Below are 243,793 nucleotides of genomic sequence, written 5' to 3'. Positions count from 1 at the left end.
GTCTGCCAAGCACTAGGAACCCGAGCAAGAGCTCATCATGCCAGTCAAACCTGTTGGGTGGATATGTGGGCAGGTGTTGAAGAACTTTTCTGGCAGAAGTATACACAAGCTTGTTGTAAAGGGGATATGGGTGTGGGGAACTGGGAATAAAGTCCCCTAGGGTTTGCTTGCTTTTCTAGCCACCTAAGCAGTGGACCCAGTGTTCCATGTTCTTTTGAATTACAGGTAGGGGATGTTTTTAAAGTTTTTTTTCTTTAACTTCTTTTTGTCTTAGTTGAGGGGATCCAGAAAACAATCATGGACCTTGTAGATGAGTTTAAAGATGATGTCCCTACCTTCCTAAGATTATCACAGTCTAATCAGGTAATGTGATCTCATAACTGAAAAGAATTATAAAAAGTATATTGTATTTTTAGTATCATACCAATTATTTAATGCTTAATTTTCAGATCAGTGTTTGAAGATTAGGAAAACATTAATTTCACGTAAAAAAACAAAACAAAAAACAACAAATTTCAACTCTTACTCATTGGGAGAGATTGGGGACAAAGAAGTGAGGTAGACAGATGTTTAAAGACAGTCACCAATTGTTAGATTGGAAATCTAGAACTCTCTAAGCCACAATTGCAATGTAGTTTACTTAGATTTGTTTAATATAAAATCAGAAAAATACCTAAATATACTTTCATTAAAATCTCTGGCACTTAACTCAGTGAAAAAACATAGCTGACGTACATTATAACAATGGAAAGATAAATATTGTTTGGGTGTGTGTTTTATGTGGAAAGAAAAGTGATATAAATTTAACAAAGTATGTATGTATATGTTCTAAACATCTGTTCCAAAAGGGATTTGAGACATAAAATATTGGGATTGCAAGAGGGGTTAGAGAGAGAACTTTGAAGATACAGAGGGTCAGGAAAAAGTAACATCATGGTTAGGGGTCAAGTGTAACCTACTTAACTCAAAAGTACACAGCTCTTAATGGACAAGTGTTGTTTCAGTCATTTTGACCACAGTTGGAATGGAATACGTTGTAAAGTTACATGGTACAATAACAATCTACTTATCCAGAAATCACACTTTTGGCAATGTCACACATGAGGAACCTGGAAGTAAACACAAAAAGCACTCTGAGTAACATACTGATCACAAAGTCTAAATATTTCATTCCAGAGGAAAGGTACTAGAGCTACCTTTAACCATTCATCCAGATACCCAGGCATCAGACGTTATTTGCTCTTTGAAAATAAATTATCCAGAAAAACAATGTTAATACTCCATTGTTAACTAGATTATTTTTAAAAGGTGAGATTGTGTATGCTGCAAGTTTTATTATTTCCATGAGGCTCCATGGTTCCCAAACATATTGAATGGAATGGTTTTAAGAATACTTAGAGGGCTTTATTAATTGGATTGTATTTTAAATCTCTAAATTTTGTGATTAGTATTTAAATATGTTTTAAAATTATTTTTTAAGCATTTATTTACTTAGGAAAAGGCCTGGAGCAAGGGAAAAAAAGATTTGATGGGAATGGTGGTGAAATCTTTATAGAGGAATCAACCCAGCTAATGGTTATTACATTGTTCTTCATGGCTAAAGATTTTGAAGGAAATTTTTTTTTTTCTGGGACTGGAGAAAGTTAATTTTAGAATCTTGGCTTGAGGCTGTGGGTTCTGAGGTCCTATACTCTCAATTCCCTCCCAACCAGCCCAGACTCCAATACCCTCAACATCTACTTCCTTTAGTAAAAAGTAAGTTCTTAAGATTTACACTTGCAAATTGCAGATGATTTCCATATGAAGATATAAGGACTTAAAATAATAAACCTTTACATTTGAACACATGAAAAATGCATACTACAATTGGAGAATTAAATTTTTTTTTAATTTAGATGATCTTGAACGAGAGAAATATTTTGTGGTAAATAGGGTCCATTTTTGTGGGTTATGATTATGAAAGATGATTATGTGTTTTATTCTGTAATTACCTTGCACTTAACTGTTGTACTAAAAAATTGGGAATTATAGACAGAACACACTAGAATTCATGACTTTTCTGAATTCTCTATGCTTTAAAAAATGGACAAAAACTACTGGGTATGCAACAGTAATGTCTGGAAATTACTTATATTGGCATTACGGTTTCTAAATATAATGACAGTAGAACTGTAACTAGAATGTTCTATAATTCAATTATATTTTTGTTTCTGGTGGCTTGTTTCTTGTGGGGCATTATCATTATTGTGAAAGTTACAAAGTACATTATGAACTTAAAACTTTCTGGGTGATTTCTAATTTAATATTTGGTATATTTCTATGATATTTCTCAATATTAACTTGTGATATTGTTTCTGACACTCTTATTCATTCATTTTAACTTGCATTTATAGAGCACCTACTGTGTGCCAGAGAGTGTCCTAGGCACTGAGGAAAGATGAGTAAGCTAAGTGGATATAGAACACTGCCATAGAACTTAAATCCTAGTCAAGCAAAAAAACAGTAAACAAGGAAAAAACATATTATGTTAATGGTAGATCTTAAGGAGAAGAAAAAATACAGCAGAGAAGGGATATGAAGTAGAGGTGGAAAGAGCAACTGATGGTTAAAACCCCAGAGGGTCTTAGTGAGAAAGTGATTCTTGAATAAGACTTGAAGCGAGTGAGGAAGACAATGTCGGTGTCTTTGACGGATCAAACAGCACAGCTCGTGCAAAGTCCCTGGGGTGGGAGTATACCTGACAAGTTCAACCACTAATGAGAAAGGAAAGGGAAAGAAAAGGATCAAGTGGCCTGAGAGGTAAAGAAGAGACAACCTTGGTAGGCCTTGTAGACCATTGTACGTACTTCGGCCTTAACACTGAGTACACCAGGAAGCCACTGAAGCAGCTGAGCAGAAAGCAAGATAGGATCTGACATAAGTTTTAATTGTAGCTCTCTGGCTGGTGTGTGGAGGAAAAGAATGAAAACAGGCGTGGGCTGAAGCAGGCAGAGTGCTGAGGAGGCTCATTACAAGCCTGGAGAGGTGAAGGCAGTGTAGGGGTATAATGGACCGGGTGTTGGTGCCGGGACAGTGAGAGGTGGCCCAGTTCTGGGGCTGTTCAGAGAAAGAATGGAATAAGGTTTGCTGACAGGCTGGCTTTAGAGATGTAGGGTAGCAAAAAGCTGACGTAACACAAACTGGAGTTCAGCGTTAAAACTGCTGATGATAGAGAAATGGGCCTGGCTCTAGAGAACATAAAATAAAAAGGGAAAGCAGGATAGAAATTGAAAGGATGGAACTCAAATGGAGAAGCCTGGAGCAGGATTCTTGAACCAATCTGAGGAACTGCTGCTAACTTTATTTTGGGAACTGGTCCTCAAGAACCTTTGTGTGTCTCTGAGGGGATGGTGGTGGCTGGGTGTTGGAATTTCTTTTCTGACGTTTGGTGATATGCTCAGATGAAGATAATGATGACAAAAAGAATCATCTAAACTTTTGTACTTTGCAACCAATTCAAGAATGCTTTCTTATGCCAATAGTTTAAAAAAAAAAAACAGAGGAAAAAGAAATGAGGATGTCTTAATTTGGAGTCAACATTTAAATTTACACTCTCGGTTTAGTAACAAAATATATAACATAGAAAATAGGCAAAAAGAAAAGCTAGTAGCTCAAAAAAAGGGGGGGAAATGTTTTATTTAAAATTTTTTCTATTAGAACTAATTTTAAAAGTAGCTAGTTTGGCTCATCAACTTAAACTGGTGACTGTTTTGTTTGTTTTTTTAAAAAAGAAGAATGTCTCATTCTGTATCTAAAAGAATGTAAGTAGCCTATCTTCTGCTGTCACTTTCCTATTCCCAGAGCCCTGAGGAACCACCAAACATGCACCCAGTGCCCAGATTCAGTTTCTAATACTGTTCTTCTTAAAAGCAGTAACCATCTTCTTGGGAACAAGTTGATTCCATGTTTTGTGTCAGAGAAAGTGAAAGTAGTCAGAAATATTTGTTGTCAGAAGTAATTCTTTCAGAGATATCTAAGAAAGTATCAAAAACAGGTTAAGTCTATTGGAAAAAGCTCTGAATTCACGATGAGACTAAAATGAGAAAGATACTAGAAAGTGCACTAAAGCATTATTGTAATACACACTTGAATTTTTTTTAAATATTGTGTATAACAAATGCTATATTTTGCTCAACACGTATTATGTGAACCCTACAGGAGAGTTTTGATTAACAGATTATCAATTACAAATAAGCTTATTTTTCCACAGAGATAAAAATTTAGAAAGACAATTTGGAAAAGAGGGGAAAGTTGAATGGATCAATTTAGTATAGTGTTTGGGGGAATTAATCAAGATTGGTTAATAGAAATGCTCTTTATAAAGTCAGTGAATCTGAGCCAACATACACAGATCACCAAAATTTTGTAAAGACACATAAAATAAGGAGAGGAAAACTGCAGAACATTAACGTTTTGCAACTGCAAAAATGAAGTGTTCCTAAAACGCTGTGTGACCATATAGAGGAGGTGTTAGTAAAGGTGGAACTGCACATATCCCATTCCTATTTGCCCTGGCAGTATGGCCTTCACTTTAATTATAAATTGTAATGAGAGAAAACACAGTAAATTGTAATGAGAAGCAAAACCAAACTTATTCTAGCTGCTCCTCCTTAAGGAGTTGAGAGGAAGAATCAGCACAGTGTGGGGGAGGGGAAATTCCTTCCTCTACCCTCTTGGGTTCTTATGGCTGAACTAATAATAAAATTGGCACAAGACCAGATAACAGGAGAAAAACCAATTTAATGTGTGCATACAGATCATAAATGATACTCAGAGAAATGATCGATGCATGTGTTTTCTACACCTTTTAGACAAATTTGTGAAGAATTATCAGGACGAAGAAACTTAGATTTGGGTGCTCATTAGTGAGAAATCTAAGCAAAGTTTGGGCTTGGATAGTAAATTAGTAAAAAAAATGACAAGGTTTTTAATACACATTTCTCAGCTCTGAATTCCCTAACTCTGGTGACAAGGGTGTCTCTCGTTAGACTCCAGGTGCAGGGATAGAACCTTTCACACAGGAGATTTATCTCCAGCTTTCAGGGAGAAAGATTGAGAGACAGAGATAGAGACAGAGAGAGAGACAGATTGAGAGAGAGAGAGAGAAATATCAGAGTTCTTGCTCTAGCAGTTTCTTAAGTAACTTTAATTCAAAATAATCAATATGCCATTGTGGGATATTTGGCGATGGCCTGCCCTGTGCCCTGACATCTGCAAAGCATAAGGTCACAAGAGGAAGTGAATCTGTATGTGCAGGAGCTTTGGATACTGCAAACAATGTGGTTTCCCACCCTAGTATGGGTGTGCTCAAAACCGGAGTAGATAATAATATCAAGTGATGTACCTCGTGTTATTTTGCTTGCTCTACCTATCATATAACTGCTTATAAGGACTGCTCTGTTCTAAAATGGCTGGCAATTGTAGCAGTCCATAATTTAGATTGCATTCTCTGCTCTTTTATTCACCACAGGTGAGCTAATGGGACTTTTTCAGTGAAGTTAACAGATTAAACCACACACTAGGCCTGGCAGGTGTGGCTCAGCAGTTGAACATCAACCTAGGATCCAGAAGATCGCATATTCGATTCCTGGTCAGGGCACATGCCCGGGTTGCGGGCTCGATCCCCAGTCAGGGGTGTGTGGGAGGCAGCGGATCAATGACTCTCTCATCATTGATGTTTCTCTCTCTCTCCCTTCCTCTCCCTTCCTCTCTGAGATCAGTGGAGATATGTTAAAGAAACACACACACTAGGACACAAGATGCTGCAGAAATACATCCTCATTGACAGGCTAGAACAGCTTTTGTTTATCTCCCATGCAAATGCTGACCAGCAAGAGAAGACTGAACTCTGAGGACCAAAGCAACAATAATAAAATTATTAATTCAGGAAAAAAGTTGAGACGTTTCAAATATACAGCATATTAGCTCTTCGACAAACATAATGTTCACTGTAGACCAAAATACCCATTTAAAAGATATTTTATACTTATATATTTTGACTCAGGAAATACTCAATTATACTAAAAAGCCAGAAAAGCCCGTAGCATTATCACATGAGTAATGGCAACTCTATTTGCCTATTGCCTGGAATGCAGTCTGACCACGTTGTAAGTAATTTCCCTGTGGTTCATTTTCTGGGAAAGCAGAAAGAACTGCATTTTATGTGTTTGGTAATGCCACACATTTTTTCTATCAGAACTCTCATGGAAGCTTTTAGAAGTAAAAGTTTCCTAAGCTTGTTGATTAGTATATAGGGTATTTGTTTTATGCATTATGTATGTATGCTATATATTATTATTTAAAAATTGTAAAGTAAACTGGGAAAATATTAAGTTTTGAATGAGAATTATTGGTTGAATAAGTCAAACATTGAATAATATTTGAGTAAGAATTGTTTATTTTTGAAAGAGCTCTTAAAAATCAATGCAAAAAATAAACCAAGAAAGAAAAATGAAAAATGCACCTCTTTCCACTAGTAACTGAAATTATGGATAATTATCCTAAGGAACAATTCATATATTCATATAGAGATTTAAGTACATGGTGGGGGTCGATGAACTATGGAGGGTGGGATGTAATTATTAAACACCGAGTGTATGCATGGAACCATGCACAATATACAGATTATGTGGTATTCGGTCGGTCCCTGCCTAAAGTAGATTTTAATAATTCTCTGGAGAATCACACATCAGTCACTTTTCAAAGGCTTATTTTTCAGAAAAGAGAAACGATGCAAAAAACATCTAAAGTCAAAATGGCTATCGCTTTAGCCAAGATCAACCGAGGAACATTAATTCAAGGATTAAACAGCATATCCAGATCTTCCAAGTCAGTGGCCAAACTCCTGCAGCCTCGGCTTGTTTGTAGACTTTTAGAGTTAAGGGACATATCTCATCGCCTGCTGAGGGAAGTTAATGCACCAAAGCAGCCCCTGTATAACATGCAGGTAAGTGAATGTTGCATTTGCACAAGATATGGACCCTTTTTATAGAAACTTTTGAAATGGCAAGATATGGAAAATGTAGCACATTTGGTTGTCCTACATGTAAAACAAGAATAGCTGGATAAGAGAAATGAATACTTGGGCTTTTTTTCAAGATAGTATATTCCCTGGTTTAAATAAATCTGAAAGAGGAAGTAATGTGGCCTTTTTTCTACCTTGTTATTTAATTGAACTATATAAAACTGCCCATTTCAAATGGTTCATCCTAAATATAAGCATACAAATTACTACTTATGTCAAACCTAAAATCCTACAACAAACCTTAAAAATGATTGTATTTTGTTCAGATTTCCCCAAAACCTATGTTTGCAACTTAATCTTTGATTGACATAATGTATTGAGTATATTTAACTATAAAGTCATTTTGATAGACCTATTGACATTCAAGTATATTTCAAATTATAGGTTCTACATTGTTACCTTGAGGCTCTGTTAAAAGATAACAGTTCTTAAAACTTCTTTGGGACCAATTTTCCCCCTAAACTTTAAGTCACAGAACTCTGGGTTTTTCAATCAGGACATTATTCAAAGCATTCTAAATGTTTGTTACAAAATATTTGGAATCTTGCAAGTCTGGCATCTAATCCCCAGCCAGAGTGAATCAATTTTAACTCTTTAGTTGAAGGGAGAAAGAACCTGGCTCAAACTGAGTTAAGCCAAAAAGGGGATGTATGAGTTCATGTAGCTGAACAATACAGAGTTGATAAGGTTTCAGGCATAGCTGGATACAGGTACTCAAATGATGCCTTTAGGATCCTGTTTCTCTCTTTCTCTCCATCTCCTGGCTGTGCTTCCCCTGTGTTGACTCCATTCTTAGACTGACATTTCTCTCATGGTCACATGATGATTTGCAGCTGTTACAGGGCTTCATCCTTCCAGGATGAGTTACAGCCTAAAAGAACGAGAGTCCTTGACCCAGCATTCCTGGCCACAAGCCCTGAGGGTCACTCTTAGAGGATGGCTTAGGTCTAGACCAGGGAAATGGGAATGACTGATTGGCCTAGGGCTCAGTTCCCTGCTGCATTCCCAGAGCGGGGGTTGGAACTCTATCTAGACCACGTAACCTGAGCAAGGGGAAAGGATGAGTCCCTGAACAAAAATCTGGGTGGTTTTGGGATGAGAAAATGGATGATGGATGGGATGGCTCAAATGAACAAAGCATTCATTATACAGGAATCTCTCTAATCAAAGATTTTGACATTTCCAGAAATCATCAGATATTTCAACTATGAACTGCCTGAGGCAGCATTTATAAAAGACTCTCTTATTATATCTGATGTTTGAGAAAGTAAAAAATGATTTGTGTTCATTAATCACTGGATTCTCTAAGCACTAATAAACCTTATTCCTACATCGTTAGGTCATCAAAAAGGAAACATAGCTGAACCATGTTATTTTAAATTCCCACTGAAATACCCACCTGAGTCTAATGTTTTGCCTGGACACTTCTTTCCTTGCATTGCTAGATCCGTAGGTTTTAGAGAGAATTGATGTAAGAAGTGTCCTTTGAGGACTATTTCTGTATTTATGATGAAATCATGTTTAAAGACCCTATTATATTATTCAGTCTTTCTTTTTGCCCCTCTTTGCTGTGAAGGATCTAAGATTTTTACATTATTTACAAGCTAACAAGTTAGCCTGCCACTGTTATGCAAACACACACACACACACACACACACACACACACACACACATGACCCTTGTGGCAGAGACACAGATTGTTTATTATTCACAGCAAAAGTAGCAACCAGAGCAGTATCTTGTGTCAGTCTTCTGCACCGCAGTTCCCACAGGGCAATGTGATGAGAGCCAGATGTTACCTCTGCCTGCGAGTAGTTAAGTTATACCACAGGAGAGGAACCCTAAAATTAGAAAATTCAGCTTTTTATAGGGTCACTGGTGAGTCTTCCCAGGTTGGCAGGGGGACTGAGAGAGAAAGAGAGAGAAGTATCTCTGGAGGGGAAGGAGGAGAGGGCTTTATTTTTAGTGCCCTGCGACATGTCTTGGGAGGTACATCACTAGATCTCTCCAAAGGAATATATTTTCTTCCAAAACTGTTTGCTGTTCAGCCATGTCCTTTGCTCAGAAGATTCGATCTGTACAGGAATGAGAGACATCCATGGAGAACTGTCTTCCAATACTCATGAAAATTCAGTGGCAGAAAAATAATCTCTATTTTCAGTTGAATTTGAGTTTCATTTTATCCAATAATGAGAACAAAAAACACAGTATGTTTGCCTTTTTGCCTTGACTGGCTGAGTTTCACAGGTAAATTTACAGCTTAGCTGTGATAACTTTCTCCAGGAACCTGAGATCAGAGAAGCAGGTTGAAGGATTAAATGACTTGTCTGAGGTCCATGTGCTGACTATGACTCTCTTTTGACATCCATTCAAGATCAACACCTATGCCATCTCTTCTCCTTTTCTCTTGTTCTAATTGTCTTAGGACAGAGCTTTAATTTTTAAAATCCTTATCAATAAAATATTTCAAAATATGTAGAAGGTAGTTTATCAGAAGTTCCACCAAAATTTACCTGGTAGTAATATTCTGCCATACTGCCTTCAGAAACCTCCTTTATAAAAAGAAATATAATTAACCAGGCCCCAATCCTGTCCTCATTTTTTCTCCACCAAAGTTAACCATTATTCTGAATTGATGTGAACATTTCCCTGCATATGTTTATATTGTCACTTCATTTGTATACATGTTTTACTATGTATATTTAAAATTTATATAAAAGGTATACTGTACTTATCCTTTTGAAACTTTCCTTTTTACTCAACAGTTTTATATACGTAGCTATGCTTTATTATTTTAACTACTTTGTGGCATTCTATTATAAGAAAAAATAATCCACACTTTATCTATTACCAGGCAGATAGACAATTTAGTTTTCAATTTTTTGTATTACAAACAGTGCTTCAGTGAACACTCCTGTCAATGACTCCTTATCTGTATGTAAGAGACGTTCTCTGGGTGTGTATCTAGAAGAGGGATTGCTGGGCCCTGAGGGATGCACATCATCAATTTTATTACCTGTTGTCAGATGCTTTCAGAATGGGTGCACCTGGGGATCATTGGGATTCTGTGTGTGTGTGTGTGTGTGTGTGTGTGTGTGTGTGTGTGTGTGTGTGAGAGAGAGAGAGAGAGAGAGAGAGAGAGAGAGAGAGAGAGAGAGAGAGAGAGAGAGAGAGAGATATTCTGGAATCTGAGGATAATTTCTTTAATTCTGGAAAATTCTTAGCCATTATTTCTTCAAATATTACCTCTTATTTTCTCTAACCTCTTCTTCTAAAATGCCTGTTAAACATATACTTAGGACCTTTTCATTTTATTCTTTGTCTCTTTAACTTCCTCATATTTTCCATTTCATATTTTTTTGATACATTTTGAATAATTTCCTCTGAGCTATCTTCCAGTTAACCAGTTCTTTCCAGCTGTATCTAATAAGCTATTTCACTAATTCAATGTGTTTTAAATTTCAAACATTACTATTTCTAGAAGTTCTATTTGGTGTTTTCCCCCAATTTCTAATTTTTTTCTTTTCAAAGTGTCTTTTATGAGTTTATTTTTAAAATATCTTTATTTTAAACACACTTATTTATGATCTTCTAAAATATTTTTCTTTGAGATATTTGGGGGATGCAAATCTTTCTATTATGATCTATATTGTGTCTCACTCATAGTAGATCATTTCTTTTGGTGTTTGTTTAACTGAAAATTTTTCTTCAACAGGAATTTTAAAAAATAGAAACCCCTTCTCTCCTAGGACCGTCCCTAGAGGATTTGGCTAGTGTTCCAGGGTATTGGCCCCTGGTGGAGACCAGCTTCCTTACCTTCTTCCTGGACTGGTGGGTGCAGTTGTCCTAGTCCAATTTCACTGAGACTACTCAAAGGCCTGCTCCTCACTTCATGTGCATCCAAGTCTCATCTTCAGTCTATCAAAACTCAAGCCCCCAGCCATTACTTCAGGGTCCAATAGCAGCCCCAGAGTTTCATAAATTTAGACACTTACTGTTCCTGTTTTTAGTTTCCTCTTTGTTCCTGGAATGGGAATTTCCCTCCTCCCTCCCGCCCTCCCTCCCTCCCTCCCTCCCTCCCTCCTTTCCTTCCTTCCTTCAACTCGGTTTTATATTAAATTTTTGGTGTATGAATTTATATAGAATTTGTAGGTTTTCCTGTGTGTTGGGTTCCCCATTAGCTTTGCCATGTTGCTGGAGCCAGATATCCTTCATCTTTACTATTTAAAATTTTTTTATTGATTTTAGAGATAGAGGGGAAGAGAGAGAGATTGATTACTTTGTTGTTCCACTTATTTATGCCTTCAGTGGTTGATTCTTGTATATGCCCTGACCGGGGATCGGACCTGCAACCTTGGCATATGGGGATGACACTCTAACCAAATGAGTTACCCAGCCAGAGCCCAGCTTTATGTCTTAATATATTTTACAAATTCCATATAAGATGGTTGAATTTGGTTTTGGAAGTTATAAAGTATAATTCTACTTTTTCATTCATTTAAATATTCATTGAAAACCCAACATGCAAAATCATTAGTTTAGGTATTAGGGATTCATAGATGTCTTGCCATTGGCCTAGGAACTGTGGGGATGATAGGTAGGTGAGCAATGCTAGTAGAGTGGGGCAAATGCATCATCAAAGTGTGCAAAGCGCACTATGGAAGCATTAACGAGGGGCATATGATTCCAAAGAGTAGTCAGTGTAGGCTTTCCAGAAGATGATACTCAACCTGAGACTTGAAATAGGAGAAATTAGCCTTGTAAAGAAGTAGGAGGATCATTCCAGGAAGAAAACCATGTTTATTAAGATGCTGAAGCAAGAGTGAGCATGACTTACTTAGGAAATGTAAGTTTTAAATGGCTGGAGTGAGACAAGTGGGAACAGTCCCAGGTCAGAGGTTCCAGGGTCCTTGAGGGTAGGGTTCCAGGGCATTAGCTAGGGTGGAGAATCAGAATTGCCACCGAGAGGAAACTAAGTTGTATCAAGGAAGAAAACATCACTACTGTATCTCAAGTCTGAAAGTCTCAGAGATGACTAAAACAGAAGTATGAACAGTGAAGACAATGGCCTGGAGAGTCAAAGGAACAACAGACTAATGTAGGAGGTGTGGAGGTCAATGGGTTGGTCTGTGAATGGAGCATATCATGGTACAAGAGTGTGCCAGGAGGTAAGCGGCATACCACGGAGGAGCTATACCAGCTCTGGTACACCGCTTGGCTGCCTCCCCAAAGTGACAGTGTTCAGCTTACCCAGAGTGAAATCCAACATGAATTCCTTCAAGAATTGTCAGGCTGCCTGTGTCAGGGTGGAACTCTGTGCAGAAGTAAAAGGAGTGAAATCTGGAATCACTTTGCAAGGAGATATGCTTTGTGGATGCATGGAGGACATTGCTTTATGTGGGGAAGTAAGCGGCCTCATTAACCTACCTGTAGGTATGTTCAAAGATCCTCCTCATGTGCTCAGTCTCATCACTGATAAGAGGATGATGTACCTAGAGCACCTTAAATGGTTCTACCAAAACTGTTGGATATTATGTAGCTGGGAACACCAGTCAGGCAGATTGCCTCCCTCAAGAACATGGAATAAAGGAGTATTTTCATTAGGACACTGGCTATAACTACGATAGTGTTTCAGTGCTTTGATGTGGTCTGAGATGAAATAATGGTCTGATATAGTAATGGTCTCCTCAAGACAGAGAATGGACATTATCACAGGACCTCCCTCGACAACCTACCTACGCCTTTCTGGTTAATTATATTTAGCTCTAGAGCATGTCCTATATATCTTCAAAGATATATTCAAAGATATTGTGCCAAATATGAGTTACCCAAAGATCCAGCTGATACAGGTGACCTGAAGAGATTCTGGTGGCTTGTGACATGAGCACAGAGAGATGGGGTTAGGAGGTTCCAGTTAAGCATCTTGTTAAAAGAGACTTCCTTTGCACCTGGCACTATGAGTGCTGAGTCGGGTTGTTCCTCAAACCCCTCCAGGTTCTGCAGGGATGAGATTGTGGTGATATACCTTCTAGTTCAATAAGGAGAATCAGGAATAGAAAACTGAATAGAGAATATCCTGATGGTTTTCAGCATCCCCAGCACTAGTGCTTACAGAATGGTGCATCTGCTTAGCCTTGTAAGCTGCCTGGCTCAGTGAAGCTTGCAGCTGCTCTAAGCTGCAGTGACCTAGATAATCAGCTTGAATGCTCACTTGGGCCAAGATACGTCAGCTCCCAGACATCGCTGTTGACTTTGGCAGGCCAAGCGGGGCCACAGGACCAGGAGCACTTCCTGTGATAGACTCTTCCTTATAGTGGCATTAGAGAGAACTTTCTACTTTGTGCAGGCAAAGTGAAGAAAACAGCCTCTAAAATGTCTGTGCCACAGGTCCACCCCAGTGACTTGTGGTCCCCTTTTCAGGATAAAGGTCAGAGGCTTTTCTAAGTAAATTTTACTTCTTACCCCTAACCCTTCAGGGTAGACTCCAGTTTGGGGTTTAAACTGTAAATCTCACAAATATGGGACACTTCTGTAGGTCCTTGGAGGAGCCTTCCATGAGGTTCTCTCGGGTGGTGTAATTCAAGACCTGGGAACAAAGGACAATTCCTGGAAAGCATAACTACCTGAATCTTGAAGATATAATTCTCCAGTTTGGCCAGGAGGTTGGGACATTTGAGCTTTTACAGGACCCCCCAACTAAGAGCTTATTCAAGACCACAGGACATTAATACTGGGATAAACAAAGTCAAATAATTTTCTTTACTGTGTGTGGACTGCTAGGAGTCTTTCCTGTGATCATGAGTATTACAGGTTGCTAAGCAAAGACATGATCATGTAGCTTTCGCAGACTTAAAGGAAATGCTTTTCTCTGGGACCTATTAACAATAGTACTTCTTGCGACACTTACTCGTGAATCACTGAGTTTCCCCTATTGCTCCCTGCTGTTCCTCACAAAGGTGGTTTTGGGCAGCATAAACTAAGTGGGCAGCCTGGTAATTCTCTAACCTTCAGGTCACCTATAAGTGGATCTTTATTTTCTAAACTGCTTATAGTTTGCTTTTCTGTGATTTATCCTATTCTTAGTGAAAATAAGACGAACACAGTTCTTTTATGAGATGAGGCAGTCAAAATTATGTGGATGAAATTTAAAGATTGAGATGTTTTTACTCTTGAAATATCCATATATCTTATGCATTATCACCAAATTAAAAGAAATATATGGGCATAATATTGATATGAAATACTTTTAATTTAAATATGCAAAAAACAAAATTAATATAACAATAAGATTAAGATAAAATTTTTGAAATAAGCCAAGACAATCTAAATAAAGCCTTCCATCTACCAAATTTCTCCCAGTTATCTCAGTTTTACCATACATTGTTCCTGCTCATAGCATGACAAAGATGAAACAGGGTAGCTTTTAATATGAAAAACATGTATTACAAATGAGTCAGAAAATTGAAAAATGGCCACTTGCCAGTAGCCACATGAATTTTGGAGGAAATGTATTTTTTACAGGATGATCTGTCACAGGAATAGCAAGTATTTATTAAAAGCATTAAAATGGTGAAAAAGTGACCCTTAGGCAATATACAGATTCATCATTCAGAAGCATAATATATATCAAATACATAACTTATTCTGAAACAAATCAGTCTTAATTCCTTTTAGGTGAAGGACAAAAATCTGAAAAGGGAAGATGCAGTGAAACAGAAACAGAGTAGCAACTTACGCACACAGACACCACTTTCATTTTTATCGCACATGGCCTTCCAAGTATTCAATATGGACCTCCCACTTACATTTATATATTCACAAGCTCATAATCTTTCACTGTGCTGGGAGGCATTTTGCTGGAGTGTATCTGTTTTCCTTCCTAATGTCTGCATCTGCTCTCTGCTAGTATGATGTCTCCTAGCCTCATAGTGGGATTCAAAGGCATGCCATCATTTTGATTCTTCTACAAGAGGGACACAGCAACAGCTGCTTTGTTTCCTGGAAGCTCTTTGCAGAGCCAGGAACACTGGGAAATTTTCCAGAGTACTTATGGAAAGAGGGGGCTAACACTGCCCCAACCTATCCCTATATCTAGGAGTTGGAATGGCCTGAAAGGTAGGAAATGAGAAGGGCCCCTTGCCCCCAGCCGTCTCTTAGCTACGAGGCTAGGCAGTGCTCTTGCTTCAGCACTCCATACATCTCTTAAAAGAGAAGGGAACCGTGACGGGCAATTTTGTTTGCCATTCAGTGGCGGCAGCAGTAAGCAAAAACAGAGTTTACTCCAGTAACAAGTACTTAGAACAGGACCTGGTCCACAGTGCCATCAAAATGTTATCACATGTTCTTTGGAAGCACATTTTAAAAGGCTGCAATATACCATTGAGTAGATATAGTGTAATTTACCTAATCATTTTATCATTGTTTCAGTTTTTCTCGTGTCATGAATAACTTAATGAACATGTGCATATTGTTCTTTCAAGTTCATGTGCATTTTGCTGTGCAATTACATGATTTTATCCGCTACAGCCTGTACCTTTGGGGAGTTATTGAAGCCACCTAGTGGCATGGCTCTTATTTCAGAGGAGCATGGCTAACCTGCCACGACACTGCTGACTGGGAAAGGAATGGTTTTCCTACTGTCCTCATTTTATATCTTGCTCAAGGCAATAGAGGTAGGCTACGAAAGTATAGTTCCCTTAAGCCGAATATGTTATACTATTATGTTCTAGGCAGGGACACCTTCTATTACCAGAAGCTAGAAACATCTGAGAGACAAATTCATTATTGGTGTAAACCTCTAGGTTTCAAAACAGCATGCTGGATATGAGCACAGAGCATTTCCTGAAGCTTGATCAGGATTAATGCTGGCCTTCAGCACTCTCATGATTAACATTTCCAAGCAGGTTATTAGTCTCCAGGAAATGCTCAGAATTTTGATTACTGTTTGCTTAATTGAAGAAGTGAATAATTTAGTAAAGGATGATTACATGAATTTGAACAGACTTTTTTCCTAACATGCACAGCAGCACCCCCTAGTGAGCACTTGATAAATGTAAAAAAGTTAAGGTGGTTTTTTTAAATAGATCTTAGAGAGTGAGGAAAAGAGAGAAACATCTATCTGTTGTCCCTGGTCTGCACCACTATTGGGAATCAAATCCACAACCTAGGTATGTACCCTAACTAGGAATCAAACCCTCAACCTTCTGGTGCACAGGACGACACTCCAACTAACTGAACCACACCAGCTAGGGCAAGGTTTTTAAAATCAATGTGTCATAGGTTTTGATGAGCGAAAGAGGGTATCCTTTTATAAAAGAAAAATTAATATATTTTTAGACTGTGAAAAAACCCCAGATAGATCTAAAGTGGATGACTTTCTCTAGAAAGAAATATTTAAATTCTTCTTTTTCAGTAACATTGTAAAAGTTAACATTGTAACATTGAAAACTTCTGTTTTAATAAAACTGTCATCTGTTTTTGCAGGTCAGAAAGGCTTCTTTGTTTGAGATCATTTCCTTTCCAGCAAAGACTGCTTTAACCAGCATAATGTATGCTTCATATGCAGCACTAGTTTATTTGGTAAGTTAAGAAAAATTATTAGAATATAGAAATAATTATACTTGTTTTATGTAATCTTAAAGGTATACTGTTTACATTCTATTCATAAACCAAGGTTACACAAAATAATTTTACATTAAAAGTTTACTTCAATCCACTAAAAACTAATTTGCTTAAATAACTTAAATTATTTTATTTTTATAAAGTTTATTACTACTTGGTCAAAATATTGTGGTTTTGCTTTCATGTAGCTATAGCTGTTTTGTTTCATCCACTGTGCCATGGTTGGCTAAAATTAATTATTCCATCATTTAAATCTGTTATTTGGGGGGGGGATTACTGTATTTTGAACTATGAGTGCTGTAAACTAAAAGTATATTTTGAATTACAAGTGCTATAATTCAAAAGTGTTCATTGAAAACCATGACAAAAATATAAAAGATTTTATAAATTATAAGGGATTATTTCTTTTAATCTACTGCCATTTATATCTACCTTTAAATTTTTAGAAAAGTATAATATACAAAGAGAAAAGTACACAGTTTGATGAATTACCACGAAATCTATTAACCTATGTACCACACAGGTCAAGAAACAAACATTACTATCATTCTAAAAGTGTCTTTCTTGTCCCCCTTATAATCACTAACCTTTTCTATAAAGGCAACAACTATTTGACTTCTAATATTATAGTTTTGTTTGAATGTATATAAATGAAATATCATATACTATATATTCTTTTGTATTTGCCCTTTTTTGCTCAATACTATCATTGTGAGATTCATTTATTTGATGCCTGTGGCAGTAGTTTGCCAATTTTCATTGCTGTATAGTATTCCATTGATTGACTATATCACTATCCATTTTACTGTTGAACATTTAGGTTATTTACAGTTCTGACCATTGTGAAGGAGGTACTATGAATATTGTTGTACATATGTTTTGGTGAAATTGCTGGACCATAGAATATGCACATGTTCATTTCTAGTAGATGTTGCCAAACAGGTTTTCAAAATGGTTTTAACGATTCATTCCAGGAAGGATAGGTAGAGGCAAAAAACAGAGTCTTCATTTTTATATAGGAGGAAAAACTTTTCCAAAAATCTTCCTGACCTCCTGCGCAGCAGACGTATTTTGTTTATTTGGCCAGAACAGGGTCACCTGGCCACACACTAACTGGAGGGAGGTTAAGGAAAGCATCTGATGTTTACCCAATCTATAGTATAGGGAGGCAGGCAAGAAAGGGGGAGGTCAGGAGGAAATCGAAGCTTTTCAAGCAGAGGCCCTCAGTCCTTTCTCTGATACTCCCTGAAAACCTTCCAAGTGTTCATAGCCAATTATCACTGGTAAAAGAAGTTAGTCCAAATCTCCTCATAGTTCATGAATTTTATTATTCTTACTGTTTGCCTTAGATACTTGGCACCATCATCATCATTAGTAAACTTATAGAATAAGTTTAACAGATACAATTCTTAATGATTCTGTTTTTGAAATTATTTTTCTATGTTTTGACACTTTCTGAAAGTACTAAATGACATTTTTTGACAGAAAGCGGATCACATATTTGTTTAGAAATCATTGATCTACTAGTTTACTAAATTTTTACCAAAATGGTTGTGCCCTTCCAGTTGTACAAACAGGTAAAAGCAAAGTCCAGGGGGTAAAAAAGCAAAAACAAAAAATCTACTGTGAGGTATTAACATGGTAGGAACAAATTTCATCTCTCAAAAAAAAAAAAAATCACTTAATTAAATCAGGAGAATAAAGGAAATGTTTCATTTAATTAAATCAGAATAAATATATAAAACATGTAATGAATTAAGAAAAAAGATGTAAAGTGTGTCTTTATTGAGTCACACTAGGTTTTCATTTTCCATCTAGATTATGGTGTAATATATTCAGAACAAGGAGTCAGTCTCTTGATGTTTATCATGTGCCAGGGGTTCCTGAAAGGAAGTGTTTCTTTATTAGAGTATGTGGATTAATGACTTTAAACATTTTATTGGGCTTTTTGTCTGCAAGTTTAGTAGCTTAAAAAGAAACTTTACTTTTCAAATTTTTCATTATTAGACAGTCTGTGTTAATGCTGTTCTGGAGAAGGTAAAGAAAATTTTCCAAGAAGAAGAATCCATAAGGCAAAACAGAGGGGAGAGCGAAAATCTTAGGAAAGCCTTTTCTGAGCCTGTGCTTTCTGGGCCTATGTTTCCTGATGCTGAAATCAAAGCAAAAGCTTATAGGTCATTACCGGAGAAGCCAGACAATACTTCAGCTCTTCCTGCTAATAAGCTGAGTAATAAGATCCAGGTTTTACATTCTGTGTTTGACCAATCAACTGAAATAAATGAATGAGCAAATATGAACATAAATATCACTGAAAAGCTTAAGAGTTATCCATCTAATAATATTTCATCTGACAAAACTAGGAAACTAGTTTTAATATACTGACTGCTCTGCTTTTAAAAAAGGTAGGGAGGAACTAATAAAATGTCACTCAAGTATTCATATGGTAGAGAAAACAAAATTAATTTTGATGTAGAATATATGTATGACTAATATTTTTTAATGAACAAGAAAATGTACCCTTTGGTGGGTTAGTTAGACTTTATGCTGTGGATTATAATATAGGAGTATGTATAATACATTTATGTTTTTATTAAAGACTTGTTTTGAGTATCTTTCTAATTATTTTCCTGGGAGAAAAAAACAACCTTCCCTATCAAAATGCTACATATATTTTTAAGAGATATTTTTCAAAGGATATTTGTTTTCTATCTACAGACTGCATAGTTTGGGTCTGCCTATTATCACTTCTTTTATAACTCATTGGTAAAGTATGAATGTCTTCTAATTCATAGATGTCAGAAGTTTATAAAACAGATTTGTATTATTTACAAATCTGGTGAGAAGATGTCTGTATATGAGGACAGGACTTGACATTTTTTTATTTCCAGATTTAGAGTAAGAAATCTAACACCAGAAATGAAGTCCATGTTACTTATTGTTGCCCCTGGATCCTGAGAGAAAATGCTTCTGTAATTGACCCTGCAAACTAGAGCCACGTTTTTTGTCTGCAGGAGGTATTTTGGTTTCTTCCATGCATTTAAAATTCTGGCCACATTTTAACACCTGACTGGTGATTGGAGGACTAGCACCTAATATAACAGGCTGGGATGTGTCCATCCTGGAGACTGTACATTTCCTATACCTGGTGAGTAGCTGCTGCCATAAACAGTATTTATACAAAGCCCAAGCCTAGCTCTTTAGCAGTAGCCTGAGAAATGAGTAGCAAGTGTTGTATTACCTATGGTACCTATTCCAATAGAAAAGGAAATGTAATAATATATAGCAAAGCACCCTGTAAGCAGAGCCTTAATGATACTTTATTCACTTATTATTTTTACAATAACAGAGGGAAGGAGTCCAGGTGGGTCCCTTAGAATGCTAAGTATAAGGTTTGGAGTCTTAATTTTGATCCTATGTCACTAAGGCGATTAGTATGCTTTGAGACTAGTTTCCAAAGTTTCTCATTCTGGATTTATATTCTGCTCATCCTAGCTAGGTCTTTCTGGTTTCACTTATTCTTATATTCTATGTGCTGCCAAGTTTTAGATGACCAGCACTCAGGGTGTTATAGTATAGTGTGGGCACCAGGCAACCTGAACAGCACTGGCCCAAAATAACTGGCATGGTAAAAGCAGGCTAAACCACTTAACATCAGTTCAGCAGAAAGGACTCTGAGGAACAGCCCCTATATCTCTTCTCTTTATAACATTTACATGAAACAGTTGTACATACATGCACAAAGTTCTCTAAAAATAAAGAAAAAACCTTTATTTGAAAATTTCATATAGGCATTCAAAATACTTTTGCCCACTGAATAGCAGACTTCATTATTTCTCATGGCTGGGCAGCAGCTGTGTGGGTCCTCCTGCTTTGAGACTACTTGTCTTGATCAGGGAGAAACTGTGCCAAGGTTTATTTGGTTTTGATGTCCAGCACATTGATAAGCTTCTTATTTTTAAATTCAGCATGTAACTTACCCCATTTCTGGAGGCAATTTTTAAGTGTAAAAAATCTGCTATATACATATTTGGAAAGACTGAAGTTAAGATTTAAGCATTTCAATATATTTAAATTTTACCTTAAAAGGTAGTAATGACAATCCAATAGGAGAGGTGGGAATGCATGGAGGTATCAATGGAAGAATGCTGAAATGGCTGAAATTGGGTGACGGGAGTTTATTATACAATTCTGTTTACTTTGTATATTTTCAACTTTTCCATGATAAAATCTGCTACATCAAATAAGGATTCCCGCCCCCCCCCCCAAAGTTTTTCTTAGTAGATCTTATTTTATACCTCTTCCTCATTTTAGTTACATCAAATTACTTTTCTCCTTCTGAAAATACATATACCAGGCCTGTAACCTTCCAGTCCCAATCATCCGGAGGATTGGATGAAATGTGTTCTATAGATCCTGACAATAATCCTTACATTATACTCAGTACATGTGCTTTTGAACCTTTCCAATTTACGTGATTTGTAAAGATACGTAATATGCCTATGTTGGAAAACATTAATCATCTTTGGTATTGAAGCAAGGTTATTTTCAAAACATACCCATTTTTCATTGTCATGTGATTTTATCAGAAAGAACTCTTAATTACTTTGAAATTTCCTGTGGCATAAAAATCGGAATCATACTTAACAGGATCATTAGAAAGAGTCACGTAAATATTCCCGTTGTCCACTGTCACTCTATGAATCCTTTGCTTCATTCCTTTGGAACGCCACTTGGGTTTTGCTGATGGATCTCTAGGGTTTATAGACTGATACAGTCCTTCTCCTGTGGCCAAAGTAATTTTGAATTTATGCCAGGGGCAAACTATACATGGTCGTCCATCAAAATCCTGGGGAAGGAAATAAATGATTTAATAGTCTGACATTTCCAATGTTTACAATAAACCTCAGACTCAGAACAGAATCTACTGCAGAACCAGGTTAAAGAACAAGCCAGCTTTTCTTTTTTCCTCCCATTTAGAAATAATTCAGCATGAGGCAGAACCTAATCTTAGCTGTCATCAGGTCCCTTTTGCTGTTGAGAAGCCCAGTGTGTTAGAGTTCTGTCAGAAGACTACCAGCTCAGCAACTGTACCATGTTACTGCAGCTGTGCTGTTACCTATTAGATGTCAATGCTACTTCCTTGATGGAAATGAGGCAATGGCTTCAGATGCTTCTTAAGGAGTTCTAATTGCTGGAAGAATGGTAAGCTTCAGATATAAATCAAGAGAGGTTACTAAAGGCATGAGTGCATATATTAATTGAAGAGCGATTTTGATCCAAAGTAGCCAATTCTCAACTTTTTAATGGTATTAAAGCAGTGCTTCTCAATTTTTAAAGAGCACAGGAATCACCAACATCTTGTTTAAATGCAGATCTTGTTTAAATTCAGTAGGCCTAGAATGGGTGCAAGATTCTGCAGTTCCAAGAAGCTCCCAGGTGACACCAATATTTCTGGTCTATGGACCATAGTTTGAGAGCAAGGTTCTTACAGCTCTCATGGTCTGAAAGTGAAAGAAATTCTTCCACATTTATCATCACCAGGTGCTTACATTTGTTTTGTTTTTTATACCAGAAGTGCTGTAATACTGATATTGTATCTCCAGAGAACTGTTAGCAAACATTCACTTTTTCATAATTTATAAAAATTCATAATTTAAATACACATGTCCTTTTAACTTGAGGGCAGGAGGGGAACTAGAGATATGAAGTGTAGAGAGAGTGGAACACCAAGTTTAAGATTGTACTTTGTACCAGTCAGAGAGAGAGCCAGAGAGAGAGAGTGTGAGAGAGAGAGAGAGGCTCATGAAAGAGAGAGGAATGAGAGAAAGAGATATATCAGTTTTATGAAGTAGAAAAACATAGTATTCCATAGCATGGCTATTCATAATTTATTTAAACTGTTTTCCATTGTTAACACATTTAGGTTGCTGCCAATTTTTATTACAATAAATAACACCCTCTCCTATATATATTTAAACATTTGTGCAATTATATCTGTAGGGAAGATATCTCAAAATATAATTGCTAGGTCAGAAGACATGCATGGTTCTCTCATTTATTTGTGAAATGGTTTTCTTTACATTGTAGGGATGCAAATTCCTAGAATATTAGCAATTATACTTGAAGCATAAAAATATAATCCAAAGCCAAATGTAAATTATTTTTTAATACAGAATGAAATAATAATATAAACAAAAAACACCCAAGTTTTTTGAGAATAGATTTAATTTTACATACCTCTATGTCTCCCAAGTGTAAAGGTCCTCCTGAGTCTGAAAAGGAATTGAATATTAAATCTCATCACTAAAAAAACTGAAATTTTGATAGTTTTGTGGTTAGTAAACAAATTCAAGATTTACAAATGAAAAATAAAATCTTACGGTAACAGCGAATATCCATAGCATGATATTCTCCTTTGTGATAGAAAATTACCACTTCTCTATCATGAACAACAGCTGTCATTCTTTCAGATTTCTTAAGGTCATCTTCTCTGCCAACATAGACAGAAGAATATTCCTCCTTCATTTCAGGATCTTGTTCAGAGCCACCAAGATCCATGCTAGTTCAATCAAAAAAAGAAAAAAAAAGAAAGAAAATTGCAAGTGTTCTTCACTAGTTCGGCTATAACTGAACTCAGAGATAATTGTAAGAGAAATCTGATTTCTCTGAGACTGATAGAAGCATTCTTTTGAAGCTATATAAAACAAAACATTTCTAAATACTGGATTATAGTTAGTCATGATTTTGAGTTAGAGACTCTTAAAGCTTGCCAAAATTAGGGACTTGTATTAGATTCGTTTTGATGTGTACAGCTCAGCAGTTAGATGATCATAATTTACAGTGTTTTCCTTGATATTTCCAGCACCCCAACTCACACCATACATAGTTATTACAATATTATTGACTATATTCTCTTTGTTGTACTTTACACCCCCATGACTATTTTGTACCTACCAATTGTAGTTCTTAATCCCTTCAGTTTTTCACCCAGCCCCCTAACTCCCCCTACCATTTGGCAATCATCAGTCTGTTCTCTATATCTGTAAGTCTGTTTCTTTTGTTGTTGTTGTTCATTTATACTCCTTACATTTCCCACATAAGTGAAATCATATGGCATATGTCTTTCTCTAACTGACGTTTCACTTAGCATAACACCCTCTAGGTTCACCCATGCTGTCTCAAATGGTAATATTGCATTCTTTTTTATGGCTGAATAACACTCCATTGTATATATGAACCACAGCTTTTTAAATCCACTCATCTATTGATGGGCACTTGGGATGCTTCCATAGCTTGGCTGTTGTAAATAACGCTGCAGTAAACATAGAGGTGCATTCTTTTGAATTAGTGTTTTGGGTTTCTTTGTATAGATCTCCAGAAGTGAAATCAACTGCATCGGCTTACTTGGTTTTGCTTGGTATCGACAGCCAGCTCTTACGAATCAGCCAGATGACTATTCTACCAGAAGGGGATAGGTGTGAATTGACACTTTTCACTTTCTTAAATCAGAAAGTGTAATTACTTTCTTCTGCCTCACTTGGGCATTCAAAGAGATGACTTCCTTTCAGTTAATTTATAGCAGTATACAAACTCATATTTCTAAACAAAGATTTAGTAGAGAATTTGTAGGTATTCTAAATATATTTTTTCTCAGCACAGATATTCAGCCTATTTCTTTGAAAGCAACCCTTTCAAAGAGACCTTCCGTATACTTTAAGAAAACAGTCTTCAGGCCTTTTGGTGGTTTCTCTAAATATTTATTTAATTCTTATGGCTGACTAGAAGTTTGAAAATGTTATTAGGAATAGAGCATTGGCTCATTTAGTTATTTTTAAAAATTGAGGTATAATGGACATACAACATGTTAGTTTAAGGTGTACAACATAATGATTTGATATTTGTATATATTGTGAAATGATCACCACAATAAGTCTAGTTAACATCCATTGGTGTACGTAGTTACAGGTTTTTTTTTCTTGTGATGAGAACCTTTAGGATTTATTCTGTTAGCAACTTTCAAATGAGAGGATGGCTCATTAAAAAAAAAGTTCAGCCCTGGCTGGATGGCTCACTTGGTTGGAGCGTCATCCCGTATACCAAAAGGTTGCTGGTTCGATTCCTGATCTGGGAGCTAACAGGAGGCAACCAATAAATGTTTCTCACATCCCTCTCTCTCTCTCTCTCTCTCTCTTTCTCTCTCTCTCTCCCCCTCCCTCCCTGCCTCCCTCCCTTCACCCCCCCACATATATATCCTCCTTAAAAAAAAATCAATAAAAACATGTCCTTGGGTGAGGATTAAAAAAATTTTTTCAGGTTCATAAAACAAATTACTAAGAAGTAAAATCTCTATGTGAATGTGTAGAAATGAGTTTTAGAAAGAAGAAATTTATAGACCACTATTTTGAGGTTAGTTCTGAGCCATAAGGAAGATAGATAATATAGTGTGAGCTCCAAAACTGAAGTATAGGATGAGGTGTGTGTTTGTGTGTGTGACAGAAAGAAGCAGGAGCTTTGAATTCAAAGTATAAAGGAAAGCATTACACAAATCAAATTTAGGAAATTACAGAGATGTCAAATTTGTACTCTGAAGTTAGCATTGTTAAACTTTGTCTAATTAACCTAGTTATTTTTTAAAGGATGGGGAAAACACATATGCTATTTTAAAAAAATTATTTCATAATAACAAAAGCAAAAATATAGTGTTTTTTAATAAAAAGCATGATTTTCTGGATTAGCTATGGCTGGCAAGAGGCTGGATACTACATCTCTAAACAGTTTGGAAGCTACACAAATTGTTCATGTGGTAGTAATTACCTCCACAGCATCGGGTGTGCAGCCCTTTATCACATTTTATGACAGAACACACAGAAGGGCAATGATGATAAGAAAAATGGGAACAGAAAGGTGAACTGAAAGGGGGAAACAGGCTGAAGAAAAAAAGAAATATGGAATTTGGAACACATTTAACCAACAAAGGATTAAGATTCAGAATATATGAAGTCCTAGAAAGAAAATGCCAAATAGTCATAGAAAAATGTGCAAAAGACATAAACATTTCACAGGTGAAGAAATCTCAATGGTCACTAATCACATGTAAAGATGCTCCACCTCATTAGTAGGAAAATGTAAAAGAAATGCAAAGCAAAGTCACATATGGGACACTATTTTCTATCCAACAGACTGGCAGAAAATTATATCAAGTATCGGCGAGGATATGGAACAACTGATAGTGATGACATCAATTAGTGCTACCCACCGTTTGGCATTACCTAGTAAAGTTGAACATATTCATGACTCAATAATCCCACTTTCTATATATTACAGAGAAACATTCACAGGTACACCAGGAGACATGCACATGTGCAAGAAAGGTTATAATAGCAAATTAGACAGGAAACAACTCTAAATCAATCAACAGTGAAATGGATAATATATGTATTCTGTTCATTGAATGTAGCAGTAGTATGGCTATATCAAGTTGCATTAATTTCAAAAATGTAACTTTAAATGAAAATATTTTAAAATATTTTAGAATATGCTTTCATTTTTATCAAGCGGAAAACCAAGCAGTAGCAAAAAATATATTATTCATGGATACATGTATATACAGTAAATTTATAAAGTAAAGGAAGGGGATAGTAAACACAAAATTTCTTAAACGTCTCAAAGTATTACATTTAGTCTTATATTTAACATTATTCTTTTTCAATATTTAAGTTGTATCCTACCTTATAATTATGATCCAAATGATCCAAAATCCAAGGGGGATAAAATGATACTTTCTATCCTCAGAGGATGTGCCTGTGCACAGATCATAAATGGACTATTTGAGAATTTGTACAGCTTATTTCAAAACTTGGCATTAGAGAAGAAAATGAATGAATAGTTCTCTTGCTTTTCCTATTCCAGGCAAAAACTAGAAAAGAAATATTAGTATCAAGGGAGTAACAAAATATATGAGGTGTAAAGTAGGATCAAAAGTTAAGTTCTCTTTGACTCCCAAATAAATGAGAACCAGTGAGAACCAAATACAACCCTCCCTCAGGTTTCAGTCTCTTAGAACATGCAGTCTTTACAGGGTTTTGCCCTCAATCAAAAAAAAAAAAAGGAAACCAAACTGTAGTGAACTTTGCAGGGGTTGATAAATGTGCAGAGAAAGGTGGAGCTAATGATAAAGGTTTCAGAGAACTATGATTATAGTCTTTCATTTTGCTTAGAAAAGTATTATCTCATCCTTTCTATAATTGTTCTCTCTATGCATCATAAATGCTTCTGTTTAGTTATGATATCTGGTGACTATTTATAATTAACGCCCATATTATGCTTAATTAAATATTGTGAATATCATGGTCAGCCCATTCAGAGAACAGTAAGAGTCAATGTGTTCACCTTAATTACTGTTACTTTGGTGCACTATCCAAATGCTCCCACATATTTCCTCTATTTTGAATTAACTTTAAGATAGTAGAATCTTAATAAAAAAGAAAGTGAAAAATTACACAATTTACCTAGTTTGTGGGCTAGATGAAGAAAACTTCCTTCTGAAAAATTTAGCCATTTTGTTCCACAGTTCACTCTTCAAAAAATATTTTTTTGACTTGTGCCTAAAATTAGGTTTCTAAAGGTGTTGACACCACATAAAATTACAAATTAGCTAAATGGATCCCCAGTCTCTATTAGACACCTTTCTAGCATAGGGAATCCGTTCAGGTTGAATTAAAAAAAAAAAAAAATGCAGTAATTCAGTTTCCATAAGACACTGGAGACAAAAGATATATGAAATTAAAGAAACTTACGACTTCTCTTGAGCACTGACCAAGGTGCATTTACTGAGTCCGGTTAATTGGCCAACACAAGGCTCCGGGGTGTCACCCTCGCTTTTGGGTTCAGAGAGGAGATGCCTTTGGTAGTAGTTTCCTACCACCTCTTTGGTGGCCGAATAACAGGGAAACGAGCCTGTGCTCCTGCCCTTTGCACACAGTTCGTTAATCCTCACAAGGCCCCCGGGGGTATTTTATCTATTTTCCAGATGAGGAAACAAAGGGTAAAGGGCTCCTTTTAACAGAAGCTTACCCAAACTCACAAAGTACCAGTCAAGATTCAAACCCAGATCTTACGAGTCTAAATTTGTGAACACTGAAATAGAAATCTTAACATTTCACTTAAGTAATACCCAGACTTATAAAAACACGTGGCGTGCAAGTAAACTATCTTAAAGGCACCAAACCTTTTAGCAAAGTAAAGATCTCTGTCTCTCTCTCTCTCTCACCATATGTACATCACCAAAGATAACGGTCCTGAATTTTTCTAAATTGAGGAACGCTACTGTGTAAGACTTGTGTCAACAAATGTTTAAAACGGGATACTTCCCCCAATTTAATAAAGTTTCGTAGCCGTTCTGGAATTGGCCACCGTGGTCTGGGACATTAGAGATGAGCGCGCCAGGTGACCTCGCCTGGGTTCGAGAGCTGCCTCCGCGTGACCCCGGGAGGTGGCTGTCGCGGTGCCTCAGCGGGAGGCCGGCCGCAGCCGGCTCCGGGGGGAGCTCACGCTTCACCACAGCGGCGATCGGGGCCGCGGGGCCGCGGGGAACGCGCCGTCACGTGAGCTGTCATCGCCGAGGTCCTTCCGGCTCTGCCCGTTTACGGCCACAGGACCTCAAGCTGTTAACGTTTCAGTCAGGACGGTCTGCAGTTGTCGGAGCGGGGCTGTGCAGATGCAGCCCGTTCCGCCTGCACGCTCGGGGGCGAGTTCACCCTGCGGCCGGGACGGAGACGGGCTGCAGCAGTCGCCATGCCTTAGAGCGCCCGGAGGCTGGGAAGCTTGTCGAAAACGCCCCGCCTGCCCCACTGAGGCGGCAGGTCCGGGTGCGGCACGGACTCCAAGGCGAACGGAGTCCGTGAGCCTCGCCGTGACTGGGCGGACGCCTGGCCCGGGGGTTAATGGTTAACCAAGGCGGGGCCGAGGCCCGGGAGGACCGCCGCGCTCGGAAAGGCGGGGGGCAAAAGCCACAAGACAGCCGCCCACGCGAGCGCTAGGTAGCCGGAGCCCAGGCCGCCGCTGCCGGAAGTCCGAGCCCAAGCCCGCCTCCCGGCCGGAAGCAGCGGCCCTCGCGAGCCCCGCCCCGCGCCCCGCCGCTCAGCCCCGCGGCTGGAACGGAACATACCTGCCAGTCTCTCGCTGCACCTCGGCGAGAGCCGCCCGCCGGGACCCCGCGAGAAGCTACTGCGTGAGCCCGCGCGGGACCGCGGTGCTGAGCCTCGGAGGGGCGGGGCAGGCCGCCCACGTGACGCCAGAGCGCGCGTCCCTGGGGACCCGCTCGACAGCGCCCGGGGTCTAACCGCGCTCTGCCCGGACCTTCGAACCAGCAGTCTTATTAATCTTGTATTTGACAAACGTAGGTGGCGTCCATTTACTTTGAAATGTTTGTTGACTTCACCACATTTATCCAGATTTTAAATGCACCCAGCGATCTCACTTCTAGGAGTTTACCTTACAAAAATATTTGGAAACGTTGGTCACAGTGCCTGTAATCCATGTATAAAGATGTACTGCAAGGAAGAATGAGAATAGCTGGAGAGATCAACAGGGATGGTTACATGAAATACAGTTAGACGTGTGAATTACTTAGAGCTATATAGTGTTCTATATAGTATTCTATAGCTAGAAGTAATTCACACGTCTAACTGTATTTCATGTAACCATTCGTGTTAGTGTGTAGTGTGTCCTCTTTAGAGTAAAAAGTTGTTTCTTGAGATACAAATATGTAGGTATGTAGTTAAGCCTTTTTTTTCTTTTCTTTTTTTAAACACAAAACGTAGTGGTTGCTTGGGGGAGTGATGAAAGATTTTCACCCTCATATTTTGACCTTTGCAGCTTTGTTTTTTCTCTGAGTTAAAAAAACACACCACACACCTCATACCTGAGTTCAGTATTGGAAGCTAGGTGGTCTGAGAGTTGTTGTTGTTTCCTTGACTGTCTTCTAATGCAGGGGTTCTTCCCAATGGCCATGCCTTAGCGTCACCTGGGGGTATTAAAAAGTCCTGATGCCCAGACCAATGAAGTAAAAATCTTGAGTGGGAAGAGAGAGAAATATATTTTTTCTAACTTCCCAAGTGATTCCAGTGTGACCTCAAGGTTGAAAACCACAATCTATATTTAATATCCTGACATACTGATCTCAGATCCTTGAGTTGCCCATTGGGCCTGGGGCTGCTGAAACCCAGGAGCCTTGTCCATTTACCCCAATATGTCATGTAAATGACCTTTTTTCCCCCTATGAGTCGGATCAACTGAAAGATTGAGCAGCCCAGAATAATGGATTTGCCTGCAATGCCACTTTCTTCTGATTTCTAGTTTGTTTAGTATAGTTTTAGTGTGATAGTCATATTTTATAAGATAATTTCCCTTTTGACCATTTGTTTCATTGATCCAAGCACAAATTAACCATCTAGTTTTGAAGAATCACTTTCCCAAAGTGATAATAAATATATTTGGTTTTATTATAATTTACATTATCTGTTATTAATCCCAAATTATTTTATTGGCACATGGAGTATGTAAGCAGTCCTCAGTTGGCGTCACTGAGGGACTAAATAAGGTTTGCTACTTATAATGAAAAGTTCTTTTTTCCTTTGGTATAAACTGGGCCAAATTAGCATAAGACACATCTTAGATCCGCTGATCTTAAATCTGGTTTTGAATAAACTGAAGACCTCAGTAGATATGCATGAATATATACATACACAAGAATGAGACAGAAATGGAAACTTTTTTTAAATCTCCACCTAAAGTATTAATATGGTTAGTCATGTAAAAGTATAAAATCCTTGGAAGACTGTAGTGGCAGGCTGAATAAACTACCTTCCTCCACTTCTGAGACACAGGTATACAAAGGTACGCGTGCACCCACACAGCACAGGCATGCACATGAGTTAAAAGCAGGAACCCAGAAAGTCCATTTGAAAGTCATTACAGTTCAGAATAAAATTCATGATTCCTACTGTCATTTTACTTTTCTCCTCCCATTCCCCCCTCCCCCCCCCCCTTTTTTCATTAGAACATTTCCAGCCAGTGTAGGCCCAGCTCCCACAAAGTTGTACCTGAGGCCATTCCAAGGCACTTTCTTCTGCCTTTCATCCTTTCCTTTCCTACTAGTGACACCTAGTGGTAGCCCTGGCATGAGTTTTGTTACCTACCACTGAAAACTCCGACTTTTCTTCTGTGATCTTGTCCCTCAGTATCTTGCTCTGTAGTTTCACATGTACCCTCTCACCTGTGTGAGCCCCATGCCTCTGCTCTGAGCATCAGGCTGTTTCTAGGCAGGCTTTTCTCTGACCAAGTCCTTCCCTTCAGAGAGATTCAAAAACTGCCTTCAATCCTAAACCAAAGTCTGTCTTCTGAGCTAGTGAAAACATCTGTGTGTTGCTAGTTTCACTACACGGAGATTTGAAGAGCATACACCAATCTGGATTTCCTATTCTTTCAAACCAAAAAGAGTGATAACATTGCCCTTATTAGGCCATTGGGATTCAGATAATGAGAAAGTGAGGGTGGCTTTAAATATCACCTATCTACTTATGACTTGTAAATGGAAGTCTGCGCAATATTCATACCTGCCTGATATTTCCAACTTGATATTGTAGCAGAGACAGTGGTGCTCACCAAACATCCCATCTACTACCCCACATTTCCCAACCCCACTTACAGTAGGTTGAGACCTGGTGACTAGTTTTGGCCAATGGACTGTGAGTGAAAAATGCAGTCTGTCACTCCTAGACTAAAGCATAGCAGAACTGATATGATATCTCTAGTCATCTCTTTTTCTGTTACAACAATTTACATTCTACAAGATGGTAGAGCCTCTACCATCCTGGGTCCCTGAGTGACTATGTGGAAAAGGGACTAACTTCCTCCCCCCCTCAACTCGCCAACTTCCATCAAGCTACAAAAGATATGTAACTTAAGTGAAAAATAAACTTTTCTTGTGTTAGGCCACTGAAATTTTAAAGTTGTTTATGATTGCAACATAGTATATTTAATGTTATCTAATACATAGCTGTCTCCAATTTTGTGTGTTCAGAATTGAAGTAATTTTCTCCCATAAACCTAAACTTTCTTTGTCCCTGTCATATCCATAAGTGACAACCACTGTCCATCTACATGCTTAAGGTAGAAACCTGGATGTCGTACTTACATTTCCCTTTTCCTCACTCCTCCTGTGCAGAAAAGAGTTAACATAGCTGACCTGAGACTGTTATCTTAAGAGGCTCTGCTTGCAAGGTTGGCTCCTTAGCTAATGTCTGGGAACTTGGTGGGTAAACAGTTCCCTACACTGATATAAGACTTTCTGTAAATAATAAAGGTGACTAAACTGTTTGTACAAACAATATGATTTTATAGTGACCACAACCTGCTTTCCTTTGGTACATACTGGGCAGAGGTGCCTATGTAACCAGCCCTCAATAAAAACCTTGGGTGCTGAGTCTCTAATGGGCTTCCTTGGGTGGAACCATTGCAGACATGTTTCTGTAGTTTCATAGTTGGAGGAAGAGCGAGCTCTGTGTGATCCCCCTCCCCAAGAGCAAAAGAGGGTAAGGAAGGCTCCACATGGATTCTTCCATACTCCACTGTGCCCTTTTTCCTTATGACTCTGCAGTGTACCGTTACAACATCTCTGTAATAATCTTAGCACAAGAAGACTATATGAATATCATGAGTCCTTCTAGTAAATCCCCAGACATGATGTGGTCTCAGGGACCCCCATGATTTTCCCCCATCTCTAATCTAGCACTAAGTCCTGTGTATTCTACTTTCTAAAATGTATTTCAAGTTACTCTGCTTCTTTCCTAAATCTGTTGTCACCACTCTGGAAGGTGCCATCATCTTTTATTTGTGTTGGATTTTTGAGAGGGCCCAATAAATAACACCTTTCTTTCCTGCCCGAGTTTAGAACCAAACATGAAGAGACCCAAGTATAAGCTTTATTTAATAATAAAAATCTGGATTGGGTGACTTAAATGTGCAGCTGAATTGACTTGCTAACAGCACCCCAAATTAATTTTTTGTGCCTTAACTGCTACCTTTAGAGCTGTTCTCTTGAGATGATGGACCAGATTTTACCCTCTCTGCAGGCACACAGATCTATAGAGGGGAGGAGGAAGGGGCTGAACTAAGCATACCTAAAAAAAAGGGTGGGGGGAGTGAAGGTTGGAGATTTTAAGATTTCTTTCTCACTCCTGATTTTTATTTTCCAGGTGGAACTCCAAGACCTGGGCATTAAGCAAATGATACACAAGCCACCCATAAATGGGGGTAGAGAGGGAAGTGTGGTCAGTAAACACCAGGTAGAATGCAATGAGCCCTAAGCAAAACACTGGTATTAATATCAAGCCAGGCTTAGCAAATATGCACAGTGCTTTGTGGGCCCAGCAAAGGCATAGCCTAAAGGGCCTTGGGTGATGTAGTCCTCAGGGGCACGCTGCTGCTTCTGACCTTGACCAATATTCAGAACATATTCATTCTACCATGTTGGGTCTCAGCAGAGGTAGGGAGGCCAGAAAGACACTGGGAAGCAGGCATAGCTAAAGCAAGGACTAAATTATAGGATAATGTTTTTTGGTACATTGGCCTTTCATACAGTACTGGGTAGAGTAATATTTGCTGAAACTAGAGGTTGTGAAGTTAAATAAACTTAAGCTTCAGGTCCCCTCACATGCTTGGACCCTTTTCAAGGCCTTGAAGGACCCTAGTAATGTGTTTACATGGTTATCCTTTATATACATTTAATGTAACTTGAAAATACAGAAAATTACAAAAAGTAGTACAGGGAACACTATTCCCCAACCATCTGAGAGTATGTTGTCAATCCAATGTCCTGTCACTCCCTAATGCTTTAGTGTATATTTCCTGCAAACAAGGACATTCTCTACATAACTGCTATATAACCACCAAAATCAAGAAGTTAGCACTGACATGTTTCTACCATATAATCTTCAAGTTCAATTCACAGTCAAGTTGTATTTAGTTTTCATGTTTCTTTGGTTTCCTTGTCTGGGTCAGTTTCCCAGTCTTTCCTTAACATTCATGACATTGATATTTTTTTAAAGGTCATTTATTTTGTCACAGGTCCCCCAATTGAGATTTGTCTGACATTTCCTCATGATTACTTTCAGGTCATGCATCTTGGCAGGAAAATCAGAGATTGGACTCTGAGCCCCTGTAGGGCTGCCCCTCTTTTTCCTTCTCACTTATCCCCAGCTAGTCTCACAGAGCTGCCATCACCCCCTCTGGGTCTGTCATCCCACTCTGAGCCATTTTGTGTTTCTCCCAGCCAGCATGGGCATCTACCCGGCTCTGTCCCCCCTACTGGCTTCAGGACAGAATTGTTCAGGAAGGAAAGAGAAGAGGTACATGAATAATGGTCATATGTTTTTATAAAATGTGCAAAAGTAAGATGATATAATTTCAATGGATTAAGGCCATTGTCCCTTTTTCTTCCATCACACAGGCACTTTGGGAATTTGGCTAAGGGGCAGGTGAGTTGGAAATACACTTAGTTTAGGTTTAGTGGGATATATTTATATGGTTTGTCACTAATTCTATGTATGGTTATGTTGTTCCTGGCTGTCCCAGTGTAGAAATGGCTTCCCAGAATACTCCCAGTGCCGCCTCTGCAGGTGAGGACCAGGGCTCCATCACTATATGAGCATGTGCTGTGGTGTCTGACACAGGAAGTATGGGAATCCTGGAAGAGAAACAAGATTTGAATGGGTGGAGCCAAAAACTAGTTTGTGGGAAATTCTATCATCAGACTTTGGCAAAATTGTAAGCACAGGATTCTCTTCTCATTGACACTTAGTACACATGAGATATGCTCAACAATATAGCTTGTGAACTATAAATCCACCCTATGTCTTTCTTGATGGGAATCATATGAAAGAGAATTTATCAAAATACATGTGTCTATAAGCATGCAAACCTATAGGAAGCATAAACAAAACCTAGGACTAGTTTTTGTTTATGCTTCCTGTCAATTAAAAATGATTATGTTATAGGAAAGATTGAATTATGTTTCTGTTCTCTTTAAATAAAATATTGTCATAAAATTGTTATCACGTGAAGGGATGACTAAAGAGTAGGTAGGTGAAAACTGTAGGTAAAAAGTATTGTAAATGTGTGTCTGGAAATTAATGAATGTTTGCTATTATGTCCATTTTTAATATATTTTTGTGATTATTTGCCTACTCTAAATAAATATTTGCTTTCATACTTAATTTTTTATTATTTTATATTACTTTTTTAAAGGACATTCTACCCCTCACCCCCCCACACACACACATTGTGACTTGGATATACCTTCACCTGCATTTAAACTGCAAGGTAGCTGAGCTCTGTGTGTGCTATGAGTATTAACTGGAAATTGTCCGTGACAGGTCTGGGTACTGCCTGGGCTGCTCCAAACTCCATTTTTCATTCCAGTTCAGAAAGAGAAGTATTGAAGTACTATCCTTGGATTTGTGTAGTATGTCACATGCTCAGAGTCACTCCACACCATCCTGTGGACTCAAAATGGTGCTGGAGAAAATGTACCTAGATAGTTTTCCCAAGTTCACTGAAAACAGCTGGGCTCTCATTTCTGTTCCATTGGCCTATATCTCTGTTTTTTTACAATACCATGCTGTTTTTATTATCGTCACTTTTTAGTATAATTTAAAGTCAGAGAGTGTGATACCTCTGCCTTCATTCTTTTTTTCTTAAGATTGTTTTGGCTATTCAGAGTCTTTTGTGGTTCTATACAAAGTTGATGATTTTTTCTATTTCTTTAAAAAATGTCATTCAGGTTTTTATGGGGATTGCATTAAATCTGTATATTGCTTTGGGTAATATGGATATTTTAACTATGTTGATTCTTCTAATCCATGAACATGGAATATCTTTCCATTTCATTGTGTCTTTTTCAATCACTTTTAATAATGCTTAGAGAAGATTTTATGAATTTGACCCCAAGGGCTAGGGAAGTAAAGGCAAAAATAAATGAATGGGACTGTATCAAACTAACAAGCTTTTGCACAGCAAAAGAAACAGCCAACAAAACAAAAAGGCAACCAGCTGAATGGGAGAAGATATTTGCAAACAACAGCTCTGACAAGGGGTAAATATCCAAAATATATAAAGAACTCATACAACTCACCACCAAACAATCCAATTTAAAAATGCGCATGATGGGCAACAGTGGGGTGAAAGCCAAGGGAGGGGTAGGTGAGGGTAGATGGAGGTGGGCAAAGGGGAGGGGGAAAGGGGGACACCTGCAATAATGTCGACATTAAAAGTTTTTCAATAATAAAATGGATGGGCAGAGGACCTGAACAGGCACTTCTCCCAAGAAGACATACAAATGGCCAACAGATAGATGAGAAGATGCTCAACTTCACTAGCTATTAGGGAAATGAAAATCAAAACTACAATGAGATACCACCTCACACCTGTTAGAATGGCTTTTATCAACAAGACAAGTGCTGGAGAGGTTGTGGAGAAAAAGGAACCCTCATTCACTGCTGGCGGGAATGTAAACCGGGATAGCCTCTGTGGAAAACAGTATGAAGTTCAAGCCTGACGAAGATATCTTTTTGTAAATCTTATATCCGTTTTGTCTATGCCTGATTTATATGATGAATTATTCAATAAATATGTGTTAAGTTCCTACTCTGTGTTATATATTGTTTAAAAGTTTGGAATATAGAGAGTGGGTTAAAAGTAGGTTTACAGTTGTGAGTACGTAAAACAGAGTTTCTTGTATTATTAATTATTGTATTCTTTTCCACAGGAACAACCTACTTTTGCTCCACCCTGTAGCAGTGAATAAAACAAAGAAAGTCCCTAGAGAGCATTGACTTTGCAAGTGAGTTTTACCAACCTTGCCCCTTTCTGCATCTTAGCTTTGCATTTGTTCAGGAACAGGAAACACTATAATGGAAACCTTGCAGATTCTCAGCTGAAAGACACTGGAAAACAAAAGGGTATATTGTTCTTAAGTGCTGCAGAACCAAGGACGGACAGTTCAAGAGGAGGCTACCAATGAAATCTCCTCCTTGTCCTTGTGCTCAGCAATGTACAATAGACACTGCTTTCATTTTTAAAAAGGGAGTTTTATATGTGCAGGCAGCATTCTGAGGCTGCAGCTTTCTTCCGAGCTGCAAATTTCCTTGAGGCTCCCAGACCTGGGCCGGTGAGTCCCGCACATATCCACCGCCGTGGTGCTTTTCTCTAGTTTGCCGGGGGCTTGTACTGAGAGGTTCCATCTGTGGACGGTATCTCTGCTATAGAGGGTGGTCTGGGCACGGGGATGAAGGGAAACTTTTATGTCTCCCTTGTACAAGCTCAGCTTCTACTAGGCTGGAAATAAAGGCCACACTGATTTTCTTATGAGAAAACACATCACCATGTAAACAAAACAAAACAGTACTAATTGTGCTGTGGGAATTTTTTATTTTACAAATACTCTGTGGCTCTGAAGTAACGCACAATTACATTTCTCACAGTATCACTGGTACAATTCCCGGACTCCCCAGGGAGAGTGATGTGAGGATTTTCCTCCTGGAAAGGCAAATTGGTCCCGGAGGTACACTTGAATTAAACACAATTCCAAACAAGTAAAAAGAGATGACAGCCCAGCAAATAAAAGTTTGGCAATTAAGCTAAAACAGACGATGTTATCCAGAAAACTATGGGAACTGTAATTGGCACTGCTTTTACAAATTCCCAATGGCTCGCTCTCTCGTTTCCAAGTGGGAAATGTGAACAGGAACTTGAAGAAATTCGAAGAACGTAGGAAAATGTAAACATTACAAAGAAATATAACAGCAGAGTGGAGAAAGTGGACAGCTTGTGTCACTCTCTCGGGGACCCTCCGGTCCGTTGTGGTCTCGATTGACCCCGGACGGTCTCGTGTTCCCGGGACACTGTCGCGGCGAGAGAGGACCTGCGGCCGTGGACCACCTAGAATGCGCTTTCGCAGGAGCAGGGCCGCGGCCAGGGGCGCGGCGGCGGCGGGCGCGAGCAGCCCTTCTCCGGCCGCGCCCGCCGAGCGTGGTGATAGTGGGGGTGGGGCCAGCGGTGGCGGTGCAGCGCTCGGTGGCCTTGGGCCCCATCCTCGCCCTCCGAGGCTCCCTCCCGCGCGCAGCAGAGCGCGCCCAGGCGCTTCTGCAGCCGCCTCCGGAGTTGGCAGTCGCCCGCCTGGAAGAAGAGGTAGACGAAAGGATTGAGGGCGCTGCTAGCCACCCCCACGAGGCGCAGAGCCACCGCCAGGTCCTCAGCTTCCCATTCTCCCACGGGTCCGGACGACCACGCGGCTGCCAGCCGGGCAGCGAAGTAGGGCAGCTCGAAGCCCACGAACAGCAGCGCTAGGACCAGGCTCATCTTCAGGCTCTGAACTTTGGCGCGCGGTAGCGCGTTGTGGGCGGGGGCTCGGCCAGGACTTGCCGACACCGGCTCCGCAGCAGATGGCACCGGGGGCGGGCGCTGCCACCAGGCGCAGATCAGGCGGCTGCAAGCGACGCCCAGGACCGCGACTGGCGCCGCAAATCCCGCGGCGGCCTCGTAGAGCGCGTAGACCTGCAGGTGCCAGCGCGGCAGGGACGCGAAGATGCCGCGACAGCGATGCTCTCCGGGCCAGGTGCGGGCGGCTGGGGGCGCGGCGGGGGGCGCGGCGGGGGCTGCGCCGCGCACCACGAAGACCGAGGGGAGCGCCAGCAGCAGCGCCAGCAGCCAGCCCAGGGCGGCGAGGGCGCGCGCGGGCAGCGGCGGGCCCTGCGGACGGCGCACGGCGCGCTGGCGCTGGAGCGCAATGAGCGCCACCAGGTGGGCCGAGGCCCCGCGGCCGGACACCTGCAGCAGCTGCGCGAAGCGGCACTCCTGGTCGCCCGCGGCCCCGCGCGGCTCGCCCAGCAGCTCCCGGGCCAGCTGCGGCAGCGCGGCGCCCCCGCACGCGTACAGGTCGGCCAGGGCCAGCTGCACCAGCAGGAAGTCCATCTTCCGGCGCTTGGGACCGGCCCAGGGCCCGCCGCTGCCGCACAGGCGGCACAGGACCTTGGCGTTGCCGGCCACGGCCACCACCAGGACGACTGCCAGGTAGACCAGGCGGCTGGGCGGCGCGGGCGGCGGCGGCCCGGGGGTTGGGGCGTCCAGTCCCCAAGTCAGGTTGAGACCCCAGCCCACCGAGGAGGGTACGGAGTGGTTGGGGGCCGGCGCCCGAGTTGAGAGGCTGGAGGGGCGATACTCCATTCCTACCCTGGAGGAAGAGGAGGCGCCGAAGACCGGGGGCCGGTGGAGGCGAGGCCGCGCGGGGCGCGATGCCGGATCCGTCGGTTCCCAAAGTTAGTTGAAAACCCACATGCCCAGAGAGGGGCTGCTGGATTCCCGTGTATTTGCGCTCCGTTGTTTTTTATAGGTTGTCTTCGTCACTTGTCACTCGAATGTGGGCTGTACACTCGAGGAACACACATGATTCCCATTCTCCGCCTTCTCCGTGTCTCCCCTCCCAACCTCTGCCAAGACCCCCAAGCCCCGCGCGCAGGAGCCGCCCGGCTCCTCGCTCACCCGCGCAGCCCGTCCCGGCAGGAGGGCCTTCTGCGGGCCGTTGGAAAGGCTCAGGTTAACCCAGGACCCACACACAAAAGATGAAGCTCCTGACTGAGACTGGACCCCTCAAAATGGTTTCATGATTGCAAGTAAGAAAAAATAAAAAAGAAACTAGTTTTGATTTTAAAATAAGGTTTGAGATGCCATGGATCTGTATGTGCTAGCAGGAGAAAAACAGAAGCACAAAGAAAACATAACAGCGTTTTGAGCAAAGAGGAACCTAATAGATGAATCTTCTATAAAAATATGTCTTTCTCTGGCCAACAGACAGGATTCAGACTAAAGTCGGTGATGTTATGTGGCCATTAGGAGTTGCAGCGGTTTGGGGATAGTTTCAAGTACTCATTACTAGAAGCAGAGATCACAGCTGCTCTCTTGGTGATGTAAAATTCATTTCATTAGCCTGAAGAGGGCGGTAATAGGTTTTATGCAAATGGTAGTACATTTGTTACTTCCCCCCTAATATTTTCATCCAGAGATGGATGGTGTGTCATCACGGCTTCTCCCTCTCTTGATTCTGTCTTCCAGCAGATGGGAGGCAGCGAGGAGGGACTACGCCTCCAGTAAGCCTAGAGAAAAGGTGACTAAGAAAACAATAAGGCAGCCAATTTTTAAAGGAGAAATCCAAGTTTCGGGAAATTGTTTAGATTAAATGCTGCCTCTTTTATTTTAGCCCTCCATCCTCACAAATTTTAGTTCTCCTGTTGGAAGCATCAGTATGTCTTTTGTGCACCCTCCCTATTAGTCACCCTAAAGTAGAATTCCTGCTCTTCTGACCTGGGTCTGTTGGGGTTTACATTCCCAAGCTGGGAAAACATTTGGCACTTCAAGATGCATGGGGTGGGAGGGCGTGGTGGGTGCAGATGACAGTCCTGCCAGTTGCTGTGGTAATCCCACTTCCTGAACTACTGTCCATTGACCAGAGACTTTTATCATTTGAATCATCATATCACTAGTGCCTAGCACTGGGCCTGACACGTGGTAGTATTAGTAAATATGTTTTGAGCTGGTGACTTAATGGATATGTGATGCATTTCAGAGAACTCTGAGCAAACGTTCCTGCCTGACTATAACTCCATCACTTAAGGAAAAGTGCTTTTCATAGCTATACCAGTATCATCCAGAGGAGCCCAAGGGAGCTCTGGGAAGATGTTGGAATAGCCATTCTCGGTGGACATTTTAGAAATAGGTAGAATGATAGCCTTGGGAAATCAAAACTCCTGGTTTAATTTTCACATTTCCCCCTCAGAAGGTTTTGCCAGAGCCAGTATCTGTGTAACATACATCATCCCAGCATATGATCTCCTTCTTCCAGGCAGCTCTCTCGGAGCAATACCCATAATTCAAAGGTTTGCCTAGCCAATACCAATTTAATGTTTTTCAAGATAATTCTATAATTTGTTTCAAATTTATCGAAATGCTCTCATATAATAAGATTCTACTAGTGAAATTTCGTAAGACCTCATAAAACATTAATTTAAAAAATTCTTATCAAAATAATATATGCACATTATTTTGAAAGTCAGATGGAACTGGAGGGCTCACAAAATAAAGGGTTCCCTGTCCACACATCCTCACTCCTTCCCCTCTTCTAGAGGCAACCAGTTTAGATTCTATGTACTGATTCTTCTGGCATGTACTTCATTCCATAATTCTAAATAATAAGTGTCATGCTTTTTATTGATTCAATGATTTTTGATATTTTTTAATACCTTCTTATTAGATAAGGTTAAAGATTTAGCTCTCACACCTCTGTCCCTACTGTTTCTCTCTTCACATACTATTATTACAGTGATATTGCAATTTCGGGTTAAATCTATATTCAGTGTTTACATTATTATGAAATGAAAATATTATCAGCTGAAAGTTGTAGTATATTATAGCATTTCCTTTTACCTTTTGTTGAAGTTAGTAATTGCTTTTCTAAATTTTCAGTTACCACAGCTAATTCTTTCTCCACCTTTAAATAGTCCCTCAGTACAATTTCCACAAGGTGAGTTTCATAACATAATATAGCAATTCCAATTTTTTCTTGGAAACCTTATCAGAAACTTCCATTTTCCTCCTGGTTGCTTTCTTTCCATTTCCCTCCTGTTTGGGCTGCTGCATAAATATTGTTCCAGGACATCCATTTGTTGTCATTGAAACTCTCTGCCTTTCTCTTGGGTTGCAGTTCCTGTTTCTTGAATCTCTTGTCTTTTTTTCTTGTTTTTTTCTCTTTTGGTAGTACACATTATCTAATATATTATAAGGTTAAAAAGATTGTACAAAGGCTGAGGGCATAGCAGTGAGAGCCCTTATTGTGCCTATAACTTGAGCCATATTAGATTGAATCTGGACAGATTGCCCTCTAGGCTAGCTGTGCCATCCAGCTGTGCCATCCAGGCATCTTCCTTCACCATCATCCTAGAGATCCCTTTCATTTATCTCATGTTGGTTTTCCTATTTTATGGGTTTTTGTCTTTCTTTCATGATTTATTTCCTTGCTTGTGTAGAAAGCATCCGTCAGTGATGCTTCTTAAGAAGGGGTAAATTTTGGGACCTTGCATATCTGAAATTTTATTTTACCTTCATGTTTAACTGATGACTTGGCCAGGTTTAGAATTCTATCCTGGAAACATCTTCCTTGTGAATCTTGATGGCATTGCTCCATTGCTTTCTGGCTTCTAAGTGTTTGTGTTGAGAAGCCTAAAGCCGTTCTGATTCCTGATTTATTTGGATGTAATCATCATTTTTCTGCTCTAGAAACTTAATGATTCTTCTTATCTCTGACAAATTTCACAAAGATGTGGTTTGCTATGCATTTATTTTCATCCATTGTGCTGGACACAATCAAGGATCATGAGTTGTATTTCACTGTAGTATTTCTCTTCTGGCCTTTAATCTGGAACCGTTTTTTAGCCGTTTTCCTTTCATGACACGATGGGTCTGAAGGGTCCAAGGCACATGTTTTGTAGACTGTCTCTGAAGTTGTATTTGTTTTCACATAATTAAACTTGGATTAGACATTTTGAGCAGAAATACTGCATAGGTGATACTTTGTGCTCAGTGTAATCATTTCAGGGCACACAATGCACATTTGTCTCAATATTGGTGATATGTTAAGTGTTACATATGTGTTTTAAAAATGAAACATTTTATTATAAATATTAACTGCAGAAAAATTAGACAATAGAGATTAGCAACAAAAAAAGTAACACACCACCCAGAGATAACCGTTGCTAATACTCAAGTTATATATCCTTTAGATCATAATGACTAGATATATATATTTACAAAGATAGATCATACTATATACAGTATTTTGTATCCTGCTTTTCCCCCCCCACTTAAGATTATATTTGGACAGCTTTCCATGTCAATCGGTAAAAAATGTGATATAATTTTGTTTAATGTGAAATGAATTACGATTTAAATAACCCATTTTTGGCAAAGATTTTCCAGTTTTCACTTTATAAATAATTCTGTGAAGAACATTTCTTCACATACATTCTTCCATATACATTCAATTATTCCCTTAAGATAAAATCCTAGAATTGGAATTGCTAGGGCACAGCACATGCATTTTTAAAGCATTTTAATACATGGTACACAAGCAATGTATGTGTGTTTTCCCCTATGATCCCATCAATAATGAACCTCATCATTGTTAATTTTTAATTTTTGTCATTACCTTATATGAAAAAATAGTGTTTGTTATTTCTTCATTTTTAAATTGAGCAGCTTTAAAAATTCTCCATGCTTGGAGGTGAGAGCCAGGCATTGATAGTTTTTAAACATACTCAGGCGATTCCAATTTGCAGCAAAGTTGCAAACCATTGTTGTAGACTGGCAGTTAGCAAATTATGGCCCACAGGTCGAATCCTGTGTTTTTGTAGACAAAGTTTCCTGGTACACAGCCAAGCTCATTTGTTTACTATTGTCTGTTGCTGCTTTCATGCTACTAGGGCAGCGCTGCGTAGTAGTCAGAGAGACCATATGGCTCACAAAGCTTAAAACAGTGTCTGGCCTTTTTCATAGAAAAAGATAAAGCAAAGAGGGCTAGGGTCCCTTTGTCAACTCTTCTATTCAGTTTTTTGCTAAAATTTGCTGTTTCTAAAAGGTTCTGCTTTATTGAAAAGGCTGCTCCCTTTCACCCCCTGCCCTGTCATGACCTAATGTGTTAGTTTTCTCCTCCAGTGTGATATCTGAAAAACTCTAATTCTAACTCAAATTAGTTCAACAAGTACTAAGCTTCTACCATGTGTCAGGCACTCGGTATACTTTAGGAAACAGAAAGGACACAAGGCCATTCCCGTATGGAGCTTCCACCCTAGTGGGGTAGGAGGTATGGGAGACACTATAAACAAATTAACTGTGTAAAACATACACTAAATTGGGTGGTAATGTTTTCTATGGAGAAAAATAAAGCAGGGAAGCCCTTGTGAGAAGGTAGTTTGAGCAATGACCTGAAGGAGGTAACAAAGTGAGCCACGTGGAAATTTGGGGGTAAACTGCGTTCCAGGCAGAAAGCACTGACAAGCACAAGGGTCTTGAGGTGCTGCACCCCTGGAGTGCCGGGAACCTACAGGGAGGGCAGAGTGGCTGGAGCTGAGTGAACAAAGCTGCAGTGCGGCAGGGGATGCAGTTATAGTGCAGGCCATTGCAATGGCTTTGGCTTTTACAGAGGAAGGTGGGAAACCAGTGGAGGGTTTTGAGTATCCAGTGATGTGATTGTATATATTTTAACAGATTCAGCCATGGGCAGACTCAGGGAGACCTCTTAGGAGGCTACTGAAAAATTCTAAACAACAGATTATGGTAGATTGTAACAGAAGAGGTAATAAAAAATGAAGCCCAAATATTGTCCTCAATCCAGTTTATAGTTTGTGTTGGTTTCTCTCAGATTCTAGCATTAGATAATTTGTCTTGGTTTTGCAAGGTTTAATGTTTTTGTGGTGGTTAAATGCCATTTTGAATTAGATATTGTCCTTAAAAGTCAACTGTACCTAATTATAATTATGATCCTATACCTAACATACTTAAAATGTTACGGATACCTGGTAACTTCTAACAATGGACGCGTATTAAAGGGTTTGGGTAGAACAAGGTGGGGTGTATTTCACATGCCTGTGTTTTCAGAGCCACATTTCTATGATTATTGTCTTATATTTCCTTAAAATTAGCACATATGCCCACACATTAGCTGTTTTATGTTCGTTAGTTTTAATTAGGAGATGGAAGGTAGATTTGCATATTTTACTTTTAACCTTAATAATCTAAGATTGAGATATTTTTCTTTAGGGTTATTTTTGCTTCAGAATATACCTGAAGTGAAATTTATTTCTCAGAAACTCATATATAACTACAAAGCTCATACAAATTCACTGAAGAATGACAAAATAATGGAGATGAACTGGCTCATAAAGAAAACTTCAAGGACAGTTTGAAAAAGGAAATTAGGTAAAATTATTATTTGCAGATTAGCTTTTGTACCTGGAAGATATAAGACACCAACTGAAAAACTATTACAAACAATAGGATGGTTTGATACAAAATACACATATAGAAATAGAGTTTGCATATATAAACAGTTAGAAGATATAATGTAAGAAAAATCCACTTAAAAATAGCACCACCAACAACAAATGATAAAACTAGGAATAAGCTCATCTCTGGTTAAGCTGGAGAGCTTAATAAACAAAACGCAATAATAAAACAGTGCCCAGGGACCATCCCTAGAATTCTAATTCAATTGTTGATGTGGGGGGAGGGGGGGAGCGCTAGACAGTATTTTTTTTTAAATGTCCCTACTTTCCAAATATCTCTATGAAGAAACATCTATTTGAGGGAAACTTAGAATTCTACTGAATGTTATAATAGAAGACTTGAAGAAAGGGAAAAGCATAACTGAATATCATAAAGAATTCAATTCTCCCTAAACTTGGCTATAATTTTTAAATATGATTTCATAAAAAGACTAACAAGATTTTTCATTTTTCAAACTAGACAAACTTATTCTAAATATGTATGGAAGAAGTAAGTTAGCAAGAGTATCCAGGACAATTCTGAAAAAGAAAACTTGCAAAGTTTTTGCAAGATTTTGACTACCATGCCAATAAACAAATTAGAATGGTCCACTGCATAATAAAAAATGTTTTGAAAGGACTCAAATGTAAATGAGATGTTGGTATATGATAAAATGGCACTTTAGATCAGTAGAGGAAAAGATAATTTATTCAATAAAAGATGTTACATAATGAAGTGGCATTTCCTAACCAATGGGAAGAATGTTAGTTTACTCTATGAAAGGTCAATTGGGTAGCCATCTTATAAAACAGTTAAAGTTAGGTCTTTAATTGGTAACCATTCCAGATGGGTCAAGGATATTAAGATGAAAAATGAAACTCTAAAAGAAGATAAGTGGGGGAGACCATTCTAAATATATGTGACACAAAATCCCAAAGCTACAAAAGCAAATACTCATAAATTTGATTGCATGAAAATACCAATTTCTGCATGTCAAAAACACCACAACAAAGTCAAAAGACAAATTATAAAAAGGAAAAAAAATTCAGGTTTTCTTTCAAAGAGCTAATATCTAAAGCATGCCTATAATAATAATAATAATTAAAAAACAAACCAGAAAAAGAAAAATGGGCAAAGAATAGAAAAATAGGAAAGGTCACAGTGAAGGAAATTCCAGTGGCTATTAAATATATAAAAATAAAATATTACTCATAAAAATAAAATATTTTTAATATATTGCTGAGTGAGAGTTTAAGTTGGTATAATTTCTTTAGGGGTAATTTGGTAGTATTTAGCATAATTTTGCTAGACATAGGTCTTGCCCCTGCAATTTCACTTCTAGGTATCTATTGTTAAATGGGGAAAGAAGAGAGCAAGATGCAGAACATTTTGTATAGTATGCTACCATTTGTGTGTTGGGGGTAGTGGTAAAGAATGTAGTTTGCAGATTCATGGTCTGTCTCTAAAGGGACACACAGGAAGGTGGTTACAGTAGTGGCCTCCAGAAAGGGGAACTGGGTCGCTGGGGGATTGGGAAAGGAGGGAGACTTCATGCTCATGGTTAACTCCTTTGTATCTTTCAAAGCTTGTACCTTGTACATATATTTCCTACTTTAAAAAGCAGTAATAAAGTCAGCCACATCCAGGGTCTATCTATGTCCCACCAATTATTCCAAATACTCCCATCAAATAAACAAATAGTCCATGTCCCATCAGATACAAATAATTCATCAGACACCATCAAATACTTAGAAATTACTATTTTATGGTTCATAAGTAATAATTAATAGTTAAATGGTTATTCTACATTCCACATTATCCAGAGGAATATAACTTTATATTCTGTTTGCTTCTATTCTTTTAATATTTCCATTAAGTTGTTAAGTTGCTAAGAATGAGATATTAATGGTAATCATTCTTGAAAATATATAATTCTATAATGATTATTTTTTAATTTTAAAATAGTGTACATTCTTTAAAAGTAAAAAATCAGTAATTATTAAAAATAACATTTAAAACATATAATTAATCGTGATCTTTTGACATATTTCTATGTAGATCCAGAACATTATTTTCTTATTTTTGTTCAGATATTTTTTTGATTAGTATGGGTTTTAAGCCACTGGTCAATTGCGTTTTCATACTTCCTCGGTTCTTTCAGCCAGTCTTGATGCCACCTAAGATTCGCTATAACATTTGAGTAGTTTTGCCCTAGACTTTGTTTCCACCTGATAAACTGCTCTTTATTGTATTGGTGGACAGAAGCAGAAACTTTAGGGTAGTTTATAATGGAACGAAGCTTCTGATCCAAAGAATAAGTAATTTCTGGAAATTTTGTAGCAATATTTGTTAGTTCATCTGGATCTGAAGAAATGTCTGAAAGAAAAAAAAATTAAATACCCGTCAAAATAATTACCTGCTACAATAACATTTTTTAGAATGTCATTACTCTGCAATAGACTATGTGTTAGAATTTATTTTTATTTTTAGTTCCTCTTAGTAAGATGGAGGACAGTATAAATGGTAAAACAATATACCAAAAGTGAAACACCTCTCTAAATGTATGTTCAAATTATCTTCTTTCTTACCATCATCCTGCTATCCCATTTTTTTCTTATCAATCCTTAGATGGCAGAGATAGTGAAACCCTTATCACTAGGAAGCTGGCTTGGCCTAATTCTTCCTGATTTTGATGACTTGCTTACTTTGACATGCAGAGAAAAAAAATAGTGTGCTTTTATTGTCCCATATCAATAACCCCAAAGTAGAGAATTATTTTGAGTTAATAATTTTGACATTTGTAACCGGGAAGGAAATATAGGGAGAAATGAATATTAATAATGAAATTAGCACATATTTTATGTGCAAAAAGAGGGCAAGGGATAAATAAAACCTTAATTCTAATAATGCTGCTTTAAAATTAATTCACAGAATAGTGAAGCTAGGAGGCATTATTGTAGGTGAAAGGAGTATGGGTTTTGGAATCAGACCAGGGTTGAAATCCCAGTTCTGCCACTTCTTAGGTGTGAGACCTTGCACAGGTATCTGAATCCCTTTGACCCCTGGTCATCTCTATAAAATGATGCTGATATCATCTTTTAGGGTTGGGGGGAATATTAAATAATATATGTAAAATGTCAGGCTTCATAAGATAGAGGTGTTAATCATCCAGAACAGCTGAAATCAAGGTACAATGAGAGACTGTTGACTACTGATTGGGAAAGATAACCATGAGTACTGGAAGATGCCTAGATCAGAGAAAAACAGTGGTTTCAACGCTGAGTTCCAGATCAGAAGCTTTCGGGCACTTGCTCTGAAATTCAGATGGTGATTTGCAAAGGAGCTGCTCCTCAGGCAACCTTTTGTACACTGTCACAGCATGAAAAGCAGCAGATATTTTTGTAACAATGATTACTGGATCTCTTAGGCAACACTATGTAGGTCAGCTCGTTACACATCCTACTACACTTAAGAAATAAATCAACAAATTTACCAAAGAGCTGAGGTGGTACTGAAGCACCGTCAGAGTAGGCTATATACTTCCACTGGTTAGTTCGAAGCATGTAAGTGGAAGCATTCACATTGCATCCATGGAATTCACTCAGAACCCAGGGCGGATGTAGGTGTTTGGATTTATGTTCATTCTCGAACATTTCTGATGACAATGGCAACAAAGAATATCCACTCAGGTTCTGAGGCAGAGGAATTCCAGCAATATCTATAACACAAGTAATACAATCTTTTAAAATAACTCATTTTTTCATTAGTTGAACATTCATAAATGATGTCATTAAAGGTCACAGAGACTAAAGACTACATATGGTGTCAGGTGGGTACTAGACTTATTGGGTGATCACTTTGGAAGTTACATAAATGTCTAATCACTGTGTTGTACACCTGGAACTAATATAATGATGGATGTCAACTGTAATTGGAAAATAGAAATATTAAAAAAAAAAATACAAAATGGTCTATGTACAATGCCCCTCCCAAACCTCCACTAAGATCCTGTAACAATGAGGGTTTTGCAATTTAAATCACTAGCAATTAAGCATTATTTTAAACATAATTGTATTTTTATGTAATTACATTTTCACAGTTCACAATTCAAAAAAATCTGGTTTATTTTTATTTTCAGTTGTAACTGTTGATAGTACCCTTTTACTATCAAAATTGTGCTGACTTGGACAATATGTTAGACATCCCATCTCAATAAATAAACAAACAAAACAAAACAAAAAATCCCTGTTTATATAGTTTTAAAGCCTACATTTTCTTTTCTACATGGGGGCTGTTTCACATAGTTCACCATTTAAAATAAAGTTGACTATTTTTTACCCAATTTATAATTACTAGATAGTCATAATCTTTCTCATTTTTAAATATAATACTATAATAAATATCTATGGAGATAAGTCTTTCTGTATATCTATAGATTATTTTCTAATATTGGAATTTTAGAATGGGATATGTGTATATTTTGAAAAACAGAGTGCATACTGTTTTATCTCAAGATTGTACACTAGAAAATTTGCATCATGGGTAAATATAAATGATATTTAAAGAAAAGTTATTTAAACAATGCATAATAATCAACTAATCAATAAGGTGGTAGGATGACTAGGAATAGACTATGATATACTGTAGACAGCTCCCTAAACATACTGGATTATTTAGCTGCTAGAGTCAAAAAGATAAACAAAATGCCAGATATTACCATGAAGTATTTTGAGGGAAATGTGAGAAATAATCACCCCAACCTTAATCATTGTACTTCAAGAAAAACAGAACAAGGCTAAAAAGAAAATGATAATCTGGAGAAGGCTTTTCGTTGGAAATGGGGTGGGGAGAGTCCTAGAGGAGGACAACTAGGGGAGGAAGCTGAAAGAAATGCCAATATAAACACATGTTCTTAAATTATAAAGATGATAATAAGAGAGATACTTACAAATATACATCGTTGTATGTACATTCCTTATGAAAACAGAAATGAGGAAAATTAATGGGAATTGGCTAAAAATTGATGGAGCCAGAAAGTGGCAGAGATCCGGCTAAGTGTTAAAATTGCCCCGGAATAAAAGAGAACCAGCAAATGGTGGCTAAGAAACTGAGATTAGAAATATACATCAGGCAAAAGAACAACAAAGAAGTGAGTTCATATCTAAAAGAAGTTATGTGAAATAAAAGACAAAAGGAAAGGACACTGATATAAATTAACTGTAAAGAAATTTAAGGCCCTGGAATAGTCTTTAGGTAAATGCTTACATTTTAGAGGCGGAAGATGAAATGATATACAAATCATAGCTATGAAGTTATGAACCTGAATATCTTACGTGGTTTACTGTATGGTCATATCCTGATTGTGAATCTTTTGAAGGAAAAATGACTACAGCGAGTGAAGGCCAAAGGAACCTGAGGAATATTATAGTCGTATTTCAGATATGGATTGACTCACAGTTAAAGGAGCTGCTCAGGGTTATAAACAAGTCAGCAAGGCCTCTGCCTACCTTGCTTATTCATTCTCCAGCATTATTACAAATAAGGACTTACAGACTTACATTACTTACCAAGCACCGTAGGGTAAATATCCACAAGGGAAACCACATTTGATACTTGTAGGTTGGCCTTAATGCCCGGTCCCATTATCAAGAGTGGAACATGGGCACTAGCTTCATACATGCTCATTTTATAAAACTGACGGTGTTCCATGGCCAGCTCTCCGTGGTCTGAAGTGTAGATGACCACAGTTTTCTCAAGAAGACCTAACTGGCGAAGAGCCAAAATGATTTCACCTGCAATATAATCATGACAAATCTCAATTAGCTTTTGGTTAATGTTTTATTCTATCATAGTAACCTCATCACAACTCTATCCTATGAGTTTGTAGGGATGTTTCTTAACTTCCGAATATTATCTACTGCTCTTGCATAAGTAATACGGCTTCATGGGCCTGTTCCTCAGTTGATGGACAGGAGAGAGAAAGGAGAAAATATAAAACCTACAGGATAATTTCTTTATTTGAAGATCATGCTGGTGAAAACATTAACCTACAGGATAATTCTGTTTCTATTGGTGAACAGGGGGGAGATTTTCCCTTTAGTGATTCGAATGAAAAAAGAAAGACAAGTCTGGACATCGGACTGTGCATGTCTCAGATAATGAAAGGATTGGTATCACACTGACCCACAATTTCTGCCCAGTGGAAGGTGGTAAGAGGGGTCAGAACTCCTCTTCCCTGTGACCCTTTGCCCAAATCCCCAATCACCAGATCATGCCCATGAAGGTGGCAGAGGGCTATGGAAATCCTATCTTCGAAGAAGGGCTGGAAGCAGTTCAGTCTATGAGTGTGATGTAGCATATTCTTAGGGAATACCTGGACAGTGAAGTTCCTCTGCCCACTCCCTGTTTCTTAGTGTCCTGAAACTTCCTCCTCATTGTAATTAAGAGAATCACAGTAAGGCATAGTCCAGAGAGAGGGGTCATCCCTAGTTTGGCAGTTCCTCAATCTGGGATACAGGGCTCTCTGAATTACTTAAAAAAACAAAACCAAAAACAACAGGTTATTCAGCGGTCCAGTCAGAACAGAGACCCAGTGCTCTGTGGAATTACGGAGTTCAGACCATCAGGATCTTTCAACTGGACAACTGAAATTGCTTCCTAATTGGTCTTCTTGCCTGCACTCTTTCCCGTCCACAATATTCCTGTACCACTCTGGCGGATAGCTTTCTGACATTTCTGACCATGTGACATCCAGTTTAAACCTTTTTCACAGCTTCCTATCATTTTATTCTTTAGTATGACACACAAAGCCCCTGTCCACTCTCTAAGCTCATCACCCTCAGCCTCCCTGAACACCTTAACTTTCACAAGCCTACCAACTTAGAATTCCCTGAACTAATAATAGTTTAGACTTTCTTGCCTCTGTACATATTCTGCCTTCTTTGTCGAATGCCTTTTCTCCCCGTCTACTTGGCAAATTGCCATTCTTCCTTTGTGACCCAGATCAAGCATTTCCTCCTCGTGAAGCATTCCCCACTACTCCAGGTAGAGTGAATCACACTGTCCTCCAGGACCCTACGACTTGCATATTACTCTAGTTACAATTGCTGGTAAATGTTTACTGGGTTCTCACTATGTGGTAGGCACTATGGATGTAAAACAAGGCACCTAAAATGCAGTGGTGATTAAGACTGAATGTCTCTGCCTTCATGAAGCTCATGTTCTCAAGGGAAATGGGCAGTAAACAAGTAAAAAGATAAAATAATGAAAGATTATGGCTAAGCAAAGTATAGAGTAAGTAGGATGATGGGGCTGGTATATTAACTTAGAGTGGTTGGGAAGATATTCCTGAGGAGGTGATATTGGAGCTGACAGCTAAAGACTGACAGTAGCCAGGTGTGTAAAAAGTAAAGGGAAGGGCATCCCAGGCAGAGGGAACAGTGAATATAAGGCCCTCAGGTGGAGTACGCGCCTAGAGGGTTTTTAATGAATACATGATTTCTTTATAATACTCAGTACTGCCAGTGCCCAACATAGTGCCTAATTGCTAGGAGGCACTAAATGTTTGTTGAACAAGCACTGTAAAGAGTAATAAATACTATCTGGTAACTAAAACAGTGTTTCATAACCTTTGTAATTTGAAGTGAGCTCTGCATTTTTTTTTCCTGAAGAGACTTGAAGAGTAGTATCCCACACTCTCTGCAGCAACATTATATACTGTTTCACTTTAGTAGACATGGAAGAATGGATAGCTGCGAACCTTCAAGAGGTATTTGCAGGGTGCAAATGGGTGAACATCAGTAACATCAGAAAATATAGAAATACAATTCAACATTTGCATGGATCTAAGGATCATAGAAACTTACTTAAAATCTTACTTGCATTTTAGAGTAAGTAGCTGGAAAGTCCTGAAGACTCTTTTAATACATATTATACTTGCTATATTATAAATAATTTATCCATATGGCTGTTTTGCTTTCTGTTTTATACTTTTCTATTTTTGCCTAATGAATGCTTTTTAAGAAATAGCCATTCACTTGGTCACTCCTGAGGTTTACTTTGTACGGAAAAGGTGTTACCCATACTTCACTAATTCAATTATGCTCTACTCCAAGGTGCAGCAAAATAAGTGATATGGCTTGGGAAAAGAACCTGTTATAAAAATGTGTATTTTTTTAAACCAGAGTTTCTCCACCTGAAGTGGAAACTGCCATCACTCTACAAGTGAGTGGGTAAAACACTTTCTTGACAGTCATCTTACAGAGATAGGTTTGTTTCTGAACTGAATTAGAAAAGGAAATTCAATATGATGCTGGACCAGAATATACATGGGGAAACCGACTTCGCCTTTAGTTAAGCCTTGCTCTGAAGGGCTGGGGAGAATGGGTTTGTTTTGCAGTTATTACAAGTCTGGGACAAGTCATAAGACTCTACCACTAAACTGTCTCATCTCCTGGAACCTAACCTGTCCCACATGTATCTGTGTGTGTCTGAATACTGGCACACTTCAGAGATGTTTCAGGTTCAGTTCCAGACGACCGCAATCAAGCGAGTATCACAATAAAGTAAGTTGCAATCTTTTTGCTGGTGGAGGGTCTTCCCTTTAATTTGTAAAAAACACACCTGTGAAGCATGTTAAAAAGAGGTATGCCTGAACTGATGACTGATTAAAGCTGGCAAAATGTTTTGTTTCAAGCAGATGATATAGCGTTCTGTGACCTTTTCTTTGTGTATGAACAAATCTAAGCATTTATTAATTTATGAATAATTAAAATGGAAAAGGCTTTTATTTACTATTAATAATGCAGATTATCCAATTTTTATGTGTCAAGAGCCTTAAAATCCTAAATCTGAAGTATCTAAGCAACTGATATAAGAAATCATCTCAGAACGTTCATTCAAGTCATCAACTAGCATAATCATGGTTTGATGGCAAATTATTATACTTTTTCTTCATGTAATTGCTAATTAATATACCACCTACCAAGCATGGCATCTGTCTCAGCACACATAGCATAATAAAATGCTCTAATATTCTTAATTTCTTTTTCTGTAAACTTCCCAGTGCAGTTTTTTGTATAAGAAGAGTAATAATCTATAGGGTGCATTTCTGACAGAGGCGACCACTTTGGGATTTTGATGGCATCATAAGACACCTAAAAAGGGAGAAAAACAAAGCAGTAATGTTCCTGTGATCCAACAAGTATGTATGGTGAACTAGACATACATACTTTAATTATTTAGGATAGTAGAAAAGAATGGTTACAAATTATGCACCAAAATAGTAATCAAATACATAAATTATGAACAAATTGTTAATATTCCCAGTAATAACAAAAGGCATATATTAATATCTGTACATACAGTGAGATAGTTTCAGCTTCCATGGTTATTTTTACAATCCTGAACTGTGCACGGTGAACACTGCCTGCACTCCTTAAAAAATGCCTTTCGGTTTCTCTTTTAATAGACACATTATATGCAAAGGTATTCAATTCAGAAGCCGGTTTCTAAGTTTTAACACTTACTTTATTTCTGTAAAATTGCCCCTTTAGTTTTTGTCAACCAGTTATTGGTCTTGATTTAATGAGAATATACAATATTCAAATTTTTCTTAAGAAGTGATGATAAAATACAGTAAGTGAATACCAGTAACATACAGGTATAATGTTAACTTCTGGTTTTGAGCACACATAGTGTACTTACTTTTTTAAGCCAATAAAGAGATGTGTGAAATGTTGAAGATCCAAAATTTTCTCCTGAAGATGGTGAAGGATAAGGGTGTGGTAAATTTAATCCCAAATACAGAACAAATGGTTGAGTGAAATTAATTGCTTCTGTTCTTAACCAGTTTACTGCTGTATCTGTATTCTTCCAGTCCTCTTCCATTACTCTTACTTTATTCTTGCTGGGGATAAGATTAACCATAGGTCTGCCTTCTTGTCTGAGTAAAAAAGCAACATCTCTTGTCCATGCTTCCACACGATTGCTGGGAAGGCAAAAAGACAGGTATACTCTAAGGAATTTAAACGTTTTAAAAACGAATCATAAACATAAGAAAGCAATATGGAAAATGATTTTTATTTTTTTAAACTTGACAAAGGGTTTATTCTAGAACGGAAAATTTTGTTTAACATTTAAAATTGAATCAACAAATCTCTCCTTATTAACAAAATAAAGGAGCTACAATACCTATTTACCTGGGGGCTTGTTACAAATGCAGTCTCAGGGTCATTCCAGACCCACTGAATCAGAAAGGGTATTTAACAAGATGCCCAGGTGATTCTCATGCATATTAAAGTTTAGATGCACTGCTCTACATAACAGTGCAAGAATTCTTTTATGGAAAAAACCCTCAATTTTTAGACAGAATAACCCATAAGTAGGAGAATTATTCTGTCTTGGTTTGATGCCAGAAAACAAGGTGATGGCTAAACTCACTATCCAATAGTTAGCAGTTTGATTAGTTTCCTTTTAACACCAAGATCTCCTCTTAATAAAAATAGAAATTACAACTACCTAATACATTATCAACTAATTATTGCATAAATTTGCCTATGTGCCACTGCCGTGTGGATTTTCTGTGCCAATGTGCCCAAGTCTGCTGTTGTAGCATTGGATACCGTCAGTCCACAGGTGTCACAGGGTTAATTTATGCAATAACAATCTCATCTGAAAAAACATCACACATTTCACACATTCAGATTGGTAAGAACATAAATTTTCTTTCAAACTGAATTAGGAGCCTAGACTTAAACCTTCAGCTTCCTAATATAATTAACTATCTCAGACTGGGGAGATCCATATCTATTTCTCTCTCTGTCTCTCTTGCCCAAGTGAACACACACACAATCATCACTGATGGGACTGTAACCGGTAACTTGTCTCAGATAATTCTCTTGCATGAAAAATTACAATTCTGAATAATGCCCTTGCAAGTAATATTAGCCTAACAAATTCTGTAAGAGAAAAAGGAATCCATACCCTTCCCCATGATATACTCTTCTCTCAAAGTTGTGAGAAACACTTAAAGGCTGTCATCCATCTTCCTTATGTGATTATACACAAAAACAGACACTTAACCAGTTGGGTAGCACTGTCCTTTGCTTCCTTACATAGTATTATTTTAAATGTTTTTCTTGGTTAAATCTTGTATTAAATAACTAAGGGTGGTCAATATGAAAATAATCTATTATTCTGGGTTATAATATTATTTGCCCTCATACTAAATTAGATCTCCACTTTTTTTAATTTTTCTGCTTGCTATTAATGACCTTTGTTCTTCCTTTGCTGACAGACATCAATTTTTAATTACCTCATCTGGTTGAAAAAATTTTTTTTCACTTTAACAATGTTCTTTTTTAAAAATACATTCTGGTTTTGCTTTAGTCAAACCTGGCATATGCTAGATATTATTGTGGTTGTTAATTTATTTTTAATATCCAGAACGCTAATTTACTTATGTACTTTTAGACATTTTAACATTCTTTAGACATTGTAGAAAAAGTCTAAAAATTCTTATATATTCCTTATACAGTAAGTGCCCTGCTTTGGCAATTTTGTATTCTAGCCTCAGACGAGAAAAAGAGGTGCTGACAGCCAGACTCTTTACGCGAACTGCAGTATAATGTAGTCCATAAGGGAGACCACTGGAACGATGGAAACACTGCGTAAAGGGAAACAGGGACACTTTTAAGGGATGACAAAGTAGAGCAATCAAGAAATTACATGAGCTCCAAAAAATTCATCTCAAACAGTTGGGCAAAAACTATGTTCAAGGAAGAAAGGAATAGGACAGAACTATTCCAAGGTAATTCTTTTCCTTAGAGAACAAAGACTTTATGGAGGTTATAGAATTCAGCGTATCTGATGAAGCAGCAGGTTATTTCCTGCCAGCTGCCTTAGTCTGTTATTTCAGTCCTCACATCATCTTCAAGCCTTACCTTTCACTGCTTCCTTATAGAATTCTTGATCCAATGTCCCCCAAAAGGTTTGTACTTTCCTACGTGGATGCCTTTGGTTTCTCCTTCCTGTCCCCCATTTGAGCCTAGTGATGTTCTACTTTTGAGAGTCATTAAATCTAAAATACTATTAATGTAAAATGTACTTTAAAAATGTATACTGTTAAGAAAAAACATTGCCAATACATAAGGGAATTTTCATCAATTGTAAGATGCATTGCAGTTTCAGAGATGTTGAACTGTGAAAAACTGTGCACCTCAGAATAGGCTAAATATAGTACTTCCAGCCTTTTCTCTCGCCCCTTAAAAAACCACCTGTACGTGATGGCTTCCTCCTTTAAATAGAACTCGCCACATTTTGCCCTTCAATGTGGTTACCTAGACTTTTTTTAACCACCTCTTTTAAACCGTAAGTCCCTTCAATTAGGTCATATCTGACTAATGCTAAAACTAATTAAATTGAAAAAGTCAAGTCTCCACATTATTGGATAGTTTTAGGATCTTCTCAAGCAGACTGAAATAAACTTCCAAGTCCTCAAATGGCTAACACTGGCAAAAGTAGGAGATCAACTCCATGATGGGCAGCTAAACATCATAATTAAACTTCGGTAATTAAATGTAAAAAAAATCCAGGAATTGGAATGAAGTTGTAGGCTCAGAGCTCTCAGTCATGTTACAGGAAACTGAGTAGGAGTTTGGTAGACAGCGAGCTGAAGATAGCCCCCGAAGCTGCTTCTGCCAAGAATTTGCTAGTCATCAGAAGTGAGAGTTCTGGGGTAATAAAACAAAAGCAAACCAACAGCAGGCTCTTCCACTATCACAAAATATCATGCTGAGAATGCGCCCAGAATTATGCAAGCTGCTCTAGACACTGAATATCAATAAAGATGATAACGTGTGTGTGTTTGGGGAGGGGATCGAAAAAAGCGTCTAAAATGATCAGAGGAATGGATGACTTTCTCCGTTATAAGGAAAAGAATAAGATAAAATCATCCTCAGTACAGAGAAAACTGACCTGAAAGTATAGATGATGCTAGATTATAAAATGATAATGGCCATGGTTAGGTACACACAGACTTATTCATTGGGCTGCGGAGTTCGGGGGCTGAGAGAGGCTCCCTGCTGCCCTCCTTCAGTTTTCTCGGCCTCCCTCGGTCTCCCTGGCTCTGCTGAGAAAGCCTGTGATGTGTGGTCTGTGGCCTGACAGGGAAGGGAAGAGCGGTGCTAGCAGCCTAGGATTGGCTTCCCTTCGCTGTTTGCCGAGAGGCTCTAGCTTGAGAATTTTTCCATAGAAATTCTCTCACTTTGGAAGTAGGTCTTTTATTTTTTCATCTGTTTGAGAGTATTGAAAATTGCCTATTGTGAATTGGCTTCAGAAAAACATAAGCTGTATGAATTGAGAACATATATAATTACAGTGGTGGTGAGATGAAATAACAAAGAACTGGATTGTAGGTTTTAAGCTTTTAGCTAGGAAAGACAAAACAGTAGCTTGTTTACGTTCTCTTCTGATGCCACAAGAATCTAAGCTCCATGAGGTTAGAGATTTTTGCATTTTGATCACTACTGTATTCCCATAATTTAAAAATAATGTCTGGTATGTAGTAGGTGGTTCAATAAATATTTACTGAATGGGTACTACATACATCTGATTTTACTTTTGCAACTTACTTAAATAAAGATCATCTTCGAATATTAGTACTTTAAGGATTATTACTTAACATTCCAAGTCTTTATTAAATTGTACTGATCTTAGAAATCTAGTTTTTAAAATGTCTATATGAAATGAATTACCTTACAATTCTATACACTTCCAAATTAACATTTTCTTTGGTTTTGCTAATTCTAAAAAAACTTGACAAATTAGTGTCAATGGATCTGAGCCCTTAGGATATGGAAGAATAAATTTAAGATTAAAAAAGTAGATGTGATATTCGTAAGGCCACGCTGATGAGTATAAAATACTTAATTTTAGATCACGTTTCTCAACCTCTGCACTACTGACATTCTGGGTTTGATCATTCTTTGTTGAGGGGTGGGGCTGTCCTGCGCAGCACAGTTTAGCAGCAACCCTGGCCTCTATGCTCTAGATGCCAGCAGCGTTCTCCCAGTGATGTCAACCCCAAATGTCTTCTGGGGCGAAAATTGCCCTTGGTTGAGAACCACTGTTTTTTTGTTGTTGTTTTTATTGTTTGTTTGTTTGTTTATAATATTACAGATGTCCCTTTTTCTCCCCAATGACTCATTCTCCCGTCCCATCCCCCTCCCGATGTTGTTTTTTTTAAGATTTTATTGATTTTTAGAGAGAGAAGAAGAAAGAGGAAGAGAGAGAAACATTGATGTGAGAGCAAAACATCAATTGGCTGCCTCCTGCACAACCTCCACAGGGGATGGAGCCCGCAACCCGGTCATGTGCCCTGACTGGGAATTGAACAGACAACCTTTTGATGCACCGGACAAGGCCCAACCAACTGAGCCACACTGGTCAGGGTGAGAACCACTCTTTTAAATAAATATTGGGAATACATTGGCAAAACAGTTTTACCTGATAGTATAAAATGATCAAAGTACCTAATGAATTAAATACAAATGATTCCCCTCAATTGCTAACAAGATATAGTAAGTATGGACCTAATCAGAAACACTTTAAGCACAATACATATAATATGAGGGGGGCAGATGAATATCAGGACTTTATAAACCACTTACCTGTACTCCATCAAAATCACAGAATTTTAGAAAGAAAAATCCTTTAAGGTAATCTAGTGTAAGCTCATTTGATGAAACTGAGATTCTAAGTAGATAAGCAACTTGCTCAAGGTCTTCTAGTCAGTAAGCGGCATCTCAGTGAGTAGTGTCACCAATACTTGAATAACAATGGTCTGGAAGAAACAGTGTGTAGCCCTTAGAGCTCCCAGTGTGGTGCAATGTACTATACACAGTAAGGGACACGTAGCTGGACTAGCGTTCCTACACTGGTACAAGAAGAAAGCATCACTTGATGCCTAAGAGACAGGTGGGGCATTGTAGTAATGAACTAAGAAACTTGTACTTCTGGCTGAAAATAGAAGCAGGATCAAAATAGCCTATTTCAGTGGTAAATGTAGCACACAAAGTTATAAAAACTTGAATTTTGACTTTGAGAGTCAGTCTATCAAAAACACTGAATGCCCCTATTTATGAAGTTTGATATTAAGGAGAACTTTTTTCCTGAGATCTATTTTTAAACTTGCACAGAATATCTAAAAGAGAACGTGCTATAATTCATATAACCTTTGCAAACATGCTATTAAAAGAAACCTTGTCCTATTTGTCAGCCATATGACTGTGTGGGCACATATAGTCCCCATACAAATAGTCCTGATCGTTTATTTCAATTTCCTAAGCTCCGGTGGGAGGGTGAGTAAACGAAAATATGCTGCAAGTAATTATTATTCTGAAAAGCATCTTTGACTTCTGACACAGCAACATTTAAGAGGCTCTTTTGCTTTTACTAATTTTAGAATTCCACACAAGAAATAACTTAGGAAAATTAAGGACATTTAATATATTAAAAAACCGAAAAACCAGATATACTCTATTAGTTGAGGATATATACAAAATACTAATAATGAACAGATGCTATGACCTGGGATAAACAGAACATAAATGTTTATCAAATAATAAGCTATAGATAGAGCAATATAACTTTTTATTCATTCATTTGTTCAACAAACCTTTAACTGTGTCCTATAATGCACTAGCACTACTGGCAGTGGGAATAAAGCATTGAAAAAGACAGGATCCTTGCCCTCCAAGAATTACTATCACACCGAAGAATAAAATTCAGGCCATGTTTTAACCATTTCACACATAGAATGATGATTACAGGAAATACTAGGGGTTCAACTTAAGCTTCTTTTTATTTTTGGATTAATTGAGGAAAAATATAGGAAGAATTTCAAAAAGGATAATATGAAGAGTTGTATTTCACTCTGGATTAGCCTTACTTTACAAAAAGGAGGATTTTAAAGAGAAATTTGTGAAACTCCATGAAATAACAGCAATGCAATGAGCTTTAGAAAAAGAAAAAGTTATGTAAGTATCAAACTGCAATTCTGGTTAAGCCATTTTTATAACAACAATATTTTACCTTGATTAAATGCTTACTTTGTGCCAGGGACTGTTAAATACTTTGTATTATTTCATTCAATTCTTTTATTAACTCATTTAAAAATGACAGTTGTCCTCCAATGAGGTGAGTATTATTAGGTCCAGTTACAGATAAGAACACTGACACTTAGAGATGTCAGGTAACTTGTTCAGGGTCACAAGGATGGTAGGCAAGGCAGCTAGTTTCAAAGCCTAGACTGCTCCCACCCCACTGACCTCCCCTCCCACCCCTTCTTTCTGCTGTGTTAGCCAGGCAGAGTAGGGAAAGAGCATTTTGCACAGAAGGACTAGCGTGTCAATGGTCCAGAGGTAGTAAAAAGCATCTTAAAGGAATTAAAGAAAGACCAAGTGCATACTGAGGGAGAAGGAGAGTGGTACTAAGTGAGACTAAAGGTAGGCAGGGGCTAGACTATGTAGGGTCTTAGAAACAATATTGTGAATTTGGGATTTTAGCCTTCCTGCCCAGATTAAAATCACCAAAAGATTTTAAGCAGGTAAAAAGATCACTCTGGCTACCTACAGAAAATAAGTTGGAAGAAAAGAAGTTAGGAGGCCATTTCAATTGTTTAGGCAAAACATGATAGTACTTGGTGGAGATGATAAGAAGTGAATAAATTGGAGAAATATTTTAGAAGTAGAGCTGACAATATTTGGTGATGGATTAGAACACAGGGGTGGGGAAGAGAAATCAGGATTACTTCTGAGTTTCCAGTCTTTATATCTTTTAGATTTTAAAATACAGAAAAGGAAAGAAATTTAACATTAACCAGAAGAGCAAGATTAATACAGTAAGTCCTCACTTAACATTGTCAGTCATTTCTGTGACTTTAGTGAAATGACATATAACAAAATCAGTTTTACCATTGGCCAATGGATACTAAAAAGCATTATGTTCCTAGGGCATCTCATGAAGATTATAATGAAATGAGTCGTTGAACAAAAGGACATCAATGGAAGACCTGCTCTACTCAGATTCTTCTAGATTATTTTATTATCTGTTTACCCAAAGCTCATTGTATTAGTTTCCCTAGGCTGCTATAACAGATTACTACAAACTGGGTGGATTAAAACAACAGAAATTTATTTCCTCACAGTTCTGGAGGCTAGAAATCTGAAATCAAGGTGTTGGCAGAGCCATGCTTCCTCTATAGCAGCAATTTTCAACCTTATTCATCTCATGGCACATATAAGCTAATTACTAAAATTCTGCAGCCCACCAGAAATATGTTTTTTGTTGATCTGATTAAAAAAATAGGTACAATTTTGATTCATTCACACTGGGTGGCTATTGTTGTTTGGGCTGATGTCATTTTCTTTTATTTGACAATCTAAAGGAAAAGAGGCCAGTGACCCTAACTAGTCAGGTACCACATGTTTTAAAAATTCTTGTGGCACACAAGGTTGAAAATTGCAGCCTAAAAGGCCTCAGAGAAGAACTTTTCCTTGCTTCTTCCGAGCCTCTGGTAACTCCTGGGACTCTTTAGCATTCTTTGGCTTATAGCTGTGATCACTTCCATCTATGTCTCTGTCTCTACACTGCCTTCTCTGCGTGTCTGTGTCCTTTCCTCTTCTAATAAGGACTAGTCACTGGATTTAGGATTTACTCTAAATCCAGGATGATTTCACCTTCAACTAAATAGGCAATAGGATCTATTTCCAAATAAGGTCACATTCTGAAATTCCAGGTGGACATGAACTTTTGGGGAACACTATTCCTCTCACTACACTCACCATTATTATTATTGAATTTATCTCTCTCGTTCTTACTTATTATAATCATTAGCATCATCCTCATCACTACTATATTTACCACAGCCCTCAATTAACACCTGTTAGGGAAGAGGTACTGCTCTAAGGTCTTAATACATATTTGTGCCAGGAGTCACAAGTGTTGGGAGACCCCAAGATCACACCTAAATTCCCTAGGAGGAGTCATGGGACTTAGCAAATAGTTTAACTCATGGCTATGGTTTACTACAGTGAAAGGACATAAAGCAAAATCAGTAAAGGGAAAATATGCTTAGGGTAATTCCAAAGGAAACCAGGCATGAGTTGCCAAGTGGAGTCACAAAGGACACACTTAATTCATCTAGCACCTAACTGTGACAATATATGTGAAGTGTTGTCTAGTGGAAAGCTCATTAGAGACTCAATACCTAAGTTGTTATTGGGGTTGATTATGTAGACACCTTCTGCCTAGAACATACCAAAACTCCAGATTCCCACTGTGAAATCAGGTGCTCAGCATAACCATATTGTATAAACACTCTAGGTACACACACAGTAAGTCATTTTATCAGTTAGGGAATATAGGGAACACTCCTGAGATTCAGGGTCCCAGATGTCAGCCAAGGGCCAACTTTGAAAGCAGGGCTTGCTAAGGATAGAAGTCTCAGACCTACTGTGTTAGCTCTTTTCTCCACATATTTCATTAAAGAAATTAAAGTTCCTTAGCTTAGATAATGTTCCCAAGGTTATACTATTACAGGTTAGTAGTAAATAGAGAAACTAGGAGTCAAAATTAGGTAATCTGATTCTAGATCTCTACTATTACCCACTATGCTGGGCTGCCTGATTTTTGAAGACTTAGTAAAATGAAAAAAAAAAAAGAAGTTACAATAGACTCACATTAGAATGAACTAGTAAAATGAAGAAGAAAAAAGAAGTTAAAATAGACTCACATTAGAATGAACTGAACTGACAAAGCCAAGTAGCAAGAAGACTATAATCTTTAAAACAGATTGTAAATAACATAGTAGCCATTATATAACAAAAACTCCATAAAAATCAATCATGGGCTAAACAATTTTATAGACATTCTTATAGACCTTTAATGTTTAAGAAAAATAAAATTACCAGCATATTAACAAATTTAATATTTTAAGAAGATTAAGGAAAGCTAAAGTTTTAGCCAAATTAACACAATTGAGGGATTAACAGATTTAACTTTACCTTGTAGAGAAATAAAAAGTCAAAAGTTAAGACATTTATGTGACATAGCAGAGAGAAGCCTATTAGGACTATTTTTTGTTTTATTTTTTACCTAATGGAATGATGTCCTGAAGTATAGTCCAATTTTCCAAATTTTTGTGTTTGGTAGCCATTCTTTCCCATGATATCCATCCATGTTGTATAATTTGGATCTAGGCCTTTAAAGTTATTCCAAGATTCTGTTAAGTGAGTGAAGAGGCCACTCCACATTGCTGGGAGAAAAGAAGAAATCGGGATTAGTGTAAAGTTTAACAATTTGTTTTAACTATTAAGACAATTACTCCAAGAGAAAATAGTCTACTTGTTTAGAGCTCATGTTCTGGAATAAAACATACCTGCATTGAGTGCTTTACCTAACATTTCTAATTATCTCCTTTTATCAAGGGGAAAACTCTGCAAGGAGTTACTATTTCCATTTTACAGGCGAGTCTCTAAGGCTTATAGGTTACATTGTTTAAGGTAAATACAGCTGGAATTAAATATAAAGCCCGTCAGACTCTAGTCTTCTTTTAATCACAAAAATAATCACTAAGTAGCTAGTGGTTAATTTTCTCATTTTCTACAACTATTTATTCAATAAACCCTATCACAATTTTTAAAGAAAAAAATTTTAACCATGTAAGGTGTGATGGATGTTAACTAAACATTGTGATAATCATTTCACAATACATACATGTATCAAATAATTATGTTATACACCTTAAACTAATACAATGTTATATGTCAATTATATCTCAATAAAACTGGAAAAAATCATTTTTCCCTTTTACCATTTCTGTGCACACACATAGTAAAGGTGAATAAGCTTGCTAAGAAAACGATCTCTTTTTTTGAATGGGATGGGAGGTTACCTGGGTTTGAATCCCAATAACACCAGTTAGTGAGTGGCTTTTGTTAAGTTACTTAACCTGTCAGTACTTTAGTTTTATCTGCAAAACGGGGATAATAATAATATCTACTTTATGGAAACGTGAGGATTATGTAAATTAAGACATGTAAGGCACTTAGAATGAAATAAATGTTAATTATTATTATTCCTTTTCTTTGCTCCAACTCTTCAAAATATACTACTTCCAGGAAAAGCATCACCTAACACTCTTGAAATCTTAAGAGTTGATAGCTTTTTTATTCATTATTTCATTTGATGCTGGGGACAACCCTATGAGGTACATAACGTATACAGCATTTTATAGATAAGGAAACTGAGTGGCTTGTTTGACCTGGCCCACTGAGGATTCAAATCCAGGTCATCACCTCACCTAGTCTACTGCTCATTCCATTTACTCAATTAAGAATAAAAATTGCCCAGCTGATGGGGCTCAGTGGTTGAGCACTGACCCATGAACTAAGGGGTCACGGTTCGATTACCGGTCAGGGCACATGCCCAGGTTTCGGGCTCCATCCCCAGTCGGGAGCATGCAGGCAGCAGTCAATGGATGACTCTCCCATCATTGATGTTTTTCTCTCTCTCTCTCCCTCTCTTTTCCTCTCTCTGAAATCAATAAACACATATTTTAAAAAATTAACAAAATGCTTTTTTAATATACCTGGTCCTTCATCATTGAAATATAACTTATAATATAGTTCAGGTTTCTTTTAACCATTGGTGGTTATATAGTCGATAGGATTGAAAATGTAGGTGAAGAAACTTGTGACTCAAATCACAGAGAATATCATGCTGGGAACTTACAGACAAAAGCAAACTGTTGAGTGCTGTTTATGGGCTCCAAAGCAACCAATCATATATTAAGTGGGGAAAACAACTCTGTCAGAGAAGACACACAATTTATAAGAATGGCAGTTTTCCCGTTTCTCAGTTATTCATGGCTTAATGTCACTGACATTTTGCCATTAAAACTATGCCTATATCTAGTAATTGTTAAATTACTATAATAAAAGTAATTAAGTTTGGGATAGAAGCAAATTGAGCCTGAACAGAGATAAAGTATGTAATCTGAAATAACATGGAAAACTTCAGATAAACATGATGTATGAAAAGTTCTAACTGCTTTGTGGTATACTCAGAAGTCCCCTCCCAACTCCCTGTACTCTTACTGAAAAATTTCCTTGGAAAGAGAACTCTTCTAAGAAATATGAATATTTCCTCATTTGCTTGAGTGGTCAAAAGATTCTTAGTCACCAATCATAAGGAAATGAAACAGTAACACATGAACTAAAACCATTTTAAAAAGTTCCTATTCTGGAAAAAATAAATTAGAAAATCTAATAACCCCAGTACCCAGTACATACCTTAAGACACATATGACTTAAATTTTTTTTATTAGATGCCAAATATGATTTACTATACTACTTTTCGGAATAATCTTTTAAATTGTAAAAGCATTTTCAGTGTGTGGCCACTTTCTTCTATTAATATTAAGCATGTTCATACCTGCACGTGATGGGCAACAGATTGGAGAGTTTGTGTAGGCATTCAGAAAGGAAGTGCCGTGGGCTTTCATGAAGTTGATAAAAGGAAGTTTTACTACCTGACTTCCTGGATAAAATGTTAGCCTTCCATCCTGGAATAAAGAAATTTAATTAACACTGATTGCATCACAAAAAAGAAAATTATTTCTTTTAATTTTAACCATAAAATTTATAAGCATAAGAAGACTTCAATAATGCCCAGCTGGGCGTGGCTCAGCGGTTGAGCATCGACCTAGGGTCCAGGAGATCTCGATTCAATTCCTGGTCAGGGCACATGCCCAGGTTGCGATCCCCAGTTGGGCGCATGCAGGATGCAGTTGATCATTGAGGACTCTCTCATCACTGATATTTCAACTCTCTCTCTCCCTCTCCCTTCTGCTCTCTGAAATCAATAAAGATATATTAAAAAAAGACTTCAATATGACCCTAAAATCCTCAAAAGATAAAAACAAATATAGTGTTATCAGTAATCTGGCTCATAATATTGAGAATTCAATGCAGTGTTACACTTAGATTCATTCGATTATAGTAAATAAATTAAAGGACTTTCTGGAAAGTTCGTTCAGGGGATGAGAAGGACCCAGCCATTCAAATAATTTAAGGGGCATGTAAAGTTAGAGACACCTGCAAGACATAAGTGGAGGTATCAATTAGGCGGCTAGATAGATGAGCCTGAAAGTTAAAAGAGATGTTTGGGTTGGAGATACGCATTTTGGAATAGAATTGGGAATTGACAAAGACAGAAAAAAGTATATTCTAGTCCTGGAGTTTATCTAGTATATGTTTTCAATATAATTATAAATAAATTACAGTTTAAAATGAGATAATCCAAAATATGGGATATATATAAACCCTTGAGATGCATATTTCCAAATGGATATATAAAGCAGGATGTTGGGTACAGGCAGAAATCTGGGGCGCAGAGAAGTCTACCCAGGTGAAATGACCTTGGCGGTCTTTAGCATATTCACAGCACTTGAAATGGTGAGACTGAATGAAACCTTTTAAGGAGAGAGTGAAAAGAGGAAAAAAAAGAAACCCAGTAAGAGCCCTGAGGAGTTCCAAGTAAAAGGAGAAGGCAGCACAGGAAACAGAAAGACAGGGCAGGGAGGAAGGTATCAGGAGACTGGGTCCCCTGGAAGCTGAGAGGAGACAGTGCCATACCGAGAAAAAGGTAATGTCAGCTGTGTTGAGAGGGGACCTAAAATAAGGCCAGAAAATGCACAGTGGAATTGGCAGTGTGGCGACAGCTGGTGATCTTGACAAGAGCACTTTCCACGGAGTGGTAGGGGTGGACAGCTAAACTGGAAAGGGAAAAAGAGGGTGGGGGTGAGAAAGTGAGGCGGCTCTTCTTCTAAGAAGTTATTTTACAAAGGGAAACAAGAATGGGACGGCTGTGAGAGAGCAGAAACGTGGGAGAGCGTTAGCTGGAGGAGAATGTAGAATCTAGATGGGGTTCTTTTTAAGATGGGAAGAATTGGGGCTTGTTTTTATGTGGAAATAACCACTTCTAGCAGGAGTAATCGCTGAATGCCAAGCAAGCAACCACTGATTTCCTGAACGATAAGCTAGGAAGCCCACGACAAAAGTACATCTCTTCTCAAGACTTTCTTCAAATTCACAAATTCAAACTCACAGAAACTTATCCTCACAAATCCCACGTGCCTGCGTGTCTTATTCTTACAATCTTTTGGTAATAACCATTTCTTCCCTTCTCACCCAAACACAAAGTCCTGCAAACTTGTGGTGAACTGGGAAATGACCGTTAGAAAACTAACAAGCTTTTATGGAGAATGTTATTTCCCTTCACTATTAAATCAAACGGGGCTATGGACTGATCGTTCATTAACAGTGGAAAAATAGTTTAGTGAGTCGAGGCTAGCAATAAAATAAAGATAAAAAGATTTGCAAAGATGCTATCAGAGAGCATTTTATTTGCTAAAGTGTTGCTTTATATGTATTATATGCCCATCTATGTTGTGTACGTGTGTATATGGGGCTTCAAGATACAATGCACTTTTTGCTTTGCATCGGAGTGAAACAAGTTTGCAAGTGTCAGACTGTGCTCCCCAAAGCCGGGGCACGGGAAAGGCTGTGCGCGGGTAGCGGATCCGGACCGGCGCGCCCGCCCCGCCCCGCTCTCGGTACTTACGAAAGAGTCGCTCACAACTAGCACCACGTTAGGCGCATCGGGCCAAGCCCGGGCTATTCCCCGCCTCTGCCCACTAGCGCCGGGAGCTGGTGCTGCCAGCGCCGAGGCTACGACCGCCGACACGCACAGCAGCAGCATCGCGGGCAGCAGTCGGAGCCCGGCCTCTGCGCGCAGGGCTCGCCGCCTCCCCCAGGGAAAGGTGGGTGGGGATCGCAGAGAGCGCAGCTGGGTTCCTCTGAGCGCTTCAGCAGAACTACAACTCCCATCAGGCCCCAGGGAGCACATGCGCAAAGGCGGGCTCCCCCGCCCAGACTCGCGTGAAGACTTTTCGACCAAACGCGGAGCGAGCGGAGAGCTGGTCACTTCCAGTCACGTGAGCCGTGCCCGGGACGCGCGCATGCGCCCCGACTCCAGCCTGGTTTGGAGGAGGAGCGTCTGTCCCAGGTGGGCTCGGGTTCGCTGCGGCTTTTGCAGAAGTTAGGGTTGGTGGGCGGTTGAAATGGTTGAAATGAAAACCTAGAGGGAGAAAGGGTCAGGGGCTAGGGGTGCTCGTTTTGTGCCGCGCAGGCGCGGCTGATTAGTTAGTAGGCGGGACGGTGACCTGGTCGGTGATGAGGTGGCGGCGCGTCTGTCACTTAAGTTGGGTCTGTGATTCCTCGTGAGGCCTCCGGCTGGACCGGCCGAGGCGCGATACAGGAACCGCGGGGCCCCTCGGGCACATTTCCCCAGGGCTGCCGCATCTTATGCCCGCCTGTGCCGGGGCAGTTAGAATTTGTCGTGCTCGCGTGGGGCGAGGAGCGGGGCCTGGTAAGTGAAGTTTCAGATTCTAGGCAGGAAAAAGCTAAGGTGCACCTCAGACCAGCCTCTGGGGGGAAGCGGTGTTGCGCCGTGTGACGTGTGCGCTTAATTGACGTGGGTTCAGAACCCATTGTTTTGCTGCAGAAGAATCACTGGTCCTTCTTGACTGTTGAACTCCTTCCAGTAAATCTTGAAGAAGCAGATTTCTGTGCCTCAGAGCCAAATTCCTGATTCCATTATCACAGTTTCAGGTTATTTAATTTGTACGTCGTATTAATCGTTTTAATATTTTGACAGGAAAAGGACTTGCAGTACTTATTTAACATAAAATCAAGTCTTAATACTAATATCTGACAGTGTTTTTTGCATAAAATAATTGTAATAAGGGGCAGAACTTTTTTAATACTCAACACTTACTATGTGCTGAGGATTATAGGGAACATTTATTGAGCACTTACTGTGTGACATGTACTTTACATGGATTATTTTCCATAATTCTTACTTTCACCATTTTGCAGGTGGGAAAACTGAGGCTTGGAGAGGTTAAATGACTTGCCCAAGGTTACACAGGGATCCGATCTGAGTAGGACTTGAATTTGAGTAATTTGTGCCCTAACACACTGCTATACTCTGTCTCTAGTTAATTACAAATTTCATGACATTCTACTGAGCTTACACGTTGTTAGTGAAGCAGAATTATTAACCAAGCACTATGCTAAAGATCTGTGATCTGTGGTGAATACAAATATATACACAATAGCCTCTGTCCACAAGGAACTTACACTTTAGGGAAACAAAAGTGAAATAATAGTACAGCATGGACGGTAATACAGATAGGCTCTTCTGTGAACAGGATATTTTTAAAAATTTTGTTCTGAGTTAATTTGGAATGTAGAACACATTTAACCATAGAAACAATGTTGACTGACATTTAGATTACTCAAAAATGTATTTAACTTTATATGTGGCACAGTACTGATTCTGTGAGCTGTATTTACTCTCTATGGCCTTGTTTTTATAGGACATTTATCCTGAATTCCTGGTCAGGATGACAGGAATTCACGTTTTCTTCCTCTCTTTCCCCTCGACAGTGTCAATGGGAGCAGAAGCTACATTGGATTGAAGCAAGATAAATATTTTAGGTCCCCAGACACATAGCTCTGGAAGAGTCTAAGAGGCTTCTAGTCCAACTTCTCATCTGATGTTCAATTAGTTCTATAATGTTACTGCCATTGGGTTGTCCAGTGTGTGGTTTTTCATCTCCAGTGATGGGGAACATGCTTCCTGTGAGCAGCCAATCCACATTTGTACACACACACCTGTAAATTTAATAACAGTGTAAAATGTATCAAGAAGTACAGTTACTTAGCAGGCTGACAGCTCTGGGGGTGGGGGTATAGGTAGGAGGCATGGAGGGATTGAGCAACAAAGGGGGGGCGGGAGAAGAGGAAAAAAAATACAGCTAATTGCCAAACAAACAAAAACCAAAACCAGAATATCCCAATTGTACTTTGGAGAATGCTAGGTTGCTTCAGAATGTTAATTGTTGTTCACTGAAATGTTTCATAGTAACATAAGTTACAGAGTCACTGGGTTAAACTATCTCTGGGTCTTTACTATAGAAATTCTCAGAGCCTTTTAAACGCTAAAATACATTGTGGCTTTCAAAGACTGACATATATAATGTACAGTATTCACTATATTACTAGGCCATATATTAACACCTTTAAGTCTGTTAATATTTCTTGGAATACATTTTTAGAAATGTTGGTATAGATGATAAGTGTTTTAAAGTTCGGACTAGTGTGAGATTCGTCTGAGAAGGTCTTAGTTTGACACTTGAATGTGTCCTTGAATTACATGTAGCCCTTGAGTAGACAGAAGCGATAGTGGACAGGCTGAATGGGAGAAGTAAAGATGTAGAGGTGGAAAACTCTGGGGTTTGTGAAGAAAGCTCTGGAGGTGGTGAAAGACGTAATCTAAGCTAATGGAGAAGTACTGCTTTTTGGAGAGGGTGACTAAAAACTAAGTGTTTTTGAGTAGGCTTTGGAAGCTGGAAGATCGTAGTACTCAATTGGTGTTAGATATGTAAGGAACTCTTTACATCATTGTAATTAACATTACATCAAGATATATTACCTTTATTTAGGGACTTTTTTGACCTGGGAGACAGGGCACGGCTATACAGAACAATAAAAAGTATCTGTTAAGTGTCACTGTTCAGCTCAACCAATAAATGCTTCAGTGGTTCAAAAGAGGGAATGGTGTCTGTTGCAGGTTTAGTCTAGTATTTGTGTACTGACCGATCTGAAGAGGATACTTGCGTTTAATGATAGCCTCTTTTGAGGAGCATAGGCAAGAGGGTTGCTTCTTGAGAGATCAAGGAAGGAGGGGCTTGGGGATCTTATATATATAGAGGAAGTATATAATAACCACTGTGGGTTAGGAATGGAAAAAAGCAGTGAAGTCGGGTGACATAGATAAGGAGAACAGATGTTACATATATTGGGTTCAAGCACTCCATCTTGAACCCAATATATATACATATCGGGTAAGTGATGTAATCCTTACTTTACCAATGAGGAAATAGGCTTGGAATTGTGAAGTAAGGTACCCAGGGTCTGATGGCTCTTGAACCCAGATCCATCTGATTCCTGAGCCCCTTCTCAACCAGGTTAAGTCTTGCTTTGGTTGGTGGTTACCACAGAATGAAGGGGCTGATAAAATCTAGGGTGTTTTGTATGAATGGAGTTGAAGTGACTGAGTAATAAAATAGGTTGGATGGGAAGACTCAAGTGTAGCTGGAAGGGGCCTTAAAGAAGTTGGTGATGTGAAGAGTGAGGTTTTAACATTTGGTTAACCTCCCCACCCCGTATTTTAATGTTTACTTTCCTAAAAATCGTTTGGGTCACAGATCTTTGTTTTCTTTACAGTCATTCTCTGTGGAACTAACCATTCTGTTTAAGTATATTGATAGCTTGTTTTAGTCCAGTAAACTTACTGTTTCTTGTTCATCCCCACCTGCTTCATCTAAATTTTGTTCATTTTCTAGTTCTCAAGTAGCATGTGTTGTTGTTTTTAAACTGTATTCAGTTTTTCAAAATCACTCGATTCTCTCCATGAAGCATTCTAGATTAATTTTGTTTGACAAAATTTATTCCAGGGATGCCATCAAAAGATACTTAGAATTTGTAGTCATGTAGAATTTGTGTCAATATTTTAGAGGGCTATTTAAATGGATTTTTAACCTTAAAGTTTTCTCTATTTTTATTAAGTTACAAACTAATTTAGTTGCATGATGTGGGCACCATTTAAAAAAATTTATAATTTTCTGGCTTAGAACAAGGTTCACTTTAGTGTAGTTAGGCAGGCTGCTGAAAATTGGATATAAATAAGTGCCCTTAGTTGTCCTAGATTCAAGACAAAGTAGCGTAGAAATAGGCAATATTCTCTTTCAGCTCAGTTTTTTATATTGGAGGTAGTGTATTTTGTGTTTGTGGAATATTTTTTTCAGAGCCCGATTGTCTATACAAGTTCCTTTTATCTCCCTCCTGAGGATGGTTAAACTAATTCTGAAATTTGGAGATTAAGATTAGTGTTTCTTTGGGAAAGAAAAAGAATGAAAAGTTGTACATAATTATTTCTAATGTTTTAAGTTATCTATGAAAATTGAGTTTGAATCTGATGTGTTAAAAAGTATAGTAGGTTTTGAATTATGCATGTCATCCTTTTAATGTGCCTGTCTCATATTTTACTAATTTAGATGGATGACGGTTAAGGACCAGTCTGAAATTCAGTGCAAAAAGAAGACAGTGCTAGTGACGATAGGTGCAAGGTAAGCAAGTGTCTAGAATGCTCAATAATAGGTGATTAGAGTCTGCTTTTACTTAATGATTGTTTTCACCAGTTCCTTTCAGAAGAACGGTCATCACAAAATACTTTTAGACTTTTATTAGATTTAAGGGTTTCATTTTTTGCTTTTCTGTAATTAACTTTCATTATTGTTACTATTATTTATTGCTTTGTTACTATTTTTTTTGCTTTGTGGAATCTTTGTATTTGCACAACTGAATATAGCTTAAGGTTCCATAGCTTTAGGCGGGGCATATGGGATATATTATTCCATCTACCTATATTTATTAGTTTTGAGGTATATTGTTGTCTATTTGGCATGGTTGTCACTTTCTGACTTTTTTAAAGTACAATTGTAACTACTTTTTATGCTTGATATATTGAGTTAAAATCTTTTAGGTTGGTAGTAGAAAACTTTTATTGAGTGAAAATATGCAAAATGGATGCTCTTATTTAAAAAAAGTCAGTTGAGATTGAGGAGAAAAAAGGAGGAGGAGAGGTATAAGAGGAAGTGCAGGGCTGAGGAAGAAGATTATATACTTGTAAGAGAGCTAGGTTTTTCCTTTAAGTGTTGGAAATGCTCGTAATGGAGGGAATTATCCCAAATAGAGGAGTATAGGGGTTACCTGGAATCATTTTGGCTAGTAGGTTTTTACTCTGTGAAAGGAAATGAGTTTGATGGTGCCTAGTAGATGGTTAGTGCTCAGTAAAGCTTTGTTTGGAAAATGAGTGAGTGAGCCTCTCCCTTCTCCACCCCAGCTCCCAAAAAGAAGATGTTTTCAGGGCTAGAAAATGGCATATTTTTTTGTCTTGTAAAAAATTATTTAAACCCCTAAAACATGTATGTATGTGTATATATATGCATATGTGTATGTGTGTATATATACATATACATATACATATATATATATATAATATATTTATTTATTGTAGGTGAAGAGAGGGCCTCAGTGCTAGTGTATTATGCTAAATGCCAAATCAATGAAGGACTAGCAAGTGAAGCATGGAGAATTCCACCGAGGCACGAGCAATCGTAATTGCATGAGTAATTGGGACTACATATGGAGACACATAGGGCTATGGAAGGGTATTGAACATTACTATTGGTTACCAAGAGAAGAATGGAGTTTGTCTCTAGGGGCTTTGAAAGATAGCCTACTTAGAAGCATGTAACAGCTGTTTGCTGCTGTATTAAGTGTAAGCTTGTCTGCCTGACTGAAGATCTCCTGTGATGTGGTGCTTCACCTACCCAGCTTCGTTTTCTTCTGTTCTTCACTTCCCTCTGTTCCATTCAGCCTGGCCTTGCTGCTGTTTCCTGTCCATGTCACATTCATCTCTATCTCTCTGCCCTTGCTAATGCAGTTACCTCTGGCTGGGCTAATTTTCCTTCTTGTCTCCATTCTTAAATCCCACCTTCTCCATTTGGTGGCTGGTAATTACTTCACACCACACTTTTCTCCTCCGAATTCCTATTGCACTTGCCCTCATTATCCCTAGTTTAGCATTTGAGTCACTGACGACACATACGCTTTAGGCCTTTCTCTTGACTTAGTTTATATTATTAGGAACAGAGGCTTTCTTTGCTATTTCTTTTATGTCATCTGCTGTGTTTAGCTTGGGAGTGTTGGTGCTGGTTGGTTCTTGATTGTTCGCTGTCGAGTGATAGAAAAGATGGTGCTTTGTCCTGGAAAAGTTGCATTCTCCTGTTTGTTTTTGCTTGGCCTTGTCTTGAAACTGTTTTTGTTCTTTTTTAACTTGGACTCTTGATTTTCCCCTTTGTATGCCTTTCTATCCCTTTCTGTTGGTCTAGATTAGCTGTTATCATCATTGATGTTCTCTTCTTAAGTCTGCAGGTTTACCCACCAAGGATAACTTTGACATGAAAAAACTTAATCAGCATTGAAATTTGTTGCCTGCTCCAATCAAGATTTGTAAACTACAGGAAAAATCCCTCTGTAGTTTGCAGCTATAAATTTATACCAAGATAATTTCAGGTGAGAGGGCAGTTTCTAAAATAACATGAAATATGTTGCTTTACTTATATAATTATTGTAACTAGGTAAAAAGTTATTTTTATGCCAATTAAGGGAATCTGATTTTGGGTGCAGATAAATTGATTTAAGATATCTTAAACTTTATATTATTTTTAATCTAACATTTTTTAAGCCAAAAGGATTTTTAAAAATTCGGTAACTTCTTTGATCTTGTACTTCTACCTCAGCCTCATTTGGATATAAGGGACTGTTGGTGTAGCTTGTCAGCGAGCCATTTTCTTAGTTCACTTGCTGCCTTGAATATCTGCAGTCTATAATGACTTAATATTTATGCAGCTCTGTTTTACATTCCTGATGATATTAGAGTTCAATGGAGTTGACAGAAAATGCAAATGTTTCTTTTTTTCAATACCAAGTTGTGATTGAATTTGACAACTTGTTTACTGGTAAATGTGAATAAGTTGTGAAATCTTAAGATATGTTAGTTCACTTAAAATTAAATATTATATCTTAATATTAAGTGAAGAAATACTTTGTCTGCCAATTGATATACTTTTCATGGCTGAAGTTCATATACAGTCCTCTTGCATATTCATCACCTTCATTTAAGTGTAAACAGCACATTTATTTTTTTTCAAAGATTAATATATTACAAAGAGTACTAAATTACTATAATCCTACAGTAACCCTTACTGTGAAGAAAGTTAATATCTTGATTTATATATTAAAAAAACTAGCTTAAAAATAGAATGCTGTCTTAAACTCTTACATCATAGTTACTGAAATTTATTTGTATTAATGTTCAGAGTCTGTGACTTGGGCTTATTCTACCAAATTTTACTTAGTGTAGAATTGGATTAAAATTGGGGTGTTTTAGGTCATGGCCCATAGGATCATCTGTGTTGTGGCCTACTATAAGAAGAGTGAGTATAATTCTAATGCAACTCAGGTGCAGCAGGTATTTATTAATATATACAAGTTGTCAGATACTAGGTGTTGACTATGCAGCAGCAGGAAAAAAAAAGCAAGAGCAACAACAGGCAAAAATCCCTGCCTACATAGAAGTTACGTTCTGCTGGGATTGGGATTTATTTTATTAAATAAGATAAATAAGTAAAATATATAGTGTATGAAATATAAGTGTGTAAGATGGTGATAAAGAAAAATAAGTGCAGTGTCAGAGAGGGGACTAAGGGAATATTGGGTAAGGCAGTGTTGACATTTTAAAATAGGGTGGCCAGTGAAGGTTCCACTGAGGAAGTGACATTTGAGTAAAAATCTGAAGAGGTGAGGGAATAAGCTATGTGTATATTAAGGGGGGAAAGAGTATTCCAGGTAGAAGGAATCACATGTACCTTTTTCAGATGGTTAAGTTTGCTGGCACTGTTACAATTATGTAGGTTATTATTGTACATTCAATCAGGCTTTTTATTTTGTCAGAATGTCCAGCAAGGAAGTGAAGACTGCTCTAAAAAGTGCTAGAGATGCCATCAGAAACAAAGAATACAAAGAAGCTTTGAAACATTGTAAGGTAACTGATATTTTGTTCTTCCACAATAACAGTATGTTACCTCTTTAGCATAATTACAGGAATTGAGGTGTACAGGAAGGATACAAAATTTTCACTGAAGAAAGGGCAGTTCCTTAAAAGTCTGTTGCAAATTTTGAAAGCCTGGTCATTAGGCACGTAGCAGGTACTTACTGATTGCTGGTTGACTGTGGCATTTACCATTTGTTCAGCAGTTACATGCCAGTCATTTTTCTTAGTGTTGGGGACACAAGCATTAATAAGGCCCCAGTGTTCAGAGCTTAACTTTGGTAGTTACCTCATTCTTGTTTTTGTCGGGGAGGCAACATTCTTGGATAGAATGGAATTTGCGTGTACATTGGTGACAGATTGCTGGAAGTGGTATGTGGATACACATAACCTAACTTGTTCAAGTCATGAGAATGTTCTTATTTTCTCTACAATACGTAAACACTTTAAGCACTGATTTCATTTTAGCTACTAGTTTTGTTTTGTTTTGTTTTTTTGTGGATTTTTTTCCGGTTTTATTTATCTTTATTATTGAAAGTATTACAGATGTCCCCTCCCCCCCCATTGATCCCCTCCATCCCACATCTGCCCCACCCCCAGGCCTTCCCCATACTATTGTCTGTGGCCATGGGTTATGCATGTAAGTTCTTGTTTTATTTTCTTTTACTAGAACATCTTTGCTTTCTGTTTCACACTATTTTACCCTAGCAAGTAGCTGTTATTTCTGAAAGTAATAGCTCTACATACAGTTTTTTGTTAGTTGACAGGTATTGTTTAAACATTCATCACCACTATTTACTGGAACATACTTTGTACAGTCACATTGGGGTCAGTCTAGTTTCCTAGCCTATAATTTCAGTGAAAATATCTATCACTCTAATATGGGAAAATGTTATAGTGAATGAAAATATTGGAGTTAGATAAAGTGAAATGATATGGAAAACAGTTTTGTGGGTTAACTACTAGCACTATGGAGTGGAAAAAGACAGGATGGTTGGGTGGTAAGAACAATCTTATTGTTCTTTTTATACACGGTACTCTGAAAAGACAAAGGGGTGAATTCGTTGGAGGCATCGGTATTACTTGGGCAGCTTTTAAAAAGTATACCTCATATTTAGACCCCTTAAAATTACTGATCCAGTCTCTGTCTCTTACTGAAGAAACTGAATACCAGAGGTTGTGGCATTTTTTTAAGACTGTCCAGTTAGTGGTAGACCCAGATTTTCTGACCTTCAGGTAGGCTTTTTGTTGTTTGTCCATTACTTCTGAAATTTAATGACCTGCTCTTTTATTTATTTTTTAATCAGACAGTGTTAAAACAAGAGAAAAATAACTATAATGCCTGGGTTTTTATTGGTGTTGCTGCAGCTGAGCTAGAACAACCTGATCAGGCCCAGGGTGCCTATAAGAAAGCGGCTGAACTAGAGCCAGATCAATTACTAGCTTGGCAGGTATGTAAAAATTATTTTCCCTATAAGAAAGAGTTATTTTTCCATTTAAAAAATTACAGGTAGCAGCTTTATTTTTATTTTTTTAAATTTAAACTTCTACTTACCCCACATGAGAAAAACATTTAAATTTATTGGTCTTCTAAACCTGAAAGTTACTTTTAAAACAAGTGGTGCCAACGATGCTATTTTACTACTATTTAACAATCCAGTGAATTATTTCCAAATGTGAGGAATGGAATTGAAACGTTATGTAAATCTTCAACTTAATTATATGTGCGTATGAAAGACTTGTCAAAACGATTCCTTATGTTTACCTGAGAGAAAAGGAATGTATAGTAATATGTTTTCTAAAAATAATGTAGAAAATTTGCAATTCCCTATTTTTGAGTATAAGTTAAATTATTTTTTCTTATTTAATGGTGTCCAGCTTTTTCATATTTAATAACTTTGTTTCATATCTTAATCACATCTTAGAAACTGTGATTAAAAGGAAGAAGTAGGCTCTGGAGAACATGAACCTGTTTGTCTCAGGTTTACATAAATAAGAACATGAATGAGGGTATCTGGTGACACGCTTAGAGATGCTTGCTTTTGTTATGTACTGATTGGTTTTGGGTGTCTGACCTTTATTGAAGCAAAAATGACAATTTCCATAGACTACTTGGATTATTTTTTTTGTTTGTTTCACCATATAAAGGTAGTGTTATATGGTAATGTCTTAGGGATTAAGATTGTATAACCGTTAAAAAATATTTTTTGTTGTGAAACACTCCAAATAAATTTTCAAAAGAAAAGACAGTGGTGTGAGTCCTTCTATATCTGTCCAGCTCCAATAAAAGTCCTCTTACATTCAATTTTTTTCATCTAAACTTTCACCTACTCCCTCTCACCCCAAATTATTTGGAGGCAAATCCCAGACATATTTCATTTATTAATTATAATTATCTTTATCATGAATAATCTATATATCTTGTCACTTTAGCAAAATAAATATAAGAACGTTAGATATTTTTGGAAGAGTAATCTCTACTATGTACTTCCTCTTTTAGGGATTAGCAAGCCTGTATGAGAAATGTAATCAGATAAATGCTAAGGATGACTTACCTGGTGTTTACCAAAAGCTCCTGGATCTTTATGAAAGGTAATCAATATGTGGGGAAAGGCCAGTTTCTTTAAAAGCATAAATCAGAAAAACTGATTAAAAATTATATAGAAGTACTCCCAACATTTACTGGGAATCGGGAAACGATTTTCTTTCAGACTATTGTAACAGAATCTCTTGATTGTAATCAGAACAGAATAAAATACTGTTAGTAAGAAGATTGACTAATTTGGGAACTTTGGTATTACTTTCGGTCAGTGTAATGGAAGATAATGTTTCTTAAACCTTTTCTTTTTATGAGAATCTCATTTTATAAAATTTTACTATAATATGAAACCTGTAGTATGTTCTGATTAAAAATAGTACCTGACAATATTATTGAGCTATTTTAATTCTGGTGTTCTAAGCCTTTGATTGTTTTTATTACTCAGATTCAAAATTCTTTTTTTTTATTCTAAGTGTTGACAAACAGAAGTGGTGCGATGTCTGTAAGAAACTGGTGGATCTGTATTACCAAGAAAAGAAACATGTAGAGGTTGGTTAATGATTTTCTGGGGTAGTATACTTTTTTTAATAAGATCATTATTAGAAGAAGCTTTCATTTAGCTTTAGGGAAAATTTTAAAAATAGTTATGTAGTATGGTCTTAAAGGAATTTAGAGGAATAGTACAAATTACAGTGACTTGAAAACTAAATTAGAATTCAAAATTCAGGTATTATAACTTTCAAACCTTTCTGAAATTGCAGGGATAAATAAAATAAGTAAAAGCATTGTTTGCAGAATATAGTGGCCTATTTGTGGCATCTCCAGAGCTGATGCTGTAGGTTATGAGGATTGGGATATGTTGTCATTATCCCTGTATCTACTCTGGTAGCTCAGTCATATTTCTCATATAAGGACTATGTAGATTTACCCAATCAACTTATTCTTTTATTTTATATTTTAAAATATATCTTTATTGATTTCTGAGAGAGGAAGGGAGAGAGAGAGACAGAAACATCAATGATGAGAGAGTCATTGATCGGCTGCCTCCTGCACGACCCCCACTGGGGATCGAGCCCACAACCCAGGCATGTGCCCTGACCGGGAATCGAACCGAGATCTCCCGGATTCTAGGTCGATGCTCAACCTCTGAGCCATGCCTGGCCTGGCTCAACTTCTTCTTTATGGAGTTCATGATAGGTGGAGTTCTGTGCTTTTCCTGTTTTTATGTATTAGCAGATAAAAATATTTTTATTTGCAGATTTGATTTCTTTATTGGCATGTTTAGTATTTAAGATAAAATAACCATTTTAAATTTCCTCGATAGGTGGCCCGAACATGGCACAGATTGATAAAGACACGGCAAGAAGCAGGTGCAGACAACCAGGAGCTTTATCAGCTGTGGAGGAAATTGACTCAGTGGCTGGCTGAGAGTACTGAGGGGGAGAATAACGAGACCCAGCAACTGGTATTCCCCTGTTTGTTCCCGAATTTAGAAAGTGCAAGTGTAATGATGTATTTAGAATATGGAGAGTACCTTGGGTCAGACTAGACGGTATAACATGTTCGGTTTTAAATGCAGAAATATCTCCATTATTCTATTTTTTATATTTGTAAGTTTAAAAATAACCTTAGTTTCTTATTATAGTATGTAGCCATTCAATGTACACTTTTAAAATTGAATGGAAATCTTAACTGAAAGCAATAATAGGCTCTATATAGGATGGAAAGCTCTTTCTCTGTATATTGTTCATTTGTTCGCTCATTAGTTTGTTCATTTATTTAGAAAATGTTTATCAGGAGCCTACTCCATGTCAGGCAGAAGCCTCAGAGCTGGGGTTGTGAATGTGAGAACAAGATTGGCATTTGTCCGTGTGTTGGTTTATCTGTGTATAAATTCAGCTCTGGAAAAATTTAGCAGTGACAGAATTAGGTGATTTCTAACTTCTCTTATATTATGTCTTCATATTATGGCATCATTATTTTCCTTGAAAATTAAACACATACCAAATTAAGTAAAATATTTTTGTGGATTGTCTATACTATACCTCCTTATGAAAGAGAACGAATTATACTTTTCATCTTAAGAACTGGCTTCTAACTCTTAAAAATACGATGAAAGGGTTCTTGAGGATGATTATTTTCGCCTTGAATGCTAATCATAAGTGCTTTATTTAAGTGTGTTCAGAAACCAGTGTATCCCCTATTTTCCATGTGGATTATTTTCATTACCTTTTTTTTAAAAAAAACCTTGTGCTTGACTAAGTTAGGCTTTTTTTTTTTTTTTGGCAACATCATTAGCTTTATCAGAACTGTAAAATTTTACTTATTTATATGAACTTTATACATACTGCATAAAGAAAATTTGAGGTAGTGAACTGTATTATGAGTTTTCATTGTAGAGTCATGAGAAATCTTTTTAAAAATGTAGAGCTTATATAACCAAATGAATGCCATCCTTTAAAGTGCTTGCTTTGGATTCTAATATTGTTTTTCTGGCTCAAAACATATTTAGAAGTTCTCTTTTGGAATTTTCTTCAAAGTCAATGATACTGTATAAGAGAAATTATTTTATTATAGTTTAGTCATATTTTTGGTTTTATTTTACCAAAAGCATAGCAACTTCATAAAAAATATTTTTAAGATTGAAAATTTGCTACCATTAAAGATGTTCCAAAGAACATGCTGATGATTTCAGAAGTATAGTATTACAATTAGCATGTAAGACTATACTTTTAGTATGTAAGACTATACTTCTCTGGTTGGCTATTTTGTAAGCATCAGCAAACTTATAAGAATGTTTTATTAAATCAGTGTTGCCAATTTATAGTTATTTCTTGTTAGTTCTGTGCAGTCTGCTGGCAGTGGAGTTAGAATGTATTCCAAACTTATAAATACATGTTTTTCCTCATTGAAATTATCAGGGCCAGACTCTAAAATGCATTTGCAGCTAGTTGAGTGTGTAGTTTGTGTGAGTCTTATATGTGCAGCTGTTTTACAATTGTCATTTAAATATGCTACCGATGATAGCTTTTTTGTTTATTTGTTTCAGCTTTTAACTGCTTTCGAGAATGCATTGGATTTATCAGATAAGATTCCCAGTGAAGATCATCAAGTACTTTATAGACATTTCATTCAGTGTTTATCCAAAGTAAGCTGATTTTTAAAATCTCTAATCGTGAGTTTTTTTTATTCTAAATAGGAAAGTGCCCAGAAGTATATTTTACTGCTACTTAGTTTATTTTCCTTTTATATTTTCAAGTTTCCTCATGAGACTGCTAGGTTGAAGAAGGCCTGTGAAGGAATGATAAAAATCTATCCCACTGTGCAATATCCATTAGAAGTACTTTGTTTGCATTTAATTGAATCAGGTAATTTCTTCTTTATTATATTGTGCATCCTAGAAGTGTGTGAATGTGTGGGAGTGATGTTACCATGGATAAAATTTGTTTTAGTCCCTACCATGTGTAAAGTATTGCTTCAGTATTTCTGGACATCAAAAGAAGTACAGTGTAGTCTTTGTGCACATGAAAAGGCTGATAAATATAGGAAAGTATAGTGATGCAGAGGAATTATGAGTTGTTGATCAGTGAAGTACCTTTGAAAATGGGGATTGAAGAAGGTCTTGAATTTTCCATAGAAATTAGATAAACAGGAGGAGTTAAAATGTACTCCAGATGACAGCTTAAAGGGAAAGGGAGGGAGAAGGGGGAGAGGGAAATAGAGGGCAGAAAAGACGAGAGGTCCAGGAGGAAGGTTGTGGACTTGCAAAACAACACAGAAGGCAACCAGGGAGCGTTTCAGAAAGGAGATTTGCAACTGACTTGATGATTAGGAGGCCTTTATGAGCACTATCTCTTTAAATCAGAGTTGTTGAGTTGGAATTTGGATTACAATGATGGAATAAGAGTAGGAAGAAGTGGTTAGCAGGTATAGAAAGAAGCAATCCTGGGACTTGACTGACTGCTTTTAAGGGAGGGGAAGAGGAAGCATGTGAAGGGAAAGTAAGCTTTTAGAGGAGGAGGGGAATTGCATAGTTCCAAAATCACCCAGTTTCTTCAGATTTTAACAGGAGTCTCAAGGTGTTCCCAGTGTAAGTAGACAGATTTTCTGTATTGTGTTGCCTCTGGTACCCACCCTCCACCTCTTTTTCTACTGTTAAAATTGCTACTAAGAAATTAATGGCTGATGTTCACTCTTTTCTGTCTCTGCCTATTCAGCTATTCGTGGTTTGTACCTTGTCCCATTCTTGACCTGTTCCTGTGCCAAATGGTACAAGAGGATACTTTGAAATTTCTTCCTGAGAACTGATTGAATGCTTTCTCAATAAGCATATCTATGCCTGTAATGTGGATTTGTCAATTAAACATAGTCCTTATATTCCAAACACCTACAAAATACAGAGAAGAAATGGGATCAACAAATAGTCTGCAGAGTTTTGCCACTAAATTCAGTATTTGACCAAGTTCTCTAATAAAGAGATATAAAATAAATTATGCTGACTGACTAGAGAGTGTTGATTTATGTGAAAAAAAATTTCTTGAAGAGGGTTTGGGGTTGGTATTTTGCAGAACTGAGAGAGTGTCCTATATCCTGGCAAAGAGGAAGTGGGCTGGTGGATATTTACACACATGGTACAGCAAGGAAAAGTGTTTTCTCTGCTCAATTTTTGGTTGTAGGAATTTGGAATGTAGCAGTTTAGGCTTAAGCTCATTCTAATGTAAATTAGTATTCTGGAGTGGAAGTTTAATAGTTAATGCAGGACAGTAGGAAGCTGCTTCATGATTCCCTTTTTCTTTTTATTACGCCTCTTAACCAAACTTTTTGTGCACTAAGAACTTCTGGCCTCCTTTCTCCCCCAGAGTACTTTAGTATCTGTGGGATTTGCTGCTTGGCAGCAGTTAATCACTGGATTCTCTCCCACTGGGGACACATACGTGTCATTCTTCTTTGTGCTCCTTTGCATGTGGGGACTTGAAGATTGACTTTCAGAATGATTCAGTTAATAAAGCTTCACATAACAAACAGTGACTAACTTTCACAGTTGTCATCTGATGAATGTTACTTCATGCTAAATGGCCTTTTTCATTTGTTTTATTTTGCTTTATTGCTGAAATGGGGGAGGAAAAGAAAGCTTAGTTCTTCAATCCAAAAAGAAAAGAGCTTGAGATTTTGTGTTCTAGAAATACTAGAAAATCCAGGTGAAAATAAAGAAATGAGTACATGCTGTTTTTCCCCCCCTGAATTTTATTTAGAAGAAAAATTCCATAGTAGTGATCAGTTTCTTTGGGATGTGAGAAATGAGTTATTTTTATTTTTTATTTTATTTTATTAATTTTATTTTTAAATATATCTTTATTGATTTCAGAGAAAGGAAAGGAGAGGGAGAGAGAGATAGAAACATCAATGATGAGAGAGTCATTGATCGAGCCCACAACCCGGGCATGTGCCCTGACCGGGAATCGAACCCTGATCGCCTGGATCCCCGGTTGATGCTCAACCGTAGAGCCACGCCCGGCTGGGCTGAATTAGTTATTTTTAAAAACTCACTTTTTTTTGTAGTAAACTTTAGGAAGCAGAATTTTCATAGGTATTACTTAGCATCTACCCTGAACCTCTTCAGAATACCTTTATCCTTGGAGATTCAGTATTCATCAGCCCTAAGTGTGGCTTGCCTAATCGAGAAATAAAAGTTATATTGTCAAACTGTTTTAAAAGCATTAAATCTGGAATCTTGGCATCTTTTAAATGTTAAAAAGAGCAGATAAGTTAAATGATTTTCTATTCAAAAACAATGAAGTCGATTTTCTGTTGTCATTTTCGACGTTTATTTAGCTAGTATTTTCAACAGGAATTAATATGAGGAGAGAAGAATTGAGGGTTGAACCCAGGATATTCCTTGACTCTTTACACAGGATCAGTTGGGTTATTATTGCTGATGGTTTTCGGGAATACTAAGTGCCATCTGGTCATATGTAAAGAGTATGCTACATAGGGCTAAACACGAATGGAATCCTCCCAAGTCTCTTTTTGTTCTTATAATTGTGCTCCCAGATGTTAGCAAAGGGGACTATGTTAGAAAAGTTTACCTTGTTTTAAGTTTTTTGTGTTCATCCTAGGCTTTTGGAAACTATTTTCAAGTACCTATCTATACTTTGCTTACCTGTGTGTAGTTTTTAGGTGCCCTAATTATGGATGATCATGGAAAGATGCATGATGGGCTCCTCTTCTTTTTATCCTAGTTTTCTCTGATAAGAACAGTTTATGTAGCCAAGGTAGTCTGTCATGAGTTATGCTTCTGTGGAGTAAGAGTTTTGACTCAGATGGGTAGAAATTGAAGGTGAAGTTTTAATAGCCATTTCATTTTCTTTTTTAAGACAGCTTTTGGGATTTAAGTTATATAGGTTTTGGTGCTTAGAAATTTGGTATATGTGTTCTAATAACTTTTTCTTTTAATTCCAGGAAACCTTACTGATGAGGGACAGCAGTACTGTTGTAGATTACTGGAAATGGATCCAAAAAGTGGTCCAGGCCTCATTGGTTTAGGCATTAAAGCATTACAAGACAAAAAATATGAGGATGCTGTTAGGAACTTCACAGAAGGTAAGTGTACAGTGGATAGCATGTAACATGAGGTGTAGTTGTTATTTAGTCCTAGGTATTTATCTTTGGGCCTTTCTTTAAGGAATGTATATTTCAGATAGGGGTGACAAAAATGAACTTACATACTGCAGAGTATGCTTAAGTTTGAATTCCAACTCTGCCACTTACTAATTTCAAGACCTTGGGGAACTTAAACTCTGTGTCTCAGAGTCTTCATTTATAAAATAGAGAGATAATAATATCTCCATCCTTGTATTCAAATTGAGACCTGAATGACAAACAAGCCTGGCGTTGGGGGGAGCATTTCAGGCCAAGAAATGAAATAGCCTGAGGTTAGAGGAAAGTTGGTATTCAGGGACCTGCTTGTAGTTTGGCCAGATTTACGAATGAAGTGTGGGAGCATGAAGGGGCAAGAACTGAGCCTGAAGAGGGGCCTTGCAAACCTTGTTAAGCATTCTAAGGACACTAAGGACAGCAGGGAACCAGTGGAAGGTTTGAAGCAGGGGAATTTTATAATGACATCTGTAGTTTTAGAAGTATTCTCACCACAGTGTAGAGAATGAGTTAGAGTCGATGGCGAGCATTTGCGGTGATCTGGGATAAAGAGGATGGAGGTCTGAACTTAAGTCCTGGTGGTAAAGAAGTGGATTGGCGCCTGGAATCAGTGTGGCTTTGTGACTGGTTACATGTGAGAGATGAGGAAGAGGGAAGGAATCTGATTTGGAGACTACATGGTGGTGCCATTCATCTCAGTAGTCATGGAAACCTTGGATTTTGTGCTTGCTTTTATCCTTTTAGGGTTAAAAGAAAGCCCTCTTTGCACAACTGGATGGTATCATCTGGCAGAAGCCCAAGTCAAAATGCATAGACCTAAGGAAGCTCTTCTTTCATGCAATCAAGGTATTCTTGACATGTTTAAGTGCAGTCAACCCTGTTTCTTTTCATCTTAAAGGAGAAAGATAGTGGTTTAAGAAAACAGATACATCCTGGTGTGTCCTAGGACCTTCACTAGTTCTTGATTCCTCTGATGTAGATAAGGAAAGGCCTCTTGGAGCCTATTGGAATGGCATGGGATAGAAAATCACAAGAAGTGATTCACTGTGCTGATATAGCTGGTGGCCCAGCCTCTATAGTTGAGAAACAATTCACCCTGGGCCATTCTAATTCAGTTTCTTTTCCTTCCATTATCCTGAATTTGCTGTGTTTGTTACAGACGCATTCGCTAAGGGCTGACCTTTGTCATGTAGCAGATAGGGAAAGCCATTGTTGTGTTTTAGGGTGTTCTGTTTTATGCTATGTGAAGATAAAGGTTTTAAATTGACTGTGTCCTGTTTTAAATTCAAATATTTCCATAAAGAGTTCAGAGAAGAATTTGTCTTAATTTTCAGTTATTCTTCATGTATATTGTTTTGACAATTTATTTATTTATTTTTAATCCTCACCTGAGGATAGTTTTTCCATTGCTTTGCAGAGAGAGTGGAAGGGAGAGAGAGAAATAAAGAGAGAAACATCAGTGTGAGAGAGACACATTGATTGGTTGCCTCCCTCGTGCGCCCTGACCGGGACCAGGGATTGAGCCTACAACCAAGGTACAAGCCCTTGGCTGGAATCAAACTCATTCCATAGTCGGACCGACGCTCTAACCACTTGGCAAGCTGGCCAGGGCTAGTAGTTTATTCTTAATGTAGCTAATTTATTTTATGTCTCTCTTAAAAAGAAATAAAAAAGCAAAGTGGTATGGTTGTCTTCATTCAGATGTCCTTCATTTTGTCAGCTCTGAAGAACATAGATAATCTTGGAGTGTCTGGTGGCAATCATCATCAGAAGAATCTTTGTCTTCGTTTGAAAGCAGAGGCTTTGATTAAACTTCCAGATAATGAATCTTCAGAGGAAGCAATTTGTACTCTTGACCAGGTAGTCTTATCATCGAATTTTCCCCTTCGACTTACTTCGTTTCCAGTCAACCAGGCAGCAGCCACTTTTCCTTACCACAGATATTTACTTACATGAATTTTTTGTTAGCGGTATGAATTCCCCACATCTGTACTTCTATAAATCATTCACGCGATTGGAAACTCCTAGTGTTTTATGTTTGCTCCTTGGTTAAGCACTTACCCTGCTCTTCATGTGATACAATTTCTTTCTTTAGCACTTGCTCTTATTCTGTTCTCGTTTTGTTCTCTTAGGTTACTACTTGATTATTACTAATTTGGGATGCTAAATGATTTCTTACAGGAAATATTTTATCGGTTATTGACGAAGATAATTAAGGACACTAGTTGCTTCATGGTAGAGAATGTTATTTATTTGTTTATTCAGTAAAACACTCAGAGGAAGATGAATATTTAAGAATGAAACTGATTTCTTAATGTTTTTGGTTTAAGCAATTTTAAATTACCTAGCAAAAAACTTAGCTAGTAAATTATGAATTATAACAACATAGTACCTTTAAAGATTTTGTCAGATAAAAGCATTTTTCATCTAAAATTAAAATTATATCACTCAGTATATTGCAAGGCTTTAACTTTTAAGGTTGTTTTTGTATATTTCAAAGGGCTTAGCATTTCATATTATTTCTTTAAAATTAGAACAGTTGTCAGCATCCTTCAAGAACTAATAGCTTACTTTCTTGTTTTCTACTAGCCTTCCAACCAACATTGTGTTTTGTGTGAGTGCTCTGTAGAAGTCTTTCCAGTATTTTTTTATTACAAGAGAACAAAAATTTCTTTGGAGAACCGGTAGAGTCCAGGTCTGAGACAGAAAATGTACAAGATGAGCCCAAAACATCCTATAATGCTAGAAAGCATTGTGTCAAAAGGGCTCAGGAACTAGCATGATTGATTCTCAATGGCTGCAGAGTGAACAGTTTGAATACCAGTAACTGCATGGATTGAAAGACATCAAATATGTTTAAATCCATGTGTTCATGATGATATAAAAAAAGGGTCAACAAAACATCTTCAATAAAATATATCTTTGGAAGATGCTAAGGAACCAGTTGAAAATAATTAAGGCATTTATCTTGCTTTTCGTATGTGAATTGTTCCTAAGAATAATCAAATAGATAATGAGAGGAGGGGAAATTTCTCTTTGTTGCAGTATTCCACAAATGAATGATAGAATGAGAAAAGTCATCACCTTTTTTGCCGTCTGTTATGAATAGACCTAGGCATCGAGTATCACTGGCTGCTAGCATCACAAAGAGAAAGACCACTAGACATAACCAAGTGCAAGTCCACGTGATGTATTCTTGACAGAACATCAAACTTGAGTCAGATCAAGTTTCTAGACCTAATTTACAGAAGATACGGGGACCAAGGAACATGTCAATACCATGACAATACCTTCCGCAAAAGCCAGATTATGAGAAGCTGACAAATGGCCCATAGTTTTCAGCAGTTTAATGGAGGAAAAAAATAGATGGAAGGGAACCCTAGAGATTAAGAGACTTAAGAGACCTTTTAGCAACTTGAAATGTATGTACCTTCCTTAGATTTTGATTAAAATAAATAAATTATTCAAATATGAGACAAGTGAGAACTCCAAACACTAATTATTTGATGATACTAATAATGTATTGGTTTTAAGTGTTTTTAATGGTAGTATGATTGTGTTATTTAAAAAAAGTTAATTTTTAGATATAGATGCTGAAGTATCAGATAAAAAGTTATAATATGTGGGGTAATCTAAGCAGAAGTGTGATGAAATGGGTAGAGGTATAGAGAAGAAAAGATTGGCTTTGAGTTAATAATTTTGAGCTGGATGATGAGTACATGTGGTTTTATTATACTCTTCTCATTTTTTTTTATGTGTTTGAAATTTTTCCCAATAAAAAGATTACAGAGAATGAAAGTGTTAATAACTATCAAAATGAGGACCTCTGTGTCTTTATTCTGTGTTCTTCTATGGTAATTCTTTAATTAAAGCAAATATTGCTGCATTGTGTTGAAGGAGATTTATAGCACTTTTTTGCAATTACTTTTTAGGTTTCTGATGCAAATAATATCCCAGGACTTTTGGTTCTCAAAAGCTTGGCCTATCTGAACAAAGGCTCATTAGATGAAGCTTCAAAGGTTGGTTTTTTCATTCAAAGTGAGATTATTTTAAAAAGTTATTTTTGTTTGGATATGGAATTGACAGATACCTACTTTATAGATTATGGAAGACGTTCTCTCTTCTTACCCTGACCTAGCCGAAGCTCATGCCTTGGAGGCTTTTATTCATTTTACCAAAAAGGACTATCTACAAGCAGAAAAATGGTAAGTATATATAGATTGCTCATAGATCTAGTCATATCTTAGTTTATTACATTTTTCAGAAATTCAAAATAAATGGGCTTGATAAAGATCCAGTTTTGTATAAATTTGATCTTTGTAAGCTTTATTAATATTTTTAAGAATTGTATTTAGCATGTAACACATTAACTATAAAAAAATTCCATGATGAGTTTGAAGTGTGATTAGCTGATTATAATATTCAGTAAGCAAACATGTTTGGTGTGAACACTTAGCATATTGGTAGTGCTAAAGGCCATTGTGCTTTTTAAAGCTCCTATTATTAAAAAACAAATCGTGGTGTTGTTTTCTCATAATCTGAATCCTGAAGTAGTGACTTGTTTCAAATTCAGCATCCTTTAATCACTCAGACTTTGATTGTTTCAACTAGGAGCCTTCTGTATCATATATATTTTAATGTTTCTTTTTACTTCCCCTTGGTGACTTAGTTTTCAGAGAGCTCTTGAGAAAGATCCTGAAGTTGCTGAATATCATTACCAACTGGGATTAACATATTGGTTCATGGGCGAAGAAACAAGAAAAGATAAAACAAAGGCTCTTACCCACTTCTTAAAGGTATAATAAGTGCTACTATTCAATTTAGTTGAAATGGGCTCATTATAAAATCATAAATAATAATTATATGTTAGGTACTTAAAATTACTACTGAACTGTTTGTTTATCTCACACCTAAGGTTTTGTGAGAATGTTATATGGGTTTTAAAGGAGAAAATTAAATCATAAAATTATAAAAGTTCCTTAAGAATCATGTGTTAGAGAAAATGAGACATGATTATCTCTGAAAAACAATATTGTTTTTAGGTGATTTCCATTGTAGTTTTATGGTCATATAAGCCTTATGTAATTCCAGATGCTTAACTTTTGTTGTTTAGATGTTTAACATCTAGAAGTCTTACTTTCTTATTTTGGCTAATAAAAGCAGATTAATATAATAATTCAGATTTCACATTTCTTTCAACAGAGATAACATTTTACACTTATAAGCAGTGATGACCAGCTTTTATTTCTCTTTTAAGTCTTACATTGAAGGATGTTTTAGCATATTTTTATTAATTTAATAAAACTGTTCTTTTTCTTTAATCTGTGTATTTATCTTTTGTGTTTTTAAAGAGATCCATCCAAATAAACTTTAATATATTATCAATTTTTATTTGAAAGGCTGCCAGACTGGATACATATATGGGCAAAGTTTTCTGCTATTTAGGTCATTATTACAGAGATGTAGCAGGAGATAAAAACAGAGCCCGTGGATGTTACAGGAAAGCTTTTGAATTGGATGACACTGATACCGAATCTGGAGCTGCAGCTGTTGATTTAAGCGTGGAGCTTGAAGAGATGGTATGTCTAATAACCTAAACACTTTTGTCTTTTGTTTTTATGTAAGAGTAGAAATAGAAACTTTTATATATGTATACTTGCAAGTTATTATATTTTTTGGAGATGCAATAGAAATATTTTTGTCACTGTTTGTAAATTTTCTTTTCTTTGGCAGACATTAAAATCCTTATCATTTATTGTTGAAACTAGTTCATTATATACCAGTGTAAGTTTAAAAAATCAGAAGTGGTATATGAAAATATATTTGAGTACTTTAGATTGGTGTTTTGTATTTTTATGATATTTGATATCTCTAGCCCTTTCTCCTTATTAGGAAACTGCCTTAGCTATCCTAACAACAGTAACTCAAAAGGCAAGTGCTGGAACAGCCAAATGGGCCTGGCTAAGGCGAGGACTGTATTACTTGAAAGCTGGTCAACATTCTCAAGCAGTGGCTGAGTAAGGCACCTCTTTATATTTAAACTCTGATAGATGGCCTAGTGGTTTCTTTAGCTCCATTTGTACCCCAAATGAATTTTACAGGTTGCCTCAAACCAGGTTGTGTTTTGAGGGAAGAAATAGCAAAATTTACTTAAGGCTGATTGGTTCTTATCTGCAAGGCACTGGAATTGCAAAAGTGGAGTAAATGATGTCCTGTAGTTAAGGAGATAGCTAATCTAGTGAAGTCTTAATAGCATCATACATATAGTAGGTTCTTGATAGAAACTCAAGGAATGGTAAAAGCTGAGGTTAATATCTTTGTTCTTCCAATGACATACATTGTTTTGAGGCAGGGGAGACATTTGGCAGCTTGAAGGGCATTTGGAGCAGCTCATTTTTAGTCATTTGGTTTGGGCTACACTTACAGGTATATAAAATATATATATTTGATTCAAGATGAAGTTGTTTTTGATTTATGTTAATATCTAAAATACAGGCATTTAAAATTTTTCCTGGACATAGAATTTAATCAGAAATTTAGAGCATGCCTATTATTCTCGTTTTCTAACTATGATTATTTCTGTTTTGGTAGGATTGGTGTGGGTTTATAGATGAGGCATACTGAGATATACAGCTGTTCTGGTAGGATAGGAGAGTGAAGTTTTCCCAGACAATCAGGCAAAGAGATTCTGATCAGCACTTCTTTAAAAAAGTTATTTTGTTCTTATTCATTCCAAATTTGTAATAAAATTTCTTAGTATTAAGAATATTCAAGTTATAAAAGGAACAGATATACCTGCTTTAAATAGCACTTTTATAAATAGAAGGAAGCATGGATATGTGTGATTCAGTTGAATTATTTATATTTTCCTTTCAGATGTGGAAGTTCTATTACTTTTAGTTCTCTTATTGTTTCTTATTGTTTCTTGAAATTTTAGTTTACAGGCAGCATTAAGGGCAGACCCGAAGGACTTCAATTGTTGGGAATCATTAGGAGAGGCATACTTAAGCAGAGGTGGCTACACAACAGCCTTGAAATCCTTCACAAAAGCCAGTGAGCTGAACCCAGAATCCACATACAGTGTGTTTAAGGTGGCAGCAATACAGCAAATCCTAGGCAAATATAAGGAGGCAGTAGCTCAATACCAGCTGATCATTAAAAAGAAAGAAGATTATGTGCCTGCTTTGAAAGGTAATTTTTTTAATAGCTCCTTTGACGTTTGTGATACTAAAGTACAAAATCCTTGAGTGAATTTCCTAACGGTATTGAGTAATTTGAAAACAGGATAATTTAGTCAACAGTAAGCATCCACTATGAGCATCTTACAGTATAGCTTGTTATATAGATTTGACGTGTTTCACAACAGTCAGTGAATAGTAATGTAATAGAGATTTAGCTTTTAGACAAATATGATAGATATTGGATCTAAAATGGATTTCTAAAACAAGAGTTTTTCTATTATATTTTGGTAATTCACTATATCCTCAGAATAGGTTAATAGCTTTTCATTACTTTGTAAATTATAGAAGCTCTTTTTCCCCCCCAATATTTTAATGTTAAAGGCAACTTGCATTATTTTATAAGTATCTAAATTAATTTCAGTTCCTCCATAGGTTATTTTAAAAATACCATCATTCATATCTAATCAATTTTTTATTATGATATCTAACCAAAACCATTATATATGATTTTTTCTGTTTCCTTTTCCTATTTAAAAAAACAATTGAAGTTTAAGTCAGAAACAGTGTATGTTTTAAGTGACATGTAATTTAAGCATTGAAAACTTTTTTCTTAATATTATAAAACTCAAGGAGAACTGACATTTGTTAAATGTTACTAGGCACTTGAGGAAATTGCTCTTTCATTTGGTAATTTGCTCTTTCATTTCAAACTATGGTATAGTTTGTTATATAATTTTGACCATTAAAAAAATAAGATTTTGTTGCATAATGGTTAATAAGTAATAATACGATAGAGAGTAGTGTTTAGATAACGTTCCCATTTTCAAAGCTGAGGTTTTAAGAGGTAACTTCCCCAAAGTCAAGGAAATTCTTAGGTTCCATATGTAGTTTTTATTTCTTTTAGTACATGTTTACTCCAGTAGAGCCCTGTCGTTTGAATTCCTCTAAATGAATGCAAGACCATGCTTAAAAATAATTTTTATAAAATACTATTAAGTTTTGTTTTCTGGAAGGTGGCTTTAATATAAATTTATTTTAAGTGTTTCTTTTACATGCTTTAACAACTAAAAACTCACCTGATTTTAGGTTTGGGTGAATGCCATCTCATGATGGCAAAAGCAGCTCTGGTCGATTATCTTGATGGGAAAGCTGTTGACTACATAGAAAAAGCACTGGAATATTTTACTTGGTTAGTATTATTCTTATTAGCCATTGCGCTTATTTTCTTAGTATTATAATAAAACCAAACTTAGAAGAAATCCTGGTTAGAATAAAGAAACATTCCATGTTCATTTTGTTAGGTACAGCGTTCATTATTCAGAACATCAGGCCTAAAGAATAGCAGACAAATCAGTTAATTATGGAACTTACTCTCATATACATTGTGTTAATTGTGCACTGGGGAACAGGTTCAGTTTCTTGCTCTCAAGTAGATGACATACTGCATGCATAGGGATGAGTGGGAAGGAAGAAGCTGTCTGCTAGTGGAGCAGCAACTCTGACAACCATGGGTTAGTGTTCTTTCAGGAGGCCTAGAGATGTATCTAGAATTGGAATGATCAGAAAATAGGGCTTCAGGTGCACAATATGCTTTACCTCAGGGGTAGGGGCTTATTTTAGGCTTACCGATAGGGCCAGAGGTAAAGGGAAATGAATAATCTGATTGCTCAGTGTAGGAAAAGAGTGATGACTAATAATAAGACAGGAATCAGAAAAATTGAATAAATCTGGTGTTTTATTGAACTGGAAATTCATTAGCTAGGTAGAAGTGTTATTTATGGTAGATGGCTTTAAAAAGTCTACAAGTTAGACATACATTTGAAGGTTTTTGCTCTTAAACTTCTTTTTGTGCATCCCTTCCTTTCTTTTCTTACTTGCCTTCTCCTCTGCTCCCTCTTGATTTGGTTGCTCCAGAACTGCTTTGTTTCAGATATGAACCAAATATGAAATGGAAACCTTAGCCTTTTTTCTCCCGTTGATTTTTATTGCTACTTTTCCAGTCTCACATAACAAAGCTCTTTCCAAAGAGAGAAGGTATTGTGAAGAAGCATTCTTTGTTGAAACTGTACTTAAGAGTGAGTGTGAACTTTGAGTGGTGATTCTGGAGCTAAAAGTACTGCCTTTCTTAGCTTGGGAAATTTTGTTCTGGGAAGCATGGAGCACTCACAGCCAATTATAAGGAGGTATATAAAACTTTTAAAGTGATAATTCCAAAATTATATTTACTTCTATGCTAAAAGTTCACATTCTCATGATTCTCATGTAAGGGTGATAGAAGTTATTTCACTTCACAGATATTTTATTTTTTTATTGAACATAAAAGGAGATATGTGTATAGACTGTTAAAATTGCTTGTTTCTCTTCTATGTCTGTTTTCTTTTTCCATGTTGTCAATTCTAGAAATTATGCTAAGATATTTAGGCAAAGGAACTAGAAATAGTGTTGTCCTTCTTCCTGGTCCTCACAAGGGGCTTCCAGTGATAACTGCAATAATTAATCTTACTTCCCTGGAAGAATCTGGAAAATGATTTTTTGGCTGGACTTCATGAGTAGAAAAGGCTATGAAAATGTTCCATCTGCTTGTCCATCTGCCAGTAACATAGCTATTTGTGATAGTTGATTATCAAGATTTGGCTTAAATGAAATTGCTTTGTTTTATTTATAAGATCTCAAGAAGAAAAAAATGAAGAGAAATGTGTAGCTGACATTTTTCTCATTCTGAAAAGAAGTTCCCTTTATCATCATAATTAATATTGCTGTTTACTTTTTGAACTTGTCCATTCACTCTGACTTGCTTCAATAAATACAGGTTTTCACATTTTTATCTTTAGATTTTTGGAATTGGTCTCAGAGAGTAAAAAATCTTTGTACCACCAAATATATTTGGTATGTTGTACATTTACTTGTGTGTTTTTTTAATTTGTGGAAGATCTGAAAGCAAAAACTTGAGTTTACAATAATCAACTCTTAAGATTTATCAGCTTTACTGCTTGGTTATTGTTCAAACAAACAAACACAAAGAGCATAAAATATAAAGAGTTTTAAAATAGTCAATATTAAAGGTAAATTGGTTCTGAAAAACTTAATGATTTATTTATGTGATTTCTGTTACTTCTAACAAAAATAATGAAGAGTACCAAAGAAATGTTTGTCAAATTTCTGGCAGTTAAAACAATCAGTTCCTTCTCTTTCTCTCCCCTTCTTTCTTCTTCATATTAGGGAGGTGATAAAATGTAATTCAGTTAGAAGGAATTTAGTAAATCATTCACTGCACTTAATTAAGGAAGTAGGTTTTAATCAGGATTGTATGTATAAATTTTCTGTTTTAATTATAATTAATAATGAGGGAGATAAAGACTACTTTTTAGAAATAATTTAAAAGAATCACATTTCTTTTTTTTCAGTGCTCTGCAGCATCAAGCTGATGTGTCTTGCCTTTGGAAGCTAGTTGGTGATGCTTGTACCAGTCTGTATGCTGTCTCACCATCTAAAGTGAATGTTAATATTTTAGGAATCCTTCTAGGTCAGAAAGAAGGAAAGCAAGTATTAAAGAAAAATGAGCTCCTCCGTCTTGGAGGAAGGTAATTTACAAAGATTGCCAGATAATGACATTCAAATTGAATTAGGACATTATAACAAAACATAACATTCACTTTTATGTTTCCATAGGTGTTACGGGCATGCATTAAAACTGATGTCTACATCTAATACATGGTGTGATCTTGGAATTAATTATTATCGCCAAGTACAACATCTAGCAGAAACAGGCAGCAACATGAATGATCTTAAGGAGTTGTTGGAGAAATCATTACATGTATGATTTTGAGAAATTTTTCATAAACTTAAAACACGCCTAAGTATTTTCCGAAAGATGTTTTTGATAAAGTAAATACTATAGTGTTTTCACAGAAACTACATTTATCTTGATATAAATGCTGACATTCAAAGAAATAAAAATTCATCTAATTTTACTTTTTAGTGTCTGAAAAAGGCAGTGAGACTCAACAGTAGTAATCATTTATACTGGAATGCTCTTGGCGTGGTTTCATGTTACAGTGGTAAGAATTGAGTAACACTTCAGTAATTTTAGAAGATTGCTCATTTCAGGTAATAAAGTTCAGTTTCATCAAGTTCTGTATTTTTCAGGTATTGGAAATTATGCCCTTGCTCAGCATTGTTTCATCAAATCAATCCAGTCGGAGCAAATAGTGAGTGTTCTGTGTGTCTGTCAATGAAAAAGAACTTCAAAATTTAGGGTTAATAATTTTCTGAGACTTTCATATAGACAAGGGACCTAATTTTTATACATATATATGCTTTTAGAATCCTGTTGCATGGACCAACTTGGGAGTGTTGTACCTAGCAAATGAAAACATTGAGGTAAATGTGTTGTCTATTTTGTCATATTAAAAGTAAAGAACATTTTCTCTACATGATCTCTTCATAATAGCTTAACTTCTTGTGGAGAAATACTTTGTACATTGCTGTCTATCCAGTGTGCTCTCTAATATGCTAGATAATTAATCACATTCAGTTTATGTTATTTGAATAATGAATGTATAAGATTTATTTTCCTTTCCATACCACTCAATAAATTTATGGTTTTATAATTATGTTGTTTTTTCATTTAAAGATTAAAACAATTCTACTATAAATCACTTGAGTGTTTTTATTTTTATCTGTGCACATATAAAAGGAGTCCCATGTAGGTGGTGTTGGGGGTAGAGTGGTGAAATAAGGGAGATGATTAGTACTTTCTAGCAGCTTAAATTTAACATATTCTTCCAAGTGATTTAGATTTGGCATTAGCTAATATTAATCCCTTTATAAACCACAATGTAATTTGTCATACTCAAACAGTTATACATCAGAAAATTGGACATGTGTTTATAGAACATATTTAGAAGTTTCTACAGATCTATAGATACTATCTGTACTGTTTTGTTTTTCAGCCAGTATGTCGAATACCATCCTTTTAAAATAGTGTTAGTAATAGTCTTAGCAATACATTAAGTCACAGCAGAGACTACTTTAGAAGATTGTAAATAGAATGAAGGGAAATATTAATGTGGATCTTAAAATATGTGAAAATATTTTTTAAAAAACTTAAAGCAAGGTCTTAGTTAATAAGCCATGAATGTGGTTTTATGACAGCATGGCACAGTTGCCCATTAGCTTACTTTTTTAGAGGAAAAATAAGACTCTTTTCTGCCACATTTAGATGATTAAGAAAGTGATATAAAGCAGCATAAAATGTTATATTTTGTAGCAGAAAAAAACAGTCATGCAACTTAATGTGTCCAAATGAGTATCCTTAAAGTTCCTGACTGCTTAACACAGATTATGCTGACCAGTCTCTTTGTCTAGTAGCATGTGCGTATCTCAGACCTTTTCAGTTGTTAGTTCTTACCCTCCCAGTTAAGCTCAAAGAGAGGGGAAGGGATACAGCCTTACTTAGTCACTTCCCTCAAGCCTGTGGCTAGCAAATGTATGGGTAATTTGTTAAAAGTTCTACCAGCTGTGAGGTAGAATCTATATTGCCCTGTCTCTGGGACCAGAATCCCTAAGCCTGTTGAGAAATCTGTTGTGCACAGGAGTGTTCTGGTGGAACAGTGTTTTAAGCTTTGCTAGTTGTGCTTAAGCAGTTTTGGGTTCATATGTGTTTATGTTGATAAGTCTGACTTTTCTTATTCTCTTATTTTATGCTTTTTAAACATAAATAATTTACTATTAAATTTATAAAATGACTTGATGTATTATCTTTTGTTTTTTGTTTCCCTAGCAAGCTCATGAAGCTTTCAAAATGGCTCAGTCCCTTGATCCATCTTACTTAATGTGCTGGATTGGACAAGTAAGATATATAACATTTAGTTATTAATAATCTAATAATCTGTTGATATAAATAACCTATTAATATAAAGTGGAATATAAATACCCTATAAAAGTTTGGTGAAGGCCTGGGGAGGGGGGGGAGCAGGGTGCATGGGGGTAAATGGGGGATTAAAAAGGGGACACCTGTAATAATTTCAACAATAAAGATAAATTTAAAAAAAAAATACCCTATTGCCTGGCCAGCGTGGCTCAGCAGTTGAGCATTGACCTAGGATCCAGGAGATCTCAGTTCGATTCCTGTCAGGGCACATGCCTGGGTTGCGATCTGCAGTCAGGGCCGTGCAGGAGGCAGCCGATCAATGACTCTCTCATTATTGATGTTTCTATCTCTCTCTCCCTCTCCCTTCCTCTCTCTGAAAGCAGTAAAGATATATTTAAAAAAAAAAAAAAAAAAAAAGACTCCTGTTCCAGACAAATCCCAGTATGAATAAATCAAGGGTGAGAGGGGAGGGAGAAGGTTGCAGATGGAATTCTGAAAGCACTTGTCTGCCTAAGGGCCAGTTTAGTAAGTCATTCTTGTCTCCTGTGCCATGGGAATATGGTAGCCAAGACTAAAGTAGAAATTGGCTTTTCAGCACAGCTTTTAAACCTTTGTTTTTTCCAGTTTCATTCATCATCATGATGATGGTGATGATGGTGATGACTCTTTTTAAACACACTAAGAACCTCTCTTTTTCTTTATAGGCTCTTATTGCAGAGACCGTTGGAAGTTACGACACCATGGATCTTTTCAGGCACACTACAGAACTCAGTATGCACGTAAGAATCTGAGCATTCTTCCTGAGGATTCACTGATGAGCAAAGTATTATTCTTGTTGAGAAAAATGGATGCTTAGTGGTCTCAGATATTAATGACAGCACTTGTCTCTACTCTTTATTCTTCCATAAAAGCAGATAAGCTGTCTTTAATTAAAGAACTCGCTTTCATCTTGCTGTCATCTTTCAAGATCTGATGAAGAAATGACATTGGGGTTTAGCAGATGCAGTAGTAGTCATGTAGAGTAGAAACCAAGACTCTAGAAAAAATAAACACAAGATAAGGACTAGGCTTGGTTGACATTTCTAGATTATTTATAAGTGTGTTAGAATTCTTTTAATTGGTATTTATTACTTTGACCTATGGGTATGGTGCTGAGAAGAAGCACACTAACCCATCAGGAGGCGCTCTGTTTTCTGTGCTTAATTTATCCCGTTTGGTTCTTCTACTTAGGGTTGAAGCAAGTGATTTAAGCATGTTCGTAGCTGTGTTTTATCATAGGACCCTGTAAAGGCACTTAGCAGTTGACTTAAAGAAGACTAAGATGTGGTATTTACCATGTTGAAGTGCACTGTTTCATTTCTTAATTTGGATTGGCATCTTTATTACGCTATGTCCACTTGTTAACTTTGCCTTTTTTAAAGACTGAAGGGGCAATCGGTTATGCATACTGGGTCTGTACTACATTGCAAGATAAAAGCAACAGAGGAACAGAGCTGTACCGGTACAACATCCTCCAGATGAATGCTATCCCAGCAGCACAAGTTGTTTTGAGTAAATACATAGGTAAGGTGTCATAGCAAGGTATTTTAATAACTGTTAAAATAATTTAATGAATTTTAAAAATTAGTTAATTCCAAATTAAATATTAATGTTTTTTAAGACTTGAATTTGCCTTTTCTCCTCCCAGTGGCCAGTCTACTTTTTAAACTTTAGTAAGGACTTTTGAAGAGGGATGAAATGATGATAAAGATAATTTAAGATAAAGATGATTTCTGTGTTGTAGTGGAAACATTTTAGAGCCTAAAAGGCCTGAGTTGCTGCTATTCTAGCTCTGCCACTTACTTTTACTACAGTCTTAGGCCAAGTATTTTACTTCCCTTAACTTCTTTTAACCTTGGAAAGTAGAGATGATAATACCTAGGTTGTAGAGATGTGAGAGTTAAATGAGATAATGTGCTTTAATTCCAAACCCAGTGCCTTTAACCTCCCACTTTAACACCTGGTTTTTCTTTAAGATACTGGAAGACTATGTTTAGGCTTAGGAAAAGACTGAATGGTGAAGTTTTATTAACCATCTATTATAATAATTTCCTTTCCTTAATAAAATTACTATTGAATTTTAATCACTGCTCCATCATTTAGAAGCCATGATAAAACCCTGGGCATATTACCAAATTGAATTTTAGTTTTCCCACCTATAATACAATAATGAAAATATTGATTGCTGAGGGTTTAAATAAGATGATTTATACATAATGTGCAGAGTACCTGGTGTACCTTACATGCTCAAGAAATGTTAGTCTTACTAGCATATTTTTTTAAATCTTTTGACAGAATTCTAATAAAGAAACAAGGCATTTAAGCAGTAATATCAGCAGTTGAATAATATAAAGAATCAGATAAATTGTGAAAATCTGAAGGGAAATGCCTCATCATAAATATTGAAAGGATTGTAATACTCTTCCTGCATTAAGCCTGGGGCATTTGAGAACACAGCTAGTTTAAAATCAGCGCTTTGGTCCATCAACATGTTATCAGTATGCCAGAATGAATGACTCTAATGAATACCTAGAGCCCCCGAGAAAGCAGATGATCAGAAATTTTCTTGAGAGGTTTGTTTACAAAATGGGTAACGTTTATAAAGGATTTACATAAAGAGGTAAATCTTGAGTTTTCTGCAAAATTCAGATACCTAGAACAACGAACAAATTATTTTCTGACAGTTTTACATAGCTACATTTATGCTCGTTTAACAAATTCAACTACATGTGCTTAGCCAAAAATAAATAAATTAGAAGAGGAAAGAGAAGGAATACAGAGAGAGCCCAGTCTCTTCATCTGTCCTGCTAAGAAGTGCCTCAGGACGAGTGTGGATGGAAGGCACGGATCTCCTTTTACTCAGTTTGACTCAGTTTTGGTGCCCCTCTCCTTGTGTGATAACTTGAGAATTGTTCAAGAATAACTCTGACTGTGTGATTTTCATCTTACATTTTGATGTGAGAATCTAACCATTACATAGATTGCACTGTATTTTGTTAAACAATTTAAGGGATTTGAAGTCTTGTTCCTAATACAACTTTTAACTAGATCAGATGTGTTTTTTTATACATCATTACTTGCTTGATGTTTTTTGACATTAAAATTTCAAAATACTGTATTGAATACCAAAGTCACCCTCTGTTTCTAGTGTACAATACTGAGTTAATTTTTTTAAAAAGCCATAGAAATTGGATCATAACCTCCAAGAAAAATTGTTGTTAAAATTAATCACAGAAAGGTTTAAGTGATTCGCCAAAGAACTGAATTTTCCTTAAATCAAATGAATAGTTTTAACATGAGGTACATTTTTAAGTTATTATACCATTAAAGATAAAAATGTTTAAACTTTAAAACAACACAAGTATATAATAACTATAAATGTTACTCAATAATTTAGAAGAATTGTAAAATGATTACTGGTATTTTATAGTAAAGATAATCAGACTGCTATTCTTAATGATGCCAAAGATTTCAAGAGATAATCTGATATTTAAAATATTAAAAAATTGGAAATAAAACTAATATTTTACAAACACAATCATTATGTGCATGTAAAGAATATTTATTTTTTGATTTCCAGAAAGAATTCCTAACTATGCTCCAGCTTTCACAATGTTGGGTTATTTGAATGAACATCTACAACTGAAGAAGGAGGCAGCAGATGCATTCCATAGGTAAATGAAATGCCACCCTTATCTGTCAGTTGGCCTTTTTTTATTTATTCCCATTCTCACGGAAAAGGTACTAAATGTTTAGAATTTTTTCCTAATCTTTTATTATCTATTATTATTACATCTTATCTATTATTATTACATCTTTTTATTATTAAATCTCAAATTTTCAGCTATATTTTGGTTTCTGTTGCTTAACCCGAGAGAGAGGAGAGAGAGAGAAAAGGAAAAACAAAAACCAAACGAAAATACCCTCAGATTTTATTTTAGAAAAATTCATCCCTTTAGACTTTGTCTAGCTTTATTAAATACATGTATTTATTCAGAGGAGAAATCAGAACATTATATATTTGTTTGAATCACTTTAATCTACTACATGTTTATCTATCAATAAGTATTTGTTGAACTGCTGTGTATCAAGCGGTGTCCTGGCACTGGAGGCTTAGCAGTGAGTGAAAACAGTCTCGGGCCCCTTTCTCATGGACCTTGTGTTCTGGTGGGAGGAGACACGGGGTAAGCTAATAGACAGCTGTGATGATAATAATTGCTAAGAAAGAAAATCCAAGTAAAGGACCAGAAACTACAGAGGCAGACAATGAATTTGAGACAGTTTTTAAGAGGTGTAGGATTACTAAGGAGGCAGATGAGGCCTGGCATGAATGAAGTGAAGCCACAAGCCATTTGGTTGTCAGGACAAGAGCATTCCTGGCAGAAGGAACAGAAGAGCAAGTGCTCTGAATCAGGAGTGCACTTAGCATGTCGAAGAAACGAGGACCATGTGCTCAAGTGTGCTCAAGTACCAGAGTCAGTAAATCAGTAGGAAAGGAAATCAACTTGAAGGTTTATTCTCTGCAGATTAATTGATCTGTGAATAAGAAAATAATTGTTCATCCTGCGAGGACCGGATGAAAAGTTAAAAGACCGTATTACCTAACCTCTGAGATACATCCTTCTAGATTTTTAGAAGAGGCCTTGTTAGATGGAAAAATAATTGAGGTGTCCTAAATACTTTGCCATTTTTTTATGGGTTTCTCTGTAGTTCAAAGGAGTAATCACTAGGTGGTACTGGAGGCTGTATCATGAAGTTATTTTTCCAGGTGTATGTGGAGAGAGGTTTATGAAAAATCACAATTATATTTCTTTCACTGTCACAGTAAATTTACCAGTAAACAAACTATAAGTATGATAGACTACAACAGTGAGCAGGATTTTTAAACAGAAAACTAGACAGCTTTAGGCTACTCACTACTTTTTGGGTACGTATTATAATCGCACATATCGTGAATCTGACCCTTGTTATACCTTCAGCCTAAAATGGCAGCTCCATGGTCACTTGGATATGTACCACTCTTTCTTAACTCGTCACTGCTGTGGTTTATTGTGTTGTGTTTTTTTTTTGTTTTTTTTTATGCCTTAAACAAGTATTTGAGGCTCGAAACTACAAATTAGGTATAAGTGTAACCAGAGGTGTAGTTTTTAATATAATACTGTCTCTATAATACTGTCTTTTAGACTTCTCTGGCAAATTTTGCTTTTCATGTAACATCAGGGGGAGCAAAAGCTTTTCTTAGCTATTTCTTCCTGGCTAATCCTCTTTAAATAGAAAATAAAATATTACTAAGTATTTCACTCCTTTTAGTTGTTAAGACATTTCCCTGCTTGCCCAAAGGGGACTGAGCATGAGAAGGTAAAATCTGGGCTATCAGCATGTTGGTGAATTAATTCTAAGCCTCTGGGGATTGCTGATGACTCCGTTCTCTGAACTCAGTGTTGCTCAAATATCTTTCTGTGTGTAACAGGTAAAGGCACATGAAAGCACTCAATTTCCTGACTTCCTAACTCAAACTACTAGTATATAAATATTTTAAAGAGTGTTTTCTATGTAGTTCAAATATGTCAAAGCTTAAAACAACACAGTTGTTTTTCCATGCTTAGATTAAAATTTTTGGAATGTTCAAAACTCACGTATAATAAATGATTTCACTTTCAAGGTTCACTTTGTTAAAGTAATTTTCCTGACAAACTAAAATCTAAGTATCATTTTGTGGTGCCAATTTAATAAAATATGAATAGGTGTTACAACTAGCATTAAAGAATTAGTAGAATTAAATGAAAACAAAAATCTGTAGATTCCATTAATGAAGAAGGGTAAAAGAATGCTATTGCATATAGATAACTTACAATACATTTTTTTTTTTTTTAAGGGCAATTTTGCTGTTACAGAACACAGAAGACCAAGTTACTTATAATGATGCAATTAGAAATTATGGCAGATTGTTATGGTAAGCATGTTTTTTCCCATTAATTCCATGACTCTACTAGATATTTCTGGTGAAAGCTGTGGGACTAGTGAGGTGGTGACCTGTTTCTAGAGCAGTGGGCTGGTGACATTTCCCCAGGATACATGATTCCCACAGTAGCAGGCTGTGTTAGCAGTTTCCTGGACCTATAACAATACCTAAGTCCACTGTGCTTTATAAGGAGCAGGTTTAGAACTGATCTTTGGGGACTATATAAGAGAATGTTTGGAAGAGAGGCAGTTGCTGTCTCTCTAGTAGTAGAAGCCTAGTTAATTGGAAGAATTGGATTTTTTCTGATTTCCTGTATATTTTTAAACTGGGGATGGACATTAGGAATTCAGAAGCATTCTGAATTCTTTTGAAATAGTACATAAACATTTCTGAGTGTGTGCATTTTGTGAGTGGAGAGGGGGCCACATAGATTCCTTCAGATTCTCAAAGACTTCTTACTTCAAAAAAGATTTTTAAAAAAGATTAAAAATTAATCCAGTTATTTTAGAGAATAGAAGTAGGACCAGAGAATAGGTGTTATGGGAGGAAGGTTTTTGCCTCAAGCTAAGGAAGCATTCCTCAAGTTGAGAGCTGCCTCCAAATTGAATATATTTATTCGTAAACAATCTAAGGTAGCCCTCTTCCCTTCATAGTTTCTCTTCATTTTTTAATAAGCAAACAAGTTATTTTTCCATTATTTAAAGGGATTATATTTAGTGTCATATTACAGTTTTTACTTTTATACCTATTAACTCCAGAAAAGTTAATGTATAGTTTTGTCTGTGGAATTTTAGTGTGTCTATGTGCCCTCCAAAAAAACCAAAATGGATGTGCAGATAAACTGTACACGAAAGCTAGGTTTGATGATGACTAGGTATTTTATGCTTGTTAAGCTCGTCAAAGATGCTAGAACCATACCAATGGGAATAATATTTAACTAATGTAATATACTTAAAAATTTAGAGTTCTGTATAAAAGTTAACTTGAAATTATTTTTATAATTTGGAATTTTAGTTCAAGTTTGTTTTAAAAAACACTTTGCAATCTAGCTAAACTGATTATTTTCACGTTATTTAGAAGGAGCAAAGTCTGAGGTTTAATCCCCCAGTACATTCTATGAGAAATAAGTGATATGCCCTCTATTTTAAGTCCTTTCTACATCTTTAACTCTGACAGATGAAGTAAAGTTATTAAATGAATTGCGGTGTAATAATTTCTGTATTTTGATGATATAAGCCAAAATTATTTTTGATATTAGAAGTAAACTTTATTTTGCTTCTTAGTTCCATTGGTGAATATGATAAAGCTATCCAGGCCTTTAAGTCAACAACCCTTGAAGAGTTAGAAGACATCATTGGTTTTGCACTGGCTTTATTTATGAAGGGTCTGTATAAAGAGAGCAGCAAAGGTGAGTGTGTTGCTTGAAACTGAAGGACACATCTTACTTTTCCAGGGCTAAGAGGAATTTGTAATAATGAGATGGGGGTACGGTTGCAGTGTTTATTAAACTACTAAGAACTTTTTATCTGTTTTGTCATTTAGTAGGTTTTTATGATGAATAGTCCTTATACCTGTATTATGAGCTGAGTTTTATTTTCATTATTTAGAGGAGGAAACACCCAAGATCACTTATGGTTGACATACGAGTTAGCATTTGAAAGCAGGTCTTTACTACTTCAAGAGTGCTTAAATGTAAATTTCTTATAAGTGAAGACCTCTACCATTGTAGTAATAGTATATTTTGGTTTCTACCAAAGTGCTAATTGTGTGCACCTTCATATGTATGACCTCAGCCTTTGTGTGTGCAGCTCATTGTAAGGATCTATTTGATGGAGTTGCTTGTCTGCACATGGAATTTTCATGCTGTCTCGGTGGCTCCTGGCCTCCAGTTGTTTTGAAGATAGTGACTAAGACCTCTCTCAAGATTCTGAAGATAGAAATCAGGGAATATCACATAATAATACTAATGATATCCCCAGAATTACCTTGGCACAGCTAAACCAATTAGATATTATAAATTTTTATTCCATCTGCTTGAAAACAAGAGAACAGTAAGATACCGTTTTAGTTACCTTTATGAAAAATAGAATTAGGAAAGGAAAAACCCTATAGTTTGTCAATCAGGAATGCTTTTATATTGTTTTCCTTTTGTTTCCACATCTGTATAATAGCCTATGAGAGAGCCTTGTCTGTTGTTGAATCAGAGCAAGACAAAGCGCATATCCTGACAGCTCTGGCAATAACGGAGTATAAGCAAGGAAAAATGGATGTAGCCAAGACATTGCTGTTTAAATGGTATGTATAGTTGATATTAACACAGTGTGACCAAATACTTAAATAATGGGTTCAAATTTGGAGCTGTGTAAAATGAAGTTTACAGTGCTTAGTGAACAAAAGTGATTGGACCCACCTGGTTTTGAACTAACAGTCACAGGTGGAACTAGAGAGCGTGGCTTAATTCTTAGTCCTGGATCCATCCAGTCCTTCAAAATCATCCTATACACTGTGTGTTTTATTTATTTTTAAAAAGAGTAATTGATCACCTCATCTAGTAGGATCTTAAAATTTTAATGAAGGCAGTCATAACTAGCTTGTTTTTTGGCCTTTTGTATCCCCAAAGAGATTTTCCCTTTCCTTTTAAAGTTAATACGATGAATTTAATTCAAAGTTGAGTCTTAAAAAAAAATGCTACCAACATCACATATCTATTTCTATATTTTTGGCATAAGTTAAAAATAATTGCCTATGATATATGTGATTATTCTTATATGGTATTTTTGGACTTCTGGAATTTTTATTTTTTTAGAAAGTTAATCTTAATTTCTTTAAAAGCTATAGATGATTAAGATATGCTATTTGCCAGTGGTTATCAATGAGTGCTTTATTGGCATTTCAGTGGTACAAATCCTCACAGTACAGAATTGTCTCCCCATTGCAGGAAGATTACATCTCTGTTGCCCACTCATTAAATGCTAATAACAGTGCTCAATCATTGTGAAAACCAAAAATTACCTCTATGCATCTCCAAATTACACCCCCAACCCCCAACCCCCCTGTAAAGGTAGGAGGTGGAAGCTGATTAGCTGTTACTAGTTGAAAACCACTTCTGTAGAGTAAGCTTTATAGTTGTTTATTCATGGTGATGCTTCTGACTCATCCTGACTTAAGTCATTTTCTTATGTAATAAATAAACAATTCTTTCTCTTCCTCTTTGCTATTTTGAGAAAACCAGTTGGAATAAAAAATTAATCTTGTCACTTTACTTGGATATATCCGTGTAATGTGTACGTATGGCTCTATATAACACGTTCAGGGAACCCAAATTGCAAATGGCTTAGGGACAGGAATCATAGGTGCTAATGTACTACTGCACTTTTCAAGGTGAAAGTAACCCCAAATTAGATGCAGTTAGATTAGTTTGGGGTTACTATTTAAACAGTAACCCAAACCATTTTGATATTGGTGAAAGTGGGAAAAAATTATAGAATATAATCTTACCCTTTTCCTCTTCTCAGCAGGAAAACCTTTACCTTCTTGTTTTATGTTGTTGGGTCCAGGGCTAGGTATTCACCTGATTTATAATTGTTTTTGATTCTCTGCATGTCACTTTCAAACTTATCACTACCAACTGTTCCCTTCCTGCCCCTTGGCATTCTTTTCTTTGACTTCCTTTCTATGGAAAATTCAGTTATCAATTCTTTATTGGTCTTGTTTGGCATTCATATGTTGTGAACTAAGCAGTGTCCTGGGTGCTTATTTGAGGAGAATGAAAGTAAGTTCAATATATGAGGGGCAATTTGTTCTTATAGTTGTTACCTACTTCATAGAATTTGTTATGTTAAATAACTGCATATAAAATCACTAGAACATGGTACAAGACAAGATTCAGTTACTGGGTGTTCAGCACATATAGCTTAATGGGATCTAGTTATTTCAGTAATAATTTAGATTTTGTATATTAGTAAGTACTAGAGTAGATAGGTTTGTTTTTCTTTTGAACCAAGGTACACACTGGAATTTCTTCTTTTGCTGTCAGTATTGGAATTTATATTTTACTTTTTTCAGTTGTACCAACATACAGTGCAGTTATTTGTATCGTTAGAAACGACTGACTAATTGACAGTCTTCCATATTTTGACTTTTACATCTTATCCCTTATTGTAAAAAGAGTTATGATGCTCTAATTGAGCTCTTAACTCTAGTGCTACCCATGAAACTGCATGATTTTATACCTGTTTGTCAAAAGTAAATTCTAAACACTTTATTTCCCCCTTTCAAAAAATAGTAGAAAGACATAGTGGTATAGGTATGTGATATTTTGTAATGTTTTAAATATTTGTATTATGTTTTAATCTGTTTAGAAAGTGTTTGGAAGTTTCTCTTTATGGTACAACATTCATAATTATTATTAGAAATATTACATTTGTTTCTAAAACTTAGATATAATGACCAGAAAAGAAATTTGGGTATTGCTGCTCTCTGAACACCTTTTAAATGCTTCAGATAGTCGGGGAAATTGCTGTCCCAAGAATGCAAGCAGTTTGTTTTCATAGTTATCTCAAAACTGAGTTTAGTTTGGTGAATCTTTAAGTAAATTGCTTTTTCTCCTAAGTGTTAAATATGTTGTAATAGTTACAGACTACTGTATTCATGACTAATCAGCAATTAAAAAATATATTTACAGCTCTATCTTAAAGGAGCCAACCACAGAGAGCCTTCAGGCCCTGTGTGCTCTAGGATTGGCAATGCAGGATGCTACACTGTCAAAAGCAGCACTTAACGAATTACTGAAGCATATCAAACAGAAAGACAATGATTATCAGAGGTGCCTTCTTACTTCAGCAATTTATGCACTGCAGGGCCGCAGTGTGGCAGTGCAGAGACAAGCATCTAAAGCTGTTCACAGGTAAATTCTGTGCTTGGGAACTTGGGGTCTAATTATACTTGGTGAGGTAGTCTTTGACATTTGGACCTTATTAAGAATATATAAAATGAAGTGGTAAGCATACACATTTGGAAACCAAAATGTGGTCTTATGAAATTGTCCATAGAATCAGGTAACTGACTGTACATATTATTTCACCTATGAAGATTTTTTTAAAAATTCAGTTAATAAAGAGATAGAGAACAGAAAATTTGCCCTTCCAGACTTTTAGTATGAAAGCCCTTACTAATTCTCAAGTTTGTCATGTTGTCAGGTTGTTATCTGGCACTGTCCATTTTGATGGTTTTAGGAATATATTGATCACATAAGCATTCAAAATGTATTCAATGTTTAGAAATTAGAAAACTGTTATACTGGCAGCTGTGGTATTTATTTTCAGCAGTAAAGTGTTATATCAGGAGTTTGTTTTCCTTCCATAGATCTCATCTCTTTGTGTTTTCTTTGAACACAACAGATTACATTTCCTTAACCTTTCTTAGTTAGATCTCATGGCTTTGTAATCATTGCATTGCCGATTTTTTTTTTCTTATTTTTCTACGGACTGTTGGTGTATTAAAGAGATATAAAATATGTTTTCTAAAAATTAAGACACTTTCAACCATACATGAACAGTCATATGAACTTGTTTTAGATGTCTAAAGGATTTTAAATTTAAGTACTAAATAAAATGGTGGTGGTTAAAGTAATTTCCATCTTTAAGCCCTCTGCTTTTGGTGATCTCTGTAGTAACCCAGCTGATCCTGCTCTTTGGTCTCTGTTGTCCCGAGTGGTTGCTCAGTATGCGCAACAAAACGCAAAGGTGAGTAATGTCCTAAATTCTGGCAAAAAGATTAAATAACTTGTGATGTGGTAAATAATATAGTTTTAAAGTATAAGCATTATCATTCTGAAAAAAAATTAATACAGTGAGGGAATTTTCTGTTATTTAATCAAATTTTCCATTAGTTATTCAATAAGTAGTACATTGAGTTTCTTCCATGTTCTCTTGCACTGCTTTGGGCATTATGGATGATATAGAGAATTAGGCAGACTCTCTTGAACACATACACATTATGTTAATGGTATGTGATAAGGTTATGCTTGTAATGGTGCCATTTAATAAGCATTAGCTATTGTGGTTTTCAACCCCAAAAGATAATTTTATTTAAAAGCTCCTTAAAGATGAGAAAATAAGAGCTAGAACACTGCTAATGTTTAAAAATGTAAATCTGAATATGAAATCATTAATGTTCTAGATAGAGAAATACATACTGTGTTTTAATTCATAAAAGCCAGGTATTTGCAAGCGTTTATAAATATCTTGTTAACTTCTATGGTTAATATGAGCTTTCATTGTTAACTAGTTGGTAAACATAATGATAGTTAGCTATATGATTTGAATACTTACTACATCTAAAAATTCCAATATCTGAAGTCTGCTTGGGCCTGTTTTCCTTTGTTATTCCTACTGGCTTTCACACACAGTGGCTTTGTTTCTTTGTTTAGTTAATTGCGTATACTTGAAAATTATTTGTGGAAATAATTTGCAGCCTAGAATTAAGGTACTTTTCTATAGACAGAAATTGTGTTTATTTCTGTCAGGTGTTTGGGAGCTCCACCAATCTAGAACCACCTTAGACAAGGTTCAGAGCTTAAGGTTTCTGGACCAAACAGGCTACTATGTGTCTGGGTTTCCAGGTCACTTCAAACCTGGTTTACTACTGATTCACCTTTAACCTAAGGGGATAGCCCCTTGGGGTCTCAACTTATTTTGATATAGGTTCCTCCTTTATTCATTTTACTAGGGATTACAGAAGTTTTTAAATAATATATTTTTGTGGAGAAACCATTTTAGTTTATCTTATAATAGGTTTTGTGGCCTCTTACCTTCGTTCTCTCTTTTAGTCTTTCTTCCCTTCAAAATCTTTTATATTGTCAAAAAGTGTGTACATTTGTTTGGTACCATGTAAAATCATGTCTCTTTTAGACCATTAATGAGCAGAGTTGAAATGATTATAGTAAAAAAAGATTTTTAAAATAAAAATATTAGACTGTTCTTTTAAAGCAATAATAATAAGTTGATACTTAAAGAGTTTAGAAGTCATGAATGTGATAAAACCGAACCTTTCAAATGATTTAATGGAGATTTTATCAGTTTTAATTTTTATTATTTTGTGAAAGTTTATGCATTTATTTTAAAAGTTAATTCTTTTTTATTATAGGGAGGTGCTATAGCAGGAAATGTGGCTCATATTCTGGACTCAAATCATGGGAAGGTTAGTTTGTCTCAGTAAAGGAAATGTTCTACTTGTTAAATAATATTATTGATGAAAGAATAATTCTTCCTAGGCATAAGGGTCATATTATAACCAATAAAGTCATGCTTTCAGTCACTTTAAAAGTCGGGGTGCTGTAAAGAGATTTGGTTAACACCGTTCTTTTCTCTTATGTAGAAGGCATTACTATACACTGCAGTAAATCAGTTGGCTATGGGAAGCAGTTCAGCAGAAGATGAAAAAAATATTGCACTAAAGACCATTCAGAAGGCAGCTCTCCTTTCTCCAGGTGAATATAATATAACCCACTTCGTTCATTAGGATACTGTTCATCTTTCATTTGTGAATTATAGGAGCTAAATTTCTATTTTTATGAAATAAGACAAGGAAATTTTAAGAAAATATTTGAAGATTTTGCATATAAATATTTGATTGTCTACATTTGGCTAGTAATAAATAAGAGGTAATCAATTATTGAAGCAGGCTCAAAGGGCTATCTGCTTAAAGGTAGTTTATTACCTGTTGTAGAAAATCTGAATAATATATTTTCAAGAAGTAGTTTTATTTTTATTTTTCATCAGGCTTTAATAAGGTTTACCTGAAGCTACTAAATTATTTAATAAACATATTTAGTTATTTTTATGTTTAGTTAGCTCCTTGAATATTGGAAATATATCTTCTGTGGTTTGAAATGCCAAAGTGCTGGCCTCACCTGAGCTAGCTCTTAGTGCTTACCAGCTGTGCCATATATATGCCATTTATCACAAAAGGTACTGAGGAACTAACTGTGTATGGACTGCATCAGCATCCTTCCACTGCCACTAGAGGGCCAGAATATCTGCAGTGTAGGGTTATGAGATATATTTTTATGTAGTATTATTTTTAATATGGAATACAGCATTAAACAATTTATTTCCACAGAGCAGTTCAGACAACTGTTAGATGAGAATGCTATTGCTTTTTGCCAGGGGCTGTTGGGAAACAAATTATACAGAGAACAGGTTCACTGTTATTTTCACAATAAATTGTAAAGATCCCAACTAAACTGCAAAATATCTAATATTTCAGAGAATTTTTATAAAGCAAGTAATCTGACCAATATCTTATTCTTTATTTCATTTTCGAAATAATCAGAACAAAAAGAGACCCTAAACATCTGAGTTTATTTACATTACACATTGGATACATTTCTTATTTTTGGAGGTGTTCTCAAGCAAGTGTTAGATATAATTACTCTCAAGAATTCTTACTGTGGATCCACAGTTAACAAAAGATCTGTTAACCTTTGATTGTGTTAAGTGGCATGAACTTTAGAAAGCTAAAATTGCCCAAATAAGGCCCTCTCTAATGATGTTTTCTGATTTTCCTATATTATCTGGAGAAATACATACTCAAGGCGGCAGAGTAATCATATAAGATGCTTAAAACAGGGACTGAGTGATGAGGATGAGTACCTGTTTGAGACTTGTCATTAGAGTCCAATGGAAGTGAATATAGTTGTAGTTGTATATAGTAGCTATACACCCCCTTGTAGATCTTTAGGTGAACCGAGTGCAGTTTTGACAGATGATACTCCAAGAGATCTTTTCAGAAATTTAAATATAACCCCAAGAATTTAGAATTAAATGGAAGGAAGTCCAATTTCTACTAGATTACTGCTTCTGTGATAATAAGAGGTAGTTTTAGCAAATTATATTTAAAAATTTTTAGGTTCATAGTTTATTTTTTCATAAATATAATATTTATATTATTACTTTGTTTCCTAGGGAATTTGAGTTGCTGATTATCCATGAAAGAATTAATGAAAAGAGCAATTCTTTTGAATTATGACAGAAGTAATACCTGGCAACTAATGTCCATTCCCCCTACCAAAATCTAAACACTAGAATACCCTAAGATTCCTAAAGAAGTTGTTTAGTGTCTTAGGAGTAAATCAATATTCAGAAACAGTCCGCTTCAGTTGGAATGATCGTACTTTAGATCTAAAAGTGTGTGAGTCATCATCTAGTTTAGTTGCCTTGTTTTATAGACAAATGTGTCCCAAAGGAAAAGCTGCCACATAGTTAATTAGCATCATTGTTAGACCTAAAACCCAGAGCCACTACTCAGCCACATGTCTGTTATTATACAGTAGGTCAGATCTCATCATAAATTGTAGGGAATGGTCCCATTTCCTCATTCTGGAATTTGAATATGTCTTACGCTATTTAAAATAAGATAGTTATTATCTGGGACAGAAATTATTTTATAATACGGAGATAAGTAATTTGTTTGGTATAAGTTTTTGATCTGTATAAGATTTCTAATGATTCATGTACTAATAGCAGTAATACTGACCATCTATAAATGAAATAGGTATAGATTTCAGACATTTGATAGGAGACATGCTGGATGGAGCAGTTAGATAAGAAAAATTTAAAACTAAAGCTAAAAATGTATGTGTGACTGTTTAGTTAACTGGCACCCTCTTGTGGAATTTTAAAATTGTTTATTTATTTTTCAAGGGTAGCAGGACTAAAGTATTAACCATTGAAGTGAACTGCAAAATATTCTTTATAAAATAAAAGGCCAAACAAATTTTAAAAGTCTAAGTTCCAAGCTTTCTTCCAGCTTCTTTTTCCCCAATGACCTTTCTTAAAAAAAGGAGTCTCTACTTATAACTCATTCTATTATACTCAACCCACTTCTGTCAGTCTTTCCCTCATTTCCCTGAAGCTTCTATCAAGGTGTGAAGGAAGGAAAGATAAAATGAATGAAAAGATATATAATAATATAATTGCTTCACTTGGATAAAGTGACTTTCATGCTTGGCTGTTAGGACATAGGTAAAATGTAGTTTCTTGAGCTTTTCCTTTGGCTCAAACTTTTCTTAAGAACTGAGAAATTGTTATCTTGCTTTTTCTATGCCTGAGCCTTTAAAATAGGAACTGATTGATGAACACAAATGCCTATTTGAGACTTGTCCTTGGTGTCCAATGAAAGTGAATATAATTGACCTTTCCACAGTAGCATAGCAGTGTAGGCAACTGAACTAACTAGCTATGAAAGAAAAGCTTAATAGGATATTTCTTATCCGCTGACATGTTTGATAAAAATAGCAAATCTTGAAGGATGAATATAGTAATGTGTCTTCTGAAAACAAGTATTTAGTTTTCTTTTAAGAAAATAGAATTTTTCTAGGTACAATAATTTTGTGTGTTTGTAAACTCTTCATTTTTGGTAGTTTTTCAGCAATGTTAGTATTAACAGGCTTTCTAACTCTATTTCCTATGTTTAGGTGATCCTGCTGTCTGGGCTGGACTAATGGCAGCTTGTTATGCTGATGATAAACTGGCTCTGGTGAACAACACTCAGCCAAAAAGGATGGATTTATACTTGGCACTGTTATCTGCTGTTTCTGCTTCAAGTAAGTTTTAAAAATCATTTTATAATGATAAATTCAGGGTAAAGTACTCAGAAGAATATTGCTAAAAGGTAGTGGGAACAATTAGTTCTACAATAAAGGCACTCATCTAACAAACCTTAAAAACAAGCCTTGAAAGTATCAAATCATTTTTAAGAAGCAGAACTGCTTACAGGACAAAACTCAAGAACATTAAAGGAATACAGAAATATCTAGCATTCAGCAAGGTAAAATTCACAATGTCTGGTATCCAGTTAAAAGTTAATAGGTATGCAAAGCAGCAGAAAAATACCATCCATAATGAGGAGAAAAATCCATCAGTAGAAACAAGTTCACAAATGACACGATATAAATCTCTTTAGAATGTAATGGACTATTTAAAGCATGTATGACAACAGTAGCACAAAGGCCAGGAGGGGAAATGGAAGTATTTTGTTGTAAAATTTTTGTACTCTAAGTGAAGTAGTGTAATATTACTTAAAGGTAGATTGTGACAGGTTAAAGATGAATACTCTAAGTCTTAAAATAGACACTAAAAAGATAGAGCTATAACTAATAAGCCACCAAAGGAGATAAACTAAAATCATAAAAAATCATCCAAAAGAAGAGGAGAAGGGAACAAAGAATAGATATGGTAAATATAAAACAATGATAATACATTAGAGTTAAACCCAGCCATATTAATAATCAAATTAATATAAATCGTCTAAATAGTCCAGTTAAAAGGCAGAGATTGTCAGACTGTGTAAAAAAGCAAAAGTCAACTACTGCCAAAAGAAACATAGACCAAATATAAATATGTATTAAAATATAAAGATAAAAAAGACCTAAAAAGTAAAAGGATGGAAAAGATACATACACCTTGCCAACACCAATCAAAAGAAAACTGGAGTGGCCATGTTAATTTTGGACAAATTAGAATTCAGAGCAAAGAATATTGTAGTGATAAGGAGGGTCATTTTACAGTGGAATCAGTTCATTAAGAGGAACATAACAATGTGGATCTACCTCATTTTGTGCTTTGCTTTACAGCACTTTGCAGATATTGCTTTCTTTACAAATTGAAGGTTCGAGGCAACCCTGTATTGAGCAAGTCTGTCTGCACCATTTTCCAACAGCACTTGCTCACTTCATGTCTCTGTCACATTTTGGTATTTCTCACAATATTTCAAACTTTTTCATTATAACTGTATGTGGTGATCTATGATATTACTACTGTAATTGTTTTGGGGCACCACCTTCACACCCATATAAAATGGCAAACTTCATCAATACATGTTGTATGTGTTCTGACTACTCCACCCACCCTCCATTTTCCCATCTCTCTCCCTCTCCTTGGGCCTTCCTATTTCCTAAAATACAACAATATTGAAATTAGGCTATTAATAACCATACAATGTTCTCTAAGTGTTAAGTGAAAGAAAAGTCAATTGATGTAACAAACTATTGTCTTATTTTAAGAAATTGCCAAAGCCACTCTAACCTTTAGCAAAACCATCCTGATCAGTTAGTAGTCAATATCGAGGCAAGACCCTCCACCAGCAAAAAGATTACAACTCACTGAAGGCTGAGAATCTGATTAGCAGTTTTAGCAATAAAGTATTTTTAAATTAATGTATATGCATTGTTTTTTTAGATATAATGCTATTGCACACTACGGTATAGTATGAACATAATTTTTATATTCACTGGGAAACCAGAAAATTCATGTGACTCACTTTATTGCAATGGTTTATAACTGAACCCACAATATTTCTGTGGATGCTTGTAATACATATTTAGGCACTGATTAACAGACAGAAAGTGTGCATTGTATTTCACAGTAAAACAGTAGAAAAAATGAAAAATTTTGGAAAAAATGCATGGAGCTGAAACTTAAAGATAAAACTGAAAGGAGAAATAGGCAAATCCACAGTTATAGTTAGAAGTTTCAACACTCTTGATAATTGATAGAACAATTGAACAGAAAAATCAGTAAAGACATAATAAGGATTTGGACAACACTGTCAACTAATTTTACCTAACATTTGTAGAACACTTTTAACCACAGTAGAATGCATATTGTTGTCAAGTGCACACAGAACATTTACCCAAATATATCATTTTATGGGTCATTAAACAGATCTAAATAAGTTAAAAATTATTCAAGTCATACAATGTATGTTATTTTAATACATTGGAATTAAATCGGACATCAGTAACAGGAAAATATCTGGAAAATTCCCAAATATTTGGAAACTAAATTCTAAGTATTCTAGGTCAGAGAATAAATCAGAAGGGAAATTAGAAAATATTTTTAATTGAATGAAAATAAAAAAACAACGTATCAGAATTCTCCAGTGCTACTAAAGTGTAGGAAGACTTATAGCATTAAATGACTACGTTGTAAAATAAGAAAGGCCTCTAATCAATGACCTCACATTTACCTTAAGGAACTAGAAAAAGGAAGAGGAAATTAAACCCAAAGTAAGCAGACAGAAAGAAATAGTGAAGAGTAGAAATCCATGAAATAGAAAACAAAATAAATAGAAGCCAAAATTAGGTCTTTGAGAAGATTGATATAATTGATAAACTAGCCAGACATCAGGGGAGGGTAATGTACATTTCATTCCTGGCAATGTACCAGTGTCAGGAATGAAAGAGGGTACATTATTATAGCCATTAAAAGGCTTATGAACAACATTATGGCATTAAATTTGGCAACTAAGATGAAACAGACAAATTTCTTAAAAGACGCAAAGCTTACTTAAGAGAGAAACGGAATAGCTTTTTATCTGTTAAAGACACTGAATTTATAGTTAAAAATCTTCTCACAAAGAAAACTCCAGGACCAGATGGCCTTATTGGAGTTTGGAATTCTACCAAACATTTAAGGAAGAAATAATACCAGTTCTATACAAACTCTTCCAGAAAATTGAAGAAGTGGTAACACTTCCTACTTCTTCTGAGGCCAGAATTACATACCAGACAAAGACATTATAAGAAAACTGCAGCAGAATATCACTCCTGAACATAGATGCAAAAATTTATTAAAAGAACTTTAGTGATTCTAAAATTTCTTATAACAAAATGCAAAATGATCTATTTTGATTGAAAATGATTAGTGGTTGCTTGGGGACATAGGGTTAGGGGAGGGGATGTGGGTTGGGAACAAAAGTGATTGCAGAGGGGCATGAGGAGACTGTAGCTGATGATGAATATGTTCTTTGTTTTGATTGTGGTGATGGTTCACAGATGTTTACCTATGTCAAAACTCATCAAATTGTACAGTTTGAATATTGCATATGTGCATCTTATTTGTCAATTATATTGCAATAAGTCTTTAATTTTCTGAATAAATTATTTTTACTTTTACTACAGATACAGTGATTTTTAATATGTCACAAATATATAAGGTCTTAAGTTTTTTAATCACAAATATTCCTACCATGAAACTTTTCAGAAACCTGTCTCATGATAGGATAGTCCATGGTATTCCAGTGGTGCATGTAAGTTTTAAAAATTGTTGGGCACACAGAGCAATATGCAGATCTTGTAACATAGAAACCCATACCTGATACCTGTATGTTCATATTTACCATTGTCACCCCAATAAATTTAATAAAGTGTAAAAAAAAGTGTATACACATAGATCTTATTGTGATACTTATTAGCAACTATTTACTTCTCTGAGAAAACATTATAAATTGCAGAAAAAAATGACATTGACATTTTTTGTTTGTAGTTAAAGACAAAGACTTCCTTGGAAATTACAATGAATCTCTTGAAAAGTGGTCTCTCTCCCAAGCTGTCACTGGTCTAGTAGACACAGGAAGAATATCTGAAGCTGAAGCCCTTTGCACAAAGGTATTGTTACGGAATTGATCATTGAGATTTGTGAATTCTTATCCTATTTGGAAAATAACTTCAGAGATAGAATGCATGCTATTTAAAGAGCACATGGTGGTGGTGGTGGTGGTGATAGTAATGATGATGATAACACCCAAAATTTATTGAGTATTAACCACAAGCCATCACTACATTTAGCAGTTTGTTTGAACTTCACAACAATCCTATGGCAAAGGTATTTATAATTATCCCCGTTTTTACAAATGGGAAAACTAGGACTTAAGGAGGGTAATTTGCATAGGAGCTCACAGCTATAATTGATAGATTTACTGTTTGAATTCACATTTGCTTGACTCTAGGATCCAAGCTCATAATAGACGCCCCCCCCTTTGGTACCATTAGGGAGGCAGTATTTTTCTTTGATTTCTGCTTTCTCTTTTCGAGTGTAATTTTTACATACCTGAATTATGGGATCTCTGAGTAAATTTTTAGCACCTTAGCTAGAACATGGTAAGGGCGCAATAAATATTTATTGAATGAATAAATCAATTTCATAAACCTACTCAAAAATAATTTAATGGGTTAGGAGAGTTCTAAGCATCACTTTTCCTGAAAACATTGTGTTTCATGAATGTTTACTAGGAAGATTGTGCTGTCTTCCTAGAAATTTTTTTGAAAGAGCAATATAAATTTTTCAGAGAGAGAAGAATGGGTCTTTGAAGATCCCTTTGGCCCTTGAATTCAGCAGAGTAATAAATATTCTCTTTTATTTAAGAAATTCCAGCCCGGCTGGGCATGGCTCAGCGGTTGAGCATCGACCTAGGATCCAGGCGATCAGGGTTCGATTCCCGGTCAGGGCACATGCCCAGGTTGCGGGCTCGATCAGTGACTCTCTCATCATTGATGTTTCTATCTCTCTCTGTCCCTCTCCTTTCCTCTCTCTGAAATCAATAAAGATATAAGAAAAAAAAAAAAGAAATTCCATCTAAGTTAATGACAGGTTAGTATTTTATAGTGAGAGTTTAGTAGTCATAAAGTGACAGTTGGCTGTGCTCTGACCGAATAAAAGATACTTTTATGAACTTTTCCTGTCATTTTATTGTTTCAATCTCTTACCTAGAATAATAGAAGAAAAGCAATCAAGTACATTTTAGAAATACATTTACGACCATGACCTAATTAGTAAAAAATAGAAACATGTTATTAAAGGACAATCAATAAAGGAAGAAATATTTAAAACAATAGTGGAAGTACGTGAGTGGGGAACTTTAACTTCTTCTGTATGTATATATGGAGGGAGATACATACACATATATACAATACATTTATATATATATGTATATGTTTTAGGGTATAAATAGCTTGGGTAGGTGAGTCCTTTCTCTTACTCCTAATGTGTATGAAGTCTGTGCCTGGAGGAAGGACATGCAATGAATACCTTCATTAAGAGGTTCAGGAAGGAAAAAAATTATAGCTCTTTCTTTTTTACATAGTATTGTTTCTTCTAATAAGGTATAGTGTTAGCCTCCATTGTTAATTTCATATTTTCTTAGTTCTACTCTTTATGTTCAGAACCTAGAGTTCTTAGGATATCACCTGAGAATAAACCAAGTGAAAGGGACATACTAAATCTAAAATAAATGACTTGTAAACTACAATAATAATAGCATTATCAATTTTAAGAATTATTTATTTGTAGAGTTTGATATTCCCGAATGTTTTATTTATTTTACATTTGCAGTTTATCTTTTTAATATGAAAAGGAAAGGTCAAATTTAGATTCCCCCCCCCCAAAAATGGAGAATAACTTAATTGCCTGTTACATTTAACATTTAACAACCTATTTTATGTACTTCTATTTGGGTTTTACATTTTAGAATTTAAAGAGTAACCCTGATCAGCCAACTGTTATCTTACTTTTGAGACAAGTTCAATGTAAACCACTCCTGGAATCACAAAAGCCTCTCCCAGATGCTGTACTTGAAGAGCTGCAAAAAACAGTCATGTCCAACTCAACTTCTGTTCCAGCTTGGCAGGTAAATCCTCTCCTTTCTTACATGAGCCCTGAATTAAAATACTCTGATATTAGCTGAGGTCAGGGGTATACTTCATTTTTATTTGCTTTGCCTTTGAACTCATCATAAATCTCTCATTTTCAAGATTGAAAGGGTGTTGTACTTAGAGCAACTAAAAAAGTTGAATACTAATTTAGGATCTGCTGCTATAATATTTCAAAGCTTTCTTAATGTTGATTTTAAGTTTTCTCATTTTAAAACAATACTGAAAATACTATCTTTTACCTGGGGTTGATGTAAGAGAGCTAAAGAAGTATTACAAACATTTTATAATAAGGTTACTATAATGATGTTTAACTCTGCCTCTAGAGGGGATATGTAATTTTTTCTTAGCTACTTTATAGGTCACCCATATCCAAGATTTCAGTGGTAACTTAGTGCTTTTAGAAATAGTTATTTTCAGGATTGGTGCCTGGATCAACAGATTGTCTGCCCTTTTAGCTGGCTCTGGTTATCCACAATTACAAATACACAATGATGAATATATGCTTTATTCTTACTGATTTTAAAATACAAAAAGCACATAATTACTTTATTCAATTGATTATATTTCCCTCTGTATCCTAGAGAAAGTTTCAAAGGGGCTTTTTGATATAGATTTTATAGAAGTTTTTTTTTTACTACAGTTGTTCTTTACTATGCTCTTTTGTTATATGAACTTTTCATGTCCCTGCTTAAACGGATTGTCTAATGGTACAAAATAGTTGGATTTCGCTAGCTAAGACTCCTCTTTAATCCTTGAAGAAAGATGGTGCTTTTCTCCCTCTCTTAGAGTAAGTTTGCCAGATGAGAGTTAAGATACTTTAATTTTAAGGTCAACTAGATCTTGATGATCTCATTCATCTTCTTTATCAAAGGTAAAAATACCTTGAAAGTGGTGGGAGTTTTTTCTGTATATTAGCTCCAAACATTTAGAAATGCATTTGATTTTTGTACTGACCCTCCAGCAACCTTGTTAAATTCACTTATTCTTTTGAAATAGTTTTGGGTTTTCTACATACACAATTATGTCATTAGTGAGTAATAAAGTTTCACTTTTTTATTCTAACTTTTTTTTCTTTCCATATTGCACTGTTTAGAACCTTGAATACAATGTTAAATAGAAGTCGTGATAAGTGAGCATTCTTGTCTTATTCTCTACCTTAGTAAGAAAACATTTGATAATTCATAATTAAGTATATTTGCTATAGGTTTTGTACTTACATTTATCAGGTTAAGGTAGTTCTCTCCAATTCTGAATTTTTCAAGAGAGATTTGTTTTGTATCATAAATAGGTGTTAAGTGTTATCAAAAATAATTTTGCTCTCTATTGGGATGGTTTTTTTTCTTTATTCTGTTAACATGGTGGATTGCATTGATTTTCAAATGTTTAAAACCTTGCATTAGAAGAAACCCTGCTTGGTCATGATGTATTATTCCTTTTACATATTGCTGGGGTCAGTTTGTTAATATATTTGTTTAGAATGAGAGTTTGGCCTATAATTTTTCATTTTCATAAGGTCCTTGTTAGGTTTTGGTATCTGTGTTGTTATTCCCCTTTTCTTTGTTTTCTGAGAGAGTTTGTGTAAGAGTGACATTTATTTAATGTTTGGAAGAATTCACCATTGAAGTCTACTAAACTAAAATCTTTTGGGTGCTTCTTTTTTTTTCTGTTTCTCAGTGGTTGGCATACATATATCAGTCTCAAGGAATGATGGGTGCTGCAGAGATGTGTTATCGAAAGAGTCTACAAGTTGCATCCCAACAGGGCAAGTGGAGTGGGAAGCTGTCAAGTCTGTTGAGGCTAGCACTGCTCGCATTAGAAGTCTGTGTGGTGAGACCATGTTATAATTATGATCATGAAAAATTGATTCTTTTGTTTTTCTTTAAGATGAAAGCTTTTTGTATAGTGATATCCTATTGAATTCTTGTTTCATTGCCTTCTAGTGTGGTCTCCTGATAAACTTTATATTTTGGGTTCTTGGTGGGCATAAGACTAACATAATCCCATAGACTCCAACCAAACATTCTCATTGTTTGGAGGAAGAAAATAGAGATTCCAATTTTAAGTTGGATTATGGCAGAATATACATTTTTGTGTCTAGGTGATTTAAGTTAGAATTAACCCAGCTACTTATATGTGACAAAGATGCCAATAATTAACATTTTCACTCATTTCTCAGTTCAATTTGACATTCTGTAAGAGGCCTATCTGGTAGTTTTTGGCTTGACATTCTGTTTTCTGATACTAACTTAGGCTTATTAATCTAGACGCCTTATATGCTAGTATGGAAAACTCTTCAAGATAAATGTCTAAGTGAATGTGTGGGGAGGCAAACTGCAAAACAGTGTATATGATATCTTATTTGGGTATGGTATATATTTTTAAGAGTATGTATCTCTAAATACATTGTGTGTGTATGTGTGTGTGTGCTTTTAGGCTCATAGTAAGATAGAAAAAGATATAAAAGAAACTTAATGATCGTTACTTTGGATAATATAGCATTGGAATCTTTAAGGGATGGCAGAGGAGAATTTTTAGTTTATTTCCTTTGATGGTGTTTGAATTTTTTATCATATGAATGTTATTTCTATAATTTAAAGATAAACTGTCATTTTTTTGTTTTAAAAGATTAGAGGAAATTGTCCTAGACAGGCCGAATTCACTCATACTTTTGCCATAGTAATCCATTGTCAATCTTGTTTACTTGTTTTAACTAGACAATTCGACAAAGAAATATAAGAATTAGGACACTTTTCAGCTTTGGTGCTGTTACCATAGAGCACATTTAAGAGTTCCTTTGGTCAAGAGCCATGTTTTGATCAGCTTTGCGTCCTTGCTTTATGACTGTGCCTTGTACCTAAAAATGCCTCAATAAATGCTTTTTGAATAAATGGACAAATAATGGTAGTCAAATTTTAGGTGATTCGAGTGGAAAGAAATCATGGTTAAAGGTAATTGTATAACACCAAACATTTTGTTTGTTTCATATTTATATTTAACAAAGGCTTTGTGACGTCGGTAGCTGGTGAGCTCTGGAAGCCATACAGAGTACCTGTAAATGCTCTTGAATATGTGAACTGGAGAAGTATATACTGTACTCTTTTAGCCTATCTTATTATTTGTTAGTTAATAAATATTATTTAGTGGTGTGCTTGTTTTCTTTATTATTAATGCTGGGAAATTAAATCTGACCTGGAATAGTAGCAAACATATAGCACTTAGCTTGTGCTAGGCACTGTGGTAGTGCTTCACATATATTAACTAATTTAATATGCACAATAACCCTATTTTACAAATGAGGAAATTAGCTTGCAGTTTAGTAATAACCATATATACCTGCCGCGCCCCCCCCCCCCCCCAACTACCACCATAAATGTGTTTTCTCCAAGAACCTTGGTTCTGGTTCTACTGTTTACTACCTGTGAAAACTTCAGCCACTTGAACTGTTTAGAACACCTCCCCCTTCCCTTTTTTTGTAATAGTGGAGGTAGTACCTGCTTTGCCTTCTTATAGAGTTATTATAAACACCAAATAAAACAACATTTACAAATGTATTTGAGGACCTTAAAGCACTATCTAAAACAAGCACACCACTAAATATTTATTAACTAACAAATAAGTGAGACTAAAAGAGAATAAGTTATAAGATTTGACACATGACAATTATTAATAAGAAGATGCCATATTTTTATGGCGAATAGATACAAAGTGCAGAGGAGGGGTGTATTAAAATTAGACAGTTTTATGAGAGGCTACTGTATGTGTGATAACACATTAATAGGATATTAAACTGAAAGTTTCAACTAAGATTTTAAGTATCAGATTCCAAAGTAAGATATCAGATTGAGATACAGATTTCTGAAGACGGTAGAAGACTAACCGATGAAGAAGCTCTAAAGGGGTTAAGAGGATTGCAGTTGGAGAAGGATCGTGAAGAAATTTCTTCAGAGAGTGCTGTTGCCTTCACCATCATCTCTCGGGCACATTTCCACACAGAGATGCCCCCCACCAACACAAGGAAGGAAGGGCTGCCAGAGTGGTGGAAGCCTTGAAGTTGACCTCCAAGGTCCTGGAGGCACATGTCTAGAAGCATATGGAGAGGCATCTGACCAGTTCCTCAGAAGCTGTGGTTCTCCACCTGCTGTGGGAGAACAGAGGAATAGGAATTGCTAGTGTTTTGGAAAGCGATTACCTGCTTCTGGGAGAGAGTGGTCAGTAGGGGGTGACCACTCCTTGAGGTGTGCAGGAGTATACACTTGGGTACAGGATCGAGGTAATGAAGGAACTTTGCTGCAGCATGGGGCCAGCAGCACTCCTAGAGTTTCTTAGAGCCAGGAATGAGTGATGCCAAGTGTGAGAGAGGATTGGAATTCTCTTCTGTCCTGGCCAATAGTTACATTAATATGGGTTTTGCCTTATTTTTTTTTCTCCAGATGTACCCAAGGTCCTGTTTCTCCTATCATTATAGAAGATGCCTCACAACCTCTGTTCTCTACTTTCAAATTCATTATCTGTATAGCTTTCTCTTTCTTGATTACACAAACTACTGCCTGTAGTATCCTCAAAGTTTATTGCTCTTTTTCTTTTATCATTTGGTTTTTTAAATGGAATATGTATTGACTCATTATTTTAACTTTATTAAAATGTATATTCTAGCTACGTATTAATTACGAAATCTTGGTTACAATTTAAGTTTTTTAATGAAAGATTTTAAGTGCAGTTTTCTTCCTACATAATTTAGTAGGGTATTCATTTTATTTTCGGTTATTGTTTCTTAGAAAATATCTATGTTATTCCTGAGTCAGTACACATTACAAGAAACAAAAGTTTGCAATCTAAGTAATGTATATATCTCTTAACATTTTCTCCAGAAAAGAATATTAAAAAATGTTTTCATATTGATGACTTTGATTTAATTTCTTTATCTCTGATCTGCTTTGCACCTTTTTCCTATATTGGCATTTTATTAAAATATGTCAGCTTTTTCACTCTTCTTAATTTTTGAAAGGCGGAACTTTATATTTATCACTGTGTTAAATTGAGTTTTGCAAATTGATAGGTTTTATTCACCTATATAATAGAATCATGCATTTTCCTTTTAAGAAATATTGTAGTATTTTTAAGTGATATCTCCTCTTTGAACCTTTCCTTTATCCCAGTCTACTCTGTTACGTAGTTCCTTAAGGGCAGGAATCAGATCTTAATCATTTTGTAGAATTATGCTTCCGTAGCATTTACATAGCAACTTGGTCAAGTAGGCATTCAGTAAATGAGAGTTGAATTGCATTCTTTTAAGGTAAATATGTCAAAAACTTTGATATTTGTCTTATATTTTTACAGGCCAACATTTCCAATGATCACTGGCCATCCTTGGTTCAGGAAGCTACTACTGAGGCCTTGAAGCTTTGCTTTTGTCCACTAGCTGTCCTTTTACAAGCTTTGTTACAGTTCAACCGCAAAATGGGAGCAAGGTGTGAAGAATTTTTGTTCTTTTTTTTTTTTTGAAAGTGTTTCTTTACTTCTAATCCTTCTAGGAAGCAAAGAAAGATTTAGAATTAGTTTAACAAGTTTGTCATTACTCATATATCTATCTACTTTAGAAAGTCTGGTTCTAGTAACCTAATAAGGAATAAAATAAAGTCTTACATCTGTTTTTTAAAAATAACTTGGTATACAGATATAGAATATGAGATGTGGCATGACAGTATTTCAAGTGAAGGAGGCCTTGAAGCTTCTGCTCTTTAGTCTCAGGATGAGCCATTAGTGTAATGTGGATGCTAGAGTCAAACAAAACCAAAAAGACCCAAGTTCAAGTCTAGATTGACATAGTTCTTGCAAGGTAATAAGCTATGAAAAAAATAATAAATATTGAAAAGGCAGAGACATAAGTAAGGTAGGTTTTATATCTAGAAAAGCTTCTCAGATTAAAATATAAAAATTATAGCAATCTTTTTATTGGAGGGTGGGAATGGTGGGGCCAGAAATAAATTTAAAGAAAGTTACTTAAAGGTCACCTGGATGAGAAAACAGGCAAGAATATTTAAAAGACTAAGAACAGTATCCAGCTCCAGTGGATATCACACATAACACAAAGCAGCCGTAAGTAAAACTGCTTTAGAAGCATACATTACTTAACAGAATAGGGCGTATAGACACAAAACTTAGTATACATAAACATGTGGCAGAGATCACATCAACATCATAGAAGAGGAGTGAAGGGAGAGTTAAGACATATGGCTAATCAGCAATTTCAGCACACTTTGTTAATATTTTTTTATGTCCACTTTTTATATGACTGATTTTACCAAAAAATGTTTTAGGCTATAATTTAAATTTTCTAATGAACTTCTTTTGCTTATGCTCAGTGTGGGTTACTTAGAGGGCCTTAACGCCCTTTCCCCTGTAATCTCTGTTAACACTTCTCATAATTTTATCACCACCAAAATCAGCCCAAATAAGCATACTGTCTGAGAAAACAGTGTGCTCACTGTGTTGTTTCTATGTAAAAGCATCCTCAAGACAAGTTCTTTAGCTCCTGCTGCAAACCAGTGCTACTTGTAAGTTCAGCAGTTCTGATTTACCACTATTCACGTTGCTTCTACCAGCACAGAAGTCTTTGAAGTCATAGATGTTAGTAAATTAGGAAAGCAAAATTTACAACATAGCTGTAAATCAGTCTGTTATTATGTGGGTTCCCACATTGTGCACATCCTTGAAAACATATACTGAAAGCCTGGTACTATGCATTTAGGCTCTAGTGTGGATGTTGAGTATTTCTTCTTCCACTCTACACTGTGTATGTATAATTTATTGATTTATTTATTTTCTGCCTATTTTCAAAAAAGATTAGAAGTAGAGCTCTCAGAAGTGCTCATAAAATAGGGGCCTTTTCCTTACTCTATTTGGAATGAGCCTTAATGGGAATAGTAGCAGCAGTTTGCCTTGCAAGGCTGTGAATGTTAAATGTGACCACTAGACATACATGGCACATAATAAACACTTCAGAAATGTTAACAATCATTAACTTTATTTTTATAAGAGTAAAAATATTCATAATTAGCACCACATCTACAAAAGAATAAGATAATGTGTGTTAGAGACTAGTATATGAACTATTTTACATTAATTTATATGCTTTGCACTAAATGTGAATCTTTTTTCCAGAGAGACACGACGACTTTTGGAGCGACTAGTGTATCAGCCTGGCTATCCCAAATCTGTTGTGTCGACGGCACGTTGGTACCTGCTGAGGCACTTACATGCCAAAAATGATGGCGAGCTCATTGATGTAAGGCATCGATTTTATTCAGAATACTTCATTTTGGACCTTTGTTGGAAGAGGGGTGAGGGTTGCTGTTCTATGCATTGTAGGATTTTAGTAGCATGCCTAACCACTCTAACCACTGCATCCTGGTAGCACTGTCCTCCTCCCTCCACCCAACTTGTGACAACCAAGTTTGTCTTCTAGACATTGCCAAGTGATACCTGAGGTGAAATTGGCCATGGCTGAGAACTACTGATTTAACCTGTAGGAAACACATCCTCCTAATGTGCTATGTACAGAAGAGGAGATAGACAAAGGTGCTCGGTGCTGGTTGTGTGTGTCTTATGATCATTACTGTGGAGGCAAATAGGTAGACAGGATACATTTAGAAGTAGCAGAATTTAACAGGATCTTCATATTATCCTTAGAAAAGTTATTTTACTACATCTTGTTTTACCTATAAAATGCATATGACAATTTCAATTTCTACTCTACTTCTTATGGGATGGCTGTGGTATCTAAATATATAAATGTATATGCATATATCTGAAATTCTTTTTTAAAATGTAGACTATATAATACATACATGTCTTGGTTTAAGATTCTCTTAACATCAGCCAGCAATTTTTAAAACACAGTAAAAATTAATGAACCTTTTTTAGAATACCTGCAGCATTTGAAATACTGTTTGCCTTTTAGTGAAACATACAATATTAAAGAAATATTAATGAGAACAATGTTTGGAGAAAAGCATTATAATCAACATATTGCAAACCAACAAGGAAGAATTTGTATGAACCTTGGGAGACAGTTTACCATGGGTCTGTTGCATTTCTAAACATCCTGTGAGCAGAGGGCCTGACCGCCCTTTGTTCCAGACTATCTTTTCGAGTATGCGTGTGTAGTGACAGCCTTGGAAGACAGAGCAAGGGGTAGGCCTGTTTACTGCCCATTATAAAAGACTCAAGTCTCCTGGACTTAGAGTTCCCTTCTTGTAGTGTACCCCAGTATGTGTGTGGGAACCTGTGTGTGTCCATCCATGTCACCCTTCAGAGATCTGGAAGGCAAGGGGAACAGGGGAAATCTGTCGATGCTCGTGCTGTTTGCTGGACCATGAGTAATACCACGGCAGGCTCACTTGTTATCTTGCAAGTAGAGCAAAATCTCAGTCCTTTCACAGTGTTTGAAAATGAACAACCAAAAACTGTTTTAGGAGTTGAATGATCAACTGAAATTAAGTCTTCTAGTTTGTGGAATTGGTGCAAATCATAGAAAGTTTCTCAATAGAGCCTAGAACCTAGAGCCTTGATCCTAAGCTGTGGTTTTAACGGAGAACAATGTCATTTGGGCAGTTCTATGCATAAAATGGTCTTCAGGGGTTAAGAGTTTAGAGGTGACATTATTGTAAATAAAGCTGCCAAACATAACCTTTAATTTTATACAGTGCTGACAGTGGTAACAATCAAAATGTTGGCATCTATACGAATTGAGTATTTGAATAAATTGTGCTATCTCTGATGCTAGCTCTGGCTGAACAATTTGTTTCAGCAAAACTGACTGAAAGATTGCACATAGCCATGTTTTTTGTGTAGTTTGATATTCTCTGCTGCTCTTAGGCATATTTGGCTTCTATGAATCTAAATATAGATATTGTTAATGAACAAAATACTAATGTTCCGTTATGTGATTTCTCACAGGTGCTGGTAAACAATGCCAGAACTCATGGAGATACAAGAGCATTGGAACTGAATCAAAAATTGTCCTCACAATAACAATGCATTTTTTATATAAAGCAAGCAAAGAAAAAGCTGTTAAAAAGAGGGAAACAATGAATCAATACTTTTCCCTAAAGCAACATTTTTTTTAAACTATGTATTATTTATTGTTCTTTTAAATCTAAAAATGTTTAAGTTCTTAAACTAGGGCTGTAATTTTCCATGAACTCTGATGTAACTTTAATCTGAAAATAGCTTTGATTTTGAGAAGTCCGTTATGAGAAGAAAAACCATGATTTCCTTAGTTATTCAACAGTTATTGGTAAACTATTATTTTCTCCATTTTTGCATGGTGCACAACAGAAATATTTTGTGTGATCCCTTACAATAAAGCCTTAATAGTTGTTTTCTAAATAATATGCAAAAGCAAGTTAGCACAATGCAGAATTCCTTTTATGAATTTTTAGAGTTCAGCAGACCAGCTTACTAGAAAATCCAAACAACCTTATGACCTGTTTTACTAGTGGCTCATCTCAGATTCTTTTGAAAAAATGTTATAAGTGTTGGTGAGTCTTAGATTGCTAATGGATATGTTTATATAATTCAAGACACTCAGGTGTATGACTGCATTTTAAAAAATGAATGGAAAATTTTGGAATGTAATGCTGACAATATTGATCATGTAATTCCTTCAATTATGATGAAAATACTTGAATTTTCTGAAATAAAAAATAGTGTCTTATTTTCTTTATAGTATCAATATCAGATATAATTTTTAAATTTCAAATTTTAAAACTTGAGAGCACACTTACTTATTTTATTTCAGCTTTTCAAAAAGCCATTTATATATTTGAAGAAACTGTATGTCACTTACTTTGGATTAGTGTTTTAAAAAATGTTTTTAGACATTTACATATTTATTGTACAAAATTGTGTGGTTGTATTTTATGTATGTAGTTTTTCCAAGCCAGCAGCTTTACAATGTTACTTTGTGAGATAATATAGATGGATAATATCCTGTAATTAAATTTTGCTTCAGAGGTTAGTCTGTTGAACTACCTATAATTTGATGAATTCCTAACTTTGGCTGAGTATTTCATCATTCAGACTTGTGCAGTCAGAATATTTAAGGATGGGGCCTAGGTCTCTGCATTATAAGGTCATGCCTAAGAGATTCTTATTTTCATTCAAGTTTGTGTATCACTAGATTAATCCAATAGTGAATCTCCCCTTTATTTCTTCCTTTAACAAGATCAAGCAACTTGCCATTCTCTCCCCATTTCTCTCTTATCCTCACATGTGTGAAACCGACTCAGTGCTTTCAACAGCTGGCCCGTAGACGTAGCCAGAGTTGGGCTGCAAGACCGCCAGTGCAGCCCCAGGCCAGTGCCCCCTGCCCCCTCAGCAAAGCAGTCAGCCTCCACCTCCAGAGTGGGCTGTTCCTGTCTGCCTACGTGCTTAGGATTCACTTCTAGGTCTCCATCTGCTTTCTGGGACGTCACTTCACAAGGTCACTTTTACCAACCATGTGGACATGGTTAGCCTTAGCTCCAGCCTAAACTCAAAGAGTAACCTTTTACCTCTGTTTCCTAGTTCTGGCCTCCAGGGGCCTCAGACCCAGGCTTTCTAGAAGGCAAGTAGAAAAAACCTTAGCAGTCCTATCTCAGGTAATTCTTTTTGTATTGATGTACACACATCCTCTTCTTGTTTGCTGCCCTCTTTTCAAATTGCTGTCCAGTTACTATGAGCATTAAATCACTCCTGACTGTATAATTTTTGTAGCTCTTACTTCATGCTAGACCTATGCTAAGTGTTTTGAACATTGTCATTTAATGCTAGTTAGCAAAGGAGAGTGGTGCTAACCAGTTTGCATAAAGCAAAGGAAATTCCCAGTGAATCAGGGTTATTAGATTCTAGGAACTTCAAAAGCAGTTGAAATTTCCCTTCAGAGTTTATACAGAAACTTAATTAGAGAAATTACATTAAATGTTATTTCCTGAAGTACCAATATTTAGCATTTATATTATTTCATTATTTTTGTTAGTTTTTCTTTGAGAATTGTAGTTCTTTTCCTGCTCATATTTATCTACTATTTGGCTGTTATTGATTAATTTGATGTTTATAGACTAGCTTGACATCTGATAATCATTTTCTGTGGTAGAAACACAGTTCAGGTTCTGAGTAAACTTTTGGAACACAGTCTGTTTGGGATCACTTTTCTTGAAGTGTCTCTTGCATTAATTTCTGGTTAGGATAAAATATGCTAAGTGAAGTAAGTCAGAAAAAGCTAAGAACCATATGATTTCCCTCATGTGGGATATAAAACTGAAACTTGTGGACACAAACAGCAGTATGGTAGTTGCCAGAGGGAAGGGGGTGGGGGTAAAGGGGGTCTTAATATATGGCAACGGGAGAAGATATGATTTTGGGTGGTGGGCATACACAGCAATATACAGGTCTTTTAACATAGAAACCCACACCTGAAACCTATATGGTCATATTAACCACTGTCACCCCAATAAATTTAATAAAGTATTAATCTCTAAATATTTCCAATTAAAAAAAATACAACCTTAGTTTAAAATGCTGTATTATTTCACTTTATAAAATGAATTGACAAACTTCGTTTAACTTGGTAGTCTACATAGAATAGCATTGCACAGAAATACTCAGGTTACTGTACATTAAGGGAATTAAAAGATGTACATTAAGGTATTAAAACAGTATGAAACATTAATTAGGAAAGCATTTACTTATAAATAATATATGGATATGAAATGATACATTATTTGGTTGTTCCATGGAAAGTTTGATGTCTGCTTTGGGGAATTTTATAGACACAAAAAAGGAAGCATCATTTATGTATCAGTCTGTGGCTTGCAGATCCATTTCAGTTTTTGCACATTAAAAAACATAGAAACTTTGTTTTGGCAGAGTAGACCCTTGTCTCTACGGGTCTTCCTTTCTCACACTTTAGTGGCTAATGCATAGAAAACGTCTCAGGCTCCCATGCTGCTTGGAGGTATAATAGCTGTTCACTATACACTGACCTTCACCTTGAAGGAGAGGTTTTTTTTGTTTATTTGTTTCTTACTTTAGAAAGATACAGTTGTGTGTATCAGATACAAGTACAATAATCTGTATTTTTAAAGACTTTTACAGATAAAGTAAAAATAATTTTTTTCTTATTTAGAATATATGCTACATTTTTGGTTTAGAAAATATAGTCACTTGCTCTATTGCCCTTAGAGACCACTCAGTTTCTAGCTGTCCCTGTGTCCCTATGCTATGTATTAATGGTGTTTTCCTTTCTTTGGCTGATAAGGAACATTTTGAGTAGCAGTATTTTATGTCTTTTAAAATTTTTTTTATTATTTATTTTTTAAATATATCTTTATTGATTTCAGAGAGAGGAAGGGAGAGGGAGAGAGAGAAACATCAGTGATGAGAGAGAGTCATTGATGAGCTGCCTCCTGCATGTCCCCTGCTGGGGATCGAGCTTTCAATCCAGGCATGTGCCCTGACCGGCAATCGAACTGAGATCTCCTGAATCATAGGTCAATGCTCAACCGCTGAGCCATGCCAGCCAGGCTTCTTTTTTTTTTTTTTAATGTTTTTATTGATTTCAGAGAGAGGAAGGGAGGAGAGAGAAACATTGCTGACTGAAAGAGTCATTGATTGGCTGCCTCCTGCATGCCCCCTACTGGGGACTGAGCCTGAAACCTGGGCATGCGCCCTGACCGGGCATCCAACCATGACCTCCTGGTTCATGGGTTGGTGCTCAACCACTGAGCCACACCGACCAGGCTTGAGTAGCAGTATTTTAAATTCTAAGGTACCTAAACAAATAGCCTATGCAACTAAATTTTTTTTATAAATGCTAAATTATTTTTAGACCACAAAATATTTTGAAGAAACTTAAGAATAATAAGCTGTTATGAAACATTTGATACTTGTTTTCTTATATTTTTAACTTAGAATTGAAAATACCTATTTGTTTTAGTGAAGGGAAATGATACCAGAAAAGGAATAATTAAAATTGGTGTATCCATTGGCAAAGGGATTGGATTCCATGTTATATCACTGGACTGTTGAAATAATTTGCTTGTTGATCTCTCCTCAGTTTGAATCAGTACAAAAGTTCCTTTGGGCTTTATGCTTCACCACATACTTTCCCTGTATATAATAACTATTATTAAACATGTTAAATTATATTAATTTTTCTGGACAGAAGATGGGTGATGAAAAAGAATGCTTATTTTGATATTTCTGCTTGTGGTAGGCAGAATAGTGGCCCCCAAAGTGTCCATGCCCTAATCCCATAACTTGTAAATACAAGCAAAAGGGGCTGTGTAGATGTGATTGAGGGTAGGGACCTTGAAAGGGGGAGAGTATCCTGAATTATCCTGGTAGATCCAATTTAATCACAATAGTCCTTAAAAGTGGAGAGAGAAGTGACAATTGAAGGTCAGAGAGATTCTATGTTGCTGGCTTTGAAGATGTAAGGGCAGCCTCTAACAACTAGAAAAGAGAGGAAACTTTCTCCTGTGGAGTTCCCAGAAAGGGATGCAGCCCTGCTGACACCTTGGTGACAGCCTGGTGAGACCCATGTAGCACTTCTGTAAGATAATACTTTTATGTTGTTTTTAAGCCACTAAGTTTGTGGTAATTTTGGCAGCCCTAGAAAATTAGTGCATAGCTCATTCCTTTGAATTTGAATTTCACCAGATCGCTGAAATTGGGAATCATCATTTAAACTGTTGCCAAAAAGGGGGTCATCAAATAAAGAGGGAGAGTTATTAAAATGGTTACTGTGAAAATATGTCAAAAGTAGTTGACTAAGAATATGTGGCTGGTTGTTTCTGTAACAGCCTCTGAACTATACTCAGTCAACATGCTACTTACAGCTCAGTATCACCAATACAGTTGATTAAGTATATCATTCTAATTCTTTTTAAAAGAAACTGCATTAAATTAAAACCTAAGTGGTATGTTTCAAATTTTCAATATTGAATGAGTATGTGACTGAGTCTTATCTCTTGGCCGTTGGTTTTAATGTGAATTTGTAAAGTGAAGTCCTTGAGTTAGAATTCTAACAGCTGTATTCTATTGTTCTAAGGTCACCAAAGTTTTCTAAGTCCTGAGTGAGCTGAATGAAGAAAATACTGCAATAAACTGCTTGGTGCAGAACCTATGAAGCAGCAACTCTGGTTTTCATTGAACAGGAGGCCCCCCTGTGCTTACAGACTTCCTTAGGGTAGGTCCTTTTCCAGTGAGACTTCTACTGTAGAAAGAATCAGTCCAGGAATGAAGACCCTGAGAAGGAAAGTAGACCTGCACTCATAGTATTTTAATGGGAGCCAGCATCTGTAAATGTCTGAATGTAGTTAATGTACCTGCTACATGTCAGATAGGTTATACTTCATTCAGAAAGATCACCCACAGAAAATAAAACATGCCCATTGATTATTTGACTCCCAGATGGTTTAAATAACTTGTTTCTAAGAACCCTGTGTTTTTAATGCCAGTTCCTCTCTGATCAAACAAAATATGGTCAGTGCTTAATCTCTATGGAGAAAAAAATCGACATAGTTTAGTATTAGGCAATCAGAAGTTTTCTTTGGAAAGCTAGTATAAACTGGTTTAAAAGCTCTCAATTGTTCTGATCAATTTAATAGATTAAAAAAAGGAAAACAGTGTAGAAATAGTCTGTATATAAAGACTGTTTGCTGGCTTCAGAAGTTTGGAAATTAGCCAAAAAAGAAGTCTCTCTGGGCACAGGAAAAAAGCCAGATGGAGCAGAAGGCTCTTCATGTGGAAAAAAGGAGATTAGAGAGAAAACACACAGCTGAGAAGGCGAATTCATATTGTCATAAAGAGCTTTAATAAGGTGGAAATAAATACATTTCTGACTTGCCTGAAGCTAGCACTATAGTGCCTCAAACAAGTACTATGTGTATGCTTGGAAGACTTTCTGTCTAAGGATGAGGCTTAGGATAAAGCATTTACTGATTAACCCACTAAACCCACATGTAATAGGTGAATACTTGTGAACACTGGTAAATATGCAGGCAACAGTTTTGATCACGTCAGGTAGGTTCTAAGAAAACTCAGGTAAGATGTAGGATCACAGAGCCTCTTGGTACAGTGCCGCTGGCTTCAGCAGAGGAGTCCTTTGTGCTTATGAGGTAGTAACCATTACCCACCAGTTTCCTGGTGCCACTATCCGAATTCTAGGAAGAGCCTTAGGAGGAAGGGAATCTCCTCCAAAGGACTAACTTTGCAAATTTATTTTTCCCCTCAGTTTTATTTGCAAATTTTAACCTATGAAACGATAAGGAATGCTCCACCTTTGTTAGATGTTGAGCTTGATAGAAGCTGAGGCCCGCAGTGAACTAATTGTTTTAATAAGTCCTTGATAACATCACAAGTGCTAGCCCTTGGTTTTCTCTCTGGCTTTTCTAACCCTCTTGCCATCAACTTTCTTTTGGCCCTCCCGTATCTTAGCTACCTAGCACTCTTTTGGTTTTGAAAGACCTTGCCCTCAGTTACTAACTAATCCCTGCCAAGGTATTCTCATAAAAGCTCATGGGTGTGTGTTTGAGGATTTGATGTTGGTGTTGTGAATACTTAAAAGCCTTTAAGTGCTAGGTGATGGAATTAGGCATAAAGACAGATCCTTGGTATAGGAGTTGTTTTGGGTTGCGGGGTCGGTTTATACAGCGCTGTTCACATGCCTCCATGCAGGCACCTCCCCCTTGAAGTCCGCCCCTGAATGTTTCCCTTATGAATGGAGTGCATTACTTCCAGAGAGGCATCTGGTAGTTGGATACTAATGGCTTTTACCTGGCAGTGATAGCTACTGGGGGTTTGCTTTGATGGCCAGGGTTCATGGAGGAAATGTGCTTCACGGGCACAGGCTTCAGCACCTTGCCCACCTCCAGTCAATGTCCATAATGTTGCATCAGCTGTTAGCCTCCCTCCTCAGAGACAATAGAAAGAAGTGCTTTCAAAGTAGAGGACTGTTTCCTCATTATAATTTTGTTCCAGGGGAAATCTATATTTTGCACTTCTTTCTGCTTTGCACCATTGCCAGAATTTTTGCAAGCCACGCTATTCTCATATATAGTAAAAGGACCTTTTTGAACTCTATTTTTAGACACTGATCTTAATCAGAGTTGAACAAAGAGTACCATGGAAGTTGTCTTTCCCATAAAACTCAAAAGCTTTATTATTATTAATCAGTAATATTTTTCAAATGCAGTAGCTACTATGTATCAGACACTTTATTAGATGCTGTGCATGTATTAGAGAAACAATATAGCAGAATGTTTAAGAGCAGTTCTCTGGATTGATAAATTCAAATCCTGGCTCCATATCCTATTAGCAAAATGAAACCTTATATAATTACCTAGTCTCTCTTTGCCTCACTAATAAACACTGAAGTATTAAATGAATTTATCCAGTCCTTAGAGAAGTTTCTGATACCTGTTAATAGCTCAATAAATGTTCTAATTCTTCCAATAATGTACAAAGTAGGTATTTTTGTCCCCCATTTTTTTAAATCCTTACCTGGGGATATGTTTTTTTATTGATTTTAGAGAGAGGGTGAAGGAGCGAGAGAGAGAGAGAGAGAGAGAGAGAGAGAGAGAGAGAGACATCAATGTGAGAGAGAAACATTGATTGGTCGCCTCCCATACGCACCCTGACCTGGGATAGAGCCCGAAACCTAGATCTGTGCCCTGACCGGGATTTGAACCTACAACCTTTTGGTGTACAGGATGATGCTCCAGCCAACTGAGCCCCCTGGCTAGGGCACTCCTTATTTTATGATGAGGAAACTAAGACTCTGAAGTTAAAGAATGTATCAAAGTCACAGACAGTGACTGGGTGGCACTGGTTTTAAACTCGTCTTTCGTACCTCAAGACCCCTCAAGACTTCTCAGCCCAGAGGCTTAGATTATTTTTCTGTTTTCTCACTCTGTTTATTGGGACTCTAAAAGAGGGCCTGGTTTGTGACATACTGCTGAGCACATCATTTTATACTCACATTTATCATGTAAACATCTTCTGAAAACGAAGGAGCAGAACTCTGCCAAGGATCGGGGTTATGGAAATTTAGTCCGTGGAGATAGGGAATTTCATGATTGTGATTTAAGGGAAAGATCTGAAATAACAGACTTTTACCACAAATGTGTGTGACTCCAATCTCCTGGGGAGGGAAATGCCAAGCTGGGTGGAGGCCAAAACAGCCTAATATTTGTCCTGGCTGCGGTCCAGCCTCTCCCCGGGAGGGCTTCTTTCCCCCTGCGGCCCAGGAGGAGAGGGAGCACACTTGTTTTAGGGCTCGGAAGGCACTCAGGAAGGTATTCACAGCCGCTGCCCGCCGAGGTGTGTGGTCCACCCAACTTTTCGAGTTTACAGTCAGAGTGGACAGGTGGTAGGTGTTAAAGCATTACCAGTAGAGCTCCAAGGTGATTGTTGGCATCGTCAGGTAGAGACTCCCGTGGAAGCCCGCGACCCTCAAACAGTGATGCTCCCTCTCTTACTTTACTGCTGCCGGCACATCCCACCTCGGGACTTTGAGGTTCCTCTTTGGCCTGTACCTTCAGCGTTTAGTATCCTTGGAGTTCTTTCTGAGTCTGTTTCTCACCGAAGTCTTCGTGTCCCCCTTCCTCCGCCCAACCCCAGACAACCCTTTCACGTCCGTAATTCAACAACCAGTTCTATGCTAAATCCTCAGTTCAGATCTCTCTCTCAGTCTCCAGGTCTTGCTCTCACTCACCACTGGACATCTCCACTTAGACATCCCACGGACACTTCAACATCAGTTAGTTTAAAACTGAGCGCTCTCTCTTCCTCCAGCACCATCTCCCTCCCTTCCCACCCGGATTTGCTTCCCCCAGAGTCTGTAATCTATTCTTCACATCACCAGAGGGGTCTCTCTAAAGTGCCAATCTGATGTCATTCTATTTAAAATCCTAAAGTCTAGGCTGGGCCTGAAGATAAAGCCCAAGTTCTTCAACATGAGTTATAAGGCCTGTTGTGATAGACACCCCACTTCCCCTAACTTCTGCAGCCTTCTCACTGTTTACCTCCCGCATTCTTCCCCCCTCACCTTCACCACACACACTTTATGTTCTGACACTTATTCCTGGCACATGTTCCGTTTTCTTGGTCTCCAGGCCTTTGCTCAGGCTGCTCCTTGTGAGCCCCCACATCCACCTACGTAGCCCCTCTCCCTTGGCTAATGTCTACGTATACTTAGAGGTTTCAATTTAGACACCCTTTCTTCTGGAAGACCCCTCTACCTGATTCCCAATGTTTATGCTAAATGCCGCTCCCAGGTGTTCCCATTTCACCCTTTACTTGCCCATGTATTTGCAAGTTTAATTGTTGGTCTTTTCCATTAGACTGACAATAATAAGTTCTCCAAGGGCAGGACCCATGTTTTGTTTGTTCAATATTGTATCTCGAGTGCCTCGCCCATGAATGAATGGAGCCTGCATAGCAGTATCTCACAAAAGTTGGAGACTCTTCATAAGGTAAAAACATATGTATGTGTGTGTACATATATTATAGATCAAGTTTTCCTACTTGATGTTTTTGGATACTACTTGCTGCTATTATGGGTGACACCAATAGTAGCAGATGTTTGGTAAGTTTCTATAGGAGAGGGGAGAGCTGTTGGTGTCCAGGGCACTCTGTGGATGCAATTTCTTTGATGGCCTTGGACCTTATTGCTATCCTGGCTATCGGGTGGTGAGTACATCCACTTCCCAGTGGGCCTGAAAAGGCAGTTACCTGTGTAGTATAAGGTGATGGATTTCTTCATTGGGGAAGCAAAAATACTTTGAACATTATAATTTAGTAATGTGATTTTTCTCCCAAAAGCAGGTTTTGGTAAGAGGAAAGAAATGGCAGGAAATGCTGGGAGGTGGCAGGACCTGCTTAGATGGTGTTTGTGCCTAAAGTGAGGACTTATAAAATATCTGACATATTTTAACATTTGCCTTGAGTCTACAGGATGGATCTGGGTTACAGATTCTGTGATGCTAAAGCATCCTCCTATATTTGTGGAGAGAGGTCTGGTATTGCTCAAGAGATTAAGTTTTGTTGTTTGGTGTAGAATAAAGTGCCATGTATATTGAGTCTGTGTAGATTGCTCTTTTTATAGGTAAATAAAAATATAAAAAAGCATGCACGTAAAAAGATTCCTTAATTCGTTATTAATAAATTAATGAAAACCTCATAAAGATTATTTGCTTTATTGGATTTTTTTATACATTCATCTCCTTAAAAAGGTGGTAATAAATACAGAGACAGAGGAAGCATAAACATCTCAGAGGTACTTTCTTCTTTCCAGCTTTTACCAACAAACCACTCCATTGGCTGGTGAAAAATGAAGACTGGAAAGTTCTATACTTCCTGGAGTTCCACTATCTTACGTTGTAATTTCTTTAGGTCCTTTTGTACTTTATGTATCTCTAAATCCACCTTTGTTTTCTGTATTTGTTGGAGGGAGCTGAGAGAGTCATGAATTGATTTAAATCCTGGAAGAGGACATGAGTATACTTAATGCATTGGAATTTTTGGTTTTTACAGAAGTTGTTAATCAGCAGTCCTGCCACAATTGACCATCTTTTTATTCACAGCACATTACATTTCACTAAGATCAGTCTAAAAATGTGTAACCATTTCTTGTATGTCATGAAGCTGCGTTAGCAATAGTGTTTCAACTTATATCTGCCTCTTTGTGAAAATTTAATTCAATTCCTTTCTTTTCTTTCCCCCCAAATACACTGCATAATGAAATGCTGCTATATTTCAGGAGAGAAATTTAAAGTAATAGTTTCTTCTTTCTGTACACTTTGACAAGAGATTTGGATGATCTTTTTTTATTCTCGTTACCAAATTGAAGGTAAAGACCTTTGAAATCTCAGATGAGATTTTAAACTTTCTCTGACATCAACTTGTTTGAGGGACCTGAAGAGGGGCCACTGACTTCCTCTCCCCACTCCCCCAGCACTTTGTATCTCTTATTCAACTCTAATTACTAGTGACCACAACCTACCAGATCTCAAGCTTCTTAGTGTTCAGCCCATTTCTTGTTTACTGGAGCCTTTTACATACTCATTTCTCAACACATTTTTATTAAAGGCCTAAAGGAGCAAACCATTAATCCGGAGTCCCTGTTTGCTGAACTCCTACTTAATAAAACATAGAGACATGTAGATTGCAAATCCCTCTTCAGCTCATGCTGTGTTTGTACTACTGGAATGAATAAAATTAAACCTCTGGTAGATAAGTAGAAAGCCTGGCCCTAAAAGAAGGGTCAGTTAGGTTTGGGACATGACTCCTGGTCAGATAATTCATTATTTTGATTTGGCAGTGGGAGTTGGGGAGGAGAGGTGGTGAGGGTCAGATTTCTAGGTAGAGGAGTTTACTTATATGCCAGCAGCATCTGGCAGAATGAGACCATGATGATTTTCCAATACGCCTTCAAGGTATCTCTATACTGGATCAAAATGAGGTAGAACTGACTTGCATTCTTCTGAGATCTAGAGGACAGAAAATGAGTTGGGGCTTTCTCTAATAAAGGAAACGTTTGGATCCTGGTAATTCCCTCAGAATTGTGACTGGAGGCAGATGGCTGCTCCACAGCACCTATCCCATGTCCTTCTCTTTGACAAATTAGATGAGCCTTTCAAATTAATCCTCTTTGATGTTAGCTCAGCTTGACACTGCTGCCATTAGCCTCTTTAAGAAGAAAGACAGTCATTACACCGGACTCTATTGATTCATCTCTCTTTCTTACGTCTAAAGGTCAGGTCTCCAGTCTCACATCTGCCCGGGCTCATTACATGCAAGTTCAACGAGGGACATTTGATTTAGGCTCCTAGTTTTATGATATACCCACAAGCCATGTCTTGATGATCTCCAAGGACTTTCCAGGTCTCTGATCTTAGAAAATAATAATTTTTTAAAATCTCACATAGTGGCAGGCTTGTGGCGCTGCCAAGTGTGAATGAAGAAAGTAAACTTACTTACCTACCTTGCCGGGGTATGCTCACATTCTAAGGGATATTTAGGAAAGTCAGGTCAAATACAAAAGGATGTCACTAATGACAAGATTGGTTGCCTGACATTAGCTCAAAGTAGAAAGCTGAGAGATTGGATAGGAAAGGACTGATGTTCTTTACTTAATCAAAGGCACCTGCTCACCTGATTGATATTCATTCTGCATTTTCTCTAATTCAGCCCAGAAGTGCTTTTCCAGTTGGTTCATCTTTTTCCACAGTTTATTTTCTATATGCTTTACTTTGCTTAGTTCTGTATCCTGTTTGTGTGTGTTAATGAAATTCTCTAATTTGCTTGAAAGCTGCCGTATTTTCTCTTCCATTTTATTTTCAGACTTTTCCTATAAAAGATATCACATGGTAAAACTCTGCAGACAAGAAACTCTATGTGGATTTGTATTCCAGCTTAGAGAATGTTTTTAACAAATTCACTTTTCCATGTTAAAGATGAAAATTCAAACCAAGTTCCCTGTATCTAAAACTATGTTCACGAGCGTAAGAGTTCACCCCTTTGTGTGGCCTGGCTCATTTGCAGCCCCTGGAATTCTGTATGATACGGAAGAAAATGAAATACAGGGCATGGTCTTGCTGAAACAAACTCCTTGAGGATTTGGATTTCAGCCTCGTGTTTAGAGAAGGGTAACCAAGGACAGCATTTTAGATTCTGCTCCTTGAACATGCTCCAAGTGCTAGATGTCCTTATTCCCCTAGCTTCATGTCCCCATGTGGACAGACGACGGCTGGAAGAGTGACCCTCCGCCCGCCTGTCAGTTAGGATCCCCTCTGCCCTGCAGGGAATGAGGGAGCAAGAGGGCTGGAGGGCCTTGGCCCTTTCGGTTCTCCTGCCTCGAAGGTGGATTCCAGTCTCCCTCTTCCTATGGTGGGAGCTTCTGCCTGCAGGTGACCCTGTGGTCATGTAGAGCTGCCTGCCACTGGTGGAGGCGTCTGCCTAAATCAGCTGGGACAAGTACGGGCCTGCTGCGCTGCAGACCCGAGCACACACAGCTCAACAGCCCGGTCAGTGGTAGAGCTGTAATATTTCTCCCATCTCCATCGCGTCTCTATCAGGTGTTTCCAGATCCAGGTGGAGGACCAGGAGCATTATTTACCCGGCTGCCTAAAGCCCCTCTACTGAAGTCCCAGAAACATATTTGAATCCACTGAGGACCCTGCCGGCCTGTGCTGCTCCTGCTGTGCTGGCAAGAGTGGGAGAAGGGAGCCCCGGATGGATGTCCCCCAGACTGCAGCCTTCTCACCCCAAAGCTGGGGGTTTCTCCACAAGGTCTGAGCTGGGAAAGGAGTTTTGAAAACTTTTGATCTGCTGACGGATCTCCGGAGAGGTAACAGGGCTAATCTAAGGCAGGAGTTTTCAGGCCTTGTAGTGTCTAAGCACCACCCGGGGAGCTGGCCTAGAAGCACCCAGGGGGGGCCTTGGGAGGTCTGTCTGATGCCTCCACGTTGGCTTGGGAAAAGGAATCTGAATTTTTAAAGTTTCTTTTGGTTACTCTAGAGGTAGAACACACATCCTGAGCAGTGTGGGTTCAGAGTTGGGGAGTAGCAAACAGGAACAGAAGGCTGGCCTCTGGATTCCTAGCCTGGTGCCCCCACAAAGTAGGTTACTGACACTCAAGGTTGCTGTGAGTGTTGAAGGCCGACTTTGGAGGCCTTTACTCACGGGCAGGCTGCAGACGTGCAGCCGTCGGCGGCGGGAACCAGGGGTCCTTACCAGTTTCTCCTGCAGGAGCTTCAGATAGGAGTTTATTTGGCCCAGCTGCTCTTTTTCGTATTTGGCGAACAGGCTTTCTGTCCTTTTTTGATTTTTCTCAACTTCCTCATACAGATTATTTGCTAGTGAATTAAATCTAAGGGAAAAAATTGTTCTATTTTAATAAGTAGATTTAAACATAGAATCAAAATTTAGTATTTAAAAACATCTGCAGTTTTTCCAGATGATGAAGCTCAGTGTGTGTAGCAAGTACTTATGGGGTGATGCGGGGCTGAGGAAGCACACTCTGGGTCCTGTCCTGAGCTTGTGTTCAGCCGAGCTGCTGCCAACAACCCTCCGCACGCCCTAAATTACACGCACACACAGAAACCTGTGTTACCCACGCAGATTCCCCACAGGCCCCTGGAAGCAGGGCTGTGTCTGGAAGTGACACTTTGCTAAGTCACCTGGGCTGGGAAGTATTACTTTATGTAAGGTTGGCAAACTTCTGTAAAGGGTCACAGTGAATGTCTCAGGCTTTGTAGGTTGGACTCTTTTCGAACCACTTGGTGCTGCCATTGAAAGCTGGAAAGCAGCCAGGGCAGACACAAACCAGCACGGCTTATTTATAAACATAGTAAGAAACAGAAGCGCGTGGTTGTAGTCTAATGGTTAACTTCGTATACGCTGAAATCCAAATGCCATAGTCTATTCACATGTCATTAAATATAATTTATTATTTAAAGTTTATGAGAAAGTATGAGAAAGTCTTAGCTGTGGGCAGACTGGCTAAGGGAACCCTGATCGACAAGGGCCACATGAGGCTGTGAGAGGAGCTGGGCCAGGCAGGACCTGCTTTGTTTAGTTGCGCAGAGAAAACCCAGGGGTAGGAAAGGGGAAGGGGGAAGGAAGAGAACCCCAAAAGGACTTTGGGGAAGCAGAATGTTCCTTGGTTGTCTTTTCTGTCTCAGGTGAAATCTTCAGTGAAGTCCTCATTGCCACCAATGGGTCTCTGTGAGTGGGTTCTTTGGGGATGATGGGGGGGCTTGAAGTGGCACTGAGTTACTCATGGAGGCAAAACCAGAAAAAATAGGCAGAGGTGGGGGGAGGGACTGCTGCCATCAAGATGATGCACCATAGGAGTGTTAATGGAGAATGAAGGGTTTTTAAAAATGGAAGTGGATGTTATTAAAAAGGTTGGAATCATATAGCATCAATTTGAAAAGTCACTGTAGAGTGGCTGAGGGTTTAATCAGAAAGGGGATCCACATCTGGAATGACTAAGAAATATGGGACTGAGAAAAGATAGAACAAGGGGTGGGACTGGCGAGTGGGTTCTGTGTTTTCTGCATGTGACTTGCTCGTGCAGAGATGTCCATTTCACATTCCCTTTTAGACTAGGCAAAATATTAGATTGGCAGGAACAGTGCATGTTGATATTGGAAATATTCAGGCTACCTGTGGCTTGAAATAATAGTTGCTTTAATGTTCTTAGGAAAAAATTTATGCAGATAATTTAGTTTGTGATAATGTAGCATTGGAAATGGCTTAAAACATGCTGGACATAAAATGCATGTATATGCATCTCCAGCTCTCCTGATAAAGTCTCTGGACTAGTAATCAGAAAAGACACCTAACTAAGAACCTAACTAAGTTCTCTGAGGGTAAGAATTTTTCTTTGTTCATGACTGTGAACAATGCCTAGAGTTTCGAAAGTGTTCAGTAAGGAGTTGCTAAATAAATGAATAAGTGAACCATTTTTCTCATACAATACCCTTTATTAGGGCTGTTCACAAATAAATCGTAGACTTGCCAAGCTATTTAGAGACCTAATCTTTGATTTTCATCATCCTTTCCCTATTTCTGGTGGAAATATTAATTAAAAGTGATGGTTGAGGGGGGCAGTGAATCCCCAGATAACCAAGAGGTAGCTTTACAATTGAGAATCCAGCCTTCACTGCTCACCTTCACTGTGTAGATAAATGAGAGCATTTACCCTCATCACTGATACAATATTAAAATCCCTCTGAAAACCAATGTACCCAAGTAATATCTCTGGAAGGGCATGTTGGCAATTGAAATTCTGAAATTAAAATAAAGTCATAAAAAATGAATTACTACCTATGATCCTTTCATTACAAGGTTTTGCCCGCAATTGGAGGCTCATTTCCCTGGTAACAATCAGAAGTCAGACTCTGTCTGTTGGTAGTTTATTAAAACATGAAGTATTATTTAAATAGCATTCTCCTTGAAAGCTTTAAAGGATAAAGTAAAAGTTTATGTAAATCTTTTTTCTCTCTCCTTGGACTTTTTCCTAACATAATGGACATAATTTACCATGTAAAAATTACTATTCTGATCATTGTAGAACTTACAGCTAAAATCCCAACATGATGAATTATCTTGAATGATATTCATATTTTAGTTCCCAAATCCTCTATTCTAATGATTATGGAGATATTTCTATCAGATGTAGACATATGTAGATAGGTAGGTAGATAGATGTAGATAGAGAGAGAGAGAGACAAACAGATACCTTTTTTTTCTTTTTTCTCAAAACACAAAATTCAGACTTTTAAATTATGGCCAGAAACCTCACTAGGATAATGTTGGCTGGGTTTTTTTTCCTTTTCTTAATTTTTATACTGGTTGAGTCAGGTTAGAATACACCCCAAGGGAAATTTTAAGGGGGGAAGTTACAAAAGTGTAGAAGAAAATGTAGCAGGATCTGCAGACAGGGCAGAGCCCGGGCGGAGAGCTGTGTTGGGTGAGGGGAGCGGCGGAGCGCGAGGCTGCGGACGGCCCAGCGGGTGGCCGGGCGGGCCAGCGCCCAGGCGCGCAGGTGAGGGCGCGGCTCCACGGGGGCCGTTACAGCAACCACTTCTGTTTTAAATCCACTGTCTTGCATTCAACAATCTGTTCAATTGACTTTTCAAGAAGACATGGAAATTTGGAAATTTTAGAAACTATAACTATTAACAGGCTTTCAAGAATTTAGATAGTGGCTTTAACCAGATGTGAAAATAAAAAGATTTAATGCCCTTTGATGAGCTGATAAACACAGAAGCTATTTTCATTTTTTGTAATAATTAAATAAGTGGAGATTAAATCTATAATTTTGTTTCATGTCAGAAGCAAGGAATTAATTTCCAGAAACATTGTTTCTGCTAAGTTTACACCTATATATTTTAAAATAATTTCTTATTAATGCTGTGATTTCTGATTAGTGACACTAATTAAAAGTAATTCCAACTCCACTCTGATAGCCAGACTTGTTTCTCAGTCATTTCAAATCTGTACTTTAGCTTAAATCCAAATATCTTCACAGCCTCATACCTTTCTGGTTTCAAGAAGATGTGATCGTTCATTTCTCTGAATTTTCATACACAATTAGTTTACTAATAAGGGGAATCATGAGATGGAAGCATCATAGATTAACAAAAATAACTTGAGATTTGGAATCAGACACTTTTCTAGCTGTGTGACTTGGAAAATTACTTAATCTCCATAATCATAAATTTCCTCATCTTTAAAATGGGGTAAGACCCACTCTACAGAGTTGGGTACACTTGACTATCTGGAGCACTTAGTGATTGGTAGGCACTGATAAATTACAATAACTATATTTATTATTTCTGCCCACTGATACGTCTCATTTAACATTGTCTTAACTTTTACTTTACCTGTATTTAGCTTGTCACTATGCATTTCCCCCCCAACCGTATGTGGCTATGATTATGTCTGGATATTCCAAAACACAGCTTACATATTACAGGTGCTCAAAACCATTCATTCATTCGTTCATTCACTCATTGGCTTCTATTTGTGTCTAAATAAAAGGTGCTGAGGATACAAAGATGAATGAGATGTGTCCTTGCCTTGGATAGTTTGTAACTTTCCACTTGGTTAGCATTTTCAAAGTTGTACAGTAAAATTCTAGTCTATGCCTTTGCTTTACTGACCAAATGCTGTTTCTTTTCTTATAAATCACTATCAATTAGATAGCATCAGCAGTAAGAGCCCTCGAGGGGAGCGACTGGTAGGTGCTGCCTCTGCCAAACCCGTACTAAGAGACAGCTATGTTTCATAATGCCCAAAACTTGCTCTCTGAGCACTAATTTGTTGGCTTAGATCATTACTTAGCTGAACATCTAAGACCCTTCTGGAAAAAGGAGGCTCAATGCAGGGGTTCAAAAGACAAGAGCCTGGCCCGGCCAGGAGGGCTCAGTGGTGGAGCATGACCTAGGATCCAGGAGATCGCGGTTTGATTCCCAGCCAGGGCACATGCCCGGGTTGCGGGCCAGATCCCCAGTCGGGGGCGTGCAGGAGGCAGCCGGTCAGTGACTCTCTCATCATTGATGTTTCTGTCTCTCTCTCCCTCTCCCTTCCTCTCTCTGAAATCAATAAAGATATATTAAAAAAAAAAAAAAAAGACAGGAGCCTGTGCGTCACCATTGTTAGGTCAAGTGATCAGTGCCAAAGTCCCAGAAATTCACTAGAAAACCCTCAACGATACTGTGACTTTCAAGTTCAATGTATAATATATTTAGTTGACCATTAAACTTGAATTTCTTATTAAAGTTTCTAAGTGGAAAAATTGCTCAATTAAACTTACCTTAATGTTATTAAAATGTTTTTAATCCCTTTGATCAGAGACACTTGTCTTATGAATTAAAAGGAAGGAAGGAAGGAAGGAAGGAAGGAAGGAAGGAAGGAAGGAAGGAAGGAAGGAAGGAAGGAAGGAAGGAAGGGAGGGAGGGAGGGAGGGAGGGAGGGAGGGAGGGAGGGAGGGAGGGAGGAAGGGAGGGAGGAGGAAGGGAAAGAAAGAAAGAAAGAAAGAAAGAAAGAAAGAAAGAAAGAAAGAAAGAAAGAAAGAAAGAAAGAAAGAAAGAAAGAAAGAAAGAAAGAAAGAAAGAAAGAAAGAAAAAGAAAGAAAGAAAGAAAAAACAAATTCAAAATACCATCTCCTCTGATTTGACAAGTGCTCTGAGTGGAGGGGAAAAGCCCTACATCCTGCCTTACATTCCCTTTGAGGGAAACACATTTGCAATACATATCTCAGTTAAAGGTTAATATCCCTGATGTAAAGAAATCCTGTAAATCGATTTAAAAATGATGCAAATCACAATACAAAATTTTACAAATGATAAGAATGGGCTGGTCACAGAAAAGAAAATTCAGATGGTGAAGGTAATGCACATGAAAACAGGAGATGCTGCTTTCCAGTTTTTAATTGGCAAATATTAAAAAGAGAAATTCTAGTGTTGGTAAGAATGTTGAGAAAGATCTAATCACACACTGCTGGTGGGAATATAAATTGCTACATTTTTAGAAATAAATTTATAAAAATTAATAAATACATAAACTCTTTGACCTAGGAATCTTGCCTATAGGAATAGAGGCACCTAAATCCAAGGTTCTCTAAGGATATACACATGAGAGTTTTCTCTTTGTTTATGGTAGCCATGAACTGAAAAGAATCTATTAATAAAATAAGTGATTGAATTAAGTATAGCATGCCTGTAAGTTAAAATATTATGCAGCTTTGAAAAATAATGTTAATTGATCTAGAGAAATATCCAAGATGTACTGGAAAAAACCAAATTATTGAGTAATGTACATAGAATTTATTTTTTTTTAAACCCCATGCTTTCTCTATACATATGAGTAATATATATATATATCCATGCACACAAAACATCCTCTTTCTATTATATATTTATATTAACAAAGAGGAAGGCATGGAAGGAGACATGCCCAGTATTAGCATTGGTTACATTAAGAAGCTGAGACAGTGAACTCCTTTTTTCATCTTTGTTTTATTTTGTTTGTTACAATGAATGTATATTACTTTTTAATTTAAAAATGATGGAGAAAGTTTAAATTTAAAAAAGCCAGTTTTGTAATTCAATGACTCATAAATATTTGCCTGGGGAAAAATCTGATTTATAAGCTCACTGTAGCCTACAGTAACACTAATGAAATTTTAAAACTTCATTATTTCAAGTGAGAAAATGATTCAAATTTATACTATTACAAAAGTGTCAGCATTCAGATTTAACTACTTAGATTATTTGTCTATAAGCCAATTTCCCAAAGGTCTAAAGACAGAAAAAGTACACAGCAGCATCATAAAGCAGTTAGGCCCTAGATCTTAAACATCTCCTTTCCCCCTCTTTCCTATTTGTTAATACGCTTCACGCTTCATCTCTATCAGCCAGCCTTCCATTTCAGATTGTAAGTCCCATTATCCCCCAATAAAATCATCTCTTAAACTGTACTTCTAGAAACAGTTTACTTTTCTAGTTCTCCTTTGGAGTTTTTAAAAAAATCTTAATTCAAAGTTAAAGGGATTAGATGAAGGGCCGCTCAGATATTTATTAATCATTTTCATTATGGTAGATTTTAAGAAAATAATATGTTTTTTTAGAGTATGAGTAAAGTGGGTATTTTCTCTTTACTCAAGATACCTTCTTCTCTGGGCTTTAGTTATGAGTCCTGTTTTTCATCAATTCCTAAAACACATTTTCCAATTTGGCATCTCTAAAATTGGGAGGAGTTTAAATAAGGGTGTGCTATGATTTACTTGTTAGCTTCGTATCATAGGGGTACAAAAACATATGGTGCATCTTATAGTCAGTGCACTTAGATTTCTTGAAATAAAGTCGAGATGGGGGAAATGGAGCCAGCTGAGTATTATTAGAATACTAGATTTGATCAAGGCATTAAATCCAAGTGATGTGGAACAGAGGGGAAAAGACAAGGGTAGAAGAGGCTGTAAGGTAGCATCAGCCAAGTGACTAGAATATTCCTTTGCCTGCACCAGGCCCTTTGAAATGGGGATCATTTAAACAAACAAGGAGGGTTAGAAAGTAAGGCGGCCAAGAGTTTGAATATTTGTGGATTCACGTCTCCTTGACTGCTCTCATTACGTAGGGAAAGCTCAAGTTAAGATGGGGTAGAGGCCTGTCTTCAGCCGGAAGAATGCTAAAGAACAAGTAGAGGATCTTGGAAAAAAAGCATAGAAAAGCCCTTAAAAAAGCCTTGGTACTCAAAATTGTTTTAAAAATTGCTTGATAATCTTGTGCAATCAATGTCTATTCAATAGTACTTTACATTGAGGCATTTTAATACATGACTGATGGTAAGTTAAAATTCCTACATAGGAAAGGTCTGGGTGAGTATATCAATTCAGTTGAGATATGGTGCAAAAACAAAGAGCATGACAAAATTAATATTCATATTTTTTCTTTTATTATGAATATTGCATAAGCTACTTTAGTGTAGAATATTCTCTACATCAGTTTTGTTGCTTTATTTCTTGACCAAGTTTTTATTCCCAGGATAGGTTTTTTACTTAATGCCAGTGCTTTCATTAGGTAGAACCCTTGGGAATGCATTTAACAGAATTAAAAATCTTCCATTCACTTACTTGAACTCCAAAAGGTTCATTTCAAGGCGATAATCCCCCTGGACCATCTTTAAATTTGAGGTTTGTTCAGAACTGGAAGCCTCTATCTTTCCTAAGAGCTGTGTTACCTGATGAAAGTACAAAAAGGAACCTTTGTGTGCGTGTGAACAAAACCACTAGCACTTACATTAATTATACTTTATTCCTAAAGGAGCCAGGAAGCAGACTTGAGTCCAAAACATGTTTTCATTTGAAAATGATTTTTGCAAAGGAATGATTAAATAGTTATAGAACTATCTTCAGGGAAAGAATAATAGGGGAGTATTCATTCTGCTGTCTGTAATGTTCTTTTGATAAGAGGCTACCTAATGATACAACAAAAACATACTATTGACATTAGTTTGTTTATTTGTTAATTTGATTATTTCTTTACTTTGTCTTCCTAGTTACAACGTAAACCACTATATCTTCTATCGCCACTATATCCTCAGTGCACATTAGATGGCCAACAGTAAATATTCACCAAATACTTATTGAATAAGTGTTTAAATGTGCAATTAGGGTCTGAGAAAAACACACATGAGTGGCCTAAGATGAAGCCTCAGGAATTTCCAGGTAGGATTCTGATATGAGCACAAGTGAATCCCAAGTGAAATGACTTAGGGCATAGAAACTTAGGAAAAACCAAGTTCCAGTCCTGGAAGGTAGGATGAGAGTATCTTCTACAATGCCAGAAACATTGAGGATATTCCTTTAGGTAAAGGCATTGGGTTGGAAAAATCTAGGTAGAGCTGCAGCACATAATTATGCTTAAACTAATCACTGCCAGGGGAGTGAAAACTCCATGGTTGGCTTTGGCAAAACAAACTCCGGCTCCTACAAAAAAGGGTCACAGGGAGGAGAGTAGGCGGTAACATCAGAGTTCTCTTAGAAAAAAGGGGAGCAGTGGAAGGGTTGAAACGATAAATGTTGGGTGGGCAATGGATAGCTCATGAATGGCTGTTTATAGGAGATACATTTAAAACAGTCTATTGATGGGAGGCACACTTAGCAGGATTGTTTTGACAGTGAAATAATACGCAAATACATGCCTGGCAAAAGCAAAGGAAAAGAAAGCAGGCCAAGCAATACTGTTAGATAAAATATTATTCAAGGCAAAATATGTTAAACCGACACAGATGGCCATTTTTATAGATTAAAAGTAGAATCCACAGCAAAAAATTAGAGTTTTGAACCTATATTTACCTTATATATTGAACTAAAAAGAAACAGCTGAAGAATTACAAGGATATATAGGGTGTCCCAAAAACATATATACCCACTTTAACAGCTGATAGCTGTTAAATGGAAATGAAATGTATTTTAATATACACTGCCTTTATAATTACTCAAAGTGTGGGTATACATTTTTTTTTTTTGGTATACTCTGTAGATTGAACTAAAAAGAAATAGCTTAAAAATTACCAGGATAAACTAACAGAAATGATATATTAGTGATTTTAAATGACTTTTCTTGACTCTTTACTGGTCAAATAAGTAAAATATAAATAAGGATATAGACAGATATGAAAAATATAAAGTCTACTTAATAGACTTAAATACCAATCTACCTTGCACACAGCAAAGGTTTATTCTTTCCAGTGCCCACCTAGCATTGACAATAACTAAGCACACGTGACTCTCAAATTATTCCAAAAGCAGAAAAAGCACAGACCATAACTCTAACTATACTGCACTGAAACTAGAAATTCATAAGTATAAAGAAGCAAAAATCTAATCATTTGAGTAAAAAAGCCCCACTTAATTCTATTGTTTCATTCCAGTGTTTCACATGAAAACGTGCCTCTCAGCTCTCTGAGTTGCATAATTGGCCAAGGACCTCTGCTGAGCCTAAAACTCATCACTATGTGTTGAAGCCACGCTTCCCACTGGCTGTTCCCAGCCAGTGCCTGAGTAGAATTCCTTCCATGAGTGACTACTGCTCAAGGAACTTGATGAGACTTTGTTAGCTTGGTGTTGCAGCCTAAGACCTTTCCTCACCTTTTTCACAGAACTCAGACCTGTGTTGCAGTCCAATGGCTCTCTCTATCTCTTCCAGCTCCCTCCCCATTTTCTATCATTTTTTTTTTCTCTCTCTCAATAAATCTCATGCACATCTAATTCCTTAATGGCATTTACTTCTCACAAGTAACTACTTCTCACTACTAACACAAGTTTCAAAGAATAAATCAACTCTGCAATTGTAATTTAGGAAAGAATAGCTACATATCAAAAGAACACAGCACATCTATAGAGGTAAATTTGTGGCATTAAATGTGTCCATAATTATACTAGACAAAATGAAGCTATATAAACTAATCGTTCATTTCACAAAATTAAAAAGAAAATAATAAAACCAAAGAAAAGCATGATGAAGAAATTGACAAATTATGGTAGGCAGGATGGCTCAACAAGACATCCGTGACCTGATCTGTGGGCCCTGGGAATGTGTTACGTTACATGGCCAAACAGACCTTGAAATAGGGAGACTGTACTGTCTTATTTAAGTGGCCCAATCTAATCGCATGAGCCCCTTAAAAGGAGAAACCTTTCTCTAGCTGGAGTCAGAGAGATTTGAAGTATGAGATGAACTTGGTCTGCTGTTGCTGGAGAGAGGTCACACTGAAAACACAAGAAGGAAGGCAGGTGGCTGGAGGTACATCAGTCCCCGACTGACAGCCAGCAAGGACCTCAGTCCTGCAACTTCAGGAAACTGAATTTGGCCAAAAACTTATGAATGAACCTAGAAGAGGGTTCATCTCCAGAGCCTTCCCCAAGGAACACAGCCCTGCTGACACCTCAGTTTCAGCCTTGGGAGATCCACAGAGAGAGGAGCGAGTTGAGTCCTCCCAGACTTTTGACCTTCAAAAACTGATAATGTATTTTTTGTTGTTGTAAACCACTAAGTGTGTGTGATTGGTTATGGCAGCAATATAAGACTAATATACTAAAAAATTAAGAAACAGAAAATTATGGGATTTACATGTAAATTCAAGGGCTGTTTCTTTGAAAAGGTAATAGGCAAAGTTTGTCCTACTCTAAACATGAAGAAAAGAGAAAAAATAAACATTAAAATTAAGAATAAGAAAAGATGGAGGAGTTATAAGTATCTATGATCCAAATAACATAGCAAAAACATTTATGAAGCTGAAATTATAGATGAAATGAAAACTCAATAATTATGAGACTTTAATTTACCTCAATACAAGACAGAAAAAAGGAGATACAAAAAATTATAAAAAGACCTAACAAACATAACAAGCTATTTTTAATAGATTTCAACTGAACTTTATACCCTAACACACTGAATATACATTTTTTTAAAAAAGTATTTATTTATTATTGATATTTAGAGAGAGGAAGAGAGAGAGAAAGAAACATCAATTAGCTGCCTTCTGCATGCACCCCAACTGGGGATCGAACCCACAACCTGGGCATGTGCCCTGAACGAGAGAAAAACCTGCCACCTTTTGATGCACAGGACAGTGCTCCAACCAACTGAGCCACACCAACCGGGGCTGGAAATACATTCTTTTAGAACATGTACAAAACTTTACTCTCCAGCCACAAACCCTCAAAATATTCCAGAAACTAAAGCCATTATATACAATAAATTTTAATTACAATGAAGTAAAATTAAAAATGAATACTCGTATAACAAAGCATAAAATTCTTTGCTCAGGGGGAAAAACTCAACAATAATAATCCTCTTAACTATTCAATAAAGAAAATACAATTGTAAAATTTCTAGGAAAAAATAATGAGAAAATTACATATCAAACCCCAGAGGATATAGGAATGAATGAATGCTCAGAGAAAATTTACAGTCATAAGAGATTATATTAGTAAAAAAATAAAGACTATAAATACAATATGGCTCAAAAATTAAGAAAATGAACAGCAAAGCAAACTGCAGGAAAGGAAAAAATTAATAAGGACAAAAGCTTAAATCGGTGAAATGAAAAACAGAATGGAAGCAGAATTTAAAAATACGTTAAAACACTGGCTCACTGGGGAACAAGCAATATAATTGTCAAGGGACAACTAAGCTAACTCATCAATAAAAAAAGAAAAAGAAAGCACAAGGAAAAGGGTACAAAGGCAAGGGGGAGAGATAAAAGCGGAGGGGATTAAAACAATCCTAAAATTATTTTGTACAATTTCAAGCCAATAAATTTCAAAATCTAGGTAAAATAGTGTTTTTTTTTTCCCCAAGAAAAAGTAATTTACTGAAGAGATAGAATGTTTAAGCAGTCTAATTTCCATAGAAAAAATCTGAGCAAAGGTATCAGAGGACTCCTTTTTCCACCAAAGCATCAGGCCCAGATGTTTCAGAGGCAAAGCTTCCAAATCCTTCAAGAACAGAAAATTATAGCCCAGTCGGCATGGCTCAGTGGTTAAGCTTTGTCCCATGAACCAGGAGGTCATGATTTGATTCCCGGTCAGGGCACATGCCTGGGTTTCTGGCTCGAACCCCAGTTGGGGGTGTGCACGAGGCAGCCGATCAATGATTCTGTTTCAATTATTGATGTTTCTATCTCTCCCTCTCCCTTCCTCTCTCTGAAATCAATCAATCAATCAATCAATCAATCAATCAATCAATAAAAGTTGCCATAGAAGGCAAGCTTACTTAGTCCCTGATTATGCTGGAAATGTTTTGTTGTTTGCTGTTGGCTGTTGATTTGATATATTTTTTTAATGTTTTTATTGATTTCAGAGAGAGGATAGGGGAGAGAGAGAGATAAAAACATCAATGATGAGAATCATTGATCGGCTGCCTCCTGCATGCCCCCTACTGGGGATGGAGCCCTCAACTGGGGCACGTGCCCTGACCAGGAATCGAACCTTGACCTCCAGGTTCATGGGTCGACGCTCAACCACTAAGCCACACCGGCTGGGCAATGACAACTTTTATTTAACAATATTCTGGAAGTTTTGGTCAAGGCCTTCAGAAAAAAGTAATTAAATCAGAAAACCAAAGATTAAATTGTCATAATTTGTTGTTAACATAATAGAGTACCTTGAAAAACTAAGAGAACCAACAAAAAACTAGTAAGACTAATTAGATGGGTGCAGAGGGTGGTACACAGTGGAGCCCCACGGGACTAGAGTAAACTCTGACACAGTCATAGTGCTGTGTGCCCTGGGAACCTCCTGCTCTTGATAAACTGGCTCCCAGAAGCAAATAATCAAACATCAAGCTATTATCTTCCCCAATTCCCAAAGAATTTCCACTTCATTCTATCCAAATGACTTCAGAAGAGATGTGCTTGTTTCACATAAGGTGTGTGACAAAGTGGGGCATTGGCTCTTTTAGTCAAACCACTAACTGCACACGAAAGGGGAGACATTTCAGGCAGAAAAGAACAAGACGGAGATGGAGGCCTGCAGTAGTGGGGCGCGTGGGGGCTCCCTGCAGGTGGCTCGGCACCCGCCGCGATAAAGGGCGCGCCAGGAGGCCCAGAGAGCGAGCCGAGGAGAGAAGCAGGGGTGGGCGTGGAAGCCCTTGAACACCCAGGCTCATGGGCTTGCACGTTACTTTGTGAGAGACGTAACCCACTGCGGGACGTAGCATGACCAACTCACATTTATGTTGGAACTTTAATAATAATAGTTACCGTGGGAAATTCTTGGGTTTAAAATTCCTGCTTCTGCAGTCTCCGAGGGGACCCCAGAGGGAGGAGAACAATGACAAGAGTGCGATCCAGTGGCAGGCTTGATTGGGTGAGTGTGTTGGAACGTAAGGGGCGCTCGGTAAGCATTTGTTGGTTGAACTGAGAGTATTCGTGGTGCATGTGCCTGAGCTGTCATATTTAAACACTTTGGAAAGAAAGTTCTTTGGAACAGTTACCACTTGGCCGGGCATTTTGATAAGCTATAATGATCTTCGGGCAGTAACTTAATAAAAGAGTTCCGTCTATTTTCAGTTACCTTCATATCCAAGTCCTTATAAATAGATTCTAGGGAAGACATGAGCTCTTGAACTGTTTTTTCAATTTGCCGGTGCTCCTGCCTGATGAAATGAATGTCTCCAGAAAGACTCACAATGCTGGCATCACATCTAGTGGCGAGATGGACATTGGTTGTGAGATCAATAGGCTCATAACATTTCTAATACTACAGTAGGATCTGCGCATTCATTCGGTGGCAAAAGTCCTAAAGCGCTTTGAATAACGAGTTGGTAGATGTAGAAGCATACACAGGACTCTCCTGCATGTTCCTCTTCTCTTCTTGAGAGAGAGCCCAGGTTGGATACTACTGCTCTGGCCCAAACCAGAGAACTGAGTTGGACTTAGTGTAGACAGTGGGGGAAATTAGGAGGAAATTGTAGATTTTCAGCCTAACATGTTAACTCAGCCATAGGAGTTCCAACAGGTTTTGATGTGTTGAGAATATTCCCTGCTGCCTATGATTAGGCAAAACTGAAAATGTCTCCTTTTCTGTTTCACACACTGAATCCCCTTTTCTCCCATTAATTTCTTTCTGGCTCCCAGATTCTCAATTCTCCTTTGGCTAGAAAAAGTGCCCTGGCCGGGTGGGTCAGTTGTTGGAGCATTGTCCTGTACACCAGAGGGGCTGTGAGTTCGATTCCCGTCGGGGCACATGCCTAGGCTGCAGGGCCAATCCCCAATCTGGGTGCTTAAGGGAGGCAACTGAGCCATCCATGTTTCTCTCTCACATCGATATTTCTGTCTCTCTTCTCCCCCTTCCTCTCTCTCTAAAATCAACAAACATATTCTCAGGTGAGGATAAAAAATTATTTAAGGATAAAGGAGGTGATGACTGCAAAGCGTTCAGCCAGCGCCTGCACGGTCAGCAGTCCTTGCTTCCGAATTCATCTTGGGAGTTGCTGCCGAGTCATTTTTACTCCTGGCCACCCAGCCGGCTCATCCTACACACTGAAGTCAGAGATTGCTTGTGTTTCAGAGCTGCACTCTGTGTTTCAAAATAAAGTTTCACCTTCTCTCCTTCTTTGGAGCAATTTTATTGTTTCTTTTAAATTAACACATGTTCCTCATAAAAAATTTCATATAATAGAAAAAACAAAGAAGAGTTAACATCTTCCCAAGTCCCACTTTTCAGAAATAATCATTGTTAATACTTGGTTATCATTCCATTCATATATATATATACACATATGTATATACACACATGCACATATACACATATATAGTGTGTGTGTTAATGTGTGTGTGTGTGTATATACACAGACATATGAAAGATAGAAATTCTCTAATCAAGTAATTTTAGTATATTTGTATTATGTATGTATGCCAATTTTAGTTAAAAATGTTATATTGAATGTGGGGTGGAAGGATCAAGGCAGGGAAAAAGGGGACATCTGTAATACTTCAACAATAAAGATTAAATAAATAAATAAATAAAGTTATATTGAATTTTAATTTAATTTAACCTAAAGAAAGGTAACTGCAGTGAAAAATGAAAAAATTGCTAAACTTCAGATATATACATATATTTCTTCACTATAAAAGATATTTGTTTCTAAAAAAATAAGTTATGAAAAACTACCACAGATTGGAATCAGGTTTTTTACACCTATCATTTCAACTTTAGACAGTATGTTATTGACCATATGCCAAAAACTGAGGAAATAAGTTTGTATACTTGTCTTTTCAAAAGTTTTCTTTTATAATCTGCTATTTTAAAATGTCAAGTTATATGACATTTACACCGTGTTCTGTAACTGGATTTCCCAGTGCTGTTTAATCTCCCTCCTACATTTAGACCCTGTGTCCATTTTAAACCATGATTTCTTTCCCGGGGTCCCTGTTTTGATTTACTCCCTGGTTGCCCAGGTTTTGCCACCCAGATTTCAAAAGCAGGACTTAGGAGTGCTGGAATCAGGTCTTAGGAGTGCTGGGATCTTTCATTCTTGAGTGCTCGAGAATGCACTGTCTGTTTTCCGAAAGGTAACTCGGTTAGGACGTTACTGGGTCAGTTTTTTTTGGTTCAGAACATGGTAAGTGTTGCTCCCTTCTTTGTGGCCCTGGTTAAGGTGGAGAAGTCTGAGGCCATATTTTTTCTTGTTTCATGATCTGTTTCGTCTCCCTAGATGCCTAAAGATTCTTTTTCCTGATGTTCACTAACTTCAACCAGGACATCTTGGTTTAATAGTTATAGTAATTTTTCTGGGGTTACAGTTTTTTCTTTTGAGCTACAAATTCGAATCTCTTATATCCTTGAGTATTTTTTTCTGAAGAATCTGTTCTGCTGCTTCTTCAGGAGCTCCTATCAGGGGTATGTTAAGTGAATTTCACTTGTCTGCCATATACGCATTTCTCTGTAAGCATTTTTATAATGAAAAAATTCTCTTTTCATTTTGTATGGTTTCCCATGCTCGTTTTTTGTTTGTTTGTTTGTTTTTAAATAACTCTATTACCTTTAGTTGTATTTATTCTATTTTGGGGGCTTCCAAAGTAGATTTAATCTATGTAATATTTTAATTTTTTCTTTCACCTAATCTATTCACTTACCTATCTCCTTTTGTTATCTGATAATCTCTTTTTTGGGGGGGAAACTTTTTATCTCATATTTTTATCAAAGCAAAAGATGCCTACAGTTTAAAAGTCAATAATAGCTAAAAGGCTAATAATGATAGTGGGTCCTTGCTCTACCTCTCAGTTCCTCTCCCTAGAGGCAAGTGCCCACTTTTATGCAGTTTCAGAGGTTCCTGGTACAGCCAGCTCCCAAACCTTTTGAGAATTCTGTGGTGCAAAACAAAGTAATTTTCAGCTTATCTCACAGCTTTAAAATTGGTTTTACTATGTTTGTAAGTCAGTTTTCCCCTGTCCATCTGTTTTCTAGGTTCCAAAATTTCTGTGCAGATATCTCCAGTCTTTGTGGTTTGATGTTTTAAAGAGAAAATCTTTTCACTAGATTTAGTGGAGATTTTGGAAGAAGCAAAATTACATGTAACTGTTCAGTTTGCAATCTTTTATGCTTCTTTTGCTCTTAATTTATTTGAAACCTGGAGAACCTTTGGTTTCAACTCTTTCTGTGTTTTTCTGGGTAATTCCTTTCATAAGGTATATTCATTAGCCTTATGGTTTTATCAATCTTTATATCTATCTATCTATCTATCTATCTATCTATCTATCTATCTATCTATCTATCTATCTATCTATCTATCTATCATCTATCATAATCTATCTATCAATCGTCGTCTATCATCTATCCATCATCTGTCTATCATCTATGGATGATGGTGGTGGTGATTTTTATGAACAGGCTAGATTCTTCCTAACTACCATTCTTACTTTTTTGAATGACTCTGGCTACTTGCAGATTAGTGAGTATGTGTTTGGTGGTGAGGGGGCACGTCTCTCTGTTTCCTCCTCAAAAACCAGGTTGTGCTTCTCATAGCCAGTCATTGTCAAGATTCTGTGCTGTGGCAGTCCCGCCTCCTCTCCTTCCTCACCCTGGCACACTTCAGCCAGTTTCTCAGGTATGGATTGGCAAGGAGGGAGGTCCTAGACGATAAATAGCACGCTTCCATCTTCAGCCGCACCTCCCCAGCCAGCTTTCTGTGTTGCGGACCTGAATCTCTAAAGGGACATCTCTTACCTTTCCTGTGACCCACCCAAGCCCACAGGTAGTACTCTATTCAGATTATTTGACCTACACTTTTCAGGAATATGACTCTTGTTTTGAAGGAAATCATTCTCTTTACGGTCTGAGGAGGACTCTATTAGTCCTAATATCACAGTACAGTATTTGGTAAATGTGCTCTGCTTGGGGTCACTGTTTGTGGCAACCTCCAAATTATATTAAAGATGGAGTTTTTGTTTTCCTTTTATTTGTAAGTTGCATTGAGACATCTCAAGTGAGAAGAGTGAAGTAAAAGTATCTTTATTCTATCTTTTAAACCAGAAGTCCCCACCCTTTACCTTTGAAAAGTACACAGTATCCATATCGTTATTGTTTCTTAAAAGGAGGTGACTTTGGCTTTTAATCTCACATCAGCACAATTTGTCATTTTTTTTCGTATTCGGATCTCTCTAGGGGTCCCAAATAGACAAAGGTGGCTAGAGGATTGGCCTCCTCTGGCTGCTGCTACAGAGTGTGAGCCAGAGTCACCCTTGGTGCCCTCACATGCTCGCCTTGTCCTCTTTTGCAGTTAAGACTAATCTACCGAGTAGAGGAGAGGGTGTGAGAAGCAGGCCAAACAACTCTGAGAACCTCTTCTCATTGAAAGCGCTGGCTTTTAAACTGTTACTTTATTGGGATGGAAACTATGGTGTAAAATTCAAAACACATTGTAGTTGTCAAATATTGAGTTTGATTTATGAAGCAGTAAAATGTTTGCTAAGAATTATGTTAAAATAATCAACTTAATTTCACTTATGCCAAAATGCTAATTGAAATTAAGGTCAATATCTGTCGGAAGACAGTAATTAATCTGCCTCAGCTTGTCCGTCAGTCAACTGCCTGGCAAAAATACAGAAAAGGGAGGAGAGGTGAATTTAAGTTTTACAGCTTTCAGTCAGATTCTGCTGCAGATTTCCAAATGGATTGAAGAAACTTTCATAAAAGGAAGACATTTCAAGGAAAATTAAGACCTTGTCTTCAAACCACTGCGTAAGATTGAAGGGGAAAGTAAGTAAGCATTGGAGAGGAAGGCGAAGGGGGGGAGGCTCTTGATTTTTCACTTTTCCTTCGGACACACCCAGGAAACAGCTATATGTGGATCTACTCCCTCTGAAGAAAAACATGGGAACTAGTTTCGAGACTCTTACACATGGGGCGAATGAGGCAATATGTACATCAAGTGGATAGGAAGGGCTGAGGCACACTGCCGCCCAAGCTCCACCCTGGCGCAGGGCCTTGCAGTTGGGAGGGAACCTCCACCCCCAGCTTCTTCCTGAGGGGCGAAGTGTGTGAACCGCACACGGGACACTCCGACTCTCACAGCTGCCACCTGGAAGACTGGCTCCCAATTCACCTACGTCCGAGAGCTGATGGGGTTCATGTGTGCATCCCCTGGGACCACAGAAAACAAAGAGGTGGTTTAAATGGCCATAGGGTTTAAAAAATGGGTAAAGGACCTGAACAGACATTTGTCCAAAGACAACATATAAGTGGCCAACAGGTACATGAAAAGATACTGGACATTACTAACCAGCAGGGAGATGAAAATCAAAACCACGATGAGCTATCACCTCTCACCTGTTAGGATGGCTATGATCAAAAAATAAAGGCTCAATGTTGAAGAGTGTGTGGAGCAAAGGGAACCTTTATACACTGTGGGCAGAAACATAAATGGGTACAGCCATTATAAAAAACTATGGAGGTTCCTCAAAAAACTAAAAATAGATGACATCCAGCAACCCTATTTGGAATATACCCCCAAAGGAAATGTAGTTGGTACCTAAAAGAAATATCTGTACTCCCATGTTCATTGCAGTAATATTCACAATAGCCAAGCTATGGAAACAACCTAAGTGTCTGTTGAGGATGAATGGAAAGGAATTGTGATACACACACACACACACACACACATGCACACACACACACACACACACACAAAGGAATATTTTCAGCCTCAAAAAAGGAGATATTAGCATTTGAGATGACATGTATTAACCTGAAGGGCATTATCATACGTAAAATCTGCTAGATGCAGAAAGACAAAACTGCATGATCTCACTTATGTGTGGCATCTAAAGAAGTGAAATACACAGAGGCACAGAGCAGAACGGTGGTTGTCAGGGATGAATAGGTGGGAAAAATGGGAAGATGTTGGTCAAACGGTACACGTTTCAGGCATGTAGGATGAATCAGCTTAGAGGCCTAATGTACAGCATCATGACTGTACTTAACACTGTACTGAAGAATGGAAATATGCTAAGAGTAAATTTCAGGGGTTCTGTTCACACACAAAAAGGGCATTATGTGAGAAGATATGTTAATTAGCTTGACTGTAGGAATTGTTTTATGATGTATACATATATTATCAGGCTGTACACCTTAAATATATGCAATTTTTATTTAATAAAAAGAAAAACAAAGAAAAAAGAACAGGAATGGAGCAAACAGTTGCCCATCTTCTCCTTGATATTATTTCATTCATCTCTCGGTTTAAATTAAATGTTTGTTATTTTATCCTGTATATAAGACAGGATTTAAGCCTATTAAAATAATAGGCTTGTGAATAATTTGCAGGAAATAAATGGTTGGAATGTCATCAGTATGCCATCAAATTGAATCAAATTCCAGGTTTCATTCAAAATGGATGTTGGGTGTTTATCTTCTTTGCAAAATCATGGCACACCTAAGTAGGGGTGTTTGTTATGCTATCTTGCTTCATAAGTTACACAAATATTATAAAATTCTTTTGTATGTATCAAATATTATATATAATAAAGTAGAAATTGAATATATTTTAGAAATATAAAATGTATTTATACATAATATAATTAATTATATATGTATGTGTGTGTGTGTGTGTACAAGTATTAATCCTGTAGATTCTCTTTCCCTGGTCTGTATGGTGTTGCCTGCTCTGAACTTTCATGGCTAGTGCTTAGGTTGGGCCCTTGCCATTTCTTACCTTTTTTGCTGCAAAAGGCTTCCTTTCGTCTCATACCTTCGTTCTGTACTCCATCAATTAAGTTACTAATAGAATGTCACTAAAAATTAGAAGTCATCCATTTACTTAAAATCTTCCCACAGCTATTTATAACCTTCTACATAAAGTTCAAACACTTCAGCTTGGCCCGTGAGCTCCTCCTCATCCAACTCTGAGCCACTTCTCTAGCTTTATCTCCCAGTCTCCCATCTCTCCCTAAATGCAAATTCCAAAATATCAGAACTAAAATACTCTTCTCACAGGTAGGCCTTTGAACATGTCACAGTAATTCATCCTTAGTTCTTCTGAATACATTATTCCTCCTATGGCACCTTTCACACTCTTCCTTGTCTAGCTGACTGCTACTCAAATAGCTCAAAACTCATCTCAAGTGTTGCCTCCTCCAGGAAGCCCCCCCATGCCCCAATCTGATTTGGATATTCCCATAGCACCCAGGCTTACATTATAGTGCTCACCTCGTTGCTTATATTTGTGGCTTTGTTTTCCCAGGTAGACTGTAAACAGCTACAGGAAAGGGGACTGTGCTGCTGAACCCCTGAATCCTAGCATACTGCCTGGCATATAAGTGCGTAATACATTTTTGGTGAATTGGATGCAGAAGTTTGTCTTATGTGTTAATTATCTAATTCTTATTTGGTCATTAACATTTCAGAGTGATTAACAAGATGGAGGTAGGGGGAATCTAGGGGTGAGGAAAGAGGTGCTGGCCGAAGATGTAGACTTGGGAAAGAGTTCGTGGTCAGCCATTTCAAGCTATCTTTGATGTTTCTACCACAGTAGTCCTGCCATTGTAAATGCCTACAGATATTTACTAAATTATATACTATTAATTCTTTTTTAAAAAATTCTCACCCAAGGATATTTTTTCGATTGCTTTTCAGAAAGAGTGGGAGGGAGAGAGAGATCGATTGGTTGCTTCCCACACACATCCCGACTGGGGCTGGGGTTCGAGCCTGCAACTGAGGTACATGTTCTTGACCAGAATCGAACCTGGGACCCTTTAGTCTGCAGCCGACACTCTAACCACTGAGCCAAACCGGCTAGGGCCCCATTAATTTTTTTGATTTAGAAATCTCACACATACGATATTATTCAAAATTTTATCCATTCGCAATAGTTGCCTTTTACATGTAATTCTTGTATATTTTATTTTATTTTTTATTTTAATTTTTTAAAATATGTCTTTGTTGATTTCAGAGAAAGGAAGGGAGAGGGAGAGAGAAATAGAAACATCAATGTTGAGAGAGTCGGTGATGGGCTGCCTCCTGCACGCGCCCCACTAGGGATCCAGCCCACAACCTCAGCATATTCCTTGACCAGGAATCGAACTGCGTTTGCCTGGATCATGTAGGTCGATGCTCAACTGCTGAGCCATGCTGGCTGGGATAATTCTTATATATTTTAAATGTTTAATCAGAATTTGATACCTTTGGGGATTTTATATGTGGTTATGAGGGTGTGTCTTTGTATGGATGTTGGCATTTGGATGCTGAGAGCTGTAAAGACAAGACTTGTCAAGTGGATTGAACTGGACATTCTGAATAAGGGGGTTTTACAGAAACCTTGAATCTCACAGGTAGCATGAGGTTTACACTTTTATAACTATCATCTCATCAGTTAAGGTTAATGTAAAGGCAGCATCTTGCTTGGAACAATATAGAACTTATTTGGGATTGACAATTCAGTAACCAAGAACTGACTACGAAACATAATTAATATGCTGCTTCTCACCTGGCTACTCTTCCTCGAAGGTCTCCAATTCCTTGAAGGTGTCTGTTGTTTAGCTCTTGCACTGCAAAATTTGTTCCTGTGACTGCCTGGTCTCGAACTCTTATTTGGTCTTCTAAGATCTGTAATTTGAGTTAAAATTCCTATTAATTTCTCTTCACACACAATAAGAAAATATCATTTAAAGCAGAAGTTAAAAATTGAATGCATTTCTTAGTTAGACTGACAGTGTAAGGGAGTGAGAGAGTCCTAGTCAGAGAGAAGCGATCCCTGCTTTATCCCAGGGAGGCAGCAATGACTTGATTCCAGCTCATTGTTGCCAGGTGGGAAGGATGGTTTCACAGTGTTTAAACAGAAGCCAGAAATCCAGATTTTATGTTAAATCTCTCAATGTTTAAATATGACATGTTATTCAAAATCTTTCCTTAGTCATGTTTTCATTATGTCTTGGTGTTCTGAAATAGAGCTGACTGTCCTATACCACCAGATTGGTGGTTCCAAGAACAGTAGTTTTTAATGTTTTTGCACTAATAATATAAATATTAATTTAATAATTGAAAAAATTTGCTTGTCTATAGAAAACATTTATATTTTACTTACATTCAAACAAATTCCAATGTAAAGTCAGGACATATAAAAATAATTTATATTTACTCAAAAAACTGAGAGTATGGGACTTTGGAAAACACAAATTTGCGATGTGGAAAAACATTCAAGTTTAGTTGCTATATATGGCCAAAGCCTGAACTATATTTAAACTTACGTTTATGAATTTTCTGAGGAAAAGAAGAAATTTGTAGCAAATAAATTATAGATGTTTCAAAGACCATATACAGAATCATGCCCATTTGTAAGTTGGCAGATCAAGACAATTTAAGAGCAAATAAAGCTTTAATTGGAGACATAAAAGTGTAAAAACACTAGCTAGAATTTTTTTATTTGTTTTTGCATGTGTGTAGATAGATGTCTTAGTCTGGATTGCTATAAACACACACACACACACTCCCTCACTCACTGGGTAGCTTATAAAACCAGAAATTTATTTCTCACGGGTCTGGAGGCTGGAAGTCCAAGATCAGGGTGCCAGCATGGTCTGGTTCTGGTGAGTGCCCTCTTCTGGGTTGCAGACTGCCAACTCCCTGCTGTGTCTTCATATGGTAGGGGCTAGGGAGCTCCGTGGAATCTCTCTTAATACTAATCCCATTCACAAAGATTCCGCCCTCATGACCTGAGCACCTCACCAAGGCCCCACCTCCTAATACCATCACATTGAGCATTAGGATTTCAAAATATGAATTGGGGGGCACTAACATTTAGATCATAACAGTAGGTGTTGTTATGCTTTGTTTTGGTAAAGAACAGTGATGAAAGGGAACTTGCCCTACTATATACCAAAAAATTTTTATAAAATAAAGAGAGGTAAATCAGTGTAGCTAAAGAGATATGTGTAGCTAAATAGATCAATGAAATGAAGACCCTGATAAATGTAAGAAAGAAATAGGCTGTACCTGAGACTCACAAATCAAAGGGGGAAGAATTTCACAAATGGTATCTGGTAACTTACTCAGAAAACAATTCATTTAGATCCTTATGTCATACATCAATGTAGATTTTAGAAAAATAGATAACAAAAACATAAAATGGAAAACCATAAAAATAACAGATAATAGAGGTGACCATTTCATCTTGAATAAAAAAACTTCTATTTTTAAAAGTAATGAAAGAAATCACAAAGTAAAATATTGGAATGTTTAAGTTTATAAAAAACCTGTAAAAACATTGTAAATATAATTAAGATAAAAACTACAAACTGGACAAACATTTATAACAAATTTTATTGACAAAGGTTTTAGTGCTGTGCTACAATCAGCATGCACCTGTTTGTGAGAGGCAATTGTATATGCCTCTTCTCATCTTTGAGCTCAGTAACATACTGTTGGTGTTTGAAATCAAGCATAGTGAGAGTATTTACACTATGGAAATAGGCAAACACCGAAAATCAGATTTTCATCACCCAGAAAAAAATTGATTGCTGATTATTAAACACTTACCAAAGTACCACTGGTTATTATCTTTAATTAATAAAAATGCACATCAAATCAATAAGAATTAGAAGAAACTAACATCTCCCCTAAATAAGTTAACTAAAGACATTAACAGGTTATAGACAGAAAAAATGCAAATTATTATAGTGACTGTTAAGAAATGAAAAAAAGAGATCTCGTTTCTATCCCATCAAATTAGCAAAGATTAAAACAATAAATCTCAATGCTGGCATCAGCACAATGAAGAAAGCACTTTCATATAATGCTAATGGAAGTATAAATAATGATAAACTTTCTGGAAACCAATTTGGAAAAATGCATCAAAAGTTTTCACAGTGTTCATCACCTGGTAATTCTACTTCTAAGAATATATAGTACAGAAATAATCCAAATGCTGACACATATCTATGCACAAAGATATTTCAATATTAGGAAAATAATTAAGCAAATTGTGGTGTATGCAGCATGCAAAGAGATTTTAATGGCATGCAAAAGACTTTATGTCATAATTTTATATTTAAGATTGTGCTTACAAATGTAGTCTCAGCATCCTAAATGGAATGTTGTGAAGGACTAGAGGGAGATACATATGAGTGTAGAGATTACCACTTGGTGGTAGAATTATGAAAAAATTTTTTCCCAGGTTTTAAATTCCCCCCCTAAACTTACAAAATAATTACAATGTACAAGTATTACTTGTATAAGTTTGGGGAAAACACAATAAAGCAATGTTACACATAAACTTTTTTTCTTGAGTTAAAAAATAAATTAATTTTAAAACTTATAATTAGTTGGCAGCTTAAAATAAGAATTTGATTTTAAAAAGGAACAAGCAACTTAACTGCTGCAATTATCGTTAATTATAAAAATTTTCAAGCTTTGACTCACACTTAGATCTATCTTGCCAGCCAATTTGCAAATAGGCTGATCTGCTTAATGAGTTTAGATTCTTTTAAAATACTTGAATAGCATCCATTTCTCTACAAAATGCTTATTACTTTATAGTCATTTACTAAAGGTAGCCTAATAGTTTTTTCTTCATAATATTTTAACTATATCATCTACAGCCTTTAAAACATCTTCTAATTCAGTTTTCTACACAATCAGAACAGCTCCCCTCATTTTTGTTATACATGCAAACCTTTAATAAGATTGTAAATATTTTGAGATTTTACAGCTTTTGGAAAATGTTTCGGCTTTGTCTTTTTTCAGAGCTAATCTGAGATGAAAGAAGCTCTTAGTGAGACTTCCAGAGATCTGGGAACACTTCTTCCCTTAATGCGAATATACCTTTATTGGGATATAATTAATATGTATTAAAATGTACAAATCAAGTATATCTGGATAATTTTTATGAATATAATCAACCATGTAACAACTACTCAGATCAAAATATAGAGTGTTCTAGAAACATTTTGATATTTCTGAGAAAGCTGTTCTCTTTCCAATCACCAAGAAGTTTTGACTGCTAAATTGGGATCCTGTTTTAGTGCTGGTCCTACACTCACTTGATTTTCTCATCTCACAGGCACTGAGCCCCTTATCTCTAGTCACTATCGTGACACTTCATTATGCCTGGAAACAGCCTTAAGCGATTTTAGAAGCAGACTTGACCTTTAGGCCCTGGAGTCAAAGCATTATGTGCTAAATACCAATAAAGAGCTTTTTAAAAGTTCACTAAGGTTTGTAAAATTTCTACTCTCTCTCAAATGCATTATGGGGTTTGCCAGACCATGTAGACAACAAGTAAATTAATAAATACAGAATTCTCAATTTTAAATACAAAATCATGAGAAAGTCATGGATGGGTCCAATCTTGCTTTTGTTGTTGCTGTTGTTTTGTCTAATCCACTATTCTCTCTGAGAGTATAAAAGGCCATATGGGAGGGGATTGTCATCAGTTCTCATGACATAGTTTTGGCAGCTTTCTAAAGTATATTCTATGAAACCCTTGCCTGAAAGTTGCCACCCCAGATTGGTCATGTCCATTAGCATTTTAAAAACAGGGCCCAAAAACCTGTAGTAAAAACCTGTTTATCATGATTTAACCCAAACATTTTTTCTTTTTCTTTTTTTTAAAAAATATATCTTTATTGATTTCAGAGAGAGAAAAGGAGAGGGAGAGAGAGAGAGAGAAACATCAATGATGAGAGAGTCATTGATCGGCTGCCTAGCCCGCAACCCGGGCATGTGCCCTGACCCAGAATCGAACCCTGATCGCCTGGATCCTAGGTTGATGCTCAACCGCTGAGCCATGCCCAGCCGGGCCGAGGCATTTTCTTTTTTGATCAGAAACTCTATTTAATAGCTTAAACATCATTCATTCATTCATTCATTCATTCATTCATTCATTCATTCATCTTTTCAGGAAATATTCACAGAGTGCTGACTACCTACCAGCATTCTCATCATCTGGTATGGTATTTAGCAGTGAACAAAGCAAAGTCCCTGCCCTCATGGACATTATATTTTAGAATGGGAAAACAAATATAGACCTTGGTTGTTTGCGATAAGTGCTATGGATAAAAATAGTGTAAGGTTTAAGGGAGATTGTGACTGTTGGTTGGGGTGGACAAGGGTGCTATTTCATAGCATGTCAAGGAAATCCTTTCTGAGAAGGTGATATTTGAGCAGGAACCTGAAGGGAGTGAAGAACATTTCATAGGAATTTTTAGGGGAAGGTGATCCAGCCAGGGTGAATCAATAACAAGGGCAAATGCCCTGGAGCCAGAGAGGCAGGGAGGCAGCAGGGGCAGAGGAAAGGAGAGAGCAGTGGGGGATGGAGTCAGAGAGATTTTGAGCGTCAGATTGTAATAGGCTTTAGACTAACAAACACCTTAGCACAATATTTGACATGGTGTTAAAAAATTTGTCCTTGATGTCACATAGATGTTCAACAAACATTTTTTTGAATGGAATGTCTTCAACTTTTTGGCATAAATGAGAGGTTGTAATGCTGAACTGTTTTCCTCAAAAGGCAACTAAATTGCAATCATTTAAGCCTAAACAATAGCAACTCGTTTCTATAGTTGAAAAATGACATTGGTGGTTGATAATTTGTCAAGCAATGCCAACATACGGGAAATAAAGAACTACCTCAATGTTTTGGCTGAGTTTTTTGACAATGCTGGTGATGGTCTGGATATGGTTCTCCAGTAGCTTCCTGGCAAGCAACTCCTCTTTTCGAAAGCCTTGGGTCCCATTAAGACAGGCAGAGATGTCCTCCTTGATGCGGGAGGCTTGTTCCAGGAGAAAAGCTATGGTGCGCTCCTGGGTGCTCAGCCTGTCTTCTAGCTGATTTCTCTGGGTGTTTGGAATGACAGGAAGAAAAGAATGACCCCTGGTAAGGAAAAGGAAACAACACCAGAGCTGTTATAAGAATGAGCGTGGAGGAGTCAGAACCAGAACTCGTATCCTCACTTCTCCCATATTTTCTCACCTCTGACAAGTCTGGTAGAACTTTAGCACTTGCATTATTAGGATCTTGGTTTATATCTCATCTAAGAAGCAATTCTTACTTACGCCTTGATCTTGTAGCATGCACTTTTCATGTTTCCCAAGCAAGAATTGTTCCATATTTTCCTACTATTCTAACAAGCCGAGTTGGGTCCACATAAATTTAATATCTGTTAATTCTGTACTGAAAACAGGGCTGCTTTCTTATAGCTGGAAAAAATGAGAGCTCAAAGACAAAGATTAATAAGAATCAGAAGTTCACTGAAGAGTGAGTGAATGGAATAAATGCGAGAAGGCAGACAAAAGCTAGGGCTTTTTAATATTGAGGCAAAGAAACGTAAGATCCTGACAGCCCCTATTGATATTAGCATATTACTCCTTCCCTTCACAGGTAAACTTCTTGAAGACAAACTACTTTTGTTGTGTCTTTTTCTTTAATGTACTTTGCTTAGAATTGCGATCTAGTCCCTGAAGTCATACACCAGAGATTTTGCTTTATTTAGTGTGTTCCTTAGAAGCAGGTCACTAAGTTCAGCCTCTACTTTGGGGTGAGAGTGGGGGTAGAATTGGGCTTAACCTCTTGAAAAATGGAATATCAAAGAATTTGTGGACATTTGAAAACCACCCCTCTACAGTCATGTAATGGCTTCTGTCTCCAGTTGCACCATTCCCTGACCCTGTTCTCCCATTGCCCTTGTTAAGCAGCATAAAATAGCCTCCACCGGGTGAGATTCCTCTTTCCTATCACCTGCCCATCTCAACAATGAAGAAGGGGTTTCATTAATCAGATTTGCTCAAAATGCTCTTCTGGAAAATTACCAAATGGAGCCTCGTCTAGATAAAACCCGTTCTCTTAAAACCCCGGCATGCTGACAGTGCTACCCGGGACGGATGAGTCACAGGCAGAGTGGGGAGGCTGTCAGGCCCTGCTGATGGTGACACACAGCCTAGTGGGAGACCGCAGGTTTGCTCATTATTTGCCTTGAGCTAGTGCTTCTTTTGGGCCTCGAGACAATCTACAGCCTGGATTTGCCAGGGAAAGGGTATTTGATCTCCAGTCTTCAGTTCTATAAAGAGACTTGTAAATTATGCTGCATTCCTCTCAAAATTCACACCTTCTCTTAGGAGTTCCCGGTGTGGCAGACACCGTAGGTTATCTTGTCCACAGCCAGCCTTCCCTCCTACCTGATGCTTCATCTTCCTGCCCCCCCATGCCCCTCCCCCCCCATGCCCTTCAGGGGAGGCACGCTACTCATGGTGACCCTGTCACTCTGGGCTGAGATCCTGTTACTTTAGGCAGGAGGATGTGAAGCAATTCTGGCCAGTGAGACTCAAGGGGAAGCCTACTGCGGGGCTTCTGGGGAAGCTTTCTTTGCCTTCAAGAAGAGACACACAGGAAGAAACTTTCTTTCTCTTTGCTGGATGGTGTCATGTCTGTGCCTGATGCCTGAAACTCTTGAAGCCATCTGCTCATGAGGGGAAAGGTGATGGCTGGGAGGAAGGGTAAGAAAACCCTTGGTTCTTGATGATGTTGTTAAGCCTTTAAATGAACCGAACTCTAGATTTTTTTATGTGAACTAATCAGTGTCCTTACATTTAAGCCATTTTGGTTGGAGGGTGTTGTTTTGTTGTGTCTGGGTTTTTTTAATGCAGCTAAAATCACTCTGTCTGTATCTAATAACTAACCAATAAAATATCAGTTGCAATAGAAATTTATCAGTTAGTCAGAATTTACTAAATGTCTACTCAAGTCCATACATGATATAGAATATTTTCGTCCCTCAAGGAACTTAGTCTAATTCAGTGTTTCTCATAAAAAAAACTTGAGTTAGTCTCATGGGGGTGGGGAAGGGAGGGAAGCTGTTAAAATACAGATTCCTTGCCTCAACCATAGGCCTACTAAAGCATAATCTTTGGGGTGTGGACGGGAGAACAAGATATGTGTTTTAAATAAGCGCGTATGTGATCCTAATGTATTATAAAGACTGAACAGCACTGCTTTAAGACTGGTTGTGTGAATCAATGAATAATAAAAGGCAGGATATATAATAAAGTGCTGAAGTGTGAAATATGGAATATGAGCTCTCACGTTATGTAGATTTTCAGAAGCAGCTGGCAAGTTGGAAGGCAAGATAGACTGAGGGTAGGGTACAGGTCCTACCACTTACCAACCAAGCGTTTCAGTTCATTTATCTTTAAACAGGGCTAACAGGGCCAATTCACCGTATGGTTGTAAATTCTGAGATGACGTGTGAGAAGCATGTGCCACACAGCTGCTCTGCTATCCAGGGTTACAAAGGACCCATGTGCACTCACTCTTCCCGGGTGCTGTTGGCTGGTGTCAAGATTGTATCCAGGGAGAGATGAAGAAGCAAACCTGAGCCAGCAGAGGAGTCAGTGGAACAAGGCTGCCACTCTGCTCAGATGCCAGTCTGTGGTCCTGCCTGTCAGAGCTGGCCTCAGTGTCCTTGCTATTGGGCATGTTGGAAAAATCCTTTAATAGGGGAGCACCTAGTGCTGTATCAGTGTATTTGCCTGCAACCATGGGGACAATAAGTGACAAATTCTGGACTATAGTTATTTCTTTTCCTTAAAGTTTTTTTTTTTAAAGTTACCTTTATATTTGTGTTCCGTTTTCAAACTTCTTTTCATACCTAAGATTTACTATTAATTGAAGTGTTATTATTACTACTTATGAATGATGCTTAATGAAGCACCTAATGATGCTGTTTGGTTCTCTTTACATGATTCCCACAAGATGAACACAGAGCTTATATTTTTTCCTATTTCCATTTACCATAAGAAAAGAGAATGTTGTTTCCAATCTTTCTAAATTAACAACTGGAAACACACACATATGAACAGTCTCAGTTTCCTCAGAGAGATTCCCCGTGATGCCATTGTCCAAATCATCAGATCATCCAAAGAATAACTGAGGCCTTTTGCTGCAGCAAAATGTGGCCACCATGATTCTTTTCAGCAAATAAAAACCATTCACCGCTTCATTCGTATGTGTATGACATCAGTGGGACTGATATGTAACTTTAACTGTGAAAGGAAATTTAACTGAATATTCCAGACTAGTCCAGATGGAGTTACTAACCACAAGAGGAAGAATTCCTGGGGGACTTTCAGAGAGAGATTTGGGATTTACATAAATCATTGATGATGTAGCTGGCAACTGAATCTGAACAGATTTTCCACAAACTCTGAGTTCTGTTTCTCAGCAGTTCGGTGTGACTTGCACGAGCTGTGCTGTCGCTGGCAGATGCGCTGGTGCATATAGCCTCTCACTCCTCTGCCTGTTCTGTTCTTGCGAAGAGAGAACTAAATTTACTTAGAAGCTTCTGAGAACCATTTTGGCAACCTGTTATTCTCAAAACACAAAAATTAGAAAATTTAACCCCTTTTCTAGAACATGAAAGGGCATCATAACTAACTAAAATTTTCAGTTTTGTGAGATCTAATATCTGACTAGTTACATCCGCAGTGCACAGAGTCCTGACATGCACACACGCACCCAGACACACACACAAATATATAATATGTATAATATATATGTATATAGAGATATTTTACAGAACATTTTGATACCTCACACAAATAATCTGAGTGTGTGTAGCAATGAAATTGAAAATATATTTTCTAAAGTTTCTCCATTACAGATGGATTTTGGTGACTACAGGAGATTCCATTGCTGAGCTTTGCAAAGGGCTGAGTGATCTAGGGAGGTGAGGGAGGCAATTTGAGTTTCTGTGGGCGAAGTCCAAGAGGAAGCCAACCAAACCAGCAGGGTTAGGGCAGAGCCTGCACGGGGGAGCCTGGGAAGGGGGGGGACAGCAAACAGTGACCAGGCCAGGAGGAGACTGGAGAAAGAAGCTGTGGATCTTTTACAAAGAAAAGTTGTATGAGGCAAACTCCTCATATTCAGTACATTTTAAAAACAAAAATTACGGAATTAATGATGTACCTGTTGTGATTGGCTTTCTTATGGAGGCAAGCCCGTTGGCAGGTATTCCAGAATGAGGGCTCGTGGGTGTCAGGGTTACACCGACAGGTAGAATGTATGTAAACTGCAGCAGCGAATGGTTTTGATGACTTTTGGAGTTCCTATCACATTTTGCAGCGCTCTTGAGACACTTTCCCATATTACCTTGCTATTTTGGAGGGTGTGTGTTATTTATGTGAATCTGCAGGGAAAAGAGTGCTGTACTTGGAGTCAGAAGACCTGGGTTCAAGTTCTGCCTCTGCCACTGACTACCCTCAACCTCTTTTAGGTTGCCCAGAAGAGAGTTCCTTGTCTGTCTTATGGAGATAATGACTCCTGTCCTATCCAATTGGCCTAGGAAATCAATTTAAATAATGTATCTCAAGTGCTTTGTAACGTCTGCAAGTTTTATAGACATACATTCCTATTATTGTTATTAATAATTATTAGATGGTATTATGGGCTGAACTGTGTTCCCCATAGCAACATATGTTGATGTCCTAACCCCTAGTGCCTCAGAATGTGACCTAATTTGGAAATAAGGTTGTTACGGATATAATTAGTTAAGATGAGGTCATACTGGAGTAGCATGAGCCCCTAATCCAATATGACCGGTGTTATAAGAATAGCCATGTGAGGACAGGGACACACAGGAAGAATGCCATGTGAAGATAAAGACAGAGATTGGAGTGATGCATCTACAAGCCAAGGAATACCAGGCATTGCCGGCTGTCACCAGAACATAGGACAGAGGCAAGTGTAAACTTGGGCAAATATTTGATTCCTCTGAACCCCAGTGTCTTGTCTTCATCTTTAAAACAATGATATTAACCACCTCTTAGGGTTATTGTGAGGATTAAAGAAGATGATTAGCACTGAGTAAGAGCTGGAAGCTATAACAATAAATGTGGTCAGCAGGGCCAGGACTGTTCATAGAGGGTCCACTAGGTAATAAAAAACCAACAACCCAGAGTGCCCCTGTACCCCTTTCTTCATAAGCTGTGCAGATTATTTTGAGCTTTCTCACCTGGGAGCTAGTTGGCCTCAAAGATGGATATGATATTGTAAAATGAAACCTGAAAGATCTACAACCTAACATGACTTATCCCATAGAAAACTCAAACAGCAGTGCTTTGCCTCCCTTTCCTGTCTACTGTAATGTGAAATATCCATCTCCATCGTGTACTAAAAAAAGGAATCCATCATGGCATAATAAAATATCTGCCATGGTGCTAAGAGAAAAAGCTTGAAGACGAATACTTTCCAGATCCTGAATGCCATATTCTATCACAAGGAGAAATCATTAATCATTGATTATTTTGACCATTTGACTTATTGATAGTTTTATGTATCCAGATTTTAAATACCATTTTCTGGATGTCAGCCAGACCCTCATCTTTCCAAAATGTACTACTGAGAGAATACCTGAGATATATACTGGCTATAGCCCAGCCCAGACAACTCCTCAGTACAGAGCAATTTCATTTCCCTCATCCAGATAGCATCATAGTTCAAGTTTATACTCCTCTCCTTTTCATTCCAGCCCTCTTCACCCCCTGGTTGTTTCTGCCACACCACAGGAACGTTCCTGCCTTAGAAACTTTGTTCTTCTTCGAGATAGCAATTTGGCCAACTCCCTCACTGGGTCTTTACTCAAATGTCAACTTCTCAATGAGGCCTTCCCTTGTCAGACTTTCTAACAATGTGTGTTCCTTCCTCCTGCTAGAACAGAAGTTCTGTGAAGGCAAGGACCTTTGTCTGCTCTGTTCACTGATGACTCTTCAAGTGCCCAGCATAGTGCCTGGGACACATAGTAGATACTGAATGAATATTTGTTAAGTGAATAAATGGTAATAAACAATTTTTGAACACCAAAGAATCTTAGGGATGGAAGAGACCTTATAAATTATTTGATTCAGTGGTAAAAAACATTTTTAAGTGGCGCCAATTAAAGGAAAATAAAAAATAATTTATGGCTGGAATTTGTTTTCCATTCAAGATTAAACCCCATGGGCAAATAATGTATGTTCTTAAACCTTAGTCGTTTTACTACATGAAAGAATATTTATGAGAAATTGTGGGCAGAGTTGAGAAATAGAAAGTAGAGGCATCTTCTTAAACCACATCCTGGAAATAAAATTTGGGTCTTATCTTGAACAAGACAGCCCTTGGGAGTCAGACTGCTCATCACCACCACTTACAACCTCATTCCATTTTATAGAGAAGTCAGAGATTGCCCAGAGAAGAGACCTTTTTTTTTTCTTCTTCTTTTTTTCCCCCCTCAAGGTCACATAGCCGAATAGAGGCAGATTCAAGAATAGACTGGGGTGCCTGGCCTCCACGCTGTGCTCCTTTCACCAGCAGAGGAAAAAGAAGAGAAGAAAAGCTTTGGTGCTTTCTGCTCAGTTAAGCTTAAATGAGCACTGGATACGCTGTCATAAAATCAGTGGATGTCTGCTCATTGAGAATGAACATATGGAAATCAGAGCTATTTACTGACTTTAATATAGTGTCACCATAATTGTCTTATAAGTGACTGCAAGTATTCCACCTCCCTTGCCCCATGGGTTATTAATATGACCTAGCATTTAACAAGCACTAATACAGTATGGGTGTTGCTCCAACTGCCAGAGACTGAGAAAGGCCCTCAGTCTGCCTATCTTTTTTTTTTTTTTTTTTAAATTTTTATCTTTATTGTTGAAAGTATTACAGGTATCCCATTTTTCTCCCCCAATTGACCCCCTCCACCTCGCTCCCACCCCCTCTCCAGGCCTTCACCCCATTATTGACTGTGTCCATGGGTTATGCTTATATGCATATAACTTCTTTGGTTAATATCTTCCCACCCTCCACTCCCTTCCCTCTTTCCTCTGAAATATGATCGTCTGTTGCATGTGTCAGTGTCTCTGGATCTATTTAGCTCATCAGATTCTTTTGTTCATTAGCTGCTTCTTAAAGAAGACCCTTCAACATTTCCTGTAGTGCTGGTCTGGTGGTGATGAACTCCTTTAGCTTTTCCTTGTCTGAGAAGCTCTTTATCTGACCTTCAGTCCTAAATGATAGCTTTGCTGGGGAGAGCAATCTTGGTTGTAGTTCCATGTTTTTCATCACTTTGACTACTTCTTGCCGCTCTCTTCTGGCCTGCAAAGTTTCTGTTGAGAAATCAGCTGACAGTTGTATGGGTGGTCCCTTGTAGGTAACTAATTGCTTTTGTCTTGCTGCTTTTAAGATTCTCTCTTTGTCTTTAACCTTTGGCATTTTAATTATGACGTATCTTGCTATGGGCCTCTTTGGATTCCTCTTGTTTGGGACCCTCTGTGCTTCTTGGACTTGTAAGTCTGTTTCTTTCCCCAGGTAGGGGAAGTTTCCTGTAATTATTTTTTCAAATAGGTTTTCAATTTCTTGGTCTCTTTCTTCCCCTTCTGGCACCCCAATAATATGAATGTTGGGCCTCTTGAAGTTGTCCCAGAGGCTCCTTATACTATTTTCATATTTCTGTATTCTTTTTTCTTTTTGCTCTTCTGGTTGGGTGTTTTTTGTTTCCTCATGTTCCAAATTGCTGATTTGATTCTCAGTGTCCTCTGCTCTACCGTTGATTCCCTGTAAATTATTCTTCATTTCAGTTCCTGTAGCCTTCATTTCAAATTGGTACTTTATTATGTCATCGATTTTCTCAGTTATTTTCGTAAATCTCTTACTAATATAGTTGAGCATCCTTATAAACAAAATTCTGAACTCTGTATCTGTTAGCTTGCTTGGATCTATTTCATTTAGTTCCTTTTCTAGAGATTTCTTCTTTTCTTTCCTTTCTGACATGTTTCTTTGCCTCCACATTTTGGCTGCTTCCAGGTGTTTGTTTCTAGGTATTAGGTAGAGCTGCTATGTCTCCTGGAATTTGTAGAGTGGCTTTGTGTAGTAGGTGTCCTGTAGGGTCCAGTGGCTCAGCCTCCCCAGTCACCTGAGCTGGGCCTTCTAGGTGCTCCCGTGTGTGGGCCGTGTGCACTGTCCTATTGTAGTTGAGCCTTGGTTGCTGTTGGTGTTACTGGGAGGAATTGACCCCCAGGCCAATCAACTGTGAGGACCAGCTGCAACTACAGCCAAAGAGCTGCTGTGCTGGAGACACCCTTATGGAGCAGGATTTACTTCAGTGGAGCTTTGGTGTTCACCAAGTGTGCCCCTTGAGTGTGTCACTTGTGTATGTGGTAGGGTTGTAATCCAGTGTGGTCTAGTCTGACCACCAGGTGCACTGTCTCTGGGGCCTCCTGGGAGGTGCAAAGTCAGCCTCTGCCAGTGCCCTGCCCAGGGCCCCCCAGCATGAGCTACACAGCAAACCATAGTTGGCCGCTACTTGTGCTGGGCTTGGAGGTGTCCAGGAGAGGCCAAGCTATGAGCCAGTGCAGGCTGCCGCTGGTGCCAGGCCTGGGGCCGCTTATCAAGCTATATGGGGCCCACTGCTGCTTGTTTGGGAGATTTTAGGAAAGTCCTAAGCATGAGGCTTGAGAGGACACTTGCACAGAAAAGCCCCTGGAAATGGCCTGGATGAGCTGCAGGTGGGGAGGGGCGGGGCCTCCGGGAATCACGGGGCGGGGCCAAAGGTGTGAATCAGGTGCAGGCGATTCAAACATGGCGCCTGCCTGCCGGCTGTGTGCGGGGAGGACTCGCCACAGGAGCCATGGCCTCCGCCAGCCCTTCTGCCCGGGAGGAAGCCGCCCTCCGCCTCTCGCCCGGATCTCAGGCAGGTCAGTTCCTCCCCGAGTGTCCCGGGTCCTTTCCGGCTGCTGCCCGGCGCTGGGCTCAGAGGGAGCGTCCGAGTGAGTCCGTGCCGGGCCCTTTAGAGGAGCTGCTGGGGCTCCCGCAGCCTCCGCGACCCTCAGGGACAGTCCCCACTGGTTCTCACAGCCCGAAGTTGTGGGGATGTCTCTTTCCAGCCCTGGAGCCCTGGGCTGGGGGCCTGCTGTGGGGCTGGGACCCTCACTCCTCCGGGAAACCTCTGCCGCCGAGATTCCCTCCCAGGTTTAACCCGTGGCACTGGGTGTGGGCCCGCGGCCGCATCTTCTTGATCCAGCCCCGATTTGCCAGTGTCTCCGCCCCTCCTACCGTTCCTGGTGCTGCTTCAGCTCCCTGGCTGTGGGGCTTCTGTTCAGTCAGATCTCAGGAGGCTCTGAGTGACGGTGGTTCTGTGTTTTAGTTGTGATTTTGATGCGGTTGCGGCAGGCGGCGGGTGCAGCTGTTACCTACGTGCCATCTTGTTTCCTCTCTGCCTGTCTTTTTAATGTGCATCTCTCTAGCCTGACCTTGTTCATAGGGTTGACATTACCTCTTTTGTTGTTGGATTTTAGTTTTTCTGGTTGTTGTTATTTGTTTTTAATATTAGCTATAAGCATACCCATATAGCTCTATAGGGCAGAACCTATGAGAACATGTAATACAGGGAGCAGCAAAAGTAGCTTTACAGTTATTTCTATGGAAAATAATACAATAATTAATAAAGAATAATACAAGAATAAACTCTGTGTTTCACGTACTCACAACTGTAAACCTCCTTTTGCCCACCCTGTATATATTCAGGCAGTTTGATGAGTCAGTAACTTGTGTAAGTAGCCTGTTTGCATATCAATAAATTTATTGCCACTCAGTAAATACTATGACCTCAAGGATGAAGTTATTTTAAACAGGATTGTTTTTATGTTTATTTTATTGAATTCAATAAGTCAATTCAAAATATCTGCATTGGTGTTTGAAATGCCCAAATGCCATTTTGCTTTTCCAGTTAATCAGCTCCCCAGGAGTCTGCTACTCTAAGCAGAGCCCTAAAGATGCAATTTTCCCACCATTACTCTCCATTCAACCTGTCAACTACAATTCCTCAGGAATCCATATTCACTGTACCCTGTGGGCTACTGTAGGGGTATCAAAAACATGAGGTCATAGAGTTCATGCCTTTAGGGAGCTTGCAGCCTCTTCTGGGAGATTAGAGGAGAGAGACCAAAATAAAACTAACCATCTCAGGTGGTACACAGAAAGTTCTAGACATATGGCTTAGGTGGCAAGAGAGGAGATGTGGGGAGATCAAGGTAGAAATAAATGTTGGGGCCAGAGGACCTTCATCATGCTTTTGCTTTGAATTATAGAATACTTATTTCCCTTTCTCTTACTTCCTGAAGAAATGGCAAAAATGTCCTTAGATTTCTTTTTTAATCTGTTGCCATCTTTCAGGAATTTGTTTACTCATCTCCTGGGATGTTGGTGACCAGCCTGAGCTAAAGAAATCCACTTAGGTTCATACTGGAATTTGATAGATCAGAAGAATGACTTCTATTTTTCATTGGTCATATGAAAAGTCAGGTGGAAAGGCCTTCCTTTCTCCTTGGATGGCAAGGTTAGCTAATATATCCATTAATGATAATTGTTTTTGTGCATACCACCTTCATTTTCCTTAACTCAGAAAAATTTCATCTATCCAAATGTCATATATTTAAACACTAAAAAATTATTTTTCCTTGTTTGGTTTTATTGTCTCTAAATTATAGTCCCATTGTCACATAAGCAAATACAAGTTATGGGTAGCATGAAAAGAGGGGCCAAAATACTGTGGTTGAACTATTTGGAACTATTTGGCATGTATTACATTTGATTGGTTAAGGAACAGGAAATTGTGAACATATTGTAATGAAAATTAGTAAATTTTAAAATCGTATCATTTTTTTATTATTCAAAATATTACAGATGTAAAATTGTATCATCTTTATTGTTAAAGGTACTTTAAAATGAAACTTCATTATGTAGATTTTTCTCTTCACATATTAACATATTTCATTTATTTGGTCATTTTTCGTCTGTTGTCATGATGTATATTTTAGAATCAGAACCATTTTAAAGCTGCCATGGGTCCTAGAGAGCTTCTAGTCTGACCTCTTCATTTGGCAAATGAAAGAGCCAAAGCCCAGAGGCGTTGTGGGACTGACTGAGGCCACACCGGAAACGGTGGGAAGTCTGGTACAGAAGAGTAAATCCTCTGCTGACAAGTGAACCATGGAACAATGCAGACTTGATATGCTTTGCCTGTGATCCCACCGTTTCAAACGGGAATTCTAGGACCTTTTGGACATTGCACATGTATTAATAGTATGTTATGTTTCCAAGTACCCAGAGTTGTCCCTGTTCTACAGATCTTCCCTGGATGAGCTCCAGGTGTGGCACTGTAAACAACTCAATCAAAATTTTCTACCTTTGCTGGCTTGGCTCTGTGGTTAGAGCGCAGGCCTGGGGACTGAAGGGTCCAGGGTTCTGAGGCTTAATTTAACAGATTTAAATGTTCTTGACTTTTTATCATGAAATGTAAAATATTTATTTGGTTTCTTTTTAAAGTCATATTAACTAATCAGATCTTGTTGTATGTCATTCACTGCCTATGCTGCATTATTTTATTCATTAAGATGCAGGAGCCTATGGAGGTTATTCAAGAGGAGACAGCTTGCTGTTGATCAGAAAGGAATAGAACGGAGAGGCTTGTCTTTCGGGGATGGTTGAATGTAGTCTCTTTCAAAAGCAGAGGGCTAGTTTGGGTGAACTCAAAGATCTCTTTCAGCCCTTTTAATCTCTAACTGAATCATTAAATACAATAAATAGTTAAAACTAGTTGTAATTTAAAGACTTACTTGTGAACATATTCAACTAAATCTGTAGTATTCTTGGTTGACATTTTGGCTGGAGATAATCTTACCTAAAACAAAGGTAATGGGTTTAAAATGTATTATCAGGTACTTTACAGGGAGGTCTTATATATCTTATCCTTACATAAATTTTTAAATGTTAAACAAAATATAAACTATAGATCATAGACCATCAGCCCAGTTAATTTTGCACGGGCCCCTTTCCATTGCTAGAGACTAAAACCAAAGTCAAGTTCTGGGAGGGTAACAGAGAGCTACATTTCACAGATTAGGTATCACAGGAAAAACTCTTTGGAAAGGTCAAAGCATAGACTATTCTTAGATACATTTTTAATGAAATATCCAATGGTTATTGGCTGAGTTACTAAAGAAGTCCTCACAGAGTAAATTATTCCTGAAATGCTGAATTCCAAGGGAAATAAACTAATTTTCTAAAAGAAAGCCCAAAACTAGAAAACTAGCCTATCCAGGTAATTTTGTTTTCTAATAAAGCTGAATATCAGGTTATTATAGCCAATAAGAAATAAGTCAGGGCACAGTTATGTACATAACTTCCTAGTATTAAGTATAGCTGACCATATGAATGCTCAACTAATTCAAAAAATTGATACCACTCCATGATGCATATGTTCTCTTTGCATCACAGTTCATAATTTTGCAACATTTCTAGGGAGAAAGGATCAAAATGTCCTGTCTTTGCACATGCCGACACTGTTTTCAACTCTAATGCTCTTTTATTTTTAAGTTTAAAAACAGGACACGTTTTTATCTTCATTTTAATAGCCTGTCACTGAACTGGATTCAATAGGGAAAGAAGAATGGAATTCCATCTCATTTTAAAACTTAAACAAAATATGTTCCTAGGATATTTTTTCTTGGTTTATGTTATTGTAAACTATAATGATGAGCATAATATGTTAAGACCCACATACAGAAATCATTCCTTTTTCAAATGCCTAAGGAACTACCACTTCTTAATTTAAGGCCTAATAAAACTTAATTGGAAATCTCTCCTTCTAGTGACACTAAAAAAAAAAAAAAAAAAAAAGTCAGTAGACAGGTGAGGCTCTCCTGACCTCGCCCACTTGGTGGGGGCAACCAGAACAGGCTTGAGTTGCCATGATAGTGCTTTAGAACCTCTCTCCCCATTCTTGAGTGGGGTCTGCCATGGATCCACTGCTCTGAAGCCTGGTCTTCCCCTAAAGATGGAATGTAATGACCCACTGGGTGCCCAGGTCCATGCTGTGAAAAAAAACCACTAACTCCCTAGAGACCATGACTGGCCTGCTCTGGTTCTGTTTTCAGCCCAGCTTTCTGCTGAAACAGGGCTGGCCCTGGGCTCTTCATCTACTAAAGCCAATTCTTCCCTTCTCACCTCTCCACTGCTGCCCTGGCCTGTGGGAGTCTGATTTCCTCAGCAACTCGCTGGTCCCCAGCCTTATATATCTGGCTCCTAGTAGCCCTTTGTAAGTGTTTATGGAAAGAGAGAGTAATGATGAATATTTTGTCCAAGGACACTAAATTACTGGGTTATTGTCTTATTTTTTTCTTTCCGAGTGAAACAATTGGCTATATATGTTTTATTTTTAATTTATTAATTTTTAAATCTTATTTGGAAAACCATAAGCAGCATCCTCTTGACACACCTACAACTCACATACTTTTGAAGTAACAAATGTTAAATCTCATAAAGGAGGAAAATTTTTTAAAAAATAGAAAACTAAAAGATGCAGAGAAAAAATTGTTTTCACTTATAATTTTACTACCTAGAGCAAAAGTTATTAACATTGTGGCATATATATTTCCTCTTTTTTCTATGCAATTTTTTTTAATGTATTTAAGACAGTAAACTTTATATCTTTGCTAACTGCACATATGAGTTAGCTCTGTTTCATCCTATTCCTATAAGCTAGAATGTAATTATATAAAAATTCTCACAATTTGATGCTTATTATGGGAATTTTTACATGCACCAGTTTTCACCTGTTTCATAATAATACTTGAAAACACTGTGGTCCTTATGGTTTAATTGCCTATAAAATACATTCGCATATATGATGTGATTTTTATTCTTCCAACAGTCCTATAAGGTAGAAATCATTTTATCAAAAGAATAACATTAGTTACCATAAGTAACTGAAATCCTTCTTTAATACAGAAAAAATTAAGATGATTATTTTTATAGGTGAGGAACCTGAGAAGCAGAGAAGTAATGGACTTGTTTAAGATCATATAGATAATGATAATAATTACATTATAGCTATTGATGGAGTCCTTCCTACTTGCTAAGCTCTTTACCTTAGTGGCCCATTCTAGCCTCACTTCTTTGGATAGGCTTAATTAGCCCATTTCACAGAAAAAGAAACAGAGGTTAAGAAATTGCTGAAAGTCACACAGCTAGTGTGTGGTACAGCCAATAGATAGAAAATATCAGTGCTTGATATTGTGCTGGCTTTCCAGTGCTCTTTCCATCACAAGAAGCTGCATCTGCTGGTTAGGTGCTATGAGAATTACAAAGCAAAGCCTAAAAACACTCCTTTGAATGTTTTCATTAATGGGGAACATATGTCAAGTACCAATTAAAGAAACATTCCATTTAGTTGCTTTCTTTCTCATGTTAGAGATAACATCTATACCTTGACTTTATCATAGTTTCTTTTGTACCTTAATAAAAAAGAAATTATAAATTTTTTGTTAATTTTAAGCCATATGTATTAAAAGTCAGTCCAATGAATATATTCACAAATTGAGCCTCTTGCTTTTCAGCTTGTGTTGTCATTAGTCACTTTGTCAAAGCAGAAAAGAACAGGAAATGTGAGTAGAGTGAAAAGAAAAACAACTTTCCCAGGATTCCTTAGAACTCTCTAAGCAATGCTGAGCTTTAAAGAAGCTGAACAAAATATTCTGTTTTTAATAAGAATAGCTAAAAGTACGTACTTTGTTTTCTTGGTCATTGGCTGAGCCAGGAAGGGGGCCATCAGGTTCATCTGGCTGTTCCTCTGCAGTCTGGGAGGCACTTCTGTTTATATCTGTATCTAGGCAACCAGAATGCTGAATCAGATCAGGAACTATGGCACGTGAGTTTCTGCAGTAGTAATTGTTTTAGTTGTCCACAGTATTACTGTACATATGCCAATGGTTAAAGGGAACATTCCAATTTGTTTTACACTCCCCTCTTCCCTGCTTACCTACCCCAATACCCCCACCCAAGACCTCCCAATCACACCTATAGTCAGCTAGAAGAGTTTATCATGTCAGTACTTCCATTATACATTTAAACAACTTTGTTGAAATGCATTCATTTAGATCAAACTGTTCTAAAGTAATAAAAAATGGTTTCTCACCCTATTGTGCCCAAGCCATCCAATGGTTTTCTTTGGTATATATTACCTTGTTTATATGTAATATAAAATATAAGTCAGATAGTAAAGTATAAGAAATTCAGAGATCTTGAATAATCCATGAGATAAATACCTGAACTCATGACGCTTGATTTCCTGTCTTTGTTTTTTGTTGATTTGATTTTTTTGAAAGGGAACAGAGACTTTAAATTTTTTTCTTTCTTTGAAAGCCAGAGTACTAAGGAATATTGATTGAATCCTGACTAAAGTCTTTATATGTCTGGGGTATCTTCCAGGCTGGCTCAGCAGCATTGTGACTGCAGGGAGAATCTGTGATGTCAATGGGGTTGGACCTAATACTTAAAGTTGCTAAATTCCTGAAATTTAGGAACTTGAAGGGTCTTTCTTAATGTTCATTGTCATAAAAATCACTAGGTCCTTGACCTCTTTGTCTCACTGGGTGAGATGTGGCCATTTAAAAATTGATATATCATACCCGTCTTCTGATTTCACTTTCACAGTTTGGTAAAAGACTAGTTTCCATCAAAGTAGACAAAGAAGATTGGTAGTTACAAAATTGTCACGGGATGCAAAGTTCAGCATAAGGAATATAGTCAATAATATTGAAATAACTAGGTATGATTCCAAGTGAGTACTTGAATTATCGGGAGTGGGATGGAATCACTTTGTAAATTATATAATTATCTAACAACTATATATATCTGAAACTAATATAAAATAATATTGAATGTCAACTAACTGAAAAAATAAATAAATAAAAAAGAGCCTAGAGGGGCTTAAGAAAAAAGAGACAAAGAAAATGAATTGCTGCTGTACTCCCAAATTTCCTTTAATGTGCTAATTAAGGAAGCCAACACTTCTAGGCCACTAGAGGGAGTTTCTAAAAGAATGCAGCAATGACAGGTGAGGTAGGACAGGGCTTTAAATAAATAAAATATTGAATTTTGGCATTGTATGGGAAATTTTGTTCAGTTATTGACCAAAAAAGATGTGAATTATTTCAGCTCTAAAATATTTTTCTTTAAAAACATTTTAAATATTTTTAAAATTGGAATTTGCATATTTTGCTAATACTACTTTGCCCTTACATATACAGAAATGATACTGTTGTCTGAGTTACTTTCACATTATGATGCTCTGTTTGCCTTGCTCTGGGGACGTATGATATTAGGATGCTGAATAACAAGCTTTTATCCCACAGATAAATACCACCCGTAAGTCTTGGCTTCAATGGTATGTCTTCTAGCATTAAGCTAAGCCCTTAAAACTTAGAGATATAGTATTTAATGGTTCTTTACACAGTACGAAAGGCCCATTACATCATCCTAATCATCATTTTATCAAGTGTCAAGAGAGGCTGACACCCCAGTGACAGGACAGGTAGCTATGGATACCAAGAGAGTGGGTAAGGAACTTGACCTACTGGTATTTACTTTGGGCAAGATTACCTTCAAGTTTCAGTTTTCTCATTTGTAAAGTGAGGTAATAGTGACCTCATAAGGTGGTTGATAGGATTAAATGCAATAGTACACGTAAAGTTCTTAGCTGAGTACCAAGCCAGGAAGCCACTAAGCCGGATGCATTATTAGTGATTATTTCACAAGGTGGCAATTATCCAAGAACTAGATACAGGGTCTGTGTGAGAAAGGAAAACTGGATTTGACCTGGCTAAACAATGTTTTGAGATTCTTTCCTGAAATTCAGCTTCTAAACCATATGATTTGGCTAGAAAAATGGACCCGAATAAAACAGGTCTAACTTGTTTGTTCTCTAAACAGCAGCTTAGTTTTTAACAGAACAGTGCACATAATATATATGTACCGTTGAATTCCCACCTGCTCAAATGTATATGTAAAATCCTTCCTGGAAGTCAGTGATCTGCAAAGATGGTTTCTAATCCAGGCCTACCAAGAATACATATATAGCCTAAAGCAAAAAAACCCAATAATGTTCAATTTCAATTCTAAAAACATTATATTTTGAAATTATTTTAAGTATAGGCATGAAGAAGTCATCATCGTGAGGTGGTATTGAGTAAGGGGTTGGTTAGTGTCAAAGGTCAACCAAGACATAACTGCTGTGTGGTATTGTGCACTGCACAACCCTAGGGGGCACCATTAACACAATAACATGGTAGATTTTTACATTTGTTTTAACAATTTTTCAGGCATATATCAGGAAAATATTTTATTCTAAGAAAGGTATATCAAGACAATTTTTTTGACAAGTAGAAGTAAAGGGTCTTGAGAAAGGGGCGTCCATCTCTTTTTCTTTTCTTTAAATATGTTTTTATTGATTTCAAAGAGAGGAAGGGAAAGGGTGAGAGGGATAGAAACATCAATGATGAGAAAGTCATTGATTGGCTGCCTCCTGCACGCCCCCTACTGGGGATCAAGCCTGCAACTTGGGCATGTGCCCTGACCGGGAATTGAACCCCGATCTCCTGGATCCTAGGTCGATGCTGACTAGGCATGGGGGGTGCCCATTTCTAACTCACAGAAAGCGTGCATATCCGCCAGTGGCAGGCCCCACCAGCATTGTGTCAGCTGAACTGGTCTCAGCCAGCCCTGGGCCACAGCAGCCTGTAGTTGGCAGTGTATCCTCTTCAAACTTCCTTTTCTTTCTCTTTTTCTTTTATGTCACCTCCCACTTGTTGTCCCAAATGGCCTTAGGCCATCCTTTCTGGAGAGACCTCATTTGGACCTGGGAATTCCATAGGGAGGGCCCTGCACCTTTTCTTATGCTGTTTTAATTGTATCTGTTCTAGTTTCCAAGTAAGCTTTGTGTGTTTAGCATTTGACATTTTAGGTTATATCCCTCATGTTCCACCTCATGATTTTTCTGAGGAAGGTAGTATAGATGTGAATATCCTGATTTTACAGATAAAAATACAAGGCAGTTCAGAGAAGTTAAGTGACTCCATAAGTAAATGGTGAAAACCTCATCAGACCCCAAGTCTTCTGATCCTCCCTTGTACGCCTTCCCTCCTGGGATGCACCATGCTGAATTCTGCTAAAGCGTGAGTGCTTGACTTCCATTCTAAAGGGCTGCTCAATGCTAAGTGGGTCTTTAATGCTCCCTGGCAATTATATTTCATTTCCCTGGTCCATCACTCTCCTACTCTCCTAGAGGACTCTCCAACATTTTCCTCTGACTTCAAACTGCATCAGCTCCTCTCTTATCATCACAGTAAACGTATGACCTTTCCTTTATATTTCACCAAGAAAATAGAAGTGATCACAAGGCAATTTTTATAAGCCCACCCACATCTACAGACCTATGTGGATTTGTGTTCATAAATTCTGCCTCCTCTCCTGTTTCAGCAAATGAACCATCTCTGCTCTTTGTTCAGGTCCTTTCCAGATGTCCTTAGGTCCTACTCCCTCTTACCTAATCAAGGACCCCATTCCCTCTTTACTAGATTATTCCCATCACCACACAAACATACCTTTTCCCTCTACCCACCTTAAAGCAAATAAACAACCTCCTTTTGATCCTATATACCCTTCGGCTACCACTCACTTTTTCCCTTTTCTGCACAGGAAAACTCCCTGAGAGTGCTGTTTGTATTTTGCTCTTCCCAGTTTCTCTCTGCTATCATCTGAATTGTCCTGCCCCAAATTCATATGTTGAAGCCCTAACCCTGAGTGTCGCTGTACTTGGAGACAGGATCTTTAGGAGGTAATTAAGGTTAAGTGAGGTTTCAGGAGTGGGGTGTCCTAATTTTATAGGATTGAGGACTTGTGTCCTTATAAGAAGAAGAAACAATCTTAACCTCTCTCTCTCCCCCCACCTCTCTCTCTCTCTCTCACACACACACACATACACACACACTGGAGAAAGTGTGAGGACACAGTAGGATGACAGTTGTCTCTAAGCCATAAAGAGGGCTCTCACCAAGAACTGGCTCTGTTGGTACTTTGATCTTGGACTTTGCAGCCTCCAGAATTGTGAGAAATAAATTTCTGTTGTTTAAGTGACACGGTCTATAGTATTTTGTTAGAGCATCCTGAGCTCACTAAAATCTTCATTCACTAAAATCAGGCCTTCTGTCTCTTGCTCCATTCACTAAAACTGCTCTTGGCAAGGTCCCCTGTGACCCCTCTATTGCTAAATCCAGTGGCCAATGATCAGCCCATACCTTACTGCCCCTTCAACAGCATTTGATAGAGTTGAGAGCCATCTTCTACTTGAAACTTGTTCTTTTCACCTGTGTCTGATCAAAGATTTATTTCAATATGTTCCAGATAGTTAATGCATGACTTAGTTTATGACATACATTCATTTAATACATTTGTACATGCTGATAGCAAAGACTGTGTAGAAGAGTGTAGTTCTAGGGTTTCAATTCACCTTGAATTGCTTAAAAGTGGAGTGAAGTTTCTGAACACACCTAGAAAGGTATACACAATACAGATGTGAAACATTGTTTTTAGCGCAATTATGATTAACAAATGAAACACCTACAACTATGTAAACAATGCAGTAACATGCCCCTTCTGTATATATCATTACATTATAATACTTCACAGAAGGTCAGAGCACTCTGCACAGGACTTCTCTTGTGTATTTCTTCAAAGATTGAAACATATTCCAAATAATGCATGTAATTTTTCAAGACATAACATAAAATCAATACATTTGTAAATGGTAATAACAAAATAATATCGGAACAGTATAGTTTTGAGGTTTCAGTTAGCATTTCATTGAGTAGAACTTGACTGACCATTGTAAAATTAATTTGTACAAAGCGGGATTTTGGCAGTTTTAAGCAAACACCAAAATTAATAAATGAAATATTAACTATATAATGAATGTGAAATTTGTTCTTTACTTGACTTCCAGGGCAACATGTCTCCCACCGCCCTGCTATTCCTTTTTCATGGGTTTTTCATTCATCTCCCTGACCTCTGAGCAGGTGATTGGTCATCTCAATTAGCTTGAAGCTTTCTCAGAAGTCCTGTGTCCTGGGAACCCTCAGCCCTGGGCAATCTACCTCCGAGTGTTTAAGTGTGCCGGAGCTCAGTTCTAGGACTTCTACAATCATTACCTTGATAATCTCATCCAATCTAATGGCTATAAATTGATGGTCCCTCAAACCCCTTACTCCCAAAGCTGTTCTCCACACAGCCTTTCCCATTGCAGTAAACGACAACAGCCTTTTTCCAGTTGCTCAGGCCCCAAACCTTGGAATTCTTCCTCACTCCTTGTGTTCTCTCATACCTTACCTGTTAGCCAAACCTTCAAAACATATATCCAAGTGGGTCACCTTTCTCTACCTTCTTTGCTGCCACACTGGCCCAAGCTACCATTATTTCTCCCTTGGATTATTGCAATGGCTTTTGAAAACTACTCTTTCTTCTGTCAAACTTTTCCCCCATCAGTTATTTTCAACAAAATAGCCAATGATGTTGTCAAAGTTAATAGTCGCCATAACACTTGTTTCAGCTCAAAATTCTTCAATAGTTTCTTGTTAAGAACGAAGCCTTTGTAAAATCTACAAAAGCTCACTGAGGTCCAGGTGATGTGGTCCACTCAGAGCCATCTGACCTCACCTCCTAGGTCTCTCCCTTGTCTACTCTCCTCTAGCCACAAAGGCCACCTTGGTACTCCTGGAACATCCTGGCAGGCCCTTGCCTCAGGGCCTTTAATCTTGCCATTGCCTCTGCTTAAATGCACTTTCCCTGGATATTCCCTTTGCTCACTTCCTTGCTTCCTTTTTTTAAACATCACTTTCCCAAAAAGGCCTTGAGGGCTATCTAAAATTACAGTTTCCTTTTGTATACACACACTTTCTATTACTATTTTCTACTATATTTCCACCTTAACATTTATCTGTCTAATATGCATTTACTTTTCTTACTAAATGTTTCTCCTGCTAGAATCTAAGTTCCATAGGGCAGACATATTTGTCTCTTTTGTTCACTGCTCTTCCCCAATGCCTATAACAGTGTCTGGCACATGGTAAGTGCTCAATAAGTATTTATTAAATGAATGAATACATGAAGTACATACAGGTGTGTAGACAAATTCTACAGGAGAGTTCAGAAGTACAGATGACTTCTCTCTGGAATTAGGTGGATGAAGGTGCCATGGATTGTGAAGGAGTGGGCTTTTAATATGAACCCTGATAAATATATTAGTCCCTAATGCCTGAATGGCACTCATGGTGGTTTGACTTTTCTTCCAATAACAGCCCTGAGGGCACTTCCAGAGCTTCTTACTGCTTAGGACCCTCTACTGACACTTAAAAAGGCCTTTCTCTCCACCACCAAATATTTATTGTCTGATTCTCTTCCTGTCTAAATTTTAGACAATTGTCTATTAGGAAGGACCTGATAAATTCAGTATGGACCTTATACCTGACAAAGGATGATGCCTGATTCCAGGCATTTCAAACATTAGTATGTGTAATACTTACCAGGAGAGCTTCTCAAACTGTAGATTCTTAGGCCCCACTCCCATGCATTTCTAAACAAGCTCATTTTGATCCAGAGAACCAAGGACCACACACTGAACAACTCAGGAAAGAATTTCTATAGATGGCATCCCTGAAGGCCTATGGTGACCATAATTTTGGTCAGGGACCTCTTTGGTGTTCCCAAAATTGCTACTGTATTCCTATAAACAATCTATTTTCCTATCTGTCTGCCCATCCATCCATCCATCCACCCATCCAACCATCTCTCAGTGTCTTAGATTTCATGCATGTGTGAATTTTTTACATTGTCGCAGTGCTGGAGGAGCTTTCTCCTTTCACAACAACTTGCTCAGGTGCTAATTACCATCAGCATATCCCCCAAGGCCCAACCACATCCTACCAGGCAGTCTCCCCTCAGGTGCCAAGCAGCAATTTGCTGTCACTCCTACCTTGTGTTTATACCTGGCTACTCCTCCTCCTCCACCTGTCAGCCAGGCTCTGTTTCCCTTCTCTGGTTCCCTGTGATGACCTCTCTCTCTCTCCCACCTCTGAACAAACAGCCTCTCCCCAGACACCTACTTGTAGCCAAGCTACTGTGGTTGAATCCCCACCTCCTTTAGCTGTGTTTCCTGCCTCCAACACCCACTGCTCTTTATCTGGCTTTGCTTAATATTGGTCGAACATATTGACTAACCAAATTAGAAGAGTGATGCATTAAAATATAGTAACTTTGATAATTTACAATGAAATAAAATGCTGAAGGGAAAAATACACACTAGGGAAGTGAATTCACCTTTGTATATAGTAACACATATTCACATGTGCAAACAAAGTCCAAAACAAACAAAATACAACAAGTAAAAAAACTGAAAAAATTCCACCTGGCTGATAATGCAGTACAATGGTAGGTAAGCTGTATAATTCAAAGACAATGACTATTTGAGTGGAGATTTATTGTGTTGCCACCAGATATGGGAACCATGAGATTTTGTGGAGGCAATAAAAGCTTGTGCGTGTTAAATTAGTTTACAGAATCTCTATGCTACTGGCAGAGGGAATATTTATTCTAGCTGTTCTAGTTTCATGACTTATTTCCCTCATTTTTCTGCAAAAATCTCTTCTGCTGAGGGGAGGTTCATTGCTCTGCCAGGAAGCCCTGAGTGAGCCTTGTAAATCCAGTAGCCTTCTCTAAAAACCCTCAATTCGACATCCCTGAGTGAGTCAGCTCACCAGGCAAGGCTGGTCATGGCCAGTGATGCCACTTGCTGATCTAATGATCTCAAGGAGTCTATGTTGTGTAGTAAGACCAGTGTCCCTGGCCATCCAGACTAACACAAGCGCAAGTGCTTCAAGGTGAACAAAATATCTGTTTGAAAAGCATATAAATAGATCTTAATCCCCAAATCAATGAATGTATTTTTGGTCCTAGACATCCACAAATTTAGCCAAATGGCTCTAAGACAGAATTTAATATATCCTATGTGTTTGTCTCACCAATAGAAAGGGCAATGAAATCCATAAGACAGAAGGTTTTCCTTGCTCTGAGAATAACTCTCTGTCCCACCATTAAAATATGTGAGATTCTGTGCCGTACAAAACTCACCCCTGAATAACCCTCTCTGGGGCCCATTACTTCCGTGTGAGCTTCACACCCACATCTCCTATGGTCATGGGGTCTGAATTTGTAAGAGTTTGGACATCTTCCTTTTTGCTTTTCTAGCATGGTTTATCTTTTAAAAAATGAAAGTAAAAGTATTTTTTTCCCCATACATTTTTTCCTAAAATTTGTGATCAGCTTTTTGTAGTTATAGAGCTAAGTAAACCAAACTGTAACATAAGGGGATAAGAAAAAAAGTCCAACATTTACTGAATGCCTACTACCCACAAAGCACTGTGTGTGTATTTATGTATTTATGATTCAAGTAATTCTCACAACAACTGAAGGAGCATAGTAACCCATTTTATAGGTACAAGGTAAGGAATTGTCTCAGAGTCCTACAGCAATGTGTGTGACTAGAGTCTGTGCTCTTTCCACCTTTCCAAGCAGCTGCTGTTTGAGGTGTTCATACACCTCCATCCTTCTCTGCCTCCTGCCCCTTCTGGCATCTCTTCTGCCCCTTGGCAGTCACCTTGTGTTTTAGATGCTCAGGTTATCTGCTGAATTTGTTCAATCATTCATTCAATCATTTATTCTGTCAGTCAGTCATACAAGCTTTCAAACATTTATTGGGTGCCTTCCACGAACTTTTCTAGACACTGGGCATATAGCAATGAGCAAAACAGGAAAAAACCTCTGCCTTCTCAGACATTCTCCAAGGGAATTAGAATAAGTATACAGGCTTTCAAGATGAAGTGTGCTAAGGGCAGTTATAGAGGAAAGTGAAGATGCTGTGGCAGTCCAGAGGAGAGCTTGCAGCAGCCTATGGGGAAGGAGGAAAGGAAGACTTCCTAGAAGAGGTGACATCTGAAGGGAGTCCTGTGACCCTGTAGGAATTACTCCCCATAGAGTGGGTGAAGGTTGTTTCCACTCGGTGAATGCCCATCCCTGTAGCAAGTAGGGTAGAGTGGCAGGAACAGGAGGGTTGATAATTAGAGATGAGGCTGTACAGGTGAGTAGAGGCCAGACCCCAAAGGGTCTTGTATCTTTGTAGACAAACTCGGGAGTTTAGAATTTACCCTGTAGGTGCTGAAGAGCTGAGTGGCTGTGTCCTTGAGTCCTGTGATTGTGCTTATACAGGGTGTCCCCCCAAAATGTATGTACACTTTAACAGCTGATAGCTCAATTTTGAAATGTATTTTAATAAACACTGCCTTTATAATTATTCAAAGTGTGTGTATACATTTTTCTGGGACACCCTATATGTTAGAGCAAAGCCCCCAGAGAGGCTGGTGAAATGTAAATACAGGCAAACAAATTTTGTTTCTGCTCCCTTGTGAAGGAACTCTTTTTTAAACCCTAAGACACTAAGTCAATAACGTAAAGCTATGATTAAAATATTTAGTTCTTGTGGAAAACTCCATTCAAAATTTTTTTCTTTTTTTTGTGTCTAAAATTGCCATTGTATAAACCATTTGAACTATTTGGAAACTTGGGCCTCTGATTCCACATGATTGCTGAAGCATTTAATAACACTTTGTTAAACTCTTAGCATGGTGATTTTATTTTTGCAACATGAAAAATTATCCATGTAAACTGATAAACTTCTCCATCTAAAACAAAATAAAGACACAAAAAATAAACTCTGAAAAATTATTTTGTAAGAATTGGGGTATCTCTGTAACTACTTTTATGTTAAAAATGTTATATTTAATTTCCATTTATATACATACATATGTAATTTTACATAAGTGCATAAATGTGATATATTGCAGAAATATTATAAAGGATTAATATCCTAAATATGTAAAAATACATAACAAAGTATATAGGAAGGAACACTTAAAATTATCCCCTTGAAATTATCATTGAAATAATCATTGCATATATTTCAATATGTTTTTAGCCTTTTTTGTTATTAACATATACATATATATGTATACATGAGATCATATTATATATATAATTCCATATCCGAACCTTTTTATTTAAAATTAATGATATGCTGTATTTTGACATTTTACCTGTTATTATGTATTTTTTGAAAATAGGATTTTAATAGTTGTATAATGTATATTCTATGGCAACCATATTATTTAACTGCTTTCTAATTTTTGGACATTTACATTATGGTCTTTTGGTAATGGTAATAATAATGTAATAATATTGTACACAAAATCCTATCTATTTTTGTACACCATAATTTTACATATCTCTGATTGTTTTCTAAGGAAATAATAGATCAAAGAGTAGGAATATTTGTGACGATCTTGATATACACTGCCAAATTGCCTTAAAAATTATTATATTTTTGAAAAGCAAATTGAAAATATATTATGAAAGACATAAGATTATTTTTATACCCAAGTGCAGAAATTGCACATATTAAAATACATTCTAGGAAAATATCCCAAAATGCAGAAGACAAAAATGTTTACCATAGTGCTAAAATAACAAAAAATTTTGATTATTTGTCTTAATTGTCCATCACTAGGGAAATGCTGAGTATTATTTTGTATGAATTATGACAAACATTAACAGTAATATTAATAATTATTTATTATATTTAAAATGTACATGTTACAATACTAAGTGGAAAATTGGGATGCAAAATGTAACATACAGTTTGATTTTAAATATGTTAAGAAACATTACAAAAGAGTTTTATCAAGCTTTAATTGTTTTGGGGAGGTAGGATTATGAGTACTTTTTTCTTCTTTCTAATTTACTATGTTCTTATTAGTATGAACTGCTTTTACATTTTAAAAAGTAAATTAAATTATTTACTAATTTAAGTTGTGTAATTATATTTTTTCTACAAGATTTCCTTATCAATGTTTGTTTATGATCAAACTTCAGCCATATTTTCATTTTTAGATGGTGTGCACCAGGTTTTACATTTTTTAAAGAAATCCTACTAGAAATCCTAAGAGCTTGCTGGCGGCAGGTTGCTTTGAAGTGGGCAGGCTGAGCGTGCCTGCTAACTCCAGAACGCTTTTCAGACTTCACCCGACAGAGATGGACACGCCGTTTAGGGCAGGAATTTTGGCTGGATTCCTTGCTTGCTTGAATCTGTGCCCCTCTTGGAAAGTAGTGGCAGGGGAAGTTCTAGTCTGATCTATTATCGATCCCCTGAAAAGCAGGCAGTGGCAAAGCACTATCGGAGCAGAAGGTTTGGCTTCAGGCTGAGAGAGCACATTTCACCCCAAATCTCAGACTCAGTTTCCATCAGTCAATATCTGCTTTAGATTTTAGTTTGTTTTCATTTTTTAAGATGGGAGAGAAAATGATTTGATGAGACAGAAAACAAAAAATGTTTTGAGGGGAATTCACGAGGAGACTTTAAAAATTTTTTTATAAGGATTGAGTAGGTCCCTGTAATTACTTTTTGCATTTTAAACTCAATTGACACATATATACATACATAATTTTACATAAATGCATAAATGTGATATCACATTTTAAAGTGAATCTTTTTATTTCTTTCCATTTTTGCTTCCCCCTCCCCCAAACCTCTAACCCCTGTTAGCTACCTACCACAGCCTCAGCAGGAGACCTTTATAACTTCAGAATATGTCAGGTAGGTCAACCACCCCCTTCCCCACTCAGAGCTTCAGGTGAATGTTCCACTTCAAGTGTAGCCAGGTTTGCAAGCTCTGTGGCAACAGCTTCTTATTAATAGCTAGTCTGTGCAAAAACTATACTTAGAGAAGTGCTATCTGATTTTATGTTAAGCGTCAAAGATCTGAATGTTGTTTCTGGCAAGTGAGCCAATTCTTTTTCATGCTACCTCAATTCAAAGATGTTCAAATAAATGCTCTATGACTTAAAAAATATCTCCCTATGGGCATTTACATGGAAGGGCACAAGGGAACTTTCTGGAGTGATAGAAATGTTCTATATTTTGACTGTGGCTGTGATTACATAGGTATGTGTAGCATTAGTCAAATACTATTGAATTGTACGCTTAAAATGGGTGCATTTTATTGTAGGTAAACTATACCCAAATAAGTTCATTTAAACTCTGGGTTTTTAGAATTTGCCATGAAGACATTGTGATTTATCACTGCAGTGTGCACCCCTTCCCAGTCTGTAATGATGTGTGGATTTCAGATGATGTATTCTATGGGGCTATTTAAGGACTGAAAAGTAATGGAGAAGCAAAAGTGGTTCTGCAGGTGACAAAATGTCACTCAAACAAATGTCATCAGAGTTGCTTGCATCACACCCCCATTGTGCTGCAGAAGCTGCTAGCTCTCTCTTCTTCTATGAGCTTTTCCCAAGTGGTGGTGAAAGATGTAGAAGGAGGCAGTTCTTGCTTTGGTGTCATGGAGACAGAGTCCAATTCTTTGTCTCAATATTCTTTTCTGTCTTGTCTCTTTCATGACTATATCAATCACAGGTTGGCAGAGAAATAGTTAATAATAGTTAATAGTTAATAAAACAAACATGATTTCTGAGCCAAACATCTCTCCAAATGCTTGTTACCATCTCTCTTAAGGCAGTTTTGAGCTAAACTTAATTATGCTTTTCATTCTATTGTTTGCTTTAATCATGGTGACAAATACACTGTTTTTCAGAGAATGGCTCTATGATGCATCTCACTCTACTCTTTGATAGAAACAATGAAATTTAGACTATAAAATGGGCAAAGCAGATAATCTCATTTCCCTCACCCCATAACATTTAGCCTCATATTGGATTCTGTCCTTGAAATTGTATGTTGTCAGGGAGACCCTGCCTTCCAGCTCAGTTCATGTCAAAAGCAACAGAGATGTGGTTCCCCTGCGCTCTTCATTCATTGTTGCTAAATCACACAGAGGGTCCAGGAACAGCAAAGGAGCAGGGCAGTGTTCAGCAGAGAGGACATGGCATTGGGCTGGGAAATGCACAAGGCAGTGGAAGAACGTGTCAGCAAGCACGTCTGAAGGGGAGATGCGCTGGGAGCTGTAAGGTGTGGGGGGCACCTGGCTGAATGTGTGACTGGCATGAGAAAGCAGGCTGCCTACCAAATGTCTCCAGTCACCTCTCTCAACCTCTAAACAATGTTTCATAATTAATTTTTAATATTTGCAAATTTCGTTTTAAAATGTGGATTTTGAGAATCAATGCAAAAATGTAATCTAATATTGGGTGTTTAACATTGAATAAGTAAATTTATGCAAATAACAATGAGTAAAACTGGGCTAACTCAAATTTAATGAGTAGCATCTGGAGCAGCTTATGAGGGCTGAAGTTTTTGCTAATATTTTTGGTAAACTCTTAAAAAGCTCAAGGTCTAGATAAATTAAATTTAGGAGGGCTATTGATGATATTTATGAGGAAAGACTTCAACTATTTTGAAGCAAGTCAGAAGAATGGATTTATGTATAATTGTCTGGTACATATGTACATATGTAATTACTCATTTATTTTAAAATCTCTTCAACAAAATCCTTGGGCATGCCATTGGATAATTCTTTGTTAGCCTAGTATGTTTAAGTAACAAATAATAAATAAATAAAACTATGTTTAGGTAATAAAATAAAACTATTCAATAATGCAGTTTTTTAATTTATCCAACTTGAGAGAAAGAGAATAAAATATATTTACATTATAACACTTAAATATATATAATAATGCTACTGACTAAGTGATGAACACTGTCAAAAGTCATCCAAGTATCCAATAAGAGTTTGTTCTTTACCAAACTTACACAGTAGAAGCAACTGGGGATGGCATTGTCCCTCTCTAGGCCTCAGTCCCTGCAGGGGCCCCTTTCCTATCTTATCGGTGTGGAATACACGCCTCCAGATGGAGACAACCACTTTTTAAAAGAAAGTGCCTTTACTATCCACTGGGCGTGTGTCTGCTAATGCCCTGGCTTCTGAGAGGCAGACTGGGACAGCTGTTCTGCAGGAAGCTGACGAGGACTGTTTTGCTCCTGAGATGGAAGAGAATTGCTGGGTTGTGTGTTCAAGACTGAGGAGAGAGCGTCCCGGTGTGGAACAATTAGGGCTTGAGGTGGCCCCATGTTTGACTGCAAACCTCGATTTCTAGATTCATAAAGTGCTCAGGGAGAATGGTATTTTTGTCTGTTTTGGAAACAAGTGGACAGTCATGGTTTTGTGCCTGGCTTACGTGGCGGGACAGAGATCCAAGCACACAGATATAGGACAGGACAGGAGCACGAGGAAGAAGGCCCTGAGGGTTGCACATGTTCCACTTTTTGGTAAAATACAAACCTCTGTGGGGTGATGACTCCAGTCTTACAAAAAACAAAAACCTTGAAAGGCAGAGAAGACAATGAAAACAATAATAGATCCCAGGGTGGCTTTACTGAGTACTTACATCACTTCTGGAAACTTCTCTACTTTAGCCTTTCAAATTCTATGAAACAATACAATTACTTTATTGTACAAATCAGTTGGAATAGGATTGTCTGTTACTTGCAATAGAAACATCCTAATCGGTATAATAAAAAGTGTATTATTACCATATGTGTTGATCATACTGTTTAGATCTTAGGTATACAAATAAGTAAATGGCATAATTACTTTAAAAAGCTTTGGCTAAGCAAGCCAAAGGTGTAAAACAGCCCACGGACTTTATTTTGTCAGCGAGGCATTGAATCACTTGATGTGGAATAATTTTTAATGTTTTAAATGTCTTTTATGAATGGTTAGTTGAACATTAGAAAGTATAAAAAATTACCTCATCTTGGCAATATATTTAGGTCTCAACTCCAAATTTATTTTTACATATTCATAGATTTTTTTCACACACTGATAAAGCATGATAAATTTAGTCTGGGATACACTTCAATTAACTTCTCTCTGCAAAAGAAAATTTATTTCAGAATTATTCATAGTTGCTCATGGAACTGTGGTGTTTAAGAGATGGAATAATTTCTCCTAAGTGCAAACTTAGTCATTGTTTCCTGTACCTTCTGTAACAATTCAGGTTTTTAAAGCTTCTGGAATGAAAATGTTCCAAGTAACCAAAGTATTATTAAGCTGAGAACATAGATAAAGCCTTGTCATTTCAAGTATAGCAACTTAATTACAGACCAGTTGAGTATTAGAAAGCTTACATTTTCACCTGCAAACAGGGGGAGCAGTCCTGGGTATCTGAGCCCAGATTCATTTTCTCTATAGCAGCTTTCATTAACCCTTAAGATTCTTTTTCTCATTTACTGAAGAGCTAGGACTTGTCTTGGAGTCATGTTTTTGTAGTATGTCACTCTGTTAGGGGCTTGCTGTGAGAGAGAAAGAAATGGATAGAGAGAAGTTGACACACACATGCATTCTGTGTTCTCCGTTCAGTATGCATCTGTCCATAGAACATAGCTAGGTATTTCTCTGTGTAAATGAGGAGGGATGAATTCAGGAAACTGTGAGTCAGCCATAGTTCTGGGAGGAATTGTACCAGAGCAGGAGAGTTCATCAGCCCCATTGGTCACAAATAATTAGGTAGAAAGAGGATTGGCTTTACTGCAAGGGGATAGAAGTGTCAGCTGACCCCAAGGGACATCTGACTGCATTGACTCTGTGCAGGACCCCAGGGAGATAGTCTCTAGCTGAGTCTCCTAATTAGAGGGACATGTTTATGACATGATAAAGAAAATAGTAAACTAAGGTGGGACATTCTGAACCAAGACTTGAAGGACATAGGGATGGAAAGAGGAGGTTTCTGGGGGAAGTTTGGAGGTGCTGAAGGGGAAGAAAAAAACAGGGGCCAGACTCCCCACTGAGTCTTGGTCTTGGCCTGGCTCAGGCAGGTTTCTAGTTCCCTGAAAGCAAGAGCTTTCAAGAAGGAGTCTCATGAAAGGAGATTCGTAACTTAGTGCTTTTACTAGGGAAGGCCCTGTCAAAGGTGGTTTGTTTGAGAACACAGTGACCAATTCCAGTTTGCCCATGACTTTCCTGATTTTTGCATCAAAAGTCTCGAGTTTTGGGAAACCTCTCAGTGGTTGGTCACCCTAGAGTCCTTTGGAATGTGATGCCGGGGTCCGGTGGTTAGGGACTTTGCAGACAGCGGTGCTCTCTTGGATGCAGGATTACTAGCCAGGGCAGGTCAAAGGAGGAGCAATGGGAGCAAATTTGAAAAGCATGGTTCAGAGATTTACTTTTCTCTTATTTCAATTTGGATTTCTGGTCCCTTGATCCAGAGAAAGGACAAAGACATTACTGTTGAGATTTCAGATCACACTTAGGTATCAGGAAGCCAACAGACAGAGATAAAGGGATTAAAAACTTCAGATGTAAGGGGTGATGATAGTAGAGGTCTGGCTATGAAGTAAGCTTCTTCTACCCCCACCTCTGCCACTGCAAGAAGCTGGCTGTTCAGCTTTACTCTTTCTCCTGACAGGAAGCAAAGCACATTTCATAGCTCCTGTTGGAAGAAGCCATCACTATCTGAAAATAAATATGGATAAGGTCATCTAATTGAATAGGGGAAAAATTCTACTGATTTCAACTCAAGATATCTGTGTTCATGGGAAAGACACCTGGGAGATATATATAAGGAGGTAAAGCAGTGTGGAGCACGTTAGAGAGAATAAAACAATTACACTCTCACTAAGAAAAGGCTTCCCAGCACATGGGGCGAGCACCTGCTGATGTAAATCCAGGAAGGACACGCAGCTAAGCGTGAAGGGATCTGGAGGATCACCGTAAGAAGTGGTGCAGGTAACAGTGGAGCGGGGGTAACTGGGAGTGAGGCAGGACACAGAGGCAGAGACAAATTACCTTTGAAGTTGCTTCAGTGGCTCCAAGTTCTTCACAGGGGTATTTAATAGTTTTTCCTTGAAAGAAGCGTTTTGTGGTCAAATAAGTTTAGGAAACACCGTTTTGTTTCCCTTAACTCCCTCTTCGGCACGTACTCTAGCATGTCAAAGTACTTAACTTTAACCATTTTCAAAAGTTATAAAACCACCTAATTTTATTTTATTTTAAATTAAGAAAGAATTATTATCATCCCAGAGAAATGGTGAACTATAGAACGTACTTTCAGAAATATTGCCTTAGAGATTTTGTTTCTGAGAATAATCTCAGTGAAAAGCTCAGAAAGGGATCTTCTGGAAATTTTTTAAGGGTCAATGGCATCTTCATTGGTGGACTTCCACAATGGGACCCTCTCCCCCAACCGGAAGTATAGGACCTGCATTAATAGTAACTGCTCAGGAGACTGATTCCTCTGCTGAAACTCAGGTTTGACACTGGAATATCTGGCCTTTCAGAAAAGAAGCCTTGTCTTACTTTGTTGGAGCTCTGCATGACTGAATGTTTGTGAATCTTCTCTTTGAACATTTAAAATCCAGAATCTAAAAGGACACCAGTCTTTTAGAAATGCTACAAACAAGAAAAAAATTAAAAAGGCAAACATAAAAATTGAAGTTATTTGAAGATCAGAATAGTAATTAAATTTTAAAAATATCACTTGAAACAGGTGTTAAAATTCTTTCTAAAATTTGGATGAAATTAAAAATAAATATTATGATGTCGGGTAAGGGCCCATTAGGAAAAGATTGCTGTTTACTTGGGTGAATGGCTGAAATAGTAAAATTCAAATCTAGTTCCTACTCAAAACACTACCCTTATAATTGCCAAAATGTTGAAAGGGCAAAACTTAGGAAAATTACTTTATAAATATTTTATAGCTAGAGAATACTTCAGCCAAGCAGCTTAAACATAGTCTTTTGTGCCAGAAGCAATATACTCTTATTTTCTTATGGTACAAATAAGTTCTCTTTCATTATTTGAGAACATTTTTTTTTTTTTTTGTACTGAGTTAAAATAAAATAGTGGGCTTCATTCAGATAAAAGGAAACAACAGGCATTGCTTTACTCAAGGATATTTTCAAAGCCCTTTTTAAATTTCCAAAACAAGTTTATTTGAAAACATTATTCTTCTGTATGCACTAAGTAGGACAAATGAAGAGATTAATGAGAGGCTGAGTGGACAGGGATGGGAAAGAGTGTTGCTTTGGTTGTCTAGAGTGTCCCACATGTAGCAGGCACCCAGTTTCTTTGATGAATTAGACGAGAACATGTGATGACTTTTTCTATGGATCGCATTTAACCTAAATGCCAGGATGGTTTCACAATTACTTGATTGGTGCTGGGTGAAGCCCTCACAGACATTTCTTCTTTTTTGTTACTCACCTTAGGAATGATGTAGGCCTACAGGTGTGAACATCAGAGTCAGCAGAACCAGACAGGGGTGCTGATGAGGCAGCCTCCTCTGCCTGAGGGCCTAGTTCCCATTCCACAAATGACTCATGTATTGTCACTTCCCATGTCTTTTGCACACACCACTCCATCTGTCTGAAGTGCCTTAGACTAAGCCAATTTCTTTTGTTATTCTTCTAACAGCCCCCTGTAAGTGACTTTAACTTCCCGTATCTTACTGTCATTTTTCACTGTTGCACTACTTCTTCCATGGAACTGGAAATGTCTTGAGTGTGAAGCTGGTCTTGGGTTCATCTCTGTATCTCCAAAACCTAATAGAGTGTCTGGTGTTCAAAATAGGAACAGAAAACATTTTGTCTGGATATTCACAGACAAAATTTTAACTTTAATATAAGTAAAATGATCTCTAAAACAAGACCATAACTCAAAACTAGGCAAACAAAGTGGGAAAGGTCAAATATCTTTGAAATTCCTTCTTGTTCAACCTAACATGCCCGCAAACCTCCCCCAGTCCCTGAGCGCTCTCAGCACTCAGCTTCTCATAGTCTCTGCTCCAATATCTGCCAGTGCTCTAGTGGAAATTTCCGGAATCTACCTTGGATTTCTCACCTGACTTCTCCCCTGTGATCTCTGAAGGGGATTTCTGTTTCACTTTGTTTTGTTCTCTTTGGAGACAAAACAGAGCCCCAATTTATTTTCACAAATAAATAAAATGTAGGTAAAGTTCTTGACGCTTAAAAGAAGCTTGTAGATATTTGATGCTACATTAGATTTTATTCTTGCTTTTAAAAGAAAGAATGAGCCCGGAGTGACTCGGTGGTTGAGCATTGACCTATGACCAGTTCAGTTCCTGGTCAGGGCACATGCCTGGGTTGTAGCTCCATCCCCAGTAGGGGGCGTGCAGGGGGCAGCCCATCAATGACTCTCATCATTTATGGTTCTATCTCTATCTCCCTCTCCCTTCCTCTCTCTGAAATAAATAAAAAACATATTTTAAAAACAAAAAATAAAAGAAAGAATGAGTATTTCTCTCCATTTATCTATCTAGCTATTTAAACTAGCTATCTATTCTTATATTTGCATGTTATGTAAAGAAAACTATTTAACTGTTGTTAGTCACAGATAGTTTAGATAGTGGGATTCAAATGACTTTTTAAACACTGCCCTTTATTCTGGTCAGTACTGATTCTTACGTATTATATTTACAATTTTGATTCTAAAATAGAGTGTACTGCCTCTGTAAGTGTTTAGAAAGTCCCATGCCTCATCTAATGTTAACATGGATTTATCTCTCCTATTACTTAGAGACCCAAATATAAAAATAGACTCAAGTTACCAAACCCCATAGCAGAAAGGCAACTTGTATTTATTTACAGCAGTTTTGACTCTGGAATTCCTGCTAAGCCGAACCTGTGTGCCCTCTCAGTCTGCAGTACATGGAGCCTCTGTGGGGGAGGGAATCTGAGACTTACAGGTGAATCAACAAAGGAATTATTCCAGTCAGTCAAGGTGGGTCTGTCCTTAGGATGAATCAAAGCAATGCTGTTTATCAAACTGTCCCCCAAAAAGGCATGCAACTGCATGGATGAGAAATAGAGCACAAGGAGGTCAGGACCTGATAGTTCTCCAGGTGAGACATGATGAGGGTTGTTGTTCTAAAGTGATTAGTAAAGAATCTTTTACATTTTTATTGGCATGACTTTATGGGGTTTTGATGCTGCTCAGATAACAATTTGAGTTGTGAGACAGAGCATCCTATGGGAATTTCCAAGTAAGTATCCAAAAATCATGGTTTTTTTTTGTTCAAAATATTACAGATGTCCCTTTTTCTCCCCAATGACCCATTCTACCCTTTCCCACTCCCCCTCCCCAGTCCCTCTCCACACCATTGTCCGTGTCCTTGGGTTGTGCATATATGCATATAAGTTCTTTGGTTAATTTCTCCCCCTCCATCCACCTGCCCTCCTCCATCCCTCTGAGATTCATCAGTCTGTTCCATGCTTCCATGTCATTGAATCTTTTCTGTTCATCAGTTTATTAAGTTCTTTAGATTCCACATATAAGTGAGATCATGTGATGTTTGTCTTTCTCTGCCTGGCTAGGTATGCTAAGATCTAGTTAGAACAAGCGAGAATTATGGCATCAGTTACTTTAGGTTTCCATATGCAACCTCTTACACAATGACTGAAACATCAGTTGGTCCCATCCTAGTGAGAAAGGAGTGTTCACAAGAGGAAATTAAAACAACATTCACAACTTTGAACCCAAGCAACTAATAAACAAAACTTGCTTTCTAGCAGTTCACACATCACCAAATGTTGGACAAATTTAAGAAGTATCAGTTAGAAGGGGGACCAGATTATTTGACCTGGGACACCTACATGTCATGGTTTAGCCTTGTGCCTGGGACTTTTTGACTCATGTTTTGATCCTAAGCTCATTCCTCCACACTTGTGGAGTCTTATCTCTAAAACCTCATCTTACATTCTACTTGCTTCACAGAGAAAACACAAGATTGGAGCATCCAGAGTACAGACCTGTAAAATTAGAAAAGTATAAACATATAAATCAATTTTGGTTAAAAAGTATAACTGAATTTGGTGGATTTTCAGTTTCAACTAGAAATTGTTTATAAAGAACCAGCAAAGAATGGCAGTTGGTTTACATGAAATTTGAGAAGGCAAGACTAAAATTAGCCATTACATTCTGAGAAATAGTTTCAGAACAGTTATTATAAAATTTAAGTTAAATATACTTATCTATCTGATCATAAAATTGAATATTTGTGTCTGTTTGCTATGAAGGGCATTCAGCTTTCATAAAATATTGACATGCTGATTTAAGTAGTTTCAAGAATTATTGTCTAGTACATTCCAAATGAGAGTGTTGTATATATAGAAACCAAATTTATTAGAATGTTGCAGAAAACTGTGTTTTTTCACTTAAAGTTATAAACTAAGTTTTTCATGGGAAGTTAATTTACTACAGGAGGTTGAATGTTAATGATAATTAACCAATGGTATTATTAACCTAGCTCAAATTAATTCAATTAGCAAAGAAAGGCTGTCGATTTTCTTAAAATTAGAAACATAAAGGCATAACTTTTCTTTGTGATATTTTTTACAACTAAAATCAAGAATCTAAGACATTAACTTTGAGACACTATGAGAATCTCAATTTCTTTTATATAGCTTATAGTAACTTTTACTCCTATTGAGTCAACCAAGTCTACCCGGAGGGTAGGAGTAGTAACATAACAGATCTGACCCTGAAACCCAAGGATTTTACTGATTCATTTCGACCTCACTACTTGTCTATGATTCAGAATTCTTTTTGTTATAATTTACAGATAATTCAGTTCAAAATGACTTAAGCAAAAGAACTTATTAGATCCCAGCACTGTAAAGTCTAGGCAATGGGTTAGGCAAGAACCAGTCGTCATCGGATGTCATTAGGATTGGCTCTCTTGATCCTGGTCCTGCCTCCTCTGGGTTGGCTTCATTCTCAGTCAGCTCCTCCCCTCAGTGGTCAGATGGCCACTCGTAGATCTAGACTTTCATCTTATCAGTTCAGCAATCTCAGTGGAAAGAGAGCTTCTCCCAACAGTGCCAGTGAAAGTTCTGGATCTGAAGGTTATTGGTTCTGATTGGCCCAGTTTGGTTCAACCCAAACCAATCACCATTTCAGAGGGATGCAGTGCTCTAATTGGCAAGGCTTGGGTGACATCTTCCCTCCCCAACAAGAGGAGGGCCCACCTGTCAGAGAGACCTGGAGAGCACATACACTGGTTTGGAGGTGGAGTGGGCATTTTGAGTAGGGAAAGGTCTTCTTCATGTAAGTGCAGCCTTGTCAGATCTGGCCCTCTCTCATTCTTTTCCTTCTGGATGGGGTTTCAGTGTGCACGCATTGCGCCCTCACTGCATGCCTGGCCCTGTGATCTCCACTTCTCCCTCACACCTAAGCCCTCTAGCGTCATAATTACAGCTCTACACTAGAAGTCACACTGGACACTTTAACTTAAAAAAATACTGGTACCCAGAGCCCACCCTCAGAAATTCTGACTCAGTTGTAAAGACGAGCCCTTTCAGTTGTGTTTTGTAAAAATTTCCTAGGTGACTTTAATGTGCAGCCAGTGTAGAGAACTGCTGCTGCAAGCTAAACTTGATGCTGGGAAGAACCTGTGCAACCTTCACAGAGAGGATAATGAAGTTAAAGTGCTAACCTTCTCTGGGGGTATTAGCATTTTAACCACACCCAAGTCTTAAACTAAAGGAATGAAGCACTAATGGTGACATTTCAGTCATTTACTGGGACAGAGAAAGCACTGGAGAAGTGTCAGGGCCTTCTCATTACTCCTGAAATAACATCAGAAGTCATCCTTCATTTTGATCTTGCATATGCTTTACTAGTTTATAATTAACCCAACTGAGATGAGCTACCAAATAGATGTTCAGTGATTTCTAGAGTAAGAGATGTTTTAAAGTACAAGCCTGTGTTTCTTTCGTATGTCGGTCTGAGTGTGCCTTTCCTTCATAAAAAAACCAGTTCACTTAAAAGAAGAAGAAATCTATGCCATTGGGTTTTTATATGGATTCTTTTTGCATGTTTTCTGCCACAGGATTGAATTGCCATTGCTTTGCTCTCAAGAAGCAAGTTGTATATTTTCTGCTACACAAATCTTTACAAACAGCTTTGGGAGGGCACGCTAGGGCCAGTAATTATACTGATGAAACAGAAAGACTGTATTCCAAGTGAGGTTAATTTTAGCAGAAGCCAGATAAAAATGTTTTCAACTAATAGCAAATGTGCTGGCAATAGAGCCAAAATTCCTAGTGCCAGTGACTGGTTGTTTGTGCTAGTGGTTCCCAGGGTCATCATAGAAAGCCAGACTGGATCTCTTGGCAATCCCAAGTTGCTTTAAAGTCTGAAGTAGATGTATGGGGCTTAGTACACAATAACCCTGAGAAATCACAAGTAGGAAGTAATCTTGAATTAGAAATGTAACAAAGCATACAAAACGCTGACAATTTAAAGGTGTATGCGTGTGTGTGTGTGTGTGTCTGTGAATGTTGGATGGGGAGACGGCTCATAGACCTATGTATTTGATAACTGATCCAAACTTCTATTTATTTATCCACAGACTAAGCTATTCTGTGAAGAAAATCTGTAAATGGAAGGAAAAAAATGATTGTGTCTTATTATGAAAGCAATTTAGATGTCTTTTAAAAAAATCTATGTTTAAAATTTGTTCAGAGTTCTATTTTCTACAAAGCAAACAGTATTTTTAGAAAATCACTAGGGTCTTTGTAGCTAGTATTGCAACTCAGTTTCCTGAAATGAGTGTTACTGGATAATTAAACAAATGAGTATTTCTGGAAAAAGAAATTAAGGCTAAAAATGCAAAGGTAATTGGAAAAGAAGTCTGCCACTGAAGAGAGCTTTGGCATAAGGAGGAAAGGTGCGGCTACATTCTCATTGGAAAGATTCCATGTGTAGCTTTTCCTTTCCCTTATGTTTTTCTCATGTGAGAAAAAGCAGAAATTCTGGTCACAAAAAGTGTGAGTAAAAAATAAGGTTTTCCCTATGAGTCAGTTAAACCAGGATAATATAACAACCTGGCATCTGATTTAGATATTAGAAATCAGTTGACAGATAAACAATTTCATTAGTAAGCAAAAATAAAAATAAAAAAATCAGATTTGCTTAATCAAAAAGAATGAATTGAACCATGGTAGTAAGATAAGTTTGCTTCAGTCTCTTTCCATGGTCAAGCAAGACCAAGAATGGTTTCACAGTGTCTTAGACAAACAACACTGGTTGAAAGAGATCAAATTTCTCAACATTGCATATCAACTTTAGAAAACTCCCTAGTTGCTCTGATTGGGTTATATTCTCATTCTTGAAAAATCTGTGGCTAGGGGCATTAGTACTCAGAGCGACCCAGTGTGGTTGATTGAATCTCTGCCATCCGTGACTACATTCCCATAAAAAGTAAAAGGGACTTTGCAGGTGTGATTAAGTTAAGGATTTTGAGTATTATTATTATTAATTATTATTATTTTATCCTTACCCAAGGGTATGTCTATTGATTTTAGAGAGAGAGGAAAGGAGATAGAGAGAAACATCCATGTGAAAGCGAAACATCAATGGGTTGCCTCCCATACGTACCCGACCAGGGACAGAACCCGAAACCTAGGTATGTGCCCTGACTGGAAATCCAACCTGCAACTTTTGGTGCATCGATGATGCACCAACCAACTGAGCCACCTGACCAGGGCAAGTTAAGGAATTTGAAATGGAGGTTATCCTGGATCACTTTGCCAGGCCCAAGGTAGTTACCATTTTCCTTATAAGAGAGAAGCCATTGGTTCAGAGTCAGAGAAGGGCAATTGGGACAATAGAAGCCAAGGTCAGAGAGAGAGCAAGATTGAAAGAGGCTAAGCTTTTGGCTTGAAGCTAAGATTGTGGCCATGGGCCAAGAAGCTCAGGCAGCCTCTAGAAGCTAGAAAAAGCAAGGAAGTGGATTCTCCCCTGCAACCTCCAGAGGACTGCAGCATTGGAACACCTTGATTTTAGTACTTCTTACCTCCAGCACTGTAAGAGCATACATTTGTGTTGTTTGAGCCACTAAGGTTTTGGTAATTTGTTACAACAGCAGTAGGGAACTGACACATGCAGACTGTTCCCAACCTACTGGGGCACTGGGGCACAGTGATTGCTAGCCCAGCTCAGAGCACATGAAGGGTGAGGGTGAGGTGACTCTTCCAGAGGGACACTGGAAGACAAAAACAATATATATATCACATTAATCAAGCACAGTTTGATGCTAAACAATCTGCAAGTTGGAGAAAGACCTCCCAAAGTGCAATTGGAAGAAGGGAACTTGGGATCCTGACAAATAAAATTAATAGAAACCATGTCTAAAGCCCTTGCAGAGCTTGTTTTCTCCAGTCTTTGCCCATCTTTGCTCATGTCTTCCCCGGGAAGGGAGGATCTTTTGGAGCAGTTTGCATCATTTAGTGGACATCATAGGATGAATCAGTGATAGTTATCTTTTCAAAGAAGAATCAGTCACAATTATCCTTGTAAGGCATATTTCTATGAACTAACTTATTCAAATAAATAGCTATTCTTAAAATATTTATTTCTTATAAAAAGTATTTGCTGTATGTCTTGGAGAAGTGAATCTATGACTGGCAGTTAGGCTTATTCAAGGTAGTTTCAGTATGCCAGTTGGCTTAAAGTTAGGGCCCAAGGTAAATAATTTATATTTTGAATAAAGCCAAGAAAGGAGTCTCTCTCCCATTTCTATAATTGCCCACAATTACTTTTAAATTTAGTTTTTATAGACTGCAGTCATTTGTGAAAGGTATCAATGATTTTTGCCACATTAAAGCATCTCTCATTAGTATTTTTTAAAGTCAACTCATTTTTTAACTTTCCACAAAGCAAAAGCAACTATAAAAATCAATACATGCATATTAAAATTAAAAAGTTTGTTTGCCACCTAAAATCATTTCATGTACTACTAAGTTTGTCAGATTTAAAACTTTTGAATACTCTTTTAGTTCACAGAGAGAATAGCTTTATTAAATTTTACCCTAACTATGCTGATAATCTAAAAGCATAGACATTAGATTTGGCTTCTAATAAAGGCAGAATGCATAACATTTTCATTAAGAAATAATCCTTTTGAAGGCATTAGACAGCTACCAAGGCTGCAAAGAATTATGGAACTAAGATCTAGGGTAGGTAAACCCAGAGAGGTGAGCTCAGAATTCTGGCTGCTATTGCCTCAATGATGTCTGCAAAATCCAGAAATGTTGGTTGAGAACCTGAAAAGCTGAACAGATAGTTTAACAGACTCATGTGGCTAGGGGGGAAAATGGAAGGAAGCCAGCCAGTCATAAGTGTGGCTGGTTTGGGAACTCCACTGCAGCTGGCATCTGGAGTGGGCAGTCTTGCGGGCCAGTACCCTTCTGCCTGGGGGTTGTGCTAGCCCCGGGTGGCTAGAGCCAGGGTTGTATGGCAGTACATGGGACACCTGTTGGTGTCAGAATAACGCCTCATTCCCTTCTACAGACACATCATGCTACCCTTCTTTTTCTTTTCTAAATACACCTCATAGAGTGACTGGGATGTTTCGTTGATACAGGCAAAATATGGACATTTTGGTGGATCAGAAATCCTAAAAGCAATGAAATTATTCTAGAAAGCGAGGCACATTTGGGAAATAAGAGGCAGTTCCTCAGATGAGGAGAGAATACCACTTCACTGACTGAACTCAAGCACTGGTTACTTTTCTTATGCACCGAAATTTCAATATTAAAAGTAGCTGCAAGCTGAAAGCAGAGGAACATAAATTAACCCATTTATGCAACGTGTGTTTATTAAGTGTCTACGTATGCCAGACACATTTCTAGGTATTGGGAATACAACCCTGGCCAGGGCTGGACATGGCCTCTGCCCTTAGGGGCTTACAGTCTAAAAAGAAGTTGAACATAGGAATAGACTCCCCCAAAGGTAAGCTAGTTAATTCATTAATATCTAAAATTGTGATAAATGCTATAAAGAAAATAAAAAAAGAACTGAAAGAGAATAATTAAACATGACGACCTCCACGATGATGACCTATACTCTCCAGGTGAAGAGTGGAAAAAAAACAGGGCCACCTTCTGTGGGTGTAAGTCTGGGGCATTTATTCAGGGCCCTGTGCTTAAAAGGGTCCTGAGCCTGGTGTAAAGCTCTGTTGTCTCCATCTTTAAGTTCTTAATAAGTTTTGAATAAGAATGCCTACATTTTAATTTTTCACTGGACCCTGCAAAGTATGTGGCCGGTTCTGGGGTAAAGCAACCCAGTTAGGAGAAACAGCATGCTCCCAGACTTGAGGCAGGGAAGAACAGATTGTGTGAGAAGAATTGAAAGAAGGCCAGAAAGGCAAAGTAAGGAGCAGGGAGGCAGGAGGTGATGGCAGAGGGAGGCAGAAGCTCTGGCAGTTGTGGGAGTGGACTCTCTGTCATTGCCATATACTCAAGTGTTTCCAGTGGCACAGGGGTCACTCCCTTAAGAGGTTCTCTGGAGAAGGGCTTTCCAGATAATCCATCACTAAAATGGGGCTAACGCCTTGGTACATGGCCAAAAAGAGATCCCAAGTGGTTCAAGGACCTCAGAAACTCAAAGCTTCCTATTGATATTCTCATCTTCAGGCAGCTGTGTCTGCATGCAGAGCGCACTGTGTCCGGTGCTGGGATCCTGGCCTTCCAAATCCCATTATCAGTGGTCCAGGAAGGTGCCAACACCAAGTAGAGGGATCTTCAAAAATGACTAGAAATTGCTTTTCTTCAGGTTGTTGCTTTAAAGTAATGTTTCAAGTCCTGTATTCTTTCTTCATAGGAAATCTGACATTTTAACAGAGCCTGTTTTGATTTGAAGAAACAGAGTGGTTTATAAGCTGGTTGGCTGTTACTAAGCTATGAATAGCAAGTTGTGCCATCAAGTGATGAGCATCTGAAATCATTTATAAGTTTCAAGAGTTCTACCCTCTATCTAGGGTATAACATTCTAGGCCTTTTATTGTGTGAGAAACAGTGGTTTTTAAATTTCTTTTAAACTTTGAGATCACCAGATATCCAGGGTTTTAACAGAGCTGTTTTAGAATTGGTGAGTGAAGGGAAGTTGCTACCAGCTGCTATTTTCTCTCACTTGGGAATCCAGGGGAGCCCTGGAAAGAAGGCACAGGGCAGTAAGAAGGTCATGTTGGAATCACCTTGCAGGGTATTTCTCTAAAGTGTCTAAATCTAAGGTCCCTCATCACTGGGGACTACTAGGTCCATGGTTCTTCTGAGGTCCCTAGCTTTAGATAAGGGGGGGGGACAAGGTAGATGTAGCAACTGGACTGTACAAGGTGGCCTTGGTAGTCAGTAGACTTACATACCTTCAACACCTTCTGTATTTCTATGAGTATGGAAATTGCTTAGCTGGTGTTCCTCTATTCACCTGAAGAATGAAGTTTATTAGTAAGAGTAATAAAAATGACACCTGCTAATGTTGAACACCTAGTGTGTGCCACCTACTTTATACACATTCTTGCACTTCTCACAACAAATCAAATAAGTAGTTATTCTCTACAGTTTCTGGAAGTGAATCTTGGAGAAGTCAGGTAAATTACCTAGGGACTGAGGTCTCACTGCCAGTGAGTGCTAGCCTAGAATTTGCACTCAAGTCTCCCCGATGTTGAAGTTCATCCTCTCAATGATCACCCCAGTCCTTGTCCAGGAAGCTTCTTCTCCCAGCTGCTGCAGAACTGGAACAGAGCTGGGCAGCAGCCAGCGGTTTGCCCTCTGCATACTGGCTGATTCCTGATGGGCCCCATGCTTGCAGGAAGCAGGTGGAGCAGACACTGGGATCCCGCTGAGCTCAACAGACACAATCAAGCCCCACTCCTTTAGTCTTTTTCACATGACATTTTGTTAGAAAGAATGAAATGTTATTAAAACCAGGGCACTCAAAGGCCTAGTGCAGTGGATGTATGCATTTAAAACCTAGATTGGCTGTATTATGTTTTTAAAATACTGGCCAGTTCTGCACAATGGGTTTTGTTATAAATACCAGATGGCGACAAATACCAAGCCAGATTGTCTCAGGGTATATAAGATTTCTTGGCAGTAAACTGGGCACTTTGGGAGATGCATTAACCCTTTCCAGCCACTGGAGTGATAGATGATGCTTTTAAAACATTGACTCTTAAAAGGCTTCTCTAGGCTGCAGACAGACTCAATCAGAGAATTCAGAACTACCTCACTGGGTAAGTCATTATTAAAGTTAAGGAGTAAGTTACTTTCCAGGAAATTAAAATGGTACATTAGACACAAGAAAAATATCTCTGAATTGGACTTCACAGTGATCATGAAGATGAGTGAAGATAATGGTCTCGCCACACTGGCCTTCTTTCTGTCCCTTGACTTTGGTGAGCCCTTTCCAGCCTCTAGACTTTTACATAAGTGCTCTCTCCCCCTAGAAGGTTGTCCCCACCCAACTCTATAGTGTGGTTGTCTTTTTCTCATCCTCTTGATCTCAGCTCAGATGTTATGTCCTCAGAGAAGACTTCCTTAGGTATTCTCCACCAGTCACTCTCTACTTCTTTACCAGTTTGTTTCTCAAGCCACAACATTTACTTGGTTTTTCATGTGTTTACTTCCTGCTTCCTTCTTTGGAATATAATCTCTATGAGGGCAGAATCTAGTGTTTGGTTTAGTGCTGTGTCCTCAGCTCCTAGACCATAATGCCTAGCACAATCAGGGAATCAAAAAACATTTGCTAAAAGAATAAATAATTCCCTCGATATTTGACAATACTTTAGAAATGTCAAATATCTTTAGAAAAAGCTATACATTTTATCTTTACATTTGATCATCATAATTAATAATTATAAATACTCGATTTCCAAAACAGGTTGAACCACATGTTTTGATAGATTAGAAATAGCAAGCAGCCCAGCTGGTGTGGCTAAGTGGGAGAGTGTCAACCCATGAACCAGGAGATCGTGGTTGAATTCATGGTCAGGGCACATGCCCTGGTTGTGGTCTCAATCCCTGGTAGGGGGCATTCAGGAGGCAGTCGACCAATGATTCTTTCTCATCACTGATGTTTCTATCTCTCTCTCCCTTCTTCTCTCTGAAATTAAAAAACAAAACAAAAACATATTAAAAAAAGAAATAGCAAGAAGATGTATAGGACTATAGATTTTTTTCTTTTTTTGAGGGAAAATATAAAAGTACAGTGTTACATAGTGATTCAGGGCAGAGATAGTCTTGAAGCAATAAAGACAAGAGTTAGCTTTTATGTTTGCCTGAGAGAGAAAGTATGAACAAAAAAATACAGAGACAAATTTATTACTAGGTTGAGCACTTATATTGAAGGACTTTTGACTGAATTATGACAGCAGAGATGAAAAGAAAAATAGCCTGAAAAATACCAGTGAATAGAGAATACTATTGTAGTTTTATCTGAACTAGGTTTGAAAATTCTTCATTGTCCAATTATTTCTGGCAGATATATACTGGGTTACTTTTTATGAGTCCAGGCTAGATTGTTGGAAATAAGAAAATAAATCCAGTATCTGGTGTAAGTAGAATGAAAGAAGCCAAAATGATAGCACAGTTCTTTCAAAGAATTTGGAGAGATACTAAATTCTATAGGACTCGAATTGAAAGCCTGAAATTTTATACTAATCTGGGTAAAGAAAAAGTACATTTAATTATATTAAGAATCACCAAGTTAAGAAAGAAGGAGGACAACAGATTTTAGAAGAGAAAACAATTATGTGGCCTTGATAATACTAAGTGCCGGATGTCTTTATTTTTAATCTTTTCTCACAGATGGACTGATACTAATAGCATATAAAAATATTATGATAGATGAAGAAACCAAGTTTTTAACTATCACAAATTTCTCTCATTTGTTTTTATTCTCCTAAGAATAAACAAAGCTCATATTTTACATTAACAAGCCTACTTAAGCCCAAGAATTTGGCATCTACATCTATCTTAGTATGGATAAGAACATATTTTATTTGAAATATATGCTTGGTTATTATTCATTTGCCCTTTCTCATCAAAGTGCTTCATTACAATCTAAAATTATTCTCCCATGCTTTGTTTTAAATCCCACTGAAAAGCTGGGCAGACTCTTTGTTTAAGGTCTTTTGCAGCATTATGGCGCCCAATTATGAGGAGTACCATAAGGTGGTATGATATTCTCTCAGATTCTTCAAGTCACATTGCCCCAGGCACAAAAAGGCATTGAGAACTAGAAGGGCATTGGGAAATGTAGTGGGCAGCTGCTGTTTTGGCTTCATGTAGCTCATTCCTTTCTTTGGATAACAGAACACACTCATTTTCTTTGGAGAATCAGCCCGGATGTGACCCAGGCCTGGCCTCACAGCACATCCTGTCCTGATGGCTGCACTGTTTGGTTAGTGAGCACTAAACGACCCTGGGACCTGTCAAGGAGAAACAGGAAGAAGATTTTTCTCACCCCTGGACCTATGCTCATGTTAGCCTGGAGATTGGAAGCCCACTATGAGAACAGAGCCTGCTAGAAATGAAGCAACACAGAGGATGGCACATCCATGAGATAGAGAGAGGCTGCTCCCTGACAGCTTTACTTGAACAGGTGAATTCAGCCTGTCGCTTGAGTTCTGATTAAATGGAGGGTCACCTGTCCCAGAGGTTCAATGTTGGTTCATGGACCAATGACTGCCTGTAATGAAGTTTTCACTCATTCAAGGTGAAATAAGAAAAATCAGGTTCAAGGCAATGAGTTTTTCAGAGAACTAGTTTTTCTTTCTTTTTTATTTTTCTTTTTATTTTTTTTTTATCTAGCTTTTCAATTTGAAGGACTACTCCTGTTTCTAAAGATTGTATGCTTCCTACAATTTTGATGTTAAAATGTCCTTTCTTTGTGATAACAGATGGTATCTTTTTAAATGTCCTCACTTGGTATATAAGTTATGGTAAGTAATGACAGCTGCTGTAATTCCCAAATATCAATGGATTAACCCAATGAGGTTCATGTCTCCCTCAAAATCTGAATATAGGGAGTATTACTCATGTTCACTCAGAGAACCAGGCTCCATTCACCTTGCGGTTCTGCCCTCACCCATGTCCCCAGTGTCTTCTCCATCCAGCAAGCAAATGTAGAAAGAGAAGAAAGACTTAAGGAGGGAGGTTTTTATTGGCTGTGGTTGGAAGTGGAGTGTATCACTTCTATCTCCATATCATTGGCCAGAATTCACCATGTGGCCAAACTTAATAGCAAATGAGGTTGAGAAATACAGGTTAACTGTGTGCTCAGGTGGAAGGAGAAGCAGCATTAGCGACAAATTACCCAATCCCTCCTACATCTGGCAAAATTAAGTTTTAGGTCTTTTGTCATATCATTTTTTGTTCTTTGAAAACTTAGTACTGCTTGAGATCCAAAAAAATTTGGTAACCACTGACCTAGTTCATTTTCTTCATTTTATAAATGAAACAAATTATAGAAATTTAAATAACTTGCCCAAGATAGCATGGTTATAAAACAGCACATATATACTTAAATAAACCAAAGCCAGGATGGACAGTTTTTACTAAGCCAGCCATTAAAATCATTCCTTTGTTATCTGTTGTGTTGTGCCTCCCCCTTCAAAAGATGCATTGAAATCCCCCAGTACCTCAGAATGTGACCTTGTTTGGAAATAGAATCTTTACATGAGTAATCCAGTTAAGATAAGGTTATTAAGTGGGCCCTAATCCAAAATGACTAGTATCCTTATAAAAAGGGGATATTTGCATCCAAAGAGAGACACCAATAGGAGGAAGATGATATGAAGATGTAAAGAGAGTACCATCTACAAGCCAAGGAGGCCACCAGAAGCTAGAAGAGAGTCATGAGACTCGTTCTCCCTCACAACCCTCAGGAAGAACCACCCTTGCTGACAACTTGATTTTGGAATTCCAGAATTCAGAGGCCATAAATTTCTGTTGTTTAAGCCTCTCAGTTTGTGGTACTTTGTTATGGCTGCCCTAAGACAACTAATACATCCTTCATGATTTTGCCGTGTGAACTTCTTGTAATTATAAATTACTACTGTTTCCCCCCCCTCCCTCAAGATGACTCACTTTTAAAATTGAAATAAATGTATTACCCTGAGTCTCTTGGCATATACCTGAACCTACCTTCATGGCCCCATGTCTTCAGCCTGGGTGACAGCCCCCACCTGGCCCTCCCAGGCAGAGTGCAATGGGAGTATGGGATCTCCTGTAATGGAGGGAACAGTGCAATGACTGTTCTAGTCCTGAGATTCTTTATTGCTGTACTCCATCAGAATTCCCTTGGTCCCTGAGTTTACATGGGTGCTGAGGACTCTGCAGGACCTTCTGAAAGACCTGAGGTGCCACATGTAGGGCTCACTAAAGAGAGGTGCTCATGAATGAAATTCCTTACCCCTGCTTGTTTTAGGTAGGTCTAGCCTCTCTTTACATGTGTGGTTTTCAACTATTAAAATATGAAACAACTTTTATTGTATCAATTAACATCATTTAGTACTTCTCATGTTACATAGTCTATACTTTGAGAAATAGTGCTTCAAGCTGGCAGCTCCTGGCTGAATGTGGTTTGGATCTTCCATGCCTTTTTTCACCCTGAATCTCCCACCTGGAATGTCCTCACCTCTTCATCCCTTTATCCAAATCCTTTAGTACCCCCTTTCCAGCCCCATCAGACCACAGGAGCTTCCTCCTCTTCTGAGACCACAGCTCCTCCCCTTCTCCCCACACATGTGGCTCTTGTTGCAGGACTGCATTGCTTCAGCTTCAATATCCTTGTCTTGGGTTATTCTTGACTTTTCATTGCCTTGTATCATGTAATCTCTGTATCTGCACATGGTTTTTTTGATTAAACATTTATCAAGCAGCAAGGGCATGATAGATGAGACAAATGAAGTCAAAAGAAAACAAAAGCAGTAATATCTCAATCTACTTTTTTTTTAAAAAAAGAACCAATACTCATAAAGATGGGAAGTGCTAAGGAGGCAGATAACCTGAGAGTTGAAACAGGAAACACCAAATGGCTCAAATCTATTCCAGTATATTAAGAATCCAAAGGGGTTTTAAAAATGATCTAAGAAGCAGAGAGGTGAGGGATGGTAGGTCATATGTAAAGGGAGATTGCCTTAATCCAATAGAAAAATTGAATAAGAATTGGAAACATAATAAAATTGAATTACTCTATTCCTACCCCCGACTGCTAGGATTACTGGATTTGTAGCACTGTTGGCCTCTTCCCTTTCCTGGAACATTTTCTTGCTTGTTGGCTCTTTAATCAGGGAATTTCTTTTTGCTGCTCAAAGGTGGCTGTAAAGGTCAGGTAGGAGAGGAGGCTGAGTTCAAAGGATGCTGTGGCCGGGCTCTGCACGTAGGGTTCACCTTGTTCCTTTTTGGGAAGTACAGAGGTGTCTCAAGCTTGTTCTCTCATTTCTAATGTCAATGAGTTCACTTTGGGTTTGAAATAGGCTTTAAAATAAATAAATAATAAATAAATAAATAAATAAATAAATAATCAGAATCTGCTGAAAGATATAGTATTCTATTTCATTTTCTGCATCTTGATACCATAGAGAAATACAGATTTTTAAAAATCTGGCAGATTGACTGTTTATTTTATTTAAACTAAGAAATCGAATATTTGAAATTATTGTAGAAATGAATAAAGGGTTAAAATGCATACATTTAGTCTTAAAATAATTTAGGTGGGGGTGGCAAAGAATAAAAGCTCAGAGGTGTTTTTGTTTGTTTGTTTGGTTGGTTGGTTTTAGAAGGAAGAAAGGAGAGAGAGGGAAACATCAATGTGAGAGAGTTACATCTATTGATCACTCTCACCAGGAATTGAATGGCACCCCAGGTATATGCCCTGACTGGGAATCAAACCCACAACCTTCTGATGTATGGAATGATGCTCCAGCCAACTGAGCCACACTAGCCAGGGCTAAAAGCTATGAGTTTTTGAACATTTATTTTATGCCAGATATTGTGATTCATTCATTCGTCCATCCATCCATCCATCCACCCATCCATCCTTCCTTCCTTTATCAAACAGTATGGTGGTTAACAGAAGGAAGGGGGTGGGAGGTAGTAAAGGGGGGCCAAATATATGGTGACAGAAAATTTTTTGTCTTTGGGTGGTGGGCACACAATGTAATATATAGACCATGTATCATAGAAATGTACATTTGAAGCCTATATAGTCTTATTAACCAATGTCACTGCAATAAATGTAATAAATAAATAAGTGAATGAATGAATAAAATATAGAGCATTTAGTTACTTACATACAATGACTTACTAGTAGAACTGGGTTTAGAAACTTGACTTTCGACTATTTCTCACTATTTTATACATCAGTTGTGCCAGGGCTGACCCTGCCTTGAGTTCCACTAGCAGGAAAAAGGCAGAAAACAGGCAAGTGTATCCAGTGCTCTTTTCATCAGACAGTGATAATCCTCAGGCCTTTGAATTCGGATAAGCAACCACATGTGAATTCATAATGCTGTTTAATCAATCCCTAAAAAATTAGATGTATATAGCTTTTGTTTTCCCTAAAGAAAGAGGCAGCACTTCTAAAAATTGAGGGCTGGGGCTATGGTTACATTGAAAAATATAAGAAATAGTCAAGTTCTGAAGACCATATAAGACTACAGCCTCCCTAAGGCATAAGTTGATTGTTCCATTTTAAAATGAATATTCGCTACATAAAATGGATGTAAATAAAGTGTATGTATATTGTAGAACATTATAATAGAACCAACACCTGAGGACCTACCACCCAACCCAGAACTCCAACACCACCCATACCACTGAGGCTACCTGGATAGTCCTCACCTATCCCATCTCTTTACCTCCCCAAGAGGTAGCACTACTGTGAATTTTGTGGGTTTTAAATCAGTTAGACCACATGTATATATGATATTCCTAAACAGTACATGATTTAGTTTTGAGGGAGTTTCATAATTCCTGGGACATTACACAAGTGTAATAAACATTTGTTGAAAGAGAGAGAGAGAGAGAGAGAGAGAGAGAGAGAGAGAGAGAGAGAGAGAGAGAAAGAAAGGAAGGAAGGAAGGAAGGAAGGAAGGAAGGAAGGAAGGAAGGAAGGAAGGAAGGAAGGAAGGAAGGAAGGAAGGAAGAAAGGAAGAAAGGAAGAAAGGAAGAAAGGAAGAAAGGAAGAAAGGAAGGAAGGAAGGAAGAAAGACAAACAAGGAAACTCAATCTATTCTCTTTTGCCGGCTATTGAAACTAGCACAGATATGGTGCATTACTAAAATCTCTTTTCCAAACAGTGCTCTTTTATACTTTCAAATGTACATTGCTGTTAACCACAATAAAAGACTTTTCTATTATAAAAAACCATTAAGAGTATAAGGGATGGAGGAAGGTGGGTGGGTGGAGGGGGAGAGAGTAACCAAAGAATTTATGTGCATATATACACAACCCAAGGACATGGACAATGGTGGGGAGAGGGACTGGGGAGGGGGAAGGAATGGGGTGGAACGGGTCATTGGGGAGAAAAAGGGACATCTGTAATATTTTAAACAATAATAAAATTTAAAAAAAAAAAAGAGTATAAGGGTAGGACTCTTCATGCTCTGTAGGCATGAAGATGAATGTTGCTTAGAATTAGGATCTTTTTTAGAGGATCCCAGGACCTATTAAAAATAAGAGGTCTTTATATTTTATGTGTCTAACAAAACTATTCTCTTGTGAAAATGTAAATTATTTCAATTAATCAAATACTGCAAACACATTAAATTTCCCAAATAAAATGGCTAGATGTACTGTAAACACACCATATATATCAAACACAATATGCTTCAAAAGGAAAAGTTCAGAAAAGGCCAAAGTCTGTACTAAAAATTAGGTCATTGGCAAGCATGATTCATTTTATCCCCTTGTCCTGGTGCACTCTTAAGCCAACAAGCTAATCAGAGAATGTACTTTCACTCAGTTGTAAGAAAAACTGAAATGACCGTGTTTATTTCAAGGTCTTGGTTTAAAATGCAAACTCATCAACCAGCAGCACTGTAATTAAGTCCTCAAGAAGTAAAAACATTCTTTTAAAAAATGGTGCAGCACAGCTTGTTCTAGCAAGTTAGAAATAAGCAAGATGAGTTAGACGTTCAAAGCTAAAAACAAAACATCCTAAGAAGGTATTGCAGGCCTTCAGGACTTTAATGCTATTAAACATTTACCAGGCATTTTTTTTGTGCTGCTTAAATGGATACAAAAAACCACCACCAACATACATTTGAAGTATGGTTTTCAGGTAAAAAAATCTTATGATAATCTTATCAATATAATTTATCCTATGTGATAAATATCAAAGAGGAAGGTAAATACAAAACAATACAATTACAATAACAGCATTTAACATTTATTGAGTACTTACTATGCGTCTGACATTATTTTAAATATTTTATCCTCAAGTAAATAGTATTATTAATCTCATTTTACAAATAAATAAATAGGAATAGAAATGTAAAGTAACGTTCCCAAACTCCCACAAATACTAAATGATAGAAATTGAACCACGTAATTTTCTATTGCTGCCAAAACAAATTTTCACAAATTTAGCACCTTAACCAAAACAAACTCATTATCTTAAGTTTCTTGAGGTCACAAGTCTGACAAAGTTCTCACTAGATGAAAATCAAGGTTGAGCAGGGCTGCATACCCTTCTGGAAGCTCCATGGGAGAGTTCGTTTCCTTGCCTGTTCCAGCTTCTAGAGGCTGCCTGCCTTTCTGGACTCCTGGCCCCCTTCTTTCAACTTCAAAGCCAGCAAAGGCAAGTTGAGTCCTTCTCACATGGCATCACTCTCACCTCCTCATCTGCTTCCCTTGTATACTTTTAAGGGCCCTTGCAATCACATTGCCCACCTGTATCATTCAGGATGATCTTCCTATTGTAAGGTCAGCTGATGAGCAAAGTTAATTCCATCAGCAACCTCAATTTTCCTTTGCCATGTAAGCGAATATCTTCACAGTTTCCAGCATTAAGACATGGATTTTTTTTTGTTTTGAGGTGGGGGTCACAGTTATGAATACCACATGGTCTTATTCCAAAGATCATGCCCTTAACAATTTCACCCTATAAGTGACATATAGAAATGTTAATATTTATAATTTTGGAAAACTCAGTTTGCAGATTTTTGGTTATATATGGTCCAATGTGAATATATATTAAGATAAAAAGCCTTTGAAATAATCAACTTGGTATTGTTAACTCAATGTTACTTTACTTAGAAATGTTGCTTTGTTGTAGGCATCTAAGCATTAACTATTTTCAGAATGTAGGCCCTTAAATAGACAGATGGAGCCCTCACCAATGAATGGAAAGCCAGGGACTGCAGCTATGCTCTGCTGTGAGAGAGTGGCCTTTTTGGTCACCTGAGCAAGAGAAATTGTATTTGAAGGAGTTACAGAGGATCCGGCTTTGTCCTTGGACTGAATCCTCTCCCTATCGCTTCCCTGGGACTCTGACCCAGCCGGTACAGCACATTTCTCCCTACAGGTTTGTTCTCTCCCTAACCCTGCTATGACTTATGGCATGTGCCCATCTTCATTTTCCCACTTCGCTGTGGAAGGGCAGGCCAGGTCAAGCATAAAGAATAAATGGTCTATTGGGCACAGCCCAAGAGTTGGTGAGTCTTGAGGACCTCTGTGTATTGGTCAGTTTTCTTCTCTGTGTACTTTTTGTTCTGTTCTCAGAGCCTCATGACCTGTTTTTTCTTCCAGTAATAGTTCTTGGCATTCTCTTTCCTCTTCTCGTCTAGGGTGGCTGTTGGACCTGATACCTCCAGCCAACTTGGGGCATCCCAGATAGGCAAATTTTTACATAGTCAATAGGTACACAACCTTGAGGGCACCAGAAAGCACCACCTGCTTTTTCCCATCGAAGGGTGACAGGATCCCATCAAACACCTTGAGGGGGTCCAGGGCAGCCTGGCTTCACGTGGCTTGTGGGGCAGTACTCCTTGAATGGTCTTCCCTTGTTTTTGTAGAAATTGCCAGAAATGTTGATGCCCTTATAGCATACAACCATCACCTTTGGGCCCAGCAGTATGTGCTTGCTCATGATGGCCACAGGGTGGCCAGGAGATGTCATCAGTCATCATGCAGTGGGAACTACCCCTCTGCCATCTTTGGCAGCCACTTGGGAAAATAGCATTTATTATCTTACAGTACTAGAGGTCATAAGTCTGAAGTGAATCTTATGGGGCTAGAATCAAGGTGTCTGCAGAGTTATGTTTCTTCTGGAGGATCCAGGGGAGAATTTGCATCCTTGCTTTTTCCAGCCTCTAGCAAATACCTGCATTGTTGGCTCATGGCTCCTTCCTTTGTCTTCAAAGCACATCACTCCATCTCTTTGCTTTTATTGTCACATCTTTTCTTTTGATTTTGAGCCTTGGAGCTACTTGGATAATCCAAGATAATCTCTCAATTTTAAGATTTTTAACTTAATCACACTTGCAAAGTTCCCTTTGGCATGTAACATCACACATTCCCAGATTCTGGGAGTTGGGATGTGAGCATCTTTGTAGGGGGCATTATTCTGTCTGTAGAAATTTTGCAAATTTAATGCTGTCAGTAGATAAAAGCTCTGAGATTTCTCCAATAAAATTCAACTTTGCAGCAGTAATGGTAGAGAAAGTAAATTGTTGAATAGATCCAAGTTTAGGGATTGTTAGGGTGGGATTAAGGTACAAGGATAAGGAGGTATGGAAATTTAGAAAACTGGAAGATATCGTTGAGTTGATTGATCAAGGGGCCTGGTAGGGAGGGAAGGAAACCCAGGAGGGGCTTCACAGCTTGAGAGGAGAGTGAGATTTTCCTTCAATTTTTTACCTCTATTTTCTCTTCAATGTGGTTTGTACATTTCATTAGCTCTCCCCTCTTCCTTCACCAATGGAGTTTCTAAATGACTGCAGCCAAAGGGCTTTATTTGATTTCCATTACAGAGTCTTTTCCTGTGTGTTGGTAACAGCCCAAAATTATTGTATTCAGGTTATAGCAGCCAGTGTTTGAACTCAGAGGTATTTTCTGTGGGAGGTCATATAGGATGAGGGGTGATATACTCTACTTAGTACAGATTTCACTGCATTCCAAGAAGACTAATGGGCATGAGACAGGGGAATATAAGTTCTTTTGCTAAACATGAGGTTAACTCTCCCCATAAGTTTCTCCTGAATAAAGAAAATTAAGATTTTTTATTCCTCTTAGGAAGAAATCCAGTGAAGCTAGATCACTTTGACAGATGCTTTGTAAGTTGTAAAAAAAAGAAAAATCAGTTTGCTGCCATTTTTTCATAGGCCTTGACCAAGATGGCCTTAGATTTTAATCTAAATGTTAGGCTTTTTCCTGACTCTAGGCCTCTGACCTCCCTTTTCCTAGAGCATTTACTTTAAAAGATTTGTCATTGTATATTCTTTCTCTACCCCTTTGAGAAGTAAATCTTTTAGAAAGCCTTTTGCAAGTTTTACACCCAGGAATGCCTTTCTCAAGGACCTGGGAACCTTCCCTCTGAAATATAACCACTGAAGGTGATAGAGTCCAACCTTCTCAGTCTCTGTAGGAGGGTAGGAGCCTAACTTTCTCAGGCATCTTGCTCCAAGTTGAAAACTACCCCCTGTCTTACGGTGTGAGAAAAGTCTACCTTTCTTTTGGGTAAGGACAATTAGCAAATACAGGTGGCCTGTGATTCCCCCAGACCAGCTCTTAAGAACTCTTCAGCCCTTTGTATGGAGCTAGACATCCACACATGGTCTGTGTTCCCTCCCATGTTGCTGGCAATGGTATCAGAAGAAAATCAACTTTCTGCTCATCTTGCAGGGTGAGATTTTTTTCTCTAACAATCTCCTGAGAAAGCCAATTTAATAACCATAAGGGAAGGAGGTATGAAGAGAGTGACTGTTGGATTAGTTCTAAGTAATGACAAGGTAGTAAAGAGTTATAATTTTTTAAAAAATATATATCTTTATTGATTTCAGAGAGAGGAAGGGAGAGGGAGAGAGAGAAGTAAAAACATCAATGATGAGAGAGTCATTAATTGGCTGCAGCCCCCAAGTCAGGCATGTGCCCTGACTGGGAATCGAATCCTGATCTCCTGGATCCTAGGTCAGTGCTCAACCGCTGAGCCACACCTGGCTTGGCAAGAGTTATAATTTTTAATTCAAGTCACAGACAACTGCACGTGGATTTATTTCACTTATTCCAAGGGCAGGTGGAATATTGTGCTACCTTATGAGCATAGGCTTTACTAGGGAAGGAGTAGCTAAATAATATTTTCTTTTGTTGGGATTTTCGGGAGGGGTGGAATTATTTATCAGGGTGGTATCTCAGTTAGGACCTTAGTTGCAAAGGACTGACTTCAGACTCCAAATGGCTTAGTCATCGAAAAAAATATTGGTCCATGCAATTGAAAAGCCTAGAGATAATGCTGTATATGGAGCTCAAATATTTACCAAGTACCTCCTATGTATCAGACATTGTTATAGGCACAGGTGATAAAATATTTGTCAGTAAAACAGGTAGCATTCTGTAGAGTCTAGCGTCCATGTCATCAGGGCCTTTTCACTTTCCTTGCTGGGTGGGTTCTGCGTTGCCTTCTGCTGGTGTGTGAGAGAACGGGAAGCTGGCCTGTGCAGAATGGAGAAAGAAAAGACCAGGAGGCCTAACTTCTTAGGAGACTGTCAGGCAGTCTTTCTGTTGTCAGGGTCTCATTCATCTATTCCAGAGGTGCCCGTGCTGTTAATTCCTGAGCCTTTGGGAAAATCTGTGATGTAAATCTCATTTTAATCTTCAGAGCAACCTTGTGAAGTATGTAGGGCATATTATTCTGTCATTCCTATTTTACAAATGGAGATCATGTGGGTCCAAGGCTAAGGAACTCATTTCTCCAGCTAGAAAGAAGCAGAAGGATTTTAATCTGAATCTTCTAGCTTCAAAAGTCACTGCTATTTCTCCCATGCAATATGTGCTCTATCTTGCCTAGCACCACACCTTCAGATAATAATAGTTGAATGAATACACTTGAAAGGTCCTGGAGTAAGAACTGGTGTGCAAAAACCATAAGGGGAAAAATGTGGAAGAGTGACGAACATTAAATTGTACTATGTTTTTCTTGGCTTCTCTGTTCCAACTGATTGCCCGTAATGACCCCAGGAATAATATATTACTTAATAAATGGCTGAAACTCTAGTAATTTGCAAATTTTATGCAGAACATTGCTCCAAATTGTAAAAGGAGTGCATATTTTCTGTTTTGATTATATTTGTTCTAAGTTGTTTGGAAAGAAAATCCATTTTTATAGAAACTAACTGCTGTATTAGATTTGACGTGCTGAACAATTTGTATAGCTGTTTACCAGTTCCTGAAAAGTGAGAATTTACCAAGGCTCTTCTAACCTTTGGGTTTGCATAGATTGCAAAGGGTTTTCATTCTTTACTACTGATTAAAAGATTCATAGGTAATTGGTGACAATGGATAAATGTCTGAAATGCAACTATTAGTGGTGAGATTGGGCCCAGGTTCACTGTCATGGAGCTTCTCTAGAATATAGATATAAAAAAAACCCACTTTGGATATTTTTCATGGGTTATTTATTAAATTGACTTGGATCCAGTATACCTTGGCCAATTCAATAAATTTCTCATAATATTAATACTACCAGGCTCTTAACCATATACTATATTATACATTATGCCTAAAGTTTTAATAACAAAAAAAGAGGACCCAGTTTTTTTGCTTTGACATTAGTTGATGGTACTTTTTTATCAATTTCAGACAAACAGTTGCAATAGGCTTGGAGTCCATTTCTCCTCAAGGCAAATATCCTTGGATAAATGAGCAGTGTTTATAAGTCATTTCTGTAGACTTAATTTTTTTATTGTAATTAAATACACATAACACATAATTTGTCATTTTAACCATTTTAAGGTGTACAATTCAGTGGCATTTAGTACATTTACAATGTTGTGTTGTGTAACCATCAGCAGTATCCAGCTCCAGGACATTTTCATCACTCCAGGAGGAAACTCGATACCCATTGAGCAGTCTCTCTCCATTCCCCCAATCCCAGCCTGTGGCAGTCACTTACAGTATCTGTCTCTATGGATTTGCTTATTCTGAATATTTCATATAAATTAAATCATAAACATGTGGCCTTTCATGTCTGGCTTCAATAAGTGCAATGTTTTTAAAGTCCATCCAAGTTGTAGCACATATCAGAATGTCATTCTTTCTTACAGCTGAATAAAGTTCCGTTGTTTGTATATACCACATTTTATTTATCCAGTCATTTATTGATGGACATTTGGTTGTTTCCACCCTTTGGCTATTGTGAGTAATGTTGTTATGAACATTGGTATACAGATATCTCTTCAAGCCCCCTTTCAATTCTTTTATATTTATAGTAGGAGTGAAATTGCTGAATCACATGGTAGTTCTATGTTTAACCATTTGAGAAACCACTAAACTGTTTCCACAGTGGCTATACTATTTTATATTCCACTAGCAGTGCATGAGTGCTTCAGTTTCTCTGTATTCTTGCCAACACTTGTTGTTTTTTTAAATATATCTTTATAGATTTCAGAGAGAGAAAAGGAGAGGGGGAGACAGAGATAGAAACATCAATGATGAGAGAGTCATTGATCAAGCCCGCAACCTGGGCATGTGCCCTGACCGGGAATCGAACCCCGATCGCCTGGATCCTAGGTCAACGCTCAACAGCTGAGCCACGCCCAGCCGGGAACAACACTTGTTATTTACCACTTTTTTGATTATAGCCATCCTAGTAGGTATGGAGTGGTATCTCATTGTGGTAGTGTTCTGTTGCTTTATATTGAAGATAAACTTACTCTCCCTTCCACCCTAACTAGGGCATTCCTTATAAGTTGTAGAGCAAAGGCTTAGGCCATGAAAGTGGCATCCTGAACAGTTTCACTTGACAGAAAAACCATCTAGGTGTGAGCGCTGGTGGAAGATGAAGCTGAAATATTGTGCTGGGACCAGATTGTACAGGGCTTTGCACTCCAGAAGATGAAGGGTAGTTTTTAAGGAAAGAAATGCTATAATGGGAGTTGGGAATTATAAAAGACACCATGATGTAGGCTGAACTGGAAAGAACAGAGACTAGGAATGATTACTCCATTGTTGAGGCAGTTCCTAGGGCTCTATAGATAGGGTGTCCCTGCAAAATGTACACAGACTTTAACAGTGGATAGCTCAATTGATGTTGTTTTCTTTTCAGATTTAACTCATTGGAATTAATATTATTCAAAGTGTGTATACATTTTTTTGGGACACCCTGTATATTAATCACCCATGTAGTATCAGATAACATGTTATAATTTATCAAATTAGCCAGAAAAGTTGGATTATTCCTGTATTCCACAAGCTTGCCACACTATCCTGAGTTTGGTAGGGATGAATGTGTTTGGAAATCTTTTAGACTGTGAACAGTTCCACACTGAGACTTGTAGAATTCTTTCATGCTAAGTAGGAATCTCTGAGCTGATGAACACTGATGTTTTGGAGAACGTGGTGAAAAACATGAGACTCAACCTGGACTGTGCTCAAGTATCTCACCTTCTCTTTATGTTTTCTGTCTTTAAAATGGGTAAACTACCTATCTCACTGTATTGCTGGGAAAATAATTGTGATTAAGCATGTAAAGTGAGTGTGCATGTAACACACACAGCAGAGAGCCTGGCACATAGCTGGGCCCAGGGCATGTACCTCAAGACAAAGATGCTTAGACCTCCTTTTTACATGAGTGCCCACGTTACGGCTCAGGGGAAGGTCTTTAAGAGCAGAAATCATCCTGGAATGCATAAAAAGGAGACGAGAGAGGCAGCTAAAGAAGGAAAAGGAGAAGAGGAGGGCGGGGGAGGAGGGAGAGAGCAATATCTTTGTCCGAAGAAAACCTTGGCTCACTTTGATATGAGGATAACCTGGGAACAAAGAGTAGGCTGATGGGACCTGATTCAAGTCCCTGGTATCACCTTAAGTTTGGCTCCTTTTTCATTGACATTAACTGACATTAACTAATCTGTCAGCTGAAATGATTTGCAGATTATCTATAGTCTGACTTTTGTTTCATTGGGAATTAAAATCCTTGTTAAACTGTGACTGCAGTTTATTCTCAGAGCAGATATACAATGGTAGGCAGCGGGTTGCAGAAGCGTGTAGCACGGAGCTGGGCCTCTGTCCAGCTCGGTTCTCCTCTCTGAGAGAAAGAAGTAAACAACATAAGCAAGATAGAACACCATTCCTTGCTGTTGGGAGGTGGTGGTGATATTTATAGCTCTTGGAAGTGCCGATTTGCCTACAATTTCTAGCTATGTACTTGCCAGAAAACGTGACGCCTAAAGGATCAGGAAATGCAGTCCCTGGTGCCAGAGTGTGGTACCCTCAGCTCCAGCCTGGCACTCACCTACCGGCTGGGGGTATTGGCTAATATTTCTCAAGGGTGCCATTATTAATTACAATGACTAATAATGTTAGCAGCTATCATTTGGCAAGTGTCAAGCTGGGCTTTTACATGTAATCTTCATAACAACTAAATGAAGTAGGCAAATAAACAAAGGCTCAGAAAAATTAATTGGCTTGCACAAAATCATGTGGCTACAGTGATGGAAAGAAAAAAAAACGCTATTAAAAAGGATGACTACAGTCATTGCATTAACTTTCCAAGATAGCAATATAATTCATTTCAGGGGAAGAGAGGCTGTATTTGGTTATGTAAATGAACCAACAACTCATCTAAGATGAATTTTGAGAAAGGGTGTGGCTCTGCATAATAAAGTAATATAAATTTTTAGATTGATCCCTAGTGACTGGAGAGTAGGAGAGGATTTCTGTAAGAAAGAGGAATAAAGAGAAAGGAGAAACTGGCCAGGCACCCAGTAGCAAATCAGAATCTGAGGAAGAAAAGGCCTTCTGATTGGAAATGGTCAGAGCATTTTTAGGGATGGTGACATCTGCATTGAATTCAAAGCTGTATTTTGCACTGCCTTGGGTTATTCTTGGTTGCAGTCAAAACTTAGTAAAGCCTTGTTACAATTAAGATCTTGTGTTGATAGTTCTTTGGTTGTGTGACCCATGTTTAGGGCGAAGTGAGGAAGAGAAAGGAGGGCAGTTACAGGAGAGAAGATATGAGTGGGAGTTGAGAAGCAAACTCAGAGCAAGAAAGAAGTGAGGGTCCTTCCTCCTAAATTCCTCAGAAATATTGAGGAGGTATTGGACCTCTCTCAGAGTATACCATTTTATTCAAATAATAAAAGAAAGGCTAATCTCAGAAAGTGAAAGTCTTGGGGTTTTTTGATCACATTAGTGTGTAACAGAAGAATCTTGAAGCCCGCCCTGCCTGATCCCAAACCAGTTCCTTCCAAGTTTCTCAGTTGCTTGCACTGTGCTGATAGAATGAAAGGCAGGTGATTCATTTGTACAGTCTCATACTCTGTCTTGATGTCCTAGGCTGGCGTGGACCCAACACTGGGGAATCTAAATGTTGAGCCACTGTTCTGTCAGCACTCTGCTAAGTGATGTCTGTAATATGGTGAATAAAATGGACATGGTCTCTTCCCTTCTGGCCCCTGCCTTCTGGAACTTAAAGTCTAACGTTTTTTAAATTGTAAAGTTTAGAGCAATAATAATGAATTCAACCTTCCCTTTAAGACAGAGGCTAGAAATTAAGCCATAGATCTCTCACAAGCATTTTTCATAATAACTATAATGGAGACCATATATTTAAAATTTCGTGGAAAGGATGGGTGTTAATCCTGATGTCAGCAAAAAAGCAAAATCCCTTAAAAGATAAGGGGGAGAAAGGACAGAAAGGGGATAGTCTACCATTGGAAAAGTCTGTGGAACTCAAGCAGATACAAACAGTTAACATGTTGGTATTCAGGGATATTCCTGAGACAGGTATCAGCGGATTAATTATCCTTTGGTGTTTGTGATTCGGCAATGATTCAGGGATGCTGTTGGGGATTATGTCATCAGGCAGACTGGACCATTTTACATGAAGCCAGTTGACATCTGGCGGAACTGGGCCACAGCTGAGCATTCTCTCTTTCCTGCTGGCCTTGCTCTCTGAAGTCCTTGCTTGGGCCCTGAGCCACTGCTGCTCTCCTTTGTTGCTTCCTTGGCCTCAGAAAGACTTATATGGAAGATGCTGAACTTTCTCACTGGCCTTCGCCCTCTCCTCAGGTCTCCCAGAAGCCAAACTGGCTTCTACAAAGGAAAATGGTGCTAATTTATTAAAGGCAAGAAACAAACCTGAGGGGACTTAGTGATCTTGTAGACAGTTAAATACATTAGAAGCTTTGAGTCATCTTATTCTCATACTTAATTTGACTAAAATGCAATTTGTGTGGAATGCATGCCAAGATTGTAGTGATATACATTATGGTCTCACTGCTCCGGAACGCTTTCATTGGGTTACAGTACTTTGCTGAAGTATTGAGAATCCTAGTTCTTAAGAGCTAGAAACATTTATTTCCTGTGAGTTGTTTCAGATTATTCAGATAAATTTAGCTCTTAATGTTATTTGCTCAGACAATTGTAATTTACCTCTAAATGTGCTGTGCTTTGTTAGAATCAGGAAAAGCTTGTTTCAGCAAAGGGGGAATAATTATCCCCAAAGTACCAACAGACACTAATCATTATTAAGGTCATATTACTTTTTAAGGGAGAGGGAGACAGAAAGAGTGTCATATACATATACTGAGTTCTCACGTTTGTTGATTTAGATTGATTGAATTTACATTCCAAAAGAAGAGACCAACACCCAAAGAATCATGCTTACAACAATGTCTTTGACCTTCTGGTGTTCAAATAATATACCCCAGAAACACCAGCCCTGTGAGCTCAGAGCACATCTTCTGTCTCAGAGAGACAACTTCCTTCATAAAGCTGTTTGGGGCATTCATTTTCCATGATCTGTGGCAGAAAAATGTTTTATTTTGCACTTATGGAAAAAACGTCAGGGAACATAACACTTCATTTCACTAAATTTACTTCTGAACTTAGCTTAGATATTAATGTTTTTCATAGTTATACTTTATTTCCTTTTACTTTAAAATTTTTTTCTAACTTATATTATGTTATGTTTTATATATCCTTCAAAGTGACCAAATATTTTTTGATGAAAGCGGACTTCAAATAAATAAACTGTATAATTTTAAACAGCATGTACATTATATTTTGCAGTTAGTTTTAAAATGAACACCATTTTGGTACAAATTTCCATTTAAAATATTAGCAGAGTTTACAGACTTGTGATTTTAATGAAAATCCTGCATTTCACTAGTTGATGTATTATTATTTGTTTAACCATCTCCCCCACCCCGCGGTAAAACACAGCTGTGGTGCACAGGTTTGGGGAAAGGAATGATGACCACCATTAACAATATTATCCGGCATGCTTAATCCTGAATTACACACTTGAACATCTCATGATGTCCCCCAAAGTAGAACCACCATGTCTAGATCTTCAGCAAAATAAAATAAAATGTCTGTACATGCTACTCTAGAAAGGAAAAGTCCCGTTTCAAACGATAAGACGTGGAGGTGATGTGGCAATAGTAATGCAGAAAAACACCTGAAGGATAAGAGTACAATAAAATTCTTGCAGTTATTTCTCAAGGAGAAACTACCACACGCTTTTAAAACTGATCTGGGGAACTTGAAGGTCTTAGAGTGAAAGTTTGCAAAATTTATATTCTCTTGAGAGAAAGATACAGCTTATCTCCCCTGAAATATATTTAAATTTCTGGATGATCTATGGTGAATAAACACAAACTTTTCAAAGGAGATGAAAATTATTTGGGAATGTTTATCATTGGGAAATCTTCAATGCCAGGGAGTACAGACTTAATTTTTAACTCCATGTGGGTTTGCTTTATTAATTGTTTTTATTTTAGCAACATCAATATTGTCTTTGTGTTGCTATGTAAAACTATAACACGGTTCCAGATTAATTATGGGGAAAGTACTGTCCTGCACTTGAAAGCAAGATATACCTTAAGGGCAGAAAGGAGAATTTTGCAAGTGAAAAGAGCAATTATTTCTAGGCCACATCTCAGCTATGTGAAATCAATCAGTGGACAACTAGCTTCTTTTTGGGCACTTACAGAGCAAAAGGCTGAGACACAGCCAGAGGGAGACCTGGGAGAGAAATTACCTTAGTGATCAGCAGGAAAGAATTATGTGCTTGTTTCCATATTGATCATCCCTTTTCACAGTAATTTTGGCATCAGTGACTGGGAGAGGTCAGTATTTTGATATAAAATTATTCCATATCTTATTATATTAATTTGTTCACCAATGTTCCAGTACCTACTCTAATTTTAAACTTATAACCAGTTGTCTACTTTGTTAGCAAACTCTTACAGTTACGAAAAAAAGTTCTAGAGCTCTCTTGACTGGAGAAAAAGACCATCCCTCCCAGTAGGGGTCAAGAGGAAGACCCAGGGACTCGAAATAAGCTCACCCTTTCCCATGCCTCCAAGCCTCCATCAGGAGGAATGAATATGGGGCCCACTTTCTTTCCATCTTCCTTTCTATCCAATTTTCCTGTACCTCCTCAACGCTCCTCATCTTGCTACTCTGCCATATGACATGTAGCACAGAATCACTTTGGGAACTTGTTCCAAATGTAGATTCCTAGTCCCCTCTGAGATCACAGACTGGGAATTTCTGGGGAGTAGTTTCTGGAATCTGCAATTTTCCCAAGCTCCCCAGGTGATTCTTACGTGCACTGAAGTTTGAGGACCACTGTTCCCAGAGTCTTAAATACAGAGAATCTATAAATATTTCCTTACGAATACATAGTACTTTAAAGTTTGCAAAGCACTTTTATACAGCAGTGCATTAGATTCCCTAGAAAGATCAAATGGGATAAAAAGGCAGCTATTGATCGTTTATTTTACAAATGAGATGATGGGTATCTGTAATGCATAATGTCCTGGTCAAGCCATAGCTGAGCTGAAGAACTAGGTTTTCCTAACAACATGCTGCCTGTGGACAATATTGGCTCTGGAATGATAATATTTATAATTTATTCATTCTCTTATTTCATTTTTTTCTCCCCATCAATCCTGTGAGGCAGATGAGGCAAATATTATTAAATCGATTCGGCAGAGGAGAAAACTGAGACTCATAGAGTTACAGGGAAGAGCCCAAAGTCATAAGCTAGAAAGTGGCAGAACCTGGACTCAATTCAGGTTTCTCAAGTCCAAGTGCTGCCTGCTGTCTACTTTTTGCTACTACTCGCGTGACCAACAAATGAAGTTGCAATGAAGTATAAATATCTTAAGATTTTGGATTGCTTAATATTTAATAAATATTGCTCATACCATGAAATGTTCCTTATGCATGTTTGGCTTTCTCACTAGTGTGGCAAACAAAATATTTTCTTGATTCCATTGCACTATTTTTATAACTGGGCATCATATAACCTTTTATGAATAATTGCTTTAATAACTGCTTTTTTAAAAGTCATAGTAACTTTGAAATATAGTCACCAAATCTAGATACAAGTTTGTGGCCCCTTTTCTCCTCTACTCTTTGCTGTACTTGACACTGTTAACACCCCCTTTCTTTGTGAAATGTCTTCTTTCTATTCAGATGCCTGCTCAGGATTCTGAGCTCTCCATCCATCCCTTGCTGGAATCTATTTTTCCTTCTACACTCAAGATTCATCCGTAGTTGCCTTCCTTTGCCTTTATGAATCCCCCCCACCCAGTAATACATACATTTCCACAACTTCAACTATTAAAATTATTCTGATGACTTTCAAATATATCTTTAAGATTCTCCTGAGCTCCAGATCTACTCAGAATCTTGAACATACTAAATACTCACTAAATATTTCTTGAATTAAATTTCTGTTTGCAAAAATCTCATTTATTCAGTGGCTACTTACTGAGTACCTACTAAGTACCAGGCAATGTTGCGGGTGCCTGGGAGGCATCAGTGAATGAAACAAAGTTACCAGCCCTCATGGACTTTACTTTTTAGTGGCAGAAGACAGAAAAGAAACCATAAGCAAACAAAAAAATACAAGAGGTTGTATGCGAGAAGCACTGTGAAAAAGAAGAGAAGAAATGGAACAGGATGAAGAGAATAAAGAGTGCACTTAGTCTGGCTGGGTTCTCGGTTGGTTGGAGCACCGTCCCGTGCACTGAAAGACTGCAGGTTCGCTTCCCAGTCAGGCACATAACTAGGCTGCGACTTTGATCCTGGTCGGGGAGCATGCAGGAGGTAACTGATCTGCGTATTTTTCTCGCATTGATGTTTCTCTCGCCTCCTTCCCCTCTCTCTAAAATCAGTAAGCATATCCTCAGGTGAGGATTAAAAAAAAAAAAGAGTGCAGTTAGCGGGGGTGGTGATGGGAGAGTTGATTGCACTATTTTAGATGGTGATCAGGGTTGGCCTTGCTGAGAAGAAAATACTTGTAAAAGTCTTAATGAATATAAGGGAGTTCACCCTGCAAAAAATCCAAGAGAAATGCATTTTGGGCAGAGGTATAGCCATTCCAAAGACCTTAAGGCACAAGTGTGCCTGGTTTATTAAAGGAATAGTAGTAGTAGGAGAGAAGGTCAGAAAGAAAATGAGAAATCAGATTATGTAGGATCTTGTCAGTCCTTGTGGGGTCTTTGACTTTTATCCTTAGTGAAATGGAGGAGCTATTGGAGAGTTTTGAAGAGAGTAACATAATGTATTTTAAAGGATCATTTTGGCTACTGTGCTGATAATAGGCTTTAGTGGGGTGAGGGCAGCACTGAGAGATCAGTTATAAAGCTGCTGTAGTAATCTAGGCAAGGCATGGGAGTGGCTTGGCCAGAATGGTAGTAGTGTTGAGATGGGCAGTTTGTGAAATATTTTAAAGATAGAGCCTAGAATTTCCCGATGTATTAGATATGTTTAGCCTGAGCAACTAGAAGGATGGAGTTGCCATCAGTTGAGATTGGAAAGGCTGCAGGTAAAACAGGTTTGATGGGAAAGATCAGGAGATCAAATTTGGACACATGAAATGTGAGGCATCTATTAGATGTTCAAGTGAAGATGTTGGATAGGATGTTGGATTATGGGAGTGATATTGGGCTGGAAATAAAAAACATGACCATTGGTGGCATATAGATGGTATTTAAAGCCATGACTCTGGATAAGGTCACCAAGAGGATGAACATGGATAGAAAAGACAAAAGGACCGAGAACTGAGCCCTGGGGCACCACAACATTCCAAGTTTGGGGAGGAGAGGAAGGCCCAGAAAAGGGGACGAAGAAGTTTATCTGTGAGGTAGAAGGAAAAGCATTAGAACAAGATCTTAGAAAATGAAAACAAAAAACTATCACAGAGGAGAGAGAGCACAGCTGAACTGGCCATTGGATTTAACAACGAGGCAGCCATTGGCGACCTTGGCGTGAGCAATTTTGGCAGAATAGGAGGGATGAACGCCTGCTTTGAGTGAGTGAATAACAGATAGTGTGTGACAGAAGTTAGATACAATGAACATAGAAAAAAACTTTAGAAATGATGCAAATTCACAATGTCTAAAACTGGACTATCAACCCCCTCCTAAATCTATTTTTTCTCTAGAATTTTATTTTTATTGGTGGCACCTCCATCCTCTCACTTACGGTCAAATCCAGAGAGTCATCCTTTAGCCTCTCTCCTGTTCCTCCAAATTAACCCATGAGCAAGTCCTGGCAATTTTACTAAAGAAGGCAGAAAGGTACAGTGAAAAAAGCATGCACTTTCAAATCAGACTTTCTTACTTTGCAAGTTATTTAATCTCTTTTAGCCTCAGAAAAGGAAGATAATATTACTTGTATCCTAGGATTCTTGTGAGAATTACAAAAGCTCATATATAAAACATCTAGAATAAAATACGATCTCAATATGTATTAGTTTCACTTGCCCTTGGGTTTTAAGGTTCTTCCTTTTTGTTACAACCCGAGCCCAAGGCTCTAAGGCACTTGTTACTTATCTCCTTGCCGTCACAATTCATAACTGTTCTCTCATCTCCCAGTTTTGCCCTTTAAGTGTAATCTCTTTAAAGCAAAGCTCTAACCATGTCCTCTACACTTAAAAATAAAAACTTTAGTGACTCTCCATTACTTAAAATAAAATTCAACATACTGTATAAATAAACTGTGGCAATATCCTGCTCCTACATAATATATGCTCCCCCCCCCCCACATTTGCCAAAGTAAGCTGGACACACTAGATCATTGCTAATTCTTGTCCATGATCTTGCTTTTCTACTATTGTGCTTTTACTTATGCTCTTTCCTCTTATCTCCATTTCGAATTCTTGCTCATCTCCAATGGACAAACAAAATCTTATCAATTTTTTAAGACAGGCTCAAGAGCTACACTGGTTGTGGAAACTTCCTGACTCATATCACTGCCCCCTCCCCTCCAATCTGCCAGCCAAAATTCTCCCTTCTCTGTCCCTCCACCATCTTTTATTTCTCTTAAATAAAATAAATCATTCTTTATTATTTAATAGTTATTTATGCATGTGTCATAGCTCCCTTTCTAGAATATATGCTCTGCAAGGGCAAGGATCAGGCATGACTCATCTTTGTGTCCACTTAGCACTTAGGAGAGTCTCTGTACTTTGGAAGTACTTATAATGTTATGTTGAATTGATTTATTGGATCCTTTTATTACATTTTAAAATTTGAAATTGTTTTAAAAGTTACTCAATCTTCTTAGTTGTTCAATTTACTACCAGTGAGAATACATCATAAGAATAATCCAAAACACTAAAGAACATGACTTGGCTGAAGTAAATGCAATCCTTCTTCACCAGGTCTGCTATGGTAAATTAGTCACCTCTAATTCAAGTTGACCAAGTGGTTTCCAAACTGAAATGTCTTTTTATTCAGCTTTTTGTTCATTGCACATAAAAATCATATTGGTAGGAAAGCAATTATCTTTACTATTTTCAATTGGTTCAACATAGGTATTACCCATTCTCTCTTACCCTTTACCTCTTTCTTAGTGATTTCATCTCATTTCACTGTAAATTTAATTTAGTTGAGCAAAGCAGTGAAAAATAGTTGCTTCTAAATTATTTGTACAGTATCATAAATAAAGGTTGTTAAATACATTTTAAATAAATTTTAAAACCAAAGTCAGGTTAGTCATTATTTGACAAAATTATGTAATACCAATTCTATCATCTTTTATTTATGGATTTAAGCTGGGAATTGCAAATCCAAACTCATCCCAAGAGCTTTATTTATTTATTTATTTAGTATGTGGTGACTATATCAGAACTACCATTTGTTCACAGGATCACTGAAAAATTCACTCAAATAAAATTCATCTAATTTTTGCAATAATCTGAGAGGTGGGCATTGCTACTTCCATTTTAACCATGGGGAAACAGCAGTCCAGATAGGTTAGTGATACAACTAGGAGATGGAATTGTTGGCTCCATAATGGAAAAACTCTGTTCTATTGCAGTAGTTGCTAGAATTCTAGTAAGTTAGCACAGAGGCACTAGTATCTCAGTAAATATTGGTTTGATAGAGAGTAAGTAAGAGCTAAAGCTGAATTCAAACACAGGTCTTCTAATGCCAAGCCTTTTAATGCACCCTAGATTATGTCCTGTATCAATATATAGTTGATACTAATTAATATTAATATATATTGTGTCCTATATTAAATTCCATCTTTATTGTTAAAAATATTAAGGCACACTGCAGAATGGGTGGGGAGTGATTAACCTAAGAACTTATATGCATATATGCATAACCCATGGACACAGACAATAGTGAAGGCCTGGGGTGGGGTGCAGGATGGAGGGGATGAATGGGATGAAAAAGGGGACATTTGTAATACTTTCAACAATAAAGATAAATTAAAACATAAAAAAAAATTTAAGGCATTTCCATATTGTCTTAAAATTTTAAACAGTTTGTAAAAGATTTTTATTATAAAGCCAAAATGTTGCAAAGATCTGGTAGTTTAGAATTATGTGATGAGAGAAAGCCTCTGTGCCCTAGACCAGAACTAACTACTACTAAGAGTTAGGTGTGTTTTCTTCCAGATGCCCTAAGTACACACATGGGGTGTATGTATATCTACCTACATACTTTTAAAGGCAAAAACGCATTCTCATGCCCTGTTATTTTCTTTTAAAGTTAAATATATGTTAGTTATTTTTCATATCTTGCAGATTTTATTTTAATGACTATGTGGTATTCCCTTGTTTTGCTACTTTGCTGTTTGACTAGGTCCCTACTGATGAATATTTAGCTTCCGTATTTTACTATTATAAATATGTTGTAATAAATACACATCTGTGAACATCTGTGACAGTATATCTGTGGGACAAATTCTTAGAAAAACTTACTATTGAAGGAGATAATCAAGAGGATGTGACCTTTGGTTGACCTGAGCACTAGACCCCTCCCTGCCCTTGGAATGTAGTTCTGCCTACTATTCCCATACTAGCAGCCCTCTCAGGAGGTTGCCTTGAGAGTGTAAGGTTTGAGACCAGCTGAACTCCATATGTAATTGAAACAAGTTAAGGCCTTTATGTAGATGTACAAGGTTCTGGTGGGCAGGTGTAGAGACCTACTTGTCTTGTAGCTGTCCCAAGAGAAGCCTCATGCCTCAGTTCCCTTGCTTATTAAACCTGTGTGAAGGGGCCAATTTTTTTTTTTTTTAAATATATCTTTATTGATTTCAGAGAGAGGAAAGGAGAGGGGGAGAGAGAGACAGAAACATCAATGATGAGAGAGTCATTGATCGAGCCCACAACCCGGGCATGTGCCCTGACCGGGAATCGAACCCCGATCGCCTGGATCCCAGGTCGACGCTCAACTGCTGAGCCACGCCCGGCCGGGCAAAGGGGCCAATTTTGAATTTCACTAGAGTAACTCTGGAGGTTGTGAACCAACACTTCCTGGATCAAATAGTAAGCATTTTCAGCATTTTAAAAACCCTATCTTGCCCGGCCGGCATGGCTCAGTGGTTGAGCATCTACCTATGATACAGGAGATCACAGTTCGATTCCAGGTCAGGGCACATGCCCTGGGTTCGGGATCGATCCCCAGCAGGGGGCATGCAGGGGGCAGCTGATCAATGATTCATCATTGATGCTTCTATCTCCCTCTCCCTTCCTCTCTCTGAAATCAATAAAAATATATTTACATAAATAAATAAAAATAAAATAAAAACTGTATCTTAATGAGGCTTAAATTTGCATTTTTCCTTATTGCTATGGATATTTCTCTTTTGTAAATTTCTTATTTATGTCCTTTGCCTATTTTTATATTGGGTTGTTTATCTTATTCTTATCAATTTGAGGTGTTTTTTATAATTTCTGCATTTTAATCTCTTCCTGTTATATATTTCACAAATATTCTCCCCCCCTCCTTTTTTTGGCCTTTTACTTTGTTCATGATGTCTTTGTAAATGTTATATGTTATGGAACCTCTGAAAAACTCCACTGTGTGCTATGAGAGACAGTGAAAAAGGGACATGCTTCTTAAAACTTCTGGAAAATAGCTTTGGTCTGAAAGGATATCGGGTCTCTGGCCCACATTCTGAGAACCACTGCTCTAAACCTTGCCACATCTTTGACAATAATTTAATTAATTTATAATTATTTAGTCAGGTTTTCTTATATGAATGTGCCATCTATTTCCTGCTATAACCCTGACTGATAAACATTGTCTAGATACCGGTACTATCTATATAATTTCATGGACAGAATTTAGAGATTTATATATGGATGATGGCAGAATTCAGGATTAAGAATAAACCTGGGGATAGACTTATAGGCTACAAATCAAGGTCTGAGAAACCAATTTTAGCCAACGTAGTTTCATTGAGGATAATTTTCTTCATAAAAGTGCACTTGATTTTACTCTCCCAAGGATGCTTTTGTGCACATTTAACTACTCCATTTTTCCTTCCATCTCCTGTTTTCCCCATGGGATTTAGAGAGAAGGTCATCTCAGAATAAAACCCTACAAGAGCTACTTCTAACTAGTTCTTGCTCATGCATTTTCTAGGCAGGCATTTTTAAAACAGGGCTTGCCAGAAAAGCAGCTAACTTTGCAGGCACTGATTTGAAATCAATAATGTATATTTCTTAAATAACCATTTTATCTCACTCGTAGAAAAATGTGTGAATTAAGGGATTGGATTTGAAAAAACCCCAAAACTGACTGCAACCCAGAAAGCATTCTGTTAGGAGAAAATGGGGGAGCAGCATGATTCTAATTAACAAAAGGGCCAGATTCAAAATAACACAGCAAAGAGGAAAGGTCTGCCCTGATTAGACAGTCTCTCAATGTTCTTATCATTAATGAATATTGGTCTGTCTTAATTCTGTTACTTTGCAACACTGAGCCAGTTCCTCTGGGTTTACCACTGTGAATGAGGCAGTCTGGGGAGATGTGTCCTTTCTTCTGGTCTAGAATAAGGGCGTGTCAATCAGGATGCTTTGGGCTCTAGGCAACTTGTGGT

At 37.5% G+C, this 243,793-nt stretch overlaps 6 protein-coding genes and 1 pseudogene across 16 annotated transcripts; 2 read left to right on the top strand and 5 right to left on the bottom strand.

Annotated features, from left to right (window-relative positions):
• The first annotated feature begins 274 nt into the window (after positions 1–274).
• Positions 275–28,002, top strand: SPATA9 (spermatogenesis associated 9). Its single transcript, XM_016216165.2, has 5 exons — positions 275–363; positions 6,758–6,985; positions 16,547–16,642; positions 18,692–19,829; positions 27,973–28,002. The coding sequence occupies exons 1-4, from the start codon at positions 298–300 to the stop codon at positions 18,968–18,970; spliced, it is 669 nt and encodes a 222-aa protein (XP_016071651.1). The 5' UTR covers positions 275–297; the 3' UTR covers positions 18,971–19,829; positions 27,973–28,002.
• On the bottom strand, positions 14,292–28,906 carry RFESD (Rieske Fe-S domain containing). Of its 6 annotated transcripts, none has more exons than XM_016216161.2 (5): positions 27,193–27,640; positions 26,413–26,600; positions 23,065–23,243; positions 22,922–22,956; positions 14,292–21,530 (listed from the first exon to the last, which is right to left on the bottom strand). In XM_016216161.2, the coding sequence occupies exons 3-5, from the start codon at positions 23,240–23,242 to the stop codon at positions 21,267–21,269; spliced, it is 477 nt and encodes a 158-aa protein (XP_016071647.1). In that variant the 5' UTR covers position 23,243; positions 26,413–26,600; positions 27,193–27,640; the 3' UTR covers positions 14,292–21,266. The 6 variants fall into 6 exon arrangements, with proteins under 6 accessions (XP_016071647.1, XP_016071649.1, XP_016071648.1 ...); XM_016216163.2 differs by having other exon boundaries at positions 26,413–26,485; XM_016216162.2 differs by having other exon boundaries at positions 27,481–27,640.
• An 8,775-nt stretch (positions 28,907–37,681) lies between these two features.
• GPR150 (G protein-coupled receptor 150) lies at positions 37,682–38,965 on the bottom strand. Its single transcript, XM_087815082.1, has one exon. It carries the CDS (start codon positions 38,963–38,965, stop codon positions 37,682–37,684), a length of 1,284 nt encoding a protein of 427 aa, XP_087671208.1.
• Positions 38,966–46,575: 7,610 nt separating this feature from the next.
• On the bottom strand, positions 46,576–68,701 carry ARSK (arylsulfatase family member K). The gene is made up of 8 exons (XM_016216194.2): positions 68,516–68,701; positions 66,326–66,455; positions 63,986–64,145; positions 54,536–54,818; positions 53,814–53,985; positions 50,398–50,622; positions 48,324–48,548; positions 46,576–47,206 (listed from the first exon to the last, which is right to left on the bottom strand). The coding sequence occupies exons 1-8, from the start codon at positions 68,651–68,653 to the stop codon at positions 46,917–46,919; spliced, it is 1,623 nt and encodes a 540-aa protein (XP_016071680.1). The 5' UTR covers positions 68,654–68,701; the 3' UTR covers positions 46,576–46,916.
• Positions 68,702–68,934: 233 nt separating this feature from the next.
• Positions 68,935–132,613, top strand: SKIC3 (SKI3 subunit of superkiller complex). Of its 6 annotated transcripts, none has more exons than XM_016216168.2 (43): positions 68,935–68,959; positions 73,077–73,148; positions 75,012–75,159; positions 76,600–76,690; positions 78,004–78,147; positions 79,197–79,288; positions 79,709–79,784; positions 80,560–80,700; positions 82,285–82,383; positions 82,495–82,603; positions 85,695–85,835; positions 86,634–86,735; positions 87,610–87,749; positions 89,822–89,908; positions 89,991–90,094; positions 90,559–90,685; positions 91,289–91,468; positions 91,782–91,906; positions 92,827–93,080; positions 94,157–94,259; positions 96,475–96,651; positions 96,740–96,884; positions 97,050–97,128; positions 97,217–97,278; positions 97,394–97,450; positions 98,853–98,921; positions 99,647–99,721; positions 100,364–100,505; positions 102,562–102,655; positions 104,857–104,934; positions 106,227–106,351; positions 107,115–107,238; positions 109,628–109,849; positions 110,615–110,687; positions 112,090–112,143; positions 112,321–112,432; positions 115,421–115,549; positions 119,271–119,392; positions 121,252–121,410; positions 123,110–123,262; positions 126,773–126,903; positions 128,597–128,720; positions 130,394–132,613. In XM_016216168.2, the coding sequence occupies exons 4-43, from the start codon at positions 76,601–76,603 to the stop codon at positions 130,466–130,468; spliced, it is 4,695 nt and encodes a 1,564-aa protein (XP_016071654.2). In that variant the 5' UTR covers positions 68,935–68,959; positions 73,077–73,148; positions 75,012–75,159; position 76,600; the 3' UTR covers positions 130,469–132,613. The 6 variants fall into 6 exon arrangements, with proteins under 6 accessions (XP_016071654.2, XP_016071656.2, XP_016071653.2 ...); XM_016216170.2 differs by lacking the exon at positions 68,935–68,959 and adding an exon at positions 69,122–69,322 and having other exon boundaries at positions 75,019–75,159; XM_016216167.2 differs by lacking the exon at positions 68,935–68,959 and adding an exon at positions 69,122–69,322.
• Positions 132,614–140,830: 8,217 nt separating this feature from the next.
• FAM81B (family with sequence similarity 81 member B) lies at positions 140,831–186,630 on the bottom strand. The gene is made up of 10 exons (XM_016216136.2): positions 186,621–186,630; positions 186,084–186,181; positions 183,132–183,196; positions 171,126–171,369; positions 165,988–166,106; positions 157,578–157,707; positions 151,629–151,735; positions 144,218–144,353; positions 142,637–142,832; positions 140,831–140,964 (listed from the first exon to the last, which is right to left on the bottom strand). The coding sequence occupies exons 1-10, from the start codon at positions 186,628–186,630 to the stop codon at positions 140,831–140,833; spliced, it is 1,239 nt and encodes a 412-aa protein (XP_016071622.2).
• A 38,277-nt stretch (positions 186,631–224,907) lies between these two features.
• On the bottom strand, positions 224,908–227,069 carry LOC148093495 (large ribosomal subunit protein uL13 pseudogene; annotated as a pseudogene).
• Between the last annotated feature and the right edge of the window lie 16,724 nt (positions 227,070–243,793).

This window comes from Miniopterus natalensis, chromosome 3 (genome assembly GCF_054644295.1).
Source record: "Miniopterus natalensis isolate mMinNat1 chromosome 3, mMinNat1.hap1, whole genome shotgun sequence".
Lineage (NCBI taxonomy): Eukaryota > Metazoa > Chordata > Mammalia > Chiroptera > Miniopteridae > Miniopterus > Miniopterus natalensis.
This window is presented reverse-complemented; position numbering and strand designations above follow the sequence as displayed.

Coding starts and splice junctions, on each gene's coding strand:
- SPATA9 (XM_016216165.2), top strand. CDS start 298: ATGGACCTTGTAGATGAGTTTAAAGATGATGTCCCTACCTTCCTAAGA. Junction 364..6,757: donor GATTATCACAGTCTAATCAG/GTAATGTGATCT, acceptor CTTATTTTTCAG/AAAAGAGAAACGATGCAAAA. Junction 16,643..18,691: donor ATGCAGCACTAGTTTATTTG/GTAAGTTAAGAA, acceptor TTTCATTATTAG/ACAGTCTGTGTTAATGCTGT.
- RFESD (XM_087815456.1), bottom strand. CDS start 23,242: ATGGATCTTGGTGGCTCTGAACAAGATCCTGAAATGAAGGAGGAATAT. Junction 22,957..23,064: donor TATGGATATTCGCTGTTACC/GTAAGATTTTAT, acceptor ATTCCTTTTCAG/ACTCAGGAGGACCTTTACAC. Junction 21,531..22,921: donor TACACTTGGGAGACATAGAG/GTATGTAAAATT, acceptor TTCCTTCCCCAG/GATTTTGATGGACGACCATG.
- GPR150 (XM_087815082.1), bottom strand. CDS start 38,965: ATGGAGTATCGCCCCTCCAGCCTCTCAACTCGGGCGCCGGCCCCCAAC.
- ARSK (XM_016216194.2), bottom strand. CDS start 68,653: ATGCTGCTGCTGTGCGTGTCGGCGGTCGTAGCCTCGGCGCTGGCAGCA. Junction 66,456..68,515: donor TAGTTGTGAGCGACTCTTTC/GTAAGTACCGAG, acceptor TCTTTATTCCAG/GATGGAAGGCTAACATTTTA. Junction 54,819..63,985: donor TCAGGACATCATTCCATTAG/GTAAAAAATAAA, acceptor TTGCCTTCCCAG/CAATCGTGTGGAAGCATGGA.
- SKIC3 (XM_016216168.2), top strand. CDS start 76,601: ATGTCCAGCAAGGAAGTGAAGACTGCTCTAAAAAGTGCTAGAGATGCC. Junction 76,691..78,003: donor AAGCTTTGAAACATTGTAAG/GTAACTGATATT, acceptor TTTTTTAATCAG/ACAGTGTTAAAACAAGAGAA. Junction 97,451..98,852: donor TAGCAAATGAAAACATTGAG/GTAAATGTGTTG, acceptor TTGTTTCCCTAG/CAAGCTCATGAAGCTTTCAA.
- FAM81B (XM_016216136.2), bottom strand. Junction 151,736..157,577: donor ATAAGGACTTGGATATGAAG/GTAACTGAAAAT, acceptor TACTTTCATCAG/GTAACACAGCTCTTAGGAAA. Junction 140,965..142,636: donor GCAGAATGAATATCAATCAG/GTGAGCAGGTGC, acceptor GTCCTCTTCCAG/GATTTAAATCAATTCATGAC.